At 40.1% G+C, this 288358-nt stretch overlaps 1 protein-coding gene across 1 annotated transcript; it reads left to right on the forward strand.

Moving 5' to 3' along the window:
* Positions 1–11795: 11795 nt before the first annotated feature.
* ITGA9 (integrin subunit alpha 9) lies at positions 11796–227149 on the forward strand. Its single transcript, XM_084282712.1, has 28 exons — positions 11796–11953; positions 19445–19572; positions 20589–20695; positions 27368–27491; positions 34637–34704; positions 37781–37910; positions 39560–39645; positions 42246–42314; positions 45516–45653; positions 48196–48301; positions 49674–49768; positions 53326–53416; positions 53944–53989; positions 56893–57047; positions 63513–63673; positions 124755–124910; positions 137510–137586; positions 153199–153349; positions 175786–175872; positions 177322–177401; positions 180649–180738; positions 183126–183234; positions 185959–186066; positions 200664–200789; positions 201368–201487; positions 203126–203227; positions 210479–210598; positions 227020–227149. The coding sequence occupies exons 1-28, from the start codon at positions 11799–11801 to the stop codon at positions 227116–227118; spliced, it is 3084 nt and encodes a 1027-aa protein (XP_084138838.1). The 5' UTR covers positions 11796–11798; the 3' UTR covers positions 227119–227149.
* Positions 227150–288358: the final 61209 nt, after the last annotated feature.

Raw genomic sequence — 288358 nt, forward strand, 5'->3', positions numbered from 1 at the left:
GGTGCAATAACCCCAAGCAGAGCTACAGGCTGGGAGAGGAATGGTTGGAGAGCTGCCAGGCAGAGAAGGACCTGGGAGTGATGGTGGATAGTCAGCTGAATATGAGCCAGCAGTGTGCTCAGGTGGCCAAGAAGGCCAACAGCATCCTGGCTTGTATCAGAAGCAGTGTGGCCAGCAGGGCTAGGGAAGTGATTGTCCCCCTGTACTCGGCTCTGGTGAGGCCGCACCTCAAGTACTGTGTTCAGTTTTGGGCCCCTCGCTACAAGAAGGACATCAAGGTGCTTGAGCGGGTGCAGAGAAGGGCGACGAAGCTGGTGAGGGGCCTGGAGAACAAGTCCTACGAGGAGCGGCTGAGGGAGCTGGGCTTGTTCGGCCTGGAGAAGAGGAGGCTCAGGGGTGACCTTATCGCTCTCTACAGGTACCTTAAAGGAGGCTGTAGCGAGGTGGGGGTTGGTCTGTTCTCCCACATGCCTGGTGACAGGACGAGGGGGAATGGGCTTAAGTTGCGTCAGGGGAGGTTTTGGTTGGATCTTAGGAAGAACTTCTTTACTGAAAGGGTTGTTAGACATTGGAACAGGCTGCCCAGGGAAGTGGTGGAGTCACCATCCCTGGAAGTCTTTAAAAGACGTTTAGATGTAGAGCTTAGGGATATGGTTTAGTGGGGACTGTTAGTGTTAGGTCAGAGGTTGGACTTGATGATCTTGAGGTCTCTTCCAACCTAGAAATTCTGTGATTTCTGTGTGATTTCCCCTTGCATACAAGTGGGGAAGCCCACAGGTTTGGCATTGGTTTGTAAACAGAAATAACTATATTGCAAACGACACACAAAATAAACAAAACCAAAACAAACCAAAACAGCCAATCCATCAAGTCTTATTAGTGTATGTTATTGCAATGCATATCCAGGACTTAACGCATGTAAGTCTGTATATTTTAAAAAATAATAATGTTATTTTCCCTTCTCATAGCCTAGGCTAGGAACACAGTTATGTGGCCCTTTCAAAACAGTGATAAAATTAGTGGCATATATAAAAGAGGAAGTGTGGGCTGAAAGACTAGGGTCTTCATTTACAGTAATTAAAATAATGAATAGGCTAAGCTATCTTCAGAGAGCTAATGTTTTGCCTTCCCATACTGAACCCTAGATTTGACTTCCCTGAAAAATGCTTCCACTGAAAGTGTTTCCAAATAAACTGTCCTCACCTTGCAATCCTACAGCCCCGGTGGGTGTTATCTGAGTGTTATTTAAAGAACAACAGGCTTTAGCTCAGGATTTTGGTACTTTTTGTCAGCAAATAAAATCTGACCCAACCACAACTTCTGTACAGGAGGTGACTAGCTTAGTTAAAAGTGAGGTGGTCTTCTTTTTCTTCAGCTTCAGGTAGCATGCTCAGGGCATTAGGGCTCTCAGGGTATTGAACTCTTCAAGATGAAATACACCTTTTGTGTATTATATACAGGACCTGCCATGGACCTCATTTAAAGGATGGGCCTGCAGGCTACTGTGCCAGTAAAAATGTTGCTACAAAAGAGGCTGAGCAAGAAAGATCCAAGATGCCCCTATTTTTCCTCAAAACTAGGATATCTCCATGCTACCTTGTACTGTGGAAGTTCTGCTGGTGATAAAGTGCTCACTATATTTGGCCAAGGAAGAAATACGGAAGTGCCATTCCAGTCCCTGGGAATCAGGGTGGGCTTTTTTCTGTGGACATGTCTGACATTTTTCTGTAGTGTTTTTTGTTCTGTTTTGTTTTCCAAGTGACTTGCTTAACCCAGTGATGGAGGAAGAGGGGAGAATGAACTGGTGTCAATGGCCAGTGCGTGTAAGCTTCTACTTGGTGGCTGCATGCAGGTGTGTGTACGGCCTGCTGTGTTTAGGCCTTTGAGTATAGGCAGATATAAATCCCTTAGTTACTAGCAATGGTATGAATAATTAAACAAACAAACAAACAAAAGTTTAGTGATTAGAGAGACAACTTTTCTGCTTGGAGAAAGGCTGGACAGGCACATGTGGAAAGCCCGATAAACCAGCCAGCCTAGCCCAGAGCCCCACAGGCCCAAAGAGCTGCTGATGGCAGCCAGCTTGGCAGTGTAGGGGGGGGTCCTCGCTTCCTCTTTTATGCACCACGTACATACAAATGTTCATTAAATGCTTTCTCTCATTGGCCTTCAACGACCCCTGCCAGGGTTTTTGCACCAGTGTCTCCTTGGAAAAGCGGGCAGCAGGGGAGGGTGACTTCGGCGAGCCACTGCAGAGCAGGGGTCTGCTGGTTGCTGCACATAGCATGGGGAGACTGGGTTCAAGAGACAAATGCATGAAATCACCCACCTATTTTTAGGTTGAGAGTAAGAGCGTGTATTTCTGGGAGGGATGCTGACCATAGAGTAAACCGGAATTAACATTTACTTTAGATAAGCTTCAATATTGACTAAAAATAGAAGTCGGTTTATGTATTGCTATAGACATCCTTCAGCAGGATCCGGATGGCTTTCAGAAAGCTCCCTGTGGCTGCAGTAATGGCATAGTGTAGTTGGGGAATCCAATAAACACAGTGGGCAACAGGAGGTAAAAATAACTTCATGCTATTTTGACAAGGTGACAAACTTTGCTTACACCTCATGTCACTGCTGCTGTCAACTAATTGTGAGCATAGTTTGTTTAATGTATCGCACTGGGATGTCTGGACTAATTTATCATGAGTCGGGGAAGGCAAGGTAATTAAACATCTCACTTGATTTTGTGTGCTGTGTGACAAACCCAGCCAGGCTGCTAACTAACAATTTTGTTAGTGACGTTGCTGAGGAAAGAAGCGGGACTTGCTTTCTTCTGGGACCTGTAGGTCTGTAAGCACTCACAAGGAGGGCATGGAAGCATTGCATACTCTCAGCTTTTCTAAAAGCATCTGCATTTGTGTGAAATCAGAGGTTAGGGTGAGCTTGAACTATTTCTTTCTTATGAAGGAGCCTGTACCAAAAGTCTAACATTGCTAGTTGCAACTGGTCTGTCCTCATTAACCAAGCAAAGTGTTTAGGAGCGTCCAACTTTTATAGAGTAATGATAAAAGTAGCTCAGTAGAAATCAGCAGGCGAAGCTCAGAACTGTGACATCAAGCTCCAAATTTGCCTTATTTTCTTGGACTGCTGGTCTATGGGGTGGCATAGGTCAATACGGCCAAATTCCTCCGAGAACCTCTTACACCAGGGCTACTCGTACACTGAGGTGCACGAGTAACGTCATAAACAAGAGAGCCTGATGTTACCACAACCTCTGTGCTTCTCTCTTCACATTATTCGTAGTGAATATGACTCTAGGGATTGCAAATTCCTTGCCTTAATTCCACTGGTTTAAGCTGAATTATACACACAAGAAGTTTGTCCGGGAGAGGGGCTGGGGGAAATTGCGTTTTTACTTATTTATTTTTAAATCACTGGCAGCAACACAGCATCCCTCATGCTATCCAGATACTCAAATTCAACGTTTTTCACATTACTAAGCCAGATAACTATGCCTCTTCTGGCATAACTCATGCTGATAACAAATCCTATGTAGTTCCATAGTTTACTTCTCTGAACTACTGTGTATGTACAGCACACACCAAATTAAGCTATAGCATAGCAGACAATTTAGAAATAACTGGGTCACAGAAGGGTCCGGCATGTCACAAATTATTTGCTTTGACTGCCCACGCACACAACTGCAAAAAGTGTCATTTCTGGAGAGGGAGAATAGATCTGGATCTCTCAGGGATGACAAATAGGTTATTGTTCATCTGAACTTTTCACACAAGTATTGTATGATAGTTAACATGTGCAATAATAAACATGGAGTGGCCAGCTAATGGGAAGCAGATGTGCCAAGAATTCCAAGTAAAATGTTTGAAAGCTGCAGTGTAAATGGGGCCTTTCGACAAGTGGCCCAAGCTCATGTGACCACCAGGGTCTCGGAGGAATAGATTTAGAAGGGGAGGCTAAATAGGAAAGGAGTACAGCACTTTAATGTATAACTCTGTGAGGTTTAGTATCATGTAGAAAAGTGGTAGACCACAGGATCCACCATGTGACTGGTATTCCATGACTTTATAACATCTAGTACACCTTACCCCTTGTGATTTTTGTTTTGATGGAGAGAAATGGGATAAATGAGATAAAATCCACTCGGACTTAATTCTGAACAGTCCAGCTCCATTAAAATTTCGAGGGGTCTTTGCCTGGGTTTCAGTGGGTTAGGTCTGGGCTATTGGAAAGGACCTCTACATGTAAACTTAAACAGTGAAAATCAAACGAAGACAATCAACAGTCTCAATTATCTACCCAATGTCTTTGTCTTCAGCTGAAATCTTATAGAAAACTATGACAAATAAATTTAATGTGTGTAAAATGACATAATTTTTAAGTCTAGTTAATTCTACTTAGAGTAAGACTTAAAACTCTCTTTCTAAAAGTGTGGCAGGACCTGGTTTATAATCTTCTCTTAGTTTTGTAGGGCTCATCGTCATTGCTAGGCCTTTGAGTGTGGTAGGAAGGGCTAGCTGGCTAGCTACCTGTAAAGCAACAATTCAACAAGCTTCTGTGACAGCACTGCAGAAATACTGGCTGAATTGAGCCTAGGACTACACCATGGCTCTATCTGTCTTCAGGAACAGTAGGGCTTCAGCTGTGCTTCACACTTAACACACCGCACAGGTTGAAATTGGTGGGATTTTTGCACTGGAGGTGATGTTTTCAGATTTTCATTTGCAATTTATATGTTTTGCTGTGGAGCTGTGGCATGTCTGTTTTCTTTATGAAATTGCCCCATTGTCCTGGGGATCCTTTCAGAGAAGGGGGAATAGCTGTCACTGGTTTGCAGAGCAGACAGCCGCTGGGGATATGGCGTTTAAGAAACCTGTGATAAGAATCCATTGTGTCTGTCTCAGATACCCAAATTCTTGGGTATCTGCCTGAGGCTGATGCAAAAACTGTGTGTTTTTGGTTTTTTTTTGTGGCAGGTCTAATCCCCTCCTGGCGCTGGACAAAGAAGGGTAATCAGTAGGGGGGATTTAATTTATTGTTTCTCTTTGAGGTATTGCTCTAGGTAGCCTAGCACTTTGCCCAGAAGTCCCAGGACTAGCAAGTAAAGAGTGAGTCTTCTTGGGAAAAAAAGAAAAATATCTCTTGTGAAAAGTCACAATTTCACCATTCACTTCCTTTATAATCCCCAAGAGGTTATTAAGAAGATCACAGGGAAAAGATATAGGCTGGGGCAATGCTTTTTGAAAGCTAACAGTGCTTTTTCTCTCCAACTGGTTTGATAGATCCAACATCGTCTTCTTGTCTGTGCTGTAAATTCAGCCATGGGTGAGAGCTGGCTGGTTAGCCAACCAGCACTGAGTCAGACCAGACTGGGATGATGCTGGCAAGTGAATTCTATTAAGAGCATATCAACCTTTTTAAGTATAGGGATACTCAGGAAGTATGTTTTAGGGTAGTCATTGCATTTTTGGTTGCAATGCAGTGATTTAGGAGGTACTGACAAAGGCTAGCCTTGTTGCAGTGAGGTTTAGTATTTTTGGAGTTTTTCTGTAGTCATGCATGAGAGAGAATGAAATCTCAGCTTCAGGCACTCTGAATTGCTTTCTGGTGGAGCTTCACTTTTCCTTAACCATGGCTCTTGTACCTTGACAGCCTCTTTCTTTTCTCACTGTGGTCCTGATCTCCTTCATCTCCATCCATCAGTGGAGATGAAGGAAAGACAACTTTGTCATTGTGTCCCCTGCAGGACTGGGGCAGCTCTTTTCGGTAGGGTCTTGAGTTGTGTGGCATGTGCTTTTGGAGCATACTGCCACATGGTTGACTTTTGGATTTAAGAATTTCTGTCTACAGCTCCTCCTATAGCCACTCTAAAATAAATATCAGGAAAAAAAAAAAAAAACAAAACAAAACAACAAACAAACAGCAAGCACAAAGAGAATGTCATTACAGTACATTGGCAATCACGAGCGTGTCTCCTCTCATTATGGTGGTGAAACCTTTTAGACGCATTGATCCCTCAGCTGAGGAAATGAGGTTCAATCAACTGAGTGAGTGAGAACACAGTATCGCTGGTGTCAGTGTGAAATAAAAGCATGCAGTGATGATTCTGCTAGTGAGACCAATGGTAATGAACAAAAAGCAATTCAAAATAAACCTGTATGTGGTTTTACAGCACGTGTGTCTATGCATTTTAAAACATATAATATATGAATACATACAACACAGCTGTAATTCTAACCACATCCAAACAAATATATGACGGCTGTTGGAAAATATGAGAGCTGCAAAACTTGACCGCTACTTGCTGTTAGCAGTGTGTCCGTAAGTTAGTCCCAGTCCCAGTTCAACCCAAGCACATGCTTAGCTTCAGTTCTGCTGTTCGGTTCACCTGAAGTCAATAAAGCATAAGCATGCACTCATATTTAAGCAGGTCCTTAATGAAGCACGTAGCACAGCTGAATAGAGACTCCTGAGTAGAGGTTTATTGCATGAGGAGGAAAATGCAGAAATCTAGATGTATGAAAGAAAGAAAGTAAACTCTATGAAAGGGGAAAAAATTACCTGGTGTATTTTTTTCTTTTACTTGGCTCTGAGGAATTCCTTCCGTTACTGGTATACGGCATATGATAAATGTTTTAGAAATATGTTTTACATTATAAGATGCATTCTCATTTGGGCACGAATTGACCATAAATCATGTTGAAATATACCCCCACTACTGAAAGCCAGGGCAAGTGTTTAAGTCTAATGCTAATGCATAGTTTTCAAGGGGATAAAAGAATGGTGAGTCTGGATCACTAAATAAATGGGTTTGCTGCTGAAATAGTACAGTTTAAGAAAAGAAAATACTTAAATATTTAAAAAGGGAAATTTGATTTCTTGCAAATGGGGCTTTGAAAATTCTGGATTTATACACTATTCTTTTAGTTATTATTATGAGAAGAAGATTTTTGATTGAATCATTAGCTTCTGTATCACCTAAGGTTTGTACTGATTCTGTCTTCAACCCAGATAAAGTTTTCTGTATTCTAAATCTACTTGGAAAACTCTACTCAAGTAGAGAAACAAGAAAACATCTCCTTCACTTAACGGGAACAACATTTGAAGATACAGTTTGTACCATGACAATTGCAGTCTAGATTTGCAGATAAATCTAGATGCTGACAATGATTTACTGCTTGACAGATTAAAGTAGAAAGCTTCTCACAGTATGACTGCTGTTGTGTTGAAAACCCATAGCTCTGTCCCCGTTGATCCAGCAGGTTCCTACCTAATTCATTGGTAGGTAAGTGAATGTGGGGAATTCCCTCTTTATGAAATGTACTTGGTATTTATCATATTTTATGGATATGTGTTAGTGTATTTTTCTGATTTTTCATAATTACTCCATTTATGTATTTATGTTTCAAAGTAGCATCCTCCTCTTTGACTGCTTCAGCACTGACGGGGGCTTGAAAAGAGAAAAGAAGAAAAGTCTTTCCTTTTCTTTTTACGGTGTAACAAAAGGTGGCTGTCCTCTTCTCTCTGGTTCAATGGGAGACACAGCCATGATAAATATTTTTCACAAAGCCACACTGAAAGAGAAATTGAAAAGGGTGCTTCTGACCTGATGCGCGAGAAGAGCTATAAAAATGTCTGAAAAATCTCTCTTTCACAGGAAGACTGAAGAAGTTTGGTCTCCTTAGCTCATCACAGCTGGGTCTGAAGGTGGATTAGATCACACAGCTCTGTGGCTAAAAATAAACTGTAGTATTACCCTTAAGACCTGATTTACAAACACAGTGACCAACCTCCTTGTACTGAGCACTTGCCAGAAAAATACAGAGAATGCCTGTGAAGAACCAGCAAGTCTCACAGCTGTGATGGGAAAGCTTTAGTTTTAACTTCAAGTTCACTTGAAGTCTCCTCACTAAGCACACACTGACATGAATGTATAGGTAATGGCTGGGAGAGGAGGCAGCAGCCCTTATATTAACAAGCTCGTGGGATGCCTGCCCACCGCTGGGGCATTCTTGGTGATGGTGCCAGGGTGGGAGAAGAAGTAGCAGCACAGGCATATGTGCTCCCCTTCTCCTCCTCCCCATGTGGGAGCACATCTGAGTTATACATGTGGACCAGCTTAAAGGAGACAGTAAAACCTCAAGCACAATAATACTGCCAGGACACCGCAGCACTTTTTTGGTGTAAATGCAAGGAAAAGCAAATGATTAGCCTAACAAAAAGCAGTGTCCTAAAGTTAAACAAGGTATTCATCAAAATTATGAAAATGATACTGAGTTCAATATGTTCACTGCAGAAGCAAAATTAGGTATTTTTCAGAAGCTATTAATAATGTGAGAAGTGGCATTTTGGGAGGAGAAGCCTGCAGGAGGGGAACTGCCTCTTAACACGCTGTATTAATGAACCAAGTTTGTACACAGTGATGCTGTAAACAACGCAGACATTTGTTTTCTGTCTCTTTCTGTAGTCAGAACATTACTGTGTGTGTGTGTGTGTGTGTGTGTGTGTGTGTTTCTTAGCTCTGCAATTCAAGTTATTAATTAAAAAGTATTGTCAAGGGTGCTTTTCACTGTAGGTCCCCAATTTACAAATAACTTTTCTAATTTAAAACCTGATCTGGAGACCGACTGCTGCCAAAATAGAAAATGTTAAACTGCGGTTAAGTACTTCATTAATATAGAATGGTGTAAACTACAAATTACCCTTATGATGCAGGTATGGAGCCTCCCCAGACAATACAAACATCAAGATTGAAGCAGAGAGAACACAGGGATATAGAAATGCAGGCACAGCTAATTCCAGTTTGAATAGTTCATTAACAAAAGGTTGGCATATGATTTAGTGCATTATTCCTTGTTCCCAGTCCTTATTGTTAGCATAATATTCATTTAACAGTACATTATTATAATGCTTATAGTTGCAGTTAGATGCTTCCCATTGCTTTCATTTCTTCCAGTGCATGCCAGGATTTTAACAGCTGAAACTGCAAAGACCTAAACATACACTTTCTGTTTCTGCTCTGCTTGCCAAAATTCCCATTGGATTAAATGTTGTGAGATTACGTTAGTATTTGGATGTGCAGTAAAACAAAAAATAAAAATAAATTAAAAAAAGGAGGGGGGAAGGGCATGGGAGTACAGTGTTCCTGGCCTGTCCTTGGATAATCCTCCTTGCCAGGAATAGAGAGCTAAAGTTTTTCATGGACTCACACACCTCCGTATTGTATCGCTGCTAGTTGAAATAAGCCCTCCTGGGAGCGCTCTACAACGTACAACGTGAGAGACAAGTGTTGCATTCACCTCATCTAGCCACTTTGCTTCTCTCATCCCTCTGGAGATGAATGAACCCATCCTTCTCCCCAGTGTGTCAGCTCGCATTTCCTTTAGCTTCATTAGAGAGCTGTCTAGCATCATTCAGTGCCTGGATAATTAATTGAAAAGCCCCATCACTTTCTTGCCTCAAAGTGCAGAGAATTTGGCTTGGTAGTGCTAATGGGATTGAGTGCCATTTGTGGAATTTGCTTAATCACTGCATATTGACTTTCTGGCTAAATCAGATTACTTTTATCCATATTGATTGCACAGTTAGAGAACTCCCGTGAAAATCTTTTCATTACATGTTGTAAATATCCTTGCTAAAACAACGTAAATGCCACGTCGATTTAATTTGGCACTGTAATGAGTAAATTGGTTCTTTCAATTTGATAGTACACCAACAGCTGAAAGTATTGATGAGTGACCTTTCCTTTTTATTTAGTGTTAAGCACTGTGCCACTTAGATTTAATACTGGAGAACATTCACTGTTCACTTCTGCATAACCCTGGCCATACTTATGTGTATGAGCCTGTGTATAGATTATGTGTGGTTAATTAACACACTCTTTAAGCTTACAGAAGGGTAATAAAGGAACAGTGCAATGTTGCTTTGCTCAACCTGTTTTTGAAGCAGATCTGAAGACCTTTGTGGTGGTGGAGCTACAGTAATCTGCAGACAGACAAGGTCCGTGGCAGAAGCACGTCACTTTTACTAGTTCAACCTTTCCTTTCAAGGTAATGTGTTGCTAAGTCCTTGCATCATCATTTGCAATTTTAACCCCCCAAAACTGAAGACTCAAAATGCCCCAGCCTTTCCATGAGCCATCTTGAGCAAGGGCTTTAAATAAGTACTCTGCTAAGCTTTATGGAGCAAGTATCAAACATCTGGATGTCTGGAAGCCTCCCTTCCTCTGTTGATTTTTTTCACCACCTAATTCTGTAATTGCTGCCACTCTACTTAACTCGTCCCCGGAATATTCCTATGCTCACATCCACTTTCTGGCATCACATTCAACATCAAAAAGGGCAGTTTTCAAACAGCAACATGTATGTATACAAGCACAGCCCCAGGGCACTTGCAGATGATGCTCAAGGTCAATGCTAACCTACAGTCCGGAGATGGCTTTTATCTGAGGATGTTCCCCTGCAGGAACAAGCTACGCTTTTGAAAGAGCCAAGTCAATATCATGAAACAGCTTACCACAAAATTACCTTCTTGCTGAACATGCACCCTCAGCACAAGCCCACACTCAGCTCAATCCCTTCACAGGAGATGTTAAACTTTCCCTGTGAGCTTCCTGTACTGAAAGATGACTTTACCTTCAAGAGCATTCCCACAGCAACTCTCCAACAGCCCTGACATCCAGCATCCTGCATTAGGGTTCACTGTTGTCATCTGCAGCAAGTTTCCTGAGAAACCTCAGGTGCCAGTCACACCCGGCTTGTGCCAGTGCAAGAAATGCTGAGCATGTGTCTGTGTGTTTCCAGTTGCTTGCCAGAAGCAGCAGTTCCTGTCTTTTTGGAGCTCCTGGCCCCTCTGCCGTTGCATTTCCTGGGATCTACTGTGCTTCTCCCAGTGACCCTGCTCCTGGATGAGAAGAGTATGTGGAATGAATGGAATGAAGTAGCCAAAACAAGGGCTAACAGCAACAAATAAAGCTGCCACTTATCTCTGTGGTCGCACTTCTCTGAGCTCCTGGTGTTCATCCTAAAGATCAACGTAAAGACACCTTCACAACAACCCCAAGCACAAAAACTGCCTTTTTTTTTTTTTTTTTTTTTTTTTTTTTTCTGAATAATAAACGTGTGGGCTCTAAGGTCTGAGAGTTTTATCCTGTAACTCCCTTCCCCTCCTCATGCAGGAGGACGTGTGACATTTCTCTTGCCCACTGGAGGTGACTGCCTTCTTGCCTTGGCTCTTGCTCACCTTTTATTGCAAGTTTGACCGATTAGTTTTGCTCCCAGACGGTCTACCTTTTAAAATATTAGCACAATTACTTTCAGTCTTTGTTTAGCCGTGAATGTTGCTGCTTGAGGGCTGGATCACCTCTCAAGGGGCTGGATCACCTCTCCTACGAAGGCAGCCTGAGAGAGCTGGGGCTGTCCAGCCTACAGAAGAGAAGGCTCTGGGGTGACCTCACGGCAGGCTTTCAGTACTTAAAGGGGTCTTGTAAAAAGGAGGAGGACTGTTCACTCGGGTAGACGACAGGACAAGGGGAATGGTTTTAAACTAAAAGAGGGCAGATTTAGGTTAGGTGTTAGAAGGAAACCGCCGCCAGGGGGCACCGCGGCGGCGGCGCGGGGCGGTGCGGGGCGGAGCGGGGCGCCCAGTCCCGCCGGGGGTTGGCGGCTCGGGGCGAAGCCGAGCCGGGCACAGACGTGAACCCGGGAGGAGGAAGAAGAAGAGGAGGAGGAGGAGGAGAAAAAGAAAAAGGAGGAGGAGGAGAAGGCGGCGGTGCTGGGGCTCGCAGGATGGCGGCGGGGTGGCGGGTGCTGGCGGCGCTGCTGGCGGCCGCCCTGGCTCGCTGCTACAACGTGGACCTGCGGCTCCCGGTGGTCTTCCAGGGCCCCAACGGGTCCTTCTTCGGGTACTCGGTGCTGCAGCACTACCACGACAGCACCCGGTGGTGAGTGGGGGACCCGCCGGACACCCGGCCCCGGGGGGAAAGGCGGTGCGAGCAGCCGTCGTGCCGCCTTAAATGGGGGGAAAAGGGGGGAAAAAATGGGTTTTAGCAGTGTTTTTTGCGGTGACAGTGCCGGTCGTGGAGGGGTAGCGGTGGGAGAGCCGGTGTGTGCCCGCTGCTGTGGCGAGGCACGGGGGAACGGGCACGTAACTTTGATTTTTTGGGTAAGGATAGGAAGTTTGTCCTCTTCCCCTCCAAGTTACCCACACTGGCAAGCTTCTCGTTGGTCCTCTTGGTTGAAAAGAGCCCCGGAGTGTGGTCTCTCTCTCCCTCGTCTGGGTCAGAGGCTCTTTGTTAGAATTAAAAGAGATTTTTTCTCTTAGCTGGACCTAGCTGGTGTCGTCTGGTGGCCTTCCACGGGCAGGAGCCGCCGCTGCCAGTGCGTGCCCACAAAGCTCGCCTTTATCTCTCACGCATAGATACAGCCCAATTGCTCAGCTGTTGGTGTTGGAACTGTAGCGCACTGTGATAGATAAATCAATGTATTCATGCTGGCGGCCACTTTGTCCAAAATGACTCTTTTTCATGCCCTTTAGTTCATAAGTAGTTGTGTGCTTTGCCTCTCTGCGCAGCGGCTTTCTCGGAGTATTCACTGTTAAGGACTCAGGAGGCTTCAGGAGGAAAAGCTCTCGGAAAGAAAAGCTCTCAGTTCACAGCGATGCTTAACTCAGGGCAGGAAGCAACAAAGGATGAAAAGGCTGAAAGTGGCCTGTATTCGACACGGAGCATGGGGGGCTGGCCACAGGGTGAGCAAGATCCGGTGAAAAGAGAACGATGCAGCTTGTTGCCCCTTGTCTTAGTGCCCGTCCTTCTGGATGGTGACATGGATTATCTTCAGGTGGCACCTGCTGGTGTCATTTTGGAAAGCGAGGGTGAGCAGGGAGGAGAATCTCAGTGACATCCAGCTTTGCCTGGAAATGATGCTGGACCAGCGGCCCAGGGCATCCCTCTGAAGGCAGACATCTGTAGTTAGTCTGATGCCCCAAATTATTTCACACCTGTTTTCTGAAAACAGAGCTTTTTCATGGAGCACCCAGAACCATAAAGTGTCTAACATCACAAACTATTCTTAAATAACTAAAAAGAACATTAGCCCTAGCACCTGGAAGGGTGAGTAGCAGCTTTATATGGTCAGCATCTGCACAGGGCTGTCAAAAATCGTGAGGGTAGGATTGTCAACCTGTGAAGGGACAGCAAAGAGTTTTGCTCATAGAAGTATGTGCAGCCTTCTTCAGTTTTGTGGAGATGTCGCCTTGAACTGAATGGGCTTATTCTGAGTGCAAGCATTTTTTATTTATTTATTTTTGTACTGTGATGTAAAATCAATTTTAAGTGTTTAACATGTTTCTTCTGGAGAGCTTAAAATATCTGGCCAATCTTTCTGGGCATTGAGACCATCAAAGGGCTGAACCTTCATCTGAGCCTTTAGCTATATCCTCGTCCCCTGAGTAGGGCACAAAGGCTTGCAGTGTTGTATAGTACTATTTTAAAATCCTAATCATACTGGACAGAACCTTGCTTCTGCCTGCAGATATCACTCCAGAGCATAAAAGCCTCTGACTTCCATTTCAAAGAGATTACATGTTGCAGATTATTCAATCATGAGATACAGTCTCTGTTTTATTGGCTGAGTGCAGAGGGAAATGGTTAGTAGAACTGATAGCATTTTTGGGATTTGTCAGGTTTTTCTGTGTGAAGCCTTTGTGTGCAAAGCTATATAGCTGTTTCCTTAGTTGGCTTGTAGAGTTAGCAGGTGATGTATTTTTTTTTCAAACTGATACGCTGTTGACAGGGTGAAGGCTGTTATATGGAATATGTAGCAAAAATGTTTTTTATTCATGCCATTGTAGCATACAGCTCCTGTTAATAGTCATAGGGTTATTGTTTTTGTGTGTCAGTTTCAGTCTTAGCTTCATAGCTTTTCACAAAGAAACATTATGATTCCAGTTTCTCATGTCCCTTTGGCCTATATGCTGTTGTGGGAAGTTAACCTAAGTTCATTTTGGACTGTGATATTTCAGTCATACATGGCTTGCCTGGTGAGCTGTGCACTATGTGAGTGTGCAGAATTGTGATCGATCCTATCCAAGGCTGTCTCCTGCCTGTCTAAATCTATTTTGTGTGTTAACACGCTCCTAAGCATGGGAGAATGTTGTCCTGATAGCTCAAGGCTTCTTAATCTTTATTGCCCAAGGATCCAGTATTCCCGTAGCATACTTTTGACCACTGAAGTGTATTATTCTCAGCAGTCTGTCCATGTGCTTTTTATATAAATTCATTTTTTTTCATAATAAAATGGTATCTGTATTTGCCAGCTCTTCAAGTTCAGTGTTTCAACCACTTGTTTTCCAACACCACAAGGAGTTTGTCTATGTTATCTGCCATAAACCTGCAGGTTTTCAGTAAACCAACCCAGAGTTTGATAATTTGTGAAGATTTATGTGAGCCAAATATTCTTGCCAGAGGAACTAAAGGAGGAATATTTGGTTTGAAGTGTTGTGTCAAATAAATACAGGTAGTTAGACTGCTACACAGACCTAGACAGAGAAACTATAAGGGGTATTCAGCCTCCACTGCAATAGTGATGAAAGTCAGTGCCTTTGACATGTCTGAAATAGTTAATTGCAATGATGCTTCCTTTTAGGAGTTGTTTTCGCACAGTTTTTGTGTTAAGAAAGGTTTGTCATCACAGATGTGCTGAAGTTATTGTTTTTCTGACAATGTCCCGTTTTCCTTCCTTGAGCGGGTTTTATGACCGTAAATCTTGAAAGACTTACCCGGCTCCCCGTCACTGCCATTTCCAGCAGAGCAAGGATCCAGGTGGTTGCTTGCATTTGGAGCACAGACAGGCTGAAGTGCTTCTGTTCTCTGGAAATAATTTGGAAGCTTGGAGTAAAGACCTGGCAAAGCGACCAAGAATGCAGTTTTCTCTGCTTTTCTCAAGGAGACGGTTCAAGAAGAAACGATGTCGATTTTGCCCCATTAAAAGATGTTAATGACGTGACATCCCTCATCATTCTTCTGTTAATAATGTTATTTTATGTCTCTCCTTTCCCCTCCTTATGTCTTCTCCTTACTGACACCTCCCCTGATCTCTCAGCAAGCCCAGGGTAACAACTTCATCCTTTCAGGCAACATGATCCGGCACTAAAAACTAAGGGAGTCAGTTTAGCTGCATGGGATCCTGCTGTGAGAACTACAGTAAGGAATGAGGCTGGATGTTGTGCTGCCATTTCGCTTCTTTGGCCCTGCACTTCGCCAGATTGCACTGTTGCTGAAGCATGAAGGTGGTTTTGCATCTCAAGCTGGTGGATGGATAGATGTCATTAGTTTATGGTGCACCTGCCTGTGCCCAAAATAAGACATAGGAGCAGACTGACCCAGCAGAGGCTGGCTGTTGTGCTAACGATGCCGTGTTACATCAATGACGCAGAGATGCTGTAGGTGCAGCAAGGGTGTGTGGAGGAAGGTGGGGAATCTGGGCTTGCTGGTGTTGCTCACAAGTTGTTCATCTACTGCCCCAATAACGGTACTGCTTCTTGCTCTGCATGCGTTGGATGAACCTCTGTTATTTTATTTTGAGGGCTAGACAAGTGGCAAAGACCTTTCTGATGGGGAGAAGCTCAGCTGGGATGGGTTTCACCTTCCTCTGGCGCTGCTTTTGAAATCCGCTGCGGTATGCGAGGATATTTAAAGACTTTTTTCCCCTGCCACTTAACATTGCAGCAAGGTGAGGTACCTACTCTCTCCAGTCCTTGAACTGTGATTGCCTAATCACTCCTGGCATGTTCCAGGCTGATGCTTAATGTGCTTGGCATCCCTCCACACCGTCGGGCAGCATGACACTTTCTTTCACTGTTTCCACTAAATGCAGCACTTAGTTTCCAAATCTGTACGTCCTGAGGGTCAATCACCAGCAAAGTGATAGTTACTGTTCAGCAGGAAGTAATTTTAAGAAGGTGTGGATTTCCCTGGGGCCAGAACAGCTCCTTGTCATCCATTAATATTGGCTGATGTGGCCTCTGCAATGCGATGGTTTCTGGCTGCACAGTTGTCTCCATACAGATGAGGGCGTTTGTCCTCAGCTGTGGGAGTACGAATGCAAGAAGAGAAGTGACAGCCTTTCTGCTTACTGCTTCTCATATCAGTTTAGATCCCAATACTTGGTTCACAGAGCCAGCGGGATGTAGCCAATTCTTAGAGATTTCTGTGCCTGTCAAGCAAAAGTGACCCTAAAATGGCCCCAGCCCTTTGGTTGTCTTCACTGGGAAGTGATTCCTTTCCTGTGGTGGGGTTTCCTGATCGAGGTGTTTCCCTGCTGCTGCCCACAACACCCTAGGAGCTTCCTGCGACGCATTATGGTTGTGGTGAGAGCTTATGCTCATGGATAATCACATCATAAGCCTTTGGCAGAAGGCTGGAAGACTGCTGGTGCTTGTTCGCTGATACTCCAAGTAGTCCTACAGTACCGCTGAAGAACTGTACCACAAAATTAGGCTATTTTAACCTAGGGCTTTTTAAAATGGTTGGAAGGTTGCCTGGTAATAGGAAAAAAAAAAAAAAAAAAAAAAAAGAGAGAGAGAAATAAAATAAGGGTTGTGATTCTCTGGGCTGTTCACGTATCTATGTGTTTAGGTCAGGCCAAAATGCACAGTGCTGAGGCATGAGAAGACTGTGTGAGGCTCCGAGGCTTTGTTTTGAAATGCATTTCTATTTTGGTATGGTACCGGAGAAAAACACCTTCTCTGGTTGCAGCATTGTTTCACAGAAGTCTCCAAAGACCTCAGAGGTGTTTTAATGTGTAGGGGAGATGCAAAACAGACATTTGTTTTGCTCAGTGAGCTCCAACACACTAGCAGAAAAGTGAGTTTTCTGTCAAGACCTGCTGGGACTCTTGTGGCAGTTAAATAGGCAATTTTCTTCCAACAGTTTAAGCAGTCACATACAGAATCGGATGAAAGAGTAAAGGAATCTTTTCTTGGCAAAGGTAATATCCCAGCCTCAAGTCTTTGAATAGAACCACAGTAAGTGGTATGTGACAAATGCCAACCTGACCAGCCAAAAAGCATGGCAGCCAGCAGGAAGACCTCCCATCTTCCTGAAGGTGACTTCTTCCTGGGCACAGGCGAGCATGGGTCGCACCAGAGGAAACAGGAATCCTGCAGAGGTTTCAGCCACTGGGGAGGAAGTGTAAGAGCGAATTAAAGAAACAAGACCCTAAGATTACACGGTGTATTAGGTAGGCGAGCTACCAGATTTGGATGTCTGGCCATTCAGGACAATCCAAAATAGATTTGCTTCTGGCACATGTCACCAGTTGGTTTTAGTGGCTCCTTCCTTGTGCACAGTCCACGTGGGGAGATGTGACAAATGTTTTTGAAAGGTATCGCTCAAGACAATCTGAGTCATATAATTCCCCCTCCCCCTCCAGCCTACTCAGATCATTAATTACAGATTTTTCCCATTCAGCTTTTTAAAGAGATCGGAAGAGGTCTCCATCTGGCATTCTGCAGTCTGAGGTATCTTTTGTACTAATTGCCGAATCAAATTTACTTTTGTTGGTTTATAGGAAAGCTTCATTTAAACTGGAGGTCAGCATAGCCCACATTACCTTATTGTTACAATAGGTCATAGAAACATTTCTTGCCATTTGCAATTCGAACCAGTAACTCTTTAAGCTAGTAATATGCCCCCTTGTTTGTTTTTGTTGGACCTCATGAATGTCAATAAGTGAATGACGTGCATTCATTGCCTGTGTAAACGAGATGATTGGCATTGGATTTTCTGCCTGCTGCCTGGCTGGTGGGATTTCCATGTTGGGCTATTATTTCAGGCTCCTTTGCGTTCAGTCCCCAATGTGTGCAGGCTTTGTAGGCTTAAGGAACTTAAGCATTTCAGCCACTAATTCTTCTCACTTGTGCAAACATGATGTGCGTTATCTAGAGCAGCCCCATTGAACTTCTCCAAATGATACTGCTCAGCTCATGAGACTTGGGAGAAAATGTAGGGTTTCTTTTCATTTTGTGAATGTGTTTCCAAGTGCCGTGGGGTGGTTTTGAGATGTGTGGGGAAGCATATGGTATAGAAGAGGCTTCTGATGGCAGCTTATCCAGGTGGCCCAGGTTGGCACTGGACATGTGCGTGCATTGCGCCTTGGGTCTCTCTGTATTGAATGGTGACAATGGGTGGTGGTTGGGAATGGAACTTTAAAGAAGGAAAACCTTTAACACCAGGAAAGCTTCCGTTCTGGGGCTGTCCATCCATGCCATGGGTGGGCTGTGTGCCTGGGCAGACTTTGTACCAGTAGCTCTCTATCCTTTTAGTAGCTAAACCAAGAGTGGTACCTCCTTGGTCAAGCACCCATGGTCAACAGTGGTGCCTCCTCGGTCAACAGGCAGCACATACATGTATGCACACAAACACTGGAGGCCGTCTTTTAGAGATGGTTGCCCTCAGTTCCAGCCCTGGGCTTAACTTCATCATGGATTTTGTTAGATAGAAAAGCTCTGCCCAGCCCCACAGTGCAAGGGTATCTGCAGAACTGATATTGAACTGCTTGGTGCTCCCCACCGTCCTCCCCGGCACTGCCTTCCTCCTGCTTAACCTCCTTCCTCACCCTCAAGTGCCTGCATCCAAGTTCACAGCCAGGTGAGGAGGTTGTCCCTTTGATGAGGAGAAGGCATGAGAAACTACCAGGTTGCTAAACAGTCACTTGTGGGATGATCCACTTAGCTAAAAGTGCTTATTGTCTTTCAAGGCTACATCTAGGAACCCCATGAGCATAGCTGTGTGTTGGAACTTCCCAAGGTACTAGTTCTCACAAATGGGACAACTACTCCAGGTGTAGTTGTCACAGCCTTAATGATAATGAGGGCTGATGGCAAGGCACTGTGGAAGAGAATTGTTCCTGTGTTGTCATCCCCCCACCCCCTTTTAAAAACTGTAATTACATAAAATCTTCTGATAAGGGGGTGCCTCAACTTTCTAAGTAGCCTTATTAAATTTAAGCTGTCCAGAAACAAGCAGGTTCAGGTTTCCTCATCTCATGGGTGTATTTTAGCTCTTGTGGAATTTTTGGGTTGATAGGGATAGAGTTAAAACTGAGGAAAAATAGATGCAGCTGCTGTTGTGTTTCCTAATACTCTCCTAAATGCTATCTGGGGTGAGAAAAGGACTTGCTTCAAAAGTGCTACACTGCTAATGGAAATTTAACTTATTAAAGTATTCATGGCTTCACTGGAGAAAAATGCTTTCACTGTCAGTGTTGTTTTCAGCTTGTGAATCAAAGTCATCGTTTTACAAGGTTGCTGGAAAAAAGTCTTTTTGCTGAGGAACCACTGGCAATGTGAATCTTGCTGTTGTTTGTGTTTTTTTTTTTTTTTTTTTTCTTTTGGCTTGAAATTAATCACTTGTTACTTTGTGTTTGGTTTCCAGGGTCTTGGTTGGAGCTCCCAAGGCAGACTCTAAATACAGCACCTCTGTTCAGTCCCCAGGAGCAGTGTTTAAATGTCGAGTCCACACCAATCCTGACAGAAGATGCACAGAGCTGGATATGGGTCGAGGTGGGTATCAGTGATGCTTTGAGAGGAGGGACCAGAAGACCCCACATGACTTGCAGTCCTCCTGCCAGCTTCAAAGAGGCTCTGGGTCCCTGAGAGGGATTCATATGCCTCTCCTGGTGGAGCTGGGTGTGGGATGACCAGGTGGTGGGGTGATGGGTGTGTGGTGTGCAGAGTTAATAGCATCACAGCAATCTGTGGATTGTCTCATAATGCAGCTAATGATTCCTTGCCTTTGCTTCATGTGTGAAAGGAAATAAATTTATCTGAGAGAGCCATGCTTGTACCCTACTGCACGTGATCATGATTGACTCATTTCTCTGACCTACTGTCTGAATCAGGGGAAGATGGGCTGCCTATTCCCAAAGTAAGGCTCTGATCTAAAACCTGCTGGATTCTGAGGGAGTAAATTGAAGTCTTTAAGTATTTTCTCTTTCTTGGTCATGTGATTCACAGTATTGATTTCTCCGTCTATAATAAAACCTATGTCAGTATTGGTTTATTAATCTTGTCACATTTGAGTGACATAGAATTTCTTTTTATGAAGTGTACGTGGATTAAAACACTATTTTGGCAAGTTTGATTTGTCCAGCTACCATAGTGTAAACCATCTTTCACGGATTGATGAATACTGCCTGAGAGGACTAAAGATTTAGACCCCATTTTTTTTTAAATGCCCCGTATCTCATTTCGCAGGATAACTTTTTTTTAACTGCATTCTGCAAGCAATCCCACATCTCTCCCATTTATTTCAATTGGATGGTTTATTCAAGTAAAGCTGTGGATATACTTTAATAGCTGCTGGCTGTTTGGGACAGTGTCTGTCTTCTACTATGGATGATGCCTTAGTAACGGTGAGCACCACCCTGACTAACACATATAAGAAGTAATATTTAGGTTGAAAGGGAAAAGAAAAGCACTGACAGGCAGATGTTAGATGGACAATCACTTTTCCTATGGGGTGTCTTTGTAGATGTTTAAAACTCACGTCTCCTTGCCTTGCTGCCCTTCTTCTGTAGGCAATTCTCGGGGCATGCTCTGTGGAAAGACCTGTAAAGAAGACAGAGATGATGAATGGATGGGCGTGAGCCTGGCTAGACAGCCTAAGGCTGGTGGAAGTGTGCTGGTAAGTCCACTCTTTTCTTTGATCTCATTAAAATCACTGCTGCTGTCTGACTCTAATGCTAAACATGTCAGGATTAATGTGTTTGGTAGTGACTGACTGAGTCCAGCTTTACAGGCAGCAAATTCTGTAGTCTCTTCCTTCAAGCGGAAGGAAAATGAACCCAAGCCAGAAAGTTTTATTTATAGAGGAACGGCTTCAAAGCAATCACACCTGACTTGTGTCACCTAAGGGCTTCCTCCTAAATGTGAGGGATTAAATCTCTGAACGGAATAAATAGAACTTTGTCTGTGAGGTATCTGTTGGTTTGTTCTTTTTGTAGGTTGTCTGTGTTTATGTATCCATTCATTTTCCACGAGCATATGTATTGCATGTCAGAACTCACCATGAAAAATGTAAGATGAGACTTTGGGGCAATATTTTGTCTTTATGTATATGAATTTTCCATTAATGAGGTGGAAGAATTGAGAGTGGAGATGAATTAGTTGCATGTGGGTGGCCTTGTTGTCTCTGATATGGTTACCATGGAAATAGAAAGGGTCAAGGAGAGCAGATGTGGTCCTTAGGATGTGGAATTTATCTCTGCAAAACAATGCTTCCTGTGCTGGGAAAGAATCATAAAAAGAGCTGGACAAATACATTAATGCATTTTAAAAATATATTATGATCAATAATTGTCTGTGTTTGCATCCGCTGTTGAGCTCTGTCTACCCTGGAAGCCTGCCTGCAGGACTGTTAAACAAAATAAGAAAAATTGCAACTAAATGTTGTGCATAATATGTGGCAGGCAAATTTCAAGCTCATATCAGAGTAACCCTAACAACAATCTATTTCTAAACACTGACATTTGGGAGTTGAAAACTTGCAGTATGACCGCATCTTTCCAGTGAGGTAGGGAATTGCCCTGGTGAGTGGTGCCAACCAGTCACAAATGAGCTACAGGAGATTTCATGTGACACCTTCTGCACCAACCGCTTACTAAGCCAAGTGGAGAAAGCTGCTTGACTTAAAGTCATTTTTCTTAATATGTATTTAGATTCCAAACACTTAAAACCCCAGATTCTTTCACACTGACTTCCCATGGGGGAGTGGGAGCATGAAATTCAGGCATTCCAACCAGAATACTGTAAGCAATTCATATTTTCAAGGGATAACCCAGTACATGTGCTTAGAAGAACCCTGCATGAGTGAAGAGTAACATGCACTGATCCAGAAAACCCAACTTCGTGCTACTATTCCATGTTGGAAGTGTTCAAGGTCATGTTGGACGTGGCTTTGAGCAACCTGATGAAAGATGTCCCTGCCCGTGGCACGGGTATTGGAACTAAATGATTTTTAAATGTCCCTTCCAACCCAAACCATTCTATGATTCTAAGACACATGATCCTCACAATTTTCTAGTCATTGGTCTGAGCTAGACAAGCTCTTCTGTCATTTTCAGAAGCTAGTGCATATACTTTGTTAGGCAACACTGAAACATTTTTGTCAAAATGACAATTATCTTAAGAATAATGATTTCATATATCTCAGTTCAAAGGGGAAGAGGTTGCAGCTGATGTCTAGGGAGATGACACCTAAGCAAAAGCAGCAGAGGAAAGGGAAGTTGGTGAAAAAGCCAGTTAACTGCCAAGGCTAAGTCTGGATGCTCACTGGCAGAGGGAAGGCTGCAGGGGTGAAGGACGTGGGCAGACTGGGAGGGCTTAGCTTGAAGGGGCGATTTCCATGCTCATTGCTGGAAGCAGAAAGACCCAGCTGAAGGCACTGGAGGTTTTAAGGGGATGTCTGCTGAGTAAATCAAAACAGAGTAGTAAGAAATGGTGGAAAGTATCAAAACAGATTTTTTAAAGGGGTTTATTTGCTGCTTCAAGGAAAGATTAGGCTACTTAGCCCAGCGTCTCAGGAGCTGGTAGGAAGGCAGTGTTTTGAGAGTGCTTGCCCAAAGGGCTCGCATCAAGTGAAGTAGTTTTGTGTTCAATTGCCCTGGATTATTTTTCTATATATATTTTCATAAATGTGGGCAGTCACTTTTTAAACCCATGTGAAATCTTTGTGCTCCTGACGTCATGTGTTAGAACAATTACTCCTACAGTTTCACTGTATATTGTATGAAGAAATCTCTGCTTTTGCTTTGAAACTGTGTAGTGGCTTAAATCTGTTTTAGCAGTTTTCCACAAGGCAGATTCCTCTCCTTCAGATGAAAGTACCAGCTTCAGTGTAAGGTTAGGAGTGTGTGGGGGGGCCTAGCTGGTGTTTGGTAATGTGGGTTTTATTTGAGCCCATAATGTGCCAGAACATTACAGAACCAGTGTTTTATGCTTGTGTAAAGAAATGAATAGAAAAAATCTAATAATGAAGATTTAAACAAAAGAAGAAGTAAAATTATCTAAAAAATAAGCTGAGTTTGCAGTTTGGTGGCTTCCTGTCCTCAGGCATGCCATCAGTTATTATTTGCATTAATTTAAGAGCTACAGTAATACTGCTGAGATTGCAGTCTCTTTCCCAACTAAAATGGCAAAATTCCTTCTTTCTCTTTTACTGGGAGAGGAACTGGGGACAGTACATTATGATTTGGAGGTAAGCCACATCCTTTAATCTTGCTCTTCCTAAATACCTGCCACATCTGTCGTTACTGTGCAAGTGTTGCCATTTTTCACTTTAAGTAGCATACTGGCACGCTTAGTGATAAAAGTGTGTGTGGGGGCAAACGCATCACAGTGCTGAAGCCCTCCCTAGGGAAGAGCAAGCCAGAAGTGGTCTGACAGTGGTACATTTAACAAGTCTTTGGTTTGGATTCTGACTTCAGGAGTCAGCCTCTGAAGTGAAGTCTTGGTCTCTCGTGGGCTTTTCCTCTGGTACAAAGCCCATGGCTGGTGCTCAATGTACAAGAAAGCAAAAAGCATCTGCGGTTCTGAAATGGGCTGTTCATGGTCTTCTGGTGATGCAGTGTCTACTATCACCATCCCTGGGGGTGTTTAAGAAAAGGTTGGACCTGGTGCTTAGGGACATGGTTTAATGGGTGATGTTGGTAGTAGGGGGATGGTTGGACTAGATGATATTTTCCAATTCTGTGATTCTATAATTGCTAGAGACCTCTGTGTGCTTGGCCCAGAAAGGTTTTATTTTGCCTCAGGATTTGCATCCTTTCTCCCTTGTTCCACATCAAATTCAAGAAATTCCTCTCCATTCCCAAGATCTCTTCAGTCACATGCTGAAGAAGGAAGGCTGTAGCAAACAGTGGTGGTGCATTGCCTTGACACAGCAATGTTGAATAGTCCAGGGATCATGTATTATAATCCAAGTATGCACTTTTGGGAAGGCAGAAGAACCAAAAGCAGCTGCAGACAAGCTTTGCTGTGGTGGTGGGGAGCCTGGGGAAGCCTCACCTGAGATAACTGAGGTGGAGCTCATCCCTTAGATCTACTCACAGGTTGTCAGCAGATTCAGGCAGCCAGCGGTAAATTGCATTGTGCCTGAGTATGCACCATGCTGAAGGTACAGAAAAGTGATTGTTCTTGAAAACAAAACAAAAAAGTACAAAAATGAATCCCCCTTCCCTCCCCAACATAACACAAAGAAAAATACCCACAAAAGCAATCAAGCAAACAAAAAAATAACAAACAGAATAGGGAAGTGTGCCCAGAATTAATAAGCCGAGCTCCCAGCCTCTTATTGATTTTTTGAGCATACTTTTAATGCAGTTGCATCTCTCTTTCTCTCTCTCTTTCTCTCTCTCTTTCTCTCTCTCTTTCTCTCTCTCTTTCTCTCTCTCTTTCTCTCTCTCTTTCTCTCTCTCTTTCTCTCTCTCTTTCTCTCTCTCTTTCTCTCTCTCTTTCTCTCTCTCTTTCTCTCTCTCTTTCTCTTAAATTTTGCTCTACCTTTTTTGGCCTCTGTACTTCACTCCTTCTTGCTCCTGAGCAGAGCCTCCTGCTTCTGATGAAATGCTGCTGCTCACCCTGACATGCCATTATTTGTGCTCCTTTGGGAGAGATTAGTAGGTAAATTTATGTGAGTCCCTGGCAGTTTCTGAGAGATAAAATATCAGGGAATTTACAATATCATGGTCCTTTATTTGTTTTTACATAATTTTAAAAAATACTCTGGGTCTGTTTCCGTTTGAGTCAATATCCGGAGTTGAGGTTGACTTGACTGTAGCTTTAATGGTATGTGTCTTTATGGTACTGTCTTTAGAAGGGCCAGGCCTTAATCTATTTGTGCTCACAGTATAGATGTGCGAGGAGAGAAGCTCTTTCCTGTTTACTCTGAGAATTAAGATTTCATGGGCTGTTTTCTTTTATCTTTTTTTTTTTTTTTTGATGTTGCTCTTGAATTTTGAATGAGGGGTGCATGGGGATTAAAATCATAAATGAGTTTCCTTAAAGCAAGGAACTGAGTCCCCGAGGCTGCTCTGTACAGGACTGCTCACGTACATTGTTTGTCAAGCCAAGTGCTGTTATAAGCATCCTTTGTGTGACGGGTGGCAGTCTTTATGGATTTCTTTCATTGGAGATGCTTCCAGTGGCAATGTGCTTGGCTGCAAGGTGCTGAGGCAAGAAAGTGGGTAGCCAAGAGGAAGGAGGAGAGAGGATGTCTCATCTGGGGGGATTGGGTAAAATGTGGAGATCATGGCGGGGTCTGTCCCCAGTCCCTCTGAGATAGCAGGGCTGATGTGAAGTTTCCAGGAAAAGTTGAAAGCATGCAGAGGAGGTGATTTGTAGCAGAGAGCCTGCTTTGTGCACATGGGACCAAGCCTTAAACAAAGCAAATTGATACCCCTACACTGACTTTAGTGACTTAGACCAGCTGGAGATGTGGCCCAGCATGTGTTTAAAGCCCTTGCTCTTTCACATCTCACTTCCTTTTATTCTGAGTAACCCTTGTGCACAGGATAACTTGTGATTTGTCTGGCAGGAATGCAGTGTTAATGCTTGGAGCAAATAGGTTCTGGGAAGGTGTGAACCAGGCTCTATATTGCTGGCATGCATGTCTTTGTGTGGCAGTTGTACTGAGTGCTGTGTCCTGGTGAGGCTGGTTTAGCCCTCGTTGATCTTATTGTCCACTAAAAGGGGAAGGCACCCTGATCTCTGCACTTTGTCTGTACCTTGACTGATGTTGCCAGTCTTGTTGCCACAAAATCTCTGGCATCTTCACTTGAACTAATTACTGGTAAGCAAGATCTGGCTCTTCTGTCACCACGAGCAAAGCTGCCTTTCCCAGTAAGACAAGCCTTTGACTCACACAGGCATCCTCTGGTGGGATAATGTTCTAGTATGCTTTTAGTAACCTTCTGAGTCCTAGCATCAATTCTAGTCCCCTGGCCATAAGGGTGTGGTGGTTTCACCACGCTAGGCAGCTAAACACCACAACCGCTCTCTCACTCCCCCTCCTTAGATGAGGAGGGGAAGAAGTAAAGAACAACTCATGAGCTGAGATAAGGATAATTTAATTAAAGGGGAAAAATAATAATAATTATTATTATTATTAAGGAAAGGTTATTATTAACTAAACAATTCAACTAAAGGGGAAAAAAAGGGGAGGGGGAAAGGGAAAAAAGGAAAACAAAAAACAAAAAACAAAAACAAACAAATAAAGGCTATGTGGAAGTGCAGAGGAAAGAAATTACTCTCTGCTTCCCACAAATGAGCAATGCTTGACCACGTCCTTGAAGCAGGGCCTCAACGCACATGTTGAGGTGTTCGGGAGGAGGACCCACATTTTCACAATGAGAGCCCACCCCTCCCCTTTTCTTCCTGTTTCTACCTTTTATTGCTGAGTGTGACACCACATGGTATGGAATAACCCTTTGATTGGTTTAGGTCAGCTGCCCAGGTGATGTTTCTTTTCTCACTCTTTTGCCCTCCCCCTAGGAGGGTTAGAGAGAGTCCTGATGCTGTGCCAGCACTGCTCAGCAGTAGACACAACACTGGTGTGATACCACTGCTGTTCTAGCTACAAGTGCAGGGCACAGCACTGTATGGGCTGCTGCAGGGAAAGTTAACATCCCAGCCAGACCCAGTACAAAGGGTCAATACACAATGAAAGATCTTGAAGTCTCCAGCGTGAGCTATGACTTGTTGTGACACCTGCTGTTTTCCTCATCATGAACATATGAAGGATTTCCTCATTGCAGCTTTTCAGTGCTTAAAGGGGGCATATAAAAAAGATGGAGAGCAACTTTTTGCTCAGTCATATAATGATAGGATAAGGGGGAATGGTTTTGAACTAAAAGAGCGGAGATTTAGGTTAGATGTTAGAAGGAAGTTCTTCACTCAGAGGGTGGTGAGGCCACTGGCACAGGTTGCTCAGAGAAGCTGTGGATCCCGCCCTGGAGGTGTTCAAGGCCAGGCTGGATGGGACCTTGGGCAACCTGGTCTGGTGGGAGGTGTCCCTGCCCATGTCAGAGGGTTGGAACTGGATGGTCTTTAAGGTCCCTTCCAACTCAAGCTGTTCTATAAAGGATGAGATCTGAGTCACCAAGTAAGGCAATGTCCTAAGCTACAGAAGATAATAGTGAGAAGATGCTGTGACTAGAAAGAGTGGAGTGAAAAGGGTGGGTGACGTGGCAGTGGCGGGGAAGGTGATACTGAGAGGTGCTGTTCATGCACTATGCATACTTTGCCTTGGTTGGAGGGCTCTCCTGTGACTGGGTCAGTAATGCATGTGGTATGATCTGTTTAGGCTTGTGCACACCGCTGGAAAAACATCTACTATGAGACAGAGTACATCCTGCCCCATGGCTTCTGCAACATCATTCCCCCCAACCTGCAGCCCAACGGGCGGAAGCTCTTGCCCTGCTATGAAGGTAAGGGGCAGGGGGGTGGGAGTGGGGCTTACTTCCATCTCCCATCTCATGTCTTATGGCTGCTGTTTTCCCTTTTTTGCAAAACCATCCACAATAACCCTTACTGCTGATGTTTTTCTTTCTTCCTTTTTTTTTTTTCCCCCCTCTGTAACATACTGCTGCCTTGAGGCACAGCTGGGATGGAGGTTGGGTTTTGGGTGAAGATGGGAGAACGGCACAATGATTGAACAGATCCTGAGACTTTTTGTACAAGGTCTCATTTAACTACCTGAGAAATAATATCTTTGTGAATTGTGTTTGGAGGCTATGGTTCTCTTTCCTCTGTATAAATAATCAGTAGATACTGGTTTGAGCTTGGACTCTCATGCGTAGCTGTAGAACAGACTAAATAGGAAATACTGTAATTGGGAACCTATTTTCCCATCTCTTGGAAATATTTTCATTTTTGTGTTGTGATTTATTAGAGGATTAGAGAGGAAAAAGTGTTGCTTAACACTTTGCTTATTTCAGAGAACTTCTGCAGCAGCTTAATATAACTGCTGCTGTGTTTTAGATGCTAGAAGATGTCTTGATCCCTGTTTGGATCCTCCAAAGGTCTTCATTTAGGTGGGCATGAAGAAAGAGGGCCCCACCACCCTGAACAATGGGCTACTGTTCCTGTTGTTTTTACTGTAAATCCCAAGTGTCAACATCTTAATTTTCCATTTTTCTGGTGCATTTGAAATCTTTGTATCATGTTTCCTCTCCTAAAGACTTTAGAAGACAGCATCATCTCAGCCAAAAGCAATTAACTAAACCAGTGGCATAAGTATCCTGTTATGAAGAAGACAGGGTGTCTCCTAAGGTTTCTCAGCCCCCAGAGAGGCACTCAGGGAAAACACCTTTTTGGGTTTCTCCTTCTTGTCCCTGGCATTCCCCTCTTGCCTGTAGGAGCCTGAGGAAGCGTGGGAGTTTGGAAGACAAGGTGTAGCATGGTTTGATGTGGGCAAGACTTCTGATTTTATTTATTGTTTTCATTGCAAACCCATGCAATTTTTGTCTTAACTGCATGTTTCAGTCTGGAAACAGCACACACTTGTGTATTGCATGTTTAACCAGTCCTGAAATTATTTGTAATTTGAAACGTGAGAGTTTTTGAGTCTCTTGAACCAGCCACCCCAGCTGATCTGTGACAGAATACAAGTGAATCACGTAAGCCTTCCTGTTGTGAGTGCTGTCCCATTGTATTTGTTCTTTTTCTTTCATTCCTGTCAGTAAAACCAGGTTTGGGTTTCACAGTGAGTTAACACAATGCAAATTGTCTGATACAGGCCTTGATGGTCAATGCACATGTATGGAGATGCTGCCAGAGCTTCCTCTGAATCTTTGTCATCACTCCGGCTTTTGCTTTAAAAACTGCTTGTCTGAATCTGTTGCAGGGAGGTGGTTTCTAGAGGAGACAAACTGCTGGTGTTTTTCTGTGCGTCATGTCTTGAGAGTAAAATGGCTGCTAATCTGACAGGATATTTGCCAGGAATTGCTAGAAAATAGAAACGTGTGGGCCTAGCGTATGCAAAACAGCCAGTGGAAAATTGGCAGGGCTGGTTGCAGTACAATGTTGGCTTAGCTTCACTGCATGCTAGAATGAAAATTGGAGTTTTGGGACTGATTTCTCTCCTCCCCCCCCCCCATCTGCCATTGTCAGACATGAAATCACAAAGTGTCGCAAGGGATGGCTGTGTTTGTTTGCTGCTGGAACTTTTAGGTTTTGATAAAGCAAGCCTGATCCTGAACGTGAGTGATAGCCATGATACGGTATGCAGACGGGTGCATTGTTTGAGGTTGGCTGTGATCTGCTCATCTTGCAACAATCCTTTTAAGCTTTTTCCTTCGCTTTCTGGAAGGAGGAGAAGAAATTCTCCTCCACTGACGCTACGGGTTGAGAGAAACAGTCTGAGGGAAAGAAGCTGGAAGTTTGATAGGAATAATAAATGCAGTGAGTAATGCAACCCAAGTGCCTCTAAAGCCAGAGCCTGTAGTTAGTGAACCTAAAGTGATAAGCCTTGTGAGAGGCTAATGTGGCCGTACAGCTCACAAACAGAAGTGGCTTGCCAGCTGGTGAAGCATGTAGGCCAGCTGAGCATACATCAGTCGCTATACGTCTGTGTGCGCACAGCTCAAGACAGATATTAGCTTGTGTAACAAAAGTCTTGTGCCAGAAAGGGAGAGGAATCTGACCTCAGGATGGACGTCCTTAATGCACACAGTATGTTTTCTATCTGCATAAAACAGGCTTAATAATTAAAGACAAAAAAGGAAATCTCAGTTTCCTGACTGAATGGTAGTGGTGCAACAACACAGTGGTCTCAATACATCTTACTCTTATCCAGTTTCCCTGAAACAGCTGACAGAAGTCTGGAAGCTATTGAGAGCTAATGAGAACAGCAGAAAGCCTAATAGTTAAATGCCATCTTTCTGAGTAGGAACTAATCTGGTTTATATGAGCTGGCTGTCCTCTCAGGTATAGCTGGGGTATGGAGCCATGCTCTTCCAGGCGGTGCTTTCACTTGTTTATTTTTTCCTAGCTGCCTGGTCACCCCCCAGTACCTTCAGTTTGCAATGAAGTGTTCGTTTCCAGCATGAGAGGTAGCCCAGCTGTACAGGGAGAGCTGGGATGGTTTCCTAGCCTTCTGTGGTAGGAGCTGGTGATGGAGGCGGGGAAGCTGGTGGACTGTGTGGTTAGGAAATAAGGGGAACAGCACATGCTCACGTGCCTGCCCTCCAAAGGGATGAGCAAGTGCTGGGTCCAGACCACACTTGTTTTTCTGGGAGGCATCAAAATATCCCGGCTTTGTGGTGTAAACCAATGCCACAGTGCTAGGTCAGAAAAATTACTACTGTTTTTTCCCAGTATAGTAGAACACAGGAAGATGGGAAACAGGATGCTCTCAGTGCAAATGGTAGCTTATTGTAACTGTCCATTTCGCTTTCATTTGTGAAAATGGTAAAGGATTTTATTGCACAGTGAAACTCATGCTATTTTATGATATTGAAGTTTGCTTAGAGACTTAGGTTTGATCAGAGAAGAGGTTGTGGAGCATTTGCCTTCAGTGTCATCACACATCATAGCTCATCCTTTTTTGTGTCTTCTTTTAACCAATTACTTCTTCCTCAGCCTTACTTCTCTTATAAACTAAGATTAACAACAAAAAAAAAAACAAAAAAAAAGGGAGGTTTAAGCAATTATTTCTGGCATGTTTTCAAAGTCACAAAAGCAGCCACCTCTTTCATGCTCAGCCTCATCTTATTGTTTTGCTGTCAGCTGTTGCTGCAGCAGTTAATTTAGTGGCTTGTGGTCTGCATAAATGAGGGTGTGCAGTGGTCTGTGGACAGATGAAAGAACAATAAAGAAGTGTAAAAACAAAGGATCCTTTCATGACAGCAGTTATTGCCTGCAGATATGTGGAAACCACCTAATCCACTGCATGTAATATCTAAACCTCATGCAAATGTTGCTGTTCAGGTGTGCAAAAACTGTAAGCTCATGCAGTATCTGCACAGTTTCCTGATGGCTTATGGTTTCAGTGCATTGATGGGTGGATGGATGGATGGTGGTATGAGTGGCAGGTGTCATGGCAATGTACTAGGGTGGAGGGGAAGTAGAAGCAATCTTGGTTTTTATGCCTTTGGGGATCTTCTGCTGCTTGGGCGAGGCAGAACAGCTCTAGGAGGGGACAGAAGTCTGTGGGGCTGGAAAGTGACTATCCAGGATGTGAGGGGCAGTGGCCCTGGTTGTGTGAGCTGGAAGGCGATCTGCCTGGGGTGAGAACCATGTGCAAGTGGGAGTGAGGTGGCCTGAAGAGAGGAGTGGCTTTTGTGCTGAAAGAATAATGCCAGAATCCAGGAGCCGTGTCCAACCAGGCTAGGCTGCTGTCTCCCTGGGCAGGACTGCCTGTGTTGGCATCCCGCCAAAACATGCTGCTGCTTTCTTCTCTGTTTCAGTGGAGTTTTAAATGCTCAGGTAGCCTTAATACCTGTGGTGTTTGTGCCTCTGTGCTTCAGATTCTCTTTGCAGAATGTCATTAAAGCTGTTTTCTCTCTCAAGGGTGGTAGGAAAATAGATGAATCGATACGTGTGATCTGCTTGGGTCGCATAGCGATAGGATAGATGGATACCTGTAGGGTGGGAGGATGGTCACTGCTTTGCATTTTTGCTGTATATCATGCCACGCTACTGTAATGAATCCATTTATACCCCTGTAAGCTCTTTTTTTTTTTTTTTTTTTTTTTCTTTTTTCTGAGAAGTATAATCAGGTATTTATTCAAGCCAAATATTTTCATGTCGTGTCTTCATTTCACAGAGACAATGGTTATATCCAAGCTCAGAATTTATTTGAAATGCTGTAATTCCAACTGACCACTGTTACAACCACAGTGTAACTAGTTATTTAAGTGAAGTCTAGGGCTATTAGTTTGATCAGATAGTACTGGCAACATAAGTGACTTAAAAACACTGAACACCACAGGAAGCCATGAATGATGTCTGTTAAGTATGAGCTTCAGTGGACATACCAATTGAGTTTATTGTACAACCATTTAAACCACCAAATCTCTCCTATTCTTTATGCATTGCAGCCAGTCATTCATCTCATTTAAAGAAAACCCTTTTTTTCATTGCCTGACAACGAAAACAATGATGTGTTTTTCTGTTCCTTTTCTAATATGTATATTGCTGATGAAAATCAGCTTTGTTGTGTCCTGTGATGTAGGGGCTTTTGTTTTCAAGTTACTCCTGGATCTGAATTTGACCTCTTTTTTAAAAAAAGTAGGCAAAATTATACTATAATAAAATAATGCTTTGAATTTGATACACTTTTTGACATGATTGGAGAAATAATTTAATTTTTGTACAAGCATTTCTTTATCAAGAATTTGTACAGGCATTTCTTTATCAGAAGAAAATCCTTTTTATCCCAAGAAATGAAGTTATCTTGTTTGTTGTTGGAACACAACTGCATGAAGCCCTGGACTCATCCACCAGCCTTGAATGGCTGCTTTGTTGCATGGCTGAAGCTGTTACTCTTTCTTCTGTCATCCTCACATGGTTTTACATTCCCTTGGTTTCTATTTGCAGCTACATTCAAGGGGTGGCTTGTGTCAGCTGGGATACTCACATCCACAAGTGTTTGTGGAGGGAGCCTTCCATTGCCTGGAGCAACATGGGGTGATGATTTGGAGAATCAGGACTCTCATACACCAAAACTTCAGTTTCTGGGGCATTCAGTTGTGTTTGAGACTTTCATTTATGCTGCAGAGGGTGAGATGTTCAGCACAAGTGGGTACCCTGGGTGCTGTGTAAACAAAGCTTGGTAAAATAGTTAAGGCAGGATTGTTTGTGGGAAAAAGTGTTGTAAAACCTATTGATAGAAGGAGAAATTTTAAAAACCACAAGTAAGAAGTACATTTTATTTGCCATTCAACCTGTGCTGAAGCATTCCAGGTGATTATTTCATTATTTTTCTGACTTAAATCTTTCACTACATTAGTTAAATGTCCTATGGCAATTTTCCCCTTTTATTTTAAAGCAAATTGAACTGTGTGGATTTTTTTTTTTTTGAAGGAGACACTTAAAGAAACTGTGAGCCGAGCCTAATACCCTTTTTTGTAGGGAAATATACAATTTTAAATCCATCAAATAGTCAGCGAGGCCCAGCTGCAGCAGCTGGTTGTGGCCTTGCACTCTGGGGCTGGAAGGCCTCTTGCCAACCCATGTAAGGGGATGCTCGCTGTGGGGTGATTTTGGATTACCAGAACCTGGGAGATACCACAGGCTGAGTGTGGAATTGGGAAGAGGGAGGATCTGTTTATGCCTTGGTACATTGGGTGTAAGAAAAAAATTGTGGTTGGAGGTGAAAGTGCCTCAGTTGGGCAAATGTGGAATTTGTGGCAGTGCATCCCATGCAAGGCTGGAAACGCAACCACTGGAAAAGTAGGGCCCTTTGGGACACACACAGCATTATTTCTCAGGAAATGCCAGAGGGAGAAACCTCATCTCCTCAGCTTGCTGAATAAAAAGTGCTCATGTCTACAAACAAGGATTTTTTTCCAAGTGAGGAGAGCCTGACTCAGTGAGTCACTATCTGTGAAAACCTAGAGATTCAGAGCCCTGGTGCTGCCTGTAAACAGTCAAGAGAAGGCCTGGTGAATACTGGTTTCACTGCTCTGTGGGTGTGCTGCTGCACATTCCCACTGGGAAGCCGGGTGTGTGGGGGCACGGCTGCTGCTGATAATTCCTTTTGGTCTTCACTATGATAAAATTAAGTTCGTGAGGAGTTTCTTTTGGTTCCAAAGAGGCCACCGATTCCATTACTTTTTCTTTTTTTAATCATTTAGCCATGAGTTAATGATGCTTGCTTTAAAGAAGAAGAAAGAAGAAGAACAACAAAAAAGTTACTGAGCTATTTGGAGACTGTTTTTGGAGCCTGAATTACTCTTTTTCCTGGACTTTTTTTTTATTCTTTGGAATCCTACTGTAACACAGGAAGTGGCAATATGCAGAAGCTGTGTAGTCATTATTCACTCATTATTATGGTAAATATTTGACAGTAATGGTCAGGAAAAAAGCTTCTAAGTGGAATGTGATTTCTCCCCACACCATCCCTTGAATTTAGTGGTTTTTTGTTTGTTTGTTTGTTTTTATAAGGAAAGTGGGTTTTTGTTTTTTGTTTTTTTCCCCTTCTGTTTTCTACTGAAGGCTAAAGTAAAAATTCCTCAGGTTTGACAGGGAAAACAATTGCTTCATAAAACACAGACGAAAGCTCCTTTGCTGGGGACTGGGAGCCCTGTGATCTGGGAGCTGTGAGCATGTGGCTGAGAGCAGTGGAGCTGAGCATCCTCCAGATGAGATGAGCAGACAGTTGATTAAAAGTGGTGCCCTCTCCTTCCTCCACACCTCTTTCCTAGGGATGGTGTCCCAAAGCATCCCTCCACCAGAAATGCTTTCAGGGTCCCCCATCCTACCCTGGCAGCCTCCAGGCTGTGTGTAGGGGGATGCAGACCTCTTGGGTGTGAAATGCCCACTGCGTGGTGATGGTAGGGGTGGTATACTTGTTGCCAGCACAAGCCAGAAGTGACTGTGGTTTGTTTTCTTCCCTTCTCCCACCCAGAGTACAAGAAGAAGTACGGGGAGGAGCACGGTTCATGCCAGGCGGGGATCGCGGGTTTCTTCACCGAGGTGAGCAGAGGTGGTGTGGTGGGGATGGGGTTTGTAAGCAGAGATATCTCTGTGTCTAATGCTATTTTTTTTCTTTCTGCAGTGATCTAAACCATTTTTCCCTGAATGAGTTTGTTTAATTATGTGTATGTGAATATATAAATACATAAATTTGCACAAACACACACACACATATATATACACATATATTCAGAATAAGATAAGAAACACATTTTTTTTCAGTTCTGTTTCAGTTCTTCATTTCAAAAAGGTGGAAAAAATAGCATACAGAGCTGATATGAATACTGGATCATATTCTTTGCTATACAGCAGTTTATCAACCATGTTTTAGTTGAGGCAAAGATGACTTTGTTCCCTGATGTATCTACTGGATTTTTTTAAATTCTTCAAGATCTAAAAAACAAAGCCAAAAAAAGCCCCCAAAAAAACACAACTAGTTCAGTGCAGTGTCAGGCTCATTGCTGTCATGTCCAGTATATGCTTAGTCCTAAATACAGATGTGCTGGGCTGCAGACCTTGTTGTCCAGGCTGATACAGAAGTGATGTGCCCTCTGCACTGTCAGGAGCTGATGTCCAAGTAAACAGGAATGGCAGTCAGGCACTGTTGCCACAGTGGCACTGCCCGATAACTTGATGTATCATCGGCAGCATCTGTTTCCTGGCTTCCCTGCTCTCTCCAGCCTGTTTCTGTTCCCATGCTTTAAATCCTTCTTTGCTCACCTAATTCAAAAGACAGCTTTGAACTTCCATTGCTTCGGGCCCAGTGGCGGCTCCAGCACTACCAGACTGAGCAGGAAACGCAGATAAATAGCTTTTTGGGTCAAACAGGCAAGCCCCTACCATATTTTCAGTGCTGCTGATGGTCGTTGTTCCTGCCGGTAAACGATCCCTTGACCTCAGGGGCACGGCAGCTTCCAAGGAAAAAAGCTGTGGCTGAGCACATCCCATACTTTGTCTGGGTGTGCAGTCCTGTCCCTCTAGGATTATTAGGAAATTTGCTTGTTTAAAGTCCCTGCTACTGCAGCCGCTCACCCCAAGGGGTCTGTAGTATGGGAGTGATTTCCCACAAGGACGGAGTCCACCCAAGGCTTGCGCTGAAATGAGTGGTGAGGCAAAATAACTGTTTTCTGTCTTCCCTGTGGCTGGAGAACTTACCTAGGCTTAATGTTCTCTAGGCTTCACTAAATCCTCTGCTGGGGCTATTTAAACCCACATCTGCTGCTTTCCAAAAGCAAAGGTTTGCTGTGAGGATGCTGGAAGCTTTGAATCATGAACACATTCTGCATCTTCATCTCCTTTATTTTATTTTTTTCCCTAAATAAAATTATTTGGTTGGCAATAATGTCTTTATTTTTTGGAGTGAAGTTGTAATTCACTGAAACAAAAATAGTTGTGTCCTACCCCTATAAGCAACAGGTTTCCCTCTGACCAAAGCATGGTTAAAAAATGCTATGAGCAGTTTCAAATCAGTTCATGTCTTTACTGTGTCACATGCAGGTGTTTTGTGCTAATGCTTGATCCTAGAAAATGAAAAAAAGTGTGCCATTTTGCCAGCAGCAAATGAGCAGGTGATGTTCCATAAACAAAAGCAAATCTGAAAAACACCTATTCAAGTTCTGCTTTAAATCATGACAAAAATAGCAAAGAAAATCCTGGACTTGGGTTCACGTGCATGTTTAGGTCTCCATGTGTGAAAAACAGCAAGAAGTTTTTCTCACCAGTTTGGAACTGGGAAAAGAAAAAGAAAGGGTTTCCCTCTTGTTTATTGTCCTCTTATGAATAACCAGCAAAACACAGACATTTTTACTTGTTACAGCCTGGCACTTGATAATGTGAATTTACATTGTTTTCCAAGTGTTTGAAGAAAAGAAAACTTTTTTTTAAAAAAAACAAACAAAAACAAAACAAAACAAAGACTATTAGTGTTTTACATGGTCTCCTTCAATGGGAAAGAGCTCTGAGGGTTGAATGCAGTTGTAATATGAGAAGTACAGTTGAGGGTAGAACCAAACCTTCTAGAGAACCAGGATATCTCCATGGTAGATATTTGGGAGCAGGTTTTGAGGTACACTCAGGACATAGAAAAAGTCACTTTAGAGAGGATGTTCAACTGGAAGCACTATTTTCGCCCAATTAATTTACTTTAGAGATGGCTGGTTCTTACAGTAGGCTGATAAAAACTCCTGCTTCCTCTTTCCCTGGTCCAGCACAGCCGAAGCATCAAGTGTTGCTCTGAATTTTTTCAGCAATGCTTGGAGTTCAGCCAGTAACTTCAGGATGTAGGATTCAACTTGAAACTCACCCTACTTTCCTCTCCTTACCTTTGCCACCATGGCTACCATTTAAAATCTCTGCAATGTCATTGTTGCACCTCTTCCAGCCTTGCTTGTGACTTTCTTGCATCCCCTACTCATGGGAATAATAGGAATTTTGTTGTACAGGTGTGCCAATGTACATTTGATTTTGATTTGAAAGCATTCTCCATGAGCATCTATATTTGGATGTTGGATCTGGGCGATCTCAGTTGACGTGTTAAAAAAGCATCTTTTTTTTTTTTTATTTCCAGTCTTTCAAAATCCTGATTTGCTCTTTGTGTCTGTGATTAAATATAGCCAGGTTTGCTCTGAAAGAGTGGAGCATTTTTGAAGACAGCAAAGCAAGATGCTCAGTTCTTTAAATGTGCACACTTGGCTTGCTGTCTTTGGGTCTTCTTGAGGCTAGCTGGGAAAGGCAGCAGGTAGAGAAGCATTTTTTGTGTGTTAGCAGGGAAAATTTTATGGCGAGTAAGGTTGAGGAGTGTCTTTTACTGAAGTTGCAGAACAGCTGAGCAAAAGCGGGCCATAGAAAGGGAGATCAAGAATTTCAAGGATATGTATAGTGACCTTTGTGCTTGGGAAGAAAGAGATTCTACATGAACACAGAATGGAGGTTCTTATAGATGGGCTTATAAATGGTGTTTTAAGTTAATATCCTGTCCTTTTCTCATTATTTCATAAGGAATGAATTGTTGTCCAGTTTTGATTATTACTTACTGTTTCCCCATCCTTTCCTCACCCTGCTGTTTTTCCTGTTGTAGGAGCTGGTCATCATGGGGGCACCAGGATCTTATTACTGGACAGGAACAGTCAAAGTGCTGAATCTCACTGACAACATGTATTACAAACTGAATGATGATGCTGTAATAGCCAGGCGTTACACCTACCTTGGTAAGTAGCTCTGTGGTGCTTTCTGTGAGAAAGGTTGAGTTGAACAACATGTTTCAGGGCTTTTATGCTGTAAAGTTGATATTGATTTTTTGATGGTGTAGAGTATGTTTTTGAAAAGTGTGAAGAGTACCTGAATTAAAGGGTTACCTACTTGGAAACAAATGTAAGCAAGGAAACAGCCAGACTAGGCCCCTTTTTGAAAAACTAGCAAATGAACAACAGCAACAAAAAAACAACCAGCCTTTTTTTTGAGTAATTTTTTGAGTAATATGGAAAGTGCATTTGGACTGAGAAGCAGGTTGGTAGTGGGCCTCCTACATTTGTCCTTTTACATTGTGATGGAAAAACTATGCGTATCAGTTAGGCTGTGTTTCTACTGTAAAATGGATACAATACATAATTACAGAAGTTGTATTGCAGAGACTAATTTGTTTGAGCAAAAATATTACCACGTAAGTGACTCATTGGCAGCAGAAGAAGGCTATGAAATAATTGGCTTGAGAAGGATGGTTTGAGTAATCTTTAATGTTAACTCCATTGGTTTTACTTGCTCTAAAACTAGCTAATGTCCCAAGCATAATTAGTTTAAAGGCTTCCACCAAATCCCTAGTGCTCAAGACTTAGAAAGCATTTCAAACAATCAGTGGTTTGATATTGTTTGACTAAAGACTTGCACTGACCTGTCTTCTTCCCTTTAACCTTTAGTCTTTTAAAAAAATACCACTTGGGAGATGCTGCTTGGAGATAGCTAAGTGAGGAGTGCTTTTAAGGACATATTATTAATATTTAAGGACATACATAGATTTTGCCACTGATAGACCTGAAATATAGTGATTACCATGTAGACAAGTGCCTCATAATTTACAACAGAAAAGCTAAGTCAAATGCAAGACAGCCTTAGAAGGAAAGTACTCTGCTCTACGTACTCTTCTCTAGTTATTATATATATATCATTTTAATATAACAAATAAGATCAAATCTTTGATCTCCTTCTGTCAAATACACTCTTTCTTTGATCTATCCTCCCCTCTTTATTCTTGTGTAAACAAAAATCTTTTTAAGCCATTAACTTTTCTGACCCTTTTGTCTACTCTCCTCCATTTCCCTCCCCCCCCACCCCCCCCAAAAAAAAAAAAAGGCATGTAATTTCCCCAGCTTTCCTGGGCAGTGATTTCAGCCAAAGGAGGAGACTTGTGTCCAGCTTATGTGGGACTGTTGCTCTTTGATGTGATACTTCTCTGCCATGATGTGCTCCCCTTGTTCTGTTTGTCTCTGTTTATATGCTGCTGTTTTACCACCTCCCTTTAGGGACTCGGGGTTACCGAACTGTTCCCTGTAACTGTTTTGTGTGCCCCCCTGCATGTTCCCTGCTGACACACACACCTTTTTTCTCTCCACTTTTGGAAGTGTACCAGAGGTTGTACTGCCATTTCCTGAAGCCTCGTGCTCTGGAACTGAGTGAATATTGGTGCATCCTGGACAAAATGGTTGCATAACACTAACAACGCGCAGTCTAAGAGGAGCCATGAAACCCGATGAGCATGCTCCAGATGGCTGACCTGTTTCTCAGGCTCTTTCCTTTTGTCCTTATTTATCTATTTATTTATTTTTCCTCTCTTCTCTCCCACCCCACCTCATCTCCTGCTCAGGATACGCAGTGACAGCAGGTCATTTCTCTCAGCCGACTTCCACGGACGTCGTGGGAGGAGCTCCCCAGGATGGAGGCATCGGAAAGGTGCGGCTTTTTGTCAAACAATAATGTGGTCGGATGCAACTGGGCAAGGAAAGTAGTATTGATGCAGTTCCCACGTGTGTGACAAGCCAAGAGATTTTTGCCTACAGAGTAGTTTTGGAGCACTATGCAGGGGAGAGGTGAGGTAGTTTGATGAAGTCATCAAATTTTCTCCACCTGTCTCTTCTGGTGCTTGACATCCCTCCTCCCTCTCTTTCCTCTCTCTCCCACCCAATCTTTTAAATGGTTATTTTAACAAGACAGTGGCAACATTTCTTTCACACCACTTCTGTTCAGGATTTCTAATGTACAGGCATGGCCTTGTGTAGAAATGTACAGACATACCTTGTGTAGAAATAAGAAAAATCGGAAAAAGAGGGTTAGTCCTCTACTTGTTTTCTTCAGACATTTGACAATGCTTTCCATGTAGACTGTATCCCTACTTGCTTCAGGGTAGCACTTCTAATAGCATGAAATTTAGTAGCCTTATTGATGTCTCTCTTAAAACGTGTTACAATACAATAGCATTTAATAGGTTAACATCTGGATTTCTGACAGCTGTGCTCAGAAATCTTGGTGACAAGCTCTTCAGAAGGCACAAACCCAAAGGTTTTCCTGTAGGTATATGTATGTACAATCCCAAGGGTGTAAGCCTGTGAATGGCTGGATGGAGGTAGCTGATGCATTAGGTGTGCCTGTTGTTTCTCTGTAGGATACCCAGCTGCTGTTGGTAGCAGGGTGATGGTATGCACTGGGACCGCTCTATGCTTCTGAATCAAAAGTGGAGGAGCAGGACTAGGGAGAAGGAGGGAAGGGATGTGAAGTATTTGCTTTTACCACTCTTCCTTTCAAATCATTTTGGGGCCTACTATCACCAGTTGCTCCAGCAGACACATCTGGTCCTTCCACCTTCTTCCCTCTACTGCTCAGTTGTAGCTGAGTCCTAACAATAAGGAGTGAAAGGTCTCCATTAGCAAGAACACTGTCCTTTGTTTTAGACAGATTGTGTCCTTGCAGTTGCTGGGGGCAGCAGAGTAAATGGGGATAATGGAATAAAAGTAGAGGATGAACTTGGTATGTACACCTGGTCTGGCATGACTAGGACATAAGGGATATAGCAGCAGCACAGTTGCTACTGAGAAGACGTGCACAAGATAGTTTCCTTATCCCAGGTGCTCTGCTATGGTTGCTCCAGTGCATTTTCCTTCCAACCCGTTTTCTCAGTGGAACAGATTTAAATTCTCTACAAGGAAGGAGAAAAAAAAATGCAGCTGCTAATGTGAGATCCATGAGGAAGCAGCTGGCTCTGTAGGTTAAAGACTGTTGCTCTGGTTGCAAAAGCTCCTGTTATTCTCACTTGGCATGGAATGTGGGTAGCAGGAGTGCATGGCAATGGGGGCGGTAAGAGGTGTTGAATGCTGGACATAATGCTGAACAGTCCTGTTGTGCTTTCCACACTCTCTAATAAGTTAATCCTTACCACTTCCCCAAGAGAAAGTGATTACTGTTCTCACACCCTTTCCATTGATGAGAAAGCCAAGAAACTTAACAAGACCGAGTCATTTCCCAAATGGCACCAGGAGTGTCCTTAGTAAAGCTGGGTTTGGAGTCATGACACCTGGCAACATGCACTCGCTGCTAAACAGGCTGCTGCAAAAACTGGGGAGTCCTTTATATCTACAGCAACAATCCACGGTGAATACGTGCTGTGTTCTCAGCTGAGAATGGCTTTGAACTCTGTCTCACCACCTAATAATAACTCTCCACATATTCAGCTATGTCAAGTGCTTGGCTCAGCCACACGGCCTTGGAAAATTAGGATCCTTCGTCCCACAAACAGCATGAAGACCTGCTGGGAAGAAGCCTGTCAAATGCTGGAAGAGTCTCAAAAAACGCTGACTGAGCCAGCCCTTCTGCCAAAGGGAGTCCCTTCCTACAAGCAACGTGCTTTAGGTCTTAAATTTTGGTACAAGATCTGTTACTGGACTTCTATCAATGCTTTTATCCCCAGGAGTTCCTGGTTAAGCAGTTTCTCCTATGGAAATGAGCAACAAGTGGACCGAGTTTGAATGGCTATGTATTTACAGATCATTTCAGAAGAAACAGTGCAAATGCCTTGAGTGATCTGACTGGGATTTCTACTCTAAATGCTAAACCATTACGAAGTTTGCAGTGCTGTACGTGCAGGCATGGGTCCCTGAGAAGGGAAGGCTGGGTAGGGGAAGGGAAGCAGCGTTGTGCCTTCTCAGCCCTTTGCCCTGCTCATTTCCTGGCATTCTCCAAATGCCTGTTGTTTGAGAGCTGGAGAGTTCCTTTATGGGTTGCTTTTAAGTACTCAGCACATGCTCACATACAAAAAAGTAGGTGACTAAATACTGTTCAAGCATCTCTTGTGACAGGAGGTCTGTGATTCATCAGGAAAGTGGGGAAGTACATGCTTTGTCTTTTAAAACAAGACTGAGCAATAAACTGTCTTGAAGTTGTATCTTGGCAATAGCCATGGCCACGATCATGATGCAGATACATGGAGAAAGCACCAATGCTGTGCCTTTATGTGCTTCGTAGTTACTATTGGTTAACCTTTTTCTTTTTTCACTTTTCAGGTTTATATTTTCAGAACAGACAGGCGATCAGGGTCTTTGGTGAAGATTTTTCAGGCATCAGGAAAAAAGGTGAGATTTTATGTTTATATGTTTTCATCTGAGGGTGGAGGGAGGGGAAATAAAGGCAGGTTTGTCTTAGAGCATCACTTTCAATTTACTGCTTTGTGAATTTTTGATCAAAGGCTGTTTTTCCTCATCTTTCCTGAAGATGTAAACCTATTGTACAGACCACCTGTATTCCCTTTGTCTTGCAATGGTGGCGACTTCAATCTCTGCTCAATGCCCATGGGACTGAAGTTAAGGGTTTTGCTGAAAATTGTACTACTGGTTCTGCCTAGCCTTACACAAATGTAGCAGGAGCTTCTGCTGTTGCCTTCTGAGATGTGGCAGAGCCCAGACAGAGACATTTCCTCTGACTAGATGTTACTAGTAGCCTGGAGCTTGGTTTATTACACAAAGCCCCTCTCTGTTTTTCTCTACCCTGCTGTGACAAGGCAGGGACATGAGAGTTATGCTGTTTTGTGGAGGAGCAGCTTTTGTGCCTCAGGAGAGGATGATTTTCCTCTTCCAGCCATGAATCAGTCCTGAGTATTTCTGTTATGATTGCTGCCTTAGAACTGAACCCTGCCTCCTGCCCAAAAATGTAGTGAATGCTGGTGAGATACAACTCCCCCATGCAATGTTGTGTTTGAGTGGGGAACGGCTTACATTCTTCGCTGGGAGCTTGCCGGTGATGTGTCACATGAAGAATGAAGTGGACAGTATGTCTAGGTGTAGATAAAAACAAACAAACAAAGGTTTATTTGGGAATAACACCCTGAGGACACAACACTGTTTACCCGGGGTTGCCTGTTTTCTCCTGGGATGAGAGGAAATGCAGAAGAAAAAGGTTACTGGCTCTCAAAAGCATCTGGCTCTAGAGAGATCTGCCATCCTCAGAAGGATCTGAGCATTTGACTGTATTATTAGGTGGGTAGTATATTAGCATGTTCCCCCCCCCCAAAAAAAAAGACGACTGTTGTCATCTTTAAAAACATGCCTGGAATACGTAAAAACTGCAAGGATGTGTGGGTAGATGCCGTGACTTGTGTTCAGGAGTCTCTGCAAAATGTCTTTCTCTGCGCTGTAGCAGAGTTGCCAACATCTTGAAAGGAAAAGCCCTCCCAGTTCATCTGGGGCACCTCCTGTGTTTGATTGTTTCCTGTTCATTTTTTTCCCTGTTGACTTTTAATTGCCCCTAAGGATGTGCTCCTGGAGAAGTATTCCTCAACCTAATAAATAGAGCTATCAGGAAGTTTCCAGGTCCTAGCCAAAAACTTTCATTTTTCAATGTAATCACATTATTCTTATATGAAACTTAACTAATCAAGTATTTACATCCTTCAAGTACTTCTAGGCTGTCATCACCTTCTTTCCCAGTAGTATGCTTTCTACAAATTCTGAGTGAGGATTGTATTTTAAAAGAAACCTATCCTAAATCACAGCTTTTCTGTTTTGTGACTGAAATATAACCAGACATGCTCAGCAATGAGCAATTCTTGGAAATGAGCTCTCAGCAAATGCTGTGTCCTTCCGAGTGGTGTGAAAGGTTCATTGCTCAAACATTCCTGTTAGACAGACATTAGTGGGCAGTTTCTTCCTTCCTTCCCTTTTTTTTTTTTATTCTGTGGAGGCCGAACAAGGAAATCAGATGCAGAGATGAAAAAAGAAAACGTGGTGGCTCATTACAAATGTTAAGTGCACAACTGTCAGGTTCTCACAGCACCATGAACTCACCCACACTGCAGACGTACCACATTGCAGTTAAGTAAATAATAGCCTTCCCCTGAAAACTGCCTGAATACACAGTGAAATGCTTTTCATAACTTTCACTCCTTACCCATGAGAAATTTGTTTTAAAACTTTAGCGGATTAAAAAAATAAACAAATAAAAAATCCACAAGGGAACCTAAACTACAAAATAACTGGAATCAAATGATACTTGAGGTCTGACCTTAAACCCACACAAGCACAAAAATCTGAGTTACAAACTGAAACTCTATCCTTAACTCACCCCACTGTATAGATTTAGCAGCTTTTAAATCTTTTAAGACTCTAAAGAGTGAAGCTGCTGTTGCCCATCTCCTGTTGTGCCCGGTGGTTCTGGCTCACATGTTTGGAGCTATTGGACATGGAAGGCTGTGGTGCAGGGATCCACAAACAGGAATGTGAAAACATGCAAGAAGTGTGAATCATTCTTTTTAACCTAAATAATTACTTGTGTAACCTCAATTTTTCCTGCTATGTAAACAGCTCTCAAGTTCAAATATGAAGAGCTGTCTTTTAATTTTTCTTTTAGAAGTTACTTTTAGTTTTGAGACTATGGTTTTTAACTAGTCTCAAAGAGTATGCCTTGTGGTACCTTAGCAGAAGTGGATGAAATAAGAGCAGAATATCATTCTTGCTTTTGGCTTCTTTTTTGTGTTTAAATGTGTTTTTAAATTCATAATATGGATGCTGGTTGGGAGATTGTTAGTATTTCATATTCACCTGTATAAAAACGATGTAATGAATTTCTTAAATTTAAGCAATTTAGTTTTGTCAAGCAATAATAATCGGAGATGGAAGTGGCTTAGCTTTTTTCTGTGTCAACTGAAAAGTTTTTATTGTATGTGAGAGGAAAGGTTACTAACAAAACTCACAACCAGTGCTGTTAATTAAAAGTGACTGATACAAATAGAATATGTGAAAATATTCCACAAATGAGGGGTAATTTCAAATGCCTCTTTTAATGGATGCTCCTTTCTCTCTCCCCCCCCCCCCCCCCCCCTTTTTGTTTGTTTGTTTGTTTGTTTGTTTTAGGCATTGCCAGAAGATCTCTGGTATATAAGTTCAGGTCTCTTTAGGAATGAATATGGGCATGAATAATCACCAGCAAGGTCTCCGTTTGGGAAACTTATTTCACCCCCTTCCTGGTGTTAAGCATTTGACAACTGAAAGTTAGTCTAGGAAAGCCTAGGTGTCTCACTTAAGCATGTGCCAGGGTATAGATTTTATTCTTCTGATAAGGCATCCAAGCTCATGCACTGTTAGAGTAAAATGTTTAATTCTTGCCTGAATTGTCCCCTAAACTTTTTCTGTAGGAGAACTTGTGAGTGATAAAGCAGCAAGTCATCATTTTAAATAAAAAAAAAAAAACAACAAAAACAACAAAAAAAAGCACGCCTAAATGATTTCCTCCTGTGTGTGGGCAGATACTGAATGCTTTGTTGTGACTCGGCTTGGTTACAGATGGGCTCTTACTTTGGCTCCTCCTTATGTGCAGTTGATCTGAACTCTGACGGGCTGTCAGACCTGCTGGTTGGAGCACCTATGTTTTCTGAGATCAGAGATGAGGGTCAAGTCACAGTCTATATCAACAGAGGAAATGTGAGTATATCCATGAGATGACTTGGTAAGGGATGAGGGTGTGGTTCTGGGCAGGGTAACGCCGATGTCCCCTCCAGCGTTGCATGGTGAAACTTAATGTCTCAAACAGTGGGGCCCTGGATGTCTCCAACAGAGCATGCAGTCACGAAAAGCTCATCTGGTATCATGGTTTCCCAGACACCAACCCACATTCATCACAGAGCTGTGAATCTTTCAAGGAGGTCTGGGAAAGTTTCTGGTTTCATATTGAAACTTCGTGGTATTTGTGGCTTTACATGCCAAAACCAAGTAAAAGTCAGCAGCTTTGACTGAGTTTTCCTTCTGTGTTTTGGGTGGTCATTGGGACCTACGAATCAGAACAAAAATGTGTAGGGATTTAGGAGTCTTTTTGCAGGGAAAGCAGAGACTGCATTCATGTTACCTTTACATTATGGCTCATATATATCCACTGGTGGGAAATTCTTATCAGCTGATACTGTTGGATTTCTCACGATCCAACCACAGTCTTGGAAAAGTCTGACCTTTCTTCCATCACCAAAGCAAGATCATTATTATATCCTATTTATAGGAAAACAATAATTGTTTACTAATTATTGCACATTTAATATTCAGGTCCAAACCCTGCTGTCTCAAAGGGGGAGTTGTTACTGACTAAATTGATTTAATTAATCAGAACTTTGAGAACTTTAATACATGGAGTTTGTTTATGTTAGACATAACACACATTGTGAGTCCTATAGGCAGCATTTGAGAGACTTCAGAATTAGTTTTGTTGTATTTTTATCTTCAGTTATTGCTCCTCCTTTAAATGGACTTTACTTTTTCAGCTTGATCACAGGTTGCCCAACTTCTTATACTGCAGTGTGGCTGCAGTGTCATCAGAATACATCCAGAATTCTAAGCAGATAATACCTAATATTTCATGCTTACAGTGAGAGTATATATGATTTCATATATACCATCATGTATAATCATATACATGATGGTATATATGAAATCATATGTGATCATATATGATTATATATGAATCATATATATCATATACATGATCGTATATATGAAATCATATATATGATTTTTATCTTCTATAAAATGATGACGTTAAATAATTAAACTCCTGCAGCAAGGATTACTTGAAGCAGCAGTGGCTTGCAGGATTGGTGGCTTTCTCTTTGGGGTATGGTCATTTAAAGCTTGCAGTTTCATTCTACAAGCACCAGTGCTCAAGAGGTTATTGCAGTGGATCAGAAAAAACTGCATTATAGTGATGCTAGGTATGATACACTTATATTTTTCTCTTTCTTAAGAGGATTGCAGAGAAATGAGTTGCACATACAGGCCTGCCTGTCTCCTCTCTGTTGTGTTTCAATTTAATTATGTGGGATTTTCTTAAAGTCAGCAACTCCCTGCAGCCAAGAAAAAGATTTTATTACATGTTCCAGAGGGCAGTTTACCCTCATTCACAAAGGATGCAAAACAAAGAAAAACAACCTTTGAGGTGGGTACAAAGTTGGATTGCATAACAATATTTTGTTTTCTTGTGGAAATGTTCCTTTCCCCTCGAGGGAAGACTGCAAGAAACTGAAGCTTATGTATCTGACCAGAAAGTGGGTGGGCAAGAAATACCAAATCCATATAAGGCTTCTCATGGCATATGAGTACAAAGCTACTTTATTCTGAACTTTCCTCTGTCTCTTTATTTCATTAAAGCTCTTTCCTTATTCTTCATTTCAGAAGGCTTTTTGGGTAGTTTGCTTTAATCCTTCTGTCCAATACATAAAAAGTTTTAAAATCCAATTGCCCAAATGTTCGCTTCTTAAAACAGAATTCTCTTTAATTCACTGGGGTTTAGCTGAGTAAGTCTGGACTGAGAATTTCACTTCTCAGATGTAATCTGCCAGCAGAGCAAGCTCTGAGCTGTTACATTTCAGGTGTCTGGAAACCTTCATGAGCTCACCGAGCCCCGTGACTGCATGTAGTTGTATCACTGAGTTATTGTTTAGCTAATTTAGCATCCCCCCCCCCCCCCTTTTTTTGTTTTTAACAACATAAGAAGATTTAAAAATAGAAATTAGTATCATCATTAAACTTGTTCCCACCAGCCCCTACAAGGTGCTATTGTTCAGTTAAAGTTAAAGTGCTCAGCTTTAACTGAACAATAAAGGATCTTTGAAAGAGAAAGGCTGAATTCCTCTTTAAGTGGATTCTTTTACCTTGATGTTGTCATCCTCAGGCAGTGTCTGCTCACCTGTTCAGCCAGAGCTGGGGACCTTTAGGTCCCTGGCTCACCAGGCTAGTGGTACCTAGGTTCTGATGTTGGCAATGCCACCTGTGGCCATGGAGTGTGCCAGGGAGACCTATTGGCTCCTGTTGGAGTCAACTGTGTTGGTTTTATTGTTAACCCTTTCGATTTATGGCACCCAGCTGATCTCTGTTGGTGGGGGGATGCCTCAGTAGTGAGGGTGATGGTCATTCCACTGTTCTACCCTGGTGCTTCCTGCAGCATTGTTCCCCTGAGCCTGGTTTATTTCCTCTTTGCTAGGGAGTGCTGGATGAGCAGCTTGTTCTGGATGGTGATGGTGCCTACAACGCGCACTTTGGGGAGAGCATGGCTGCCCTCGGCGATATCGATGATGATGGGTTCCCAGGTCAGTGCCTTTTCCTTGAAGATGTCAGTGGGGCTGTCAGTGCTGCCTGTCTCCTCCCTGGGCTCATGCTGAGGACAACAGGCCTGCATGAGATTTGTCATCTAAAACTTTTGACAGGTGGTCCTAGGTCCTACATGCTGTGGTTTAGTTGATGTCCGTGCAGCTCGCACCCCAATCTCATTAAGTTCAGTTTGCCTTCCTTGTTTCACTTTTTGTTTGGTTTATAAAAGGTTTCAGATACCCAATCCCCAAACAGCACAGAAACCTGTCTTTTTCTTTTTTTCCCAGTTATGCCTTCAAACCTTTCCAGTTTTATTGGCATAGTGATGCTTCTTATCATGAAATGAAATTAAGAAGCAGCTTCTCACTCCTGATACAGTGAACTCTACTAATGAACTCTCTCCTGCTTTATTTAACCCTTGCACCTTTCATGGGCTGCTCAGTATGAGACCTGATGCTGTGGTAAGAATGGATGAGAGCAAAGTGTTGGTGCTGGTACCTGACGTCTGGCAGGACAGATTAAGGACTTCTGACCAAAGGCTGACTTGCTCTTTGTGTCCCTGGATTTTTTTTCTTCCAGGCTACTCAGGGCATGATAGCACATTCAGCTTAACCTAACTTTACTCCAGGTTGTCATCACAAGTGGTAGGAATAGCCTCCCTCTGCACCTGTCCATGCATTTGCACATTCTTTGCTGCTGCTTGTGAGTCAGCCGTGTTGATGGAGGGGCTGCAGACTGAGTTGGATCAATCTGTGGCTAAGATGCCATGAGGAAGAATTTAATTTTAGCAGCTATGCAATCACTAGATCCAAGCAGCAGAAGCGAGTGAAGGGTAGGATCACTCTGCTGTTAAATTGGATCAAATGTAATTTCCAAGTGCACCCTTGGCAGCACTTTTTTTGTCTCTGCCTATCCTTATAATGCACTCAGTCTCACTTTGGAGGCTTGGGTTTTAAAGCAAACTTAATGTATTGCTACAACAAATGTTTTGCCAGTGCCGTCTTAGTTCATAAAGCTGATGTTCCCCTAGGTTTTGATGGGATATTTTGATATGACAGGATTCTATTTTAACTTTTTGAGCATGACTACTGGTTAGTAAACACATGTTTTTGTAACAAACACGTGTTTCTGATTGGGCACAACACACAGCCACATGCATGTACAAATTCACATACATGTGTGTATTTTTTAAATTTATTTTAATGTGAGCTCTTCATTAAATCAGTCAAGTTTTTCTAGCCAGGCTGACGCAAGCTGCTGATCATCTTCACAGGGAGTTGTTTTCCTGTAGAGATCTGGCTTCTAAAACCAGGAAGAAGCAGGGTTAACAGAATGGATTGTGAAATGTTTATCATCTGTCCTGTTTTACAGATGTTGCCATTGGGGCGCCTAAGGAGGATAACTACATAGGAGCAGTTTATATTTATCATGGAGATGCCAATGGTATTGTACCCAAGTACTCTATGGTACGTGACACTGTCTTTTATGATATCTGTAGGCTCTTTCCTGGGACCTGCAGAAAAAACAAAACATGTTTGGGGATCTCTTTATGGGTAGTCTTATGCAATTCAAGCTCTACATCCCTTTCTTGGTCCTGATTTGAAGATGGCATCTCCCATTTTGCCCTTACTTATGCTGTAAGGTAAAATTGTGTTAATCAGGGGATACTTTCTTTATTTCTATATTTCTTCTATATATCACTTTATTTTACTACAGTCTTTAGCTGTAGCTTCCTTATTGAAGAAAATGAAATCTTGGGATTTGAATGTCAATTTTTAGGGAGAGTAGTACGGCAGAAGACAAACTCTGCAGAGGCTGAGCATATATAGGTCATGGAAAGGCCAGGGAGAATTGGGAGGTTGCTCTCTCTTCCCACCAAAGCAGACTTAGCAAGAAGGAAGAGGAACTTAAGTTTTCTTTTGTTCTCCCCACAGCTTCTTAGCCTTCTACTTCTGATGTGAGAATACATCACAATGATGGTCCACACATATATCACAATGGTTGGGTACCACTCCCTGACCTCTGTTATGAAGTAAAAACTAGGCTGGGGTATGCTACAGAGTCTTGTGCATAGATGAAACTGTGCAATTCAGCTACTGTAGCCAGGCAGGAGAGAAGATAAATTGATGCTGATGCTGCCCAACATGTGTCCCCTAGTCTCTGTCTAGCACATTTATTTTTTGCAGAGCCTGAGTCTTCCCTACCTCCCTCCGTGTGTTTGAAGTTCTGGCTGTTTTGTTTTGTTTCTGGGTGGGATCTTTCACAGTAAACCAGTTTAAGCAGGATTAAAAGAGTTTAGTGGTTATATTGGAGGCTCTTCTAACAAACCATAGAAGTTCAGTCCATCTTCCTTTTAGCATGTATATGCCATGCACTGCTTTTTAAAAAATGAAGTTAAATGACTCTTCATGGATACTTCTAAAATGCACTAATTTGTGGCATTTGGAGGACCCTGCCCATTTTTTTCCAAGAGCCTCTGGCTGGGAGGTTCTTGGGCTGTTCAAAGGTTGGAGCTTTCCAGCTCTTGTTGCAATGGATCAAGGTTTTGTTTTTTTGGGGGGAGGAGTCATTCATGGGGGAATTCAGTATTTTTGAAAGAGCCTAGATCAGCAGAGTGGTAAGTGAAACATCCTGCTTGCTATCTCTTCCTTCCCATCAGATGAGCAAGGGCAGCAAACAGCACATGTCTCTCTGCTTGCCCTAGCAGGACAAAGCCCAGCTCCAGAGCATAGCAGGATACTGTGATACTGTTCCCATCTTTGCCTCCTGTCCCCAGGCAGCTGAGGAGGCGTGTACTGGGTCTGGCTGAAATGTTAACTTTCCCGGCAGCAGCCCATACAGTGCCGTACTCTGTACTTGTAGCTGGAACAGCAGTGTTATCACACCAGTGTTGTGTCTACTGCTGAGCAGCAGTGGCACAGCATTGGGCCTTTCTCTAACCCTCCTAGGGGGTGGGCAAAAAGTGAGGAGAGAAACATCACTAGGGCAGCTGACCTAAACCAACCAAAGGGATATTCCATACCATGTGGTGTCACACTCAGCAATAAAAGGTGGAAACAGGAAGAAGAGGGGAGGGGTGGGTTCTCGTTGAGAAGACATCAGTCCTCCTCTCGAACACCGGCTGCGTGCGTTGAGGCCTTGCTTCAAGGACATGGTCAATCATCGCTCATTTGTGGGAAGTAGAGAGTAATTTCTTTCCTCTGCACTTCCATATAGCTTTCATTTATTTTGTTTGTTTGTTTTCCTCCCTTTTTTCCCCTTTCCCTTTTATTTCCCCTTAGTTAAATTGTTTAGTTCATGGTAGTCTTTATTTAATTATTATAATTATTTCCCTTTAATTAAATTATCCTTATCTCAACCCGTGAGTTGTTCTTTGCTTTACTTCTCCCCCTCCTCATCTAAAGGAGGGGGAGTGAGAGAGCGGTTGTGGGGTTTAGCTGCCCAGCACGGTAAAACCACCACAGGGCGCTACTTTTGTGCCATTTCCCAAGACAGACGCACCACTGATTCATATACCACGTGCAACCCAAAAAAGCTGTGTAACAGCTTCAGCTCATTACCTGGCCTGGGTTTGAACCCAGAGGTGAAAGACTTTTTGTATCTTATTACTATACCCATGAGCCATCTTAATGACCTGGATTTCCTTTTTTAAATAAGCCAAGAAAGGTGTGTGGTGGGGGCTGCAGGGTATACATTTTCACTCTTTTAATTTTGTTAGATTTCCCCTGCTTCATTCAAATTGCTGATCATTGTTGCTGCCTTACACTGCCACAACAGCTTGAGTGGTGGCTCTGAGCAGAAGCAACTTAATTGGCTTCATGGCCTGCTGTTTCCATTCATGGCACTTAAAAGCAGAGCAGCTTTATACCTCTGCCTTCTAGACTGTAATGGCTTGCAGATGTCTGCTGGGCTGCTTGCAGGCAGGATTTACCACCCTAACTGGGACCCACTCTCCAAAAACATGATGTTATGTGGGAAGGAAGTGCTCTCCCGTTGTCTTATCTACACAAACGTAGGAAGAAAGGGATATCTGTATGTGACTGGTATCCCTTTAAACTGGCTGTCAGGATGGCAGGAAGTCTTTCTTCCCCTTGTCTTCTTTTCCATGGGACTCCCCTCTGACCTTTTGCCGAATATTGTGTCCTTTTGTGGGTGGGCCAGGAAGACCTGGTCATATGTCACAAGCTGTGCAGCACCACTACCAGCCTCAAAACTAGTTGGTGGGATAGGTTTCTTCTGTCTACAACTTCTGCAGTCAGAGGCTAGTTAGAGTTCAGGTCTTGCATTGATGGCCCGGCATAATGAATAAGGCCTGGGAGACATCAGCTCACCGTAGAAAAAGAGTTTTGGTACAGTAATTTGTTTCAGGCAAAGACCTTTACAATTCAAGCTGGTTAGAGAAAGTTTTTGTGTTTGTAATTAGAAAAAAGAAGTGGTGCTAGTAGCTGTGTGCTGGGGAGGCAGAAATGAGATACAGCTTCCACACTGACACAAAATACTGCATAACTGCTGATGAAAAACAGGATTTCCAAGTGGGATGAAAATTAATCAGTTTGGGTATGCTGGAAAACTTTGTGAAAAGAAATGGTAATGCAGAATTTTCTGTTTCGTTTAATGATTATTTTTGCGAAGATGCTGTTGAAATCTTTTATTTACATAAATGAAGGTAATGTGGAAAAAAAAATAAAATCTCTGGGGCACAGTTAAATTTACTCCCCGCAAAGAAATCTGTTTGATGTGTTCTTTATCTTGCTTGGGTCTGCATGAGAGTTGTGGAGCAGGTGTGTGTTTTGCTGTAAGTCAGCACTGGCCACCTCCTAGCCCAGAGCAGAAGGGCTTCCTGCAGTCGGCAGCCTTCCTGCCCCGGGCTGCGTGGGTGAAGTGCGAGCCTGCAGATGTGCGGCACTCCCAGCCCATGGAAGAAAGCCCCGTTGACCATGAAAATCAGGCTCAAAGTTTTCTATTTTTTAATCAGGGCTTCTTTGAGTTCCTATGATTTCACTTGATGTGTTTTCCACTGCAGAAGCTGTCTGGGCAAGCGATAAACCCGATGCTGCGGATGTTCGGCCAGTCCATATCGGGGGGAGTCGATATGGATGGCAATGGCTACCCAGGTACGTGTGCTGCTCTGACAGCAACGCTGGAGCAACACGCTGAGAAAACACCAGAGCTGGTCATTTCCGGGTTGCTGGTTCCCACATCTGTGAGAGGACAATGAAGCTGAGTGTGTTCCTCCTTTTCCCCTCTGTTATTCAAGCTTCTGGCTCAATAATTTGAGCTGATTGCTTGATTCAAGGGGTTTGGGCAGTCATGACAGAAGACTGAGGTCTTGAAGCAGAGGAAGTTTAGTATCCTGCCAAGGTTATAAGTTGCTTGGAAGCTGCTCAGTCATGATAATAAACTTACAAAAATATAGACAATAATAATAACAATAAACAAATGATGAAGTAAAGTGAAGCATCCTCGTAGACCTAATCCTCTAATTATAACACTTTTGATATAATGATATTTTAAAGGCTAAGCTATCTGATTTAAGATAGATTTTTTTTTTTTAATGCACGCTCTGTCATTTACCAACTGACTTGAGGGAACTGAATTCTGTGCCTCCCTTTTAACTGTCTAAATGTTACAAAAATTTCAGATATGACTGTTGGAGCCTTCTTGTCAGACAATGTGGTACTCCTAAGGTGAGATCCATGTCTTTTTGCTCTATTGTTGTTTTAATTGTTTCTGTTTATATCTGTCTAGGTCCTCCACCCCACATATTTTCTCCCTAGTTTATTGTAGGCAAAATCAAATTGCATTGCTTTTCAAGCATAACCATAACAGCATAGTGAGGGATGACCTCTCAGTGCTATGAAGAAACCAAAGAGTTAAAGCCAGGTGGAGATGTGATGCATCTCAGTGCCTCTTGAGAAAGGTTGCTCTGAATATGTGAGAAGATTACGTACTTTATGTAAATGTAAGAACAGTAACAAAGTATTATTTAAGGGAACAAAATGGAACAAAAAGCCAGCTGCATACGATGCCAGAATTTAATTCTGTGAGTTATAATGGAACGCAGAATGAAATAAGAGTCTGTAAGGAAATGAAATACAGAGATGTTTTGAATACACATGGCATTTGGGCTACTGTTCAGTTGTGTGCATTAAGTACAATTGCTTGTTTCATCTGATGGAGGGAGGTGTGGCAGCTTGATTCACCAAATTACACAGGTGGAGACAGAGTACAAGCAGGCTTGAGGCACACAGAAGAGAATGGGAAGTTTTAATTTTGCCAGTAGCTCCATTGTTGCACTTGTAAATATTTAACAGAACAATACTGACAGTAACGAGGTGTTGCTACTAGTAGAAGTAGGGATTCCTGCGTCTTAATGGAAGAGAGGGGAGTGTGGTGAGATTGGCAAGACAAATGCTTGAAGTGCTGAAAAGATGTGCCAACCCACATCTAGTTAAACGCAGGGAAAGCATGACTGTTTCCGTTTGAGTCAGTTAAACAACAAAATAAAGGGATAGGAAGAAAGAAACGACAAGTGTGGCAGCTGGTCAAGTCTTCTGAAGGGCTTTCAGTGCCATTGTCACACAAACAGGGGAAGCCAGTTGATGCTCTGTAAAATGGTGTGCTGTGCGCTGAGACGGGACCTCACAACCCCAATGGTATGAAACCACTCAGAGTACAACTGTGTGTGGTTCTCCTGCACTGTTGTTCCTTGCAGGGTGGAAAAAGGCCCTCAGAAAGGTTTGCGGTGATATTTAGAACAACATGCACCACAACAGCCTAGTAACCTCTGGCCAAGCATTCAGTCACTGCCTGTGCCTTTCTGTGGAGATCTGGGCATTGCTGGCTAATGATGTGGGCAGCCTGATTAATTGCTGCTGCTTCCAGTTCAGAGTGTGTCACTCTTGCTGTTTAGATTCAGATTAGGATAAAGAAATCAGCTTTTTTTCCGCACCCCTACAGAAGCGTTTGTGAAGTCCTTTGGCCAAAACCAACAAATGTTTTGCCAAGTGATATTAAAGGCTTTTGTGGAAGCCGTGGTGACTTGGGGCAGATTGTAGTTGCTATATTGCTTGCGCGTGTGTATGGCCATTTGACAGGCATATTTTATTTATTTTTTTTTTCCCCAATGAATAACCAAGTGAGTTAACATTAAAGGAAAATCAGTGCATCATGACTGGAAAAATTTCTCCTTTCGAGAAGAAATATTGTTTTAGATCAATTATAACATTTATTCTTTTACGTATCCCCTAGCACTTGGAGAGGGTTTTTTCCATAGTGGGGTGCTCCTAGGAAGTTCACTCTTTTTCCTCCTTTTTCCTTGCCCTCCTCCCCATTACTGTATGTATTTCTAGGCTTAGCATTTTATCTTCATCCTCCATCTCATAAGGCAAACTTGCACTGTTATTTCAAGCTGCGGTAAAAGACTGTGAGCAGCTGTCTCAGAGATTGATGTGAATCTTGTTCCAGTTGATATGAATTAGGTGTAACCACAATCCCTGCTCTCTTCTCTCCTCTCTCCCACACCTCCAAATTAAGTGGCTTGTGGAGTGAGAGTCCTGAAGTGGTTTGCTTATGTGGTCTGGCCTTACAGGGTGCTGGGACTACCCTACAAGTTAATCTGCTGGTTGTTGCACTTTTTTTTTTTTTTTTTTTTTTTTTTTTTTTTTTAAATACTGGAGTTGTTTTTGGAAGAGCATGATCAAATTGGACATGTACGGAACTGAAACCACGAAGAATAACGCTTGCTGAATACTTGGACTGAAGTCCTGCACTGAGGACAGCTCTGTAGATACTGGATTTCTGAGCTGCTTTTCCCAGGAGAGCTGGTGGCACTTCTGTGTCATCTGAGAGCAGACTCACCTGGGCCCTGGTGGTCCTTAGCTTGCTCTGCGACTCTTACTGAGCTCTTCTTCAGCTGGGACTTACTGTAGCAGTAGCTCAGTGCAGGAGTTGCAAGGGTGGAAAACTTTAATTCACGGTGCACTGGGTCACTCCCAAAGTAGATTTCTACAACATGGAAAGAGTATTCATTTCTTAGCACCTGCTGGGAGAAATTACCCAAATATTTGCTCTTCCAGAAAATGTGAATGTTTTGTCTCTTGTCCCACTTACACCGTAAGAAAAAATATGTATGGATGCATCTCCTACCCCTGTGCTCCCAACTTGACTTTCAGGTTACAGATTTTACCTAGGGCCATTATTTACCTCTCCTGACTATGCAGGCACCTTAGCTAGCAGCCTCACTTGCATGACTCTGTTGTCCTCGCTTGCTAATTTTGTCTTCGGTCATCAGGAAGACTTTATGCAACTTTTACTGGAGATGTTTGTTATATATTATCAGTTACCCCAGATGCCTCCTGCAGTCTGTATCTGAGCACTGAACTTCAAGCTAATACTGTGATTTTCATTCAGAAGCTAGCGGCCTTTGCCAGCTAGGTCAAGAGCTAATTTATTTTAGAGTTCAAATGCATTTTTTTATTTTTAATTTCTGCTTGAAATTGTGCACATTACCAATTTTTCTTTCTTTTGCTTTGGCTGAGAAACTTCTCTTTGAATGACCGTTCAATTCCACTTCTATGTTGATCTCTAGATCCAGACCTGTCATCACCATGGACATCTCCATTTTTCTGCCAGCATCCATCAATATCACAGCTCCTCAGTGCCATGATGGTTTGCAGCCTGTGAACTGCCTCAATGTCACAGCATGTTTTCGCTTCAGTGGCAAGCATGTTCCTGGAGAAATAGGTAAGGTACCTGTGCCAGCCCTGGTCAGGGGCACCCAGACAGGTTGACATGGAGCTGGGGGCTCCCTTTGGAGTCAGTATCAAAGGTTTTCTGTGAAAGAAAATTTTTTGGGGTATGCAGTTATAGAAAGTTGGAGGCTCCCAAGATGCTTCCTTTGGAATTTGTTCCTTTTCTGATGAGGATGAGATAATATTGGAGTAGTTTTCTCTTCAGTGAAAGGACAGGAAAAGGTATCCTTAGCCTTACTGCAAGGATAGAGAACACAGAAGCAAACAGTGTTTTGAAAGTTCATGTTCCCTCTATTTGCCTGTTCATAACACATTTTTTTTATACACATCCTGTATCATAAAGCAGCTGTGATGTGCTCTGGATGAATACTTTTTGAAAATCTACATGGAGCTCTTGAAATAGAGCACCATAAATTTGAACTCTTGGGTGTTATTACCACCAGACACGAGCAAATCCTTTTCAGTGCATCAGTTTACCCATCTGTAAAACAATTATAAATAGCCCAGTATTCTATTGATGGCAAGAATATCTTTTGAGTTACTTAGTCTCTAAACCACATAGGTGGTTTAGAGACCATTCTGTAAACTTACACTTCACTTGGGTGAATGAAATCATGTAAGGTGTGTAATTGTGCCAGTCATTACATCTTGACTGCATTAAATTATTGCCTATGTCTTCTACATCCTGACGTTTACCAGTCTTAGGTATTGCCTGAAGTGGTATGAGATAGATACAGCATTTCTAAATACCATGAAGACTGGATTTATTTAGTTCAACCATGCTGTTTTAACTTGACCATGCTTTAGGAATGGCAGTGGGCTTGTTTTATCTCTCATGTGGAGTACAAACTAGAAGCTGCTCATTGGCATTGCTTTATGCATCTCATCACAGTCACCTGAAAGATCAAAAAAACAGAGTTGTAGTTTAAGATTTCTCTGGATTCTAACATATGGATGCAACTGAGACTTCATTTTCTATTTTTGCCCCTTTTCCTTCCCTGTAAATAATGTCAGACTCCTAGCAGACAAATATGTGCTTTGATACAGCTTTTTTTTTTATATGTCCTGCTACTCTCTCAGTTAGAAAATGCTTGTCCTTGGGTGCTTCAGGGGTGTTGATTTCTTTGTGAAAATCTATGAGTAGATCTACTGAATGCCTAGGTTTTCTTATGTTCCTGGGGATACTGTTTAAAATGTTTTCTTTGCTTTAATTTTGTGTCTCTTGACCTGTGGCTAAGAAATGATCTGCCTGTTTCTCATTTTAAATATATATTCCCCATTTTCATGAAAGAGTTATCTTCTGCTTCATCATGTCTTGTAAGAGCCAGTTGCATTCCTCTGCATTGTCATATAAACAGTGCTCTTGATGATTTATTGTGGTGAAAGCACATGTGCATCTTCTTTGGTGGGTAACATCCGTCTCATTGCAAGGGATTTTTTTACTATTAAGTAGATGATTATAAAACTTCCAACCATTGTCCTTTTATACAATACTTCTAGCAAAGTGATTTGTCTTGAAAACATTGCAGCCAGAACTGACTGTATAAAAACCCTCGGGGATATGATTTGGATACAATATCTCAAATAAGCTTTCAGTTTGTAATCTAACAGGCCATTTTAATTATGTTGTAGCTGAAGAGTATCAATTAACAAAGGGTGGAACAATTCATGGAAATACTGCAACCGTTCCTCTCCTATGTGGCTAAATATGAAAAAAATAAAATATTCCTCCAAGTGCATCAGTGTCCAGTTCAGACTCTGAAAGGCATGCAGAATCGCTGAAATGCTGTGTTAAAGTTTTGGGGCAGAGACTCTGGGATTGCCTCAGCTTCAGATGTCTGGGAGCGGTCTGATAAGTCAGGCAGTGAGAACACAGGGCTCATTGAAAAATGCTGTTCCCTTAAGGCTTGTCAGTATGGACACTCAAAACTGCTGGTTACTGTTGGAAAATCTGGGCTTTGCCCTTGCTTTTGGGCAGCTGAAGTTGGTCACCTACTACATGTTTAGAAAGTCAAGTTGAATGTGCAGGCAGCATTCTTCTCTGGGAAATGTGTGTCTACAAGGCTTATGTGAACATGTTGTTTCACATAAGTGCCATGTGAAGGAAAGCTGTCTTATCTGTCTCACTTGCATACAAAACTTTCCCACCTTTTTTTCGTTTTCATTTTCGTTTTCGTTTTCGTTTTCGTTTTCTTTTTCGTTTTCTTTTTCATTTTCATTTTCTTTTTCTTTTTCCCCAACGGCAGTTGCAGTACTATTGGTCATGTAATAGAGTCTGTGTTTACTGTTGCTTCTTGATGCTGACAATGACTGTATAATTCCCATCCATTTCGTGGATACTGTTTGCTGACTATGGTCTTCAGAAGTATGAATTTATTGCAGAAATGGTTTTGCCTGAACAAAGTGCAATGCCCAAATGAAGTGTGTGCTCTGCTCTGCATGCCAGGCATTGTCTGACCCTTCACTCTGCCTCAGTGCTCTCTGGGGAGATGAGCATCCACCATCAGAGTCAAACTCTGGTATGTTTTGGATGTGTGAGAAATGCAATGCTTTGTCAGCCCCCCAAAGGGTCTCTGTAGAATAGTGCTCAGCACGCTCTCTTCTGCAGCAGCAGCTCTTGCAAGGTGAGAAAGAAAGGAAGCAGCTTTCCTGGATAAGGTAAATATGTATGTATTGCACACTTCAAGAAAAAAAGAAAAACATCCCAATGCATCTTAAACTGACAGAAAATATTCTATTGTCCCCCATTAGCTTCCTCTATACTAGGAAATGGGTTGAGTTTAGGTTTGGTACAGCTACTGGAATGCAGTGTGGCTTTGTAGCAAGTTGGCAGTGAGGGTGCAGGAGAGATGAGCAGTACTGATGAAGACACGGCAACAGGGACTGTGGCATGCACTGCAAATAATGGTCAAAGATTCCTGAGGGTCCTGCGTAGATGCTGCTGCGTAGTTACTGCTATTGCTGTCCTCCCTTAGGGCTAGGCTGAGGGCATTTGTGCTCAGCATTGCCATGGTTGTGTTCTGCAGTGATGCTTCATGCTTTGCCTGACCCCAGCTACATCTCACGATCTCACAATGTGACAGTGTTTGCTTGCAGAACATTAGGCTGAGCTACAACTCAGAAAAAGCAGGGATGAGATGAAATCCTTTCCTAGCCTGGATGACCAGGCTTCAGCCTCTTCAGACCACACACTTCTGGGTGACCAGAACAAGAAGAGAGAGGCTGCTGGCATCTCTGTGCATGAGTTACTGCATTCATCTCCACCAGAGAAGGGAATTAAACTCATGGCTATGATCTGGGTAATCTCCTGTACAAAAATAAAAAAATCTGTGCCAGTGTAAGGGTTAGATGAATTTTAAAGGCTGTGAAAACAAGAGGTTTGGGGCATTTGGCTGGAGTTAGGTGCCTTAGATAGTTCTTCAAACTTGCTCCTTCATTGTTTGCTTCAGCCGTGTATCACTTGTACGTTGATCCATGTCTAGAGTAGTCCTCATGTCCCAGATAGTGTTGTCTAAGAGAGCATTGTGAGATGTAGTGTGGAATAATGAGTTGTTTGTTATTTTTGCTCTGCTTTGGTATTCTACTAGGACTGAAGAACATGACTGATCCAAAACCTGACAAAAGCAGATACTCCTCTTCTTATCAGCATCCTGCTGTAGTTTGATGCGGGAGTCTTATTTCTGTCTGTCTCTTGTTTTTCCAGTCTGCTTGGGTGCAGGTCTGAAGTGGTGCTAACCTCTGAATGCCTCAGCAGCAGTTTTGTTGTAGGTATGTGTTTTCCAATATATGTGGTGTCCACCCCCCAAATCGGTACAAGTTAGCAGCCTATCAAGTCCTTAGGGATGCGCTCCTGCTGAGCATTTTGCCACCGGCCTTTGGTATGCTGTGGCATCCTCTGAGTGAGCTGTGAAGTGTTTTGCTGGGTGCTTGGGGGTGTGCAGGCTCTTCATTAACACAGCCAGCTGTCATTCCTGTCTTAGACCATGTGATACCACTGTCCTCTTTGCCCCTCTCCTCACTCCTGTCCTCTTCAGGGCTACCCTCAGCCCTCTGAAGGGCATGCCTCTTGCATGTCGTGCCACTTAGGAATGCAAATCCACTGTAAAAATGCCATTTTTACTTGGCAGGTATGTTGCTGTGGTGTCCAAGCACCACCTGGAGTGACTCTGCTGGCTGGTAGTCCTCTTGGAGATATGACCCAAAATTTCTCAGGGGGAGCTATTACTGAGGCCTCTTAGGCATTAGACTTTAGTTACAGGAAAGGAATAATCACTAGAAAAATAAAGCCCTTCATCTACTCTCATTGTATCCATGCCAGAGTTTTCTTTTGATAGTGTGAAGTGGATGGGCAGATCCGCAGAAGCGTTGCTAACTACACTTTAAGCTGCTGGAAGAGAATTTCAAGGCATTACCTGCAAGAGTTAAATCTGCTAGCAAGAGCTTACCTCCTGATCTGCTGCTGGAGCCAGCAGGAGGAACTTAAACCACCAGTGGTGATGAGGCTGGCCAGTTATCTTCCCTACCCCGGCTGCTTTTTGGAAGCAGTGAAGACAGAGTGGGAAAAAAAAAAAAAAGCCTTACTCATGATATTTCAGTTTTTCCACTGGTGTGACATCATTGGATATAACATAGAAACAAGTTGTCAAAATAAAGGGGAGGCGGCCACGGGGGGGGGTAGGGGAGGACGAGAGGCCGACTGCACATTTTAATTGAAAACATCCACTGCTGCTGTGGTAGCTGGAAACGTTTTGCCTTGAGGCCTGGTATGGGGCTGGTGTTGGGACGAGACCTCCCTCGGGGCCTCCCCGGGCGGCCCCTTTCCCTCTGGATGCCATCCTTTCCTCATTGAAGGGACGCATGGTCCAGCGGGCCCATGAGGGCCTGGGTCTGCTGGCACGTCGCCTTGTTACGCAGGGGATGGAGGCACAGCCCTAGGCCTGCTTGTGGGGTCTTGAAAGAGGAAGAGGGAAAATCGGGGTTGGGTGTGGTATGTGCACACTTCAAAGAAAAAAATTAAAGAGACTGCTGGGATTTCAAACAGGCCAAACGCTGGGCTTCTGGTCAGAAAGCAGCATACAGCACAAAGTGAGGTGGGTGTGAGTTACAGAAATGCTGCATGCTCACAGAAACCAAGTTGCACAATATCATTAAATGAATTTTTTAAAGCAGTGAGACTTCGGTGAATAAATGATTAGAGGAGAGAACATTGGTGGCAGTATTAATTTTAAGAGATCAGTTCTCATTGATTAAAAAAGACAACACAAAACAGAATGAGAATGCAGCAAACAACAATAAAGATCCCTTGCTGAAATTATGTATAGAAAACCTCAATCCAGCAATATATTACATTTGCACTGAATTTTTATAAAATTCTATGTTAAAAAAAAAAAAGTTTACATTTATGGGGAGCATTTTATCTGGCTTCAATCATTTAGGACTTAAAATATGAATAAAAACCAAAGCAATAATTTGGCAATCACCCTACATATGTAACTAATCAGTACAGGAGCTGTCACTGGCTGTCATATACAAAGATAATCAACTAATTAAGCCATTTATAGTGGGCCAATCTCATGGTACTCCCATCATTGCCTTGATAACAGCTGAAATCAATACAGACCGTGGTCTGTGATGAGTGAAAGGACCTCACAGCCTGCCTTTAAATCATCTGCAAACAGCAGCAGAGCAAGCGTTTGTGCTTCTATTGCAGTTTTGCTGCTGATGGAAAAGGTGCAATCAGTTTGGATTATTCAATTGCTATGCAACTTCTTGACATAGCAAACAACCTTTTTTTTTCTGAAAAAATATCCATCCAATCACAAACCCACCCATTGTGTTAAGCTACCTGCCTTATAGAGCAGCAGGAAAACAGCTGGCTAGTCTCTGGGTATTTCTTCTATAAACTGCCGAGGTTGTGTAACATCTAAAAGGGGATGGATGCTCAGTGCAAGGTGGTGACCTCTAGTTAAGGGCTAAACTCTAAGATGACTGCAAATCAACTGAAGTAATTGTCAGGAAATGCCACATCCTGGTTGATATATGCATAGTTTGTGCTTTTCTAAGAGGAAAACAAAGCTTGAGGCTTTTGTTGTTGTTTGCGTTGTTTTTTGCTTTTTCTTTTAATAGCATAATTTAAGTGTTGTTTTTGTTTTTGTTTTTTTTTTTTTTTAGGTGTGCCTGTTTAGATGTATTTTTACACATAACTTCCTACTGCTTCTTGTCATCCTTCAGGAAGGGCTGGGGAAAGCAGTGGCACAAAACTTGGGAGTATGTCAGTAATTGGATTTGGTTTTGTGCAGCCACAGGAAACTTTGTGATTGATTGAGAGCCTGCAAGGCCTGACCTTTTTTTAAGCACATATGCCTTGGGGACAACAGGATCCATTGATAGGTGGCTAGAAAGTAACTATTGTTCACTGACATCCTTTGTTTTCTTCTTTTTCTGTTCTTTACAACAGGTTTGAATTATAACCTGACTGCTGATGTGGCAAAGAAGGAAAAGAGCCAGCAACCCAGAGTTTACTTTGTGACTTCTGGAGAGACAGTGGGACAGGTCACAGAGAAGTTACAACTGTTGTACATGCAGGAAAAGTGTGAGCATTACCTAGCGTATGTCAAGGTCAGTTCAGCCCTGTCTTTACTTATGTTGGCCTTAATGCAATTCTCCCCCCTTTTTTATTATTCAACCAATTAAAATGATATAGCTTGGCTCCAGATGTGCTTTGTTTTCCTGACAGGTGGATGAAGTTTTTTGAGTGGGAGTTCAGAGTTTCTTGTTTGGCATAATTTGTCAGTGTGAGTGCTATCACCTTTGAGCCTTTGAGGCCTAGTGCCAGGAATATGTATTTTATTTACTTTTTGTCAGGTGCATTTGTGGGAGATTTCTTCCTTTGGCTTGGTTTGTTGTTACCATTGTTATACTCAAAATATGAAGGCAAAATTTTATTTTGTCAGGAGCAGGAAGTTTAATCTATTAGTTTTGTAAGGTATTTTCCTTTGTGCATGGGAATGACAGGGTAATGCAGGATCTGTCCTGAAGCAATTGGACTCTCAGGTTTGAAGAGCACACACTTCATTTGGGCTTAAAAATACTAGTGAGATAACTGCATTTCATCTCTATCATAGACTTAGAGATACAGGGAGTGCTTTCCGGACTCTGTGGGACATACAAAGGCTCAGTTCTTTGTGTACATTTCTTTCAGCGTCTGCTAGGATGCTTTTTACCTTTAATTGACAACTGTTATTGAAGAAATGCCACTCAAGTACAATTCTGTTTCCAAAGCATACAAAATAGTTTCTCTTCTGCTTAGAAATTTATATAATGGATTTGAAAATTATATGGGAAGGAGGTTCATCTCCTAAGCTGCTTACATCTTAAAAGCACACTAATCTGTGCTACCACCCTAGAGAGCAATATGAGGCAGTGTGGTTGCGTGGGTGAGTTGTATATCCTCCTTACTGAAGAACATACTCCCATAGATGATAATGACCTAACTTCAGTGGATATCACTTGGTAACATCTTGTTTTTGAGAATCCAGCAGATCCAGACATCCCTAAATGTATAAACTTTTCCAGGAAACTTCTATGTACCTAAAAAAAACATGAGAACGAGAGAGAAGATTCAACCTTTGACTTTATCAACATTTTGTGCATGGTTGTTGAGTGAAAATAAAATAAATAAAGGGACCACCATGGAGGAAATGACGTCATATTAAGTTTACAGATCTCTGAGAAACAGCTAGATGTCTTCTACTTTTTTTTTCTCTTCATTTTTTTTGTTTCTGCGGCAACCTTTGTTTTTTGCATTGGGAAAGCTCATTAAAAAAAATTTAGATGTACAAAACTACCACTATTTAGAAAACATGATGTGAGTCTTCTAATTCTGGTCTTCTTCGAATGAACACATGTCAATAGGCATTCATGGGTTGAGCTCAGATGAAAAGGAGCATGTCTCTATCTTAACCCAGTAACTACTTTTATGCTAGCCCTATTTTAAATTCTTGGGTACTACACAGAATTCACTAAAAGTCAATGTATGCCCAAGAAACTATTTTATTTACTGGGAATGAAAAGGTAAGAACTATCTTTTTCTGGAAAATTCCTGGAAAAAATGACTCTTATAGGCAAGAAAAACATTTCAAAATATTTAGATACAATAACAACTTATAGCAAAACAGCTGGTTAACAAACGAGGCTATTGGTGCTCTGCTTGATGTAAGTAGCTATTTTTCACAGTTGGAAGAATAGCAGGAAGTGTCATTTGTCCATGCAAGGGAGAATGCAAAGTAGTAGAGAAAGATAATCCCTGTGCTTTCACGGGAGAGGTGATATCCGTGAGCCTACGTGACATTAGGAACATCAAAGGGAGACCCACAGACTGTGGAGGAGTGGAAATGGGGTCATGATCTTTTGCTGTTATCCTTAAGGAACACCTAGTTTAAAAATAACAACAACAAAAAAGAAATACCCAAAAAACTCCAAATCTGAACTTTACCTGGAATTCTCCTTAGTCACATAGTTTTGTGGTGGATGGATGGATGATACAAGATTGGGGCTTAAAATATTTTTTATTAAGTACTTCACTTAGGCTTTCCTCTGTACTCTTGTTTAATGTATGCCTGACTAATTTGCCTCCATGGCTAATTGAGTTGTTTGCAGTTGCACCCTTAAGCTGTTCACTTCATTACTTTTCTTTTGAATCCCCGGTGATAAATAAGTTTATAAGTTTACCCGAGGATTTCAGTTCTGGAGTGGCTGTGTTCAAGGATGGAGAAGCTGTTTGGGCTTGTGCATGAACTCATGTGCTGGCTTGACAAACCCTACTAGCATCCAGTCCAAACATCATGCAGCAGAGCTCTCTAGGTTCCCTTAGTTAAATGAAAGCCTGTACCAAGGCTTGCTGGATGGCATTGTCTTACCAACAAGTAGTTATAGCATGCTGGAGACATAAAACAGGACTGAGGAAAGTAATAATAGAACCAGGCATATACAAGCTTGCTGTGATCTCTTTTGACAGATAGGATCTCAAGAGACCTCAAAGAAACTGAGCACTAAATAGTTGCAGGTTGCAAAGAAATCAACAGGATTAATTGTTAAATCATTTTGCAATTGATAATTCTCAATGTTTTGGACGTGTCTTCTCCTATTTGTGCTCTCTTCTCAGGACAGGAGCTACTGTCCTTATTTCTCCTTCTGAGTATTAAAGTCTGTCTTTCCTCATGATTGTGTCGGTGAGATAAATGGATGTCAAAGCTTGTAGGATACGTATAGCTCAGAAATCTTGTACAAGGCAAGCTACTGAATTACAGCTCAAATTAATAGAATTGTTCATGAGCAAATGTGGAGTGTTTTTTTTCTGGCTGTGAACAGAGAAGAAAATGAAGTATGTTTGGATTTGAAAATGCTTTGAGTTTGCTGCTCTAATGGTTATGGGGAAGCAGAGAAGAGATGCAGTTTCCTCCCTTGTTCCACCCTTGGAACTTGTTTGATTTTCAGTTACAAAACTTTGATTGTTCTAGTATCCATCAACAGTAATTTTCAATACATCACTTCAGGTGTCATCTGCAAAAGCAGCATTTAATTTTCAACAATCTTTGGGGTTTTGACTGATGTTTTCAGTAGAAAATCAACAGCTGGTTCAAGTAGCCATTAATTAGCCATTAATACTCCAGGAGTATTGCTCTTTTTTTGGTGCATCTCTGCATAGCTGATGCCTGTTGACTCACAGGAGGGGCTTTGTTACTGGATGATGCCTCCTCTGGCTGTGCTGCCAGTACAGACCCTCTCCTTCAACAAGGGTAAACCCAGAAAAAGACATTACTATTTAACCTCTCATCATTTTTTAAGGTATTCATTTTTCTGTAGAAGGAACAGGAAACATAAACATTAGAAAATGGAACTTGGTACTAAGTATCACAGAATCACAGAATTTCTAGGTTGGAAGAGACCTCAAGATCATCGAGTCCAACCTCTACCCAACGCTAACAATCCCCACTAAAACATATCCCTAAGCTCTCCGTCTAAACGTCTTTTAAAGACTTCCAGGGATGGTGACTCCACCACTTCCCTGGGCAGCCTGTTCCAGTGTCCAACAACCCTTTCGGTAAAGAAGTTCTTCCTAACATCTAACCTAAAACTCCCCTGGTGCAACTTTAGCCCATTCCCCCTCGTCCTGTCACCAGGCACGTGGGAGAATAGACCAACCCCCACCTCGCTACAGCCTCCTTTAAGGTATCTGTAAAGAGCAATAAGGTCACCCCTGAGCCTCCTTTTCTCCAGGCTGAACAAGCCCAGCTCCCTCAGCCGCTCCTCGTAGGACTTGTTCTCCAGGACCCTCACCAGCTTTACAGCCCTTCTCTGGACCCGCTCAAGCACCTCGATGTCCTTCTTGTAGCGAGGGGCCCAAAACTGAACACAGTACTCGAGGTGCGGCCTCACCAGAGCTGAGTACAGGGGGATGATCACCTCCCTCGCCCTGCTGGTCACGCTGTTCCTGATACAAGCCAGGATGCCGTTGGCCTTCTTGGCCACCTGAGCACACTGCTGGCTCATATTCAGCCGACTATCCACCATCACTCCCAGGTCCTTCTCTGCCTGGCAGCTCTCCAACCATTCCTCTCCCAGCCTGTAGCTCTGCTTGGGGTTATTGCACCCCAGGTGCAGGACCCAGCACTTGGCCTTGTTGAACTTCATGCAGTTGACCTCAGCCCATCGGTGCAGCCTATCCAGATCCTCCTGCAGAGCTTTCCTACCCTCGAGCAGATCGACACACGCGCATAGCTTGGTGTCATCTGTGAACTTACTGAGGGTGCACTCAATGCCCTCATCCAGATCATCGATGAAGATATTAAAGAGGACCGGCCCCAGCACCGAGCCCTGGGGGACGCCACTAGTGACTGGCCTCCAACTGGACTTGGCTCCATTCACCACGACTTTTTGGGCCCGGCTATCCAGCCAGTTTCTAACCCAACAAAGCATAACTCAACGAAGTAGAGGAGAATGAGCAGAGTTCTGGAAGGGGTAGAAAAAAGATGGAAAAATAAATGGGTTTGGATGCTTTAAAGGTGTCTCCTTAATATTGGTGTCTGGGTTTGCAGATGAAATACAGAACTTCCTCTTGAGAGCTGAATTTGATATCACTGAAAAGACTTAAGCTGCGTGCTTAACACTTGCTCCAGCTGGAGCATCATCTGCATCATCTCTGAGGAAACTTTTTCCCATTTTGCATTAACTGCCTTGGTCGTTACCTGTTTTTTTTTTTTTTTTTTTTTTAATGGGTTCCCTTAATATTTAGGAGAGATTTGCCTGTGAAAAGGAGAAGAGAACTTGATTCAGACATCAAAGCATATTGTGTGTGCAGATGTATATGGGGCCAAATCTCATCCTTGATTTCTCACAAAGGTATGATGGTGAAAGCCCTTTGTATGATTTATTTAAGATGTTATACATTTATTAAAAAAGCACTACTTGGTTTCTTACCCACTATAGGCCAGCCAGCTGGGCTGCCTGTTCTGTGTGCAAAGTGAAGGTTGTAATAGCTTCATACACCATCAGCAGTCCTGGCACGGGATTAACCCAGACACAGAATTTGTATTTTCTACTGAACTTTATCTCAGTTGACTGTCTGGTTGTTTTAAGCAGTCTCACGTTGCTTATTGTATTAACTCTTATCAGATCCTGTTGTAGCCTGTGGGGAGGATGGGGCTGAAAAGTGGCAAGGGGGCTTTTCATGACTTGTCTATAGGTGAGGAGCTTGTAAGTTTTGTACAGCTAGGGTTGGAATAAAATGTCTCTTTTTGAATAGAAATGGCACAGTTATGTGTTTCGTTAACTGCTGAATTCTGTAGCCAAAAATTTGCATTTTTGTAAGTGTTTCTGGCCTCTGTCTGCTGTGCATTGCTGTTACCTCAGGTCTCTGAAGATACTCCAGGCTGCTGATCTCACACAACTTTGTCTCTAGTGTTCGCCAACTTGAGTCACTGTCTGTGGTTGTGATCGTTTCTCCTTCTGTAGCTGTTTGATCTCCTCTGAGGGGGATGTATGTATTAAAGTCTTTTGTTCTTAATCCACCATACTCTGCTCTTTCCTAGTCTGGGTGGCAAAGCATTCAGTCTTACCGTCATGTGTGGTGTAGAGATGGTATCACCTTGATCATTTGCCAGACAGGCTTTTTTCTGAAAGTTGTCTGCTAGTGAATTAACATTTACATGTTAAGGTCTGACTGGTGTTGTTACAGGATGCAGGGAGATGCCAGAGACTCTGCAGTTTATTTTGAGGTATCTATTTTTAATGGGATTGGTGTCTCCTTCATAGTTAATGTAACTTTTGGGAGTTTTTTTTTTTAATTGGCAGAGCTTGCTGCTGAAGCACTTATATTCGGTTTGGTGGCTCCAGGCTGAGCCTGGTTGCTCATGTGTGCTAAGTCCTTTTCTAAGATGCTGGTGCTTCAAGTGATGGATCGATTATGTGCTGGATGTGGACAATAACAACTGCTTTGCCGAGAAGGAGGTGAAAACCAGTCCCTTGTGAAGTACAGCTTCCCTTGGTAGTGACCCAGCTGTGCTGCTTGCCTCTCTGTGGGAGAGAAGAGAAATTGAAGCAAGCCAGGGGATAATGCTTGAAGCAGAGACCAGTTTCATAGCAGCAGCTATGAAAACTTATTCATAATTGTCTAGAATTTCAGAGGATTTGGACCACTGGGCAGACAAGGGGAGCAGTGACCTATTCCAGCCTTCAGCAGGAAGTTTATAGCCACTAGAAGAAAGACGAAAGCTGCTGTGTAGGATTGCCAGGAATGATGACTACAGCAAGGCTGAGCACTAAGACCAATAGTGGAGTGTATCTTTGGTGTTTGTTTTTTTTTTTTTTTTTTTTTTTAAACTTTTCTCCCCTTTTGCTGAGCCAGCTGGAAAAATTGTCAGGCTGAGCCAGATGCACTCATAGCCTATGCCTGGTCTTAAAGAACTGGAGGATAGGTGGGGTGATCACAAAACACAGAGGCTTGTTTACAGAAGCACACTTTCTAGGACAAGTCTTTTTTCCAAAACCGTGCAAAGTGTGCTTTTGTAATCTGTTAATGCAGCCTGCCTTCCCTCTAGCAAAGCAAAACATACTCTCTTGGCAAGATAAATACGGTGTGATTTTTTTTTTTCACCTCGTTCTAATGTGATCAACCCTCTCCTTTTGGGGACCAGGTAGAGAAGAAGTTTCACATTTTTCCAGAGAGGCTCCCATGGGCAAGGGAAGAACTGCATGACTCTGGGTTCTTATTCCTTGCCTATTAAATACAGGGATTTAGATAAACAGTAAAAAATGTTAGGAATTGGTGGGAAGACTGACATCTTTGAGATGAATGTTAGCAACATTAAAACTTAAATACCATCATTGATAATGGAGTTGGCTTTTCCAGAAGCTTTTGGCAGTGTTTAGCAAGTTAAGACTCAAATTCAGAACTGTCCTGTACAACATGGCCAAACTGAAGCAGCCAGATTTGTCTGGCACTAGCAGAGGGGACCCAAGCTTCAAGTGGCTAAGTGATATCTGCTGGGGCTGGCAGTGCTATTATGTGGGAGAGCAAATTGTGGCAGGCATTAAGCTATAAGCTGTTCTGGGGCTCTGGTCTAGTGGGCAGTGTGGTTAGTAAGGCTGTTTAGTATCACAAAAAGTCTTGTGTCCTGAGGCCACTGGGAGGCTTTCATCTCTGAGCTGAAGACAGAGGTTTTGTCCACATGCACTCCAATGCCAGTCTTCCTAGATTTTTGAAGAAATCACTTTTTAATTTTAATTTTTATTTTTTAAAAAACTTCATGCTGATCAGTGACATAATTAGGTGGCAAATCACTCTTGCCTGGTTGGAGAATGTCTTTGTACACAGCATGGCTGTTACAAAATCAGCCAACCAAAAAAAAAACACCAAACTTTCAAATTTTAGCGAAGTAACTAATTTCTGTTTAGTTCACTGGTGCTTTTCAGCTTTAGTCAGCATGTATGAAAACCTAATATATTGTTTATGGCCCAGGTGGAACCTTGGTTGCTCTGGTGGAGCTGCTGTCAGATAAAGTGCCTAGGTAATCACATTCATAAATCCAAGTAAAGAGATTCTATGCTCTTGAAATAAAATAAATATCATCTTGCATGAGGCTCAGTCAGTAGACTTAAAGCACAGCAGCTGTTGAAATTCTGCTTTGCCTGCCTTGTATTTCTTCTTACCTGTCTTTTTTCAGCTGCCACGTTTCCTGCTAACCCATAAAAGGATCTGAATCTTCAGTCTTGAGCCCTTTGATATGCTTGTTCCTCCAGTATATCCTGCAATGGGAAAGAATTATGTATTTTTGATTAACTCAACCTGAAAAAAAGTTATATTTCTCAAATTTTAATAGAGTTGAAAATTATTTCTAATGTCTACATGAAGTGGTGATGCTGTTATTGGTCTTAAAACATTCAGTAATAGGCTTATCAGTGGGCAAAGAGTAGAGACAGGTATGTCTTTTAGTTTGATGTAGTAGTTCCTCAGAAGAGACTTTACTTGCAGATTAAACCTTTTTGGAGGCCCAGGAGGGGCAGATTTAGGCCTGGGTGGAGGATGGCTCTCTCAGGAGAGGTTGTCCATGGGGCTCCTCTCTGAGAGGATTCATTGTGTTTCCCCAGTGATGGCGCTTCTAGGAAGTGAATGGCCAAACAGATATAGGAGGTGCTACACGTTGTGCTAGGAAAAGTCATTTCAAAAAGCAGGTAATGATGGAAAAGATTTTTTTTTTTCTTTCTCTGGCACTCCTGGTTAACCGAAGAGCTTGTTTTGTCAGGTAACACTACTGTTTTAGAAACTTTCTAAGCTTGTTTTTCATGGAGAGTGCTACAAACCAAACACATGATGGCAAATTGTACCGTAAAGGTGTATTAGTACTTCTTTGGGACAAATTTACACTTTAGGGGGGATATGTTTAATCCCAAACACTAGAGTCTTGCTCCAGAAAATTACAATAGGGAACAGCTTGTTTGTCTTAGTGGTTTTCCTGTTTATAACTCATGGAGGTATATCAGTCTGTGCCGTGATCTCGGACACATACAAGTACATGATCAGCTTATCCTTTCCAAAGTGGGGAGTGCCTAAAATTATCACCCTTTCATTTCGCTACACTTAGGAAGGAATGAGCAAGGCACTTCATTAGGAAACACTGGAGGCAACTTCCAACAGAAAACTCCTCTCAAAGTTAGAAAGAAAACAATTAATTTTGACGGCTGTGGTTTCTGGGTTTGTTCCAAAGCTATAATGTCCTGATAGGCAGAATAGACTTGGGTCTCCAGGGAGACTCCTACAGATGCTGTGTTTGGTTTGGATGGCAACAAGTAATGCTAATTCAGTGGCCTAATTCATACTGAAAGTACCTGACAATGTGCTTGAAGATATGTGGGAGTAATATGTTGCAGGCGTGGAGCTCTTTTCTGGCAGAAAATGCCTCTTGCCACTTCCCCCCCTACCCGCTTCGTACCTCCTGTTGTGGAACTGAATTCACCTCGAATGCCTGAGGTGCAGAAACAGCTGAGGGAAGGTCCGTGCCCTGTGCCATCAAACCCATGCTTCCACCCGCGTTTCCGTAAGTAATGAGGTAATTACAGCCAGCATGGCTGTGCTGGCAATCAAAAGTTATATCCTCCTGGTTATGCTTCCAGTTTGTTGCAAAGTTTTCATTACTGATTTCCCATGTAGAACTCTGTGACCTCTCCTGGAGTCCCAGTTATTTGAGAGAATGTTTAGTATTCTGCACCTGGAACCTGCAAGTTGTCCTACACTACCTTTGCTCCTCTGGAGATCTGAAATTGGTAGTTATCTGAGAGTTAGAACTATTTTCTGCTTGCCCACAATGTCTTTTTTTGATGACATATTCTTCAGCTTATTTCCAAACTTTGTATTCTACATGTTCTTGTGGATTGGATACATTCAGCAAATTGTCTTGCACTTCTCTGCTTTGGTGTGGCATGATTTTAGAATGACCTTTCCTCCCATTATGATTATGGCCACTGTGCATGCTTTTAGTGATCCTTTTGGAAAAAGGATCATTGTTGAAAGTACACATTGCTGAAAGCTATCATCAAAGCATTGAAGTAGTCAAAATTTTAGGAATATGAACGATCTAATATTGAGGGTTTGTTTCTTCCTTTGCCATCCTCCATTGTAATGTGCCATTTATCTTCATCTTGTGTCAAAATCTGTATTGCTGCATGCAAATCACAAAGCTTTAGAATAGAAGTTTTCAGAAGTGGATATTGTAAAGGTTGCATCTAACATAGAGAACTGATGGATTCTTAACTGAAAACTCAGTGTTACTACATCAGAGAGGTTTGTCTGATCATTTTCCACTAAGAACATATACAGTAACTTCAGTGTTTCACAGAAAGTTTAACTAGAGGATCTTCAAGTCTGCCTTCATTGTCAAGTTATTGACCACTTTTTCTGAAGTTATGCCTACTAGTGTATATATTTTTTTCATCTATAGAGCAAGAGCAGTTTTGTGGAAATAACTTAGAACTTTCCTCTTTGAAATTACTTGTTGAAACTTCATATCTGTGAAAGCCCCAAAAATACTTGATTATGTTTCCATGTTCTCTATGTGGGTATCAAGTTGGATTCTTTTATTGCCATCTTATTTTCTAGCTATTTTAATCTCTGTTTATTTCTAGGTTTTAAGCTTTACCCTGTAATATGTGAGTGTACCCTGTAATACGTGAGTGAACCTAATCCTGTAAAGCTAGGACTGGGTGATACCCATACTGTAATAACAAATAACATACTGTAATAACAAATAATAATGAAGAGAATTCAGTAACAGCTTATACTGCATTTGTTTTGTCCTGGGAGAAGACCCAGGTCTGGTGTTAAATTTTAGACTGAAATATAAACAGCTAGCTGTAAATCTAAGGGAATCTAATCCCTAGAGCACTACTTCCTTCTTTTGGCATACACACTGCATCACTTAAGACTTCCTTAGATGTCAAAATAAATTAAAAATATAACTGATTAAATTATTGTGACTTGGTAAGTTTCATCATATTAGCAGGCACCTTAAGGCAGCATCTCATTCAGCAAGAATAGATGTAGGGGAACCAACATAAAAAAAAAAGGGGGGGGGTGGAATCAACATAAAAAAAAAAAAAAATTCCTCAAGAAGAAGAGGGTGTAAAAATAGAAGTAACTAACAAAAAATGCAAGTTTAGATAAGGTGTGTCTTATGCAAAAGAAATTATAAATTTATATGTTTTTGCCCTGTGTGATGGTTTAACCCGGCCGGCAGCTACACACCACGCAGCCGTTCGCTCACCCTCCCCCCTTCCTCTCTGGGACGGGGGAGAGAAATGGAAAGTGAAGCCCATGAGTTGAGATAAAGACAGTTTAATAAGACAGGAAAAAAATAATAACAAAAATAATAATAACAACAATAATAATAATACAATGGTGATAATGGGAAAGTAATAATAATATGTACAAACAAGTGATGCACAATGCAATTGCTCACCACCCGCTGACCCATGCCCAGCCTAGCCCCAAGCAGTCCGGCCCCCTCCCCCCGGCTAGCCACCCCTATATATTGTTTAGCATGACGTCAGATGGTATGGAATACCTCTTTGGCTAGTTTGGGTCACCTGTCCTGGCTCTGTCCCCTCCCAGCTCTTACTGCACCCCCAGCCTGCCTGTTGGCAGGACAGAGCAAAAGTCTGAGATGTCCTTGGCTTGGTATAAGCACTGCTCTGCAACAATTAAAACATCGGGGTGTTATCAGCACTCTTCTCATCCTAAGCCAAAACACAGCATTCCACCAGCTACTAGGAAGAAAATTAATTCTATTCTAACTGAAACCAGGACACCCTGCTAGGGTATGGAAAGCATTAGCCATGAAAAAGGGGTTTCAGTGAAGCCCAAGTGTACCGGGACAGTGGTCTGACGGAAAGTCTTTTAAAATCCATTGCATGCAAGAGGCTAAGCCCTGTCACTATGTACAGATCTGGCTTTTGCTCTGGGAGCTAAAAAGGACAGGAAAATTGAAAAGCCAGGAAGTTCATCTTACTCCAGCAGGTGAAAGATGTTGAAATACATACAAGATTTTTACCCCCTTGCATCTCATCTTTCACTGAAGACTAGGTAGCTGAGGTTGTCTCTAAGATGTCTTGAATGTATTTAGGTGATGTTGAGGCTTTCAGTCCTTAAATAATAAATGTAGTGGCAAATATTCCTGCAAGTGCAGAAGAAGCAACAACACTGAAGTAGCACACCCTGGAAACTGATTTTTTTTTGTTCTTCAAGCTGCATTCTTTCTTTCAGGTACTACCTCTTCGAGACTAGTGTGAAGAGTTCTAAAGTGGAACATTTTTGTTGTTGTTTTCTAAAAGGGGATTTATTTATTCAGAGAAAACTGGTGGTTTCATGCAATTGTAATATCTATAAATTCCTCCTTTTAAATCATTGAGCAGGTCACCAAGTACTTCTGAATCACATTTTTTTGGTTGTGTGCCATTGGAGGAAAATATTGCTTCATGCCTTGGTAAAGTACAGAAGCCTGACATTCATATGGTAACAAATCCAATTTTGTATGAGAAATACTAGTCTTGTGGAAGTGAGTCCGGTTCCCATCTGTGGTGGGTGACCCCATACCCCTGCAGAGTTGGGAAGATGCCTGTGTGTTGCACCCCCCCCCCCCCCCCCCCCCCCCCCCTTGTACAGCCAGCTGTGCTGTTCATGGTGAAGAGGGGACTGGAGCCCTGTAGCTGTCATTGATAAGCCATAAGTAACGTCCCTGTGACTTGGAGGTGTCTGTAAGGACCTTGGCATGTTGGAGCACTCGACCTATCCACTGCTCATCTGCAGGAAGGGAGCTGGAGGAGGAAGTTTCCATCTTCTTGTGTTAGCCATGGGATTGTTTCCGTAACAGTTGCCCTGGTCTGCTCGTGGGTAGCAGCAGCAAAAATCATGAGCTTGCTTTGAGAGGCCAAGCCCTGGAGCACAGCCAGGTTTGGGAGCCCTGTCCGTAGTCTGTGCCAAGACAGCACAAGCACAGTACAGTGGAACACAGGCATTAGAAATCCATGGCAAAAACCATCCCTGGCTTCTGCAAGGGGTGAAGATCTTTCCTGGAGACCGGAACAGACCTTTCTCACAGAAAGTAGTGTTATCAAAGCCTTTCCTGAACCTACTAAATATTTCTGGCATGGGGGAACAGGCTGTTGTTGAAGATGGCCGGGACAGAGCTTCCGCCTCCAGTATTTCTCCTCCTGCTGAATGTACTGGAGCAGCGTGTGCTGCATGTGTCTGCTTGACCTATACATGCTTGGTCAGCTGTGGCAAAGTGCATTCCTGGCATGGAGATACTGCATGAAATTGTGCACTGATGCCGTGGCCACTGCAAGCAAGAAATATTATTCCAAGAGCTGTTTTTTAGTTGTCCCTTTCAAGAACTTGAGCAAATGCCATAATTTATTTTTAAACTTTATATAAACAACTTAAATATTTGTGATGGCTCACTTTTCTTTCCTTGCTATTTTGGGAACAGACTTTAGTCTGCCCTACGTTGTCTTTGTTCATTTTTGACTTTGGTTTTCTCTCTCTCCCCTTCTGTAACATAGTGATCTGATATCCTGGGTTGACTGAAGGCTGATGGGTTCAATACAAAGTCGTTTGCTCCAGGGAATGAGCAGAATGGATTTGCAGAGCTTGGGCTGTGCCTCACTTCTGCCTACTGTGAGAGCTACCTAAAAATGTAATGTTGCTGATTTCATAACCTGTTCAGATCCTGTTAGTGGTGTTAACTTTATCTTTTTTGTCTTAAAGACAATGCTTCTGAATGTGGCTCAGGAGAGCTGCATGGTGGGCAGACATCAGTGCATGTTAAGCTGTGTTATTACTACTAATCTCTTACTCTTGCAAGCATTTACCTTATGTCTTATTATTTACTGTGCTGGTTCTTACACAGAACCAGCCTTGAAAACATTGCAAAAGCAAAAAGGGTGAAATACCACTCAATAAGGTTCTGTAGATCTCTTCTGATTGCTTTTCTGATTGCCAGTCTAGTTTGGGACCCATTGCTCCAACCTATGCCAGAGGCACAGAAGCTGTCATGATTGCCCATTGTCTTTGCACCACAAAGTCAATGGAATTATTAAGATTCAGCAACCCATCTGCCCATAACGATGGTGTTTCTTAAGACATCGTTGTCTCACTTGTTGCATCAGGACAGGGTTTTGGATTGAGAGCTGTTGGGTTGGGGGACTGCCTTTACAGATCTCTGCGTAAACAGCAGCAGTGCTTGTGGCTAAAACTCAGAGACGATCACCATGTTGGATAGGACCTTGTAAGGTCTGAATGTTTCAAGAGTGGTTTTCTTAAAATAGGCACCCCAAAATAATCCAAAAGAATATGTAAACTGTCCAGTTCTTTTGAGAAAGCAAAGTTTACTCTGGAAGTCCCATGAGAGGAGGTTTTCCTCCTGTTGCTTTCTTGTTCTGGCTTGTCTGTGTTGTAGGGATGTTTCTGGAGATGTATGTGCTCTCATCCTCCTAGTTCCAGTCAACAGCAGAAAAGAAAGGTCAGAAATAATCAGTGGATGTATTAAGGATAAAAAATCTAAAGCTTGAAGAGGACCAGTCCTGGGTTCATGTAAAGCTTTGTCTCTATATTTTTTGATTTGGCTGCAGTCTTTGCTGTCTGAACAGTGCAGTATTCTGCTGGCAGTTGAGAAGCAGCAAGTGAAACTAGGTATAAAGAAAAAATGAAGAGTATCAGTGACGCATATATTGGTATATTTCTCAATATGCAAGGGTTATTGAAATGAGCTTAGGATATGATAATACATTTCTAGTGGTCATACGTTTCCAATCTGCTTCTACCACTTAATTTTTTCCCCTCCCCAAATCCTGTATATATGTAGGGTTGGAGAACTTCTTAGAGACCTATGTTACGTGTGAGGTAAAAGGTAATCTAATCAGCCAGATAAATGCTTGTGCTTTTATATGTGTTTTGCAAAGGACTTGTTTCAAAATGTAACAGATCCACATTTGGGTATTTCTTAAATACATATATATTTGGGTATTTTCTTAAAAACAAAAAAAAAAATCTTGGAAAAAAAAATCTTAAAAACAAAACTGATGTTGCAGGTTTTTCTACTACTACATCTCTTCTCATTCAGCTGATGCATTTCGCCCAGTGCCAGGCTGGATGGTAGGTGCAGGCTACTAGACAAGCATTGTGTAGCAGTTTTCTCTTGCCAACAGCTCAGTGTTATTCAAAAAAAGCTTGATTTATGATCCCTGGAGAGCATGACACGTAGGTTGGCTTAGATTGCCAAGGAGCATACTGCCAAGCTTACACTCTACCCAGGAACTCATTGGTCTGTGCTGAAGGCTTTGGCAGAGGGATTAAGTGTACCTCCATTGCAAACTGCTTTAAAAAAAAAAAAAAAAAAAAATCTCTTTGTCAGCTGATAACTGTCAAACATGAGCATCTGTAGCTACATGTTGCAGAGTTTCAGATGTGCGCTAGCTTCCTTAACGGATACTCACTTAGTAATAACTGAATAGTGTTAAGGAGAGGTATGATCAATTTTCACTCATTTGCATATACATTTTGAACACATCAAATATTCTGATTCAGCTTTGTCCTCACCATTTGATCTGTGCTCTATCTTCAGAAAAAAAAAGTATTTTGAGATATTGCAAGAAGTAATTTTTTTTTGTGTAGGGCTGTAACCAAATTTGGTTACAAAGATTTTGGAAACAAAGATGGGACTACATCAAGTTGTGGACTGCAAATGATTATCTTATGTATGCAGTAAACACAGATGATAGAAGTCTTGACCCATGAGATTGCTTCACTAGACAGATGGATGAAACTAACTAAAAATATGCAAGTTTAATCCATTCCCTTAGGAGAGGCTCTTGGGTCAAAAACTGTCTATACAAACAAAACTTTATTATTAAATCACCATTATTACCACTAATTTAATAATACTTTAACTAATATTTACACTTCTCAGTATGCACTTTCAGCTTATCCTCCGTTTTATACAAATCATACATTTTTGAGTAATGAGCTGGAATAAACTGAAGTAATTTGTCTAACAAAGCCTTCTGCTGTTCACCATTTCTCTTACTTTGGGGATGGAGTGATGCTATTTTTTATGGTAACTGTATTTACAAAAATTGTCCCCAAGCAAAGCTGGTTTTGAAAAGAAAACATTTCGGAGTAAGCTTAGGAGACATCTTGACAAAAAAGAAAACCAGTAAGGGTGTATTGCAATAGTCTCTATAAACTCTTAATGTGACCTGAACTTGTACAGTGCTAGGCATGAATAAAAGCAGGTTTAGGAACAGTCCTTTACCATTCAGTTGTATCTGCCAGGGCAACTCTGAAGCTCCTTGCTCCAGGATAGCCTCTGGGTTATCCAAGAAGGGAGGTCGCTGATGAGAAAAGAGGTGGCTGCAGCTCTTGCTGCAGTGTGTCTTCAGTAGTCATCTCAGTTAGATCCCTTTCCTGCCTGCTTTTTATGGATGTAGTTACAAAGGCTAAAAGGGTAAGTATCTGTGATTTTTACCAGACAGTGGCTGATGGGCTGTGGCTTGAAGCCATATACACCATGTGCAAAATCTGCGAGCCAGGCCCTTCCTATGGAGGCAGTGGTAAGGAAGGTGAGTGTGGCATGTGAAAGAAGCAATGTCCCTTAGCATGAGGGCAGTGATAGACTGCATGCATGATCTCCTGTAACTAGATAATGTGTGTGCATTGGTTTTGTTTGAGCAGTTAAGTTCATACTTACAGTTTGTTGAAATCTTGTTACCTTTTGCCGTTTTCTGTTTATCTGTAACTTAAAAGTGTATGGATGTTTTAATGCTGCATTTGCAATTGGATCTCTTCAGTAGATAATCTTCACTTTTTGTTGAAAGAAGTCAAATTTTACTTTTTTGCATAGAAAAAATCATTTATTACATATTTGTTTTATTTTTTCAGGTATTGCCTTTCCCAAATAATGCAAAGGGACTAAGCTATGATGCTGAGCGTATCTCATTCCAGCTCATCTAAGCTTTAACAAGGCCCATGGCCTCTTGGGAAGACATAAATGATTGTAAGGGGAAAGTTGCATGATTTAAGACATTTATTTATTATTATTCTTTTTTTTTTTTTTTTTTTTTCTGGAACAAGATGCAGACTGATCAAATAAGAGAGAAACTGCTATCAGTGCTGGCATAAATGAGTCTTACAAGCATGACTGGGCAATACTCATTTGATTACTCTTTCTGTGTGATCTATTCGCTTTTGGTTGTCCTCACTATTAATGGTAAGAAGCATTTTTGGGGCACAGCTCTCTTGGCCCACTCCACATGCGTGTGTAAGGGTGAGGCAAGTCAGACTCATTGATTACATCTCCACTGGCTCACAAGAAAGCCAAGGGCAACTCAGAGGTAGACATCTGGAACACAGATGTCTACATTTAGCCAAATGAATCCCACTCAATCCAGTTCAGTGTTGTCTGACATTATTTGCAAGTTAAGGAAAAATGATCAGTTGGTCTGCACTGATCTGTTTCCAATATTCTATTTATTAAGTGAATTAGATTGATTTTTAGCCAAAGAGCTGGAGTAGAGAAGTGATACAGTGAAAAAAACACTTTTTCCACTACTCCCTGCAGTCAAATAAGAAGGAAAATGTCAGGCTTTTCAGCTATAAACCTCAGCTCAACGTGGGACATACAAGGTCTAGCAGAGTGAACAGGAATAAAAGCCAGCACAGCGTGATTCCTGTTGCGTATCCCTCTCTTGCTGTCTGCTGGTCATGGGCTAAAAAGATGCAGGAGTCTTTTATACAAGCCAATACTGCTAATTTTCTTCAGCTTCACAGAAATGTGATGGCTATCTTTAATCAGCAAATTTGTACTCCTTTATTACAGATGGGTATCCTACATATATGCCTGTCTTGCTTTTAAAATGGCAAACAATGTCTGTGGGACTCAGTTATAGCCTTTCTCTTGGTAGTTCTAGTAGCAGGATTGGATTAAAGCCCTGACAAACAACCCAACAGCTGTGAAAGATGTTGGCTAAATGGTTTTAAATAGTTTACATTAGTCTAGTTGAAGAGCTTAGCAGTTGCATTGTTATGGTCTTCTTATTTTTTGTTTGAAACGACTGTAGAGCTACCTTGCAGTTGAAGCCAGTCATATTTTATGCCTCATCTTTAGAAAATATAGAGGGCATAAGGATAAAACATCCCTGTTTGAAATTTAGGTGTACAACTCACGTACAGTATTTGTCATCATTTACAAGTTTGGAGAACAGACTAGAAAGTAAAAGGCAGATAATGCAGCATGAGTAGTTTAATACAAGGTACTAGCTGAGCTTTGTGTTTGGACTCTGCCAGGGTTGAGTGCTATCAGCTTCTTCTGCTCCTTAGCCATGTCCACAGCTGCTTTGAACACTTTTGCAAGCAGACCTTTAAGAGAGCAGGTACAACTAAATTCAGTCATTACTTCATAAATCATTCAGAGATACTTCCAGCCTGATATGAAGATGAATACTTTTCCATTATACTTCTGTGAGAACCTTTTTTCCCTCCTGGATAGGAATAACTTGTTTATTTGGCTGGAATGTAAAGCTGAAATCAACAGCTGAAAATATGCACGATGCGTTTTGGATTTTAGTGACTGCTATATGATGTGGCTTTGAGAGCTAACAAATAGATATATTCTTGTGCCCTTTGTGATTAGCCATATCTCCAGAAAGTTGCACTACACTTTCTTGGCCCCTCTCAGTCCTGTTAAGGAATAAGGGATTGAAGAACCATTTGTTCTTATGTTCCAGTGTTGGATGTTGGAGTTGAGATTTTGTGTCAGGATTTTGATGTCTCACTTGCTTTACAAAGATTACCATGAAGACCTTTTAGATCTTTGTCTATAGCCACAGGAAAATTGGAAAGACAACTAAGACATGTGAGTGAGCACTATTAAGTAAAGCCATAAGAAAATTCTTCTCCCACTTTGTTCTTATTTTTTTTGTTGCTATTCTTGTTTTTTGAGTTCCAGTTGGATCTAATTCTTTTTGGGTTGTTTTTACTGCCTGATAATTAACTAGATTCACTGCAAGATAAATAGTAAAACCCACTTAATCCATCTCCAAGCAGTTTACCATCTCATTTTAGATTTGCTGTTAAAGATTGGAATAAAGCAGCAGCATCCCTCTATCAGACTGAATTCTAACAAGTTTCAGAGGTAGGTTACTGGAGTGGAAGTAACAGTGAGATGGCTTTTATTTACTATGGTAGCAAAAGAGTGTCCCTACAGAAGCATGCAGTAGGGGCTTGGAGGGTGCCTAGCTGGCCTGCTGTGTAGATTAAAAGAATAAATCAATTCATGAAAAGTATTAGTTCTCTGGAAAAAAAATGGCAGGCAACCAGTTTGTCTTCATGGAAATCGTTTTTTTTTTTTTTCTTTTCTTTGTGGAAAGCAAATGTTTTTGAAAACAACAACAAAAGCCTACTGTTTTCCCCTGGAAAGTTTTACGTTACTCATTTTAGCTTAATAAAGGAGGTGACAATGATTCAATAAGAAGTAACTGTTAAAATATCTACAAGAGACCTAAATAATATCAGTAATGCGTGAAAGGGCAAGAGAGTATGTATGCTTGTCTCTTTGTAGCTGCTGCATTGGGGTTGGTCCAAAGTGCACTGAAACTGATGGAAAGTGGTGTGCTAATCTGAGAGGGTTTTCACAAGGTACATGAGTGACTTTCAAGAGTGACAGTGGTGGCACTTGGCTGGGAAAAAGGGCATTCCCAAGCTCTATCCCCATCCCAGGAGAGAAGAGGATCCCCTAGGCGTGGGACCCCTGTCAGGAGGCGTCGGATCCCAAAGGGTCACGCAGTGCCCATGGGTCACGCACCCGGCGTTTCCACTGCTGGGGAACAGATGTGAAAAGGACACCTGGAAAGGTTCGCTGAACTCTGGCTGACTTCGGTCTGTCCTGTTTTCTTACCTTCCTAAATGCGTGGTAGGGAAGTTGTTAAAACAAGCTCCCTGTTTCTTTCCTTCCCAACCATATTGCTCTTAAAAGCTTTAGAAGTACAGGGAGGCAGAGAGAGAATTTCTCTCATTCTGTGCCACCTTCTCTCAAGCCCAGGCTGCCAGGATAAAAATGAGTGTGTTTCTGCCAGTCAAGCACTGCTTTCAGTGGGAGCTGATGACACCTTCAGTTTTTGTTTGTGTAACCATTTGGCTTCTATAATGAAACATTTAACTTTCTCCAAGCCTTTGGCTATGGCTTTTACTGAATTTAATGAGTTTCCTGCCTTAAAAGAACAGTGAGGAAAGCTTCAAAGGAAGCAACTGGACAGGTGAGGAATGCGTCAACAGTCAAGAAAAGTCCAGCAGTTTGTTAGTGAAAGGACACTTTAATCTGCAGGACCTTTGCTGTAGGGGTTAGCCAGTGGTGACAGAGGGTGAAGCAAAGCTTCATGCTCATTCCTCCCAGTAGCAGCTTGTATTTGAGCAAAGTGTGCTCTGTATTTATACAGTCACCACTGCAGGCTTGACAGATCTAATTTCTGTCCTGTGAATGGAAAAGTTAATCTCAGTAAGGTCGTTTATTTTTAGTTAGGCTACAAAAAGAGTAAAATGAAGGAGAGACAGAGCTGGCCTTAAAGTATGCTGGATTAAGAAGTCTAAATTTATATCTAGTGCAAAAAGTTTATTTTCTGTAGCATATCACTCCTGCTTTTAATGTAAGAGCAATTCCTTCTTAGTACTGAAACAGTCTTTAGAGCTTTCTTAAAAGATTTTTGCTTCATTTTAACTCCCAAGCATGATTAAGATGCAGAACTTTCATCCCTGACTGCCTTGCAAAGAGCAGATTCATTTCTTCAGGGTACATCATTGCTCCTTCTAGGGATGCAGTTCCTATGACATACTTCACAATGGAGAGCTGGTTCAGATTGTAGTGACTACTTCCTCTCATCCTGGAAAAAAATACTTGTAGCTACTGGTAGGATGAACTTCAGATCAGCACCTCCATGTTAGCAAACTCCAGATGTTCTGGATTACATGTAGATACTTGTCTTAACCCTCAGAACAACTGGTTTTTGGGTCATCCCAGATGAGTTCATTCCTACTGCTGAGTTTACCCTTGCTGCATCTTCACTGGCATCAGCCAAGGACTTGTGTCCTGTGTCTGCAAGTGAGGAAAACAGACTCAGAGGTCTCCTTGTTCTGACAGCTTGCAGCATATGAAGGTAGGGATGCCCTATCTGAAAGGAATGAAGTGACACCAGGCCCAGTGCTGTGCTGAATGAGCACAGGTCCGCTTGAAGAAGGCAGAGTATGGCAGGTCCTAGGTAAGGTCAGAAACTGCTGCTGCCTAGTGGGATGCTGGCTGGGATCTCCTTTTTCTTGCCCCGATCCCTGTCTTCTGCCTGTGGGGGTGGTTCTCTGAGAGGTTCCTCACACCTGATGGCTGCCCAGAGAAATGTGAGAATTAGCACTTCATGTCAGTATTTGCATAGTGGCCAGGAAACACCAAACCTGCATATAAGAGTAGTGGGGAGAAGCTTTTCAGCCTGTTAGAGACTCCTACAGCAGCTGGGTCCCAGTCATGATGGCAGGCTGTCCTTCAGCCTCTGGGCTTTGGCCTTATCCCAGGGTTTCAACTGGTACAATGGAGACTTCTCTTCCCTTTGTTAAACTCACTAGCTCATCTCAGAATAAGATGGGACAAAAAGGTCTGTGGACCGTGGCATGTTGCCATGTGAACGAATAGTGGGTTTTAAGAGTTTCCTTAGGAAATATAAAGAAGCTAGTGGGAACTTGACTTAAAAAAATAAATAAATAAAAATCTAAATACAGCTTTATAGTGTAAGCAAGTACCTGATGTTTTCCTTCAGGAAAAATCTTGTAGCCCTCATCTGGTCTGCAAACCAAGTACAGCAAATAATCCTGCACAAAGCTGCCTTGGGGCAGTTAAGTGGGACTTGCAGGGGAGAAGGGAGTGTTTCTTTTCGCAGTCTCTTGTGCCCACTTGTGATCATTTTCTGTTATGTGGACTTTTGCCAGCTACGTGCAGGGACAGTGCTGAAGATGCTGTTCATGTCTCTACTTCTCTGTGATCTGTTCCAGGGATGTCCCTTCTCCCCGAGCTGGCTGGCACAGTTGTTGATTTCTAGGCCAGTATCCACAGGAGTGGGAAGCTCAGGGAGCAGTGTGCGAGCGGTATTTTAAAAAAACAACAACAACAAAAAAAAAAACATAAAATAATCCAGGCACTCCAGCTCAGGCTTGAAATTGTGACAAGGAGTTCATTAATTTAAACAAATTACTTTCAAGCGCTGGAATGCTGTTACTACAATATGGTTGACTAGAAAGCAAAGAGCAGGGCTTACACCAGCTTTTGCACATAACCTTGCTGAAGCCGATGAAGCTGTATCTGTCAGGAAACCTTGTCCCATGGCTTCCAACCACGAAGCTCACATCTTTTGTGTGAAGATTTATAGCTATGCAATAAACATTCCTCCAGATGAGCATGATGATATTTTAGGTATCAGGGTTGCATTAATCAGCGTGTGATGGGAACCTTGGCAGGGCAGGAAGTGAACAGAAACTTGCATGCTGGCAACCACAGCACTTGCAATATCGTGGCTTTGTTTTCTGCTGTACACATGGCTGAAGAAGGCAGTTTGCAAAAGGAAAAATTGTCCAAGAAGGTTTCTGATGTCAGAACTGCCACTTTTCTTCCCCTCTGGGTGCAGGGCACGGATTGCTTTTGTATTTGTTTATAAAGCAACATTGAGGGTTGCATTGCCTGAACCCAGCTAACTCTATTCACCAATATCAACCAGCATACAAAAAGGGCTTAGTAGGGATCTGGACTATCTAAGATGCCCAAATATGCTGATTTACAATACAATTAGATTGTATTTTGACTCCTATGTGGTAGGAGAAAAGCCCTCAGTTTGGGATCCCTACGTGCATCAGATGCTGCTCTACTTGCCACAGGGTTCGTCTTCCTCTCCTTTTCTATTGTCAGGTCTGTCTCTTTGCAGCTTTCTCACAACCCTTTTTTGTTCCCCTTTTTCTCCACAAGAGCCAGACTGGATCTGCTCTTTGATGTTTTTATGGCCCTGCTGCTTTCCCACAGTGTGTGGCTGTTGTGTCTGATCTGTCACCAGTCTTCCTAGACAGCAACTTAGAAAGTGCCTTTTTTAATAACCAACCTCACTTTCTGTCCTATGATTTCCCTGACATTCATTAACCATTTATGCCAGCAAATGTAATATTGTAAAACATTTTTCTTGCCCTGTCATCTGAGAGCACAGTCCAGTCCTGACTGTATTATTTGATAAAGACATCAGTGTAATCAGAATCACTTTTCCTTGTCTAAGCATTGCTTCAGTTGGCTTTCTTGGAATTGTGGACTGCTGTCATGCAATAACATATATAAAGCTAAGTCTATTTCAACTCTCACAGATTTACCTAGCAGCTCAACTCAGGAGACTACTTAAGCACATTTCTTTAAAAGCGTAAGTGCAATGCTTCTGTTCTGCTTTTTCAAGTACTACCTTCATCCATTTACCTTTTTTCCTTCAGTTAAACGTTATGCTTCTGGCACAAATGTTTTCTTTCTGGTTTGTGTTTGGACAGCATCTTTGTATTCGACCATAACAGAGACTCTGTGTCTTGTGGTAATGCACAATTTCTACATTGCCCAGAAAAAAAAAAAAATATAGTTTTTGACATATTTAGAAACAGTGAAATAATTATTTTTCTTTTTTTTTTTTTTTTTTTAATCTCAGTTTTCTCGGAGAACTTCCAAGAGCCTACTTTATTGAATTCAGAAGAGATAATGAGAAATGTAAGATCAGAAAGTAGATAATTTCCTCTTGTTCCACTGCTCCCCTCACCTGTTGCATTTTGGTTCTAGTAATCACATAATATGCCATACTCCCATGTAGTAATGGTAGAGAGAATTTTTAGTTGGTTCTCTAGACAAAGGTGAAAGCTCTCCCATGATTCCCCATTTGTGTTGGTACATGGAGAAGGAAAATGGTGTTCTCATAAAGAAGCTATCAGTCCCATTTTGATAAGCAGAGGTAAAGCTTTGCTTAATGATCAAAGCCTGTACATGCAAATGTCTGTCTGTATGTCTCCTTAGCCACTAGTGTTAGAGAATGAAGTTGCTCTCTTTTTCATCTTTGTCAGAGTTGACTTTGTCAGGGTCAAAAGTATTCCTAGGATTTAAGTACATAGTGTGTTTGCCTGAGGATCCCATGAGCTTACTGCATATATAATTACATGCCACCGTACTTCAACACAGTGTAAACAGCGTGACTCAGGGCATGAAATAACAGTGAGCCCTGGCCAGGCAGCTCTTCAGCCAGGCTTTCACTAAAGTAAGTGAAGTTTCACTTCAACCAAAAAAATCTGCTTGTTTTGAAAATCAGTCAAGGTGGTTCCTTTAATGAGGCAGGTATCTGATTTGGAAGTTTCAAGCTGCAGATGCAGGTTCTTGCTGTTATGCCTAACAATGACTTCTAGATGTACCAAAAAGTTTTTTTTTTTTTTTTTTTTTTTTTTTTTTCCTCTCTTGGAAGATAAGCTGACACATAAGGATGCTGCAAAAGCACAGTAGAAGCAGAGCTACAACTGGAGCTGCTCATCTTACAGACATTGATGGTGGACTTGGAATCTGTTCTAAAGGAGCAATGTTGTTCTGCTTGGTTATGAAAGGTTTCGGTTGTGCTGTTGAGTCTGTGGGTTGAAAAAGAAAGATAAGCTTGTATGAGTTTCTGAAAGGAGAGGATGCATGGGAGATTTGAATGCTGAGATGTGAGAGAGAAGCAGTGAGCTGGGTGACTGAGAGCTGCTCGGTCAGCTCAGAGCAGCATCGGCGTTAGCTGTTCACAGGAAATGAAGGACATGCACGCAGTGACTTGCTTCTCAGCGTGGATCTGTCTGCCTCTCTTCAGCAGAGCAGTCCTGCTTCCAGATGCCAGTAGTGTGTGGTGATCCTTCCTCTCGAGGGTTTTTGTGGGAACCTGAACTTTGTTTTAGGTAGTAAGTCCAAGTCCAGGAGGAGTTCAGGAAAGCAGCCAGCCTGCCACTTCCTTGCACAGGCTTAAGCTACAACAGAAGAGTCAAAATGAGAATATATGAAGAATCCTGCAGGAAAATCAATGGATAAGGTTACATTTCTGCTGGGGTTGTTCTAGGGTTGGTTTCAGTGTGACCAGGTCAAACTGAAGTGAGTCCACCACTGTGCTGTAATTTTTGTGTGTGCTGATGGTACCATGAGGATGAATGTTTCCAGTACTTTCACCTATATTACTCGATGGTTGTTTCTAAGTGAAACAGTTTTTAAGCCGTCTGCATAAGTCTCAGTTGTACGCATGTGCAGGTCATATGCTGTGGACTCCAGAGTGCTCCCTTTTCTAGAAAACATTTTTAGCCCTTAATTTTCTTTTTGTGTTTTGGAAAAGCCCTTCACTTTCTGTGGGCTGTTGAGTGGGCTCTATGAGGATCTAACCTATCTGTTGGCTTCTTTTCAAGGCATGACATTTTTGAAAGGCTTCAGAGGTATGGATTGTGCACATGCAAATGTGGCAGTGGTGTTTGCCCAATCTTAGTGTATGTTTGATCGGAAACAACAGAGGTGATATGTCTGAAGCCACTTCTGAAAATTGTGCTGCATTTGTTAGCTTAAAATGCCCGTTCATAAAGTAAATTTTGTCTCTTCAGGCATGAAAGCTTTAGGACATGTGGAACTTTGCAGATCCTGTGGTGGTCTTTTTTTCTCTCCTTTAGAAAAATACACTGAAAAGATTTTTTAAATTACTCTGTTTGTATCCCAGAGTGTGGTGGGGAAAGAAAGACCTCCTGGATGAAATACCCAAAAATCACTTCATTGCTTCAGCTAGCCCAAAGAAGCATCTCTAATTGTTTGTAATAAGTCTTTCATTACCTTGGGCTACAGTGGATATTGCTGTAGTTTTCAGTCCTGAGTCAGTGTATTCATACCCAGCAGCTACATTGTTGTATGGCTTTATTTTTACTGGGGTTTCCGATACTTTCCTCAAACGATGTGATCTGCAGACATAAAAAAAAAAAAAAAAGGAATCTTTCTGTGGCAGAGACTGTGAAGCTAAGGATTATATGGAAGTTCATAAGTGTTCTCATATAAAAATATTTTACCAAGTAGTAAGTAGTGCATGAAACCCTGTAAGAATTATGAGATCGCATCTGAAGCAAAACTTCCCTTATCATGGATGTTTGAGGCAGGATTACTTTTTGCTTGGCTCCAGAAGGCAGACCTGTAATGTCCTGTTCCCAGGGGAAGCCTCAGCTAGCTCTTCAGCTGGAAGACCGTATTTTATTCAGTTTCTAGGAAAAAAAAAAAAAGTGGACTCAGTGAGGGATTTGTTACAAATAGCTGAGCACACTGGTTCATGTTAGATAAAAACTTCTGTGTTCTTCATATCTATCAGAAACTCCACTTTATTCAAGTATTTTTCAGGCTACTGCCTTACAGGAAGCAGGAGGTGGTGCTCCCTGGCCTGTCCATAGTGCTGCCTACCTCCTTCTCTTGAATGGTACCCAACAGTATAAATTAAATTATTTCTCTAAGTGCCTATTACCTTAGCTTTATCAAAATTAGATTTCTTGTGCCCTGGCTTATCTTTTCCATTTTCTACATGCTTCCAAATATCATCATGGTCTTTTCTAGTTTTGCCTAAACTTAATAATTTGACATCACTTGCCACTTCAGTGCTTGCTTATTTCTCCCCAGTCATTTAAAATTGCATTAGACAGTGGTCTTCCCTTTTTGAGTGCCAGATTGCCCTCTTAACCTCTAGTTGTCTCTTCTATTAATGGCTTAACATGGTGAAAATTCTGACATGAATCACCTGGGGAAGGAAAAATGTTCATGTGAAAGACAGTGCCTGGAGCTCAGATCTGAGGACCTTAGAAATAAAGCTTTTAGAAACTGTGTCACATCACTAGAGTTTGGCATCCTAATACATACACTGCTTCCCCACACCCTCAAAAAAAAAACCACACAAAAAAACCACCACAACAAACAAATGAGCAATGAAAAGGCAACAGGTACAGGCAGAGGCTTAGGTTTTAATAAATAAATATGTATATTTTTAATGAAGTTATTTTATTAAAAAGAAATGTTGAAATAATCACTTTCTCCTCTCAAGCATATCCATATCTTATTAATTACTTAGGAAGCACTGAAGTATCATCACTGAATATCTAATGATAGGAAATGTCTGCTTGTCTCCATGAGTTGTGTGAGTTCAGGTTTGGACCAGTCTGTGGACCGGTCTGCTCTGGTTCTGTGCCTCGGCTCTTGCTGTATAAAAAACAGACCCAGAGCATTCAGTGGTTTCTCCTTGGTTCCCCATGAGACATCTGGTGATTTTTCCAAGCATCCACAGTTTGACTAATGCAATACTGAACATGCTCGGAGTTACCACCTCCAGCAAAGAAGAAACCCTGACATTTCATCTCCGAGGCACACATCCCTACTGTTTGAACTTGAAGGAATCACTTTATTAGCTGCTACCATTAGCAGTCACAATCTCCTTTGTGAACCAGCCAGGAGGTAGCCAGTCTATGACAAGCGTTCCTGACCACCCAGTCTTTTGTCTAAATAATCCAGAGAGTCTAACACCCCATCCACCCCCAGGAGGGGAAAAAAAAAAAAAAAAAAAAAAAAAAAAAGGGAAGGCAGAAAATAAAAAGCTTGCACCACCAAACTTGGCATGTCCTAGAGAGCTTTGTTTGGAGCTGTCATTGTTCCTCTAGGAGGAAATATTGTTGTATGTTTGAAGTCTTGGGCTGGAAGTTCAGAAATCTGAGTTCAATTTTCGGCTGTAAAGCAGTAATGTGGTGTGAAGCTGGGAAGGCACTTACCATTTTTCTTTCAGTTTCTGAGCTCTGCCTTGCCCTTGGGTTGTCATGCATATTTACTCCTCCGGCTTTTTGCACTTTGAGGATGGTCTCTAACTTGCTTGCAGTTCCTATGGTAATCACTTGTTTTATGTACTTGTGTGTTAGAGGAATACTATTTCTTTGAATTCAGTTCAGAATTCAGTGCACTTCTGCCAAACTAATTTGTCTTTGCTATTCTCCTTGCACTCCATTTTTCTCCCCTCCTTTTGGGTGCTTTGGTAAATATAGACATTACCAAATCTCGGTGCCATGTCTTGGGTGAAAGCATACAGATAGTTTACACACCACTGCCAATGGTGTTGTAAGAGACTGAGTGCTCCAGGGTCAGGGGCCAAGGCTATAGATCACAGAGATGCTTTTAAGTTGGAGGCATTGATTGTTTGCTTTAAAATTCTTGTCTTCCACGCATTTTTTGTGCATGCATATCTGCTAGCTGGGCTACATCAACCTCATTCTGTAAATACATTTTTAACTGTGCTTTCGATCATGTTTTCTATTTGAGATATTCTCCTGGGCTGTTCCACTCAAACCCGTTTTAGTGTATTGTCCGGGCAATGGGTTAAGCTGCTATGTTGATGTTTTTCAACAAAAGCAGAATAAGCTTTTCTTTCGCTGGTTGATAGCAAAGAATAGCACTGAGTGCCTTGAGCTATAACACCTCAAACTGTGTCTTAGATTTCATAAGACAAACAAGGTCTAGCTAGCTGGAAAACTGTGTGGGAACACTTGAAATGAAGACCAAAAAGCTGTAGCAAAATGGGTGTAGGATTTGGGGTTTGGCATTCCTTCCTCTGACTTAGCAATGAACAAATTTGGGTCTTGGTGAGAGAATGTGAAAACGGAAACTCCTAAGCATCCAGTCATGAGTCTCAGTTGAAGGGGTTGGCCTTGGGATATTTCAAGCCTACTTTTCAGGAGGCATCAGTATTGTAGATGTTGGTGGAACCAATATTTCAGCCATTCTCGCCTCCAGCAGCTCCAGCTTAGCTCCAGAGAACAATCAAGGGAGACAGAGATGAGATTTTGGTTTAAAGCCAAGCCTTGGAGGCAGTGTATCGCACAGGTCTTTCTCTGAATGACTCTCAGTAAGCTGCGAGTGTGCTTTTGGGAAATCAGAGCTCCTAACAGAGTAGGGTAGGAGGCAGCTGGTTGGAACTGAGTTCCTTGTGGATGCTAAAACTTTACCTGGGTTCAAAAAGTGATTGCATGGCATGAAACTTGAAAGATAAACATGGTTTATATAAAAAGATAAATGCAGTTTAGCTAAAGCAATGGTTGGGAATGGGCACAGGGAGAGACCATCCCCTGGTCTTATCCAGTACTTTTACCTCATATTCTCATCCTTGTGAATATTTGAAGTTAACTATAGCTGAAATAACAGGGTCATGGGAGATCCTTATACAGGGTTGTAATAAATGCCTGCTCATGCTCCAGTTAGCTGACCAGATGTTCTTCAGCAACTGGCTATCCAAGTAGCGCTTTTTATGGAAAGCTGGACCCAAAACATTTTGCAGTGGCAGGTAGAAAGATACAGAAAAACTGTGGTTGTAGGCATGTTACTGGTGGGATAATCCCCCAAAAGGGTGGTCACTGGCATCAAAAGGGGAAGGAGGGAGCTGGAGACTGAGTCTGGGCTTTAAAACTCTTTTGTTCCTTCTTCAGGTTAAAGCCCAGACAAGTAATTTTCAATGGGATGTGAGACTCTAACATGAGTGAGATAAAGGGCTATTATAAAGAGCATTTCCTCTTACTGTAGTCGTTCCTCCCAGTTTTCTATAAATGTCTCAGTTAATAAAAAGGTGGTAGCAAGCACACTTCTGCGCTGTTCTTTTTGCAGGTGCGTATTTGTTCCCAGCAACTGAGATGGAGGAGGGAAGGGTTCTGAAGTGACCATATTGTTGGGAAACAATCCTAATTTTTATCACTATTTGCTTTCAAGAAATCAGCTTTTTGCACTACTTGCTCTTTCCATAAACAGCTGGAAGAGCTCTTATTAACTGAATAGGAAACAAGTATGTCATTGGGTTGTATGACATGGAAGTGAAGCTGGCTTGAAAACCCTTTTTCCTCTGTCACCTGTTCTTAAACATTTTCTTTCTTCAAGTTATTGTTGCAGAGGCCCGGGATGAATATCTTGGCAATTGGCAAAATAATGCAAAAATGTATAAGCTGGTTTCAGATTTTAATTCTAAAAATAGTCGCTATATTTGTCTGGTCAATGGGTTCTAGGACAAACTAAACAAATTTTCTTTTGATGGATCTAAAAGCACTCCTCTGGGTTAATAAAAGGAAAAAATGATTCCCAGGGAGAGGTTGGACTGGCTTTGGAAGTCTTTTGTGTTTTAGTATTTGGCGTTATAAAAATGAGGGGAAAGCCTGAACTCCAGGGAGGGTGACGGCTGGGGAAGATAACTTGATTTCAGATAGCATTGTTAAACCCTGGCAGATGCTTTTTATGAAGGGCCAGGCAGCTGAGGAGCGCTTCAGAAAATATGATTTTACATGGGATAGCAAAGAGCAGCTACAGCTGATGGTGATATTCATCTAATTCTCAGAAGGGAAGAAACGCAGCGACAGTTGGCAATACTCAGACGTCTTGGAGTGCTTGGCCCCCTCTCAGATTACACTGAAATTATTAATGTTCCTCTTTCCCAGTATACACAGAAACACTGATGACAGCATCTCAGGGATTCAGCCTGCTTTGATTGTTTTTATCTGTGGAGCCCCAAGAGCTTCTGTGCAAGTTTTTTTGCCCATGTAACATGCAAGCAATTCATCTAGAATTTCGTAGGTCAGCCCCGGAGTAATTCCTGGGAGACATTTCCCTCCCCAGCTCGGGAACAAGTGCACCCGACAGCAGATGAACACCACCATGATTTGGCATGGTCGCTTTGCAGAGGAGGGTCATAAATTAGCGAAGAGGTGTGGTGCTCACGAGCTCTTCATAGTTTTGTATGCTGGAGGCATCACTGTTGTATCCTCCCCAAAAACTGTACTTTCTGAAATAAAATGGTGTCCAACCCAATGATGGTATCTACTATTTCTATACCCTATATGGGGTTTGAGTCCAAGGGACTGTGAACTGACTTTTGCAACCTCAAACAAAATATATGGGCTAAAGCAGGGATACTTCTGCCCTGAGGAGAGTCAGATAATGTTTAGCAGGCTTGAAGAGCTGTGGCTGGGACCGGGAAAGATGCTGGATCAATGTGAGATGGAGGCTGGCTGGGATTTGGACAGCCCATTAGGCCCGATACAGGAACAGAGGAAGCACCCTGTGGTTTTAATGAAGACTTTGGTTTTCTGATTCATTTGGAAAACAGTGTTCAGAATGGTATGTCATTTCCTTATCTCATGAGCATTGGTTAATTAGAGCCTACATGATAGCTAAATGAGTTTTGGTGCAGCTCTACAAAACTGGAGGGAAAGGAGAAAGAAAACAAAAAAGGGAGAACAAAGGTTGGATTAAATAGAAGTGTTTTTTTTTTTTTTTTAATATTTCTTGATAAAAATGTCTTGGGGGGGACCATTAGACACTTTCAAATTAAATATTTCATTCTGGTGAAAACAAATTGTCACCAGCTCAGTGACAGGGGAAGAGGTTATATGATAAATTGATGGAGTGAACAATTGTGTTCACCTTCCCAGATCAGAACTTTTGGGTGAAAATTGGCCTGAAGGAACTCAAATAGGAAATAGTGAACTATCAACCCGAATGTAATTGTAAGCTGCAAATTAATTTGCTTTTTGGTATCAGAACAATGGCAAATGTGAGAAAACTTTAACAGGCTTCATGGAAACAAAATACTGGTCATCTTCCTCACATACCAGGCAAACTGATAGAACATATAAAAAGGAAAAAAATTATTGTATGTAAATAGAATGAGGGTGTGACTCTTTTTCAGGGGATATCCCTGCTTCTCACAAAGCTGGTAGTGTTACTGTTCACTGTCCAGATCCAGGCTATCCAGATCCTTCTGCAGAGCATTCCCACCCTCCAGCAGATCAACACTCATTTGCAACTTGTTGTCATCTCTTATATCTGTCATTGTCCTGGCTAAATGCTGAGGAGCTCAGGTTCATTTCTGGTCTTTAAAAGAAGAGAGAGTGTGGGGAAAGCCGAGCTGGTAATGTGTTCTTAACAATCTTAATTACAGTTTCAAAATTAAACTAGCTAACAAACCAGCAGAAAGCCACATTTTGTTTTAAAAAAAAAAAAAAAAAAAGACAAAAATGTGCATGTGAAAGGTAAAAAGTGAGTATGTGGGTGAAGCCAATTTCAGCATTCTCTTGATATTGCAATCATGAAATGTGGTTGTTTATAGTACCTGACGGGATTTCAGAGTTGGCTTTTATCTGCAGGGTGTAGGAAGTGCTCAGGCCCTTTCTTGAGTTAGTTATAAATACTAATTTTATAAAACCAATGTTGAAATGCTACAGAAACTGTTAGAGCCAGACAGCAGAACTCATTGGTACAAATGTATTTGGGAACTAGCAGAGCTGTCTACAGACAAAAGGAAAAAGAAACAGCCTGAGGGTTTTGTTGTTTATTGGTACTGTCTATGGCAAAGTGAATGAGCTTGCTTGGGGTGGGTACTGTTGCGGTCTCATGCTTTTGATTCAGGCCTTGCTTGTTAGGTTGCACTCCTACAGCTGATCCTGGCAGGAAAAAGTCATTGTAACATTGAATTTAAACTCTCGTGTGTGTTTTTACTGCTGTGTATCAAAATAGTGGCTTTCATACTTGCTAACTTCTAGGGGCACTGAATTCAGGAAAATAATATTGGAGAATGGGACTGCAGCATGATGCCTGCTGGTTTGTAAACAGATTTGGTGCATTTCATTTCTGTACCAGGATGAACTGCAGGATATAATGTTGGAATAAAGAGAACCAGCTATTTGCATCATTATGAGATAACATAATGACTAAGTTTTACTGAAAGGAACAAAGTTTTAGTGGCTGAACAAAGCCTCTGGCAGCAGCTTCTTTTTCCATTCCAAACACTTTTCCCCCTCAAACTGAGAGGAAACCTCGTGATGCTGCTTGTAAAAAGTAACACCGGTGAGTTGACATTATTTGGAGGATGGGAGGTCACACCAGTTGCTTCTCAGAGTGCAACAGATGTTCCTTCCTAAAAAGGACATGCTGTACTCTTTCTCTAATGTTCTGGTGTCTCCAAAATACTGTATATCAAGTGCTGCAGCTTTTGCGCAGAAGTCTTGGCATTAGGTATTTATAGTTACTCCTACACAGGATGACTCAGCCCCCCTCTTTTTCACAAAAGAACACAGCTGGTTAAAGCGTTCCAAAAATTGTCAAGTAGGGAAACTTCACAACTGAAATGGATTGTGCCCCAGGGGTTTCACCGCTGCATATATTTTGATTCACTGATGAAGTCCTCTGGTAGCCTTGGTACCTGGGTTCTTTTCAGTGGAAGCAAATGAAAAAAAGGATGAGGATACACTCTCTTAACAAGTTCCTTACTAAAAAAGCCCCAGCATGATGTGAGGATGCACTGCGTTGTTTTTAGGCAGCCGCTGGTTAACGGCTGCTGCTCCTGATGAACTGCACTAAGTCCACTGAGAAAGAAAGCTGCTATAAATGTACTCAAGGAAATGCGCTGCATTTAACTTAGTTTCACATTTATACTGACATTAGAGGTGGACGGTGGTCTTGCTATTGTCCTGGGATTCCACTTGCTGTGCTGTGATACATTTTTGTCCCTTTGCTTTCATAAATGAGCTATTAACATGTCTTTGTAGATGAAGGTTGGTTAGTCTGGTGTTCAATATTGATTTGGCCAGCTATCAAACAAGGATGATACTAAGAAATTGCAAGGCTACTGTGCAAAAAGAGCAGTCACTTCTATCTTGCTACCCCTACGCTTTCTCTGACATATGGGATTGGACTTGCTGTTTGCAATCCAAAACAAATGTCTAACTAATAATAATACTTTGTTTTACTGGAAGTTGGAGATAATGGGGAGGTAGTCGTCTTTGTGCCAGGAATTTTAAAAGGTCGAATCTTTGGTTAAAGGACAAAGTCCCAAGATGAGGGGGTGATGGAACAGACACCTGCATGTGTTCTAGAATGAAACCATTGGATTTTCATCTGCTAATTCTGGAGAATCTACTTTTATCTGCTTCCTTTTCTTCTCTCTTTCCCTTTATTTTTATTTTAAACCACACCACAATGACTATATGGTCCTATCCCCCCATTAAGTCACTGAACTTACGCTTGTACTCTTTCTTTCTTGAGACTGGAGTCAGATGCCAACTCTCTAGAGGATGTGGGTGCAACATACATCCCATTTCTTACCTGAGGTTAGTGCCAGCACGAGTTTTATAACTCACAAGACACTTCACATTAGTAAATTAAAGCAGTGTAGCAAGACTTGAGCATTACTGAGTAGTCCATCGTACCCAGTTGTTTCAACCTGTCCTCACTATATGCAGTCATTTCTGTGTTTTACCATATAAATTTTACAGAGAATGCTCAAGATCATTGTCTGATTTTTATTTGACTTCAGGTTGCACTGGTGCAAATCTAAATACCGCTACTGTGCTCTTAACTGTTCAAGTTCTTACTTAGGTGAAATAAACAGAAGTCAGTGGAAGCCATATGGCTTATAGAACAGCATATATTTAAAGCTTTTTTTTTTTTTTTTTTTTGCTCCAGGCAAAAGTAGTATGTTAGTAGCTAGTCAAAACACGTTTCTTAAGCTTTGATGTTGATGTACATGCATGTGTATATATAAAATATATATAAAGTTTATATAAAATCCCCCCAAACTGCTGTTTTACAGTTTATACAGCAAATACATTGCTTCCACTCATGTTAGTAACTGTGCTGAGCATCTGGTAAAAATTATGTATTTCTTTCTGATCTAATGTCCATTTGCAGCTCTGATTTTGAATTTGTTTGCCTTGTTTAGTAACCATTCTAGTTTTCTTGCTTTTTATCTCATTGATTATCCTGCACTCTGTCGTAGCACTCAAAACTTGTGCCAGTGTTGCATCAGCCATTATGCAGCTGAATCTGAAAGTAGCATCATCGGGTTTTTCCTCTTTTTGCTTTCTTTTGAATGGGAACTGCAGTGGTTCTGAAAACTCTTGGTTTGGGAAATCTTGCAAGATCAAATCCTCCAGTACAGCACAAGCTTTAGAAGTACAGGGTCTCCTCCTGTGCCCTGTTACTCTCTCATCATTGACTACTCCATGTGCAGCCGCTGTGATAGCCGAATTTCAGATATACACCATGAGCCTAAGTGGCTGCAAATCACTGGTAAGTTCCAATTAACCTCCTTCCCAGGGTTGCTGTGAAATGATAACACATTTCACAGGAGGAAAAAAAAAAAAAACAACCAACACCTCATTTCCAATTTCCCACTTCATGAAGTCGCTGTGGTGAGGCTGCACCTTCAGTACTGTGTTCAGTTGTGGGCCCCTTGCTACAAGAAGGACATCGAGATGCTCGAGTGAGTCCAGAAAAGGGCAACGAAGCTGGTGAGGGGTCTGGAGAACAAGTCCTATGAGGAGTGGCAGAGGGAGCTGGGATTGTTCAGCCTGGAGAAGAGGAGGCTCAGGGTCAACCTTATCACTCTCTACAGGTACCTTAAAGGAGGCTGTAGTGAGGTGGGGATTGGTCTATTCTCCTATATTCCTGGTGACAGGACAAGGGGTCTAGGCTAAAATTGCACCAGGGGAGGTTTAAGTTGGCTATTAGGAAGAACTTCTTTAATGAAAGGGTTGTTAGGCATTGGAATGGGCTGCCCAGGGAAGTGGTGGAGTCACAGTCCTTGGAGGTCTTTAAGAGACATCTAGATGTAGAGCTTAGTGATGTGGTTTAGTGGAGGACTGGTTAGTGTTAGGTCAGAGGTTGGACTCGATGATCTTGGAGGTCTCTTCCAACCTAAATGATTCTGTGATATGAAGCAGCCTGCAGCTGAGTTTCAGTAACTCAGCTGCGCTGGTGGCCATGCCATTGGTATGCAGGGGATTGGCTTTAGCCCAAGTGCAAGACCACTTTTCTATGGGTCAGATGCTGCTTCTGAAGTGTGTGGCACTGAATACACCGACTTTGTGTTGTTTGCCCAATTGTCATGTTTGTATTAATGCAGTTTAATCTGAGACTCTTTTGTGATACTAGTTCAATTTTATGGTATGAGTTAAATGATGTGTAATTACCCTGAAGGCAACTTAGTGTTTCTTTGAGCCTCATAGGGAAACAACAGCCTGATGCCTTGTTTTATCTCAGGTGTTCTCCCCTTGCTAATAAACAGGATGACAATAAGAATTTAGGTTGAAAAATGTTTTACCTAGCATTTGTATAGCGTTTTTCTTCAGAGTGGCTTGCAGAAATTAAATAATTAATCCCAACAACATTCCTTTAAGATAGGTGAATAGTATTACCTTTATTTTACAAATAGGCAAACGAGACAAAATAATTTGTGGTTTTGAGCAAAGTGTCAAAATCCCAAGGTGTAAAAAAAAACAAAAAAAAAAACAAAAACTGACTTTGCCTCTGTTTCAAGTGACATCCGACAGGAGTAATAGGGGCAGCTCAGACACATTGTGCCTTGTGAAAGCTGCACCCAGCCACCGAGTCATCTGCAGCAGGGTCATCAGATGTAATTTGTATGCAGATCAGTTCTTATTTATTTACTCAAAATGTTTTTTGGTTAGATATAGTGGAATTTCATAGTTGCTGGAGTTATGTGTGGTGTTTGTCTTAGCTGTTTGGATCTGGCCAAGAGGCTGTGTAACCTCCAGAACCCAGCAGATCTCTTGAGGGAAGTAATTTTTTATAACACACTGCAGAGGGGAAACGACCTCTCTTCTCAGTTTTCTTCTTTTATAGACTGCTGAAGAAATCAGAGTCGAGGCTTGAAAGCAAAACCAGACAAGGAGAGAATGCAATGAAATATTTCACACAGACTTGAAAGCTTCCGGTGACTGCATTTCTCCTTGATGTAGGTCATCTCTAGCCAGTAGACTTTAGTGGGCTTTGTTAGAGAAATTTAATTTTACTTCATACATGATGCCTTTGATATTTTTAAATTTGTTTTTGTTCCGGTTTGATGAAAATGGCAGGTATTCCTGGGGAGGGCTGGTGGCTGCAGGGTTGCATTGTTGTCTTCTCAGCACCATTGGCCTTGCAACCTTGAGGCCGTTTGCATAGCTGGAAGTTGCTGGGTGCAGGCCCATGAAAATAGCCCTGCACTGGCCATTTCTGAAGAGAAACAGGCACAGCAATATTTACAAACCTAAGTGCAGGACTTATTTTTTACACATAGTGGCTTTAGACTTTAAGTAGAATGGCCTATGTTTATGTGGAGAAGTAGGCCTTTAGTGCTAAATAAAATGTTGCTGGTAATTACTGCTGGACGCTGTGATTCAGTCACCTGTGGCACCATGTTGTTAGCATCGCTTCTGGTGTGGTTTTGGTCTAAAACAGCTCTTTTGAATGATTCCTGGGCAAACTTGGGAAGCTGGTATGGGCTGTGCCTGGCTCCCCATGGATCACGTGCTTGAAGCCAGCAGGGGAAGAACCACTAGGTGTCTTTGCTTGTGGTCTTATCTCACTCCTCCTGGGAGATGCTCGGCCTCTGGAGCTAGAGTGGAGACAAATTTGGCTTATTAAGGATTTTTAAAAGGATTGATAACTCTTCTGTTACTGATTTTTTCTTAAAAATAGCTCTTTCAGAAATCCAGGCTCATTTGGAAACTTTTTTTTATTGTGCATCAAGTTAAAACCAAGTCATTGTAATGTATGTGCTGGTGACAGCCCCAGTGGAGCAGCTGTGTCTGCCTGTGGGATGTTTCACAAAGGGAACAGCACCAGCAGGCAAGCTGCAATCTCCTCTGCCAAACTTCCCCAGCCTCTGCTGTGGTTCCCTAACAGCCATTCAGATGGCTTATGGAAGCTGATTTCCATAATGTGCCCTCATAGTTTTAAAAAAAAAAAAAGAAGGGGGGGGGAGGGGGGAGTAGAAGCAGAAACAGCATGTGCTCCTCACAGCCAAAACCTCCCCCTGCACTGGTGCTGCAGCTCAAACAGGATTTGCTGTGATGCTGGTGGGGAGTGTTGGTTTGCTTGCTGCCAGGGCTTGGCAGGGCTGCCAACATGGGTGCTGCTTTTGGAGAAGTTTGTGAGAGAAGATTGAGGGAGCCTGCCTGGTTGTGTGCATGAACCAGGAAGCCTGTGGTGTCCCTCAGTGATTTTCCCTCCGCCTCCTCTTTCTCCCAGCAGGGGAAAACCTCTGCTCCTTCTGGGGAAGCTGGTTTTCCATCTCCAATGGTGCTTAGGTTCTTTATTTATAATGCCGTAGGTGAAGCCCGTCATTAAAGCAGCAATGTTTTACTGAGGTGGTGCATTTCCATGCAGGGGAAGGTTCTCTGGAGCTGCTCCAGTTCACAAGTAAAAGCATTTTTTCCGCTTTAGCCAACTTGTTTCTCCACAAGCAGTTCCACCCAGCCCATGTCCAGCTGATGTAGGCCACCATAGTCAGGGGAAATGAGCAGTGCTCACCCTCCATGTGTTGGAGCACCACACAAAGCCCTGCTCCCCTCTGCTGCAAGGTCTCTGAAAGCCACCCCTGTTGGTGGGCCTGCACCTGGAGATAATTTAAACCTGCAGCCGCATCAGCAATCCTCAGGATGGATATGTGATGGCCAGTGTGCAGAGATGGATGAGGATTTGGAGTTGAAGTACGGATACTGTCATTTATTCTTGGGCAGGAAATGAGTCCCTGAGAAGTGCAGGGTCTGTGCATTTCTAAGTTTTCACGTGCTTGTGAGGCTTTCAGGGAGGAAGAGTGCAATGAACCGTTGATATTTTTAGAGGGGAGTGGAGCAGCAGAGTATAGCAATACAAGTCTGTCCATGCAGCACAGTGCTTCACTTAATAAGAGAATGAATTTATGATTTTTTTTTTATTTCAGTCAAGATTTCTTTTATTTCAATAAATCAAGATTTCTTCATCCCCTCTAGAAATTGCTAGTGGCCAAGGCTGTATCCAGGAATGTTTTCAGAGAATTAAAAACTAAAAGGAAAAAAAAGGTGTGGAAGTATAAATCCCTTAACAAGCTCCAGACATTTCTTTTCCACTCTCAAGCATCCAGCTATCCCTCAAAATGCAAAACTGCAGCTAAATAGTTATCGTAGTTTAAAGCTAGTTTAGGTATCTCTACACAGCTATATAGAGTTTTAACACAGACCATTAAATAGAGATATCATCCTAACTCTACTGATTATTCCCATTTCTTCTGTTCTGAATTTTCTTTGCTTTAACAGCAAGTTAAGGAACCGTATTTTCTGATATAAATTTTTTAGGTAAACATGAAAAGAGCATATTTTTTGAAGTTTCCTATACTGTGGATTTGCAAATAAACTACCTTTACTGAGGTGGTTTATTTGCATATTTTATATCGTTTCCCATTCCTGTGTGTTTTTTCATGTGAAATATGATGCTTCTAAAGTGCCTTACTTGGAATAGTTTGAAAGACTGTGTAGTCTTTAGAGTATTGTCCATTTATTATGAATATCATGCCAAGGTGGGAAGTGTTTTTTCATTATTATGTTGCTCTTGAGGGGTTTGTTTTATCAGGTTGAATGAAACTTGACAAGTTGCTCTTTGTACGTTGTCACAGGGCATTTTCCATAACACAAACAGTGAGATAAAAGAGCAAGATCTGACCCTGCCTGACTAAACTTTCAGTACCCAAAAGCAAAACAACCTTTCCGTGCAAACCCTAGGGGAATTCAGGAATTATCCCAAACCCAAGCCTTTTGTGTGTCCATCTGATGCTGGGAGCAATGTTTGTCAGCTGCATTGATCTACATTAAGTGGATGACTTTCGTTGGGTCAACGTGTTTTAAACACACAGGCTTTGGTGGCAAGCATAATGGAGTTCATAAGAAGAAGCCAGTGTCCCAGCATGGTCAGCTTGGCACAAAAGAAAAACAAAATACTCTTTCCTGCTGTGTAAGAGGCATTGCTTGGTGACTGTTGCTTTTGGGACAGGAATACACAAATGTGTGAGACAGACATTCATATAGCTTAAAATAGTAGGGACTTTCTAGTAAGAGTGAGGTAATCTTGTGTAAACAGATTTGCATGAGGAAGAGATACAAGGAGACTAATCTTATTTTCTTGAAAGAGAACTTCTTTTTGTTGAGGTTTTGTTTCAGTAAAAATAAGGTTCACTTGATATGACATCAAGTTGTTGTAGTTAAGATATGAATTTTTTGTCTTTCAGGCACTTAGAAGGAGGAATTTCCCAGTGTAATAAAGCTTTGTAAACTTTAACAACTAATATGCAATCAGATGGACTGCTAGTAAGCAGTACTGTTTTTCCATATTAATTTTTTGCTTTGAATTTCAACAGCTCCTTAAATACACCACAAAAATATTTAGAAATTACATTCATCTTTAGGTTAGATTTTTTTCAAAAAAATAAAAAAATAAAAGGGACGATGGACACATGTCCTTAGTTAAGAACAATAAAAAAAATCATCACAGTAAACTGGCACAAGTCTTGCCTGTCCTGTCAATTATAGCTTTCAAAGCAAAATATAGGTACCTGTAAACAGTATCATACCTATAAATACATGTCTCTGTATGTTCTCATGGGTGCATTTCTCCTTTATAGTTTCAGATATCTGTGAACTCCGCTAAGAGTTTCACCTTGTCATGATGTGTTGCTGCATTGGATATTAGAGCAGGAAGAAACAGCATGGGTTGAGGCAGTTTTCGTTAGGGGAGTTTGGTTAGTGGATTAATGTAGCCCTTTCCTCCATCTGTTATTTGTTATCTGTTATTTGTTTGTTCACCACTTTATGCTCAAAGCTTTTTTGTGATTTAAGCGATTTACATGGGAAATAGATGTGAATCACCCTGTCATTTTTATTTCCACTTTTTTCCACAAAATTCAAAATTAGTTTCTAAACAGTTCTAAATTTTGTAAGACCTTTCAAACTTCTTGCAGAGTCACAGTTTCAAGGAAAACTTTTGTGACCAAAAGAACTTACTTTTTCTCCTCTTCAGCAGATTTTGTTGAATGTAACCTTGAATGTAACAATGTTTATCCCTCTATCAGAAGAGAGGTGAAAGCAGGCTATGGAGTCCTCCTTATCAGTACTTAGAACCATAATCTGCAATAAGCTTTTATCTGACAGAAAATCCGTTTAAAAAGGAAAATGAGATGCTATAGAGAAGCAAGGAATATAGACGTTGTATTTAAGTAGCTGACTGATAATTAAATGGTTTGGAAGAGGACAACCACTTCTCTGCAGTAATATTTTAAAGCCCAAGTGACCAAAAATAGCACTGTTTATTCTCTTGTAACTATGGACAAAATGGTAACTTGTACTTTGCTGCTTTTTCAAAATGGATACTTGGCCATGCTACAAAGTGGTATATGAATGTTTTTTCTTGGTTGGAAAACAAAACAAAACAAACAAACAAACAAACAAAAAAAAAAAACACAACAAGAATATTTCAGATATAGGAAACATAAAGCACATTCTCTTTTATTTGGACTTTTTTTATAGCTCAGGAAAAAATACTACCTGATGTTGCAGCAGTGTTGATTTCTGTGTGAATAGTTGATCCTATTCACCCTGCAAACAGGAACGTGAGACCAAGGCCTGCCCTGAATTATCTGCTTCTGCTTGGGCTGTGAGTGCCCTGTGATGCCTCAGCAGATAATACAGGGACTTAAACATGTCCTTTTATGAAACTGGAATGAAAAAACCTGGATAAAACATTTAAAGCAGAAATTCTGGGATTGCTACTGTGTCCAGTCAACCTGAGGACTGGAACTATGTCAGGTTTTTCTCAGGATTTTTCTTTGGGCTCTAATTATTGTTGTGCTGAAAAACAATGAAATCTCAGGAATATAAATCATACCAGTGTAAATTAAACAAAACAAGCAAACAAAATCACATAAATAAAGCAAATACTGTTTTCCCTAACAAATATTTGTTTCTTAGGTGGCTAGCTGGTATTGTGGTGGAGGTGTGGGAGGACAGGTTGGCTCTGTGCATCCTTCAGCCTGCATTTTTTCAGTGAGGACATCCCCTTGCAACCGTGGTTGGCCTGTCTTGGATGAAGTTTATGCAGCTGCCTCTTCTCTTGTTCAATTAGCTGATTAGCTTGCTACACTGTCCTAGGCAAATTAATAGCTTCTCTGTGGCAGTAGGAATATAAGCCATTATGGAGCCTGTTGTAGGATTGGAGATTTTTTTTTAGCTTTATAATAAGCTCATTGATTACTTAACTAGAAAGGGGGAGGATTCAATTTGGGTAATGTTCCAGATAATTTACAAATATCCTCTGATTGGATTATGTTGCAAAAGTACTGAGGAGCTTGGATCCCAGCAGGGAATTATATGAAGCTTTCATGTGTCTTCATGACCCCACCCTTTGCTACTTTGATTAAACAGCAGGGAAGGAAAGGAAGCCTCCCTCATAGCTTTCCAAAACACTCACAGTACTTTTGTTCCTTTTGCTTCAGTCTGGTTTGCAAAAGTTACAGCTTTGGCTTCATAGCAACTGCTATAATTACAGCTGTGAAAGGATTTCAGTTATAGCACCCTTTTTTCACACTGTCATACCTTTTCAACAGGTTACTTTTTGGGGAATTATATTTTCCATGCTGTGTGGTAGTGAGAAGAAATTATACTTTCTCCACTTGTCCTTAGGTTCTGGCACTGTTGGAAAAATACACGTGAGCCAATTTTTTTTTTTTCTTCCTAACATCTGCACAAGCTTTCATTTGACATGACGTGTAGATGTAACTTCTGAAGATCAAACAGTCATACTCAAGGAATATATTTTAAAAGTTTGAAAATTCAAGTGTTTTCTGGTAAGCTCACGGTAATAAAATATCTGAAAGGTCTTTGTCTTAAAAGGAAGGCCTTTTACAAAGCCTGAAAAATGTCCTTCTTGTAACTGACACCTGTTAGGAGCAGAGATCAGGTAAAATGTGGACTAGACTGCATGTATCTTCCTCTAAAAGCAGCAAAGAACAGCCATCCCATTGGGATTTGGGGAATATCAATGAAAGAGATGAAGATGCTACAGTGGGGCAAAATCCTTCAGTTCTTAAACAGCAGCTGCAATACGCACCCACTCTATGAGGGTGAGGAACACAGTTAGATCATCAAGTATATATTTTGAAAGTAAAAATATCTGGGAAGAAAGCAGGTGTTGACATCTCTATGCCTAATTCCTAGTTTGAGTGTCCTTCCCCTCTGTTATAGAATACGGATTTGCCTCTGGCTCATGATGTTCCCATGCTGATAAGGGGAATGCTGCATGGCAGTGAGGCAGTGAAGGTCACCTGGAAAACCCCTCCTCAGAAATCCCACATCCAAGTCAGATGGAGCCCCAGGACCAAGTCCACCATCCTAATGTGCTTGGGGCTAAAGCTGAGAACCAAGTACCCAGTGCTTCTTCGCTGGGTCTCATGGGGAAGTAGAGATATGGTAACATGATGTGCATGATCTTTTATTGGCCTCTCTTACATTTGTTAGAGATTGGTATTTTTTTTTTCTTAAACCTTCATTGTCTAACGAAGATGGTGAATTGCTAGCAGAGTTGGATTTTGAAGAGAGTGAAGTCTTTAAATGGACTCCTAATAAGATTGGGCATTGACTTCGAGATTAATGAAAAAAGTAGACATCCAGCATGGACTAAAATGTGAATCTGGACATGCAAGCCTGACCTTCAAAATGGCTTGATTAATGTGATGACTCCTATTATGCATGCTTAATTGCTCATGATGCAAAGATTGAATGAAAAGATACTGGATTCCTACAAGCATTATCTGGTGAACATGTTCTTTCAGATTGTTTACAGCTTGTAAAGCCTACCAAGTTCTTAATCTGAGTTTATTGCCTGTGTTATAGTCTTCAGGTACTTGCTACCAGGGAAGGACAGGGGAGCAGATGTATTTTATTGCTACAACAAAAACAGAACAAGACAATTATCATGAGTGCTGCTTCTTAAAAGCAAAATCCAATTCATGTATTTGCTTTTTCCCATGTGCATTTATACTGGAGGTGGAGGTGAGGTTCAGGAAACCTCTTGCTGGGCAGAAAGTGTTTTGATTCTTTATTCACGCAGCTGGGATTAGCTGGCATAATCTGTGCTCAACTCAGATGGGTACCTGGGCAGTAACCCTGTTTCCACCCTGGTGCCATAGCTTCTTCCACCCTCTGGTTTGCAGGACTGTAAACCTGTGCACTAGATCATTGAAGTGAGCTGGCTCTGAAGAGGCTTTGTAGTAAGGAAACATCTGAGCTTGTTTTGCAGCTGAGAGAATGGCCCCATAAACCCGAGGTGGGGCGGATATGAAAGGCAGCCCGAAGCTGCAGCATGGAGATAGAGCTGCTGCAAGAGGAGGGGGCACAACGGCAGCCAGTGCTAACGCTGGGTGAAGAGAAATGAGCCACACTTTTGGGAAGGTATGGTGCATCCCAGCACAGGCAATGAGCTGTGTGCAGTGAGGTTGCTCATGGAGGGCTCTGGGGCTGTGCTTTAGGTTTGTGGTGAAAACTGGTTTTGTTTTTCATGCTGGGTTTTTCATATGTACTGCCTCCATTCATCCTCTCCAAAAACATTGCTTCTTCCATTGCCCAGTTGTATTTATTTGCTATCTGGCTAGCCAGATACTTGTATTGCATTAATAGAAAGAGGTGGTTTCAAGAAAGCAAGGGTATACTTTACACAGATTGCTTTATGTTCTGCTGGGGAGGGGAGGCTGAACATACGAATTTCTAGCAAACAGATGTGTTGAAAACCTCACCAGGAGTTTTTAAGAATAACTTCCAAAGCGCGAGTGCACGGCGTCTCCCTTTTTTGGTTTAAAATATAGGCGGTGTGTGTCTGAGTGCTTCGTATATGAACGCCTCCTGACAGCTCTGTTTTTAAATGGCTGCAGAGGTGTTCTTTAGGCTGACCAAAGGCCAAGTGCCTTCATTAAGCAAGAGGTGCAACAGAAGTTTTATAAAGCAAAAATGTCATTTGTCTGCCTTTCCCACAGCTGCCTCCATGCTGCTTTCCCTCCCATAGCACAGCTCTTCAAGACTCCCTTCCTTCCACTGAGGTTTGAAAGACCTTAGCTGAACAAAGCGTGGGGTGGACCAGTTTGTTTTCGTGCGTTACATTACTGCTGCATTCACAGAAGTAGGACTTTGTGCATAATGGTCATAATAAGCAAGCATTCTGACTGCATCTTCAGTCTCAGCTCCAAACAGATGTAGAACAGACTTTATTTTAGGAGTATGATTTGGAAAGCATGTCTAGCCTTCAGTGTCGCTGGCTAAGGTATTCTCTGTTCCCATTCCATCCTTTCCAAGAGGCCTGTATTTTCAGGTTATCATATGTTTGGGAGTTTGTTAAGGTGACATTTTTTCTCTGTTGGGATTGCCCAAAGCAATTTGTAAGTGGTAATTTATATTCAAACCATATTTTATATCTGTCTTGATTAAAAAAAAAAAAAAAGTCAATTTTAATCGTGTGTAAGATTTTTGTATGTCTGTTTAGGAAGCAGACTTAAAGCAGGCCTAATGGGGCCAAGCTTGAAGTTTGAACATGATTAATCATCAAGTAGAGGTCTTCCAGAATCTTTCAGGTGTAGTGTTTTTATAATAAATGTCAAATATGTTACGGTACGGTTTAAAATATAGTGAAGAAAAGCAGAATATGTTAAAGTTTTATGTGAAATGGAAAGAAAAACAAGAGCCTCTGTTGAACTGAAACGCCCTTTATAGCTTGTGCCATTGTCTGAAGGCTGGGTGGTAGCTCTTGATACTACCCGGAGTTTTTCAGTGCAAGGAAATGATTAGACCAAGGGCAGGTTTTCAAAACTAAGCACTCCAGCTGCACCTGTGTTCATGTAAGAACAAAATAGTAACTATGTGCATGGCCAGTTGAAAGGGTTATCGCTTTATTTACGTGTCAAGCTGCAGTACCACGAGGTCCAAAGAGAATGTAAACCTGCAGGTGCTGTTTAGTCTGGGACTTTCAGAGAAAGCTCGTTTTGGCTAGTGGTTGGACTGCAGTTAAGGTGTAAGACTACTCCTTTACGGTTGTAACCCAAGGTGTCAGGATGCAAACTTGGTTGCACAGGAGTGGAGTTATTTGAGGGGGTTAGTACATTTGTACCCATCAAGTTGGGTAGTATAAGAATGCTTTCTTTGACCCAGCACTTTAATAGGTATTAAAGGTGAATGGTCATGAAGGGTGTGTAATATATCACTTCCAAGTTGTATAAGCTTTTGGTTTTGACATGTCACAGGTATGCTTCAGGACTGCACAGCAGCTGTGGGACTTCAGTGTTCAGGTGTTCACTTAGGTTTCACCTCTGAGGCAGGGGTTTCCATCCGTTAGGTGCCCAGGTTTTCACTTCTTTCTTTGCGTGTTTTTTTTTTTTTTTTTTCCCCCAATAGAAACGTTTGACATGAAGTTATCCAGGTTTTGTTTAAAAGGACTGTTTTCCCTTCTTTGGGTTTCCAAAGAAGGAGATTATCAAACTTTTGTAACTGTTATTGTTAATCTTAGGGCAGTGGTGGCCTCTCCTGGGTAGCCAAATTTATTTTAAATTCCACTGACATTTTGTAGGGAAATAAGTGGCAGAACTTCAATCTTCTTAATGGCATATTTGCAAAGTAGGTAACTTTTATTGTGGTTTGTGTAGTATACGCAGAATACCACCAATGTCTTGATTGTTTCCTAAAGCATTGAAGTTTAGCAGCACTATGTGTATCTGTCTTGCCTAAGTATTTGAAGTTTTAGTTAAATGTTTCATCCATCTACAGTAAGCTGGGAAATTGAACACTTGTTACTTTACGGTTCTCTGGAGGATTTGTAATATATTTTTTCTGTTTTATTTTGTTTTTGTTTATTTTAAATGCCCTTTCCAAGGAAAAGATGTGGTTGTTAATTTGGTCAGCTCTAAAGGTAGACCTTGAAGATTATATGTGCTGCAGACCAGCAGTTAAAGGAGTGGAAAAGTCAATTGAGGCTATTTCTACATAACGGAAAGGGTTTTCCTCTCAGAGGCCTTGGAAAATCTTGCTGGAGGTCGATACCTACTACCGTAACATGATCTTTATTTTTCCCTTTTTGTTTCCTTTTTAAATGTCAGATGCTGAGAGAAGTCTCTTCTTTACTGATGGGTAGTGGTAAAAACAGGGTTTTGTGGAAAGAGAATTCCACCTACTCTAAACAGAAAGAAAACCTAAAAATCATTTTATTTTTAACCGAATAGACAAAGCTAAGTATAAGCCTTTTCTTTTTATCCTGTTGCTTGTGATGTCTCATTTTATTCTTCCCTGCCTGCCTGAGGTCTTTTAAAAAGGAGTCAGATCACCTGTGGGCAGCTGTAAATCATTTGTCATCTGGGTTTAAACACCTACTGTGTTGCATAGTTGCTTTTTAAAGGATGTTTTTCTGTCCTTAGTTTAAAAATAAATAAATCTTTGTTTCTATTGAGCTGTGCTATTGCAGTAAGTCTAGGGTATAAATTTGCTTTAATGCTCTTATTTGTGGCTTTTTTCATCCTTTCAGATTATGGAGATGTTAAGCTATCACATTTGAAATCAGTCTGGATGGTAAGGAAATGGAGAGTAGTTGTTCAACCACTTGCATTTATCTTTATAGAGCAAAGGAAAAGGGGCAGGGCATTTTTAGAAGTTTCTTAATTCACATGAGTTTTGATGTTGCTCTTGAAGATGATAAAGCATTTCTGAAATATTGCCGGGCTATTCCATTGTATCCATAATCGGGGTATCAGTACTTGTGGGACAGCAGCTGTACTGTTTACTCTCAGAATTTATGTGGAAGACTCTTCCTCTGTGATTATAGCCTCTTCAGAATAAAGTTGTGATGCATTAATGAAATAAATCTTAGCTATATTATTGGCCCATTATTTGATAGTGGTAATAAAACTGTTCATACATAGAAGGCAGAAGTGCTTCATTAAATACTTATGCATTTTGAAAGGAGAACAGTGCATTCATTTCATTAAGATTATGCTCTGCTTTTAATGCATTTGTAAATATGGACAGAGTCAAATACTGTTTACCAGAAATAAACACATTAAAATGGTCTGGAGACTCAAGAATCCCAAAGACTGGCTGAAGAGCTCTCTGGCTCCATATTGTTAACTTTTGCTAATTCTTGCAACACAAGGGAGTTTCCAGCAAGCATTAAGGGTGCTGAAGTGTCAGTATGCCAAAAAAGGATAGGAAAGCTGATCTCAGGGGCTACAGATAGACATCACCATACAAGCAATATAATGGAAATAACAAAATGTTGTGTGATTGGCTAAAATTTTTAAAGGTAAAAATGCAGTTCTATTAGAAATAATAACAACGAAGTTGCTTGGTAAACATGTAGTATGTGTTCAGGGGCTTGCAATTTTTCTTAGTGTTTTAGCCACTTTTTTTTTTTTTAAGTACAAGATGTTATATATAATAGTTGGACAGAAGACTGATCTAAAAAGGAGATGTCAGTGTAGGGGTAAGTGGGGTTGTTTATACTGACATTCTTCAGGGCTCGATAGAAAGCTCAATATCACTATAGTCATTAAGGATCTGAAAATGAATACAAAATGATTTCTAGACTTTGCACATAACATAAAAATAGTTGTCTAAAAGGGACAATGGGGAATTCTTTGTAAAGTGTTTTGGATCAGCTGCTAAACTGAGCCAGTTGAGCAAAATGTATTCCAGCAGAGCGAAGTGTGAGGTCATATATCCAGGAATGAAGAATGTGGGTCCCACCTACCGAGGGGGAAGGGGCTTGTCTCCTTGAAAGCAGGGACTCTGACAATGATTTCAGGGTCAGAGCAGACCAGTAATTTAAGATGAATTCTCAGCAGGATAATTGGCAGAAAGGAATAATGAGTTCTTTGGGTATATAAGCAGGGGGAACAGTACCTTGGAATGATTCTTCATGAGTATGGACTATTTCTCAGGCTACTGCTAGATGTGTTTTGCAATCACTGATAAGATGCTTTCCATTTAGGAGTGGTTGTAAGCAACATAAGAAGGCATTCAGGCATCAAAGGGAAGGCCTTGCTTAGAAATCTGAACTGGTCACAGCATTTGTTTTAATGAAGGCCAAGAGACACCTAAGATGGTATTTGTGCACAGTAAAGGGCTCTCTAGTCTAGCAGAGAAAAGTGTGACAAAAACCTGTGACTGGAAGGTGATGCCACATGCATTTATGGAAGCCAGACCCTCAGCTGTTTAAGTACAATAGGGATTACTGTAGTATCCAACTATATGCATTTCTGGAAAATGTGCTGTAACTAAACAAATGATTTCATGCAGTGGAGGGTTAACAAATGAAATGTAATGTCTGGCATACACAAGTAGGCAGACTAAATGATGCACTCTATTACTGCCTCTTGGGATCATTTATTTTTACAAAAAGGAGAATTTCAAGGAGCATCATTAGTATCACAGTGTTTGTTTTTAAGAGTTTCCTGTTGATAAAATAGGGACAAATTATAACAGAACAATATCGGTTTCTGTGTACAGTATTTCTGAAGCAGTACTAAAGCAGAAATATGGACAAAATCCCATGGCCAGTATGACTTAAGGAAAAAAAAGTTTATGTCTGGGATAGAAAATATAATTTCTTAACAAGCACAAATTAAGATAAACATGACCCGCTGGTGCCAGTGAGTATATATTCTACATCTTTGCAGCATAGGTCTGGACCTATTCCATGCTGCTAGTGAATGTCCAAGTCTAGGCACAACCATGAAGAATGAGCTGGTGCTTGAGCAGGCTGTACTAGGAGTCTGATGCCAGCTTCTGACCTGTGACTGTTTCGTGAAAGACTCTGTCTTGAATCAGACCACTGAAGCTTCCCACACAGATACTTTTACATTTTCTTATTTGTTCTTTAGCTATTACTAAACTTATAGAATTTGCTGTCGGTGACTTTCAAGACTTGGTATGCGCTGCTTGTAGGGTCAGAAAGCTTTGCCATCCTGGTCAGTGGCTTTGGTTTCCTTCTCTTCTTCCTCTCCCCTTCCCTTTTTCTTTTCCCGTGCTCTGTGTCACACTTCTGATGCACTTGCAGCTCTCTCCAAGTGCTCCCTGGCCTCTGCAGTTGCTCCTTGTGCTGTCTGATGTTTTCTCCCCTGACATGCTTACTGTTCTCTGATCTGCTCTTATTTCAGCCCTGTGTCCCAGCCAATTTGGAAATGATTAAACCCTGAAAAAATATGTTCTGAAAGTTCATGCAGTAAGAAAATTAAAGGAAGGCTTCACCCCTTAAAATGAAACCTCAGCTTTTACCTAGTTTCATAGCTATGACAAGTTTATTTTTGTGCTGTTGGTGCTGTGTACAAGGCTGCTTTTGAGTCCAGCGCCACTGAGCATGTGACTTTTGAAAGCAGAGTTACTGAAGGGCAGCAATGCCATGCTATATATTCCCAAACTGGAGGGCTTCAAAGAGCTCTCCTTCCCTTTGGCGCTGGAAATGAAGGGATGAAGCAGTACCTTCATTGGCTCATGATGTGCAAACCACCAAGCCTCCAACAGTTTGTTGCTGAAATATACAACAAGTTATTTCTGTTCCTTGGTGCTGGCTGCTACCACCAATAGGTGCTTTGAGGTGTACTGTGAGCAGTTCACAGATGAAGATGTTGGAAAGTTAGACAGCGTTGCTGCCTTTGGAATTATGCTTTTTTGTCTTATAAATTTCATCCTCTCTCCATTCTGGCATTTGGGTTTGGGTCTGTGACTGAACCTGATGGGCTGAACGCAACGAAATCAACTCTTGGTGTGAGATTTGCTGCCTTTGCCTCTGTTAGGTAAGAGGAAGCTGTTTCACAGGAGAATGAAGTGGACAGACCAAGCTTATTTTACAGGTTTATAATACAAGATTATATCTAGTGCAGATAACCTTGTCTTTTTATTTATTCCTTCTGAAAACAAAACCCAAAAAAGCCATCCCCAAGCCTACCAAACCCTTCAACCTCTGATAACTCTGGTGCTTATTTCTTTCAGTAGTTCATAATCTTTCAGCCCTCTCCCCATGAATCTGTGTGTGTTCAGCTGGTGTTACCTGCTGTTGGACAGGGGCTGACTCTGGCCCTTCTCAGCCTGCTGGCATCTCTACCTTTGCCTCACACTACAGCATGTCCCAGTTGTTACTCTGCCTTCGTTACATATCATCTAAGGTAGCCTTCTGCATGGGCCATAAGTTTCTGTTGCCCCATCTTGTGGAGGCGAGCGACAGGGCCTTGAGGAAGTGCCTCTGACAGAACTCTTGTCTCAGCAGGTAATGTGTAAAATAATCAAAAGTAGGCAAATGCCAGCTGCAGATGTGTGAAGTGGCAATACATAAACTTAATCATCTTTGGTTAAAACCTTATTATGGTACTTATTACACAGTACTGCAGCTGTAGAGCGCTGTTTTTTCCATTCCCCATGAATGCACCTCCAGCGTCAGAGCTGAGCTCTCAGCTTTGATCTGGGAAACTGTACAATTAGCACTTATTTGTGGAAACATCGTCCTTGTTTATTTTTAAAGCCAGTGGAACTCAGAGGGAAAGTTTTTGTTTTTCCTCGGTTCCCTTGAGAAAGTCTCGTTCATCCCAGCTCCTGTCCACGAGTTTCAACAATCGTCCTTTGTCGTCGCGCAGCATCCTCAGGCCCAGGCAGCTGATCATATCCATGTACGTGGTGGCTGGGTGGGAGGCTGCTGGATCTGCCTCTTCGTTGATAGTCTGGGACCCTACAGAGAGGAGGGTGTGAGAGTGGTGTTTGAATGATCAGAGGGGAGTGGGAGAAGAGAAACTACGAAGAAAGTAGGGATTAATTGTGGATGCTTCACTCCTGGAGGTGTTCAAGGCCAGCCTGGATGAGGCTTTGGGCAACCTGATCTAGTGGGAGGTGTCCCTGCCAATGGCAGGGGGATGGAACTGGATGGTCTTTAAGGTCCCTTCCAACCCAAACCATTCTGTGAGATGGCACAGGGACAAGGTGTTTCTGAGGTGGTCATCAGTGTGCTGAGACTTTGGTGTGTGCAGGATGGGAGAGATGGGAGCTAACGAAGCAGCCTTGGAGTCTTCTGTTATGCTTGTACCATGTAATGGATAAGTTTCATTCAACTCTGCCCATCAATGTTACTTGGTTAATAATAAGAGTTCCTAGTAATTAATAACTGGCATAATTAGGTTAAGTTACAGAGTAGCGAATGGGGATTTCTCATCCATGGAGATCTCATTGTTTCAAGTACAATGTGGGTCCTGTTTCCAGAAGCCCACCTAGAGACTTTAAAGAGTTTTGTCTGTCTGTTTTTCACAGTGTTTCTGTCATATGTTTTCATATAGCTATGTGTGATTAACTTTCCTATTGAGTTCTATTACATGTTTAAATATTCACATTAGTAAAACAAACAAAAGCATTGAAATAATCAAATTCACCTCTTAGTTTAAATTAAAAGCATGAATTTATTAATGATGTCAAGATGCAGTATGAGACTGAATACTATTTTTCATTTCTGTTTACATGTTTATGCATACGCAAACACGTGCAAGCAGCATAACAGTAATTAAGCAAGCTGCTAGCATTTTTGCTAATCTGATTGTCTTGGAATGTTCTCATGTTCTCATCAGTTTTTTGCTTTTTTTAATTATTATTTTTTTTAGATGAAATATTCTGGGTTCATCAGAATGAAAGCACTTAAATATAGAGATTTGAGAATTCATAGGAGAAGTAGCCCCAGGTGAAAATGAATCAATGTCGGTTTTTTGGTTTTGAACAACTTTCAGTTTGTAATTGCACACTTATTATAGATTTATTGTATTAAAAGCTGAAATAACAATACTACATAAAACAGTCTTGTGTAATGATATGCTCAAGATCCAGGTTTGAAATATGAGCCAAAATACTTTAAAATGGTTTAGAGGAAATTCTGTTTCATGTTTGTGGTGTGTGCTTTTTTGTTTGTTTGTTTTGTTTGCTTTGGAGCTTGTTTTAATGCATAATAACCCCATGAGGGAGAGCAACATAAGAGTTGTCATAACTATCAAGGCAACAAATCTTCTGTAGCTGATTTTGTATGTCTGTGTGAAAAATCAGACCAGAAGTTATGCAAGGTCATATTGGAGTAGTCAGTCTTATATATAATTATATATACACACATAGTCATATCTATATATATACATGTGTGTATGTAAAAACACCTGTGCTTGTGCAAACCATATAAGTATATGCACATGTTTGTGCATGCATGCAAATAAACTATATTAGCAGCAGGCCATTTCTTTAGGGTTTTGAAAACACCATTAAGTTCCTGGAGGTCTCCTGCTCTAGACTTCAGAGGAGTGTTGTTTACAGTTTTAAACAACGTCGACAATCACAGCACTTTTTCCTTTTGCCCATATTGATTTTAAATCCTGCTCTCAAGATGACTAGACTAATAAATACTGCCTCTTTCATTTAGTAGTAGAAGAATAGATGTTGATCATATTTCCTCCCAGGACCATTTCATGAAGCTATCCATTCTCCCATGACTGAAAGATGAATTCATATTTTTGTGCATAAAAACCTCTGGATGTCTTAACTAAATTGCTCTCCTCTCAATAGTATGTCAAAAGAAAGTAACTTAGCACCATACTTCTTATGCATTCAGCCTCTTTCTCTGATGCAGGCAGGCAGGGTGAGTAGTGTATTGCTTTCTTCGTAAGACTTTAAGGACCATTTCTATCAGCTCTTTCATCTGAATTAAAATGCTGTCAGTAAAAATGTTGATGATAACCTTCTTTCATCTCTATCTTCTTTTGCTGAAGATGATTCTTCTTTCATTCAATCCTGACACAATGCTACTAATCCAGTCTTTTAGTTGTTTTGTGTAGGAAACAGGGCTTAAGTAGAATGTTTCTGTGTCCCTTATGTGTGTTTTTATAAACCTGTGTTGATGCTTTTTGACACAACAGTGTTAGAATCTCAACAGCATAGTGTCAGGCCTTCAAATCCTCGTCTACTTAAAGTATGGATGCTTCATACTTTAAATGAAGCATTCATTAAAATGTTTGTTGTATCGTTATTGTGATATTCTGTAGTCATCCAGATTTTCAGTTTTCTGCCCTGACTCTCTGAACTTCTAGCAGAAATGCAGCCACCTAGACTAATGGAGATACCAGGCTTAGAACTGAGGGGACCTTTGCCAGATGGTACAGACCCATGCTTTTCTCAAACAAATCTGCTTCAATTCTAGGGAAAGAATTAGGATGATCTCATTCAGCCCATAGATGTTTGATCTACTCATAATAAGGTATCTCCCAGTGACTTACTAGATATGAGAGATGTATTGTATGAGAGTGTGAGATAAAGTGCACCCTAAGACCCAGATCCAAGAAAGTGTACGGATCTTCTCTCAGTTTGCATAAAACTATGTTACATGCTTTCTCCCTTTGAGTAAGTGTAGGTACCTACAAATGGCAACAGGCATTGAGAGTCTGCCACATTGTGGGGTGATCAGTGGGAAATGTTGAGGAGTGTGTCCTATGTCCTCATCCTCTCTATGCTCCTGTGTCCTCTACAGAGCTTTAGGAGGAACCTTTTGATTACTTACCCATTCCCTCTTGGGATTAAAGGTGCTTCTGCCCTTTCTTTCAATAATCAAGGGAGAAAATCCATCTGGAGAGTGAGAGGTGGCTGCTTTTTCTTACAGACTAGTTCATGTGTGGCAGGTTGAGCTCAGGGAAAGGCTGAAGCACATAGTGCCTTAAAGCATCCCCCAGCCAGCAGCCATCACCCATGGGACTGCTCCATGCCTCCAGTCTGAGCTGCTGCCCTCAGTGAAAGGGGTACGGGACCAGCAAGAAGGGCTTATAATCTCTGTGAGCTGTTGTTTTCGGAATCAGCTGGGAGGTTGGGTTCTCAACCACAGTTCTTGGCTCTGAGGATAGTTTGCATGTTAGATTTTACACTGAAAGTTTGTTGGATGACATATACACTCAGCTGGTTTTATCCCCAGCTGGGTATAGACAGTAAGAAAGTGAACAACCTATGGACATTCCAACTTTTAGCAGACTTGTTACACTATTGTATGGCCCAGGAACCAAGGCTCTTGGACTTCTCAAACAGCTTCATACCGAGACCGCTGTGTTTAGCCTTTCCATCAGAGTTGGAGGGACATGTTGTATAAAGAGAAACAGGTAGCTGGATTAACTCAAATTCTGGACTCAATGTGTTTTAAGACAGTGTTAAAGGAAATCTCTTTAAGGCTTGGTTATGATAAAATGTCATATCAGCAGAATATGAAGTATGGTAAATCCAGTGGAAAAGACAAGTATACGATAGGGTTACATATGTGCAGGAGGAGTCTGGATTTAATTATTGTCTCAATTCAGTATGTAATTCCCTACTGAAATATATTATACGTTCAGAAAGAGTAAAATAAATATTTTAATTGCTTCCCTGGTTATTCTTTCTTGGGTTCTCTTTGTGAAATGAAGACCTGAACTTAGGTGAGCAATGAGCTCATCAGCTCTCAGCATTTTTTCTGACTGTTTATATTTCAGTGCTGTTGTTATTGCAGGTAGCCACTTTTATGTTACATGGATAGCTGTGGCCAGCCTGGTATGGGGCAAAAAGCTGGGTGTCTGAGCTATGTTTTCTCCTTTAATTCTGTTTCCAGAATTTTCCAGAAAAGAAAGATCAAAAGTGAACCTTAAAAGAGAGAAAGAAATGGGTGATTTGAAAAAGAAAAGACAAAAGAACCCTACCCTGGAACTGTTAGACACAATGAAAGACACAACATTAAACTGTATGGTTAGGGTGTGGGGAAAAGAAAACAACACCAAAACTGTGAAACCATATTGTCATAATGTGTTTTAGTATTGAGCTGGAAAATCAAGGTCTCAGCTCAGTAATGTGTTACATTGTGGTTGGGTTGCATGTGATGACTTCTGTCACTGATTACTGAGAAAGATTATCAGTAATATATTATTGTTAAGCCTCTGTAACCTCTGACATGGAGTATTGAGGCCACTGATTGCAGTCTCTCCCATGCTGACATTGGTAATAGCTTTATCACTCCCCAGCTGATAGCTGGAAGCCAGACACACAGGGATGGGGAGCACTTGGTTAAACTCAGAGTGAGCTTCTACCCAGCTGGGGTTGGGACTCCCAGCCCTTCCCTCACCATCTCAGGGTGTCCCTCCCATGCACGCAGGCTTCTGGGCACCTCGTGTTTGCTTAGGACCGCATTCCCTCAAGGTCTGCTATTTTGTCCCCTGCAGCATCTTTCCCATTATCAGTGTTTGAAGGGAGAGTTGCTGACCTGATGGAAACAGCTGTGTGCCAGATGAACACACTTAGGATGAGGACAAAGAAAGCGCTCCCATTCCTTCAAACAGTAAATAACGCTGGAGTGTGTAACACCCTGCAAGTCCTTTGCTCTTTTTTTGCTTCTCTAAACTTTGGGATTCTTCAGAAGCCTTGTAATGTTTGAAGTTTATCAACAAAGGCTGTTTGCCTACTTGTTGAATTGTACCTGTCACAAGATCTTAAAAGAAAACAGAAGCACAGATTATTGAAATGTTAGGCCTCTGATTGCTTTCATATGCTATTAATTTGACAAAAATTCACCAATAGTGTTTTAAATGAGCTTTTACCAACCAAATAATCTTCCAGTTTTGTCTCCCCACTGGAACAGGCTTAGCAGTTGAATTTTCCCCATTTGACTACAAGACTGTCTAAAATGTGTGTGTGCATGTTTATATGTTGTATGCAGAATGGAAATTCTTCTAGATGACTTTGGCATGACTGTTCTGTCTGCTTTTGCAGTGGGGAGATACAAATGTTAAAATCACACCAATCTGAAAAAAAATCATTTCAAGTCTTAGAATGTCTTTGTCAAAGTAAATACAGATGAGAGGGAGAGGAAGGCTCTCCTGGGGATAGAGGTGTTTCTTTCTGTTGCACAGGATTAATAGGAGGTTGAAAGTAGTAACTTGCCCCACGTGTTAGGAATTGGTGTCGTGAGGGGTCTAAACTTGTCTGTAGTTTAGATTTGCTGTAAGTGTTGCAAGGAACAGGGAAAGCAAGTTGCTCCTCACTCATTTTCAGGTGCAGGTTTGTCTGAAATGAATGCAAGTTTGTCTCCAAGTTTGTACTGAATTGAATGCACCAAAGTCTTTTATATTGAATGACCTATGGTTCAGGGAGCGAGGCTGAGATAATAGGAGAAATTAATTAATTTTAAAAGTTGTACACAAAATTGTAAAGTTGTACACTAATCTTACTGATTCATGAGCCATAATATATAAAATACCGGCTGCAGGTCTTAATAAATGTATGATAAATTGTGGAAGTAGTTGGCTTTGGCTCTAAAAGCTGGTGGAGGTTTGAGTCATTTCTGAAACCACTGAGTAGGGAACTATTTATCCCTTGGCACTGAGCTGAGGACATATGTGGTAGTGACCTGCAAGCTGATTAAAGTGTTGTGCTGGATTAGCATTAGCACCATGGCTTTATACGTTTTACAGCATTAATATGTTATCTATTAAAGTAGGATTGTCAAATATATTTTGTGTATTTTAGGCCTGTAAAAATGCTTATAGTCTATTATTAGTGCTTGTTTAAAACTTGAAATAAATATGTTTAGACTAGAAGTTTTAAGTTGAATGTTTTTAAAAGCCAGGTTCTCAAATTCATTCTCAGTCATCAAGCTAAACAAAGCTTAATTCTCAGAAGTACTGAAAAGCTGTTCCGAATTCACTGAAAGCTCTGAAATTTTGCATGGGTTGATGCCCTCAGGATCAAGTCAGAGAGCAAGAAAAAGGCCTGACAGAGCAGATAACTTTCCCAAAGAGAATAACAAGAGAAACACTCAAAAGATGTGAACAAGGACAAGAAGCAAGGGGCAGCGATAGAAGTCACAGCTAATGGCAATATGTATTTCTTCATTCGGTGCTATTGAAAATGACTTCATACTCACTTAATGGTTTGTTGCTATTAAAGGGCCACATTTCCTCCTTTATTCCTGCAGGACTCTTGCTGTGGATTGTAGAGAATATTTACATCTCAATTTATTTCTCAGACCATTGGCCATAATTAAAAGTGGAATTTGGCACTCTTCAGAGTCCCTGCTGGAGACTTTCACCTTGTAGAAGAAAGGGGATTAGACGTGATGATTTATTGGGCTCATGTAGAGTCCCCTGACTGTACTGTGGCACTGAGCCGAAAGAAAGCTGAAATGGTATCCAGTCCTCTCTGGCAACTGCTCACACCGTGAGCAGAGCAAATCCTATCCCTATAATAAAACCCTGTCCTGTTTCATCCAAATTTTCCTAAGTTTCTGATGTGTGTGGGTTTTTGGTAGCACAAAGTTAGTGTTGGAGAAGACAGCGTCTGCCTGACAAGGCAGGGTATGCCTCTGTGAGGCTGCAGTCTGCGTCTGTGTTTATGTTGTCACGGCGTGCATTAAGCTGTGCCTACCAGGAAAAAAAAAAAAGGCAGAAAACAATTTCCTAAAATCATCACACTCCATTGGAGAGAGGGAATTGAAATGCTGTTCAGAATCACAGCTATGACATTTGATCATTGCTCTGTGATTGTTTTTCAGGTTTTTTAGGACCCCTTAGGTACAGAAGCCAAACAGAAATGCAGTCATGAATCTGGCAGTGGCTTGCTTGCTTGCTTTTTTCTCCCCTGCAAAGCCAGACAAAAGAAAGGAAAACGTATGTTGTGCCCAGCTTCTACCACAGCATTAAAAAAAAAAAGTATTTCTTTGGGGTGATTGTTCTGGGAGAGTAGATGGTAAGCCAGCTCTTTGTTAGGGTGAGCTTTCAGGTGTCTGTTGAAACACCTCAAAGCAATTTACTGCTTTGTTTGATGCTTTTAAGTGTGCTGTTTTTGGACTTTGAGTTCTTTGTCATCACTTGATAATAGTGAGGGAGAGCACCTTGATTAAAAAAAAAAAAAAAAAAAGCCTATTTGTACCAAAACAACTTTTTCATCAATTCAGAGTAGTCATGCAACATGCCTCAGAGGAAAAGGTAGAACGATCCAGATGGAGGAATATGTCTGGCAGGAGCTGTTTCCCCTGTAGGGAGTTTGCTGGTGGAAGGACGATGTGCTGGGACTGAAGTGTATTGATTTCTGCAACGCCTTATTGCAAAAGTTTCTTATGTCCAGGATGAAATCTGGTCAGAAAGAGAAAAGAGGAAAAAATAAAACAAACAAACAAACAAAAAAAAAACAAAACCACCCTAGAGAAATGGCTTTTAGAACAGGCAAACTACATGGTGTAGCTGATGGGGAATCGTGCCTTACCTTTAGGTCCTTGGTCTAATTCAGGCACAGCAAAAATTTATACCAGTTTAGTGACATCCAGGCTATTTATGTTATTTATTGTTATTACTCACTGAACACTTGTTGTAGGGTTGTTTCTGTTGATAATGTGAACTCCTTGAGTATTACGCTTGTTTTGATATCCTCCAGACATCTTTTCCAGCTAACAGAGCTGTGCTTTCCATGTGCTATGACTTGCCAGGGATGCTTCTTCACAGTTCAGAAGTGTCTTCAACATTTGACACTTCCTTAGCATAGTGAGGAAAGGTGAATACATATAAAAGCTGCTTGTAGAAACCATTCCCCTTGGCAAGTCCGCTTCAGCTGGGCCATGTAACTGAGAAAAAATACAATAAACACTTTCCTTGAGTCAAAGAATTTTTCAGTCTGTCTCAAACCTGATTATCATTGTATCTTTCAACTCTTAGAAATCAGGAATACTTAAAGGTGATCCATGTGCTGCAGTGTCACCAGTACATGATCCAATTACTGGAAGCAGGTAGACTGTCCGAGAAAGAAAGTGGGTGTATATCTGACTTAAATATTGCTTCTCCAAATTGCTTTTGGGCAAATATTCAGTATTTTCATTATGCACTCACTTCCCAGACAGTCTGTGGTATACCTGAGAGAGAGAACCGTCTTGTGTCTGTTTTAGGAAAAATCCCACATAACGTTGTCTTCGTATTTTAAGATTGTGAGCAGAAGGGACTGAACATGTGGCAAAATTAATAACTGGGTAGGATTCATACTTTCATCCTTAATTAAAGACAAGTGGGTATGTGAAATACATTTCCCCAGGGCTGTGGTGGAGGAATATCCACACATGTAATTAATCTAGCTGCTGGAAGTCACAATTTCACCACTAAAATGAAACAGAAAGACACCAGTGAACAATATGGGCACACTCCAACATTCATTGAAGTCAATGGGAAACTTGTCTTTTGACTTCAAAGGGCATTGGACTGAACCCGGCAAGATCATATTAAAACACTTAAAAGTCATTAAGCATTTACTCTTGCCATACTGCAGTATCAGAGCTAGAAAAGCCATAGGTGGATTTTAATTTGACTCACTGCCTACAGTTTTAATTGCTCTGTGTTGACACAGTTGGCTGCATAGGGTTGGATTAGGTGGTAATTTGTCTGATGATTTGTTGTGTTTCACTGCTGCCTCATGATATGCTCTTTATGGTCTTGTTTCTGTGTATGTGTTGTCGTCTTGTATGCTGATACAATCCTCACTGAAGTTATTACACATGATCTTCTGCGAGAGCAAAACTAGTAGCTTCTGTGAATTTTAGCATTGCTATTTTCTAATCTCTTAATGGCACAACTCCTACCCAAGGGAGTAGGAGAGGTAGACGCTGAAGATGTTGATGTCTCATCCCTTTGAGGGATTCAAGGTGAAGTTGAGAGTTGGCCCATTTGAAGATTTGTTGTCCTTACTTATGGTATTTATCACCTCAATCTGCATTGAATTTACACACAGTCTTTTAACTAGCTGAAATTTAGGAGGGATGTTTGCCCATGAAAAGGTAGGATGTCTGCCATTTCTATTTCCTGGTAAATTGGATTTTGGAAGTCAAGACTGAACAGAGCACAATGAGCATTTTGTTCTTATTCTATCAGACAAATAATGTGGCACCACTTATAGTATTTCTGGTGTGAAACCTAGAACACAGTGATTCAAAGAAACTGAAAAACTTTCTTCCATATTTCCTGCAAATGTTACTGCTCTGAGGGTGGAGAAAGCTTGAGTTTTCCTTTCAGAATCATGCTGGAAGATGGCTTCTCTTGCCCCTGCGTGTCTGTAGCTTTATTTTTTATAGCCACATTTAACCATTTAATAATTTAATTAATACTGGGGGGGGGGGGAGCATGACAAAAAAACAAAGGAAAAACACAAAAAAACAAGGCCAGATGGTTTCCTTTTTTTTTTTTTTTTTTTTTTTAAATACGTGGTGTACAGTAGAGGTGACTTCAAAGTTGAGGATTTAGAAATCCCAGAGAAAACTCACTGTTTGCTTCCAAATTTTGCAGTACTAAAGGAAATGCATCCTAATTTAAATCTTTTTTTAGGAAGTGTTTTGGTTTTATTGAAAAACACTTGGTTTGCAGGTGTGGCAAATGGGCCAATGACTTCAGTGGAACGAAGAGTACCAAAAAAGTAACTCATTTTTTGTTGTCTTTGTTTTGATCTGTCTTGTTTTGGTATAATGTGCTTTTTCCTGTTTGGCACTGAGCAGACCAAGGGGAACAGAAGTCTGCTTCATGTCTGCAGTGTTGAATATAAGTTCCGCTTAAATTGTGTGTATAATTGTTTTATATATATATATAAATCTGCTTGCTTGTATGTGAAGGTAATATCTCTGTCCACTTTATTTTACAGAGAAGAGTCAAAGATGTCATATCTCCAATTGTATTTGAAGCTGCTTACAGTCTTGGGGAGCATGTACTAGAAAGAGGTAAAGAAGACAAGGAACTACCTCCTCTCAAGCCCGTTCTCCGCTGGAAGAAAGGACAAAAGATAGCACAAAGGAATCAGGTCAGGTTTGGACTATGTTATTGCCCTAGGCCCGTGGCACGCTCTAATCCTGAGCTGACAGAAGTGGATGTAAAAGATGATGGCAAAGCTTAGAGCCATTTGTACCCAGTAGTCTTTTTGTACTGTCCCTCCTGTTTCTGATGTCATTACTCTTCCATGAGGTAGTGAAGAATTGTGCTGACAGGGTTGGGTAGCAAAAAGTGAAGTCACTTATTTCAAACTGTTTGTGCTGGGCAGAAAGAGATAGAATGAGGGAAAGGATGAGAAAAGTGCTTCTCCGTCTGGTCCTTCTGGTTTTTCCCTTTCTGAATGATGGAAGTTTTTCTCATGAAAGACTTAGCCCAAGCTTTTCTTTTAGGTTAAGGCTTTGTTAGTCTTGTAGGGACAGGGTTGGGTCCAGGAGGGGACACGGGGTCTTTACCAATCTGCAGGAGGGAAGAATGATGGATGGAATAAAGAATACCTTACTTGGCCCATTTCCCTCTTTTCTTGAGGGCTCCTCACATCCAATCATGTGGCAGGGGAACCCCTTCTGCTGTTGTTATTGCAGAAAATGTCTTGCTGAAATAGTGACTCTGTTTCAGAAAAAGTGAAGTGTAGGTACAACGGTGTATAAATAGGATCTTGTTTTGCTCCTCTGCATTTCAGAACAGTCTCTTTTTATTAATTTTGGTCAGAACAACAGAATTCATATAATTTTCAAACACTCATCATTTATAGAGTGGGGATCCTTCTTTCCCCCAAAATATTCCCTTAGGAAATGAAGTGTACATGGTTGGGCTGCCTGTCTGTCTGTCTTGACCTCACTAGTATCTTTGGAAAATGTTGGGCCATTTTGACAAGAATTATCAAGACAGTGCTTATGAAGGTATTAAGCATATTCAAGGTTCATAAAAGCAGGTCAAGGAGAGAGACCCCATTTGTGACCTTTCAAAAGGCTCCAGTTTGTGTGTGGTCCTTGTAGGTGCAGGACAGCCTGCCAAGGAAGGAGCCTGCGGGACAATTCCACCTCCTGCTGTGCTGGGACTGGAGCATCCAACCATGAGGCTTGAGGCTCTGCGGGGAAATCAGACTACTGTGGCTTGCAAAACTTCTTCATTTGCAGCATCACAGGGTAATTTAGGCTAGAAAAGACCTTTGGAGATCCATTTCCTTGCTCAAAGCAGAGCCAACATAAAAGCTAGATCAAGTTGCTTGGTGTTATATCCAATAAAGTTTGATTTCCAAAGCATGCTTACAGGGTTACAATCTGGTATAGCTTCTGAATAGGAAACCTTTTTTTTTTTTTCCTTTAAGCTCTGAAAAGTTTGTCTGGAATTTTAGGCTTTTAACTGGATCGTTAAATCTGTTTTTTAACTTTGGGAAGTTTGATATATAAAGAGATGCTTGCATCATCATCTGTAGCATTGCTTTCTGATGCTGCTCATAAGGATATTCTACAGGTCCTATAAACCTACAGGTCCCTAAATACTACTCAAGAAAAAAAAAAAAAAAAAAAGAAACCAAAATGCTTTGTCACATACCCATATACATATATACTTATATACATATAAGTGTTTGGAATTGCATCTTGCTGTAATTCTTGTACTTAGAGAACCGAGTATTTAATTTATGTTTAAGCAAATGGATGACAAGAGAATCTAATAATTATTTTTATGAAGAGGGATGGTGTGTCTCTTAAGTACCTGAATGTTGCATTGTTGCAAACATACAATAGGAATTTGTAGAGAACTTTGAAACCTGTGCACTGTGATGGAAACTGAATGTTACATGAACTAAACTGGATGGACACTTTAACTACTGGCTTTAAACTCCAAAGGTCGCATTTTGCCCTGCAGGCATACTCTCATATCAATATTAAAATACCTAAATACTGAGATTATAAAGCAGAAACAAAAATATGTTGGGAATTTCCCTGAGTTGTTTTCTTGTGTAATTTGGATGAGAGGGAGCCAGTTCAACAATCCCTTTCCATTTGCTTTCCAGATGTTCACTTAGCTTAGTAAGAAAAGGATTTTGACATGGGGTGTGCCTGCAAGTGTGCTTTCCACTAAGGAAGTGGGCAGAGCTTCGCTTTCAGTGTAGCAGTCATGGTGACAAAGCCCTGGCTGAGTAGCCTTGAGGCACTGACAGGATCCTCAAAGACCAATTTCATGGAAACATCGGGGCTTAGTGTTCTCTTAAGATTCTTGTCATCTTGCAAGCAGAATTGTTTTTAAAGGCCAAGAGGAATAGTAGGAAACAGTTTACGTAACAAAGGACTTGCATTTTCAAAGAATATAACAATTCTGGAGAGACCTTATGTTGTGGAAATCCAACTCAGAAAAGATCTAGTAGGTTCTGTTTTCAGAAGATCCAACTCCCTCTGAATATTAGCTCCAGATAACATTGAGATAAGTACTTAGCAGGAGAAACATAGGTTCCACATTTAGCTTGTGAAATCAGCAAGATTTCAAAAGGGTAGAGGCAGATGGACAAGTATAGTATTAATGCCAGTACTGAAGTTTTAAAATGTAACTAGTGGTGTGTGATTTCAGAAGTACTAGATCCTGTTGATCCAGTGAGAATTGGCATTTTGAAGTTGGAAAGGTTGCATCTGTTGCTTCAAGGTACCTGTTGTTACAGGTTGATGCTTTGCTGGTAAGCTCAGGTGGCTAACTTCTGTGAACGAAGGTGGCAGAAGATGATGGAAATAAACAGCTGATGAAATGGGAGGGAGCTGTAACTGGGCAGGAGAGGGGGAGACTTCCATCTGTTAATATCCTACTTCAGGTCTGTTAGACCCACTTGAAAAGGCACACATCTTGCAAACATGCGAGCTGTATAGTCACTTAGATATGTTTTTATTTAAGCTAAAGTGATGTCAAAGCTGAAGTGATTGCTTTTAGAGGATTTTAGTTTGTTTTTCATGACCCAGATGTTCCCTGCACGTGTGTATGACTTCCCTCAAGGAGAATTACAGCACTATGGTTCACAAACAAGCAGGTAGGAAAAAGTATCAAGTAACCTCTTGATGTAAGAATTAAAGGTTATATTGAGCATACAAAGTTCTTTGTGGCACTTTGCACCAATGTGTTGATGAGTCAGCTTGGAAACAGTTCATAGGCACCCGCCAGTGGGAAGGTGTATCCCTTACTGATGGCATAGCCACTAAAGAGGATTATGTCGGTTATTCATTCTTTAAATCAGTTATTTAAATCATTACTTTGTATGTGAGAAAACTGTCTTGTCCTAATTGATTAGACTGGAACAGAGCTAGAGTAGTAAAGGAGTGCATTGATGTGGTTTTCATTCAGAATGCCTTAACTTATTTAACTTATTTGTTATCGTATTTATTTCAAAATAATGCAACTTCCAATGTAAGGCAGTGCAAAAAGATGCTTGTATTTAAAAACAAATATACCCATGACTGTTCAGGGAGGGGAGCCTCCTTTTCCTAAATGATCTGGCCTTAAGGCAATCAGAATATGATAAATAGTTTGAACTTCTGAGTAATTTGAGGAAAAGGATCTTCATAGAAATTTCCTGATGAGCATGATGCTACTGTGGGACTTCATGCATTGGCTTTTTTCTAAGCAAAGAGGCTCTCCTAGGTCAAAATAACGTAACTAAACTGGCCCAGGATACAGCAACAGTTGATTTCTCGCTAACTTAGTCATTTTCTAGGGTTCTTGTATATGCTTACCAGAAACTATGGTTGCTATAGCTTGGTGTAATCATTTGTGGTAGCAAAAGCAAATACTTATGGGCTATGTGTACATGTCTATTGATAGATGCCTTAGCAACTTTTGTACAATTGTTGGGTGGAGACTGGTTATGTGGAGATGATTACAGCCTTCCAAGTTGTCAGTGGCTAGCCAGCTCAGTTTTGTTCAAACAGAAAATCTCTGATGGATCAAGGTTGGGTGGAGAAACAAAGATTTTACTTTTTGAGTGTGTATTATGAACTTCCCACCCTGAGGATGACTTTCCATTAGCTTCCTCATTGCCTTCCAAATCCAGTTGCTACCTCCGTCCACTGGAAAAAACTAATATATTTTCTTACTTCAGGGAAATTAATGTGTATTTAGAACATGGTTTGGCTTCGCTCATTGTAAGTGGTTTGTACTATAACATTTATTTTTGCATACCCACTGTATAAATACATGTCAACCAGGAAAGACAAAGATCTCCTGCCAAATACAGCGGGGATTTGTTCTAGCAGTATCCAGTAATGTATCTTAGAGTTTAAAATGTGGTATGCTAGAATTCTGTCTGTTTTGAATACTGTAATAAAATCACCTGCTGTTATGTGGATGGAGACACCATTTTGTTATAGGAAAATATTCTCAGTAGATTTAATTGCGTCAGCATCTTCAGGATTTTGGGAATGGTCTGTCATAAAACTGCTTATGAGAGACAGAAAATGTTTAGGACGTTCTGTTCTCAGCTATGTCAGACTTGCAGTGAGAGTCTGGGTATGGTGCTGCATCTCTGGGTGTCTGAGGCTGCACGTCTCTGGGTCAGGCTTCACATTTTAAAATCAAAGCACTATTTTTGGAAATGAGTGTTTGAAAAGTATTTGGACATAAATTAGCTTACTTGACAGGTATGAGAAAGCATAGGAATATTTTATGAAGCTGAATTATGAACACCTGTAGTAATTTTGGCTTGCTGCATTAATAATGGCGCTCTGTTTTTTAAAACATCCCCCCAGTCAATATCTCATACTGAGCACAAGGCAGTGACAGATCTACACAGGCTGAAATGTAGTGTTCATCCACACGGCATGATCCAGGTTTGCCAGTGGCACCTCTTCCAAAGCACAGAGATGCCAACATGCCTGCTTAAGTCAGATCAGGTCTCCACCAGCAAACTGAACTGTGCCTGGTGCGTTTCTAGGCATTGGAGTGACATCTCTATCCTGGTAAGCTGCTGGAGTGGCTCTTGCCATGGTTTCAACCTGTGCCAGCTACCGCAAACCATTCCCAGGCATGGGTCAGCTGCTAGAGTGCTCCAAGGGTCTTTCCCTGTCTTGGAGGCCAGGGCAGTTTAAGTTACTGGTACAGCTGAAGCCTCAGTAGCTTCATGTACTTGTCTGGAGCTGGATCTGTGGGAAGGGTGACGATCAAATATTTTATACCCAGGCATACAGGAGATGACTGCAGGATTCAGCTAAATTGCTGTGTTCCAGGTGAAACTCTTTGCCACTAAGCTCCCTTTCCTCCCTGGGCAGGGCAAGCTCCCACGTTCCCTTCTGCCTTAATTCTTGCAGAGATCTGCCATGTGCCACCCTTCCTGCTTCATCGCTGTTCTTTTTCCATCAGGCAGGGTGTGATTGCTGAAAATGATGCTTTCCACTCCTCCCTTTGCCATCCTTTTGGTAGTGTCAGTCTTTTGCTCTAGACAAGTTTGGTCAGAGTCAGTGCTGAACTGGCAGGGACCGGGTGCTGTTCATGCCAGGAAATCTGAAAAGGACCCACCCTGAGCATACACTGGATTAGGCTGAGTATTGCATTTGCCTGCTTTTTTTTGTTGTTGTTGAATGGCAATAATGAGGAAAGATTTACAAGTCTGGAAGAGATTCAGTGCTGAGTGAGAACAGCAGGTGTCCAGATGCATTGTACCTCTGAAATGTTTGTAATTAGCAAACTTGCTGAAGTAAGAATTAGTGGAAATCAGTGCCTCTGATGGTATGCATGTTTCTATATGCTTGTTCTTAAGCAATGAAAGGCTTGGCCAGTAATTGTCCAACTTGTTTATATTCCTGCTTAGAGGCAGAGGCAAAACATCAGAGCTGGGAATGCATAAGACATGGTTTAGATCTCGTGGGCTTCCTGAAGAACAACAGCCAATATAACATGCACATGTGTGTGTGCATACAGATATGTCCACCTGCATGTGTAAGCTGTGCATGTGTGCTGGGGAGAGTCAGACTGTAAGTTAATCGTGTCAGAGGTGGTAGGACATGAGTTATCCGATTTAGTCTATAAGTTCTTTAAATAAATATGTAGAGAAGTGAGAGATGATCACATGAACATTTGCAAGCTGAACCCTAACTTGAATTCCTGTTGGGTAATTTCTGCAGTTCCATGTAACAGCATGAACTTCATTTCCAAGTTACTCTGTGGATGGAGAATTATAAGTGTAAGAGGGGACAGTTTTTCTACATATGTGTTGAGCTGTTAAAGAAAATCCTAATATACTTTAAAAGCCACACAGACAGATGACAGGCTTCATTAGTCCTCTTGATAGTGTTTCAGCAGTTATATGAAGGGTCAGTAGAGTTTAATTGGGATACCTAACATCTGGAAGCAGATAATATGATAGTATCAGCTCATTCAGTTCAGAGTACCTCAGTGCCACAAAATCCTTGTCAGTTCAGTGTAGCAGTCATAAAAACAAAACCACTGAAGTGCAGGTGAATTTTTAAGAGAGCACTTTCACACATCCTTGTGGGTCTAAATGAGCTACAGGTAGACATAAATTGCTTATCTGATTATTCTAAAGCTTTGTGTTTCTAGCCATCAAAACAGTTGCCACATATAAATACATGTATTTACTTATCATTTTTATTATGCTCTTATATTTCAAATCACGCTATTGTATGATGAGCAGCAATGGTTTTGACTCCTATGTTAAAATGTTTAAGTATGGAAGCATCCTGGGTGAAAGATTCATCTCACATAGTTTCAGTTTGGATGATAGAAATAAGGACGTTTAGGGTAGAAAATGTTCTCAAGTGTCACTAAAAACTCTCCTGAGATGAAATAATTGAATTATTCTGCTATCATTCAAAATAAATGGAAGACCATTTAAGATGAGACAGGAAAATATAGTGAGAAATGTGCTACAGAAATCCATCCTATAATGGTATTGGGAGATGGAACAATTAACCCGGTATGTCTTTCTCATCTTTGTTCTATGGATTTATAAGGTCTGAAATCTTGTATAATGAGAACACTTCTTGGATGATTTAACTGTTAATGATTTCAAAAAGAAAAAAAAATGCCTCAGCCTGAAAAATGAGTGAGTCAGACTAGAAATCTAATAAAGCTCTGAAAGGCTTTGGGGGGGTGTATTTCTATTGCCACCAATTGTAATTCTTCACCCCAGGAGAATACAAGGACAAAATTGCATTGTTAAATCCACTTACTGCTGTGAGGAATAACTAATACATGTGCTTATTATTTTGTGTTTGCATTCAATTGCTAACAGGTTTCATGCCTGATCTTTTCTAAATGGCTGATTCCATTTGGGAGTTCCTGTTCCTCTCAAAAAACACTTGAGCATTTTCTCCCCTTTTTATCTTGGTGCTCCAGCCCAATTTTCAACACATACTGAAAGGTAATAAATAGCAGGATAGAGCTGAAATAGGGAAGAAATTAATGCATTTGACCTTAGATGGCTTGACAAGTGTCAGTGCAGTAGTCGTGAGCCTTAGGCCCAGAGTCTTCCACTCTTCAGAGTGGATGAATTTCCCTGTAGCCTTCCCCAGCTGGAGAAGTTCCATGTGTCGTGAACCCTTATTAGTGTAATAAAATAATTACTACCATTCAGTTCCTGTTTTCTTATACTAATTCACTGTAAGTGAGTACCTGTTTTCTATGCGGGAAAGCGTGCTCTGATGAAGTCTACGTGGAGCTGAGGGAGCTTCCTGGCTAGCCTGAGTCTCCTGCACCATGCGGTACCAAGGTGGCTGCTCTTTGGTTTCGTGGTTCAGATTTTGGCTTTGATTCTTCTCAACTCTTATAGCTCAGCTCCCCTGGTATTTCTGCCTTCATCCTGTGTTTGCTCTGCCAGTCGTTGGAGGTGTTGTGGAAATCATATGTTCTTAGTTTAGCCAGCACATCTGATGAAATCCTGGAGAGCTTTCCAGAGTATTAATTGCATTTCTAGCAGGAATGTGAATCTGCTTTTTTGCACTTGGTTTAGCAGGATATTTGAATGGATCACTTCCGTGAGTATTGAAGTATTGGATGTCTGGGGGGGAGCCAGTAACTATTTATCTGTGGTCAATAGATCTTCAGGTAACAGCTTTATTTTGCAGGCAGCTGGAAAACTTAAATACAAAATGTAGGTCTAAAATCAAGCTCTTATATCTGGTTAAGCATATTAATATCCACATGATCGATCTGTAAAGCTATGAAATAGAAAATAGGTCCTGGATAAGGCAGTGAGATTTGCTTACTGCTCAGTACTTTTGAAAATCAGATCACATATCCAGGTCCTTAAATATAGAGCTAGGAACCTAACTTCACCATGTAACATGGCATAGCATCAGGATCTGAAAAGTTTTTTTTTTTTTTAAAAAAAAAAGCTCCCCTTTATTCTTAGCAGTGCTGTTGTTTTGCTATTGTGATGTAGTTTCTAAGGAATCTCTGCACATACTGTAGGGTATGGTGACAATTTACAGGAAATCAGTGTAGAGACTGGAATGCTTAATCCAGATTATTGTGCATAATCTGTGTTCTGTTGAAGAATGTGGCACAGTTTGTGAATTTAAATGGATGGATCCTCGAGTTTCCGAAGGCCAGTGCTGCCACTTTGTAAAAGAGACAGTTTGAACTTTCTGTGGACTGATGTGTGAAGAAGTAGTTAAAGACCTGATCTAGAGTGAAATTTCATATCCAAACCATAAAACAACGTGTTTTCAGTGTTGAAAATCCCAGTTCTCCCCCTTCTCTTCAAGTGTTGACCTTCAGCTGTCACTTTCCTTTATCTCTGAGAAGATGGGCACAACTCTTACAGAACACAATATTGGCAACCTCTCAAAGTCTTGATTGCACATTTTGGCTAAGACCTGAAATTTCTACTGCTTCCCTGAATTCTGGGGGTTTGAATGTCTTGGAATACTTTTTTCTTTGTTTATTGGATGATTTCCAAGACTTTCTGTGGGCAGGAGTGCCATAAACACAGCTTTTTTCACTTTTCCCTGTTTCCTGTTCTCTTCCCTACTCCCAGAAACATAGATGTTTAATTTTAGATAGTCATTTAAAGACACTGAAACAATTTAGTGAATCAGGTTTGAAACCCCGGATTGCCTTCCTCTGAGCAGAGAGCTCTGACCATTAGGCTCAAGTCAGGCTCCTTGCTCGGTTTTCTCTTGGTGTCATTTCTTAGCAGTCCAAGATCAGCAACAAGAAAAATGGGGATACCTTTAACCACACTAACCAGCAGCTTTGTGGTTAAGGATGCTTTACGTTGCAGGACTATGGATTTATCCTATTACTTCATAAGGCAAAGGATCATATATTTATGTAAAAAGTGGAATTTAATCCTTTACCTCTATTCAAGAGGTAAGCTGGTCACAAAGGTGCTTGCTACAAAGCCCTGAGTGCCTGTGTAGACACATCTTCCCTGTCAGCTGGCTCTAGGTCTCTTCTTACAGTACACTTATCAGATACAGATGTCTTCATTCGCTCTATAGCAAGTATGTCTTAATGTAAGCTTTTTGGCTTACTCTCTGGAGGACTTGGGCAACATCCGCCTCTGCTAATCTTTCAGGATGTATCTACCACATTCCTTGACCTCCCAAGAAGCATCTTCTTTTCTACCCAAAGAAAGTTGCCAGGCAGAATATCAGAAAACCATGTTTGTCCTGGATGTTTGGTGACCTGGTGGGAACCTCTATGGAGCACTTTCGTGTAGCTGCTGGGTCCTGTGCAGCAGGGGGGAATGCAGGGAGGAATCATGGACCCTGAAATCACTAGATTTGCACTCTGCTGTGCTGTAGATCTGGGGATTGCAGGAAGGCTAGCAGACTCCCTATGCACATGCATACTGCATTAGCTCTGTGCTTTACAGTGAAGATGTGTCCTAGAAACATTGACATTGTTCAGTCTGTGCTGCTGAGTGCACACATACCTTTTTTGCTCTTGGAAATGCCAGACAGAAGTGTGGTGACCTTAAGAGATGCAGCTGTGTTTCTCTTTCAGGACAATTTTTGTTCACCCCTTCCCACAAGCTTAAAAATTCCCTTGAATGTATTTCTTATGTAAAGAAGCTTCCTGACCATCTCTGATGAACATGTTCAAAACTGTGAGGTAGTTGGTACAACTGAAGTGGAATCTAGGAAGAATCCAGTAAGAATTTGAACTTCTACTGTAAAACCACTGTTCAGAATTGCTTCTCCTCACCTTGAGCAGCAGCAACTGCAAAAATTGTGAAGTGTTTCCTATGCACAAGGAATTTATTTCCTCCTACTTCCCTCTTTCCCATCCTAAATATTATGTACAGCCTAACGGTGTGAAGGTTGGTTACCTTGTTGAACACTTTGAATATGTAAAGAGCTCTGTAAATCCCTAAAACTTATTTTAAAGCCAAAGCCACTTTAAAGATTGCTTAGAGCTAAAATTGATTATATTCTAGTAGTGCTTATACATATCCCAACAATAGATGCTTTCTCTACCAACGTGAAGCACTGAATTAAGTATGGTTTCTGGCCTGAAGGAATCACAGTCCAAGTAGACCAATTAAGGGCACAGTAATAGAATGTATAAGCAGTGCTCACAAATGTTATGATGACTTACAGTGCGTTTACCACTTTTAATTCTTTAGGAGGAATTTGAAAAGGCAGGAATTAGTCAACTGGAAAGGCAGAAGAAGCAACAGGCTGGGCAAGGGAAGGCTCAAGACAGCAGAGAAGAAAGTGGAGGAAGCAGAAGTGAGAAGTTACTGGATTGAGGCTGTAGCAGGCAAACAAAAACAGGAGGTAGAATAGAAGCATGGTGAAATCTATTCAAACAAGGGAAATACTGGAGAATAGCAAAGTGATCCAGAGATATCATTAGCCTATGACAGACTGAACCAGTGATGGCTGCCTGTATAGGTCCTAGCAGCTGTCTGGACTGGAAATCTTCTCCCTGCACCCTCAAACCTGACTGGGTTCAAGATTATCCACAAAAGTAAGGAGTTTACTCCTACACATTTACAGATCTGAGGACTCATCATCCTTATTTATTTCTCCTGTGGTAGTGCTATGTAGGAACTTGAGTTTTATCACATAAAATATTCTTGATGTTTTTCAGAGTAGCTTGCTGTTCACTGCATGGTTGGTGTGTTGGAAGACGTACGTGCTCAGTAGTTTTAGAAAATGAGGTATTCGTTCCTTGTGAAGAACCACATCTATGGATTTAGTAACAAAATTCCAAGATTGTTAGGTAGTTATTTAAATGTATTTACAGTACTTGATTCTTTTAAAAGTGCAGGTCATATCTTTGATCACTCTGTTCACTTTGCCAAGATTTCTGTAATGCAAATAGGGATACTGTCAGGCAAGACTGTTTTTGCAGTTTATTTTTCTTTCTCCTCTGAAGGTCAAACAGTCTTTCCTATATATAGGTACTATGCTGGTTGAGGATTAGTGCTGAGAACTTTTGAAGCTATGCCTTTGAAATGTACCATGTTTTGAGAGGGATTCCTTGTGCGAGTTCCTGTCCCAGGGCTATCATGATTCTCGTCTTTTGGTGTGGGAGCCTCTATTAAGGAGAAAAAGTAGTCACAGGCCTTGTGTTTAAACACTCACCAATTTCTACATCTGAGATTCTGAGAAAGAAAAATGTGGGATAGTAAAATGAAAGCATAAAGTAAATCACCCCAAATGTACTTGCCACCTCCCGTTTTTCTTTGTCCTATTTGCAGCTTAGATATCAAACTATGCTGTAGGTTGTACTGCTAGTTCAAAACTAATTGATATCATAAAGGTGCACTCCTCTTTGGAGAGATCTAAAAACACAGAAAAAGGACAGGAAAAGGTCTGCTCAACTGTTCAGAAATGTATCAGTCTTTGTTCTTAACAGCAGGGGAAAATAACCACAATCCTGACAGCTTCTGAGTTTCTTGGACACGAGGAATGTGTTCCTATCTTTTCCTTTTGCTCTCTGTTGGCTGCCCCATTTAACTACGACAAATTGCCACAGAGATTCACATAGGCTAATGGAGACTTCTTATGTATTCGCTGTCTGTCAACATGCTGTTTTCTTTTTTTGCTGCTTAGTGTGCTAATGCCTAGTGTTATGTTGTTCTTTCACAACCCCTGCTTTTATCAATCTGTTAAAGATCATAAATGATAGTCTTTATCACAAGACTGACAGTGGTTCTGTTATCCTAGGATATCACTGGGTAAATAAGTCTGTAATTTTCTGTTGCTCGCAAGATAGCAGAAAAGTTTGCCACTGTTCACAAAAAAAAAAAATCCTTATCTTTAATGTAGGCCACTGAATGTTTGCGTGATTTCCTTTCTTCCAATTTGCAGGGCTGAAAATAGTTTCATTGATAGTCTATATTTTCTGTTTCATTTTCTTGCACATGTGTTGGAAAGAGGTGCCAGAAGAGGTGTGAGAGAAGTAATTCTTGTAAGATGAGAAGTGGGAATGGATTGAGGAAAATCTCTGAGGGAGTCTGTTTTTGTTGAACCTTCTTGTTCAGTTAAATGAGAATAAAGACTTTTTTGTAAAGATGAGATTTGGCTTCCCTTGAGTTTCTTTAGCGTTCACACTGCATATTCTGTATCACAAATTTTGGTGATTTTTTATTTCATCCAAACATGTTGCCTCTTTGGGGGAGCTTTAATCTTATACGTTTTATGCTATAACAGTTCTTTTCTTTGCTTTTCACAGACTGTTTTTGAGAGGAACTGTCAATCTGATGACTGTGCTGCTGATTTGAAACTTCAGGGTAAATTACTGCTATCTAGGTGAGTAACTGAAGTTTTTTCTTTTTCATTCTTATATTCTAGTACGCCATTCATTTTATGTAAGATGTAGTCAAAAATCAAAATGCAAATACAGTCATCTTATATCCAGACTAGGATATTGATAATGATGGCATGTCTAGTGCAGTAAGGTCTCAAGATGTACAAGGAGGTGTAGGTGTAAACTGCACACAGAGAAGCATTTTTGTTCTGAAAACATGTCACAGGTTTTAGAAAAATGTGTCTTCTATGGTTGTGATTCCCCCCCCCAACCTTTAATTTCTGAAATTGTATACTTTACTAACTCTTGAAATACTGCTCTCCTTTGTCTTTTTGTTAGTAACTCGGGGGTGTCTGATTTCTCTTTCTTCTGGGATAATAAACCTTGTCAAATAGACCAGAGGTGAAGTTTATGTTCTGTCCTTTGAGACTGGTGATCCTAGGAAAGCACCTATTGTTTTGTCAGGATGCAGTTATTCAATTTCTGGATAAATCAGGCTAAAGGTGAACTTCATGCATCACTTCTGTTTCCTTTTTTTTTTTTTTTTTTCTTCAGCATTTTAGCACATTTTTAGAAATGGAAGTGCTGATGTGAGTTATTTAATTGTGTGCCAGATGTTTTGCTGTTTGCAGATGCTCTCTGTGAAATCCTTTGCTTTTAGATCAGGAAAGAGGGGAAGAGAATTTGCTGCTTATGAAAATTGGAAAAAAAAAGAAAAATGGGTAGGAGATATACACATTTTATGTAAGTCTACAGCATGCTGTAGCTATAGTTGGAGACAAAAACTGAACAAGAGTCAAATCTGAGTAGTTACGGACTGGACTTCTCCAGACACGACTGAAGTCCACAGGAATGTTTTTGGGGATTGGCTGGGAGCAGAGTTAGGTCTCAAGTTGCAGAGTCCACACTTTGACTGTGATTAGTCTGGATTTTTGACCTTTCACTAGATTTTAGTAGTGAGAAGAACATATTGAGAGTAGAGCTGGAGACTTGTCTGTGTGGACTGAGGAAGCAAGTAAGGGGGTTTATTGTACATTTGGGAAATAATCAATAAAAAACTGCTTCTAAAAACTTGTCAGTGTGTGGTAATCATAGCAGTAAGAGTTGTATTTGTGATTACAGTATTAGACTGTTTACTTTTATGACTGTTATTTACACTATCACAACAATTTAAAAGCCACAACTGTCAAAAAAAAAATATAAATAATGAGGATATTCAAATAGAGTTTCCACAGTCACATAACAAAATGTTGGACAAGTGCTCTCAAGTCTTTTTTGTTCAGTGACATTCTGAAGTCCTGTCTGAAATAAACAGGATGTCATCAAATCTATCAAGTCCTCACAGAATAGGTTTCCTTAAGGTAAAGGGCATTGTAGACTTCAGCTAGTAAGAATCGTAGCACAGTAAACATCTCTTAAGAAAACACGTTTTTGGTCTGTAAAAATACAAAAGCATGCTATGGATTCTGATTATTAAAAAAAAAAAAATGTCCACCTTGAAGAACATGCTCATCTTTCTAGCCCCTTCATGTCTTATGCTAAAGAACTCTGTGAGCCTGTTTTCACATACTGGCTGTTTATGATAATTCTGTGTAAAAAGCATTTGCTTTGTAGGTAGAGCATAGAACATGAATCTTTCATTATTATATGCACCTAGGAACTAAATGGGTGACTTCATTTTTAGGAAGATTATGGCAGTGTCTTTGTCTAAATAATCACATCTGACTAAAATTGGTGGATTTATTAATAAAAGCAATGTACATAAGAAACACAGACATGATAGATTGAAATAAACAGGGTGTTTATGGGAAGGCAGCAGTAAATACAGTGTCTTAGATACTCAGCAGCTCTTTGAAGGTATTGCTGGACATATGGGTAGAGTGATCTAGTTGAGGTCATCTGCCTGGGCTTCCAAAACTTTTATTAGGATTTCTCACCAAAAAGTCATAAAGAAAGTAAGTTGTCCAGGCCTAAGAGGAATGGTGCCTGAGCATTGCTACATAATTAATGTAGTCAACAGAAGGAGTAACTAGTCTGTTTTTCTAGTGTGCATGTGCTGGGGCCAGTGGTACTCGTCATACTCACAAACGATCAGGGAAATCTGCTAAAAATAAACAGCAAGGTGTTAGTTTGCTAATCATACTAAGCTATTTAGAGTAATGAAAAGAACAAATAAGGAGCTATATTTTCAAGCAGCATATGGTTAATCAGTGGAATTTACTGTTGGGGATGTTGTAAACACTGAAAACTGAAATAGTAGAGATGCCAAGCTTGAATGCTGGAAACTGCAGAAATTGATGAGGAAAATAACACTACATGATTGCCTTGTTCTTCCATAGGCCTCTGCTTTAGACATAGTTAGAAGTAGGGCTCTCTGCTGGATGGACTGATTTATTCTGGCTGTTCTTACACATTTTTTCATTGATTTGTAGCATGTTAGAGCCAAAAGCTATACAGAGCATGATATATTGTGAAGTATAGTTTTGTCCATCACTATAATAGGCTTTCACATGTGTGCTGGTCAGAGCACTTGTGTGTATAGGAAGTTAGCTCAGATTACATTATCATCATGAGAATTGCTTGCTGAGGTCACACTTGTGAGTTCAGGAACCATGCAAACTACTCCGATATAGAGTTCACCTGAGATGCATTTGAATCACTAGACTTACCCAGTTAGTTAAGATCACACCTGCATTCGAATATGTCAAACCAGTGTACCAAATGACTAATAGGAAGATGATCCTGGTCTAATTTGGCATTTCATGGGATCATCCTTCTCTTCCCAAAACTTACTCGTGCCCCCACAAATGGGGATCACTGCACTTTGATACATGATAACAAACAGACAAACCAGCACATCCACCTAACAATCTAATATATGGTGACTTATCCAAAGTGCTCAAACCAAGCAAATCTGTGTTTGTAAATTGAACACTGCCATTCTGACCAGATAGAGTTATGTTTGCCTCATTATTTCTTGTTAGTGCTGCTGCAAGTGGAAACTGTGCTGCTGGGCTAGCTGAAATCCTTCACTGTGATGTTGGTAGTGGGGAGGAGAAGGGGAAAGGCCTTGAAAGTGGATAATGATAAAAACCTCAAAGATTTCTAACCCTATCAGAAAGAATTAGTGAAGATTTCAGAGGGTGAGAATGGGATGTGGTACTGATTCCCATGCTCTGTTTTTGTTTTTTCAAACGCTTCTGTTATAATGGAAGGTGTCCTTGCAGACGTGGGCTAAAGACTAGGGTAACATGCTGTACTGGAATAAAGACAAGCTAGAATGCATTTATTTTGAATAGAAAAATACACATTCTCAGTTAACAGACATATTTCTTTAAGGCTTGATTTCAGTTAAGAGATGGACCTCTTTAAGGCTTGTCTACTTTCATGAGCATGTGTTTGCATGTAAGCCCACCCCAACTTGTAAGGATTGTGAAATGATGGAGCCAAACTCTTACTGCTTGTGTCAGATGGCACCAGGGACAGCAGTCACAGACTGTGTCTCGGCACCTTCAGGCTGGACACCAGGAAAAACTGTCTTGTGTGGGCAGTTTGTGCTGCACTAGAAGGAGGGCAGAGATCATGGGGTCTGCTGTTCTGGGTTTCAGGACTCAGCAGGGTGAGGTCCAAGGTCCCAGCTGACTGTGGTTGCCAATTGTTCTGTGATGAGGAGGACAATGGATGCTATAGTCTCTAGAGATGACTTCCAACCAAGTTTGCTGCAGTTCTCTGACTCGTGTCAAGGTAAAATCCTCTCTGCAACTTGAGCAATGCTGCCTCAACAAGGAGCCTCCCTTAACCAAGGTGGAAACAGCTGCCTAAGATGGTTGTCGTCCAGTGTCATGGCTGAAACCTGCCTGTGGGGCTCCTTGCCTCTCACTGATGCTGCCTCTGCCAGCAAGAACAGCATCACAAGAGGGGATGGTGATATCAAATGCTGGACCTGACAAAACTGCAGGGATTAAACTTTCTAGTGCAGACATAATGAGGTAGCATGTGAAACAGCCACAGTGGTGCATGCTAGTGTTACCACAAATGGTCTTTTTAGTGCTGGGCCTGCATTTATTCTCAGGACTATGAGTGTTGTTAGCTTAAAACTACAGATGCAATTTAAGGGTAGGGAAAAAAGAGCCATGGGATGTGCTGGGGATTTGGTGAAGGCAGTTTTGGGAGAAACTGAAGGATCAAAAGAAAAGTGTTTTGTCTTTCCAGTCATAACTTTTCAAATCCATTCTTCTTGAAGAATAAGCATGAGGTTTCGGCACCACAGAGTAGAGAAGACTACCTCATTGCCTCCCCATCAACGAAACTCCAGTGTTAAATCTTCCAGCTGTAATAGCAGATACCAAAATTTGGCCCTATCCATGCAGTACTGCCCCATCTTAGTGGGGAAGATGAGGGGCAGAGGGGATTTAAAAAGGAAGGGATTTAGAAGTATTTTAGTGTGAAGAAAATATTTATAGCATTTATGTATTGCATGTGGGTAAATCTATCAAGACAATCTGAAACCTTAAGAGAAATAGGAATAGGATATTTTGCAATAAGTTATATTTTTATGGTAACAATCTTTTGGGACAGCAGTAGAAAACTGGTTTTCCTTGCCAGTAATCCATTACTGAAAAGCAAAATGCAATTAAAGAGTGCTCTGTTAGCTATTATTTTCAAATATATTGTTTAATATTACAAATGCATTTATAACATATCATGCTTGACTTGAATGCCCCACTTTGTGTTCTCAGCCCAGCAAATGTCTTTTCCATCAGGTTTCTGTAGTGAATACCACACTTTTATTGAGCCTCTCTGTAGCTACTTGTTTAGAGGCTGAACTGCATCTGTTTCCTCAAGATGTGCAGGGGGAAACTCTGAAGCATGTGTTTTGTGGAAGATTTTCAAGGCTAGAGAAGCCTAATCTATTCCTATGGTACTCTATATGGGCGGAAAGCACTCTGGTCTTTTAGGAAAGAACCGAAATGTGCTGAGAGAACAGAGTCCACGGGAACACAAATCTGGTTGTGGCCTAATGCCTCAGACTGGTATTCAGGTAACTGTCTACAAAGGCAACAGCAGTGACTGAAATCTGATCAGGCTTCAAGGGGAGCCAAGTGAAAACCACAGAGAATACATCTGAGTGACGGTAAGGGTGTCTGAAAAAACAGACTTTCTTCCAGCTATAATAAACGAACCAGCTAAAAGACCAGAGCAGAATGGGTGGTGGCTTCCCTGTGAGATGCAAGTAGGAAGGAAATCCTGTATGACTGTGTAAATACACTGACAGCCCATGTGCTGCAATGAGTGGTGCAGCTGTACTGAAAACAAACAGCAGCAGAAGAAAGATGATGTTGCGGCATGACAGGTAGCTGCAATGTTCCAGCGTGAGCTGTGCACATGTTATGTAAATCAAGTTGTAAGGATAAGGGCTGTGAGCTCCCTTGGATAGAATACGCTGTAATAAATATTGCTATTCCTGAGAAGGTTCCAGGAGGAAGTCTGTCTTCCATATATTTATGTGACATGAGGTTATCCTTCATCTGTCATTTGAAACCGCATTACTCACTCGTTGGAATGCTTTTGCTCATGTGTTTGGGTGGTTGTAATATGCAGCTTTCTTTTATGTATAGGTTTTAGAGCACCCTTAGGTGTTCTAGCTGGTTATTAGATTCAAATTTACCTTCTTTCCCTAGAGATTGGTTGGGGTTCCTGTCTGTACTTCTGCAAATTGTTTGTTTTGGAGAAGGCAAATTGGAAGCAAAAGTTGTTGAAAGCCAAAGGGGCAACAGGTGCATTTGCAGAGATTTGCAAGGTTTTACAATTTTTTGATATTTTGCATTGGAGTCAAAGCTTTCGTAAGTTTTCTTGTGCAATGGAATTGTTGAGAAACATCCTTTTCCAGTTGAAAGGTCAGGCTTGTGACTTGGGCCATCTTCTGCCAGTCCCTCTGGAATTAGCCAGAAGACGGACAAAAAAGCAGTCTGTCAAACTTCTTCAGGTTTGAAATGTTTCCATTTTAATAAAATGGTGATTAATGGGGAAAAAAAAAAAAAAAAAAAAAAGGTATTTTCCAGTTATCTTCTGGTCAGCTCTACAGAAGCATTTTTTCCCTTCAAATAAATTCTTTCTGTGACCTGCTAAAAGATTAACATATTTTCTGCCAGTACTTTTGTTTCTATGATCTGTTTTGTCCTATGCATGTGTCTGCTTGATAGGCAGGTTAACAATTCAGTGTGATCTTTTGGCGTGTAACCTCAAAGTTAAAAAACACCTGCATCACCACCCCATGGTCCTGCACACTCTGAGCTTTAAACTCATTTTCATTGCTTCCTTTACAATGCACCAAATTACTTTGAAATAGCATTAAACTACACTATAATGAGTTTATAAGCATATGATTATTAGTGAATAAAAATAAATTTCATTTAGCTATGCAACCCATAGCTAGTCATGTGGTTGTTTTGCAAATAGACACAACAAAGAGTCTGTTCATGGACCTACTAAAATGTGTGGAAAGACTCCCTGTAGTTCACTAAGCACACGATCAGACATTAAGCACCTGGATTTGAAAAATGAAGTTTTTTCAGCAGTTTCATATTGGCTTGTCAAAATATTGCAGAACCCTGACTGAAGGAATCCAGAAGTCATAGATAAAAACATGTGTTATGACAGCTTCGTCCAATTTGCTTTTCACCAGCACAAGATGTAACAGCAGAGACCATAGTAGAGTACAGTAACAATGCAGATAGTCAATGCTTTCTGAAGGAAGGAGCACTACCATCAAATGTTGATCAGAAAGATCAAAGGTGTTTTGAGTGTATCTCATGAATATGGTAGGGTTTCAAATAAATAAATAAATAAAGGCTTTCACTGATCATAGACTTTGTAAACCCGTGGAGCAAAGCTGCAAGCTTGTGGTTTAACGTGGGAAGCAAAGCTGTTTCATAAATTTGACCAGGCTCACGCCTCAGCACTTATCTTCCTTTGATCACACAACAGGAATTTGTTTCCAGAGAGGCCTGACGTTTCATGGCCTGCCCGTTGCGGTTTTATGCCCCTGAAGTGCATCTTAACAAAACAGTCGTGATGAGGAAAAACAATATCCTTTCATTTGGAGCTTAATTACATGCTCTGATAATATCTATTTTTCCCTTCCTCTTCATTCATAGCAGATGAAGAATTTGTTTTCGCTTACTTTATCTTTCATTGAACGAACACTTCTTTAAAAATATTTTTGACATTCTGTTTACCCTAGACAGGCTACCCTAAATAACATAGCTAATCAGATTGAGCTAATTTGCTGCCTTACAAAGAACAAAAGAAAAATGAGCAAATGCTCTGGTTTAGCATGCCTAGTGCTAGTAAAGTGCCATGAGCTTTCAGTCTGGACCATGTGTATATAAAGCTGTGTACACTGGTGTCAATATTCCTGACTTCTGGAATGCAAATATGGAGCCATGACCAATCCCATTGCAGTCATGTGCAGCCCATAGGTTACTAGGTTATACCCAAGTACTGCCCCAACTCCAGGTCTTTTAAAGTATCAAAAGAGTTCAGACAGAAGAGGAAAACATTGAAAAGGGGGTTATGAGTAGGTTGCTGTCAGTTTTCTCAAAATTATGCTGTTTCTAACTGTGATTTAAGTAATTTTGCAAATTATAGGGTAGTTTAATGCTTTTTCAAAGTAATTTGGTGCATTGTAAAGGAAGCAATGAAAATGTTTATAGCATTTTGTGTATATTAGGACATTTGTAATTCTATTTGGAAGTAAGTCTATTTGGTGAATCCAGGAAGAAGATATTTGATTTCTAATTTACTTTAACTTTCATTTATCTTTTGCCTACAGACAGTTGCTAGTGAATTGAATGCTGCATTTGCAAGGCACATGGAAAATTTTGTTGTAGCATATCAATGTAGTTTTGATTTGTAGTTTCCTGAAAGGACTACCCAGTAGAGCCAGCAATTAATCAGGATGTAGTACAAGTTGCAGTGGGAGCATCGTCTCAGGAACAAGTGAATGTTTCCCCTGTTGAAGGTGAACGGGAATAAAGGAATGGAGTTTTGGTTTCCATCTGGTTATTTGCACTCAGCGCTTCATAAATCTCTCCCAAAATAAATAAGTCCAGTTTGATAGCAGTGGGCAGTCCTCTTCCTTTTGAACATGTGGTGATTAAACCCATGTGGATGGTAATAGAGCCATCAAGTGACAAGCTGTAACAAACATCAATAGTCTGCATCTAATACAAGAATACAGATTTCCAGTCTATTTTTTTAAGAACAGGGTACTGATTGACAGTCAGGGGTACTGCACAAGCCAGTCTTATAACTTCTTAAATGCTATTCTGTGCAGGTTTTTTGTTTGTTTGTTTGTTAAGAATCACTTGACTATATCCCCTGGAACAGGATTTTGTTGTTTGTTAAACCAGATCCTAAAGAGATGAGTTTTTTGCATTACATAAAATGATCATTGAACTAATGTGTAACCTGGCCTTCCTTGTGAACAGCCCAATATCAGTATTTTATGGACCTAAGATAGTTCAAGTTGTCATATTTTTTCCTACTCTAGCAACCAAAGTATAAAACTAACAAAACAACAGCTTAACCTCTAGCAGAGTTGTCATACGTGATCGGCCTCCAGAGGTGGAAGTCCTTGATACGGTACAGACCACAATGAAAGCAGATGCACCATTGTTTCATTGTTTTGGATTTGCAGAGTATTTCTTGACTGATAAATACATGCATACACACATACTTCTGTTGCATAGCTATATGAAGTTTTTCGTAGTATATCCTTCAAGTACAAAATCTGATAAGGCTGAGTTTCATTGCAGGTCACCAGGTAATCACTTTGGTGGTTCTGCATGAACTGTTGGGTTGAAATAGAGGAAATATGCTGATGTAGGTTGATGCTGCTTATAGTGTTTGACATTTAGATATAACTTATTTTTGGCATATTAGACCTGCTACTACAAAACAAATTTCCTAAAATAACAAGCTGGTGCTGCTTCTAACTTGTCATATCTGATTAGCTGCCTTTTATTGATCTCTGAAGGTAACTGGTAGAAGGGGGCACTAATCTCTTTCTTCCTCATCAAGGCTCAGCTGAGTATGTTTTTTAAATTACATACTGCACCCCATCATCCCCTGAATAAAGGCAAACAATCAGACCTGCCTCATCAGCTTTTAATAGGACTACTGCGGAGGGCATAATTTTTATTGTAAATATGTGGTTTGCTTGATAAATTTAATTTTCTAGTTCCTGGAAACAACAAAGTTTCTTGTTACAAAATGCTATTTGTTTTGTTCTCAAATTTCACTTCCTCTCCAAGATCTTTGGACATCAATCTTCTATTTTAGCATTGCTCTTCCAGTATTTTAAAAAAAACAGGGGAAATATATATATTTTTTCCACATCAGGCTAGTGTATGCAACTCCAGCTACGTGTTGTACTGTTTATCTTCTAAATTTGTTTCTGCCACTAGTAACTAACTTTTGTTTGTGTTCTAACCTTAGGCACATACACTCACGCATGTGAGGATAAGTGTCTCAGGAGCACAGTATCATTTGTTTAAAGGACACGGCTTGTGGCTATAAAAGATGTTAGTTTGTATGTATGTCTGCAAGGGTGAAAGATTAGATTAGAGGTTCTGTAGATGTTGTGCTTGATCTTGCTTTCATGTGACAGTTTCACAAACCAGGGTAGCTGCATTCAATCCAAAAGCTGCTCCCCAGAGTAAACACTGTGAAAAAGGACTTGGTTCCTTCAAAGTTGACTCTTCAGTTCTGTTTATAAAGGGCTTTGAACAGCTGGGTACAATTGAAATTACTGATAATAGTAGAAGAAAGGCAACAGATTTCTGCATCATGGTAAGATAAGGGGTATTTTTACGTGGATGTTGTGCCCTGCTCTGTACTTTCTACTTTGAAGACTATAGAGCTGGCAGTTATGTCTATTGTGTAATTATGGGGAATTTGTGTGAAGAAATGATGCTCGAGGAAGAAAGGACAATTCCCAGAGAAGCTTTCAAAATACAGTAACTGGCTGTAAATTGAAATCACTCTGTTTCAATTCCAGAATGAGAGGAAAAAGGGGTTCCTAGAGTTTTTTTTCTGTTGTTTACTACTCAAATACATTCTTTATATATATATATATGAAAGTAACGTATAGGAAAGGTTGAAAAGTTAACACTCGGTGCTGTATTCCGCAATTGTGATGTGTATAGGACCTCAACAGCTAGAGGGGCAGCTCTGCCCCACAAGGGAACAGGCACAAGCAGTTCTACCTCCTTGGCTCTGGGCTCGCTGCAGTAGTGTTTTTTTTTTTTTTTTTTTTTTTTTATTCTGGCCATTCAGTCCCCTCCTGTGGGGAAACATTGGCATGTTGTTATTCTGCCCTCATAGGGTACAATCTCTGGTGCAGTGTTAATCCCAAACTGTACTCCATTGACACGAGCTCTGGGCTGCTCCTCAAATTCTCCCTTGAGTTTGTCCCATCTCCTCATGGTACTTCATACTACTCAAAGCAGACTAGAAAGCCAGGTTTTCAGCTTGGGAAGTAGAACAGGTCATTAATAAAACGATCTGGTGGGCCCAGAGCTAGCTTGCCATGGTGGGCTTAGAGCATCTTAGCTAGGCCGCAGTCATTGGCTGTACGAGGTCTCTTAGTGCATGTGGTGGCTTAGGCTTCAATGCGAGGAGGGGAAGGCAGCAGTTCAACTAACACAGGATAAACCCTGGTATCCCAAGTGTTTGCCTAAGTCCTTAACCTAGATTGCCTTCAAGCTTTGCAGAGAGAATTGACCTTGAATACACATGTGAGACTGCGACAGTGTAATGCACAGGCAGTATAAAATCCAATAGCTCTGCTCCCTGTGGGATTGCTTAAAAGTTTTGCGTAGTTTGGGATTATTTATGGGGCTTCTACCTTTTTGTTTTGCTCTGGGTCTTCAAATGAATTCCCAGAAGATGAGCTGAGGGTTTCAGCTTTTCATTGGCTTTTGGGGTTTGAGTGTTTGCAAAGCTCAACTGATCCTGCGGCCTATGATAAAACCCCAGAAGGAGAAAGGTTTTCAGGGTTAATATTAGGAGTTTGTGAGGGCAAAATACACATTCAGTATCACAGTAACTGTGAAGACCAGCTGCAATGCTGGTTGCTGATGGTAGAAATCAGTCTATTTGAATCTGTCACAGACTGATGCTGTTCACTCACACCTTTTACTGGTTTAAAGGAAAGAGATGGGACTTCTTTCTTCAGCAGTGTACCTTTATCTGATGGAGATGGAGGACAGGTTAAACTTCAGTTGTCTGGAGCCTTTTTACCCTGATGAAGTCTAACTGTCCCCAGCTGTAGCTTCCACTGGCCATTGGGCAATAGCAGGGATTTACCCTTGCAGATGCAGATCTTCTGTAAGGAAAGGCTCCTAAGATTAAAGGGAAGTTGATGATCCAGGCTAACAGGCTAAGTGCAACCCTGTTGCATTCCTTGCACTGTGTATGATATGCACAAGCTAAGGGGAAGTGCTAAATAATGCTTTTTTTTTTTTTTTTTTTTTATTTATATATATATATATATATATATATATATATATATATAAAATAAGTCTCTCAAGTACAGGAAATAGAGAAATATGTCCCTGTGTGCCTTTTGGAATGCAGATTATGTCTCCCTTGACCCACGTTAATAAAAACACCAGCATCTTGGGGGCGGAGAAATGAAAATTGCAGATCTCTTCTGTTAGCGTTTCCCAGCTGGTCTTTATTCACTCGCTGACCATAACACAAGGAAGTGGCACAGGAATTAACAAAGAATGTTAATGTGTGTTAAAAAGCTATTTGATTTATGCTGGAACTTTAAAATTGTTTCCTCTTTTTTTTTTTTTTTTTTTTTTTTTTTTTACTAAAAAAGATAATGTTGAAGATTTCTTTTTATGTTTGATTCATAGTACCATCGCAAGTAAACTTTAAAACTATAGCAGAGTTTATCTTCTGCGTAGCATAAACTTGGAGCCTGATTTTCAGAACTGTTTTTTTTTTACCTGCAAGTCTAGCTCATGTGAATGAAAGTTGCATTTAGTACTTCTGAATGTCAAATTTATTTCCCTTTCCATGCAAAAATTGATAGTCTGACATATTTTGTGTGCTTGTATGCATGTGCATACAAATATGGTTGCCTAAATTTAATATCTCTACAGTCTAACCAGAGCTTTTACCTATTTTATTATTAATGCATATTACCTGATGTCATGGTTGGTGTTATTCTTTCCAATTTAGTGATTGTCTTGATTATTTTCCATCTTTTCTATCACTTCTGTTTTTAGAGCATGTTTTTATTTTTAACCTGCCTTCCTTGCTGTGAGGAGGGTGATGAGTGCTGTGGTGAGGATGCTGGCTGCTGTATCGTTCTCATACAATGAAATGTAAACCAGAAGCCATTGCTTGATTTCGTTCCTTAAATTATTTGACATACCTTGTCAAGACCACAAGTGGCTCTAGTTTGTTTTCTTCTTTCTGGCGGGTGACAACAGCTTTTCAGTGACACATTGGAGTTGTCAGTGAGGCCGCTGTAGGTGCAGCAGCTGCCGGCACAGGCTGGCACCAGGCTGGCAGCAGAGCTGCTCCCACACCGCAGCAGGCTGTCTGCATCCATGACGTTGTGCCCTTGAGCAGCAAAGGGGGCCCGGGAGCTCCCCTGCAAGCAGGGAGATTCCTAATCCTTTTCTTACAGCAAGTGAACCTGATTCATTCCAGATGTACATGGATTTAATGACTTGGAAAGCTACTCTTAAAATGGGACTTACAGCACAATCTCCTATAGCCTTTTAGAGGAAGATCTGAACTCCTTTGCCAGCCTAAAATCAGTGAGATTGTTAAGAGTTTAACAGGGTGTGAGTTTTTGTGTAGAAGCTTTAATCAGGGAGCAACTAGTATGCTCTCAGAAAGTGGGTTTTCCTTTTTCTGCTGAGGAAAACATTGTTATAAACATTGTCACTTAGGTGCGATGCACTTCTAACAGATGAGTGATAGGTTTGTAAAGGAGTAACACAACATAATGGTGTTTATTTTAATGTTATTTTTGTGGGATTACTTTTAAGTAGGATTTCATTCTGAATATTTGTTTTATTGTTCAGTAGGAAAGACAGTAATCATGATCATGTTTAAATTAAATCTTAAAGTACTGCTGCCACCAATTCAGAGTGGATTCTTTCCTCCTTTGCATATTGTTCTTTTAATTATAAATAAGTTACTGTAGAAGGGAAAGAAGTAGTGGCAATGTCCATGTTAAATAGTAATAGCTGGACACAAATGTGTAGTGTGCATTGCATATGGTATCAACCTGGCATAAGATAAATATCTTGTAACACCTCTTTGCTTACAGAAGTGATACTTCCAGATTTTGCTAATGGGTTTGAAAGATGTTGATTTACTTTTTGAAGTGATAATGCGAAATGAGATTATAAAGTTAATGACAAATAATTTGTAGTTGTAAGTGGTTGTTTTTATTTCTTGTCTTACAATTATGTACTTGTGATTATTAGCAAATCCCAGCAGATAGTTTTTGTATATCTTCATAATTTGTCAGCTTTTCTACAGTGAATGTTGATGTTGGGGCCAAAAGGTTAAATGCTTCCACGTACTCTCACATAGTTTTCCCATTAATTTGGTGCATAAGAAACAACCACTCCAAATATTTTGACCTCTCAAGCTAGTTTTTTAGTGGATTCTGTACAGTGTACACGTTTGCCAATGTTTACTTGCACTGATAGCTGATGGCAAGAATACACCATAACATTTAGAAAGCAAAGTGTCCAGTTATAGGTAGGATTGGTGGTGTCTGCGGTTGAGTGTAAGTAGGAGAAATCAGAAATGTTTCCTGGAGATTTATATCTGCCTCATAAGAACCTGTCACTGAACTGTAAGCCATAATTTTGGGCAATATATGAAGATCATCATAAATTAAATAAGTTCAGGAAACAAATATGCTATAAATATTACGTGCATTATGTGGAAAAGTTGTGCTCACAATCCACAAGCATCAGCTTTAAAGCCTGAGTCTAGACCATCTTGCTCTGCACTTCCCACACATCAGAGCCTCTGATTGTTTCATTACATCCCTTTGGAAATCCATGTCTGGAAAACTGAAAAACTCCTTGGCAAATGCAGAGAGACAGAACCCAGTGAGATCTGCCTTTGGAGGTTTGGTAGGGCTACAGCTGGCAGAGGATGCTGAAGGGTTTATAAGTGCCACATCCTTGGAATCCCCGTATTTAAGCAGATGCTGTGGCTGCAGCACCACGAGGAGGGCTGCCTTAAACACAACTCGTGTCCGGCACCCCAGTCACTTTCAGACAGTTGCTGCTATGCAAAGAATCAGCATGTGCCGATGTGCTTCTCCCTGATGCAGCCATTCCCTCATGGCAATAGGGTGAATGGTGGTGGGCTGCGTGGTCAGCTTTGGGTTTCTCCGTGCTGATGCTTGCTGCACTGTGCTTGTGTGCTGTGCAACAGCATCTGGCAGGGTGGTGGTGTGATGATGCCTCTTCTCAGAAGATCCTCCTTTATACTTCTGGGCTCATTGTCCCTCTGAGGAAATGACAGAGCATCTCTCTGCTATGTGCCTCCAGGACTCTGTCCTTTTTTGACCAGCTGCTTGGTGTTCTCCCTGTGAAGCTCCCTCCATTTCTCCAGGGTATATGAATGGTTTTACATTATACTCATGGTAACCACAACCAGTTAGATATGTTGGCTATTTTTTAATTTATACCTGGTATATTCCATAATATCTTTTACTGTGTTTTTGCTCCTAGATCTGCAAACCTGTGCATTGTTACTATATATTTTTCTGTGATCTTAAGCCTACATTCTTACTTGTTAGCTCATCTTCTGGAGAGACTAGCATGATTAAATATATACCAAATAATAATTGTGTGTGTATTTGTGATGTGTGATGCCTTGATACAGTAGTATATTGATTCATGATGTATGATTATTATCTTAATTAACCATTCTATTGGTATTCCACTTATAGAACATGACTTCATTGTGTTAGGTCCAGCATAAATACACAAGGAAAGGTTAGTCGTGTTCAATAGATGGTTGTTGTTATAACTTTCGTGCATTTTTTCACTCATACCTGTTTCTGGATTTTATTTAACCCTCTTTTCCTTTTTTTTCTATCCATTGCATAATTCTAAGCTTTTAAGAAAGTTACTAGAATATTTCAGTAAGATTGAATTATTGAGAAATAAAATTAAATAGAATTTGTTTGAATGTGAGCATAATGTTTTGTACTTGTTGCATTTTCCCCATCCAATAACTTTCCAGTCTTCAAATGTTTTATTTCCAATAAAGCCATATTAACAATATCTCATGAAATGGTTTCAAGTGAGTATCACAGGATTTCCTTTCACAGGAGGCAGTGTCAGAACCAGGAATCACAAGCTGCTCACTTTCCTTACAGCTGCCTGCACCACTTGTTGGCCGTACAGCACACTGATGAGTTACTAACCACAGAGCTTTTAAGCAGTTGAGTTGTGACACTTCTGCAGTAGGGGGGAAAAAAAAAGAAAAAGGATGAGAGTGTGAAAGTTGCCAAGAGTTTAATCTAGTGTAATTGTTTCTGCCCACAGTGTTGATGACAGGACTGCCTACCTGGCCCTGGGAGCAGTGAGGAACATCTCACTTAACATTTCCATCTCTAACATTGGGGATGATGCCTATGACACCAACGTTTTCTTCAACTTTTCTGGGGAGCTCTTCTTCATCAAAATGTGGCAAAAGGTAAGAAATGCCAATCTTGCTGTGAAGAAGTCTCCTAATGTTAAGTTTACTTGCAAGGAGTAGGAACAGGGGGTGGCCTGGTCCACAGTGCTGAGAGATTTGGAAGTTGTTTCTGGTTATGCTGGGCTTGAATTTCTTCCAGGCTTTTTACTGAGGTTTTCTCTTTCGTGGGTTTAAGCTGAGAAAATGATACAGTTTGTGTTTCAATAGAAGACACAGCACTGTTATTTGGGGTCAGCTAATGAACCAGAATCATCAGTTGAGGCACTAAGGTATTAAGAGACAGGAGGAGACTGGTTTGGAAATCTGTAGAATACCGAATAGCACTGAAATACAACGGCTGCCTCTAGTTTGAGTGGTGCCACACTGCGCTCATCAGTCCTGATCATCTCCTGACCTAGGTTCCTAGCTTTTTGTTTTGTTTTGTTTGTTTTCCTTGCAGAAACCAAGATGCAGGGCTGTTCTCTGCTCACATCTGGGTGCAAGTTTGGATTGTGGCCAGGGCATTTCATTAGAACTAAGAGCTCAAAAGTGCTTTTCATTTCACCTGTATCAACTCAGGTGAAGTTTTCGAGCTTTAGCCTCTTCACATTTTAGGTTGAAATGCACAGATGTTTTCATTAGCTTGAGTTTATTTGGAGTTGAAAAGTAAACACTGAATTGAGCTTTTTGCAAACTGATGGCTATGAAAGCTGAGTGTGAGTAACATGAAAATAAATTGCACAAAATAGAAATACAATCATAATAACATTCTGACTGTTTGCTCCTGCTTTTTGCTGTCATTTGTGTCTCTGCTGAGGCTTTGCTATGCTTTTGAAGCCATAAGAGCAGTATTAAAAACAGTAGCACACGTTTCAAAGTATGGTATTAACATGGCCCATTGAAACAATGATATTTTGTCATTAGTTTTCATATTTTATAGAGAAAGATTATAAGAGATTTTCGCTATTACAAACCTCCTAGATTGCCTCATTACATAACAAAGTATGATAAATTCTGATAGAAGTTAATTCTGTTGACTTTCACATTAGACTTCGACATTGCATACAATCACCAACCTCAGAAAATTCTTTTTCTACTATAATCTTCTTTTTCAGTATGTGTAGGTGTTTTTTTTTAATATTTATTTATTTATTTATTTATTTAAAAAAAAAAGGCAGAAATACCTTACGCCAATACACAACTTCTCCTTAATGGAAGTTCACGTGAAGACTTCTAAGGTCTGGCCTGGCTCCCATTGATGTCAGTGGGAGGGTTTCCATTGCTCTGCACTGGAAAAGAAACAGAGCTTGATGTATGTTCTTTTAAAAGTTTTTTTTGTCTTCTGTACTTAGTTGTTGAATATTGTACACACATGGATTAACTGGAACACCAATTGCCTTCGTTGTTCTTCTTGGCCAATGCTGTCAGGGAACAAGCTGAAGATGTGCTGTTTCCCTTGGTATTGTACCTTGAGCCTGGGTCTAAAGCAGACTTGAAACAGCTGTGTGAAATGCTCCCTAGAAGGAATGGTTTCTGGAAGCAGATGACATTGTTGTAGGGTTATCTCACTACTCAATGTGTCTTCAGCTAATAGAAGCTATCATTTCTTTAAAAACAAATAAACAAAAAACAGCATACATCAAGGAGATGTGTAGGCTTCCTTCTCAAAACCAGAGGGTTTTGAGAGCTGTAACAGGGTATGTTATTCCTGCCACTCCGGTGTTTGTGTGTTAGATTTGATAACTGTTTTTTTTTTTCCTCTGATAATTTAATAACAGGTTTGAAAAACTGAGAAACAGCGTTGTGTTGGGTGACTTTGCTTTCTCTCAGTCAGCTTTTGCTACAGGACAAGCTAATGGATTGTTGGCCTCACCGTGTATCCAGATGGGAAACTGGATTACAACCTCATAGCTTCAATTAGTGTTATATTTTCCCTAAGCTCCTTGAACAATGCTTTTTTAAATAAAATATCATGGACTCTCTGTTTCATAACCTACTCCCATCCCTTGACATCTATGCAAAATATGTACTGTGCATGTACTTTAAATAGATTTTATTCCTGTTTGAACATTGCCCAGGCAAAAATCCAGAACATAAAGCTGGAGTAAAAATGACAACTCATAAGATTTCCCATAGTGGAGCAATTTTGGAATCAAAAGAGCTGCTGCTTATGGAAACTTCTTGCTGCAACTGCCTTTTAATGAATGACAGTAAAGTGGAAGAGAAGGGTCTCTTCCATGTGGTTGCTTGACACTTTTTCTGAAAGGTGGACCTCAGAACAGTGACTGCATGGTGAGCTTTTAAATCGATCTCTATAGTCCTTTCAGTATGCTGTGAAATCTCTGGTTTGTTTTCCCTATGTCTCCAGTGGATTTCCTGGCAGAATCAGTCTCGTTATTTCTTGCTGTAGTTTGGTTACACTCAGAGCTGACACTGCAAAAAATGTAATGTTGTTTTCTCAACAGAGTTACCGTGACAAAATGCCAGTTTGTGTTTGAAAAGAACGGCATGGCCACACTCAGTAGGGATTACCAGTAGCATTCTCAGAAGTGCATTATGGAGATAGCTCTTCCTTTTGCAGAGACTGAGATTTCACGAGCTGTGGTGAATAGAGCACCTGGCAGGGCTTTGCCGCTTCTCCATGAGGTGAAAAAGCATTCGCAGACTGATGTTTAAATGACTCCATTTATTCCACCGTCTGATTTTCCTGTTGTGCTGCTGCCAGTCCTCCCTGGCTTTGAGGACAAAGCCCAGCGTTTTTTTTCCATAGCTTCTGACAGACAGCCCTCTTCTTTCTTGAGAGGCACAATATGTTGCATGGGCTTCAGGCAACAGACTTCTCATCTCTGCCTACCCTCCCTGCAGTGTTTTTAACTCTGTCATCGCTGCTGCCCTTCCAAGGGACTGTTTTCACAGAAGTGTCACTGTCCTTCTGTACTCAAATCATCCCTTCACCCTTTTTACATACAGGGAGACTCTTCTGTGGAAGTAAACGTATAGCTACAAAACAGTACATTTCTTAACTGGTGATATTCTTGAAAACTTAAGATACAGTTGTGGGTTTCATCTCCAGTAGCTTACTGTGCATATTTTCCTTTCATTACAGTTTCGATAACCATGTGGTTTCATATAGAGTGGCAACACTTGGATTATAAACCTTATTTTTCAATTCTTCCTAACTTTGGTAGAATTAAACTGAGATTTCTAGAAGCCAATTATAACTCACGTTGTATAGCTAGAAAAAGAAGCAAACAAAAAAGCCAGAATGGCAAAGTCCATTTGAGGCTGGGCAAAGGCTGGATTTCTTCTCAGGAGGTTGACAACGCGTGGCCATTGATGTAAAGCCTGTGAAAAGTTTCAAGTTATGATTCAGTGAGAACTGGTAGTTTTACAGGTGCATGGGAGCATTGCACTGTAATGAATTTCAAAAGTTGTCCACTAGGAAAAATGTTCCTTTTGAAATACGAAGAGATTTAATCATTTAAACCTCACATGTTCACTTAGATTTCACTTTAATTGTGTTGAAAGAGATTGGTCACCTCTTCCCTAATTAGTAGATCTTCTATTTTTTTAATATATTAAAATGTATTGTCCCATAATTTTAATTCAATTTCAAGAACACTATTTCAGAGCCTGAAAAATCCACTTAACAGAGGTGTCAATATCACTTTCCTATAGAACACAGGGCGCTGCCTGTGTGCTAAGGAGTCTGGAAAAGGGAATAAAAGGCTCTGACTGCTAATATCTACATCATTTTGCATCTATTGGAATTGCCTGCTGACTTGTGAAGTTTTGCTGAAAATGCTTGTCAGAAATAGGCACTTTGCTAACCATTTATTAGCTGCTGTTTAGAGCAGAAGGGTATTGTTAGTACAGTTACAGAAAAAGCACTATAAGCTTGCTGGAAGTGGCTGTTAACATTTTTCAGAGACTTCCCAAGTAGGCTGCTACAACAGCCACCACTGATGGGGAAAATCCCATTCATTGTCTGTGCCTGGCCATACCATCCAGCCTTTCTCACTCCTTTTGGTTGGCTTAGTTTTTTGTGGGTTCAGCGAGGTGAGCCAGCTTGTAAGGGGTCAGATGACCACCAGGTAAATGCAGGAAGAGCGCTGGAAGTACGTGATCAAGGAGCTGACGTTGGGGGGTGGGTGTAGGCAGGGCCATATCTTTATTAAACCAGCTCAGGAGATTTTATACTAATGGTATAAAAATATCATATGTAACGTAGTAATAATAAAAAACAACAATAACCTAATATCTATAGCATTAATCTCTGGCTACTCTTGAAGTGCTCTGCAAGGACTGGAGGGAATCTAACGGCTAAGCCCATTTCAGCATGGGTTATGGAGAGCGGAGGTCAGGAAATCCCACTGCTGACTGTCATTTCCAGACGTGGATTATTTCTTTATTTCAGGCAAGCTCCCAGCATCGAGAGCCAGCTGTGTATAGCATTCCTCCTGCTTTTCGCAGCAGCTTTTGCAAGCAACAGCTGAGTGAAGGGCTGGGCCAGGACAGAGTGAGCAGCAAGGTTTTTGTTTCCTAGGACTTACACATGAAGGAAATACTATATGAACCCTTGGTGCTCGTTATGAATATGCTGATATCTTGAGTCACACTGTTTATGGACCCTGGGATTTTTCTTCAGATAAGTAATGCGGTGCCTTCTCTAGGTTAACAGGCAGGTCAGGTCATGCACTTTGGATACAGCACCCCCCCCCCCCCCCTTGCTCCCTGAGAGCTTGCTGACATCTCCTGACTAAGAGAGCCCAGAAGAGCTGCACACACTGAGTTTATTTTTTTCCAATTTGGAAATTCTCTTACTCTGGTTTCCCGTGCTGCTCATGCTTTCTAAGAGTCTTAGGGCTGGCAGGGACAGGATACTGATAGAGCACAAAAGCCTAGAACACGTACCTCCTTTTGGATCCATCTGTGCCAGTGAAAGAAACTGTAGGCCATGGGTATTCCCGACATCTTTTTTTTCTAGTAGTCTTTACCCCTTTGGAGCCATTGGTAGAGAACTTACTGTGATTGCTCTCAGTTCACCTCCAGCTGGTTAGCAGAAACCTTTTAAATTAGAGGCTTGAGTTAATCCAGCTGACATTGCGTGGAGTAGGTTGGAGTTGCTTCTGTCATCTGCTCTGCCAGAGTGTCAGAGTGCCAAGTAGCATGGAAGCTGTGACCCCTGCACTGACACGAGCACATCTGGAAGACCTCCCAAGCAATATATCACTTAGGTGAGGCGATTTGAACCCTTCTGCCAGGAGAGCTTTTATAGCCAGGATTCAGGAATAAGTAGTGTGGCAGTCACCACCACCTGCTGCTTCTCCTTTCTTGTGAATCTAATGCTTAACTGGTGTTCCAAAGTTCACAAAACTGTTTTGCAACCTTGGGGTTAAATTATCTAATTTCTTGATTGGGAAGAAAAAATACATGTAGTTCAAGCTATCTGACTTCATTTTTTACTTTAGTCTTTTTCTGTGAATGCTCAATGAAAGCCTTAAGTTTTATACTTCCCAAGGGATAATAAGTAAGGAGCAACATTTTTTTTCAGGCCAGAAGTTGTTAGAGCCACTTAATATCCACCTACTCTCAGCAGGTAGGAATTGAAGGCTAAACGTTTGGTCCAGATTTTCTTTTTGGGATTCAGATATCATTCCGACTGACAGGGAATGAGAATTGTAGACTGGATTTAGTTGTATAAATAATACTGATAGAAGTCTTGTAAATTTTCCTCTTACCGTCTATGTCTGAATGAAGTCTTTGTTATTTTTTTCCCCCACCAACAAATTAAATCAACAAATAGAATGCAGAATCCCCAAGGTCTGTTGGAAAAACCTCTATTGGAATAAATGATTCAGAATCCATGATTTTTCAGGAATTTAGATCTTTTTTTCGCTTAGAGATAGAAGAGCCTATGCAAGCTTGTTAAATCTCATTTTCAGGAGCAGCTTAATACTTAGAAATCTGATTGAAGGGTGGTAATGTGTAAAACAACGATGTGACTCAGACCTTGCAAAACTGGATACAGCCAACTCCAGCTAGCTTTAGAAATCTGAGGTTTTTGCAGTCTTAAGCTATTTGTAGGGAAACAGTGACTTGCTGTGGAAGATCATCCAAAGCATTTCTATGGGAAGCAGTAGAAACTTCAGATTCAAACAGACAAAGCTTTTGATGATGTACTTGTTTCTTTAGGGTGATATTGAAGTAAAAACGTATTTTAGAGTACAAAAATGTGGTGTTAATTTTTGTGCGGCTTTACAGCAGCCTGTGATTAGTAAGCTGTTAACAAACGTTTGTTTTGAAGGACTTGATGGTGCTGGAATAACATACAGAAGGACCAGATACATTGAGAAGCTTTATGCTGATCTGCTTGGGCTGTGCTCTGTGTTATGTGATGAGGAAAGTGTTTGTCCTGGAAGTAGCTTGTCATGCCTCTTAGATTGACTGTTTACGTATATATACAAATAATAGTTTTAGGGAGTAGCCTGGGATGCTCTGTGAGGCTCAGATTATTAAGGGAGGTTTTGTTTGACTGCCTAGCCCTGTTCTTCCCTTGGGCCTGCAAGAGGAATGAGTTTCTAAAGGAAGAACAGCTGTGTGGATGAGTACACTTATTTGAGATGCACACTTTTTGTAGAAGCTGTAAGGCAGCCTGTGCTGTAGCAACGCCCATTGATGGTGAATGAGTACCCACCAGCTGCTGTACCACCCAAGGTGGGGCTTCACCATGGCCAGGCATGAGTGGAAGTCCTGATTTCCCTCCAGATGAGAGAGGGAAAAGGAAATCTGAAGCAATGAATTGATGAGACTTTCTCAAAGGTGTGGAGAAAGGCTCCCTGAGCTGCAGGTGGTCGCCACCTCTCTGTTTTGGCCCCATGTGGCCCATTCTTCACTGGATGAGCTGCTTCACCGCACGCATCTTTGGGAACTCTGCAGAGACAGGAGCCACTGCTATGGTCGAATCTGTGCTGGCCATTAGAGAGGTCTTCAAAAAAGGACTTTGTCTGCATCAGTTGCTGAGATGCACTTGCTGGCTACTGCAGTTTAGATGATTATCTTAATAAATTGCATTGCTGGGAGAAAGGGAAGAACTCTTTGCAAAGGATAGAGCCCTATATACAGTAATCTCCATACACGCAATCTTGGTTTTGTTTATTTACAGGCTACTCTTTCCCTACAGGAAAGATCATCACTGTATTTCTTGTGTCACAGTGTCTCTTCTTTCTCATCATTTGGTGTTAAATTCAGTGCAGAGGGCCGTGCAGACATTTGTGGTAATAAATCTATGGAGCAGAATTTGTCTCCTATGTTCTTAAGGATGGGGCTTACAATTGTCCAAACTTAGAAGACCTCTGCAAAAGATTTACGTAAGAATTGATTTCCACAGGTTTTAGTGGCAGTAATTACAGCATGAGGGTTTGGGGGTTGTTGTTTTTGTAGTAACTTGAAGTTTCGAGTTGATTGACTTTCCGGTATGGGAGGTCAGTTCTGTTCTTGTAGGAGTTTCCTTTCATCGCTTCTAAGACAGGCGGATCAAGATGGTGCCTGGAGATAACCGATACCCCAAGCCGAAAACCCACCAGAACTGTGTAAATATCTGTATGGTTAAGTTGCCGAGTCCTGTGGCAGGAAGCAGTGGTAATTGCTCTCTTTCATCTTGTTCAGATTTCTCCCCTGATCCCAATAGGATCTATAGATAAAAATGAAACCCTCTAATTATTCTCATTAAGCACAAGGCATGATTCTGCAGTCATACTTGGGGAATAGCCTTCTGAAGTTAACTGCAGTTTTATTTGTAGAAATACTTGAAAACAAACAAATCAGACAAACAGACAAAACCAGACAGCTTCACAGTATTTTACCCACAGTTAGAAAGATTAGTAAAGGTGAGAAGAATTTTAAGCTGAAAATCCAAGGAGGGGTGGTGTGAGTAAACAGGAGTTTTCCTTTAGCTTGGTACCAGTGCCATGGGATTTTCTGACTCTCCTGTAAACTCCTTGGTTGCTTCTGGTGTGAAAGGAAAGTCCTGACTTTTTTCTTTCTTTCTTCCCTTCTTTCTGTTTCCCCTCCCTCTCTTCCTTCCTCCCTTGAATTTCCTGCTCATTCTTTCCTCTTTGCCTGAAACACATGGCAAGAAAGCCCTCAGGAGGGCCTTGCTTTCTTCTGGAGAATTGGGCAAGGCAGGCTCCCTCCCCTCACCATGTCCCACCCTGAGCAGCTGACTGCTGCGGGCTCTGCCTTGGGTTCAGCCGGGATCAGTCTAAATTCCTATTAGCAGATGCAGACGTGTTCCCCTCCCCTCTGGAAGAGGCCTTAGGGCCCAAAATCTGGTGGTTTGGGGTGCCCTTTTTTTTTTTTTTTTTGTTATATATATATACACATGTATTTTAAGAGCTTGAGCTTTCTATGGCCTTTCATCAAAGCCAAAGGTTTCGAGTGAGGAAGAGGAGAGGAGGGAGAAGCATCCCAGCTGGCTTCACTGTAAGGTCTGTGAGGTGCTGGCGGTCTGGGGTGAGCAGGGGAACCCCTCTCTGGGCTGTCCCGGCAAGGCTGTGGTGGGACACAGAGCCAGGCGTGTTCCCGGGCCACAGTGTTTTTGCAGCCTGCCTTTGGGAAGAGTCCAGAAAACCTGCGCTCGATTCTTGGCTGTAACCATTTGCAGGAGAGCAGGGCAGGGATTTCCACTCGGCAAGAGGAGGAGTGTGCTGACCAGCTGCTTTGCATAGTAGAGCAGCATCTCTTCAAGTAAAACCTTACAAGGGAACTAAGACTGTGTTTTTTTTGTTTGTTTGTTTGTTTTTGTGTGTGTTTGTTTTTTTTTTTTTTTTTTTTTTTAAAAAAAAAGGAGAGAGAGAAAACACCCCACCAGCAACAAACCAACCAACCAACAACAACAAAAAATAATACACAAGCCACAACTTTTTCAATATCCCAGTGCAGGAGGTAATGAATTTTACCTTTGCATTTCATCAGTGTCCCTAGATTAGCGTTTATCATGTCATGATTTCCTTCTGTGGAAAAAGTCCTGATGTGTCTTGTGTTGGTGTTTCTGAATGTCCAAAAGCCCTATGTGTGCTTTCAAAGGCATTTCCTGGGTTTTCTGGTTTGCCTTTGGCTGTTGGTGACTGTAGACTGAGCTGAGGTTTATTAATTGCAGGAAAATATCCAGAGCCAAACTCGTTATTATTGTTATTACATTAATAGTATTGTTTACCCTTGAGAATTACCACTGGGGAAGAAGGGAAAAAAAGCTTGATATTTTTTTTTATTGCTTCTTCTTAGTCTGTTTTAACTTGTGTTGTTTTTTTTTGTTTGTTTTTTTTTTTTTTTTTTAGTAGTGAGCTTTTCCATTTGTTTTTTCATTGAACTATATGGAGACGTTGACATTTGAATTTATCTCTTGACCTTGTTCTGAATTTAAGCTTTTCATTAATAACAGTATGAGGAATATTGCAGAGGAATATGCTAATATTCAGTATAATTCACAGCTTACATATAGGAGGTTGTCTTACATGTGGGTATAAATTATCTGTGCTTTCAGAAATATCACTAGGAAATGAATGTTGATTCTTTGGTTTCTGCCATCTGATTTTTTTCTGCTTTTAATTCTGAGAAACATGTTTTGAACTTTTGTTCATTCCTATAGAATGTTACAGCCCATGGGTTATCTGTAATAATCGAAAAACAACTCTCCTCTTAATGTTGCCGTGCAGCCATGATTTAGTAGTGAGGTGTGTGCACATATGTGTATGTACATCTGCATGTGTAGTCAGGATGAAGGACAGCTCTCCCCAGACCCTTTTCTCCTCCTAACCGCTTCCCTGTCTCTGACTTTTGTCTGAGCTATTGAAGAGCATGCACTCATATGCATGAGAATGCACTGCTGTTATGAAGCTTATCTTAATATCCCTGAAAGACAAGAACATTAAATGACCTGTGTGATTAGAATTCACATTAGGAGTGGTAGTTGCTCTTTCCAATACTGAGCTGGAAAGCTCACGCAAAAGTAAATGACATTTAGAAAAATCTACTGAGAAGTCTCTGCAAATGTATGTATAACTTGCACATTGCCCATATTTGGCTCCTCAGCAATATCTGCTGATGGTAATAACCTATGGGGCACAAAATACCTGCGGTAAAGTGGCTGTGTTAGGGTCATTTGCAGTGTGTTTGCGTGTGTTATTGGTTTTGGCTCTAGGAAATAGTTTCTTTTGCTTGGCTGCAAAGACACAGTTAACTTTTTATTTCACTTTGTGCCTTGTTAATGAATGGAGTAATGTGCGTGTGTGTGTGAAAGATAGTTGGTTGAATTTGTTCAAGAAATGGTACAATATGAATACGTTAAAGTATAAATATTTCTAACAACAGTGGGTCAACAAAGGCATCCTTTATGTCCGTAATCCTTCTAGGGATGTAACGGGACATAATCCTTCTAGGGACAGTCCTTCTGCAAGCTAAGGAAGAATAGTCTAGCAGTTCTTACACAAAGAGAAGAGGTCCCCCTTGCTACCTCCTGTCCCCTTATCTCTTTGAATGTGTTCATTGGGTGGCGTTCGTGGGATTTCAGGTGTGCAGAGGATGTTTTGGTTGGGAAGAGCTCAGGATGGTTTCTGTAGACAACTTCTTCAGGTTGAACGATTGGTGTTGCCAGTTGTGTCAGTTCTTTGATCCAGGAAATAAAACAACACTTAGCTTTATTATTACCCTTCTGAAATTACCCTTAAGACTTTTTTTCTTAATGCAGCCATAAATCTGTTCCTATATATTTATAGGACAAGGAGTATAGCTATAGGAGCAGCAAATGTTTTGGGAATACGTGTAGGATCTGATCATTTTACATGTGGAGGTATCTGGCACACGCAGTGTAGCGTCTTCCTAACTTTGATACAATTATGACATGCCTTTCTGCCATTTCTCATTCTAACCGCATATGTCGGAGGAAATAAAAAAAAAAATCAGTTCATGGTCATATGAGCGGAGCCAATGAGTTAATCCCAGTTCGAAACCACTATGTGTATGCCCGTCTCCCTCAGCTGGAAAATAGCATGAGCAAAGCCATTAACAGAAAGCCTCAAATAAGGTTTGATGTTAGCTTTTTCTCTTTCAGTCTTTTTCCCCCACTGCCTGTACATACTTCTGCCGTGCTGCATGCAAAGAAGAGCACTAGCAGAGGGGCCTGTTTATTGTTTTAGCTAGCAAGTTCCAAGCAATGAATTGCTTGGAATAGAAAGAGAAACAATAATTACATGTTCCACTATAAAAAGCACTCATTATGTGAAAGGCATTTGTGTCTTAATAGAAGTTGCAAGCCTGATTCTTTAGTGAGGGTTACAAAGGACAGGTGAAAACTGGATCACCAGAATGAGTTTTGTTTGTTTTTATTAAACTTGAATTCACATAGGCTTAGATATTAATTTCTTGGTCACGATGGACATGAATTACATTATTTAGTACATAAATTAAGATCGCAAAACTGTCTTGTGTTCCAGGCTCAATGCTTCACCGATTAGCATTTTTAGCAGCTTTTAATTGTGGAGTGTCATTAGCTGTCCCTTCCTACAGGCAGGCAGCCCTGTTATCTCTGCTTTCTTTTTTTCTCTAAAGGGGGGAAGTGAAACAATGAACCAAAAAGGCTGCTTTTGAGGAACAGCTGATGGTAATACAGCATTAAATTAAGTAGTCTTGATAGAAGTAGCTTGTCATTGTTTCACATCCTTTAAAAGGAAGGAAGAACAAAAGAAAAGATTGATTTGCAAGATGGAGAAAATAAAAGGGGGTCCAAGTGCAAGTTGTGCTCTCCATGCCAGGACTTGCTTAAGATTTTTTTTTTTTATATACCGTGAAGGACAGAGGATTTTATATAAATCCTTCCTGTGAAAAAAAACACTCTTCCTTTTCTGATCGAAAATGAATGAGCTGCCACTGGGACTGATACTGATCTTACTCCAACATTTCCAGGATCGTTCTTCTGCAGAGCAGGCACATTGCACCCAAAGTCCCCCTGAGCTGAGCATTAAAAGCAAGGAGCTTTTGCAGGAAGTGGCTGGGGGAAGCTCTCAAACCCACGCATGGTCCTCCAAAGCCTCAAATCAGCAAAATGCCTGAGAAATTGCACGACAGGAGGTTTCCCCTCAACATTTCTAGTGCCTCCAGTCAAGGTAGCTGTTGGCCCCTGCAAGTCTGTCTCCTTTGCACCTTTTCAGCTCAGGTGGTTGCCCTCCCAGCAGGAACTAGGAAGTGTTAGAGCCACGTGGAGATGTGGAGGAAAGGCAGCTTGAACTTTCTGGCCCCAGGAAAACATTTGTTTTGGGTTACGTTCAGGAGTTAGAGAGGTTTTCAGGAGCCTGAGATTATCCCGACTGCACCGGCAGACCCTGTGCTGAGAAAAGAGGTGTGAGTGCCAAGTCTGAGGTAACGCATGTTCCCCAGAGCGTGGATGTAGCTACACAGGCCAGAACCCCAGCATGTGTTCTTGAACTGATGATGTCAGCAATGATGTCACTTCTAAGATGATAATTTCTGTTGGGAAGGGTGGGGGAGAGGGGAGGGAAGGGGGAAGGGTGGCCTCAGAAGTGCAAACTTTTCATTAACAGCTATATTCCAAAAAATACAAATTTGCTCTGGTGAGAAGTGTTTTCTGCCATGACTACTTTCATACCACTGTCTGTGAAAGAGTATAAAAGCAAGAATAAGGCACTTATCTCTATTACAAGCTTTTTTGAGATATAGTAAAGAGATCCCAGGGAAAGTCCAGTGTCTCCAGCTCACCTGGATGATTCCACTGTTGGCACTGGTCACCCACTGCTTTAAGTAGTTGGGGCATGACATCCTGTACATTGGGGGCATTTTTATCAGTTTATCCTGGATAACAATCTCTACATGACTTAGTCATATGTCCCATTGTGCCCAAATTTAAATGGCATTCTTTATATTACTAATAACATCCAGCTCATGCCCAAGGATGCCCCACAGGATGAGCATTGTTGTGTGGGCAGGTGGAAGCCTGACCTTTAAGCTGTTCCCACTCTGCTAGTGGAGTAAGTATAGCTGTACATTAACACATAAAAACAAAGGTCAGGAGCAGCATGGCTGAAATGTAGTCAGTCCCTCAATGAATGAGGGACAACTGACCTACTAGCTGTAGGGGGGCAGTGGCTCTTGGTGATGTTCCCTGGCTTGTTTTTTTCTTTATGTTGATTTACTAAGATCAACAGCACTCATTCAAAGTTTTTTTTTTTTTTTTTTTTTTTTTTTAAAAAAAAAGATCGCAAAACTGTCTTGTGTTCCAGTCTTGTTCCAGATCACACAACTGTCTTGTGTGTTTGTTTTTTTTTTTTTTAAAAAAAAAAAAAGAGAGGGGTTTAGCTTTTGTAGTACACTGGAAGCTGATGCAAGTCCAGTTGGTCTGTTGACAATGGGAATTTGTGTGCTGGCAAAGGAGATGAAACTTCTTGGAGTAGCACCAAAACTCCCTTCCTCCTTACAATTTCACCAGCTGCCCTGTAGGTCCCTTAAAAGGTAGGAGTTGCAAAACTACAACTGTTTTTATTGACCTGTTCAAAAATGTGTTTGGGGACTTAATGACCTACATAAGCCGAGTGACCGATTTCTGGTGCTACTTAGGTTTCTGAGGTGATGTGCTTTAAAAATCTGCTGTGCTAGCTTTTTCTCAGTTAAGATAAATGTTAGGAGAGAAAGAGAAAAATAAGAATGCTGAAAATATCCAGCAAATAGAAAAGCTTTTGTTTTTTTCTCCCTCCTTTCTCAAAGATTTGCTGCGTCGGTTGGGATTGGTGATCTCATGCTCTATAAATAAGTTTTGTCAAGGGTGGAGAGGGAAGAGGAGGGAGGCTCTAATTAATTACATAGAAATAGTTGTTTTCACAAAATAAGCATCAAATCCAAGATGTTTGAAGCCAGGCTTGCTGGGCTTGGGGGTGGGGTGTGCCTACAGCATTTACTAATGAGATCATGGAATAGGACGGGAAATCTCTCTCTGATGCCAAATAATTTTGTTGTTTCATGAAGAGAACTAGGAAAAAGAGGTTCCCCATCACCTTTCAAGCTTATTTTGATAATGAATTAAAGGATCGATTCATTATCAAAATTACAAGACCAGCCACCCTGGTTCCCCAAATCTTTGTGTGTGTGTTTTCGGTTGCGTGTGTGTCAGTGTACTTGGGGTATGCGGTTTTGCTTGTTCATGTGAGTGGTGGCATGGACAATGCTCTTTGCCAATGAAACAGCAATTTGTGGAGCTGCAGAATTTATGTATGATACCTCACGTTTGCCAGCTTAGTTTGTTGGGATAATATCCCAACGCTCAAAAATGAAGGAAAAGTTTTAGTCCCTGTGATGCCTTTTGAAACAGACCCCTGCAGAACACGTGGTATTTTTATTCCATCATGTAATTTGATTGGATATCCAATATTTTTCAATCATTATATTCAGAAGACTAAATAAATGTTGTCATAAGGCTAACATCTAGGTGAGCAAGTCCCTACTGAATCTAATTCCTTCTCTATAATACTTTTCCTGGTAGGTACTGACTCTAGAATATCTTTCACATGATAGTTGCCATTGCTGCTGATTTATCACTGAATTGCCCTTCACATTATTCACATTGTTGCTTGCATTCCACCAATGTTTGGAAAACACAGCAGGAGAAACCTGTGAAGCTGGGGCTACAGAGCTGTTATGATGCAGGAATAAAACCCATCTTAAAACAAAATTCATGATGGAAATAAATTACTTTCTGTGTTTCCTTGTCACCCAATTTGTGTTGGCAAGTGGAGAAATGTACCCAAGAGTTTCTGATCATGAGATTCAGAAGTTTGAAGTTGCTACATTTACCACATGTCAAGAAATTGAATAAAACTCATGAGACTTTTGTTCTGAGAGTAAAACTCACTGAAACGTACGTGAGGATTTTTCCTAGATCTTCAATGGCTTTTAAAGTGATGTTCACCTGTGCTGAACCACTGCAGTCCACCTTCAAAGCTGCTGTCAGCAATAGGGTCTTTCCAGGTCACAGACATGCTTGGAGCTCACAAAAAGTCCTATGGCCTTCCCAGCTGGAAAAGAGAGAACCAAACTCTCAAAACACTAGCCTCAGTCTGTGAGGTCCTGAGATTTTTAAATGTCACCGTTTCAGTCATGACAGATGCCTTCTACTTGAATTATTGTGTAGCACCTGGAAGAGTTCTCCGTTTACAATACCACTGATCCTCTTTGTGTTCCTGCAGTTTTAAAATACCCAGCAAAGCACCATTTTGGAGGAAAGCATGGTATCTATGGAATTGTATTAGAAAATCCATCCTGTTATTTGCACAAGAAAGGACCTGCAAGATGAAATTACTTGAGCTGCACTTGCTTACAGTCATAGGGAAACTCAACCTGGGCCATCATTTGTATTGAAAAAACCCCCAAGCTTTCAGGAGCTGAGGCTTTCCTAATTGCTCTGTACGTGTGGGTAACTGTGACCCACATTCTTTGGTGACCTTTGTTGCTGCGGAAGGAGAGTAAATCAGTATACTCAGGTAGCTATTGAATGAATTTACTAATCTTCATGTCCTTGAAGCCTCAGTAAAGGTATTAAGAGGATTGTGAGGCAGGGAGAGCGAAGGGTAGGATCAAAATAAAAATTATTCTCAAAACCCTAGGAAAACCTGCAGTGGGGGGAAGTTACTGAAGTACAGCTGAAGGGCTTACACCAAGATTATGAACAGTAATTTGAAGAAGCCATCCCAAACATCATCAAAGAAGTGGTCGTTTATTTTAGGTTCCTGACCTGAAAGCTGTTGGTGCTACCCAAGGTTGCTAGCTTAGTGCACAGAAGGAGGTTCCAACTGTGAACATACACATGTTCAGTGATATCTCCCCAAAGTGAGAAGCTCTCAAAATGCAGTTCATGTTTATATAATTGTCCTTTTGGGAACAAAGCATCCAGATGTTTGTCTAATCTCTAATTTGGGAAAGTGTCCTTGTTCATCAAAAATTCCAATTTGTAAATTGAAATTGCTGAGATACAAATATGTGCTTTAAGACAGAGGCCATAATGAATATAGGAAAAAAAAATGTAGAAATTTAGCTAAATTATTTAACTGAACTCTATTTTTCCTAGTGTCTGATAAAAGCCTCTACCTTTGGTGTGCAGGTCAGATACACTAAATCTCCAAATAACTAGTGGGGAGAGTTAATTGTGAAGTCTATATATTGGAGAGTCTGTACTGCGTAGACTTAAAGTATCTAACTTTGGAGATTTAACACAGCAGGAAGTAGACGGTGCAAATAGCCCTCCTTAGTGCACTTGTAGGACCTCTCAGGTGAGGGTAGGTGGTGCCCTGTGGTGTCCAGTTTGGTGTTTCTCAGACAGACAGGTGTTATAGAGCAGGAAAAGCAGTAAGAACCAAGAGCATGTTCTCTGGCAACAAGTGCAGGGTTTCTCAGTATTTGCTCTTGGCACTTTTCTTTTTTACCCATTGGAAAACCTGCAGTAGGATGAAAAAAACTAACAAGTAAAAGAAATTCTCAACATCTTCAAAACAGGGGTGTTCTGCCAACATGTTATCAAGGCTTCCAGGACATTTTCTTCTCTGTTCCAGAGCGTATGTGCTAGCAGCCAGGATTTGCAGGGGGGAGACATTTTATCATCTAAACAACAAAAAAAGCCTTAATTTGAATATAACCAAGGAAAGAGAGAAGTAATCTGTTCTTAGATGTAATATCTAGTAAGTCTGATGTTTTGTTCTGTTTTGTTTTTCTGCTAAAAAATATACAGTTTATCCTAACAATTCTGTAACAAAAATATTTTCAGTGCCTTTTATTAGTGATTTTAATCCATTCAAAAACAACCGTGAATCAGAAGACTGTTCAACAGGATTAGGTCATCTCTGGCACAGATAACCAACAGTATTCAGAGCAGTACCCAACTCACCATCAGTGCAGGAATTAATATAACTTTCTCTTGACTGTCTGGTATGATTTTATTAAAAAAAAAAAAAAAAAAAAAGTTGTATCCATGACATAATTTTGCTAAATTCTACAAGTTGAGTACTGTTCTAGTGCAGCTTCATGCTGACACTGAAGATGCACTATCTAGTAGTAGCTCATATGCTTAAAAACCAGAGATCCGACAGAGAATAAATGGGTGTTAGGATGGTTGAATTCACACCTTTCCTGTGAGAGCACTGGTGAGTGCAAATTACAGCACAAGTGGCCTATACTTTTACATTTGTTTGCTTTTGCTGATAGTCATAATTTGGTAGAAGAGTTGTCAAATAGATAAGAGCCTGGTAGCAGATGGTGTTGAAGGGGAGCTAATGGGCTAAGGAAGATTACATGAGGGCTTGCTTGAGGTATCAGGCTTGCAACCAGTCATGGGTGGGGATGAGCAGTGGGAGCAGGTCAAAGCAGCGTGCTGATGACTCCAGGTAGGGGGTGACCTCAGTTCAGAGGAGGATGGTTCTGACTTTGGGGAAGAAAAGAATAACCCTAAGGATGGGAAAAATAAAACCAGAATAATGTGATTATAGGAATTGCCAGGTCAGGCTGAGGGAAGCAGAAAATTTTTTCCTCTGAGGTTGAAGCTTTTTGTTTCGACATGAATGAGGCAGAGGAGGTTCAGGTTGTATCAGCTGATGACTAAGTCACCACATACCAGCTATGCGAGATTCATATGGGAAAAATGCATTTGTGATTTGATTTTAAAACTGCTAGTTGAGTTGAAGCTCAGGAAGTTTCAGTGCCCTTGTGCCACTTCATGTATGGTGTTTGTTTCTGGTCATTGGCATTCAGGAATGGGGAGCACAAGGAGCAATGTCCTGTGTTGGTATGTCAGCATGAAGACTCTTCCCAGAGGCAAGCCTCTAACCTGTCACTGTGTTTTATCCAGAGCCAGGCAGCCTATTTTGCTTCCTTTTATTGTTTTCATAAGACATTCTCTTTTTCTTTTCCTTAAGTCTTAGATTTGGCAGTTAACCAAGTTGAAAATGACCCTTTGAGGTCAAAGTAAACAATATTTAAGAAATCTTACTTAAAAAAAAAAAAAAGTCTCTTTCAGGAGGACTGGGGACAAAGAGCAGCTGTCTTTGCACAGTGCTTGGGTCTCATAAGTGGTCTTCTTCAGGATCATACCTAAAATACTCTGGTCTTGTGCTCCAGCTGGCACTGGTCCCATCTTTGTATCCTGAGAACATTACGCCCATCAAACATCAAGGGAAGACAATCTTTCTAAATGCTAAGATGCATGCAGTCAAAGGCTTACTTAGTACAACCTGTTCTAGTACTGACAAGCTATTTTCTTAGTGATGATCTATCTTATGTGGCCTGGAAAATGTAAGGTTCTCTTGCAGTCCAGTTACGATCTCTGTGACAGGGAAAGAGCAAAATTTTGGGTTGTTCCATGTGTTATATCCTTAGATAATCAGCAAGGTGAAGCCAGCAAAAAGGGTATTGCTCTTGAGTTATTATATTGTAGGATAATGATCCTAGCATCCCATCTGTGTGGTTAAAGTGCTTTATTCATGTTGGAATGCTTTCTAGGCCAAGCTGAATGTTTTGTTTGCCTGTTTCAAGCAGATTATTCTGTGAGCCTCTTGCTTTCTTTTGGTTATATAGCTGAGCTATTCGGGGCAGTAAGGACTCTACTGCACTTAGCGTGTGGGTTAGGGACAAAGCACGAGGAGACATTACTCCTAAGCACTCCTGAGCACTTGTCAGCCAGTAGTCAGATGTACTCCGAGCCTCCACGTTCAACAACAGACTGCTTCTGTGGAGACAGGTACTGGCCAGAGATGCCACTGGAGAAGAAAGCTGCTGTCTCCCGGTGCAGGCTGCATGGTACGCCAGATGAATATTTGAAGCAACAAGAGGTGGATCTGACTCAGGAAGAACACAAGAGTTACTGAAATTTCTTCTCCTTTAAGTCTTAAATTTAACAAATAGCAACATTTCCAGGCTGCTGTTTCTCCCATACAATGTTAATATGATCATTACCAGCTTCCTGCACTACTTTTTTGAAAACTACATATCATATTTACGCTTTAAAACAAACACCCCACAAGTAAGGCCATTTTGTTACATCTCTAATCATACCCTGGTTACATACCTCAAGGAATGTATTTGAGAGGATTATGCTTTAAAATTTAGGTTGAATTATTTTTCCCCATGTGCCCCTTATGATGGAGTTAAAACTTGACTATTTCATTGCTCTTGCCATAATTATCAAGAACTTTTCTTTCTGCGATAAAAGACTTGGAGAAACAGACTGTGAGCCAGCCTGAGCTTCATGTTTCTCACACCCGGGTCTTTATTTGTTATGCAGTAATAGTACAGCTATTTGGCTAATTAGCTCACTCTTTATCTGATCTTCTCCTTAAAATATGAAAAACTGTGAAATGTTTCAGAAAGAAAACAAAGTTGTCTAGATAAAACTTCACACTCTGTAACTGGAAGGGAAGCTTCCCTTTGGCTATGTTTTCTAAGCAAGCTGGAAATTCTGCTAGGGAAACTCACGCAATAAACTGCGTTCTCAGCTAGGCTGTATTGTCATAGAGAAGCACTGTGCACTTAAAGTGTTACCTCACATCATTGAGAAGTGGCACCAAAATTTCTGGAAGCCCAGAAATCCCCTGCCGCTGTTCCCTATTTTTTATTAAGGCACCAAAAATCTATCAGCTTTCTGAAAACTGAACTTAATGCTTGCTGTGTGTCCACACATTACAGAGCTGAACACCATAGGAAATCCCATAAAAACAGTTTTTTCCCTCTCCAGAACAGTATGCAGCAAATAAGCCTGAAGCCAGACAGTAAGTGATGAAGGAAAAGCAAATAGTTTACCCATTATCAGAGCTTCTTAATACTAATCACAGATCAATGAGTCCATAGAAAAGGTTTGTAGGTACTCTGGGATTTAGAAACATGCAGAAGGCTGAACCAGTCTGGTACAGGCAAACTTACTTCTGTTATTTCCTAGCATTGAACAGTTTGAATTTGCAGCATTAATAATGTCCTATTAATGTTAATCATTAAACTGGTTGGTATGCTAATGAAGCCAGAAGGTCTTTCAGGTCAATATCAATACATCTGTCAAGCTGTTGCGAGCAGTAACAGCAAAACCAGCCACAATGCAGTGTTCCCTGATGCTTCCTTAGCAGGCCCTTCTAAACAACTGGCATGTGCCTGCCTGTTGTCTGAACTGCAAAGGCAGGCAGCCACCAATTTGCAAAATGAAGAAGAATTGCACTTCTTCCATTATCAAGATGAGTGTTCTTTCTGTTACTGTGTTTTTGACATCTCTGAAGTGATACGGGCTTGGGGAGGGGAGACAACCTCTTGGGTCTGTCTGGTCACTGTCACCACCAGACAGCTATGTAAATAGAAACCCTTCTTGAATGAGCAGAGACAGGGAGATGATGAAAGAGAGTTCATAGGTTGCCACAGTTAGACAGCAAGGGACATCAGAACAACACAGAAATGAGAATGTTCCCAGAGGAAACAGCTGTGAAAATTTTCATTTGGTTATGCAGCTGCTCAGTTTGTGTTCACTTGATCACTTGAATAAAGCTGGAGAACCTCCTGTGTAGCTCAGAGGAAGAGGCAAGTGAAGGAGATGCTGCGCCCATGAAGTGCTTTCTTTGCTCTTATGTGTTAAATGGAGGAGAAAATCTGACACAGAATATGAGGATGGCAGCTTTATACAACTGAATCTAGATAATTTGATTTGCTGGGCAGTGCCAACTTTTGTTATTTTGCAAATAAAGTCTACTAAAGATTGCAACAAAACAAATCCATAAAGAAAATGTACATGGAGGACACTACTCTGGCTGTTGAGTAGTGCTGGAGTAATTTCATGCCATCAGGCATCTCAAAGCATACATGGATTTTCTCCTTATATTACTTTCTTTACATGTGAGACCAGTGAAATACTGAGAGAAGAAAGCATGAGGGACATACATTTCTATAAATGTGTGCCATGATTTGAACCGTGATGTTAAAGGAGATTTTGTCCTTCAGATATTGCAGAAAGCAGTTGAAAGATCAAGACTGCAGTTAGGAAAGAAGTAACATCTGTAGAACACTAAAGCCATGCTCCTATCAGAATGTGAAAGCCAGAGAAGCATTTCCTGGAGATGCTTAGTCTGAGTCCATGGTTCACGAAGCCACTTTAGCACATACTTGTTCTAGATGTGAATGGTACTCATGCAAATACCTAAGTTGAAGTATGTTTAAAGCAGAACTCATAAACAATTTGGGAGATGTGCATAAGGAGGCAGACCCTGGGCTTTGCAAACTACTCTGGGTACTTAAAATAGGTCAAATAAACCGTATCTCCTGTACCTCTGAGATTCCCAGCAACATGTCTAGAATATAGGTAATTTCTAGATTCAAATAGCTAAATTCGGGCATTTGTATTGTAGCTGCATACTTCAGTACCACAGTGGTGATCTAGACAATACCAGGGCCTTGATAACTATTCAGTTTAGTCTGGAATAAGCACCTACATTTGGCCTGGCAAACAGTTTTCTGGCTCCATCGACTATGAAGGGAGCATCTAAGTTACATAGCAGGCACCTAAAAGTGCACATCAGACTGTGGAACTGAATCCTACCCCTAAAGTTTTATGTGATGAACTTATTCAGAGTGACATAACACACAACTGTTCTGTGATAACCTGGAGATGAGACCATGCTAACCTGGAGCCAGACATTATTTTTATGGAACAGTGAAACACTTTCTATTCAATAGAAGCACTTCCCTTGGTTTAATGGAGTCACCAATCAAGCAGGATAGGGCTTCTCTAACGTTTTCCTTTGTATTATGGACAGTGTTCATAGTCTTTCATTTCTTATCTTGAGGAGAGGCACATCTCCCTAATTTATTTATGCCACTGTTGTATCATTAAAGAAGGTTGGTACCCATATCATTGCAGCTCATCCTGTGAACCAAAGAGAACAGGGCGGTGAATAATACTAGGACCAGATGAAGTTTTCTCCAGCATCTGTGCCTGTCCTGATTTAGTCACTGTCACCCAATACAATTCTGTCTTCATAATACTGGGAAAACTGATGTGGAGAACCTGTATTCTGGAATATTTGAAAGCTCTTTTAAAAACCAATGGGAATAACTGATGGTCTGAGTTATCCAAGAACTTTGGGCTGGTCCCCTGATTCCATTGTGTTTAGTCGTGCCATATTTCCCCGTGGTCTGGCTCTCAGAGCAACATTCAGATGGTTGTCCACGTCTCAGTGCTGATCTTACTGAGGTGGAGTCAGGAAGTGCCTCATTGCGCCTTTCCTTATTCAAGGAGTATTAGATTTCTGGGAATAACAGTGCTACGATGGGAAATGTTTTGTTTTATAAGATCATTTCATCTCAATGATATTTATTGGTAATCCTTCTCTTATTCACCTCAAATCCATCATCTCAAGGTCTTTTTTATTTTCTTACAGGAGGAGCTGGGCATTGCCTGTGAGTTGTTGGAATCAGACTTCCTCAAGTGCAGTGTGGGATTTCCTTTCATGAGATCGAAATCTAGGGTAATGTTGTGATATTTTCATCTGCTGAGTGATGGTTTCCTCCTCTGTTTGTCTCCAAGGAGTAGTGGGAAGGACAATTTCTTTGTTAAACGTGTGTGGCTGATACTTTCTGTAGTGTTCTAACCCAGATACTGAAGCCTTTCATTGTTGTGGGAAGGCAGATGTACTTTCCCATCAGATACATCCAATGGTAATACCCTGTGCATTGCAATTGAATGCTCTTCAGAAATGATGCAAGAGCTGTAGCTACCAAAAGCTTAAAATTTTCCTCTGCGGAAAAATAGGGAAGGATTCTGACTTACTTGTACTGCCTTACTCAGTTTTTATGTTTGCCTACTTTCACTTGGTGCAACTGCGTTCATATGAATGACATTGAAAATGCTGCAATAACTTTTTCATATTATGTTTTCCTGGTAGCTTTTTTTGTTTGTTTGTTCTGTTTTCTTGGAAGATTAGTAGAAGATGAACTAGTAGAAGATAGTAGAGGATGAACTATTTTGTAGTATTTACAAACCCAGCTACGTTCTTTCTGTCCCTAAAAAAAGCTGTACACCTGACTAACTCAGGAAGGTGAGAAGAGGAATAACTTCAGAATGACCAAACAAAATCAATGTAAAATTTTTCATAAAATTTAAATTTCAAAAATTACTCCTTTCTATTTGAATTGACATAGCATTTGACCTTATATGGAATTTTCTGTTACTGATCATTTATTTCTTAGAAGATAGTCTTTTGAAACATTTAAAAAGATTTAAAATACAGTGGAAAAAATACAGCAGCAAAATATTACCTGGAATGTAAGGATTTCAGTGTTTTGTTTCAGAATAACATAGTTGGGTTACCTCCATTTTTTTCAGTAAGCCATTGAAATTAGCATGAATTCGGAAATTTTCACTTGGGTTTTAGAGGTACATAAATATTTGATGCAACAGCTTTTTTAATGTAGTGCTACAGTGATCATCAAGGTAGGTTCTCTATTCAAAATTGGCACCTGATTTTACCCAGTTTGATTATTGGCCTGAATGGTGCTTTGACTAGTGCTGGTTGTTCTGGGTGTCAGTGCATGCCTATGACATGATCTTTATTCCCTGAAAATATCACTTCACCGGCAACTACTGTACACATTGGTGCTGAGGTAGGATTGGATAATGATCCCTTTAAACTAGAAGACACTTCCACTGGCAGATAATCTACTCCAAAAGTATCATTGAATGGCAGTTCTAATAAAGGCCTTTTCACAATGAAAGAAAAATTGGATTCTGTAGTATTTGAACAGATGAGCAATTCCTTAGATTTAAAAGCTACTCTACGGTAGAGGAGGCTCTATTAAATGTATGAAAGTGTGCTACATCTGCACAGCTAGACCAGTAAAATATGTTTGAAGTTTCAGAATAAGTATGTTTTGAAACAAAGTACAGTGTTTCTAAATACCATTTTTTCTTTGTGCAGTACGAGTTCAGTGTGATCTTTGACACAAGTCATTTGTCTGGGCAAGAAGAAACACTTACCTTCCTTGTCACTGCCCAAAGGTAAGAGAACCTTTGTACGTCCTGATGACTTGTATATTCTTCCTTGCATGATGTGTGCATTGCATTTGTTTGGCAATCGTCTGATAGCGGTGACATGATATGATAGCACATTTATGGACAGTAAACGAGGTTAGATGGCTGAAGCTAAATGTGTGTATTTTGATAATACAGAGGAACCATGTGACTTACCTTCCTGAAAAATGAGGTGGGATTGTGTGTAGGGTTTGCTTGCCAGGGAGCTGTGATTCTGAAGGAGCATTTTGTGTTCTCTCAGTTGGAAGGCCCTTGTTTTTCTGTGCCCATCCCTTTGGGCTGTATATCAAGCTCAGTTCAGCTGTGCTTGACGATCAGAACCAGGCAGATCCACTTGTTCCAGCATTTGAATGAAATAAGCATGCTTGGATGCAAACCAGAAAAGAAAAATGCTTTCATCAGATGGTCAGGGATCTTACTGACAGTTTCCAAAGTTGATGTCTATTTTTTCCCCTCTCTGGATCTTTAGGAAGGTATGCCAGACCGCATGAAACAGCTGAATGGGGTACTGTCCCGGAGGTATTTGCAGCAGGCATTACGGTAGTGTGGTGCCAAATATTAGCCAGTAACCTTAAGATATATGCATAGGAACTTCATCTTGGGCAAAATAAAAGATGTTACAAGTGCTCTGTGCCACAAAGAAGCGGACACCAGGGATGGTTCTGTCTCAGGCAGTGTCTGGGTGTTTATGGAAACCAACTGTACCATAGCTTCATTAACCTGGGCCATAAACTGCCACTCTGAGGTGCTGAGTGTGGGACTGGTTGCTGCTTCCACTTACTGTGTGAACAGGCCGGCTTCATATCCTGCCACATCAAAGTCAGTATCTCCAGTGTGAACTCTCCTCCCCACTTTGATGATGCTTCAGAGGCCAGCTGGAGATGAGAGAGGAGATGTAGCAGTTGCTGAGTGAGTGCTCTTGTAGGGCAGCATCCTCCCCCTCCTGTAACAGCTGCCGGCAGGGAAAAAGATCTTGCAGCATGTGGTGCCATCAGGAAACGCTGACAGTGAGACCTCACATCAGATGGGCAAGACCACGTCTTGCACGTTTAGACCGGTTTTATTCTCTGCGAAGAGAAGTTGATCGTGTGTTCAGATGACCCCGTAATACCTCTAGGTCAGGCAGATGTATTGGGATCTGCCATGTAAATGCCAGCCATTGCAAGGATAGGTCAGGAGTGCTTTACATTTGCCCAGCCAGCATTTTCCAGGCTGTACCTCTCCTTTCCGTGCCGTGGATAGCACAGGGCTTTCCTCAGTAACCTCACTCCTCAAGATTTCTGTGCACTACCAGTGAAAAGGGTTAGTTGCTGCTTTTAGATGGAACAAATAAATATATAGTAGTTTGTACACATAGTGCAAATTATCAGAGGGATTAAAAGACTATTTTTCCTTTCAGAAGGATGGGCTGGAGGACAGTTGTGTTGTTCAGGATTCAGCTGAACCTCCAGCAACAGTGCAGTTCCCATTGCTGAATTACCCTCGTTTTCTCCATGACTTTGGCAAATTGCTCAATTCCCTTACTGTCAAATGAGAGTAATAAAATGTTTCTACCACAAAAGTTGTTGGGCTTTAACAGGGTGCCCTGGGGTAAGGTCAGTGATAAGGAAATGGACAGGGAAATGTCTGTGTTGTACTGTGGTTAGACTGCAACGAGTGGGGACATTGTTCCCACACAAAACTGGAGCTAGTCCTGCAGAAATGTCTGGCATGGAAAAGCTGTTAGCTATACCACGCTGTCACTGGAAACTAAGTATTACCCTTCAAGTGGCCACTTAACCTGTCCCTTGTAGCTGCAAATTTGGCAGTAGCATCTGTAACAAGAGACTGGTTCTGTAGTGGGGGAGAGAGATCAAAGACTCAACACTACACTAGGTCTTCATTTTTATTTTTGTTTATTTTAAACGTAACTCTTCTGTTGCTTCCTAGAGTAAACTATTTTGCTGGAGCTAAATTCACCAAGCTATGTTTTCATTTTTTTTACAGTAACTGCTTCTTTTTAAACAGATAAACACATACATATGAACCCTATACTAAATTTTACTTGCTTATTCTGCTTCTCAGCATAATATCTTGGTATTTGAGATGAGAAATGTCTCCATTTTGGCCTATTCAGAAGAAAAGCTTTTGTTGAGCCATAGCTTTGTTTAGCCAGTATAGCAATGTGTCATTCTCAGAAGGCTGAGCTGTATCTACATATATATGTAGCCAACAGGCTCTGTTTTCATAACCTGATTGAGCAACTCATCATATGCGTGGTATCATTTGGGATGTTACTACCTACTGTTGCCTCAGTGGTAATGTTCTGAAGTAAAGTGGATCATATCTTTTAACAGGTAGACTTGTGAGTAAATCTGATAAGCAGCAAGGCAAAAGCAATCAGAGTCACTGCTGAAGGAACAGGAAATATATGCAATATATTCTTCTTTTAAGCTGTCACCCACCAAGCAGACTCACCACCAGAATTAGAATATTTACAAGTTTGCCTGTTGGTCATGCAATTCAGGAACCTTTTCTGGACTTAATACACAAGTATTCACACTGAAATAAACCAACTTAAATGAGAGATGACTGCTCACTTTTCTCTTCCCTTCTTCTGCTTTTGACCAGTGGTGGCAACTGGCTTTGAAGACACAAAGTAGAACTTCTTTCATTTTGACAATTAAAACACGCAGAGGGAGCAGAACAGCTGAGAGTTTGCGGCCAGTTCAGTATGAGGGTCTACATGCAAAGTTGCTCATAGCAGTACCGAGACAATGCTGTGAAATAATGCAGCTACAGTAAAAGGGCAGCTTCATTTACTGTCAAGAACCTCTGTGAAGTGTATGTATCCCTCCCAAACTGATGTGCAGTCAGGCTGGGATAAAAATCAACCATTTGAGTTGCTTTTGAAATATCCTTGTTTCTCTCCACTATGCATGATCACTGCTGTAGTTCTGCACTTTTGAACTGAGAACTTTGCTCAAAGATAGATTTATCAGCATAAGTCTGCTTATGCCCCAGCCACAGAGGAAGAGCTGCAAAGCATGCTTTGTATGTGTGCCCCCTCCAAAGAGGGATGAACAGAAGTAGCAATCTTTAAGAGGCTTCTTAATGAGAGGCAACATCACTGAGAGAGGCTCAGAGTACAAAGCAGAGAGATGGTAGCTGTGTAACTGTGGTATATTGTAAAGGCTGTGGTTTTACAGTGTGTTTATTTTTCTTTGTGGCACAGTGGAAACCTAGAACACACAGAGTTTCTGCATGATAATACTCTAACCTTGTCAGTGCCCCTGATGCATGAAGTGGACTCATCTATCAATGGGTAAGTACTAGTCATCAAATGAAAACAAAATAATATCAGTCCTAACAATAACATCTCAGTCTCTCTGAGTGAAAAACTGAATTTTTCTCTTTGTTTACATGTAGTGAGACTGTTGCTTTTTCCTTGTTTCCCAGAGTCTGGAAATAAGGACAACCTCATTCATTATCTGGGAATTTTATTTGTCATTCCTTTCATTCCAGCACTGTACCTCTTTCTCACTCCGTTCTAGCTAGCACTGATTAGTTGTCATCTCATTTATAATAGGTATTTTAGTGACTATATTTAAATTCACGTGGTTTTGTGGATATGATGGACCTTAAAATAAAATAAAAATAGAAAAAGCAAATTGCCTCTTGTTCCTTAGGGCATGCCTTTAAAGATATGGTTGAGAATCACCAGGCCAAAGGTTAGGGTCAAATGTTCTGGGATTGTAAGCATCTTGGTGGAGTCTAGCTGTTTGCCTTTCTGTTTAATTTCACAATCAGAATTTGCTTCTGCTTCTGTCTCCTTTCCCACTCTCTCTGCTTCCTATTCTGCAAAGCGTCTGAATACCAGCCGAGGAACATCACTCACCCTTTGACTGAAATACTTATATAGCACATGCCCAGTCCCTGGGAGAGGACACTGGTTAACAGAGACAGAGGAAAGAAGGTTACCTGCACTGGCATGTGATTTGGCTGAAAGGCTGGGTGTACTCAAATTCATGGCCAGGTCTAGGTTTTACCATATAAAGATGATTTCCCCTCATATTGCATAGCAATAAAATCCTTAATTTACTGCCACAGAAGTCAGAATGTGTGGAAGATATGTCTGAGCTTGCTCAGAGAAATGAAGAGTACTGTCAGATATCACAAGACGATTAGCAAGGACAAAAATCTTCTATATACTGAGAACACAGTCCTAGCAGCATGCTCTGAAAGTTTTTGAATGCTTTCACACTTACGGATTGTGTAGAAATTTAACTCTGTATCCTTTGCTTCTTGATGCTTTGACACGGATTTTATACAGCTTTACAGATATGAAAGAAATAATGTGTCTTTAGATCTCTGCTCCCCACTTACAGAATACTGCAGGTGGAAAACACTGATACAGATTGGGCTTCTTTCTTTCTCTTCAGAATATACCTCTTAAAACCACAAGGTCTCTGAAGTTGTCAGCCCCACCCAACTGGCTATGTGGATTATTTTCTGCTTTCCCATAGACAAAGCTTAGTTGATTCAAGTTCATGGAAATGTCCAACTACTGGGGAAAAGTTTGGTTTGTTGGAGGGTACAGCATTCCCAGGAAATACTAGGTAATACTAGTAATACTCTTTTTCAGACAGTATGTTTTTAAAGCTTAATTTTATTAGCTATCCTGCATTTGAGGCTGCAAGAGCAACCTTCATCCCTGGTCATAAATAGCCCTGAAGGGCTTGTCCCACATTTGGGAGAAGCCTTCTGGCACAACACTGTAGATGGGAGGAGTAAAATTTGTCTCCTGCTGCTTGCCCTAGCAATCCCTGGCACAGGAGGCAGGTCAGGAGACCAGAAAAAAAAGGAAATGTAACTAAACAGGCTTAAAATCCTATCTCAAAATAGTCTGATCAAAAGGACAGCCAAGGAACAAAGCAGAGTTTAGGCAAACCCTGGCTGAGGTCTATCTGAAATTACACCAGGACCCTTTCCAGCCAGTGGAGCAGCCTAAGAGTAGGAGGAGGCACAAAGGATGCTTAAAGCACTCCTGGTCCTCCTCTCTAGGATTTCACAGTACACTGTGGTGCTTCCAAGTCTTTTTTGATAAAACCCTACTGTATTTTATGTTGTAATAAGGTGGTAAGAGTAGTTGAGGGAACTTGGCCTTTGCCACTGCAGCTCTAAGCAAGTCATATCCCCTCTGTTCTTCCCTTTAACCATCTGCAACTCATAAAGGTAATGATAGCTAATGAGGGGTTTATTCATGAAATGCTCTTTTAACAGTAGATAAAAATGAAATGTTAGTTTAATGAATATGTAACTGAAAGTAATCCTGTTAGTAACTGCTTCAGACTAACTTGGTAGTGCAATGACTTCCTGTGTTACACAAGCTAAAGAACTTGCATAAATTATTATTGGCAGAGCCCATGGGCCCTGAGAAGAGGTTTTGTGATAGGAAAAGATAAAAAGAGAGATGTAATCAAAAGAAATCTGTTTCAGTTGGTGCTGGGATATTAAGCCTGGTCAGCTGAGATGCTGTTTATGTAGTCTAGTATTGTCAACAGGAAATCAAATCACAAATAATAGATTAATGTAAAATGGTTCCATAGAATTTCCCATGGCCAGAAAGCAAGAGATGAGATTCAGAGCCAACAAATATATTTAATTTTGGTGACAAGCACAACTTAATAAACACGTTTCTTGATCTTTCAGAGAAGTCTTTCCTACTTCCTTTTTCTATGGTGATTCTGTGGAAGCATCCAACTTTGTTCAGCTAGAAAACCACGAATGCCTTTTCCAGTCTCTCAACTTCACACTGCAGGTAAAACTGATCAATTGATCCTTTTTTTTTTTTTTTTTTTTTTTTTTTGTACTGCTTTCCTGCTTGACAGCACATTCTAATTTTATATCTCTTTTATTCTGAGTGTGGTATGTGCTTTAGTGCATGTTTCCATATCACAGTATGATGTGCAATGCATTCTTGAGCGGATGCCATATTTACAGTGTGCAGGGATGGTGTATTTCCTTATCTGAGTATATTATTACAAGGATTACAAATAGGGCATCTCACTTACATAGGAATGAAGCTGCTACTGTTTGTTTCTATTTTACCTTTCATCACATGCTGAGTAAAGAACTCTAGTTACTGAAGTGCCACATCCTGGATGCAGTCCCAGGTTCAGAAAGGAGGAGTAATTCTTTTTAGCAGCTTGGTCATGGAGCAGAGGATTGGGCAGCCTACATCCATGAGAATGAGCACATACTATGCAAGGGATTCCAACTTTGCCAAATGCCCCTGGTATGAAAATGTTTATAGCATTACTAATGGGAGCATAGCACAGGGAAGAGAATGTAACACTAAAAATATGGTGTGAGAAGGTTTCATTATATGTCTCATAGCATATCAGTGTTATTCAAGTATTATCTACAGATTAAATTTCACTTGACATTTTGTTGGGTTCCTGAAGTTGTAAAACATATGGAGCATTTATTGTAACAAGCTCTTGCAGTGGGACCAAAATGAACTTGTCTCACTGCCATGGCTGTCTCTATTACAACCATTTCACATCCTCTTTGACCACTAGATGGAACTAGGGAATGATAAATAAGGCAGAGGTGGGGGAATTATTTATAGTGAAAAATAGTCTTTCGCCTTTTTTCCCCTTTCTGTTCTCCTAGGCATGAATGCCACTTGGCTTATAATGAATAACACATGTCTGCCTCCACGGACAGACTGTGGTCCAGAGCAATTAAGCCCCCACTGTCATGCAGTGCCCTTAGCTATTTACTGAAAAGGAGTGAAAACAGGATTTCAGGACATTAAAGCTTTTTGTGAACCAGGCTATTAATTCTTGTGATTCTGATTTCATTCTTGAGGTTTTATAGGTCTTCCCCAGCCAGTTAGTGGTTAGAAGCAGATAAAGAACAGATGTACTGATGCTTTAACTAGATTATTATTTTCAATAAAACAAAGTGATAACAGGTAAGGAAGAGAAAACCTATATATTGGCAGAGCCACCATTTGTCCTCCCCCAACCTCTTGTGTATCATGCACACACTTGTAAACTGCAATATTAAAAAGTTATTTTCCATATAGAAGTAGAAAATTATGCTGTAACAAGTCACAGATCTGCTCTCTAGTAACGTGATAAACCTCATAGCTGTGTGTGTCAGAAAGGGTAGAGTTTCATAATGGGCAAAGCATGGTTTGTATTACTGCTTAATTGTTTTTAATGGTTTGCCTGTCACTTATTAATCTCTTCCAGATGGAGAAAAGTAATAGTTTCTTAACCCAAAAAAAGAAAGATGATTTACAAAAATACAAAAATACTTTATAGGTTTTTTTTATATGTGAAAATCTATACCATGTCAAATTTTAATACGGGAAGAGATGTATGCATCATTTTTTTTGGTAACACGATGTTCACTGAAAATGTCTTTTCTTCCTTAAGTCTGATAACTGATCTCAGTGAAATAATCAAGATTTTTAAAATGTTTTACACGAAACATTATGTTTGTATTTCATGCAGCTTTTATCATGCTCTATTGTAGTGGGATTGCTCCCCCTGCCTGGGGCCTCAGGGTTTTTGTAAGGATTTGGCATTGTGAACTTATTCTCTTTATCAGTCAGGCATTTCTTCAAATATAAACAGTGTTTGAAGAACGAAAAGTTGTTGTTTTTAATATCAGTACTTTACACAATTGAAGCACTGATTGCTACATTTTTTGACAGTACTATCTCAGTGTAGGTAAATATTCTGACAGGCTTAATGCTTTTAATGGATGCACTTATGCATGTGTTGTTAGAAACCACCAGGAAATATTTTTGCTGATTAAAAAAAAATGTAGATAGACATAAAAACTTATTTTTGTAGACAGATTTCCATGGATTTTTTTTTTCTCTTTAGCAAAAATCCACAAATTTTGGAATTTTCACTGGATACTTTCTAGTGGTGGACTAGAAATTCTTATGTTGAAAAGTTGTGGGGGATTTGATAGAAAGCCAAAGTTTTCCACAAAGAGTTTAATTTAATTGGAAACCCCAGATCTTGAATGGAAGTTGTTCACATGCATTTCCTGGCAACTCAGTTCAGCAAACCCTAGTTAAAGTCAACATTACTTTGGGTTCTGCTCCATAATAAAACACATGCAGAATATAATGCAGTGGTTACCAGATGGAAATGAGAATGTTGGTAGAGACAGCAGTGTTTTTTACAGTCTTTTAGACTCTCAAAGAGTACTTGCAATATACAAGTATCTGTACATAAGATAATGTCATATGCTATTTGTATTGGTAATTATCCTGCAAAACTGCTTCTCACTTGGTACATGAGCTGTGGTTAAAGATTTTTAGATAAATTAAACCTTTGATTTTATCTTGGTACTTACAAAAGAAGATTTTGTCTGAAAAGATTGAAAAGCAGGCATAAGATTAGATTTTTTCAAATTTACCTATTCTCCCAGCTCTGGTTGTACATTTTTTCCCATTTATGAGCAGTCATATATGTTTTGTTTTTTTATACACTTATATGCATATTTTTTATAGGTTTACAATGCTGGACCAAGCACTCTACCTGGTGCTTTTCTTGACATTTCATTTCCAAACCGCCTTTCTGCTACTGGAGCTGAAATATTTCATGTTCAGCAGATGATGGTGAGTATATTACAATGTGCGTTGAGCCCAGAGAGATGCTGAGACCTATTAATGTCTGAAACAAAAAATGTCCAGCAGAACTAGATGAGTCGACTAATTGGGTTATTTATTTATTTATTTTGAGACAATAAAAGGTTCTTTGTAGCTGAGGACAGATCATCAAAAGCAGCCGATCTCTTCCGAGCTGTTGACTGCTCCTTCTCACCTAGGGCAAGCAGCTGGTTGTGTTCATGGTTTCCTATCATGTCTAAAACTGGGTCAGGCTAATTCTGAAGGAAGTGTGGAGAACACTTCCCAGAGTCATGCCTCTAAAGAGGATCAAGTCTTACTTTCAGAGTCCACTCTGGTTAAGTGGTGCATGTGATATATCAGCAGGATGTGTTACCAAGCATGTTCCCTGTTTTTTCTAGGATCATCTTCAAAAACACTGGCTAGATCTGCATGCATTATCGGTGTATATTTTCCTATATTCTGTATTATAATTTACTCTTTCTGACTGTTCTTTTAACCAATGTAAGCAACAGAGGAATTTATTCTTTCAACATAACGTTTTTCAGAAGATGATTTTGTGTCAACAACAAAGAAAACCAAAGTAATTTGTGGTAAAGACACATTCTTAGATTTCATTTTTAATATTTATTACTTCCAAAGCTTTTGTTAAACCACTAAAATACCATCATTTATACTGTGGTGGCCAATAGAGGGAAACCTCACTCCTGAGGTAAATTTATTGTTGAATTTCAGAGTAATCTGTTTTTATGAGACAAAACCATCTCCTTCCATCAGCTCATTGTTTACTTGAATAGAAATATTATACTTTCTTTGTGGCTAGCTACTTTTCTAGCCTTTTGGCTGAAAGGTATAACCTGCCCTCATACACAGGTAACTGTGTTACTGAATTAATATGAATACAGATCTAGTAAGACCTTTCTGAGCAGGTTTCCAAGATCTGTGCTATTGATAGGTATGGTATATATATGGATCACAGATGGGGACTCAAGACAGAAACAGATTTAGGATATTGGATGAGGCACCAGCATTGTATAAACTGAGTTGATTCTCCAGCTAGACTGAAATAATACTCCATCCTATGTCTCTTTTTTTCTTGACATTGCATTTCAGTGTTTTATTTAGTCCAGCCCTGTATGTGGAAATCCACATTCCTTTTGCCACATTGCCTATCAAAGGATCCTGACCCATGTCCTTGTCTTGTCCCATCTCTGTATGCTGCCTGAACGCATATCTGTGATCACATGTCATGTGCTCAGAACCCCACCAGAGAGGTGGGAGTCTCCTTAACAGATTTTTTCTGCCCAGACTCTGTCTCCTCTTGAGTCACCCATCCTATGTTCTCCTGGGCAGCCAAGAGAGAGGGATAGCAAATTCAGCCTGTCTAATTGAGGGTGTGATTAATTCCTTTCAGGCATTGATTGCTTTTTGATGCTGACTCTTCTAGAAATCAGGGCAAATTGTCTTAGACAAGACACGTTTTGCATGCTTAAATTAGCTGTATGCTACCCACAAGGTATACAAGCAGTAATTTCCAAACAATTTTCATTGTTTCTACTCAAGACCCCAAGTTGCACTGACAAGGTTAGGATGGCCTATATAGTTTTGAATAGCTATTAGAAGGAAAAAAAAAAAAAAAAAAAAAAGAGGCAAGAGCCTTAAGTCATACATTTAACTAGTAAAAGAGCTTCATGTTTTTTATTGCTGTTGTTGCATGCTATGCATGCTATGGCTTATCTAGAGGAGGTCTAGCTGGTCAGTGTGGCATCAGGTACCATGCTAGTAAATGCTTGTAGGGTTTGCATCCTTTTTCTGCAACAACTGTTGTGTTTTTACCAGCATTATCTGACATTTTTCTTCTACTTTTTGAATTATATTTGTAGAAATTTCCAACTACTGTTGTGAGACTTATTTGCCTTGTAGGCTGAAGGGTAGTAGTAGACACGTGTGACTTTATGTATCTTCATGAAATGCTGGTGTACCCTGTATTATTTCAACCAATGCTTTGGAATATATGGTCAGTAGGAGTCTAATACATGATTTCCTGAGCACCTCTGACATGTCCATAAATGTTATCCAAGCAAATCCTATCTGGGTTAGTGGCTATCCCTGCTTTACAGAGAAATAATTGAAAAAAAAAAATAGTTTGCCTTAGGCCACAGAGGAAATTTATGTCAGAGATGGGCACTGAACCCACGTCTCCTGTGTCCTAGTATTGTAACAAGAAAAGCATCCTGCCCTTCTCTCTTGCCTGTCTCCCACTGAGTTTTTATTGACTGAAAAGAAAACTAAAATCGTGCACTTTTTCATGCTTTCTCATACCAAATATACAACAACAAAAAATCAAAACTAAAATCTGCAGATTTGAATGACCTTTGGAAAATGAGTTTGAACAGATATTTTTCAAAAACATTTTTGTATGCCTATTTATTAACGTTTTCAAGTTTTTGTTTACTTTGAACTTATGTACCAGGCTGTAGCAAAGGTTATAGAGTCCTTTCAGACAGCACAAAGGGTTCTGTAATTACACATTCCTCCAGCTGGCCTAGGTGTCAGTGTTACTGGACCTTTCAGAGTGACTGTCAGTAAAACAGCAGATCAGGAATTGTCATTTATCTGTAACTTAAACTGTTGATACAGCATTTGAGATTTGGTGACATTATGCTTTTGCTTTTTTTTTTTCTTCTTTATTTCCTCTCTCTCTTTTTTTTTTTTTTTTTTTTTTTTTTTCTTTTTGAAAGCTAATAAGGCTTTCGGCACTTCTCTAGTGTATAGTATGGTAGGGAAACTTATGGGTAAAAAAGCATAGTAAGTATGAGTTTGTGTCTCAGATATACATAAACCTCACAGGATAATGCCAGGAGCTAATTCCTTCATATTGTGTTGACTGATCTAGCCTTTCATTCCGTCACAAAAAATAATAAAAGGAAGAAAGTCACATGTGACCTGCTGGAATGGTCTACATCTCTGGGAGGTGTTCATATGAATTATTACCTTGCTGCTCCTGGAGGAAATGACAGCCCTCATGCTTCCTCTGTTCCTGTTGCTCTAAGCTTTTGCTTTATTGCAGAAACTACTTTAAGATTTTCTTTCAGAGGAATTCAGGTCACAAAGATATTTTGACATCCGGAACTCCACTTTAGAGATGTTCAGACTCTTTTCAAGGGGGTCTAGGGAGTTTATGCAGCACAAATCCCCAACAAAACCCCCATAAAATAAAGGAAATAAGTAAACAGTAAAAGCCAGAAATAGAAGAAAATTGTTAATTGAAAGAAAATTAGAGACTTAACAATTGAATATACCCCTTTCAGAAATTCTAAACAACATGGAAATGTTAGAAATTTTGCAAGTGAATTTAACTAGTAAATTTCACCACTGACATTGATTTTGTATAGTATTTGTCAGTCTGCAGTGGTAGATGATGTTTTGGAAGCTTGCTCTCTTGGAGAAGTTTTAAGGCAGGTTAAAAACATAATTAATGAAATACCTGAGCTTGTTGGTAAAAGTGTTAGGATTGTCACAGTACAGGTGATGACACTGAAAGCTTCACCTAGAGTACAGGAGAGATAGTGTTAACAGAAACGTAGATTCTCTGCTCTTCAAGCCACTGATTATCTGTTTTTTTCACAAAGGAAAACAAGGCTCATTATACTTGTCTGTGTTTTGGTTTTGAAATGAAAGATTAATAATTTCCTTTGGGCATCCAGATAATTTGGAGAGCAAGGGAAGCACTACTTGACTTGCCAGCCAAGAAGCTGCTTTCTGGGGCATCCAGAAAAATTTTCACTATGGGAGTTCCTACCAAATTAACCAGAGTATTTCCTGAAGCTGTTGATAAATTAGCAATAAATCCAGGATTGCCCCAATGCTGGCTTTATGAAACTGGATAGGAGTGTTGCATTCCCACTTATTTTATTTCCAGCAAAGGTGAACACAATTATGAGGAACAAGGGACCAACAACTGGAGGCATAATTTGTTTAAACCAGAAGCCAGTTGCAATGCAAGCAGATGATCCTCACCCCTCCTCTGGAGGAACCAGGCTCTGCAGGGCTGACAAGTCGTTCAGATAATTGTCCTGGTTCACACCGTGCAGCTTTAATTCTGGTAACAAGGGCCCCATGCACTCATGTTTTTTTGGAATAAGCTAGCTGCTACTGCAAGCATTCTGCTGCTATATTTGGCATTGGTGTGGCCTCACCTTGTATACTGTGTGTAACACTGGGCACAATATAACAAGGATGTTAAGGTCCTTGAAAGCGTCCAGAGGAGGGCAACAAAGCTGGTAAGAGGGCTGGAAGGCATGTCCTATGAAGACATGAAACATGTCTAGTCTGGAGAAGAGAAGGCTGAGAGGAGACCTCCTTGCAATGTCCTCCTACAATGTCCTGAGGAGGTGAAGCGCAGAAGGAGGCGCTGGTCTCTATTTCCTGGTCGCCGATGACAGGACATGAGGAAATGGCACAAAGCTGCACTGGGTAGATTCAGACTGGATATAAGGAAAGAATTCTTTACCATGAGCATGGTCAAACACTGGAACAGGCTTTCTAGAGGGGTGGTTGATGCCCTGTGCCTGTCATTGTTCAAGAGGTGTCTGGACAATGCCACCAATAACACGCTTTAACATTTGGTTAGCCCTAAAGAGATCAGGCAGTTGGACGAGATCTTTGTAGGTCCCTTGAACTGAACTCTTCTATGTTCTAAGCATCATGCAGGCCAGCAAGCAGTGATTCTGTGAGCATGTTTAGATGAATCAACACCGAGGATGAAAAAAAAAATGTTAACATTACTGAGATAGGAATCCTGTTAGAAACTGAGGTGCACGCATTGAAGCTCATTCTCTTCAAAGAGTTTGAAGTCTGGATGATGAAATAAGGGGAAATTCTGAGAAAAAAAGGGAGAAGAAAAGAAGAACAGTCTTCAGTTTTCTGATGAGAAAGTTACTCCCAGCATATAACTTTTGATACCTAAGTGTAATAATGACTGTTGTAGTAATTGCTAGTAATAGAATATTTTTAATTACAATGTTGTATTACTAGTAATTAATGGAGAGAAGTAGGCATAGAAGTAACTTTGTAAAAGCATCTGCCTGTCTCCGCTGACAATATAAAAAATAAATAAATCTATTCTTCTTGAGTTTCCACTAAGTCTTTGATATTTATCTCCAGAAAGAAATGGGTTAAACTTTGGTCTTGTGAGTCCTGCTTCTGCTCACCTTGAGAGTGATAGTTATCTCAAGTCTCTCACTCCTGGCCCAGTTTTCCCCTCACTCTTTGGTTAGAGACCAAAGGAAAGAGTGCTTCTCTTGGAAGGACAAACAAATCTCCTCCAGTTGTCCTATTATGCTTGGCATATTTATTTCATACTTTTCCATTCCTTCTGTCTGAGCAGGTGAGACCTGGATTGTGCGTATGTGAAAACTGGGTATCAGTAAAAGCTGGGCTGGAAATTCAGAAGCATGGAGGAATTGAAAAAAAAATCACTTTGCAAGTTGCCTTTGAAGTTAATGGCTGCCTGAGCATGGGACTGTAGAGTAGCCTGTCATGTTCAATAAGGAAAGCTCTTGAAATAAACATGATTTTATTCATGTGAATGTTGAAAAAGTAAAATGGAGTCAGTTCCAGAGCCTCAAGTCCTTCATGGCTGATGACAGGTTACATTTTTAAGGCCAGTTTTTATATACAGTTTGCTATACTCCAGCATAAGAATATGATGCCTTGGCAACTGCACTGCTGATGTTTAAAACTGTATACAAAGGGAGACTGCCAGAGCTCTCTGAAATGGTAGCTGTGTGTGAGTGCTCTTTGAAGTACCTCATGAGATTCTCAGGCTCACTAGTACATGCTCCACTTACTAAGGCAAACCTTTATATTTATCTTGATGTAGAAAACCCTTTGTTTGTTGGCAGCTAGTTTAAAATCGTTTAGTTTGTGTCTTTTGAAGTTGCAGGTCTTGGCTCTGAAAGCATATATACACAGTTCCAGCATGTGAAGATGCAAATATTTGGTGATAGTACTTTATGTAACAAAATGTGGTTCCAGCAGTTATTTATGCTGCTGCTGGTTGCCACCATTGATACCATGTTTGTGTAGGAATGTTTTGGGATTACACTAAGAATTATTTTAGCCCTTTGTATTAGTCATCCCCCCTGTGGTCTCTTCATTTCAGTGAACGCTATACTCACAGTCACATACACATATTTTGGCACTGTATTTAAAAGACATAGCTAGATTGCTGCAGGAAATTATTCATTCCAGGGAGTGTATTGTACAAAACTTGGTGACCTTCCTGCCTCCTTCACTTTAATTGCTTCTTTAAATGACTGTTCCAAAACATTTTGCGTAGGAGTTGAAGGTGGTTCTCCACCACCACCCATTTAGAGCATCTCTGTGATAGCAATCGAATCAGACTTTGCCTGGGAGCCCTGTCACTTGCAGGAGAAACTGGTGCATCTGTTGTGCCCTGGCATGACTGCGAGGAGAGGCAAGAACGTACACCATGTTCCAGCACAGCACGGTCACCTCTAGGCATGGGAAATGGGAGCCCAAAGCGGCTCAGAAAGAGCTCTCATAAGCATCTTCCTAATGTCAGCGTGATAAACTGAAGCTCTTTCAGTGAAGAGGAACTCAGTTCTCATTTAAGATATTGTTATACAGGAAAGGGTGCCTGGCCATAAAATTGTTTCCTGAGCTAGGATCTTAAAATAAATCCAAAGTGGAAAAAAAAAATATGAGATTTTGCTTTATTGGAACCATTTGATTGCTATACAGAAGTCATGTCCATAGTTTCTATTTTCACGAAACTCCAGTTTGAAATTCCAGTTTTGAAAATTCTGTGTGAAATTCCAGTTTTGAAAAAGATGCCTGATTTGTCTTTTTATACAACTGAATTTCAGGTAAAGAAAGAAGCCTTACCAAGTGAACTGGATATATAAACCAGCTCATAAGAAGATTCACAAAGGAAGCAGGAGGTTTGGTAGATAGCACAGTAATCAGAAGTTTTGCTGAGGTATAGAAAAAAATATACAGTAGGCTTTTTTTAAGCTTCCTAGACAGAGAATTCCCTTGTGAAGGACCTACTGAATGAGGGAAGATGAGTCAACATTTTTAACATTTAATGTAAATTAATTTTATTTTAGTTATTGAATGAATGTGAGAGTTGCATTCTTTCATCATTTTCCAATGGTTGAAGTTGTTCCTGCCAAAAAACAATGAAGGAGGAAACTCAGGAAAGAGTTGACTGATTAATTGTTTTAACATACATGCCTGCCTTAAATGCTGAATCATAAGCTAGCCTTTTTCTTTTATAAATAACATACAAGATACTTGGTTAAAATGATAATTTGGAAACTAAGGAAGAGTTGAAGGCAATGTTGTTTGTTTGTATAAAATCTCCCAATGGAGAAAGATGAGAGGAGAGTTTCCCTCATGGATCATGTGCCTGAGTGGGAATAAGCACATTGTGTTGGATGTCTCTGCTGCCTTCCCGTCTTGGACAAGGTACCAAATAACATCAAAAGTATTAATAAACCATTCCTTGGAGAAATGGGAACTCTGAGGATGTCCTGGAAACAAAGGACATTTACGTAACTTAAAATACTTACTCTTTTAATGAGGATGACTCGTTTAACCTTCAGGTGTCTATCATAGATGAACGAGATTCTTCACTGGAGGTTCCACCTTCTCTCCACTGCCTCTGAAGTGACCTGGGGTGACCGATTTTATATATCTTTCTGATGCATTCAAATATCTGCTGTGGTGAAATGTCCATCCAAATTGTTCAAGCCCTGTAGGGAATGTATTTATCTGCTTGCTATTCAGAGCTTTTCATCCTGATATTAACACAGCCCATGAGGAAAGTGCAACAAGTAGGTAAAGAAATCTCGTGCATTTAAAGATGTGTTCTGCATCATAGGAAAGGCTTTAGAAATGAATATAGCTGAAACCTAACTAAAAGAGCACTGAATTCCAGGTGATCTCAGAGGCTTTTTAAAAAGAGATGTACCTTGAGATGTATTTTGATGCCTCGTGTTGATTAAGTAGTTCATAACAGGGAGAGGGATTATGCACGTCAAAGACTCCTGTGTTTCAGCTGTTAAAGGCCTATATATCATAAGAAGCACATGTTAAAGGTAAATTGTCACTTTAGTTTCCATGTAAGGTATTCATTCTTATGCCTGAACTCTCTGTGGAAAGCACAGATGTGAGTGCTCAGTTTTTCTTCCCACTGCATTCATGTGGTGATGCCCTCTGTCCTGGAGAGAAACCACTGTCTTGCAAGTCAGGTACTTTATATCAGAAAATTGTGCTCTTCTTACTAAACCTTGTACATCTCACTAGCCCTTAACAGTAGTGCTTCTGTGCAGTTCCACTAAATATGCACAATGTGGTTGCAGGGCCAGTGCCTGTCTGGTGATGGTAAGTGCTTCAGGATCATGCTGATCTAACCCAGCTCTTTAATTAAGCTACACAGTTAAGTACGTCAAAAGTACATCTGCAAGCATTGCTGACAGGTTAGCACAGATTTTGGCCAAATGTGCTTCTGGTGTTCCCCTTCCAGCTGAAGGAGCAGGAATCAGAACTATGGTGGGGTACTTTTCTATCATAATTTAATGATTTAACATCTCTACTTTGCTGTTTAAATTTTGCATTTCCTCATGGCTGTGCGTGCTTCCCTATTGGATGAGTCTGTGGAGTACTGCTTTTCCTTATCAGCATTGCTATTTTCAGTCAAAATCTTTCAAGTGTTGTGTAAAATGGGTTAATAATAAAAAAAAAAATCTTCTCTGTTGTTTCAGTGGCTCTTAAATTTATTGCCGGAATCAACAGAACTGCTCTGACTCAAACATATTTCATTATCTGTGAATATTAAACATTTTTGGCATATGGAGCAAGTACTCAAATAACATATTTACATAACTTATTTGTCTACTGTTGAAAGTCTGACCTTGTCTGGAATTTCTTGTCAGAGCCCTTTTTTTTCCTTAGTGTGCGTGACATGTGAGATTGCCATGCCTACCATTTCATCTCTGTCGCATTCACCTGCTATCGGGTGAATCAGTGCCTTTGAATCAGGACACAGATACACATTTTCTCCCTGATATTAGCATAAATGCACTATGGTTAGCAAGAAAGACAAATAAAAGAGGATCTGTTATTTATTATCCAATTTGCAAACGTGAACCACTGATTAGGCATACATACATTTAAAAAAAAAAAAAAAGTAAAAAAGCCTTAAAAAAAAAGAAGCAGAAATATGCATAAACTATCTGGCAGCAATTTCAATAAGACTACAGCCAAACTGTCCTTTGGAGCCAGCGTACTCCAAGGCTGATGAGAAAGGCATCCATTTCAGAGTTGAACAATGCTAACAGTTTTGTGAAACAACTGACCTGCGTTCAGCCCTTGGTCATGTTTTCTGCAGCTGAATCTGCTGTTCCAAGTATCTTGTGTCTGATGATGTTTTCCCTGAACTTGGCCCCATGCTCTTTCCTTGTTCAAAGGTGGGTTTGGTCTCATCACATGCCCTCACCACTGGATTTTACCTTCTTACTTGTTTTGTATTAGCTTAGTTTTCTTGGCTTCCAGACTCTCACTAATAACTGATGATGATTTAGCTCAAGAGGGGAATCAGACTTACTGGAAAAGCCTGGAAATTTTAAGTTTTAATACTATAATGAATTCCTTTGCATTAGTGGAAATCTAACGCTGTCTATAAGGAATGGACTGAAGACATTTGCTTGCCTGTTTATCTTGTAAAATGCCAAACATTAAATATGGGATTAGTGCTCAGCTTCTTGTATGCAGCAACACAGCAGGGAGTTACTTATTGCTTTGTTGGGAGCGACAGCTACTTTCCTCTCATTTTTCAGTCTCCATTTTTCAGTCTCATTCCTCCAAGGGACTTGTATCGTATGCACATACTTAACCTCCTACCAACTGCCAATATCCAGTTTTCTGTACCTGGTCCTCAGCTGACCTTTCCAGTCTAATGTTTGGAAACTATATTTCATTCCCCTCTCCTAGATTGCCATCTTGTGCAGGATACAGGGCTTTAGGAAAAAAAAAAAAAGGGTCTCATCTTTAATGCATGTTCAACAGTTTGAGATAAAGTCTAGAGAGTAGCGGGCGTTATGTGTCCCCTTAACGTGGGAGACAGAGCTGACAGGAGAAAGTGAATGTACTGAGGCTGCAAATATATTATTTCTCCTAGAAATCCCAAACCAAAGAAACTTATATCTGACCTGGAATACAGGCAGTATTGCATTGATTCTAGGTTACCCTCTGTGTTCTCTAGAAGAGAAATGGTGATTGTCCTCCTTGCACTGGTACTACCTTGCTAGAGCACCAAGCTCAACCCATAAATCCATGCACGTGCAGGAAAAGTCAGAGGATGATACTTGTGTTATGCAACAAATCCAACATTTGTTCAGCCCTATTAAATATCCTATGCTTTTTTTTTTTTTTTTTTTTTTTAAGGATGTAATGCACGTAGAATATACTTGACATGTTTTACATACAACCTTCACTTTGAAATGTCTTCCCACCACTTTCTTTTAAGGATAGTGTAAGCTGATATGGTTAAAATCATTGCTATGTTACGGGTTTGCCCCTGCTCTGCAAGACTTCTCAAATATTCAGCATCCACTGAAGAAGCCCTATGGGAATTAATTCCTTTTGGCAGATACAGCATTCTTAAAGCATGAAGTAATCCACATGCTTTCTCTAGTGGTTACGTCTTGTCTCTGAGAAGCTTAGTGGTTTGTGCTGAGGACACAAAATTGGCAGAGTAACCCACTGTGTAGGCTGTAATATTTAAATTTTGTCTCTCAGTCATGTTAATGGGCCCTGTAATGGGACAGTGAGTTCCAGTAAAAAAAGCTGGAGACTGACTTGTCTGAATGTGTGGTTGTTGATGGGTAGGATAGGAAGCGTAAGTGATGGTCTACTTTTCTACACGATGACAGATTAGAAATAATGCTATCTATTGCAGAGTTATGGTAACCTTTAGAGACCTGTTGTGCAAGGCACCAATGGCAATCCTCAGACTTTTATCTCTTCGTGTTTATGCATGTTGCATGTATATGCACACGTTGAATAGGACAGGAGAATACATGCATATGTATGTCTGTGATTGAATAGTGGTGTTCAATTCCTTAGATTTTGGATGAGTATGTGGATAAATCTCTTCTTAAAAATCACCACAGCTGGAATCAGGCCTGATTAGGTGTTGAAAGGACGTGGCACCCAAAATAACTTCTTCCTCTTTGAAAAATGCAGATGAATATTCTGGCATCCATGGATGTTCAAGAATGCAAGTGATCTCTCAATGATGGGTGTACATTTTATCCCTCTGCTGTTCTCTCATGTTTCCCTTTACCTTGGGGCTGAGCAGTGTAACAAAAGTACTTTGGGGCTTGAAGTAAATCTAGAAAAAAAAAAAACATAGGATGCACTGACATAAGGTGTTTTTTTTTCAGCATATGGCAAATTCTTCCTAGAGAATTAGAATGACTTTTCACAAAGAGAATCTGGTAAAAAGAAACAATTGTCAGTAAAATCTTGTGTGGGAAGATTTTACTTTTGTTCTTGATGTTGGAGATTGGACTGTATTGCCAGTGTTCTGGGCTGCAAATAATTTTATACAGGTTTTAAAATGGGTGAGTGCTTTCTGGAAAAAGGAATGAAATAACCTCCTGCAGAGACTGCTCCAGCACGGTTCCTTGGAAGTCCCTCCTTGGGAGGCAGCAGTGTGCTTGGTGCCCTGCTCGGGTTTTTATTCCCCAAGCTGCAGTCTCAGTGCAGGATTTGGGGCAATCTCTCTTCTATCCCTGTTCCCCTGACCCCATTTTTGTTGCTGTTTGTTTGTGTTAGGAGTTGGATGTTGATTTTTCCCTGAGACTACTGTGTACAAGGTGCAAAGGGAATAAACATCTCTTTCCACATCCCCTGCACTGCTCTGAACTCCCCCATCTGCTGCTTCTGTGAAATGTTACATCCCAGGTCCAGGAAAGATCGTTTTGTCAGTAGTCCTTTTCCTGCTAATAGGCTCCCGAGACTACATGGAAAATTCCAACAAGCCCTATTTTGTCATGTACCTAGCAACTCCCAGACGTTGTCAGAGGCTTGTTATCTACTTGCACAGTTCTTGCTTCTGTAAATGGCAAGCATTTGCTTATGCAAAGCCCTTAAAAAAATTTCCAGAAATTTTCTGTGTGTACGAGATTACGAAGCTGGTCGCAAGAAGAAAAACAGGTGCTTGGGGTAGTACTGTGTTTGGACAGAGAGAGACTCAAATATGAGGTCATGTCTTGATTTGTGTTTCAGAGATGCAGTTCAGTCTCAGCTTAAAGGTTTGCATAAAGCTTTTGTCTAACTCGCTGGTTTTCTCCATCTGAATCCCTCGTTGATGACAGAGTTTAATGAAAAATTACTATACTTAGTTTTGTCTGACTGGTTGACTGAACCTTTCTTTTATGCAAATGAAAATTGACGAAAATAAGAGAAATGAAATTTAAATGACTGACAGCCATCCCAACAAAAACAATCAAACAACAGTGGCCAGTCCTTTGGGAAGGCTAGATTTATCCTACTTCAGCATGATCCACACATTTCTAAGGGTTTTGTTATTTTTTTCCTAGCTCTATGGCCCTGGCATTTCTAAGAGTGCTTAAAGAACCCAAGAGTTTCTCAGCTGCATTACATCTTTTCGTGCCCACTGGCTGTCAACATATCCTGATTGGTTGCAGATAAAAAGATTGCACCTGAATATGAAATTGCTGCCTGGTGGAATTCACCCAAATTCTGCTAACCAGATCGTAGTGTCTACCTTCTTCATATAAGAAGTGGTCTCTACCTTTGGCTACTAAAACAGGCTGTCAGCAAGCCACTGCTCTGCTGCAGAACAGCACAGGTGATAGGAGGTACTTGATCCTGCATGTGCCCCTCCTGACACAGGCTAAGATGCTGAATTTAATAGCTGCCTTGCACAGGATTTCTGCATAGTTGGCAAAGAGGGAAGGGCATTTCTATATTCAGTTTTAGTCCCCTGGGGGTGGCTTTCTCTGTTACAGCTAAAGAGTTTTGAAAAGGATGAGGTGTGTCCAAGGTTCAGTTTTAGAAAATCTAATCATTTAGAGGAGAGAGGAACAGATTTATGTTGCTTCATGCCAGATAATTCCTTTCAGTCTTCTGAGATATTTCGACTTTAGCTTGTTCTTACACTGTGTTTATACAGGATGTAAAGAAAGACTATTTAGAAAGCACGCCAAAAGCTGGGATAGTGCAGAAGCTCATACTGTTCTCTCTATATCTCTTGCATGAATCTTATGACATCTGTCCAAATGTCTGGTAATTCAAACTTTCAGGAAGAAAGAGCAGGTACTGAATAGATCTTGACTCTTTGCTGTTCTTGATTTAACATAAACCTTCTGGTAGATCTGGATCTAATTCCCATGTGAAAGTTCAAAGAAAATAAATGTCAGTGTGCTTTGCATATCTCTTAGATACAATAAATAAAGAAAACTCATTCCAGATGATCTGAACAAGTAGAGAACATCATAGTCTTAATTTTCAGTTGATCCCAAGAAGACTGTAAATGTTGGGTAGCTACTTGTGTCTGTATCTAATGGAAATGTAAGAACAGATTGTGTAAAGACAGGTTGTTAATACGTACTTCAAAGAACAAATTCTGAAGAGTCTGGGGACCAGTGAAGCAGAAAAGCTACATCCTACCGAGAGACATGGCCATCACTTGTCTGGAAGATCACATTTAAAATCTAGATAAATCTGTATTTATTTTTTGGCAGCACCTTGGCTAACTCAGCTAAAAACTGCTAATGTGCAATTGGATGCAGAGCACGCAGTAATTTCATAACTGTAGCAACTTTTTTTCCCCTCTTTCAAACATTTATGATTTAAGTAAGACAGAAGTTTTCATCCTCAGAGTAGAGGATGTAGGGACATTAACAGCAAGATACGCAAGAATATCACTTGGTGGTTTCTGAGAAAAACTCTCCCTCACAGCTTTGAAGGATAGGGAACAGGGGAAATTTGCTGATACTTTGTTGTCATAAATTGTATTAAATTCCAATAGATTTTCTTCAGTGAATATTAATAAGTAGAAAAATGTAAGAAGGATTTTCTAGTGCAAGGTTATCTTGATTGAAGATCATTTTATCAAACCTTGGTACACTTTGTTAGCTTCATCTGTTTTTCTAGACAAGTAAATAAGCTAAAGATGCATATTTTTTTCATTATTTCTGTACTATTTATGCTGAAGGTAGGAGAACAGATGTGGTGTCCAGGATTGTGCATTTACACAAAGATTTCATTTTGCTCACGTGTTCTGATAAAAACTATGAAAATGTCAAGATGGCCAAAGCATGAAATAATACAGTTAAAAGAAAATTAGCACACAGGGTAACACAACTGACTTAAAATTGGTATGTGGTTTGTCTTTTTTTGCCTCTTAATATGAGTGCAGACATCCAACTCAGATGTAGGTGCCTTCTTTGTACAGGTTAATCCTATCTTCTTGTGTCTTTTATTGTAATTCAGAATAATAATTGAGAGTATAATTGTGCTTGCAGGTTGGTCAGGACAAAGGAAACTGCTCTTTTCACAGAAACCGCAGTCCTTGTGTTGTTCCTCAAGAGAATGAAAATATTTTCCACACAATATTTGCTTTTTTCACAAAGTCTGGCAGAAAAGTATTGGTAAGTCCACCCATGACAAATTTAAACATACAGTGCATATTACAAAAGGTTTTGCAAAGATCAGCATGAAGAACTCTAGCATTAAGTTGACTAGAGCAGCTGCTATATATAAGCTAATACTGATGTGGGGGGATACCTAGTTATGTTTGGGATATCTAGTGATTTTAATTATCTGATTTTTAAATAGATAGAAGGAAGGGGAGGTATCTGAAGTGGCAGAGTGCAACTGGAACAAGGGCTCTGGTTACCCATACTTTGCTGAAGGCAGGTGGGACTGCAGGGCCCTGTGCCATGCTCAGAGCCTGCCTTGGATCTTAGATGCTGCAATTAATCTGCCTTGCTTTCATGCAGGTTTTGATACCTAGCTGTCTTCAGTCTTGAAAGCTGCTGCAATTTCAGTGCAGGAGACCTGGGTTTTAGCAGCTTACCATGCCTCTTTTAGTCATAGAATCATAGAATATGCCGAGTGTGAAGGGACCCACAAGGATCATTGAGTCCAGTCAGCCGGAGTGTTTGCAGTCACACAGTTTTCAGTGATTTCCTCCTTTGCCTAACAGCTTTTTCCATATTTTCTGTAGGACTGTGAAAGACCAGGCAGGTCCTGCTTGATTATACACTGCAACTTAAGTTCACTAGCAAAAGCAGAGTCTTGTGATATAAGTATTTACACGCTGCTGAACACAGAAATACTGAAGAAGGTATGTGTTTCCTTCATTGTTTGTCTTAAATACCAACTCAAGTATGCTTATGTGCATCAGCAGACTCGAGATATGCATTCCTCTTTCTGTTTACTAGTGTGTTATAAAAAAAATATCACAGTGTCAAAGAATACAGATCTATTTATCAACAGTGTGCATGGAGGTGTTAATCCTAGTTCTTAGCCATTACCCATTATGACAGAAATAAATTAAGTTCAGAAATTTATACATTGAGAAACAACAAATGAGGTCCTTAATTGTATGCATGGTGTTAAGGCTAGGGAATTCTGAAAGTTGAATTGATTTCTGAAAGTTATCATTCTGAAAAACGAGAAGTAGACTAAGTGCATGTAAACTGTGACAAACTATCTATCATTCCCTCTGTGTAAACAGCGATGTGGCATTTTTTTTGTAATTTTTTTACTTCAAATGATTATTATTCAAAGAAGATGCATCATAACCATATTAATGCTGAGCTTGATGTTTGTGACAAGAAACAAATGGTTGCAAGTTGATTCCTGTCTTCTGTGAAGCCACTGAATGAAATAGCAAATCTTTAAAATTTCTAGTGATGTACTACATTGGCCCTGTTTTCCTATACTTAGAAAAATGCTGAATATGTAGTTATGGCAAGATGTTGTGAGATTATTAGCATACAAAAGTATCAGAGGAGAAAGCTGATAATATGAACCTGCGAAAGTAAACCTGTCTTTGATAGCAGCTAGATTAAAAGCATTGGAGGGACTCCTTATTAGAGAGCAGTTTCTAAAGCAATACATAGCTCTGAGTTTTTCCAGCTGAAACCAACCATGTCTTCTGATTTTTGTCCATATTTGAAAGCAGAAGATAGAAGAAAGGCGAGAAGTTTCAGGTATTTGTTAGCATGTAGCGTGGAAAATGTGCTTCTGGGGAGTTCAGTCCTAGGAATAGCCAGGATTCATTCCACCTTTAAAAGACATACAAAGCTTACCCATGTTTTTTGGATCAGTATCACCAACACGTGCCATTTGCTACCTATCATTTACCCTCCCCAGGGTGAACAGCATTTGAATGACTAACCTATGAATTAAAATATTTTTTTGAATGTGTCTGCTAAAATTCAATGAGTAAAATATAAGAGAAACATATATTAATATGGGGAGATATACATTGAATATTTAAGGTATTTGCAGTGCAGAAATTCAAATAATTAAGTAGTTTTCATCTTGGGTTATATTTGAGTCTATCCCAGCTTTCATGTATGTTTTTCCTGTTCATTTGAAAAACAAATAGAACTTTTGTTTGGTGGTTAGTATTGAACTTGTCTGTAGTAATTGGCAATGTTCTGTCTTTTGCTTTTGTGGTAAAAATGGAAAACAAACAAACAAAAAAACAACAGCCAAATATGTATGATGTGTTTAAAGTTCAAATATGAGTGTTATGTTTAAAGTCCAATATACCTCATTTTATTCTAACCTGACATAATGTGCTTTGTTTTTTTCTGTCTATAACTGTACTTAACTCTCAACTCAACCTATGCTGCATGTTATCTCTATGTATTTATCACACCGGAAAATGTTTGATGTTTTTCTTTTGAGGTCTCTTGGTGGTCCCCTCCACCCCACCCCAAATGCAGTTCTTCTTGTTCTTTCTTTTCAGGACAGTTCATCAGTCATTCAGTTTGTCACAAGGGCAAGGGTGCAGGTGGACCCTGACCTCAGGGTTGTAGAGGTGCCCAATGGGAGTCCAGAAGAAAAGCCAGTAAGTAAATGAGCCTGAAGAGAAAGGTTTTCTGATTCCGGTGGGCTGGGTATCATTAACAGCACTATGCAAACTGGAATTTGCATCTGGGCACGGGCTTGGCTAACCAGTGAGAGTGCCCAGATTTTGTCTGGATAGACTAACAGTGCAGCTAACCTTGCCTCTGTGGTTTTGTTCACTGTGATAACCATGATATTGTGAATGATGTTACATGAGAATCTGTGTTGTACTAGCCAAAATTGTAATAGCCTGTGAGGAATTTGTGCCAAAATTAGGTTTAACTTCCTGCTCTGAGGTTGACATCTGCTTTAATCTAATTCAGATTTTTACTGAAAAACTACTACAGTCTTAAAACCCCAGCAAAGCTTTTTCAGATGTGCCAATAGAAAATATTTAGAAGTGTTAATGATATTTTGGTCCCACCTCTCAGTTATCCTCTTATTCTCTGTGACTGTCATCACTACCAACTCATACAACCATTCTCTCATAGGCTTCATTTCAGTGAGTCCTGTTGAGGTTTTAGTATGAGAATACTGAGTTCAAACCACTTTTGAAAGAAACTGACATGCTGTATTAGAGCACTCATCTAGGAGATCCTGGATTTTAAACACCAAAGGCAAAGAAAGAATTGAGCCTGAATATTACTACGTTCAGTCTGAAATCAGAGACACTGCTACAGTGACCACTTTCACCATCATCATGTCTGCAACCCTAGATTTTTTCACATTTATTTTTTTAACCTTTGATTTTATTAGAACTGTCAGGGGGGAATAAAAGTCTTTTATATAACAGGACCCCATTTTTCCCTTTCTGTTTTTTTTTTTTTTTTTTTTTTTTTTTTTTTTTTTTTTGTCAGGTTTCTGGATCATTCTAAAGAACACTGAAAAAAATAGGCTTGGCAGCTGACCTGAAAAATATATCTAGCCTTCCCTGGGAATGTGCCTTATAAATGACCTGCAGCCTTGACTGCTAATGCATTGCTAGATATCTCTTTAGTTCTGCAGCTAGCACAATCTTGAAAATTTATGGCAAAACTTCATTAGTGACTGAGTTAACACTTGACTGTGATACCCATGCACCCGTTGAAGTAGGAGAAACCAAGATGTCTCTGCCAGATATTTTGATTTGTAAATGATTTTGGAATGTCAAAATGATAACTGCAGTGTCAAATGTGTGGGATTGCTATTTAATGTTCAATATTTAGAAATGCTTTTATCCAGGAATGCAAGCTCTGCTGTATGTTGTTGTTATCTAATGCTTGGAGGAAAAAAATAAAAACCACAACATTGTCCTTTTCCTGTTCCTGGAAAGCCTTTCATCAAGCCTTGAGTTGCAATGATTATGAAGTATACTGTATGTGCTGGGAAGCTAGATGAATCTTCACGTGTGTGTGTGTGTGATTCTGTGTGTGATTCACACAAGAGCTTGCTCCTAGTTCCTGGGAAGCCCAAGCTGTAAAGGAGCACGCTTGAGATCTTGTAGCCATGTAACATCAATTTGTAATTTAAAGTCTTTTCTAATGTGAGTGCTATTTGCTTTCTCCTTTATGCTATTTCCATATGTCTGTTGGCTTTTCTATTGCTGTATGTTTTGCATACAGTCATGTTAAGGGAAAAAATTTACACATGTGGTTTGGCTCAAGGTATTCATTTTTTTCCCTGCTCTTTTTTCTTGTGGAATGCAGAAGGGAGCAATACTTGTTGCAAGCCACAGCTATTCCACTGGAAGCAGAAACAGGAGAGAGAAAATGTCTTTGTTCATATTCCTCCCTTCCTTTTTAAAATCCCATTATGTTTTCTTTTCATTGACCACAGACTGCTGTACCATATCCATTTGGATAGTAGTTCCTTCTGAACAATTGTGCATAGATTTACTTTAAGTCTGTTCATGAAAGTGTTCCGTAACAGTGAAACACATTCTCTTAGAGACTTTATCATGGTAAATTTGAAAAGGTCTCTCTGCTGTCTACAACTAAACATAGACTTATTAAACCTATTTAATCTGTCCTTTAGAACAAGCTGCCCTTACTTCACTAGGCACTTTTACAATTTAGTGTATAATACCAGAGTGCAAAATATCTATATAGAAGACACAATGAGAAGGATGATAGAAGGAGATGCTAGTGTAAGAAGTACCAGTGGTGGCAGGACCACCCATATAAATATCAGCATTGTCATGAACTCCAGTACCCTATTTTTAAGGGAGATGCAAAAGCTTATGTAAATATCTGTAAGTTGGGTACCAGGCAGTCTTTGAAATGAAATGTTCAGAAATAATTTCTGTGGATTTGGTTTGATGTGATTTGGGATAATTTATTTTCTCTCTCTGTTTACATTAGACTACTTAAACTCATACTGGATAAGTCACATGAAGGTGAACAGAGTACATAATACAGTTGTATTAACACAAATATACATGTACATGTATATTGGCTGAAACTGATGCATGACGTGTTCAGGAGACACGCTTTCTTTTCTTAAGCATTTGGGTTTCCATGAAGGTTTGGCTCTCTTCTTCTGTGCATGTGAGGCAAAACCAACGATAAGTTCCATGAGACCACAGTGGTCAAATACCAGATGTGCAAATATATTTGACAGAAAACAGCAAAAACAAAAAATGATAAAATAAAAGTTTATTGCATGAAGACCTACAGGGTGTTCTGAGAGGTCTTTATATGCATAAATATATATGCAGAGTGATTTAAAGGCATATTTCCAAGCATTAGCTGGTAGGCAGCTTTAGCTGTCTACCTGAGACTAAACTTGGAAGACTCCTACCATTGGCCTGTTACCCATGTTGGGGTCAGAAGGAGCAGGCTGTGGTACTCTGCCTGAACCTGGATGGGATATCCCAGCCTTTTTTAAAGCATGTGGAAATACCTCTTCTTCTCAGCAATCCCAATCCACTACCCTCACCCCCTTGCCTTTTAGACGTACTGAGCATTTTAGGCACCTGTTCTCTCCAGCTTACCTTTGAGATGGATAGAGCTTCCTCCTACCTAGCCTGGCTGAAGCCAGATGTGAGCCTTTTCCAGAAGCTGCGAAGCTCCCTTTCTAGCAGGTTATTTGCAGCCCTTTTGTTTTCACTGGGCTTGGTTTTTGTTTTCTTGTTTTACCTTTCCATCTGTTACTGTAACAATCCCTTTAGAGATTGTTTTGGCTTTACTGTGCAGTCTAGCAGGTTGAAACACAGAGTTGAGTAAAGGAACAGAACTATACAGAAAAACAACATACAGAAAATTTCATGGTGTTAGACACAAACAGGTAGAAAGGATACTTCAGGTCTGTATTCCTCAAGAGCTTCCAAGTTTTTTGTTAGTAAATGTAAATATTTATAGATAACAAATACTATAGATATGATGTGCATATACACATATGGATGGATGTGTGTGAGAATTATATCTTTACTGGAAGTCCCCTCAAGTATAATGGCACTTGAATAGACTAGTCTGGCAGCAGTGCAGCGTGGTTTGAAACACCAGAAATATTTTGGGTGATAACACAGAAATAAAACAGTGTTTTTGATAAACTGAGGCCTTTCCTGGTTCTGGGCTTCGTGATACAAACACATAAAATTCAAGTAGTGTGATAAGTTAAGCAAAAAAGAAATGCTTTTTAGGAGGGAGAAAGGAACATTTTACAATTACTCATTTCTAACCAAATTTTGCTGAGTTATGTTTCTTGTCTTCCTGACTCCCAGTGCAACAACATGCTCCTATTCTGCTAAGGGCTTAAGCGTAGTATGAGCTTCAGGTATTTGTGGATTTCCTGCTCAGTTAGGTTGTAAAGCTCTTGCCTACATGCTTCACTGAAATAAGTGAAGCATTCTGATCCTTTTTGATTTATTCACTAAGACTATCAGAATATAACAAGTGATTGGCACCGGTAGAAGATGCCCTTGTCCATACACATCCAACCTTTCAGAAGTCGCTGGTAGGGTACAGTTCTCCATTAATTTACAGCAGGGCAATTATATTGTGTAAAACTTGATTAACACTTGAGCTACAGCTAAAAGTACAGCTAAAAGGCAGGCTAAGCTGCCTCCCAGGCTTTCCTGCTTTCAGATCCCACTAATACAGCGTGAAATGCAAATGATAAATATGAAACTAAAACTCCTCATACATTGCCAAGACAACTGTGTTTTTTTGTGGCCTTTCCCTCATGTTTGGTCAGAGGCTGAAAACAAGCCTACAATCCACTCCATATTTTATGGCTGTTGCATGTACTTTCTCCAAACCAGGCAGCTACTGCCCCTACTGCCCTCTCTCAGATGCTTTCTCACACACAACCCCTTATCTTCTGCATCAGTCCCTGTTATCACTCCCATCTTCTCCACAAGTCATGGCTGTGGGATGTGCACTGGGCTGGGCACTGCCTTGTGCTCCCTGCCCTGTCGGCTGCCCCACAGGGGCTGTGCTGCTGGAGTGGCTGGGATGAGGAGGCCAGGTTTGCCCAAGGCTTGCTTTCAGAGGCTTTGCAACAGTCCACAGGTCCAATGCCAGGCAGTGGCTTGTGCATTTCTTTTTGGTGACATCACCCTCTCTGCCTTCAATCTCCTCCTCTCCAGGATGACTTGCTTCCCTCCCTTCCACCACTTTTCGTACTGATTCTTCCCTGACACTTCCAACGTGTGATGAACACAAACCAGATGCTCCCGGTCTGGTTTGTTTGGGGCTTGGTTGTTGGTTGGTTTTGTTCATTTTTGGTTTTGTGGTGTTTTTTGGCTGCTCTGTTTTGTTTGCTTCTTCAGCAAAGCTCATTGCTGTGACTGCATATTAATGCAGGCAGTTTTTGATGGCTTGAGAGGGATAAGGACATTAAAATGCGTGACATCTTTGCTCCTTTCCAAACCACAAAGCCATGAACAGGGTATTTTTCGTGCCTGTCAGTTGGTTCCAGACTGCAAGAAGGCAAACTGATAAGAAGCTGTTGTTACTCTCTACTCTCTCAGTTACGATAGCTTGATCTGTGACTGCATAAGACAGAGCCAAGAGATTCTAGCCAGTGCACTGCAAACCCCAGATGTGGGGCTTTTGCTATAGAGATGATGTATGATTTGCTCGTTGCAGCTCTTACTGTCTCTTTTGGCAGCACAAGGTACAGGTCTACTGTGCTAGAGGTTATGTTATGTTAACATTTACTCTCCGAGTAGTGAAGACACCACCTCATCTTGCATCCAGTGACTGTTTAAGAGGTCTCCTTTCACTGAAGATGACAGTGTCTAATGTGTTAGAAGTTTATTGTTTTTTTTTTTTTTTGTTTGTTTGTTTGTTTTCTTTTAGTGTCCTAAAGGAAAATAACATTATTGCCTTATTATCTAAGAAATAGTCATCTGACTTGTCTCTGCAAGATGGATGCTAACCATAGCCTCCGTGACAAATGGACTGCCACATCAGATCATCTTTACAAGCTGGCTCAGAAATAGGGAGAAGGCACAAGACTTGTCTTTGATCTCTCTGTCTGGTATTTCCCTTACATGAGTCTTGGCTCTGAGGGAGACTCTGCTGCCTAGGAAACTTTCTCTGTTCAGTAAGATATCTTAAAAAGCTTGACAAAGGCTTTGTGCTGATGTATGAAATGCTAAAATGATTCTTTTTCTCAGAGAGCTGGTCCATGTTTGAGAGCTATTTTGAGCATTGCAGTACTGGTTATAGGAACATGTTTGGAAAATGCTATCTATGTATAGTAGCATTCCTGTCTATTTGTTGTTTTCATTTCTTGTTGTCATCAAATACCTGACAATATCTCATTGACAGAAAAAACAGTGAATGTGAATCAGCTGTATTGAAATTCCTCCACCAGGAAAGTTGTGGTCTTAATCCACGTTAGTCTGTGAAACTGAGATGAAGTATCTTTATGAGTACTTCTTTATGGGAGCACCATGACAAAATGTAGCCTAATCCATTTGTTTCTGTCACACCTGTGCCTTTAATTTTTGTGGGTGTTTGCTGAAGCTGGGTATGCTTATGGAAACAGAGAAATGTCTGTTAGAAGGACCTCTGAGGGGCCATCTTCTCCCATTTCCCCTTCAAACCAGGACTGTTGCCCACAGCAGCTCAGGATCCCCATGGCTTTGCCTGAACCTTCAAAACCTACAAGGATGGAGAACCCAGAGCCTTGTTGTGGCCTCTTCCAACTTGGGGTTGCGTAACTGTGTCTGACTCTAACTCCTGGATTTTCATGTGCTTTTAGCTATTTTTTTGTTTTGTTTTGTTTAAAAGATTGATTTAATGATTCCTATCTGTGAAAGGGTTTGGATGTTATTTAGCAAAGATGAGGTTTGTGAAGGAGGGAGGAAAACTCACTACGTTACCTTCCAAAGCAAATCAAACCAAAGCCAGATAAAGCAAACGTGTACTACCTTTAAAAAAGATTGCCTCTCTGCATTTGTTGGATATCAAATTGCAAAATTTAACAAAGAAATAGCCAGCACTGAAGAGAACTCTTTTTGAGTTTTCCACTGAGGAGCTGATTTTGATTGAAACAAGAGACTGGAAATTCACAAAGTGTATACATTTGGTATAATCTGCTCCCATTTTCTTCTTAGAGCAGGCAGTTAAGGAGAGCACTTTGTAGGACGTGTTTCCCTGTCATACATGCTGTACAAAAAGAGAGAAGAGAACAGCAGGGGACTGCTCTTTGCATTCGCAGAAGAACTCATGATTATACGTGCCCTTCTATCTTTCCTACAATGCATCTTGTGAAGCACAGCAGGGACTATTCAATTAACTATTCAATAGGGATATATGCAAGTTGTCCCGTTTTTTCTGTGAAAAAAAGTTAACACGCTTAGCATACATGAGTGTTTCATGTGAAGCATTGGGGCGTTTTGTGGGGCTGGGAACACCAAAATTATGATAATTAAGGCAGACCCTGCAAGGTGTCAAGTCAATCCCTGCCACTCCAGGGCTTGCTGTTTTTCATGCAAAACTTTGTGCACTTTTGGTGGCTCAGCACCAGAAAAAACTCAGTGCCTGGAATGGGATGGAAGAGCTGGAAGAATAAGGGTTGTTTTGGAGAAGGCTCTGATATCCTTTGAATTAAGCACATGGCTACTCAAATTCCACTTGAAAGCTTTAAATCCCTGCAAAAAAATAGACAGAAAGCATGAAATTAAGGGCACATTCCATATTTGTTTGACAGACGAAATATGATCGGTGAGGCCACCATCCAATATGTTTAGTAAGATGAGTACAAGAGAAAACAATGCAAGTTCCAATCATAAAAATATCTTTTTCTAATTGCTTTGTAGGTGGTCTTTGAGGCTCTACACAATCTGGAGCCTCGTGGGTATGTTGTCGGATGGATCATTGCCATCAGTTTGCTGGTGGGAATTCTCATCTTCCTGTTGCTGGCTGTGCTGTTATGGAAGGTAAGGTAACAGATGCAGCGTAAACACTGAGGCTAGTCCTAGGAAAAAAGCTTGAATTTGTCCATGCATTTAATATCCATTTGCTTTTGGAACTGAATAATTGTCCACTCCATTACCGAAGTTGTCTGCCAGCAAAAATACTTTCATATCGAGGCTTTTGTGAGGGACAGGGATAAACTCCTCGTGTAGAGAAGTGGAAAAGTGGATTCTTTGGGGCTTGAATATTAAAACTTAAAACCTCCACTACAGTTTCAAAGTGGAGGAGGATTCCTCTAGAAACCTGCTGTTATCTCGCACTCAGATATATGGTACATCTCCATGGTTTTCTGATGACTGAGGCACACTGATTTCAACAGGGTTTCCTGAAAATCAGGTCAGTTTTGCTTTACCAGCTGAAACATTGGGTTCATGCCTAGCGAGAACCACTTTGTAGCTGCTGCTTTCAAGAGGTAAAGGCCTGGGGGAGAGCAGCATCTAAGAATAATTCTTTTAGATTTCTCAGAGAAAGAGTTCCAGATGAGTAAAATGCATTACCAGAGCAAAAAGTGCCAGGACCTGTTAAAGCCAACCTTCACACAATCTCTGATAAGATATAATTCTTGTACCCAGACACGGTTACATGGCAAAGCTGGGCCGATGCTGACACTCAGCAACAGCCATCTGGTGTGGAAAGTATAAAGGCTAAGGAGCTTTGAGTGTTTTCATTCCTCAGTTCCGTCTTACCAACCCATAAATTTAAAAGGTCATGGTCAAGGTCAGGGACTGTCTTTGAGAGAAGTAAATCTTGAATGCACACATGGGAACAAGTCCAACCCTAGTTTGCTTCCCGTGGCGGAGGTCCAGGAGCCCAGTTCACACTGTTGTGCAGCATGTGTGCTGCAGGCTTTGCTCACTGGCTGTGTTGAGACTGTAGGTTGCAGCCACAGTGGGCTGAAAAGGATATGTCACTGCAGGTGGCAAGGCTGTAAAACAGATTTACAGACCTGGGCCAAAAACTGGGCATGAGATTCTAGCTGTAGATTATACAAATATTTGTATAGCTGTTATAGGTTATACATCTACTTCATAGATTATTTAGATTTTACATGGATTATAAATTTTAAACATTATGTAGTCAATTTTGAAGATTTTTTAAACATATACTGGCCAGGTCAAAATAGAGCATGATTTACAATAGGCTCTAGGCTCCAGAATATCTTGTAATTTCTATTTTTCTGGAACATGGGAAAAGCTTTTGCTTTCTATGGCAGAAAGCAGGAAAAAAAAAAAAAGAAAGAAAAAAAAAGAAAAAAAAAGAAAGAAAACCACAAAATTGTGCAGTTATGATGGCAGAACAATCATGAGAATGGAAAAAGGTGCATTTCCTCAAGGTATAAAGGCACTTGGTGAACTGTTTGAAAATGTGCAAGGTGAGAAGAATAGCACCTTTCACCATGAGTCTTCATAAGAATCTAACACAAGTTGGCTTGTTGGTCTGTACTAGAATTTATGCACTTCTCTGTTCTTTGGCATCATCTTGAGACTTGAGCCCTTTTGAATGTTATCAGGATTGTTCAAATACTCATGAAGATGCTGACATTTTGCTTCATGAAAGCTTTTTTTCGTGAAAGTTCTGAGTGAAAAGAATAAATAACTACAATTAATTCTAGGCTTATACAGCCCTTTCTGGATGCAGATGTTAAAATGGTGTAGCATAGCAAGGTGAGATGACATACCCAGAGTCCTATGGCAGAGGTGGCAGTGAAAGCCAGGCTTCATCAGTTGCACTCCACTGAGTTGCATGATTGCTTAAATAGCCAATAACTCACGGTTTTCTTTTAAAGAAAAGTGATTAAATGTGTGTAGCTGCTAGTATCAGCCAGTGTTTTCATTTAAATCTTATTTTGGGTCATAAAAATATAGAAGTAATACTTAGCACTCACTGGTTTCTATATTTATTGATGTTACTGGCAATATTAAACTTGTCTGAGATAAAACTGACACGGGAAAGTTGCAATCCTACAGAAGAATCTTAATTGTCTGATTGTAAATATTTGTTAGATGAAATTGGCAAAGTATATCCAACAGTCATGCCTAAATTTCATGTTTGAAAAAGGCCAAGAAGTTGCAATGGAAAGTTTTTTTTTCTATTTTTTTTTCTTTTTTTTTTTTTCTTTAATTGTGGAGTGAAAGAACAGCGGTGAATTAGGTGGAGTTTGGGGCATTTTTAGGACGAGTACAAATTAAATTTCATATTTATTAAGAAACTAACTAGAGCTTGGCTGTGGTCCTGGAAGGTAACAGGTCACAAAAAACAAAGTAGGAACTGTAGCAAACCCATCATCGGGGAACTGAGTGCCGGCAGCAGCGCCCGTGTCTCAGCTTGGCGTGGAAGGTACCTTCTTGTTGTGTGGTCGATTCTGCCTTGAGTGTTGCAACACAACAGGCAAGTCCTTCAACACAACAGCATTTCACAGATGGAGTGAGGAGCTACTTGCAATTGCAAAAAATACTGCAGTACATGTAAACATTTTCATGTTACATACTGCTTGAATTAATGGTGTTAGCAGGAATGAGCTCTCAGGGAAATTCCAGCCCTAAATCCTACTATGAATCAAAATAAAGTTATTGTGCATACCATAAGATGAGGATGGTAATTGTTTCATTATTTGTAGATCTAAAATTGCCCAGCTTAGGGGCCCAAGTCAATGTAAGTGATATTAAAGGCCTGGTTATTTCACTTCAGTGAAAGCTTATTTATTTACATGCAAGACAACAGCCATGTTTATACACACATAACAAGCTTTTTAGCATGATCTTGATTAGTTTTTGACTGGCTTTGCTTCTCTGCTCATTTATTTTAGTACTTCATGTAGACACCACGTTTCCTCAGGTTTAAATGCAAACAGATTCAGAGGGGGTGAAGCAGCATTTCCCTGACTTCCATGAGGTGCCATGCATAATGCAGACTGTCAGAAGTTCCCCCTTTTTTTTTTTTTCTTTTTTTTTTTTTTTTGGTATATTTTGTTGGATAGCCCAATTTTACCCCCAACATTTTTGATTGTTCATATGTTGTTCATCTGCTCTGGATGCCTCTGCACAGGTGTCTGTGGGGACATGTGCCTGCTCTTGCTGGTTTGTCCACTGCACAGCTCACACTCCATGCTTGTGCCTTGCCCATGGTCTCCCATACACAGGAGGAAATGGAGGGGCTCTCATGCTAATGTCTACAGTAATAAATTTAGCTTTTTACCCACTGAGATTGGCTTGCACCTTTTTGGTGGCCTCCAGATGCTTGTGGAGAGTGGAGCAGGGGAGGAGGCTGCTTTGCTTCAGCCCAACTATGCCTGTGCTGGTTGAGCTCATGGTTTCATAAGCACTGGCAGCAGTTCAGGAAGGAAAAAGGTGGTCATGGCTGGATTAATCTGGGGAGTGCTCTCCCATGCACAGTCCCTTCAACTGCCAGGCTGCAACCATGCTTGGGTGCAAGGTCCTGTTCAGGTGTGGTGGATTTATGCATACATAAACCAGGGGAAAATTGACATACACTGCGAATGAAAAACTGAAGTGTAATATAGCACAATAAATATTATATTATCACAGAATCACAGAATTTCTAGGTTGGAAGAGACCTCAAGATCATCTAGTCCAACCTCTGACCTAACACTAACAGTCCTCCACTAAACCATATCCCTAAGCTCTACATTTATTATACCACAATAAATATTCGATTAATTATAGTAGTACTACATTTGAACTAACTTTGATCCGTATTGTTTTAGACTAAGTGCACAGAAATAAAAAAGTGGTTTGTGCTCAGAGGATGTCAAGAAGGGGATGTGTCAGGGGGTGTCAGAATGGATGGTGGGGCAGCTAAGTGGAGCTAATTGTGGAAATGGTTCACAAAGCAGAGATTTTGCATTCATATTTCTCTGTGACATGTTTAATACAGGAGATGGACTTGTATCTAAAGTTATTTAACTAGACATTAAGTTTATTTCTGAGCTGAGCCTGTCCCTATGGTATCCGAGCTCTGATTTGTATAAAATGAGGTTTGTAGCACTATTCTACGGCTTTTGCGCTCCTGGGGCAAAGAACTGATGTTATGAATGCTATGAATGTCCCTTACATGGTAAGACACTCTTCTCCAAACCTTGGATTTTTGGCAGTATTGCAGACAGGAGAAGACCAAGCAGAATAGCATACACATATGTTGGTTTTTGCTTACCCAGAGGGTTCCTGCCTTTCAGGATCTGCTGCACATAATGTCTATTTGCTCTTTGTCTAAAAAACAAGGGTTTGAAAACTGTCTTTAGCTTTCAGGAGAAATATTGTGAAGACAGTTCTTCAGTTATTGAGGTTACAGTTTGTTCAGGCTTTGAACTGTCTTTTTCTGAATCCCGCTAAGTGCTAAACTTGAAAAATCTTCACTTAAGCAGAGGCTGTCTGCATGGATGGTGCTGTTCTCTAACACTGGTTCAGGGGCAGAAGCTTTGAAATACAAAGTTGTTAGTTTTTTGTTTGTTTAACTTCATATTTCATTTATAATTAAAACAAACAAACAAACAAACAAACAGACGAACCCAAGTATTTTTAGGGTGCATTTGGACATACTGCTTGGAGAAGCCTTTTGACTTTTTCCTGTGACTGTACAAGTGTCTTTGAAGGAACATTTGTATTCCCCTACATGTAGTATTTGTCATTGCCTCACATATTGTTTGAGTGCTTAGAAAATATCTGAAGCAAACCAAAGCTAACTGAAATTCACCTATATAGTGTAAACCACTGATTTCCCCTTTTTAGAAGGAGACACTTTTCCTTACTTAGGGCCTCAAACATTTAAGGCTTTAAATAGTGGGCCAAAAAAAGAAAGAAAAAAGTGAAAAACAATCCCCAAACCCTCCACTTATTCTTTGCCACTGGTTGCTCTGTATCCTGTCTTACAAACCCAAAGGCATTTTCTTTCCCTTTTAGCTACAGCTCAGGTAGCAAAGGCTAATTGCCTTTTCCTAGCCAGTTTTTACAAACCCCCTTTCCTGGTGGCCAGGTTTTGGAATAGTAGCTCTATAATGAAAGATCTATAATGAAATAAAACTTTCTTTTTCTTTTTCTTTTTCTTTTTCTTTTTCTTTTTCTTTTTCTTTTTCTTTTTCTTTTTCTTTTTCTTTTTCTTTTTCTTTTTCTTTTTCTTTTTCTTTTTCTTTTTCTTTTTCTTTTTCTTTTTCTTTTTCTTTTTCTTTTATTTTTTTTTCCCCACAGAGAAGCATAGGCTCTAAACCTTTTCAGATTTTAGTGTAGAGGAGAAGCTTGGCTTTCTTCTACCTGAGGAAATACGTACACATGTCCTCCCATACTCCCATATAATCTTTCCATGAAAAACCTTTCTTTTTTTTTCTTTTTTTTTTTTTCTTTTTTTTTAAAAAAGCACCTCCCAGCTAGGTGCAGCCCAACCATGATCACAGCTGTATAGCATCAAATGTAGGTGGCAGAGCTGGGATCAGAGAAACCTGTTGAAACTGAGTGGTGTTCTGTATCTTTGATGAAAGTTGTGGCACCAGTTCGTAACTTGTGTGCTTCTTCTTGTCTGCACATGCAGTTTCAAGAATAAACCAGTATTTACTGTGATGATGCTTTAATTTTAAGAATCGTAATCTTTCAGATAAATAAGGCAGTTGGCTCAATTTGCTGTGAGAGCACTTACCAGGTCTGATGACGGGAAGGGTGGATTTCAAAGTGCAGAAAAGGCTTCCCTGTAGAGATATAGATGCATGCTTCAGCTGCCTAAGAACTCATTAAGGGAGGTCTATATTTCTCCTTTTTGTTTTTCTTTCTCACACTTTCTTCCAAGTTTCCATCCTGCTTTATCCTCTCTCACTTCTCAGATCGTCTCACTTAGAAAAGTATGAATCTTACCTGTATGAGCTACATACTGTATACCTGTCTCAACCATCCATCAAAAATGCAAAACCTGTAATTCATTCACGTTTTCTGAAATTCCTATTTCTATACGTCTCAAATTGCTGCATTCTATGAAGCATTTTTGATAAACATTTCATTTTGTTGCTATGTCCCACATCTTACCCATTTATGTAGTTCCTTCATGGAAATTGTTAATTTGCTGTAGGATGCATAGTCTTATCAGGTGAACTACTTGACTTTTTTGATATTTTAGGCTCACTAGGTCTAGAATTAGGCTTTTTCAGTATTATCCTATTACAATAGTAATAACAGTAAGGAAGTCAGGTGATAATTAGGATCTGTGATTCAAAATCAAACCCATATTATCTCCCAAACATGGATGGATCTTCATTATTTATAGCAGCTAAGAAACCTTGAGGGAGTTGAGCAGTGAAAATGCTTGGTTATATGTAGAAATAACAACAATTTCACCAGGCAGAAATTAGGTGGATTGTTTGAGTTTTATGTTCTCAGAGAACAGTCTAAAGTATGTTTTATTTTGCTTCCTTTTCCTGGACCACACTGAGTATTATTAAATATTTTTAGACACCCCCTACCCGCTTAAGACCAAAAGGGCTTGTATTCAGGCAGCAGTGACTCAAATGTTTGGTTGTGGGGTTTTTGTTTGTTTGTTTTTGTTTATTTGTGGGTGTTGTTTGTTTTTGTTTGGGGGGGGGTAGTTGTTATTGTCTGTTTGCTTTTCAGTAGATTGCTTGGATGATTTGCAGTGATTTTTGAACTTTGAATATATGTCACAGGAAAAATTGGGTTTGGACAACTTTACTTTTTATTTTTTCTTAGCCAAGTAAATGGTTAATGCTGCTGTTGTAGCCAAAACATTGCCTTCCCCAGTGGGTTTGCTGGCTACCATGTAATATTTGTTCAACACCCTCAAGAGCAAGGCTGGCAACATTTCAGTGGTGGTGTGTGTCCAGTACTTGTGAAATGCCTTTGTTATCTTTCTGGATAAAATGGTCTATGTAAATGTACAACAATAATAATATTGTGGCCGAGCATTCACTCTGGTCCCAGCATCCTCCAAATGGGAGCAGTGCTTGCCAGGACACTTTGGGAACATCACAGCCATTGAAGCTAATGTAGCTCTCATCCTGGCACCGCAAGAACAAATTGAATCCACTAGCAAGAGAGAGGTCAGGCTGTGGTTCAGAACGTCTTTCTAAAAAGAAAATGATAGCCATCATTTTCAGGAGCCCAAACCAGAAAAAAGAATATGTGTGTAGAATGAAAAATTGCAAATAAGAACCTAAGGTTCCAAGGTTCCCCACTGCTGGAACACAACATGTGTGTTTACTGGAAGCCGTTAGCATCCCTCATACCCAAATGCCAAGAACAGAGAAAATGTGACTTACATAGTCTGAATTCTCTCTTCAAGCTTGGTGTCACAGTGGGAAATGCTGTGTTATGACTTATACCAACCATAGCCATTTCTTCCTGGTTCAGCTAAACCCATGGAAGTTGTTTATTCTGATAATTATGGGCATAGTACAACTTTCATTCAAATATTTTTGGCAGGTCAAATATATCAAAATACAACTGTAAAGCTATTTTTTATTGATTCCAGAAATAGTCTTTAACAGTTAGTCTCTGGTTTTCAAACAAAGCCAGAAATACTTCATCAGTTTTTCTTTTTTTTTTTTTTTCTTTGGAGAGGAAATGGAAAATACGGATTGAGATATATCTTAAATTAATTGCACTTTCAGGAATGATATATCTAATTGCTGTCCCGTTCCCTGCTGAAATTTAAGAAATCAATCTATAGTAATTTGTCCAGACATATCTGCAACAGACATTGTGTTCTCTCCAGTTTTTGAGACTGATAATCAGAGATGAACTTTGGATGATGGCTGTGTTCATTCTACGACTTTTTTTTTTTAAATAAACTACTTAGTAAAATTTTGCAATAGGAAAAGATTTTTAAACTATTTGGAAGTGTTTATGGGTTTTAATGTTGGCTAATTTGCTCTTCGATTACACTTAAAAGTATGCTTGCAACATCTGTCATGCAAGTTACTGTACTAAGTTACTATCCTGCAAGAAGTTCCTGCTTTCATTAAACTCAAGTTGCCAGAACTCATCACTGAAAGATCTTTGAGAGTTCAGTCACAGGAGTTCTCTTTGTTTCTGTAGTATAGAACTTCCTTAGCAAAATATATGCACAAATTAAGCAATTGCCAGGTGAGTATCAGTCATGTCGGAGGCAAACTAGATCTTACCTATGTGGTGAAGATATTCCAAGGGCAGACACCAGAACCACCAGCATTATTCTTCACCTCATTAGCAATCAGATCCATTGAATCCAATGAACAACTCCTGGGAGAAAAGTTGCATGGGAGGAACATGACTGATGACTGGGCTTTGCATTTAGAGTGGGGTGCGATGTAGCCTTGCAGTGTGGATGTACCATACAGATCTTGATATGACTTGTCACACAGTGAATTCCATGTCAAGTACATCAGTGACAACAGCCAAACACATATTCAAAAAATACCAAAATACTAAATTAGATTGTCTACTGGTGTCCATCTCCATGTGCAGTTTTTTCTTTTTTGCGTCTCCTAAAGATGCCTTTTGCATGCATGAGGCTAGTCTGAATTTGTGTATCCATTTTGAGTACTTAGCCTTACTGATGTTTTTTGAAAACTTGGCCTTTGAGACAGACATAAAGCATTTGGTAAAATTAGTAGTTTATTTAATGACTGCATGAGCTCTGTTTATTAATTGACTGGCTGTTCTTAGCAAGAAAAGAGCACTTAATTATTTTTTTTGTTATTATTTTAGCCTCTCAAAGTAAATGCTTACTAAAAAGTGTGTTTTAAAACTGTGCTTATTTTATTACAAAATCACGTAAAATGGATTTCCTTTAAAATCTACAGAGGATTACAAGTCTTCACTCTAGGTACTAATACTAATATCTTGAGTCAGTTTGCTAGGCTGGATGAAAGTAACTTAAAAGTTAGGTGGTATGTTGCAATATTGTCTACACTACTACTTCTTTTCTGAATAGCAACGAACCTCTCCCAGTAAATCAGAATTAAGTACAGTTGCTAGGTGTCAAATTCTTCCCAAGTAGGTAAGTAAAGTGTTTGTAGAGGTGAACTTACCTTTAAGAAAGTTGCTCAACTTCTCTTTGCCTCAGTTCCCTGGCTGCAGAAGGACTTATATACATTGTGTATATAAATGCACACATACCAGCCACTTAGGGAAAAGTGATGTTCGAAGCATGTGTTTATTTGCTTGCACATGTCTCATTGAGCAAATGATGATCTGCATTACAGAAAAGCTAAGGGATTTGCCTCCCAAAAAAGTCAATGAAAGACTGAATAATCAAAGCCAGACCACTGGAGTACTCACAAGCTTACCTTAACCACGATGTCATCCTTCCTCCCAAATACATGGCTTCTCCTTTAACTACAGCCAAAGCCTATGGCTGCATTCCAAACATGCCTTTTCCTCACAGGGGTGCCTGGGCACTGGCAGTTTGCCAGTCCTCTATGGAAAAGCTGATACACAATATCTGTTCATGACCCCTCTGTACTGTGGCAGGGGTGCTTTAATTGGGAGAAAGGAAGTGGTGCATCCTCTTGGAGCTGGCGACCTGCCAGAATTATCCAGGGCCATGCGAACCCAAGTGCAAAGCGTTTTTTTCTCCTACCATCTTGGCAGCAATAAATGAAATGCACTTAAGAAGCAGTGATCTATGTCTGCAAAGGGAAACTTCCAGTCCTAGCAGCACCAGCCTGCTTTTCAGAGATTCAGGGTATCACCACTCTGCTGGCTGGTGACATCTTGGTGGGGATGATGTTCTTGATCTCCCTTTAACTGTGATTAGCTGCATACTCTTTTTTAACTGTGGTATCGTTTGAGAGAAGGGAGAAGAGTTCGTGAGGCATGCACCTCGAAAAGGTGATAAAAGGCTAGGTTAATTCTTTCTAAAGGGTTGCAAGGTAGGTGGCTAGGGACCTCAGCCTAAATTAAAGAGATTGGGTAGTAAAAACTCATGATTCTGGAGCATGTCCAGAGAGATGCCACAAAGCTGGTGAAGGGCCTGGAACACAAGTCCTATGAGGAGCAGGTGAGTGAACTGGGTTTGTTCAGTCTGGAGAAAAGGAGGTTCAGGGGAGACCTTATTGCTCTCTGCAACTGCCTGAAAGGACCATGCGGGGAGCTGGGGGTCAGCCTCTTCTCACAGGTAACTAGTGATAGGACAAGAGGGAATAGCCTCCAGTTGTGCCAGGGGAAGTTCAGGTTGGAAATGAGGAGACATTTCTTCTCAGAAAGAGCAGTCAGGTGTTGGAACAGGTTGCCCAGAGAGGTGGTGGCGTTACCATCCCTGGGGGTGTTCAAGGAAAGGTTGGACATGGTGCTTAGGGACATGGTTTAGCGGGTGACACTAGTAGTAGGGATATGGTTGGACCAGATGATCTTGGAGGTCTTTTCCAACCCTTATGATTCTGTATAAATCCAGACTGTAGATCTTAAGCAGGTATGTCTGGATAGTTCTTATAGTAGATGAAGTAACTGTATAATAGAGAAAAGGTGGTTTGCAATTAAGGCACCAAACCCAAAGTACCTTGTCAAAGCCTAGTTCAATGGGGGTGATTCTTAAATTTTTGTTTCTTAGCTACATGTGTCAGGACTTCATTTGCTTTCTTTACTTGCTGGTTTGCACTGTGGTCAGTAATCTCCATTAGAAGATGTTTGTCAGCGGAGGCATACTGATAAAAGTCAATACTTTTTTTGTGTGTGTGTGCAGCTAAGTACATCATTATGCAGTAGAAATTTAATGAAATATTGCATCTTGCTGATTGACATTAGTGGCAAAATCTCTCATACAATTATGGATTCTGTATGAACATTGTTCACAAACCTATGTTCCTAGCTCAGTTATAGTCTGCAAACACTACTGTAAGTCAAGTCATAATGATATTTTACAGCAGTATGTAGCTGTTCCTATCTTTTTTTTTTTTTTTTTACTTGTTTCTTAATGGAAGATGTTAATGGGAAAAATACTTTTTAAAAGAAATATATAGCATAACCGTTCTTCTACAATCCACATTTCAAAATATTTCTCTTTTTATTTGTTTGGCAGAATGAGTCTCAATGGGTAAGATAAAAATGCTTTAGGCATTTACCCAACAGTAAATATAACAAAGACAGTGGTATTACTTGCACTCTCATCAGCTTTGTTTTTTCCAAACTGTGGATTCAATTTTATTTTGTAATATCCTCATTCTTCAAACGTATTTATTGTTGGCACCCTAGAGAGAGTGCCACAGGATAGTAATGCAGGAAATGTCAGCTAAGTGTTTATACTTTTAGAATTTAGAAAAATACAATTCAGTGACCAGCCTGTGGACATGCAGATGGGAATGCAGAAAGCAGCAGCAGGAAAAAAAAAAAAAGACAATAATTTGTTGTGATGTTAACACTTTGGAATGACTTTGACTGGGGTTTTCAGTTTGTGTCAGTGCTTGAAGAATGCATCTTAATGCGCGTGTTGGTAGATGGGACTTATCGGTGATTTTTAAGGGATTTAAATCTGCCATGGCAGCAGAAGGGAGTTGTGTATGCTAGTGAAAGAGACTTTGAATACTTGAGATTGAATAGATGACTTGACAGTGCTGTTTCATGGCAAGAAATAACTTCACACTATCAGGTGTAATTCTGCAGACTACAAGTAACACAGATTTTCTATTGCTTTGTTGTTCTGTTTTGCCAGGAACATGCTTTCTGCTCAGCATATACTGTAGATGGCAGTAAGGTTACGCTAGAAAAAGGTACACATACTGAAATAACTAAATTAAAGTCTATGTGTAAAAATCTACGGATGGGTTTAGGTTTTAAATCTAAGCCCCCTCCTCCCCCCCCCCTATTTACAGCAGCTCTAATCCTTACTTGCAGCACCTCCAGAAGGGACTGGTCAGTTTTTGTCTATTCTGGTAAATCACCTTGCTATTTCCTTTTTGTTTGGTTCTGCCTGAATTTGTGTGAATTTGTTTAAAAGCAAGAAGACATCCCTTTGCAGTTTATCATGGCAGATGTGAAGCATGACAGTTTGTGGGTTTGCAAATATTTCAGTGTCTCTCTCCTTTTCCAGGTGTAGGGTGTGAATCCATTTTGAGTGCCACTGTAACCTCAAGATTTTGGCCCTATGTTTCCAATGGTTTAAATGTCCCTCTTTCTCCTCTCTCATCTCCACACAGAGGAAAGGATCTGGGACATGGTGCCCTTGGCATGGCAGTTCCCCTCTGGTGAGGTCTTTCAGGTTTAAGAGTAAAAGCATGGTGCAGGCTGAGTAGTGTCCCCCTCCGGAGACCTTTCTTTCATCCACACTGACTCAAAATGCCCAGAACTAAGGGCCTCTTCAGCCTTCCCAAATCATTTTCACTCAACGTTGAAGTGTTGGCTAGGGTTTGCTTTTCTTCTTTCCTACGTTGCCCTTGCTGGCTGGTCTTTCCTCTTCCATTATAACCCTTTATCTTCCCATGGTACTCTCTCCTTGCCTCCTACAAATAGGATCTATTGCTCTTCCTCTGATGAGTACCTTCCCCAGGCACAGGTTCATCATCAGTCCTTTTCTTGGCTGTGGTGGTGTGCATTCACACACTGCATGATGTGGTCATGAATCTGGACTTGGGTGTTCCTTTGCCATATATATACATGTACACACATGTTTATAGAAAAGAAACAATATTAGAGAATCATGGCCCATGAAACAGGCTGGAGACCACTGGTCCACTGAAAACTCAATTTTCACAAATGAGATTACAGCAATAGCTGACAATTTCTCCCCTTTGCCCTGCTTGACGTCCAGCACTGAGTCCTAGCTGTCTTCACTGGGTTTTTTAAGTTCTCTTAAGAGCTTTGCATTAGCACAAAAAATATTAGAGACTATAGGTCTCTGGTGTCATTTCTGCTCCAGTGACAAGAGACAGTATATAATCATCCCGTTGCACCATTTCTGTTGCTTGGGTCCATGTGTCCTCCTCCTTTTTATCCCCTTGTCTCCTCACTACATGTTAAACTAGCTTGTTCTCTCCACCTTGCCACAGGCACTTCTCCGCCATCACCATATGGGTTAATATTGCTGTCATTTTTAATGAAATCAGTTTATTGTAAGGAGATAGATATGTGGGCTGTGTGGTCTCTTGTGAGGCAATGATTATGTTGTGATTCCTTCACTGCCATTCCCAAAAAATCTTTCTGGTGATCAGAGGGCCTTTATCTCATTAAGTGGAAATATGCTGTGTTACTGCTAAGGAACAGTATCCCATAACAAAGCATGCCCTTGCCATCTGGGTATGGCAAATATATCTGATCCCTGACCATTATTTTACGAAGTGTCCAATAAAACAAACAAACAAACAAACAAAAACCTTAAGGTTTGGCTTATCATTTCTATTATGTTTAAATTAAGCCCTCTACATAATTTTGGATTACCTGCAGCACTTACAGCAAGTGACCATACATAGCTTCACAGTGGCACCTGTGGGTGCAGGATTTCATGCTTCATTAATATTTATTAAGGTCTTCAGCTCACCTTTTTGCTCTGCTGGATAGCTATACAAAAGCATTCCGTATCCAGTAACAAAATAGTAGAATACCAAAACTATCATAACCAACTTTTAAAGATAATTCCTGAAGCAGATGTTCACAAACAGACCATTTTTATTAAAATAACAGTGGGATAGAGTTTGCTTTTGTTTGTTTGGCCCTCGAGGAAATTAAAAAGCCCTTCTATAATTTTGATTATAACTTCAAGTGAGGATTTTATTGTACCAAGGATGTGGTTTCATGAAGGATGGAAACCTTAAGGGTTTAAAACCTGTTTTTAAAAGCTACAAATTGAACTTCTCTTGTTAATCTTAGGAATTCAAGTCCCCTGGCAATTTTCTTGTCTATGTGCAGAACTTGTAGGTCTACTATAAAAAACTGATAATACAAAAATGTCACACACTTCTTCAACACATCTGCTACCTGAGCATATGTAAGGTGTATCTGCAGGTTCCACTGACTAAAATAAGTACCTATGATTAATCCTACTGGGACAAATATTGGGACAGCAGAGGTGGAGTAAGTTGTAACTTGTTTTTTTGTTCATTGCCAATAAAACTATACATTGGAGTCTCCATGTTGGAGCATGAAAATCTAAGGAAACTTTTGTTCTTGGCTTTAAGTCTTTGTTGATACAAATTACACTGGCATCAACAGTGAGATTTTACTGGGGTTTTATGACGTTCTTATCTTGAGGATTTATTCCCAAAATGCATCCTTTGCACTGATATAGCTGTATGTATAAGTCAAAATATCACTAGCAATGATATTTTTCTTCTACAGAAGAAGGAACTTGATTTGGCTTTTTTGAACCAAGACTGAAGAACAGAGAACTAGAGACTTCTTTTTATTATTTTTTTCTATATTCCTGAATCCACTGGTCTGAATGGGAAGTGAGGAAGACATGGATGTTCAAAATTCAACAATAACCTTTTGTGAGGACATTATTTGAAAGAGAAAAAACATTATCAGCGTGTTTGTATGTACTGAGCAGCTGATAAAGCTCTGCTTGTGGTGGTTGGGGAGCAGACTATGTTCATAGTCTGTGTACAAGACTATAAACGAATCACTTCTCAGGTCTGATTTCAGTTATCCCTGGTAGCCTCTGGAAGGTTACTTGATCAAACCCTGTAAAATTGAGATTTTAGGCATTTATATATGTGTCTGTCTCTTGTGTATTTGTGAAGTGATTGTAGCTATGTGTGTAAAGCACATCCATGCACTCAGGAGGGTAACAGCTATCGCTGGATTAGTAGCGTGCATCAGGGCTGTGGTCCATGATTACACAAAAAAAGGAACTTGTTAAACTGTGTTTCAGCTTCCCTTCCAACAACACAGTTCTGTGATTCTGTGTATTTGCACAGAAGCTAAATGGTGGAGGTAACAGGCGTTGAAAAGGTGGTGTGTGTCTGGTCTTAAGTTGCCATGAATCCGGGATGTAGTTGGGGCTCACTTGCAAGGACCTGGGCTTTATAGGAAGCTCTGCTGGAAAAGTGCTTTCATCACCTTGAACAAGCCGCCTTCCAAACCCCTGCAAGTTAAAATATACTTAAAGAAAATTAAAATTGCTAAAGAACTGAAGCTAAAAAGTCCGACTTAGCAGAAACTTAGTAGTGACAAAACAGCACAAAATATTCCTACATACAACCAATTTGGGAATAAAAGATGGCAATAACTAGATGATAGAGGAAGTCTAAAGCATCGTGTTTTACCCAGCAGGAGTAAGAAAACAGGTTTGGAGTGGTAGGAGTTACATAAATGTTTAATTAAGATGAACAAAATATTGATTCAGTGGTCTCGATGGTGCACTACTAAACTTGAGGAGTTGTTTTTGAATGCCTACCAAAGTCTGTTATTAAAACAACTTTTGTTTATTTGAAAGACTTATAAAAAAAAAAGAAAAAAGGCAAACAAAAAATCCACAACCACAGAGATATGAGAGGTCTTTATCCAAACTGAAATGAAAACTGCTTCTTTTTTTTTTTTTTTCTCTTAACTAAGTACAGGTTTTTAAGAAACAAGAAGATATGCAGAATGATTATCAGCCTGAAAGCTTGGGGAAGAGCTATTGTTGATGCTCTGCATTTTGTAGGATCAGGCTTGTATTTTGCCTTCTGACCTTACACGACAGGTAGCAATGGCACAAAGATTTCATTTAGCAAAAAGAAAAATCTGAAACTGTTTCCTCCAAAGGATTCTAACGTAAATGATCATTAAATAGAAAATTTGAGATCTGAGTTGACATTGCTGTCAGGAAGAGGAGAATACCTGTAGTTACACAGAAATGGGCTTTTACTTCTAGAAACAGGGGAGCCAAAATGCCAGTGGATGTCTCCAGAGCTGTGTTGGAGCATCAGCAATAGAGCATACTGGCTTTTCTTGAAGAGGGGTTTATGAAAAAAGCAGATAGTTGGAGTTTGGGGATGGCCATATTGAATTTTTCTGATATCTTCTGTTTCATGCATTTGTGGACACTGAGAGCACAGTTCATAAAACTCTGGCAGCCTTTATGTGGAACCCAAGAGCTAGCCTGGTTTTTAGGTTCGTATCTAAAATTTGCATTAGTCTTCATTTGAAACCAATAAACCTGTATCTGCTTTCTCTGGTCTGTGCTTGTTAGAGATATGTTATGTGCTTCTTTTTTTAATCATTTTTTTTAAATTTCACTTTATATAAGAGGAGTCAGAGTAGTTCAGCTATAGGGAGCAGAGTACTTGTGAAGATTTGGGACTCAGTCTGATCTCATACTGATGTAAACAAGGAGCTATGATTCTATGCTTAAAAATTATATATTGATACCTGTGCTATTTTCTTTTTTTTTCTTTTTTTTTTTTTTTAATTTTCTGACAGTGTAAGTTCCAATTTAATGATGCTGTTACTTACCACTGTAATCTCTTTTTGATTTACAGATGGGCTTCTTCCGCCGGAGGTACAAAGAAATTATTGAGGCTGAAAAGAACAGAAAGGAAAATGAAGATAGTTGGGACTGGGTCCAGAAAAATCAGTGAACTGCCCACAAAAATGAAAAGCCCAGTCATGTGACACGCCCTTGCTAGCCTATAGGTCCTGCTCTCATATCTTCCATATGTGGAAGAAGGAATCTTCTCCAGATTTTTCGGAGGCCCCATTGATGCTGTGTCCTTATCACTCTAACAAGCTAGGGAACATATCCTGAGGCAACCACTGCGGCAATGTCGGGTGACTGGAGCAATTTACACTTCATATAAGAGCTGAACTTTGAACTTTGGTAACCAAGCTGCAGTGCAGAGCAATATTTATGAATCCAACTCTGTGGTATACCCTCAGGGGAAGACTGTTACCTAAAAATATTTTTTATAAATATAAGCTTTTTATATTGATTATGTCTTTATATTTGTATCAATGTTTTATAGTTTCTATTGAATAGCTATATAGTTCACTCAAGCACTGATATCTGGCTAAATCCTTGGAATTACATATATGTCTATATAAATCCTATTGTACTTTTAAACTTCAATGCAAGAGACAAGAAAGATTTTCAGATAAAAGTAGATGGAAATGTCATATGCTTAATTCACAAGGCTTGGTAATATTGTATATAGACCATTTAATGGCAATAAGCCAAAATCTTTTATCTGTCTCTTTTTGAGTTGAATTTGGTGTTTGATTTATAAACTAAACAACCTTAAGCATTATACATATGTGGTGTTCTGTATTTGAGTCTATACTTCACCGACCTAAATGGGAGAGGATGAAAATGTTTCCTTGGTGACATGTAGCAAGACTTTTAGCTCACCTTGTATCACTAAAGAAAGCATAAAATAATGTTTTCCTTTTGGAAGTTTTCTCTTGCAGTCTCTAGTATTGTGGTCTAGGACTGGACAGTTGAGATACCAAAAGGATGTAATTGGGCCAAGTACTGTAGCATTGATAAAGTCCTTGGAATTAAAAAAAGAAATAAAAAAAAAAAAGGAAAGAAGAAAAAAAATTAAAAAAAAAAAAAGATGGAGACTTATTAATGTTAAGAAGGATGTTTTTTAAGCTACTGTCAATGATTGCGACCTGTTGCTGTCAAAGCAAAAAAGCAAGTGATGAATTAATGCAAGTTATGACCATTATACCTGCCTTGTGAGTTTTATACACAAGTCATGAGTTTGTTTATATGATAATTTTGGGAGAGATAAGTAGATGCAAGCATTAAAATGTTCTTTGGATCTTGAGATTCCCTATGTGGGTGTTCCTAGTACAGAATGTCATTCATTCATCAAACGTTAAGAAGGAAGTTAGTCAAGGTGTAGATGTTATTGAATCTCAGATTGCCACTTTGTTCATTGGTAATTCCTTAGAAAACTTTTTTTTTTTTTTTTTAATTGAAAGACACTTTTTTTGCCATATGTCTTCAAAAAGCTCTTGGATTTTTGACTAGAAACAGTCGAATTCTGTGAAAACTTGGGTTTAGGTTCTATTTGTACTTTGCACCTTGTGTAAATAAGAAGTAATTGTGTTAGTATAAAATTCGTCTAAGGGAAAGGAGGATCAAGTTCTATGATAGAAAATGAAGGATTAACGGGAATGAATGGTGGCAGGAAATGTTTCCTCACATAAGGGTAAAGTAAAAGAACTGCCGGATGTTTGGAAACCTGAATATAGGGCACATGCAAGAAATCTGTCTGAAAACATGCCTAATTCTTGCTCTTCCTTGCAAATTCATTTACAGCTTTAAATTTTGAAAAAATAACCTGCTTCCTGTTTGTCCCCCCCAACCCCCGACATTAATTGCCTCCTATTACTACAGTATTGATCAATAGTTATTCACTTAACTATCTGCACCCATTAGGCAGAAGATGGTTCTTAAATGAATGAAGCATATCGATTTGTATGACCAAAAAAAAAAAAAAAGCTATTAGTCTATTTGATTATCTTTCTTAAAATAAATTATTGTTGATTTGACAGATCTGGTATAGTAAGTGATCATTTAAGCTAGAATCTGAAAAAAAAAACTGCTGAGAACAAATCCTGCTATAACCACATGTAGTGGACTGCACATTTTGCATCAGAGTGCAAAACCAGAAGGCTCATAGCCTTTGACTGCACTATTATATTAGAGACTATAGAATTTTTCACAGTATGATTCTTCTGATATCACTTAGGTTTGTTTTTTTGTTTGTTTGTTTGTTTTTGCTAGGAGTATTTAGACCTCATGTATCTATTTTTTCTGTAGTTGTAAAATACCTAAGAATGTCAGATGAAAGTTAGGCATGAAATTGATTCATAAGTATGAATTGAGTAAGAAATTGCTTAAAATATTTTCTGAAAAGCAAGTAATGAGTCCATTTATTTAGCTGCAATATTTTTCAACATCTGAGTTCTTTAAAATTGAGTTAAAAAAAAAAAAAAAAAGAAAGAAAAAAAGATTTGAAAGTGAATACCCTGAAAAAAAAATAATTCAGGGGACAAGAGAAACAAGTTGTGAATTTAAACTGATTTTGAAAAGTTTCCATCAAAAAAAATGAGGAAATTTAATTGGAAAAATTGAAATGCCTCCATGGCATTTCCACTTTTTAAACAAAAATGACTTTCAGAAATGTTTCATTTCAATATTTTAAGAATAGCTCTTTCTTTGAAACATCTTTTAAAAGTGTTTGAAGAAGAGAGTTAAAAAAGGTGAAATATCTATTATTCATCCTGCACAAGTCCTCACTTAAAGAAAATCAAGGCACTGGACAGATTAGTGAAAATAATCCATATATTCTTAGTATCATCACTGTTATGTACTAAGTAGTTCCGTTCTCACACATGCTTTTGTTTTTCTATGTATACACGTGCCTTTTTTTTTTTTTCCAAATTACAGAATTGCTCTTGCTTAGTTCCAGTTATGAGTGAGAGTCAGATTTGACAATGAAATGTACCAATACTTAGTATTACAATCCTATAGGTGCATCTTTCCACTCTTTATAGAAGCAGAGGAAAAAAAAAAAAAAAAAAAAAAAAAAAGGAAAGGAACGAAAAGAAAGGGAAGCCAAACAAAGTACCCACTATCAATTGTTTGCAATCAGTTTCAAAATCTTATGAAAATGTAGTGTACTTCAAGAATGTATAGAAAATCACTGTGCTGTGTTCAGCTGTTTTTTATTTCAATTAAAAAATATATAATGTAATTGTATCAAAATGTAGAGGCGTGGTTACTTTGGAAATTGCTTCTAGGGCTCTGGAAGTTACCATCTGTCATCTGCTTGTTAGTTCCTTTGTGCTGTACCGCTCACGCAGTAGGGCTGGTGGAAGTCATTGTATGGGTTCTCCCAGTTAATCCATTTCAGAACTAAGTCATTGTTTGTCTTGGACAACTTCATCAAAAAGTTTGTTGAATTGGCATTGCTTTATTATTTTTTCTTTTCCATGTAAAAGGCTCACTTTGCACTGGCTGTAAGCTATGCAGGTGGAAGCTTAGAAGTGGGGCATTAACATTTTCAAATGTGTCATCTAGCACCTGAGAGGTCTTTTATTTTAACCCTAAAGTTATTTCTGTAATGTGTAGATGTCTTCTTTCCAATACAGTTGGAAACAACTTTCCCTTACAGTTGCTTTTAGGGCAGGAAGAAAACAATCTCAGAAAATATGAAAGGAAAAAAATGTCAAGGGAAAATTCACTTAATGCAGAACCCATACTGTTGCAACCCCATTTACTCTCTATCTTCAAGATGGATTTCAAGAAGGGGATCACAGTTCTTTCATAGTTTAGCACAGGGGCGAATTTTACTTCCCAAGAGCTGAGAGCATTTGCCACTTCTCACAGCATGCTTTGTGTGCATTTCATTTGCAAACCAAAGTTCTGCTCTTGGTAGTGAATTTCTGTCAGTTCACTGCAAGCAGCAGCAGGGCTGAGTGTTCTGAGACTGTTTTGGGAATGCCCTGGTATTTGGCCATTACTGTTAATAAAAATACTAGGTATGTTCTACTGAATAAACCTACAATAAGTTTTTTTTTTTTTTTTTTTTCTGAATAAAACTTGCATTATCTGAGAGAGAAACTGTGCTTGATGTGAATCTCAAGCCCTTGAACCACTTGAACAATACTTTTGTCTCAAAGTGGGAAAGGTTTTTCTCAATGCCTAGCATACCAAGTGAGGACAGCCCTCTCTACCTTGATACATGAAAAAGAAGGGCCCTACCTACAAGTCAGTCATGTGCGAGTAATTTGGCTTGCTGAAAGCAACAGTTGCACAAAGATTGTGTTTGGCAATATTTAGTATTGACTTTCTTGAATGTCTTCTGTTTATGGGCACATTTTGGAGTCTTGCACAAGTTTCAAGCATAGTATCCATGTGATGTGGGAATATATAATATTGCTTTAAGGATTAAGGGAGTCATAGAACTAATTTCTATGTTTGTCCAAGTCCAAACAGATGCTAAGTGTTCTTGGATAAAAATGAAAGTAGGACTTGGTTCCTTTACTGTACATTCATTAAACTGGCATAAAGACTATAATGGCTTTTGGAGCATGGTTTGCGTATGCAGTAGGGTACCGGCATCATCATCTTTTTCTTAGAATGTCACTCCTTATGTATTGTAAAATTGTATGTCTTTTTGTGAACTTGTGGTTGGAAGAATGTGTTCACTCTTATTGATGTCACCTGTATTTAGAAGCTCATGTTCACCTGTATTCTAATTCACTTGCACTGTTTTGGAAATGTCAGGTTTACAAAAATACAACTTTTTTTTTTTTGAATAAAAAGTGGCTGCAAAATTATGCTAATAATATCATTTTGTCACTTCTTGTCTTGTCCAGCTCAAGTATTTTTCTATTAATTAGGTGAGACATTTTCACATGTATGTTTGGATTAAATGGTATGTGCATGTGTTTATCTGCTTGTGGATAGTAGATGTCTTTTACTGTCATTCAAAGCTTTGTATAAAACCTAGGTGTTTGGGGACTAAGACTATAATTAGCTTGACTACAATATTGTTAGCCCATGGAAATAAAATAACAGCAGTGAGAATTGTTTATATTCCAACAGTATTGCTCCTTCAACATGAAATAAAACCCGTGGTGGTGACATTGCCCTATGTTAAGAGTGTTAACCTGTGCAACTTTGAATTCTGTTCAAAACTGTATGAATCTGGATGAAGGTGAAGTTACTCATTTTCACATATATATATATTATATATATTTTTTATTTTATTTTTTTCCTGCAAGGATTTGTATTTCATAAGTAGTTAAATAATATATTTGATATATTTTCTTCAACTCCATTCATCCCCATGCTTACTCTATCAAGGGTAAGAAGCTGATGAGAAGCCGTAAAAAAAGCTGATTTATTTCTATAGCTATAATGTCTCTTTTTGTATTTCTAATACCTATTAAGAGGTTCCATCAGTGTTTTCTTCTCATTTTGAGGATGGATGGAACTTCAGTGGTAAAACATGAACTGACCTGAACCTTCATTTGAAAATCAGACTGGAAAACTGAACGTGCAATTTCAGGCTATCCCTTTCCTTATTTTCTAGACCGTTCTCTGCTTTTTTTTTGGAGACCCTCTGTGTAAGTGCCTACATGTTCTCCAGACATACAGAAACCTTCTGTTTCCTCTGCTTCATGTGGTCAGCTAAAGATCTAAGAACTGACTGGGCAGGGTTAGGACCTACCCTGTGACTCAGAGTATGTTTCTACTGGTGGAAGACCATGGCTCCATGTATCACACTGGCATTAGGAGTGCTCCAAGTAGATGTGGGTCCTGGCATGTAGGTAGCAGCCTTCAAACTAAAACAAATGTTCTCAGTCCAGAAAGCTTTCTTCGGGGCAAAGCAAGCATCGCTGAGTAAATGGAGTAGGAGGATGCTGCTGCAGAAAGGAATGCAAGGCACGGTTTGCTTTTGAAGATTAGTGGAAGCTTCAGTGCAGCAGCAGCTAAAATAAAAACCAGAAGCTTTGAGAGGTACTAATACGTTGTTACGGTGAGAGCATGTATATTTGTGGAAGCAGGCTGTGGCTTTCCCTCCTGGGGAAGGAGGATTGATGAGCTAATACTGCCCCCTGTGGGGCTTGCTTGCCTTTTTTCTTTTTTATGAGCAGAGAACAGAAGATTTTGTGTTCTCCCGTCGACTTAAGTGGTTTTTAAGAACTTCTTAGGAGCCCTATGACAACGCGGCTTTGCTTTAGAAAACAGAGATGTCTCAAGCCTGAAGCCTTTTGGAGATTTATTTGCAGATTGAGTAGTCCTAGGTAATGTGTTTTGGTTTTGATTAAAATTTTGACTGCCAGAATGGCTAAGGAAAGTGTTGTGGGAGTCACAACAGGTGCAAAGTAGATCCTATGGTCCTCTGGCCTTGGTTGGCTTGCCAGCAGAATTAAGATATGACAAAAGCACTTTTTTTTTTTTTTTTTAAAAAAAAAAGATTAAGATGCACAATACAATCTGAAGAGAGACCAGAGAAACCACATCTAAGGTTCTGTGTAAATGGCTGCAAATGGAGATTTTTATTTGAAAGCATTTTTGACAGAGATAAAGTGGAATAGTGGGGAAATGAGTTATCTTAACACAGGGCCAATGGAAATTAGTTTTTAATTTAGCCACGTTTTAATTTCCTGTGACTGTTTAGAAATATCAATTCTGAATTTCCAGTACATTTCTTCTTTGCTTTTGATGTAGTTAGTGTCATTTTAATGCCTGAACTTCTAGATGTGCAATGTTTTGGTAAGTTAACCAGCAGTTCAACACCTGTAAAGAATCAGAAATTAATGAAGTAGTAACTGTGAGCAGAAAGTTCTCTGCTGCAGCCATGTATTGAGATATGGTGTATTGACTTTCATGAAATTATTCTAGGTTTATACTAACACAAGTGAAAAGGGACTTAGACAGACTCCCTTGAAGCTGGAGGACACACATCATGAGACAAGCTTTGCACTAATCTGCATAAGTGGCAATGTACAGTAATTTCTGTCATTGAAATAGTATTCCTCTGGGTTTGCTATCTGAGAGCTGTGTAATTCAATCCTAATGATGTTGCTCCATGCTATATTCAGAAAGAGAAAAGGAACAGTAAAGGAGGTGATCACTTCAGCAGAAAGAGCACTTCATAGATAGGGTATAATCTGTCCTACACCAGATTCTCAATGGAGATGGGGCCGTTGAGAAGTGGATACAATCTGCCCCCTTACCTTTATTGAACTTGAGAACTCAGGCTGGTGGCTAAAATTCCTACTATTTATTAAGACAGATTTTGCTCTGTTGATTTTAAGAGAATGGCACAGAACAGGAAGCTGGCAATAAATTGTTCACCTAGTAAGAGATCAGAATACCTCTTCAACGTTAAATTCATGATGCTGAGTCTTTGATGGAAGGTGGAGGATGAGAGATTGCATCCAACAGTGTAAGAAAATAAAAGTTGTTTGTAAAACTGCCAAATGCCAACATGAAGATAGGGTATTGTTGCCCTGTTTCTTAGTTTCTTAGCTCAAGACTGTGTCCATGATGTGACTTCATCAATGGAGAGGCCCATGCTTTACCCTGGCCAGTTGGCATGTGTACAATAACCTTGTCTCATACTCCGCTGCCTGCACAGCTGTGCTTGTCCCACACTCATTAGTCATACAGAAACTACTGACTTTTTCACCTGATCTCTTCTTAATTTCTTCCTCTGCTTTGTAAGTGTTGATTACCCCTTTCTCTCTTTTTGTCTAAATAGGAGAGCTACCTTAAATTTAAGTGATTTTTTTTTTTCCCCTCTAACTTGCACTTAGTTTGAAATATGCCATTTTTGTTTCAGGTCTGAAGAAAGGTTTGTCCTTCTGAAAACTTGGCAGTTTCCCCAACTACATCCATAGTTTTAAGGACTGCAGGAAGTTCTCTTGGGCACGGTGGTCCTTTCCTTGGCTTGCTTTTCATCTAAGTTGAAATGTACACTATCAAATCCCCAATGAACATGGAATCTGAAGTAGATAGATACACAGAGACCTGTGCATGTGACTGAAGCTTTTTTTTTGAAAGCAGACAAATCATACAAAAAGGCCAAGCCTGCCAAAGCCTCAGCCCATCAGAATAATGTAAACATTTTGTTTGGAAATTCTGAAATGCAATTTAGGAGCATGGGATTGGAAGGTCCTCAAGTCCAGTCTCCTATTTTCTTTGGCGACTACTCCATGTATTTCCTTTCTTGAACTAACTGAACAAGATCCAGTCAAACCACTTAAATTTCTTTTCCTTATTATTCTTGCTAAAAGACTATTCTAGCACCTCATTTTGATGCTGCTGTTAATGGTAATTTTCATCCCTATTTGTTCTCATGCCAACACAGTCTTTTTAACTTAAATAGTTCCCTTCCTTCCTTCCTGTTATGAGTTGATCTTTTTTGAATATGGGTAGCCATAAGAAGACACTGTTTTGTACACAGATTATTGAATGCCTTGTCTATTGTTTTGTACATCACAGGTACGTAAGTCTGGCTTGGGAGTTGCCAGCTCTCTCTGAGATGTCTTGAACAATGAGAGACATTGAAAACTCAAGCACAAGGGACCTTTCTCAAGGGTTTTTCATCTAGAGGCCTGAAGAGTCTGGAACCTAAGCATCATATGTGCCCTGTGGAGGAGGTTGTTATGAAAAGAAGTGATCCATTCCATGGCTGTACCTGGAACTGCAGTTCCTTGGAGCATAATGCTTCCTGCTAGGTAAACTGGAGAGGAACCGGGGAGATTCTTCATATGAGGCTTTGGCTGTATTTTGGCAGAAGTTAACTGAAACCAGTGTGTGTGTAGATATAGGTATAGATAAAAGCACAAAGCATTTTGATTTCAACAAGTTAGTATTTTCATCAGAGGCCTGCCAACTAGTGCTGACCATTTTTAAGGTGACCAAGGGACCTTACTTATGCTTGGAGTTTTAATGAAGTTGTCATGTATTCAAGGCATCATTAATTATTGTCTAGTTAATTACAGCAAGGTGGTACAGGTAGAAAAGAGCGCTCTGAAGTGTTGTTGTTGTCAATTATAGCTGACAATTAGGGGGCCAGGTACATGTTTTATTTAACAAGATAAATATTTCCCCAGATGTTGAGTATCTGTAAGTTCATAACCACACAGCTATTTGTTATCTGATAAGCCAAAATCACCTTCAGTAGGTATTCATTTAAGATGGTTCTGTTTTTGTGTAGTAAGAATGGCTTATTTTGATGACAGCTAACAAAAGCTGACATATACTATGAAAGGGACAGTGTTAGTTATCAAACATTTCTGTTTGGAATAATCTTGTCTTCAATAAACTGAAAAATTAAAATGGCCGAAATGTAAATGGGTCTTAAAACCCACATATATTTTTCCACATACAGAAAAAGTGATGCAGGCTAAGTGCCACAGAAGAATCTGGAGTTATCTTTTTGCATATTAACTTCTTATAACAGTTAACTATTTATGTTGTTATTCTTTGGTAGACTAGCACTGGGTTTAAGCTAAAACTTACGGAAATGGTTCACATACTCTGTTCAATGAAGTTTCAATTAATTAAGATTCTGATTTAATTCAGCTTTCCATTTGTATATTTATTGTATTTATAACTATAAATCTTTATAGATAGTTTTGTAGTGCCTGGCGTAGTGAATTCCAGATGGATTAGAGGGTTTTTATAATGATACAGTATGCTACCTTTCTCATGAATTAGAAATGCATCCACCTTTATGTTGGCAGAATTGTCTGCCCTCACTGGTTAGGGAGTGTTTATGTGAATTGGGACAACTGGGGTGTAGCCAATGCATAGGCAAATACTCAGACTTCACCTCACTGATTTTGCTTTCAATGGGAAACTGACTGCCATGTAAAAAAAAAAAAATCCACTAATAGTTATTAAAAATAAAATATATCACCTCTCACTCAGGAAATCCCAGTGATTTCTACACTTGAAACAGGACAAATATTCTGGGGAAATGTCACTCCCCACATAGTCTGACCTTTGTTCTTGTTGTATGGCCCCAGACTGTTGGAGACAGGATGCTGGGCAAAACGGACCTTAGGTTGGTGCAGAGTAGGCATTTCTACATCCTCATGGCTTTTAAGGAGCCTCCATCAGCAGAGCAGGCACAGGAAATTGTCCAGATGAGCTATGGCACCAGAGAACAGCTTTGGCTTCCTGAAGGAGAGGTTTTGCTTTGTTTTGGTGGTAGTAGTAATAGTAATAATAATAATAATTATTTCCATATAAGTTAAAAAAAAAAAACCCTAACATTCTATATAAGTTAAATGTCATTTTAGTCACAATAATAGACAATAGAGAATAAGAAAGACTGAGAAAAACATTTTTTGTGCTTCATCTTTTTTATTTTTTTTATTACTTGACATTTGTGTCTTTCCTGTTGCAGTTGGAGAGTGAATTACTGCAACAGTTCTTCTGTCACCCCCAAAATACCTCCCAAGAAAATCACTATTTCATACTAAACATATGAGAGGCTCCCAATATCAAATATCCCAAGTATCACGTATCAAATACTCCTAATATCCAGTTTCCCAATATCATTTTGTATCATCTCAAAATTCACCCAAATGATAACTAAACATTCTGTTTATTTTCATCATTGAAAGTTTTTGCTCCTTCCAGCATAGATCTTTATAATTTCTTTTAACGTCTAGCATCCTCCCATCACATAGCAGAAAGCAAATGCCTTCCCCCTGCCACTCTGAACATATGCTCCTGCTACAAAACATTTCAGGTTGTTCCCAGAGGAAAATCGTCCTTCAGACAACAATCAACAATATTAATAACAACAACAAAACAAATTCTGCCTGGCTTAGCTCATCCTAAAAGCTGAAGTACTTTTAAAGGCTAGTCAGGAATATGAATAAAAGTTAAAGCTGTCCACCTAAAGAACTGTCCACCATCAAAGAAATGTAATTTGAAATCTTAATTTGAATCTCAAAATAACAGGTGATGGCAGTGATGACTTCTTCCATGTCTTGCAGAAATCACAAGATATGAAGTGCTAATAAATGTTTATGCTTTGTTTTCCCACTCTGTTTTTAACTCAGTGGAGATGTAGTGCTTTGAGAGGTGGAGGAATGAAAGCTCTGAAGGACTGTCCTCTCACTGGGGAGCAGGCAACCCTAAAAGCACTGCAGTGTCTTGACGGGTGTTGCCATAGCAGGCATTTGAATAATATTTGAGATGCTGTGGGAATGTAAAGCCACATCCTAATTTTTACATGTGAGTAAAACTTCAGCAGGACTGTCAACATCAATGTCAGTATGCACGTACTGTTTAGCAGAATCAGTCACAGTCCTTGGGACCATTGCAGCAGATGTGTCTAAGAGGAGAAGTCATGACTACAGTAATAATAAATTTAGTGTTGGCAACTTTTCCTAGGAACCAGCAGAAATCATTAACTCATTTCATGTAAGCCACTAATACATGTGACATTAAGTACTCATACTGGGTAAATTTACATCTGTACTTTTAAAGCTGAATAACAGCAGACTCAGCTACCTGTCTCCTGAGCTGTTGTCTGTATATTAATGTTACACTATGGCCCAGATGTTCCAATATCTAGACCCTATTATGTGAAATAAAATAAACAGTCCAAAGCTTCTGTAGTATTAGAAGATCCTACAGGATCTTGGTGTTTATCTTACAGATTTATCTCGATGTTAAAAAATGTCTGTCATGAAAAAGGTTAGCCAAAGAACATGAAAGCAGAATGAAACACAAAATTTGACTTTAACAAAAGTTACATTGGTCCTATGATTTAAGAGCAAATTATTCCAATATGATACAGCATTCTCTTTGTGAGAACTTCTGAACACACTTTGAATGACAGCTGCACCCTTAAAGTAGAATAGATTTTGATACCAGACCAATTTTCATTGTAATTTATATTTATGAGACTGACCTAAATTGCTAAAAAATCTGTCACCTAACTCTGAAACAGTGAGTCTATGCCCTGGTATGTTATAATAGTCTTAAAACTAAAAGCTGGTTTAAGAAAATATGGGTCATATCCTCTAATATAATGCTCTCCTCATTTGTCCTGAATTTGAATCACTAGTGTATTCAAAGCCACCTTGGATAATTAGGATAATCTCCTTAAATGACTTGTCTCTTATGATGCCTACAATAATACCACAGTTGTATCCTGCTGTGTCACTTACTGCAGTGGCCTGTGTTTTACTGTTTCATCCCCTTCTGTTTTCCTGTCTCCATTTATTTTATCGACCTGATGCCTGGGACTACAGAACTGCAGAATTGGTGGGGCAGGGATTCTTTCTCCCCTATTTGGCATGTCCTCAGATCAGTCTGTGGCTTCTAACACTGAATTATGGATTCAAAAAACCTCAGACTGCTTGAAGCCTGGATAGACCTTGAATCCTAGACACATACATACACACAGAGATGCTAAAACCTTTGGTTGTTAAAAAACAAAACACGAAACAAACAAACAAACAACCAAACAACAGCCAGCATATTGATTAGTTTACATGCTTTCCTTTCTTTATGACAGGCACTTCCAGCACAGCCACAACGGAGGTAATTGGAGCAGACAAGTGATTGTAACTTTGAGCAGAATTAAGCCCACTGTCTATAAAACCCGTGTAGCTTTCAAGCAATCCAGCAGTGATCAATTCATTATCATTACAAGCAGCCTGCCAAAGAAAACCTACAGGCTATTGAAGGCAAGATGACTGTAAAATTAGAGATCAGACCAACACTAATGTTCACTAATGGACATGAACATTAGCCTCAAAGCTTTAGCCAACTGTGCTGAAAGAGACCCTGGTGACATTTTTGGATAAAGTGCATTAGGGAGTGATTTTTTTTTTTTTTTCTAATTTAATGTATTTATTTATTTTTTATTGGGAGTTAAAGTGGCTGAGGAAAGAAAGAAGTTGGAAAGGATACGGGAAGTGGAAAGGAATGAAAATTGCCCAGTGGCTTGTCTTAAATATTCCTTTCCTAGGTTTTTACAATATTCAGCAGTGGAATCTCTGAGTGAACATTTTCTCCCCACAAAACTTTATTTGTCTACTTCACAGTCCAGTGCTAGTGCTGTCAAGAACTACATGCCAAATGAAACATTGGAGGTAAAACTGACACCATATAAGCTCCAAAAAAGCCAAGTTTCTGTGTACAGAGAGCTACTCAGTGCTAGTAAGCAGATCTTGAACAATAAGTAGGAAAAAACAAAACAAACATAACTTTGCTGCTTTGACTGCTGTATTGTTAAAAAGCTGTATTAACCTCTTAATTGAAAAAGAAGTTGTTACAATTTTTATGATCTTTAGTAGTCAAGTAACATCTGAATAATGGTTATAAGAAGAAGTGACTTGAAAGATACCTTAACGTGTAAGTAATGGTCCATTTTCCCTATTAGATTTAGCACCACATCATGAAAGTTACTCCTCTGATTAATTTTCTGGTGTGGAAGTGACACTGGAATGACAACATATTACACTTCTTTTTTTTTTGGCTATGCTGCAATCATGATTCTGACTAAACTCCTTTTATGCTATTAGCTGCCTGCAGCTACCCTCAGGATTAGCTCTGCCCTTTTTAGTTCTTTTATACACTACTTCATCATGTTAATTTGTAACAGGCTCCGTTATATAAATGGAGCTTGGCCTAAGCACTGGAAGTTACATGCAAAAGCCTGGAAAGGACTTCTTCACTGGCAGCCACTGTGATTTTGGCTTGGTTACACATTTCAAGCATTTATTCTTTGTATAGACTTCAAAAGGCACATTAAGAGAAACCCAAGGTTGTTGAAAAACTGTCCTCTTACTGAATTTTCTGAAGTCTTTAAACAGAATTTTCTTTTATTTGTGCCAGATTTTTATGTGGTTATGTACTACCACAGAATATTTTGCATCTTCCCCATACCATTTCTGCAAAAGTAGTCTATACAGCTAGGAGGGACCCACTGCTCTGCTTTCTGTAGTTTGTCCAGGGTGCTTTCTAAGGCAATTCCCCATCTCTGTAGCCCAATGAGCAGTGGTCGTGCTCCTGAGCTCCATGTGCACGCATGCAAAACTCAGGGTTACAGGGTGAAATCTGAATCAGCCTCACTGACTTTGCAGTTTGCCCCTCCTGAAGATTTGCCTGGAAAACAAGCTCAAAGGTTTGGGTATATAAGGCTTGGTCAGGGAGCCAGGAGACACTGATTCTTAAGGAGAACATAGCCTTAAGAGAGCTGCTTGAGTTGACCGGGGAGGTGAATGCAACAGAAAGATTGGAAAGGGGGCTTTAACAACAGACTCCTGAATACAGTCATGGAAAACAGAAAATAAAAGGAGTGCTCAGCCCCTTTCTTGAGAAATTTTGCAGAAAGCCCTAACTGATTCTCAAAATGGAGGTGGGATGGAGTCTTGCCTGATCCCATGTCTGTTATAAGCTGCTCAGCTTTCCTTGTTTTCACTATACTGATGGATGCCCATTACTTTATGGCGAGGGACGTGGGTTGGGGGGGAGCCAATCTTATGTATAGTAAAAGGAAAAAAATGCTCGCATTGAAAAGCAGTGAAAAGCTGGGAAAGAGCAGTGAAAGGACAGACAATGCACTACCTTTACATAGCTGCATGAATGAAAACTCAGTACTACTGTACCAAAACCACTTCCAGGACTCGAGCGTAAATAATTCCCCTGTGCACCCTTTTAAGGGACCCTGATACTCCCAGAGCTGTATGTGGAGTTAGGTGCATGTTTTAGGGTGAAGTCCTGTTCCCTTGAGATGAGAGATTCTTTGCTGTTAACTTTGGTGGGAGCAGGGACTTAACCTAAATGTTTTATGGTACCATCACTTACTATAACATCTTGTAATTCTTGGGGGAAAAATCAGATATTCATTTGTGATGCCATGTGGCAAAGGATATGTCCATATGGCCGTGTTCACAGCAATCAAACAGATAATGCCACTGAATTCAGCAGGCACCATCACGGCACAGCCCTGCGGAGGCTGAAAGAAAAAAAAAATCATTGATTCAAATGAGGCCAAGATTTCACCTCATGTTTTTAGTGTAGCAAATGTTATTGCAAGCCCACACAGAGCCAGCGTGAAGTGCAAATTACCACAGGAATTTTTCATATTCATTACCAACCTAGCATCATTAGTTTATATGAGTGTAGGCAATTAGAAGAGAGGTTTCTGTTTCTTTCTTTGAAAATGTGAATTTTATTAACAAAATGACAAGCTTTCTTTCAATGAAGAGAGTCGTATGCTGCAGGAAGAGTCATAAATTTTAGGAGAGAGCCGAGAGCCAATGATGAATGAAGGCAGCATAGCTCCATGGACTAGACAACAGGCAGTAACTCGACTGCTGGTGTGCATGGGAATCAAGTAATAGAAAAGTAAACATGGCTAAAGAGATTTTGTTTGAAAGGGCAGATTTAAAGCTAATCAAGTCTGTGTGAAGACACTTGGGGGACATAGGTAGATGTTGCTGTCAGATGCCAAACATAGATTTGCTTATTTTCTATTGACTGCAATTTTTGGTTATATGGTGAGCCCTATAATTGACATAGTAAGTAAAGTAAAGCTGCACTATTTATTATGGGCAATACTCTTTCTCACAGAAAATGAGCATAACTGATGAAGATATCTCCCTTTTCTTCCTTTACAGGATGTATTTCTACTCTGGTATGTTGCTGTTACCTTGATTTTGGGTCCATCTGATTTTTCTGAGTATCAGTGGAAGAAGAGAAAAAACGTACTAGCAGTTTTGCACATAGATATGTGTAAACTTCGTGCAAGTTTGAAAAAGCTCCACACTAGCAAAACAAACAAGCAAATAAAACCAGATTTGAGTTCTGATGTGACTTCCTTGCACCACAGGGTAGCTGTGTTTGCTCGGATTTTATCACCACGCAGGATTAGTGGGAGCTGTCAGTGCAGGTAATCCTATTCTAGAGCGACCTCTCGTGTTATTTCGGTTAATTTCTGTTCGTATTTGCTTCTTTCACCCAGTTTACAATGAATAAGGAGATATCGTGGAAATGGTTTGGATGCTGGTTTTGCTCTGTGCAGCAAGCTCAGTTACAATCCCCCCTCTTGCTTGTTACTCAACGTGCTGCAGTGCACTGACTCTTCTTTTTTCTGAAATCATCCCAACAGCACTAGCGAGAGGACTTCCCTCCTCCTTTAAATTAATTTTCATGTATATTCACTTCTGTTCAGAGTCTTCACCTTTCAGTGAAGTGACCAGATGTCTCAGAAAGCCTGGAGCAATGCTGGCATCAGGAGACTTCGCCCCCATCCTGAGTGACTGCAGACTGAGATGCCAATATGTTCTGGTTTGTAATGGATGATTGATTTGCAAGGCTGTTTTGCTCTGATTCTCCCTTGCTTAAAGAAGCATTGGGCCATAGATTTTTTATTCTAAACAGTATTTCCCCTGTCTGCAGTCTTGTGCCCAATAAATCCAATCATATTCTTCTCCTAAATAGCTGTTGTGTTGTTCATGATTTTTATTTATTTTTTTTTTATTTTTTATATTTTTTCCAGAGGGGTTCATATTATTTGAATCGTTAATAGCAGTAAAATTACACTGGTGAAATAAGCAGATCAGTTGCCTAAATACCTTTGAACGTACAAGAATTGTTCATGGTGGAGGAGGCAGAAGACCTCTCCTCAGCAGTAATGTGGACAAGGAGCTGCACTTTCTGTCTTCTCTGAGGGCCTGCTACACACATCCTCCTCCTCTCATCTCACACTTCAGATCCAATTCTCTAATGTCCAGACTTCATAAGTCTTTGCAAGTTATGTCTACAGGCATTCACTGTGGACAACCCTGCAGTGAGACACTTCAAAGCCAGTTCTAACAGGGTTTGAAGGCAGACAACCATACTCCCTGTGCTAGTGTAACAGAATCTGCAGTAGCCACTGAAAAGACCAGAAAATTGTTTCCCTGTGTATTACCCCTCTCCCTGTGAATGTTCACTGCTGAAACACCAGTATAGGACAGACAGGCTCTGGGGAGACGCCTGCAAATAACTGCAAAGTTGCAGTTTGGACCTTAGTGGCAGCTGAAGTAAGACTGGTAGTGGGATTTCAAAGTTATAAACTCCCGTTTATAGTCCCTAGTCCTTTCTCTAAGAATTGAGGTGTATCTTGGTTGAACAATAGGAAAATCACTAATTTAATCCACTCCAGTTCCCAGGAATTTTATAATGCATGCTACAAATCAATTATGCAATTTTTACAAATATCAGGGACTGAGCTTTTAATTCCTCATGCAGAGGAAATCACTCTAAAATGTAACCTGCCATGTTATTCTGCCTTAAAGACTTACATGCTTTGCTGGTGAGAGAAAGGTCTCTCCAAGTAAATGGGCATCAGATTCTCAATGTTTTAAAGAGACGAAACAGGCTTTCACAACACTCAAAGAACAACACTCACAAGTGATAGGCTTTTAGGTGCTAAGGCTATGAATGTTGGATTTATTTTATTTATTTATTTATTTTCAGGGCTGTGGCAGAAGTTACTTTGTGTAGCAATAAATAGATGGCAGTGAAACATTGTACTTCATGCGCTAAGGTGAGTTTGAGTTTTGCCATTGCTTTCAAGACAGACACAGTCAATTTCTTTTTTTTTTTTTTTTTTTTTCATTGCAGAGATCATGTTCTCAGCCGGTTTATGACATTAATCTGTTTTCTGAGAATCAACTTTTTTTTTTTTTTTTTTGCATCAAGTTCGTATTTGGAAAGACTTATTCACAATTTAAAATATCTGTATACACTGGGGAGCTCCTCATGGAGGATTTCAGGATGACCCTCAATTAAACCTTCATCAGACGCCTTTTGTAGAGATGGAAAATGCGTTTCAACGACAACCAGGGAAATCCTGCAGAAGTATAGTTTACCCCTAGGGGTCACTGCGATCCAGGGATTTTACTGAGTCCTCCGTAGCACTGAGTGAAGTTTGTGCCTGGCTCATGCAGAAGGACAATGTGGCTTCCTGCTGGCTTGGGCTGTCTGGAAAGTCTGCAGGCGTTTCATAACTCTCATGAAAAGCCTTTCCTCCCTCTCTTTTTCCTCTTTCCATTGCTCTCTCTTTCACTTTTTGAGTTGTGAAGCTTACCACCAGGAACCAGACGGTAGAGTCAGGGTTTGTGTCGTTTTCTTTCTTTTCTTTTTTTTTTTTTTCAGATGAAATGATCTTCGCTGTCCCCTCCTCCCCCCCCCCCCTTTTTTTTTTTTTTAATTTTGACTTCCTCCTTTGCACTTGGAAAAAAAAAAAGGATAAATATGGCTAATTTGTTGTAATTATTTTCAATTCAAGACAGAATTCACCTTCAGAAGGTGAAGACAACTTTGTGTTTCTTTACTTCAAATGCTTAATAGGAGTGAATGCTACTGTGCTGCTCAAATTAGGCTGCATTTGATTTAGTGGCATGAATTACCAGTATCTCGTTGTTTTTTGGTGGTGGTGGGTTTTTTTTTTTTTTTTTGTTTGTTTGTTTTGTTTTGTTTTAGTTAAATCTTCAGTTTCAATGCAAATTTCAGGTAACTCTGAGACTCAGTAGTAGGTATGCATTGGAAGCAGACAGTAGTTCAAAAGCATCATGATACTTGGTGAGCAACATCTAGAATTTCAGTTTTGAAGCGGAGGTGTAGGGATATCAAAATGTCCCAATTGCAGTCAGTCTTTTTCAGGGTTTTTCAGGTCTGCTATAGATTTTGAAACACCTGTGAAATGTGAGCTTCTTTGTCTCAATGCTAGAAAAATAGATTTATTTCACAATATGAAAAAAATGCTATTGTTTTTTTCCGATTCCCTCTTTTCACAATATTGTGATCATAGCCTGCTCAATTCTACTGTAATGCAAGTACATGTAGTCATAATAAGTGAAAAAACAGTTGGCCAAAACTTCCTCCACAGAAAATTTTAAACATGGAAAAGTAACCATGGCTATAAATGTATGTTGGTGGAGCTAGATAGGCTGTGGTCTCTTCTATATGATATCAGTTATAACTGAATAGCACAGAATCCCACCTTTGCATCATATTGCAAAATATGCAAATTTCTATGAATAATGGATTTAATCCTATTAGAAAAGAGATTAAAAGTAGTTAAACATGTCAGCCTTGATTCTGCTCTATGACTTGTTAGCAGAGACAGAAGTATATGCTTATCCAGTTGATGAACTGTTGTGGCATCAGCAGCCACAACCTTCTCTTGGGAACCTGCCATATTTGTAAAACCTAGCTGTTATATTTTTCCTCATCTCAAATGACTTTTAATACAGCATCGGTTATCTAATGCTATACATTCTGGTGATAACCCTATGCTCATTTGTTTTGAACTGGCCTTGTGCTTGGAGGAGGAAGCATAAATACAGAAAGGCTATGGTGCATTTGTTGTGCCTTGCTTTGCAACTGCTTCTTGGTAAGTTCTCTAGTGACTTTAAACTCTCTTAATTTCCTAATTGCACAGGATTCAATATAACTACACTAGTAAGCATTTTATATAGGGAGATATGACCAATTATTAACATAAGTTTAAAGATCCTGTTTGGACAGTATAGAAATTATAGAAATCTCAACCATTCGGTTACAAAAATATCCAGTAACTATCTGACCAAATAGCTGTGATAAAATATCACAGTGGTGTAAAGAAGGCATATTTTGAAGCATTGCATAGTTACATGGAAAAGCAGAATAAATGCCACTGCCGTATTTCACACACACACAATTATATATTTATATATATATATATATATATATATATATATATATATATACATACATACACACATATATAAAGAAAGAAATAAATTGACCTTTTCTAGGTTCATGAAATGAGTTGTATAAGTTAGGGGTGTGTAGGGTGTATATATAACACTTAATGGTATACAAGAATTTAGTCGGGGGATAAAAGAGGTGGTAATAATATACAGTACTGATGACTTTATATTTCTTGCAAGGAAGGGAATGATGGGAAAAAATATTTTTACAGGTTAGTTGAGTCAAACAGAATATGGGGCCTCCTCCAGTAAAGGTTTTGCAGGCAGGTCTAGCACAAAGAGTGTGATGAGGTCAGGTGGCTGCAGTGAAAGTACTCACTGTGTAAAAGCTGCATGTGTTTCAATGTCCTTCTGAACCACAACTGCGAGCCCCCTCTGCCACATGAGATGACCAGATGACCTGCACAGGAGCAAGTGGAAAAATTAAAAATGTGTGTATTAGCACATAGTATATGGGAACCTATATGTGTAGCTTGCTAATATGAGAATTTATCTCCCCTCCTCACACAACCCCCCCAAAACAAAACAAAACAAAAACAAACAAACAAAAAAGCACTTTTTAAATCTTTATTTTTTGCTTTTAAAAAAAATAATATTTCAATTAAAAGAAAAACAAACAACAAAAAAAGCAGTTATTGCTGTTTAAATGCTTGGCAACTATGGCCCTCCAAAAGATCACTACTATCATGTGGAAATATGAAATTGCTAGAAAGTTACTGAAAGGCTGTTTGACCTCTACCATACCTGCTTCTTCCTTTCATTATTCAGTGTGGAAGGCTTTACTTTTTGGGAGCTGGGTTTTCACTGCCTGACAGGCCCATGCTCTTTCCATAGTGTTGATTTATCATCTGTCTGCATTACCTTGCAACTATTTTTGCTCACAGCTGTTGAAGGAGGTGAAAACCGTATCTTTTTTTTTTTTTTTTTTTTTTTAAATATGGTGGCAGATGTCCTCCTACAGGCCACCTCACCTTTGGCTGAGAGATGGTACCACTCAGGAGAATGCCATGTCCTACTGTCTGTATTTTTCCACAGCTGTTTAGCGAGAGAACTGTGTGTTTTATCATTTAGCCATGACACATGATGGGGCAAGGAGATCCAGAGAGATTTCCCAACGCTGCCAAATTTTATGCAGTTCTGTGAAGGATATTTCTTACCTCCCATTTCTTGCTCCCTTCTCATCACCAGAAATGTAGATACATTCCTCTCTCTAGGTCAACCTACTTCCTGGCAGACTCACAGTGCTCCAAAAGAAGCAGGGATGTTAAAGGAGGGAAAAAACATCAAATGGGAGGATTTCATCAGTCCTCAGCTAGCTCCGCACCAAAAAGGACAGCAGCACAGGCTCCTCTGCTCTTTTGCTCCTAGCTGCATTTTCTCATGTCTCATTTGGGACCAGTGGGGTTCCTCCTGCAAGCAAGACCCTGCTTCTACTACACCAGCCTGCCATCAGCTGGGAACCTGTTTAAAAGGAGAATTTTCCTGATGTAGGCCAGGCAGGAGGAAGCAAGGTGGAGAGTTTTAGCTAAATAACAAACAAACAAGCAAACAAAAACAAAACAAAACAAAAGTTGGAGCCTCAGTGGTTGTCCGCAGCTGGTTGTGGCCATGGAGAAGGAGGCCTGCCAGAGGAGAGGACACAGTAGCAGGGCCGGGCTGGCTGGACTGGGCTCCCTGCATAGTTTCCCGTTGATGTTGTACCTCCCCTTCTCACTGGGCATGAGAGCACAGAACTGCCCAGAATAGACGGAAACTACCAAGTGAAAATACCTTCATTTCATGCTAGAGGCATAATCATGGCAAGGATTGTTTTCTTCCCATTACGTCTGCTACGCTAGACTTAAATTCACCTTGTCAAAGAGCAAGCACCTGCCATTTCTTGAGAAAATGCTGTCTTCCCTGATGGTCCCTGGGGACTGGTGGAAACAAACAGTGTGGCAGCTTGCTGGGGCACTTGCTGTTAGCGGGATATAAATGCGGCAGAGGAGGCCTATTGATGCCCTGCAACAATAGAAACCAACTGCTGCGGTGAGAAAGCAGCCATTTGCTGTGCCAGCTGCAGCCAGGAACAGTAGAGGGATGGGGGAGAGCAGAGGGAGCAAACGTGGGTCAAGGTGCCTCAGCACTGTTGTCCAGCATTCAGCCCCGCTGCGGGCTGGTGCTGCTCACCTGTTCTGCCACATTTCAGTTGCAAAAGAAGGGGATAAAAGCAAGGAAAGGAAAAGCAGTGAATGTCATTGCCTTCTTTTGTTTGTACCCCATGAAGACTGGGCTGATACCACTTTTGTTTATTCCAGACTTGAAATGTCCCAGGGAAGAGCTTGGACGCTGGTGCCAAATTTGTATTGTCCTGTACATCCATTTTGTCTTCATATGCTATCACTCAGTGCCTTTCTTTCTCTTCCTGGGCATGGGTGTTGTTTTCCTGCTGCTGATAAGCCTGGCTCAAACATGCTTCCTCCTGTATTACTTCTGGGGGAAAACCTGGCCCTAAATACAGCATTTTCTGAGGAACACACCAGCTGAGCCATGAGCTTCTTTTTCCTGAGTGTGCTGTGGAATCAAAAATGGAGGACTAATCCTGTCTCTACATTTTGCACCACTATGGACTTCATGTTCTTCGAGGGAGTTGTTTTGGGCCTGTCAGACCAAAAGTAAGGCTGACATTTCCTAGGTCATAGCTCTGGCTGGCTGATTGGTTGGTGACTCTTCAAAGGTCTTTGCCTCTGCTGTGTGTTTTTGTGTATGAATCTGAATCCTTGTTCTCTGTCTCTCTAAATGGAATCCTTAGACTGGCCAAAGAAATCCCATTCATTCATTTTGATACTTTAGTGCTGCAAGTTGTATCTCTGTTGGGCAATGCCTTCAAGTGCGAGGAACATGTACCATGGAGTGCACAGTTCACACAGAGCATGCCAAACTGCCCTGCAGGTTCTGATTTCAACAGACATCAGTGAAATCTCCATACCTAGGTTTTTCCTAAGAGCTTTACATCATTAACCTTCAAAACTTGCTCAAGATTTGCCAACTAGATTTGTCCTTAAAGTGGCATAGTAACAGGAGCCTGTGGGCACCACCATTGCTGGACTCTTCAGACACCATAATCAGGTGGTGTAAAGGAAGGAGCATTGATAGGGAGCTTTGAGCATCTTCGGACACCACCAAATTCTCATAAGATATGACCACAACCTTAGTGAGTAGTATACTATCAACCATGACAGTAATACACCCCTGAAAGGGAAAAGGAAATATCTGGGCGTTTGGTCCTTACAACAGGTGTTAATGGGTAAATTTCTCAAAGAAGTAAAAAAAGTGGGTGATGGCCCATTCTGCTCATAACATTGTCCAGTTTCCATTGCCTCAACAGGAAAAGGATTAAAAAAATAAAAAATAATAAAAATCCCAGAAACAATGCTATATTGGATGGGAATAATTGAGAAAAAATAACTTCTGGTTAGGTGACCGGCAAAAGTATTGAAATGTACAGATAATGTTCTGTAACTATTGCAAATCACTGATGAGTGAAGGTCTCCTTCCAAAAAAACCTTTGGAGACCTCATCATGTCAAGGATCTAAAGATTAAGATCAGAAGCTCAGTTCTCTGTTATACCATGTCTTCCATAAACATATGGGACAAACTAAATGAGAGAACAGATATCTGACTGAGGGGATAGCTTATGTAAGACATAGGTGGAAAAAAATTGGTGAAAACTTTCAGACACATCAGCATTTCTCCTGATGTCTTCTCTTCTGCTGTGGTGGGTAGTGTATATAGTTGGAAAACAAAGCCAAAAACAAACTCCCCCATAATGCCAGCCGCTACAGCAGCTATTCTGTAAGGTTCAGTGCTAGATTACAGCACTGAGTTTGTAGGGTGAAGTCCTGTGGTCTGCTCTTCACAAGTATAATCAGGATGATAGAAGAATGTGAGGAAATCACAGCAAACGTTGTGTTTGCTGTGTTTGTTTCAAAAACTTGAAAAGCAAGCAATACAGCTGATAGGCTGGAGCTGTACCTTTGTTACTCCGTATATAGTGTTAGAGGGAGAAATGAGTAAACATCAGAAAGATTATATTGGTTATTTACATATTCATACACAGATTTCATATGTGAGTTTTTTATTGGGCATATTTATAGCAACTGTGAATTTGAAGTGAATATTCAGAGGAAAAAAAATTAAAAATACAATTATTTATTAACATCATTATTTTGAGAACCACTGTGGTCTGAGCAAGGAGATCTGGAACAAATAACTTGTGTTCCAGTAACTAGTTGAATCTGCTCAAACTGACACGGCTGTTCAAAATTGCTTATGAACCATGGTCAGCTGGGAACAAAATGGTAGCAAAATTCCATCAGTACTTGCAGCAACTGCAGCAGAAAAAAATATCAAAAGTGGGTAGAAAATGATTTTTTTAAATGTAGTATTTACTAAAAGGGGAAAAAAGTATGACTTTTTATGAAGAATTACAAAAAAAAAAAAAAAAAAAAAGTTCCTCAGGGCCAGAGTGCAGACAGAAGACATCAAAATTTGTTAAATAAATTAGGAACTGTGAATTACTTGCTCAGCTTTATTCAATCCTCTACTGTATAAGAAAGCAGCAAGAGAATGTACTTGATTCTTCTACCAGGTTTACTTCAACAGATTCATTCATACAGTGAAATCGTTCTTCTATTGGGGGAATAAAAGTAGAGAGAAAGAGAATCTCTGTGTGGTACATCAGATTTTCCATCTGATTTGTTCCCACTACATGTGAAAAACATAGCAGATTGCATGTTGTGTTTACTAAAGAACATACACATGCATTTAAATCACTTACAGCTTCTTTTTTTATGATTCAATTGTGAATTATGTTCTTTTTGCATTTGTAATTAGAGGGCAGAACAGATGTGAAAGCTTAGTTTAAAGTGATGTGTCCATTAAAATAACCTATACTGCCGAGTAATTGTTCACTATAACAGGGGAATATGCCCATTGTTTTTGTTCCAGTAAAATACGTGGAAAGGACACAAGTCCTCAGCAAATGTTGCACAGATTTTGAAAGTTCCTGAAACAGGATTATACTGGGCTAGTTTTTGTTTTGGAGGGAGAAATGATGCCAACATCACCATCTATTATTGTGGGATAAAGCATCAGACTGACTAAATTTGTGAGAAGTTCGGTGTTTTTTCATGAGAAAGCTTTTGTTTTCCTTAGTGGGACTTTTACTGACAATGATGGTTAGGCTACAAAATATTTTAAATTATTAACTATTAGGCTCTTCATTTTGAATTGAAACTAAACAAGGACTCAGATTTTTGATCAAAGACAGCTGCCCCGTAATCTGTAGTTATGCTTGATTGAGATAGGCTCTGACAGCCAACATAACAATAGACAGACCATTCTTTAACATATTAACCCTTGTGACCTAATTAGCCATCCAAAAAATGCAAATAAGATCCTCAGCAACCTTTTTAACCATTCGCTTTTCAATGACATTTGATTTTCCTTTTACAATGTGTTTTACAATGTGCGCTTGTGTTAAAATTTTAAAGATGTTTAGCCTTTCTGCAGAACAGATGCACACATTAAGCACTTGCTCGGCTCTAATTGAAAACCTCTGTCTTTAGCCACCAGTGTTCACAGCAACATTTGCAAGCTCAAGGTTGAAGATCTTGGCTAAACAGAATGTTAACCATCCCAACTATATCGTTTACACATTTGCTGATGATCAGTAAATACAGCTGAAATTGTAAACAGGGAATGGGTGGTGATGGTGAGGAATCAGGAAGAAAAGAAGGGAGGGAGGAGAAGAAAAGCTGAAATTACGGTGCCCTGCTTTCTGTTGCAAGGAATTCTGTGTTTGTCTGAGTCATTGCAAAAAAGCTTAAAAGGGATAATTCACATTATGCAATAGAAGATGCAATAATTAGAATAAATTCCTACCAGTGCATTGTTTTTATTTGGCATTACCTTATTTGTGCATGCAGACTGTACAGCCTCAGCAGCTCCCATTTTCCCTTTTCCTCACTGAAAGCAAAGTTGTAACATCCACTGGAAGTTAACCCTGGTGTTCTGGTCAAGGAGATTTAGACTGATGTATGTACTGGAAGGTATTAATTCAGTTTGTAGTAGGCCCAGTGCATGTGTGTGGTTAATTTTTGCCCCTAAGTTTTTCTGGTAATGTGCTCATTTGCAAATGCTTGTTGCACCCCTCCCAGTTCTGTTTTGTAGTGGCCAACCAAGAGAAAGTCCATTTAGCAGTTGGCTGCCTGTCTTGGGTCTCTTTCTTTTTTCCTTTTTTTCTTTCTCAACCTCCATGCAGTGCGTCTGGATGACAATTTTACTCTGAGGACACACCAGTCCATCATGGGATGAGCAGGAAGCCTTTTGCCTGCATATGTCTGTTACTTCTTTGTCATGTAAGCTCAAGTACCTTGTATCCCTGTTTCTTTGGATTTGGTAATGGAGTCATATCATGACGAGGAGTCATGGGATAACTACCTGATGTTAGCTCAGCATGTGTTAGTTTAAAATGTTCTGTCATTGAAGTAAACATAAAAACCCCTGCAGTCTCAATTGCCAGTGTAGCTGTTTTTCAGACTCTCAAAGACATGTATTTCTTAAAATTTCTAGTATATTGGAAAACATACATTAGTGCAAGCACAGAGCATGACAAAACTTCCACTGGCATTTACTGCAGAGACCAGCAGATGAAGTCTTGTAAGAAGCACAAAATCAATCAAAACACGATGAGCAACACCTTGTATGTCCAGCCCTCAATCAAATCTCTAGAGGTGTTTGTCTTTTTATTTGCCTTTTTTTTTTTTTTTTTTTTTTAAGAAGTCACTTGCTGACTTTTTCCTGGCTAAAGATTCACTTTTTGCTTTCCTTTTCATAAACTGGAGGCTGAAAATGCTGACATAATTGTGTGATTCAAAAGGACTGGGATTTCAAGAGAAATCCCAAAGATTTCATCTCTGGCAGGAAAATCACAGGAGTGTCTTCAGCTCAAGACATTTGTGATTTTTACCATGAGGCTTGTGACACACTTGAGTGTCTCTACCTGACAGTTGCTGTTGTGCTTGTGATGTACCTGGGCTGGCTTTATTCACACTATCTGGGGGAGCCGTGGCAGCAGGAAGCTCAGCAGGAGCTCATCTGCCTGACTGTCTGCAGGGTAGCTCTGCCTCCACACTGCTGCAGGTTTAAAACTGGCTTGAACTGTGGGCAGAACTTGCAGTCTTTGTTGTGACTGCAGCATAGACACATATTGTGTTTCTTTGCCTAAAAGAACAGAAGACAAATGGGGATTTGCTGCAATCTGCATTAAGAGGTTTATTCACTGTAAGTGTTAATGATAACTGGAGAAAAAATAACGTGCCAGAGTGTGGTCGCAGCTTATGCTGTCAGAGAACACATCTCATCGCACCTCTGACCAACACAGCTGTGCTGTCAGAACAGGATAGAGTTGGCCTTCATATGGGAAATGAATGAAGAAAGAGGTAGCAAATGTAGGCAGAAACGCTGAGCTCTTGCCTGATCACGACTGTGACGTTGGCAGCCGATGTCCCACTAACAAAGTTCTGCTCCTGTTTTGGAGGTCTGTCATGAGAATGCTTCATCCTCTCAGCCACCTGGGCATTTCAGACCATAATCCCAAAGGGTGCTCCTACAGAATGCGTGCCCCTTAGCTCGTGCAGTTTATGAGTTTAATACAGTATTTCCCACAGAAGGAAGATAACAATTAATGCTCTAGTGCACAGAATGAGAGTAGGCTATGATATTAATTTTTAGACTGTAACAGGATTAGGTATAGCTCTGTCACTTTGCCAGTCTTACAAGAGCCAAAATCTGCCATGACTAAGTCACTGTTGCCATTTCATTTCCCCTCCCTTTTTTTTTTTTTTTTTTTTTTTTTTTTTTTTTTTTAAGACTGAGTTGGATTAAAGGAAAATGAAAATGAATTGCTGCAGTAGTGTGCTGAGTCAACTCTCCTTGAAGTTTCTTTTGTAATTGAAGGCTCAGACTTAACAACATATTACTTCGGAAGGTTTTATCACTATTCGTGCTACTTCCATATCATAGTCACGTTTAGATGTAGAGACAAAAACAGAAAAGGCAGCAGAGGGGGCAAGAACACAAGGCCTGTGTGCATCCCTGAGGGGAAATACCCTGATGAAAATAGTCCATCAGGATGCATGGAGTACTTCTCTGAGAGTCAATGGAATGCAAGCAATCACAGTGCAGCTCTGAGTCAGTAGAAGTCAAGTACAACTTTAGTGGTGATTTTGGAGGAAAAAAAGAATTGGGACAAGACAGTAATAAGTTTTAATAAGCCACCTTCTGCTTAATGATACTGCTGGAGGTTAATAGTACCTTCACTCAGGACTCCCAATTTGTGATTTTTAGATAGTGCAAGAAACAAACAGGAATATTCTTGCTGCTCTGGTGGCTTGTAAAGAATGCCAGCAATCAATGTCATCTCCATCGCATGGTGAAACTGGTTCTGCTGGCCATGCCTAGAAGGCACAAACCTCCTCCAGAGGCTGATTAAGAACCCAAAGAGATGCTGCAGAACTCTCTTGCTCTGTGGGGTGGGTCAGACCTGGCGAGATACTTGCAGGAGAAAGAGGGTTGCTAACAGTCCCCCTGTGATGAGTTTGTGGGCCATAATTACCTACATGTGGGTGCTGCTTCTGTCAGAAGAGGAATTAAATGTTTGTGGAGAGCTGCTTTCCACATTGGGAAGCGAAGCAGTACTGGAGCTGCTCATTGTAGCAGATGGGGAGAAGCCTTTTTGCCTCTCTTCACCACTGGAGAAGGCAAGCTGTCCTTTCCCCTTTGCCTGTGGGATCTGACTGGCAGCCGAGCCTTGGGGCCACAGGACAGCAGGTAGGCTGCTAGTGCAGAGAACCCTGTGACCCTAGAAGATGACAGATTGGCTTCCTAGCACTGAGCATTAGGCGTCTCGTTGACCTCTAATTCCACTGGCTGTGCCTGTGGAGAGATGTTGGCTGGATTTTTCTGTGCTGCATACTTGTGCAGGGAATATTAGCCCTTATGGGAGAGTAGTGTTCTGCTGTAATAGTGTTGAAGAAGTATTTATCTTTAGTTATTTCAGTTTTGTGACTATTTCTGGATTTTCTAATCTTCTATATTTTACCTTTGCTTTGTCCTGAAATAAATGTTTATCTTGTTTTTCTGTTGCTCCTGAATTACCTAAAACTGTCACCATGGCTAAATCCTCAGTACTTTTGCAGTGAAGTCACGGAGAGCAAAGAGCAGACACAGCTAATCCTGAAATGTTCCGGTGAGATCCAGAGGAGAGACAAATATAAAGTGGGGACAGAGGAACCATTGTTGTCAAGTGGAAGCAATAGTGCCTCTTATTTTTATTTTTATTTTTATTTTTATTTTTTAAATTGGTAACAGTGATGCATCTGTGGTTCACTCAAATTTGCTCATTTCATAGTGTACAAACACAAATACCTTTCCTTACAGAGAGTGCCCAAACTACTAAACTACTGATGCTCTTGGACTTGAGTGGTGTTTGTACAAATTGTTATCCATGGTCTGCCAGCTTTTCATGCATAACGGAGCCACTAGTGAAAGATTCAGCAATGTTGAGAGCAAGCTCAGCCCACCCCTTATCAGTGGGTTGTGAACTGGGAGGAAAGGTGTATGTTCATGACACACCTACAGTGACAATTACCAGCTGTCACAAGGACGTTTAGATGCAATTTTTAGGCTGTGGAAAGGAAAGCAAGCTGGTTGCCTGCATTATACAGAACAAGAGTCAAACAGCTGGGTAATCCCAGGAGCAGGAGGTGTCCTTCATCTTTACAGCTGCTTCTGATATAACTTAGATTGGAGCCAAGGGTGTAGGTTTGGGATGGGAAAAAGCTTTATTTCTCTTATCTTCCTGTTCCCTTTCCCTCCCCTCCAGCCCCCCTCCCCTTTTTTTAAACCAGAAGTACCCCATTGCAAATGGCTACAAAATCAAATACGCAAAAAGTGGTGTTTGCCTAATTTTATTAGTAAGACCTTCCTGACTACTATGGAAAAAGGATGTTTTTCTTTATAATGATACAGATATTTTAAAAGCCTTGCTTTTTCAACACTTTCAATTTTTCTGTTTCATCGTAACTGGTTGACAATTGTTGTTATGTTAGATATTTTCATTGACTTGACATTTCTCACAATAGCTATAACAAAAGTGATTTGTTTAAACTGTAGGAGGCATGATAAATTAATAGTTAACTTTTGTTATTGTGTTCCTGTGGGAAGACAAGTGTTTTTTTTTTTTGTTTGTTTGTTTGTTTTGTTTTGTTTTGTTTTGTTTTTTTCCTCTTTTTTTTTTCTGGGTAACAGTTTTACTTTGGAACATTTCAGAAACCTATCAGAGTGAGCAAGGACAGCCCTGGACACCTACAGTGTCTCAATCAGAGGGTGACAGACATTGCAATAGCATACACCCTGTCTTCAGTATGCTGCTGTCAGTCACTGGTGACTGAAGCTATTCGTGGTCCATAATAATGCACAGCTGCTGTGCAGGAGAAATACCATAGCTAAACAAACACGGTGCAGTGCTAATCATTTAATTTGGCTTTGACATTCTTAAGGTTCTGATAAATTCATTTCAAAAAACAGAGATTATTTTTCTTTCCAGTAAGTTAAAGTGATTTCATGGGCTGTGTAACCCTCTTCCAAGCAAATCGTTCTTCTTGTCAACTTGACTTTCCATGTTATGATGTACTGTCAGTAATTTAGAAACACACCAGAAAATTATGGCTTTTAGTTTCTCATTATCAGGTTCACTGTAAACTATTTTAAAAATAATAAATAAATAAATAAATAAGAGCAGGGAGCAGCTAAGTGAGAATTTGTTTTTATTCAAAGTATTCAGCAGTTTCCTGGGCAAAGGTTATAGATATAAAACAGTAGGGTCAATTGCTTTGGGACAGATCTTCTGGGTATAAAAGGGCTAGTACAGTTGGCCTGTCTTTCCCTTGACTCTCTTAAAATTAGAAATATGGTAGAGTCCCCCAACTCTATACACTGCAGATAAATGGCTCAGTCAGAGTCCCCAGTGAAGAGTAGGCATTTGATTTGAGAAGAAGAGGCATTGGGTCTAGATAATGAAGAAAACAGATGCACCTCCACTAGAAAAATAGCTCGGAACATGATATTGTCTTCTTTTGTGCTGAACTTCAAACGCTTTTGAAGTCCATGTCAATTTTGACACTGTCTTCAATACAATTGGGATTTCACCGCTAATATTGTTTAACTCCCCTTCTATTAAAAAAATAAAATTAAAGAAAAAAAAAAGAAAAAAAAAAAAAAAAGAAAAAGCCTTCCCCTCCCCTCTTTCATATACTCCTGCAATATGCCCACTTGCACACCAAGTGTTTTTGGTAACTCTTATTTCTTGCCTTTGGGCTTGATTTCAAAATATTCAAATATATTTGGCTTTTGTAACTTTCACTAATTAAACCATCTAAAGCAGATGGAATTACAGAAATTACAGGGTTTAAAATATCATCCTAATTGGTTTACGATCTATGTGACACTACAGTGCCATTCAGACTGTGTAATGTATAAGGACTGCACAAAAGAGAAATCTTGCCAATTAATTTTCTTAAACTCCATTATCTGTAATTTTCCCTTCCTTATAATCCCTTTTCTGCTAAGCTTTTCCTGGTACCTTTCGTGCTATGGGAAGAACAATCCCACAATCATGTTGGGACTCTTCTTCTTGGGCTTGGTGAAAAAACAAACAAACAAACAAACAGAAAACTACCACAATTTATTTTTTCCATGTGCAGTAGAATAGAATAAGTGAATAGAATAAGCGAACTTCAAAGGAACCAATAGCTAGACACTGTGGAGTTATAGCAAAAGCATAATACATATCAGAAATGTAAAACAGTCATTGTGCACTCCAACACATTTTCAGATGATGGGGATTTGAGAACAGATAGAGAAAGGTCCCGTTTTTTGAGCATGTAATCATGCGAAGTTGTAACAATGCCGTGCTTTTCTTCCACGGGGTAGGAAGGGGAAAAATCCTTCTGTTTCTTTAAAGTATCTCATTTTGCCATTTAGACATGATTTTAAAACTCACTATTCCCTTTGTTGCCATGGTAACAGGTTTTGGCCCTCATGGTGACAGAAAAGTATCTCAGTTCTTGTTCCTCTTTGAACGCATATGTTTCTGTGTATAGCGGTACAGGCAGAGGGAAGGGAGGTGTGAGAAGATCACACCTTCCTGAGCAAGGTAGCTGCTCGTGCCAAAGAACGGCTGCAACTGAAGAAATAGCCTGCCGCAGGGACAGATTACTCCCTCTCCATCCCTGCATGGATTCATTCAGACTCCGGCTGTAATGATCCAGATAGGTTTGCTCTCCCCCCAGCACCCCCCTTTTTCCTAGGTGACATTTTAGGGACTTTTTATATAGGAAGCAAGTGTTTGAATGAAATCTGGTTTAGGGGATTCCTATGGAGCTGGCTGTTAGCATCTTCCAGCATTGCAGGGGTCAATTAAGAGAACCAATCATCTGGTTTTAAAGCTTTAATAAAAAAGCTGAATAGAATAGAACAGAAAAGCAAGAAGGAAGGAAGGAAAAAAGAAAAAGTGGACAAAAAGTAATGTTAAATAGCATGGAGCATGACTAATGGCACAAGCATGTTAAAATCATTGGGAAAATGTCCTTGGAAGACAAATGAATTTTCAGCAGAATAATTAACTTAATTAACAAATTTGCATGCATATTCATCAGGCTATTGAAGTCTTTCCAGCACAGCTTGATGAGCATTGGTGTAATAATTGTCTCATTTACATTCTGCAATCTACTACAATTTGGGGCATGCAAAAAAAGCCGACCTCTTCCCTTTGACTTTCTTTAGGACCCTGACCCTCCTAATAAACACATGCAAACAACATGTAGTGTCCATTGCTTAGCCCTGCCTTCCACCCTTTATGAGAAAACCCGCTCCCACTCTGCCATGTTTTCCTCCTTTTCACTCCCTCTTCCTTTGCTTTATTTTTTTTCCTTTGGCCCAGGTTCTCTGTTTTGCCTCTGCTTGCTCTCCTGGGTAAATCTTGGCACCAGTTCTGACTTCAAATCTCCTGGGCCGCCAGACTGCATCATGTAAAAATTGCCATTTTCCTCTATCTCTGCAGGGCAATCTTTAAAGGCAGTAAGGTGTGACGCTCCAGACTGGCAGCTTGGCAAGAAAGAGCCCATGGATACCAGCACACAGGAATCTGGAGGGTTCACTCTGACAGGCAGTCAGTGCTGGGAACAAAAGGAATTAAAAAAAAAAAAAAAAAAAAAAAAAAAAAGAGAGAGAGAGAGAGAAAAGGAAAGAAAGAAAAAAGAAGCAAATATATTTTTACATATTGCAGACATATGGCCACAAGACCAGCAGAAATATATTTAATTACTGATCTTTTGTGTTAAGCAGAAATAATGTACCAGCAGCAATCTCCTTATTTTTTCCCCTTAGATTACAAAAAAGTAAATGAAGGGAGGCCTCTAGAACATAGTTGGTTAATTGTGTAGCATTTCAGCTCCATTTACACTTTTTACCCCAATTTTAGAACCGTTTGCAGAATCCAGAATTTTATTGCTTAATATTAGACTGCAGGATTATTTTAACATGATTTTCTTTTTGCACATGGATGGGCATTTTAAAATGAAACTGTGCCATATGCCAACTTTTTTGTTGCCTTGTTTTAAATCAACCATGCATTATAAGTTCCTACAATGCTTACAACAATGTTAGGTGCAAACGCAAGAGGATGTTATAACAGAGTAGATCTGTAAATAGTGGTGTCTGAATGTTTTGTACCAAGTTACAGTATAAGTCTCACTGTGATATGAGTGTATTAGGCTGTGTGACAGTACTTACAAGCTATTTTTCACAGAACCTACAGTCTAACATGTTCCATGACTGATTGTTAAAAGGTCTTAAAGGTTAAAAGGTTGAAGCAGGATTGTTATGGAAGGTAAACATGGCAGTCCTGAGTGGCAATGAAAAATTCTTAAACCTGTTAACATCTCTGTGCTTCTCCATCACTTCTTAGTGTTTAGAAGTGCACTTGCACCCTGCACCACACATCTGAACATGTCGATACCAGTTTCCAGCTTATTTAAGCCTAATGAGAATCCAGAAACCTCAGTGTTCAACTATCTCAGTCTCTTCATTGACTTCAGCCAGAAGGTATGTTATGAATGTGCCTCACAAATATTAACATGATTGAGCCTTTCAGGAAATGCTGTTGTTGCCATTTCCTTCTAAAATTGTGCTGCTGCTGAGTTTTATGCAGCAAATCAGAGTCCTCAACGTGTGGCAACCAAAACGTAATTCCCTCATCAGCCTGATGGGATTCAAACCCATCGTTACTCAAGCAACTTGTCTGGCCAACTAGTTATAAAAAGTTTTGGCAGGAGAGGACATCTCTGCACCTCTCCTGTTGGAGTTTTGTTGTCATCTCTAGGCACTACCTAAATATAAACAGTACATCTATATAGAGCAATAGAGTTATTTCAATAACATAAGGTGCACTGACTCAGTGGATGCAGGTGAATTCCACCATTCAAATATGAGTTAGAAAATATGTTTTCCTCTGCAAGATGTTTTCAATTGCATTGCTTTTACTTCACAATGTTGATATCATTTGTTTTCCATTAAGCTTCTTCTATGAATTCTGGTAGGGTAGTTCTTCAAAGATGTCTTAATTTGCTAGGATATTTATGGATGATTCAAGTCCATAAAATACTTACAAAACTTAACAGAGGGAAGACATCAGCCAAAAGTTACAACTTGGTCATTTGGCTTACAGAGAAGTGTATCAGTTCCTTTTTTACTCTGAATGATGCAGCATATCCTTACCAAACTTTGAGTTCCTTGCTTACAATTGTTGGATGGATTTCAAAAAAAAAATCCGTAGAAAGCCATTAATTAGTTTTCCAGTTAAAATTAGTTAAATACTAGGTAATTTACAAAAAACATCATCTCTGTCAGTCATAAGCAAAGTTATTAACACTGTTAATAACTGTTCTGAATCATTATGATTACTGTAGATTCTTGTAGATAGGCATTGGTAAAGAGATTTTATAACTCTTAAGTAGAGTCTATATAATATGGCTAATTCTGTTGAGAAGTGTATTTCCACTGATGTTAATTTGCTTGCAACAGTTCTACTGGTTTTGGTAGTTTCAAGGAAAGTGCACGTCAAGAGAGGATTTCTTGGTCAATTTGTCACTGGCCTTTAATATTACATTGCCACACAAAGATCAGTGAATTAAAGGCTCTCTCAATACTTCTGCTTTTGCTTTTCTGCAGATTAAGAAAGTAGCACTAGATAAATCTTAGGAAGGATCATTTCTCTCTAAACAGAAGAGAGAGAAACCATAAAGGACAGAGATCCCTAGATATACATACTGCTTTGGGCAGTTAAGTCATTGAAACAACCCTAAATCAGTGCTGTGGTCGTGAAGGGAAAAACTTCAATCTTTTTACCTGAAGATCCAATTAATCTAATCTGAGTTACAAGAAGAAGATAAAAAAAAAAATGTCATTGTGAGGCAATGTTTTTTTCTTTCCTTTTTTTTTTTTTTTTTTTTTTTTTTTTAAGTTCCCTAACTGCAATTCTAATCGTGATAAATGAACCCATTTATAGCAGACATGTGGTGTGTCATTTGAAGATAAGGGGAACACTTTTTAGTATTTTACTTAATAGGAATTTTATCTTCTTTGAACTCTTGATTACTAGACAGAAAAAAAAAAAAAAAAAGTGGCCAAATATTTATTTTGATACAGAACTTACATTTGTTATTTTGGGATGCTGTAACACTTCTCAAAACATTAAAAAAAAAAAAAAAGAAAAAGAAAAAAAAATTACTTTGAAATTAAAATCTCAGTAAAAAGAAAAATTAGAACATTTCATACTGAACATTTAAAGAAGGCATTTCAACTTTTCAGGAAAAAAAAATCAGCTGAGACTATTCACTAGCTTCAACAAGACAGTGGAGTGGGTTCTATATCTTTTTATGGTTCCCAAGCTGCATTTTTAATGTATTTTCTATTCAGAGAAACAAAATTCCCAGCTTCAAAGCTGAAGCTGACAGACCTGCCCAACATGAAAGTGGAAGCAAACCTGGGGATTGGGCTGGAGCTCCGCATTTTTCTACTTTGTCTCAACAGCACACTACAAACCCATGACTCTAGCTTTTGTTCTCCTTTACTTGCTCAAGAAAAAATGATCTGCTCGTTTTCTACACTATGGGATAAAACCCACCAATATCTACCAAAGTTTAAGATGCAAATCAGTATTGATTATGGGACTGAGTTAGGCAGCATTGCCTCCCTACTTCTCTTAAGCAAGGGAGTTGTAACAGATAAGTGAGGGTGAGAAGAGAGGCCAAAAGGAAGAGTTGCCAAGAGATGCCCCAAGCAGAGTGGAGTCTTTGCATGCCTTTGATGTTCTTCTCCCTCCACACAATGATATCAACAGGGGGAGTGGGGGCCAGCAAAATGGAAATATTGGAGTACAGGCTACCATGTGGATCTGAAAGAAGTGTTTTGCCCATAATTTCTTTCAGTGTTTATTCATTGATTGCCCTATGTTTACCAAAGGCTTTTCCTTTTGTTTTGTTTTGTCTAACTAAAAAATTCACTTCCTCTCTAATAATGGCTTAGTCTTCCTATTCACTTAATGAAATTAACTTTTTAAGGGTTTCTTTTGTCCAAGACATCATGTTTGCCTAAATAAAATTTGAATTTGAATTTTTCTAAAGTGTCTAGCAAAAGCTTATTAGGGATCAAGAGTGATAAGTAGAGATCATATCTGCTAATTTTGTGTGAGAGAAGAAAAGGTGGTGATTTTGCATCCTGTAAATGGTGTCAGTTGATACATTATTTTGCATGCACATGATTATCTGGATTTGCCTTTCTACCAGAGGAATTACTTAAAAACTAATGTGTAGCTTATAATAATGAGGAAATTTTGGTGACTGCCCATTTGATCTTAGCCTGAGGTGCTGTCAAATAGAGAATATTGTTCTGTTTTCATGAGTGGATCAGAGGTCACAATGATCACATCTATATTACTTGTCCTTATATTTGTGGGATGTTGTAACAGTTACTGTAATGCACCTTAATGATGAGAAGAGCTGTGGGTATTCAGCATGACTGTTATGAAGATTTTGTATTATTGCCCATTTTATGATGAGGATATAGACTTGAAAATGCCAGGCAGCCTTGTTATTTATCTGACTTTTACCAGAATAATCCTGACAACAACTTATCTGCTTTGCAGCTGTGAATAGTTTGTGCCATGAACTGCGATTCCTTCTCTCTGAACTGCTGGATTACCACTATATGTAGTTAGTCTTAATTGTAATTAATCATTTAATTTGCTTTTCATGTTGTGTTTCAATGTTTCTAGCTGGACGTATCCAGTCTGCTTAATACCTGCCTGCATGATGACAAGTGTTTTGATGGCTAAAAGAAGAATTTTACTCCTTTTACCATCCCCTACTTGAGAGTGAATTTGGGTATTCATTACCAAAATCACTCACTTGATCTGGAATAGGAGCAAAACATTCCTTGGTCTGCCTAAATAGTTTTCCAGTGTCCTTTGTGATAATCACATGTTTTTTAGTGCATAACAAATAGCCACTTTGACATCATTAGAAAGCAATTTTTAAATGTAATCACTCCAGCCTTCCTTCATATTCTGCAGCTCAAGGCCCATTTCTCAATCGCTTTAAATAGTATTTAACCAGGATTTGGCTGGGAATTGTGAGCGTGAGGTGGCACCATCCTGTCTGCTGGCTGCTTCTTGCTGCTGCTTCTTACTGCAGTTGTCTTCCTACTGCTGTCAAAAATTTGGCGGCAGAACTGGCTCACCTAGCAGGGCACTACAGGGTCAACTTGAGGAGTGTGGCTTTTTGCTACAGAAAAGAGCAAGGGGATTTGGAGTAGGGGTTGAGGTGGGGTGGGATCTTCAGAAGAGGAGAGAATCAATCTTAGATATTATTGTAGTCTTTCAAAGTGAGAATACCCCTAGCTTTCCTTAAAGTAGTGACTCAATCATTTGCATACCTGTTGCTTTCAAATCCTAAACAAGAGGTAGGTATACAACCTCATTCTCTGTTGAGAATCTTTTATTAAGATTTCAGATCAAATGCCAACAGTGTTTTCATATTGGCTATGTTTATAGTAGTAAACTAAACATGCCTAGGACTATTCTCTGCCCCAATGCCATCTCGCACAGTGAAGCCTACATCTGCATTATTAATACTTGAACCATGCTGAAGAATGGCTTGGGGAGGTGTTAGTAGGCCTGGGACAAAGGTGAGCTGCAGACTGTTCTGGGAATTTCACATTTGGCTTCTAGTGGTCAGGAATATTCCTTGGCACTATTTAATCTAGTAGTATAGGCTAAGTAGCACCTTACTTGTCTGTTTCATCCACTGAATAAAGAAGATTACAGCTGCTAGTCAGTGACTGAATACTAGAGGCAGAGCTTTGATGCCACACACAGGCAGCCAAAATCAGGACTCTTGTGCCCATTAGGAAAACATCTGGGAGTCTGATAGATTACATAGCATACACTCTTTCCTGGTGTAAACCAACTGAAGATTTAACCTTTGTCAATCATCAGCCAGGATACAAAGCCCTTTCCAGAGTTGCATGTTTCTATTGAGTGCAAAAATTAAATCTTACAAGACTAGAGAGAAACTTCAGGTTACAAGAAAATAGATACTTTAGAAGATGTCTGACTTACCCAAGAGCAAATAGAGTAGTAGGAAGCTTCTCAAACTTCTTGGTAGTTTGTTTTTTTTTTTTTTTTTTTTTTTTTTTTCTTTTTGACACCATACTTTGTGCATTCTTGTCATGTCTTGCCAACATGCCATATGCTTACAACACATGGTAAAAGCATGGGTAAGAAAATGTGATTGTGACATGTAAAGACAACTCTGGATCCATAATACTTTTGAGCTAAAATACATTTGTGCATTTGTTATATAAGTTTAGTGGATTTTTTTATCAAGAGCTGTGGATGTATATCACTGGAAAGGATAGAACAATTCCGATTTAGCAGACTTCATACAAAGAGAGCAAGGACTGTATCAAGTGGTTAGCAGTCAAGATTTCAAGGCTGTAGTTCATAGTTTGCCACTGTTTCTTAGATGTAAAGGCTAGTCACTTGAGTGTCTGGTGTCTATTTACAACTCTGCAAAAGCAGACTTCATTAATTGCTTGTACAGTGTTTTGAAATTGCACGCACATACCAAAGAACTGAAGTGCCGATTTAATTGTGTAACAGCCAGCTTAGGTTTCCTGGTTCTCTGTATATAGAGTGGCAGCTCTTATCTATAAGAATTTAAAGCATGAAGAGATAAGATAGAAAATGAGTGGGAGAGAAAAGGAGCTAATGAGAGGTAAAAAAGACTTGCCTAAGGTCAGTCAGACAACACTAAGTGACAGATTTGGAATAAAACCCAGGCTTCCTGCATTCCTAACCAGTTTCAGACTCACTAGACCTTGCTTTCTTCAGCTATCACTGTTACTTGTCTCCCTGGAGAACTGGGGAGCATAGCAGCTGTTCCTGGGTGCTGGCATATGGGGTAGGCTCCTCTTCAAAAGTTGTTGCAGGAGTTTGTCTTTCTGAACTTGTCATTGATAAACTCAACTACGTTCAAGAAATGTGTGTGACTGAAGAAAATGTGTGAGAAATTGCTGCTAGGGACCTTAGCTTACCAACAAAGCTAGGAAGATGGTGTCTGTAGGTGTTCCCTGAGAGGGAGGCTCTTTCATAAGGGTATTTAGTGAAGGAACATAATTCAGGTGCCTGGGTCAGACTGGTCTATATGTATATGTATTTATTAGCATGGATGCTGAGGATTTGAAATTATTGATACAGTTGGTTGAAGAATATTATGTTACTTAACCCCACTAACAAGTATGGATGCAAGATTACTTGCCACCAAACAACATGCAGAGTTCTCAGAGACACAGCAAACGACAAAGCTTTTATCACAGACAGGCAGAAGATGCTGCAAAACCAGCGTTAGTCTGTTCCTTGTCTCTCTCTCTCTTTGCCTCCCTTCTCTCAGCAGGACACTGGGCTCATGACAAACTCAGAGAACAGAGGAAGGAAGGCTGCACTTCATTTATCATCCCTTCAAACTTTAAAACCCAAGCGGTCCCTCAGATCAGACATGTTTCATTTAATTCATTCATCTAACAACAGAAAACAGAGCCAAGGCTAACATACATTTTTGTTCATTTACCATGCCCCCAAAGGGTTCATAATGGAGTTTACTGATACCTTGTTGGCAATGATGGTGAAATACTCCAGATTTATACCTCTGGAGATTTCAGCATTCATGCTGACAGGAGCACAGATATAAAAAATCACAGAGCTGATGTCTTCACTTCCCAGTCTGCATTCCTGAGGCTCAATACACTTACTTGCAAGCCGTTTCAGGGCTGCCTAAAGAAACTGAACTGAAAATATCAAATACATGAGTCTGCTCCTCCCTGGCTGATGAGAAAGAAGGTTGTGAACAACTGGTGCTGCTCACGGCCAAAACAAGTGATGCCTTTTTCAGGAAAGGGAGCTTTCCGTCCTCCTTTGACACATGGGAAAATGCAACCCACACTGAAGAAACTCTTTCTGGGTATATCACTCCCAGATCTGGGTTCTCCCTGCAGGGTTCCTTTCAAGAGTAGTGAAGGTTGCATTTTTGTCCCATGAGAATGAGTTTTCTCCCTGCAGTATCTCCATGTATGGATATTAGCAAAATGTAAGGCAAAATAAATTCAACCACAATGTACATATGGGTATCAATTAAAGCCCTCAAATGCCTTGTATTATAGGTGACCTTGAAATTTCTTCTCTGGTGACTCACAGCTATAATGTTGGCTGAAACAATGTTTGAAAGGCTGCATGACTTAGGAATATCTGGGGACTTTTCCTAGAAGTGTTTCACATAGCTTAATTTTTGACTATCGACTTTTACTTTTTTTTTTTTTTTTTTTTTTTTTTTTTTTCCTGTTTGGTGTCTGTATGTGATGGCCAGTCCTTTACTTAAACATGTTTTTGTCATTTTGATAGGTCTGCAGCACACAATGCATATATACAATGCAGTCTGGTATTTAAGAAACCACCAGTAGACACAAAACTGAAACATATTTGAACAGCCTAGGTTAACAAGAAGCTGAGAATCTGATTGAATTATTGACATGCCTATAGAGCAAGAGCTGGGAGGAGAGTTGATAAGAGGCTGGCAAGAAGGGGATAAGACTCCAGGTCCTGCCCTCATGTGGTTTTGTTTTGTGGCCAGAGCCCTGGCTCCCGTGATATGCCCATCTCCATGGACAAGCAGGTCTTGCTACCTCTCCAAGCTCCTGGGCTTTGGATTATCAAGGGGCATTTGCCTAAATTCTCCAGAAGAGTCTCAGAAGAGCCATCCTGCACAGAAGACATAGAACAAGATATATTTATTGATTTTAAAGAAGTATCTGAAAATTATGATAGTAGGTAATGGACAAAATTAAATTAAGGAATTAAATTGGGCTCCTGAGGGCACTATAATGTTAGAATAAATTGGGCAAGCTGACTCAATGAAAGATGATCTTATGTTGAATTTAAGATCTCAGTGAAGACATTTAGAGACTGTTTAGACCCTGAATGCAAAAGGCCAAAATCAATTTCCAGGCTTCATCATTGGTGCTACAACCTCTATACACAGGTTTTCTCCTAATGTTTCTCCCAGCCCCAAGCTGCAGGAGCAGGGTGTCATGGGAACAAATCCCTAAAGGTGACAGTGAACCTCTCAATTCTCCAGGAGAGAAGTGGCAACCTGCTACCCAGTTGTGATGCAGCTTACTAGGATTAAACCTCCAGATAGCCATGAAAGTACTTATAATGAGAGTTTTGCTCTTTTCACTTAGCTGTCAGATTCAAATCTGGATCCCTCCTGCTGTCAAGGTTTTCGAACCTTGAATTTTAATTTTGATGGATTTATCACCAGCCACCCTTTGCACACGGTTGTTTCCATCTATTTCTGGACATACTGGCTGTGCTGGGATAGCAAACGGTAGGGGAAGGTATTAACTTAAATGAGCTACATGAAACAGATTTCTGTCCGTGTCCCCTCGGCATTTCTTGATAACAACACTGTCAACAGATCTAAACATTGTCAAGAAGTGTGAAATGAAGCTAAGTTTATGCCTCTGACTGGAACTTTTCAGAGAATGGGCTTCAAAAAGTTTTCATGTTTTTATTTTTTTCAACAAGCAGGCAAAATTTTCTTAGAAAGCGGACACTTTCTTAAGACTTAACTTTAGTCAGAAAGCCACATTTCTGTTGGAAGTGTTGCTGGGAAAATGTTAACTAGTTCTTGGTGTCTAAGTAGTTTCAACATTTCATTACATAAATTTTTATGTGTACTAATTGAAAAGAGTTCAACTCGGACTTTTCTAGTGGTTGGCTCAGTGTGTTTTCACTGAATCCTCTGTCTTTTCTGTAATGCTGATGACTCAGCCGTCACCAGGTGCTCCACCCAGTAGGTACTTAAGGTGGGTAAACGAGAGAGAATGACTCTGTTTATGAGACCAAAGTGTGTTTTTACACAAAGGACAAACTTAGTCTCTGCATGGGCTTGTAATGCTTTTTGCACAGATATGAAGTACCAATAGAGTCTGTGTGTGAAAGTGTGTGTTTGTATACTTGCATTATAAAAAGAAAAAGCAAAGGAAAAACACTCCACTGCACGCAATTGCTCCCCTAGGGAGAGGAAGAGAGAACAAACATGTGACAGATGTTAGTCATGTTGCTTACTGCCCTACTGGAAGGCACTCTGATACTACAGTGATGAATGCAATGCAAGAGATTGAATAGAAGTACTTTTGCTAAGTTATCAAATTTTTAGTGGTTTTTTTTTTTTTTTTTTTCCTGAGATCACATCAGAATGCAATATATACATCCCCACATACAGCTCTCCAAGAAAAGCTTTTATATAACTAAACAATAGGTGACAAGGTGCAAGTGCATTCTACTCCAATTCATAGCTTGATGTAGTAGACAAAGCATTTATTGGAAGTACAACTATTTATGGATGTTTATATGCATTCTTTATGTCATTAAATACATTCCATCTTACTTTATATATCTGGCATTTATATACATTTCTGTACTACATGCTATTTACCCTGGACTGTTTTGCCAGTCTGTCTTCGGCTCAAACAAATTTCAAGCTTTCTTGCTTGTCCATTCATTCCAAACTGTGGGCTTGATACAATATTTAAGTAACTAATATCAAACTTTTCAGGAACAAGTGGTTTCTCCCCACACCATTCCTTTTATATGCAAACACTTCCCTCCCTATAAGTTAACCAGGGCTTTTTTTTTTCCCCTTCTTTTTCCTTTTTTTTTTTTTCCCTGCACTTCTGGTGTTGTAGCTTTTCTGTCTTCTCAAGTGCTTCTGAGCAGCCATGGCAATGAGATGGAGGAAGAGGAGGTGCTCTTGTGCTCTTCACTATAAGAGAATGGACGAGAATTGAAAGCTTTCTTTACCTTGCAGTCAATGTAACCTAGTTGATAGGAGTGAGCCAAATTACAAATGATAGGGTGCTGAATTTTGGCTATACTAAATTTAGACCATGGACTTCAGTGGAACTGTGAACATGAGACAGCCAAATAACTTATAGCTGATGTGTATGTACGTGGCTGATGATTGCATTTTACCTGTGACTCCAGGGATGGCTCCTTGGCACTTCTCCATCAAAGATCTCAATAGTTCATTTTCAAGAGGAGGAGTGACTCTGAGGTCCATTAAACACAGTGAAATTTCCTAATGTGTCACAATTACAAAAACACCTGTGCTAGGCAGAGTAACTTTTCTGTTGAGTCACTGGATTAGCCTCTTTAAGTCAATGTGCTTCTGTTTGTTTATAAATCACTTTAACAAATAAGCAGCATCCCAAATTGCAATTTACTTTCTTTAGATAATTTGATAATTGCACCATTCCTTACAGTATTTATATGAGAAGATTGGCAATTCATAAATGTTAAATTACACTAGATCTGCCTATTTGCCAATTGCATAAAATTACTTAACAAAATCTTGCAGCCATCAGAGTAACATTGCTTAAGCTACAGCAAATTTTGAAATGTGGCTATCCTGGGCATTTGTAGATCTAAATAAACTGATGTCAAATACTGTCAGTGCTGTGAAGAGATGCTACCTGCTATTCGGGTACTGATACAGCCATGTCATGATTGCAGTACACCAGGGTAATTTGCTCTGCTCCGCAGGGTTGTTAAAGACTTTCTAACTAAATTTTTCCAGCTGGGTTCATATTCTCAGGAAAACTGCCTTTTGTTCCTGCTGTTTTTGGAGCATTACCTTATCTCAGTTGTTTTATAAAATATGTTTCTCTTCTTAATTATTCCCTGTGACTATCTTTTTATTTTTATTTCTACATAATTTGTTTAATTATTCAGGCTGGGTTCAAAATATCTGCTGTTTTTTCTTGAATGTTTAATCAGTGAATGCATAAGATAAAAAAATGCAGTTTGCAGCAATGCTTTTTTTTTTTTTTTTTTCCAGAGGGAAAAAAAATTTAATATCAATCCCAATGATCAAAGATCTAAATAAGCTGTTTCGGTATTCTCTAAGAGCTTATGTAACTTATTGACACATACTTCTGAGTAAAGTCATATTCTTTCTCTGTCTCTCTGTCACTTTTTTTTTTTTTTTTTAAAAAAAGGAAAGTATATGCAGTGTCTTGCTGGAATCCCAACTATACCCCTCCTCCCCTGAAAAACAGAAGTGACGTTGCTCTGCTTCAGCTATTCCTTTCCAAAGAATTTGCTTATGGCCCTTTCCAAGCTGTAGAAGCTCTGAGCTCCCTTGATAATAAAAGGAGACAGAATGGGGTTTTTCTTTTTCAATTTGGCTTTTTTCTCACTCATATGTGTTGTCCAGAAATGCCAGCGACTAGCAGTGCAGTCTGGGCTTAGTCAAGAGAGGCAGAATGTCAGCATATGGATTCCTCAAGCACCAATCTGGAACACAACTTGGTTATTAAGCTAGAGAACTAGAGAACAGGATGGGGCACTTGACCCATCAATGTTTGTACAGAGGTTGCTCCCTGGAACTGGTGCTCGTGACAGTCTTAAGTTTCCTGTTGTGGTTAAAGGCTGAGTTGGCAAGTTGCAGAAGGGGATTTTTACCACCAGATCCTGGTGAAATCCTTGGCATGGGAAGCTGTTTGAAGGCCCTGTGTTTGAGCCTTGTATTATTCAGTTTGTTTTTCCTTTTGAACAGAACACAAAATTTAAGTTGCAGTCTCAGTTCTTGAGTACAAGCATACACTTAAATTCTCAGGCAGGAGTTATTAGCATTTTGCCTTTGTAGCCATTTTCTAATCATTGTGCAGATGAAGTATTTCAGGATGAGAAAGTTACTGTAGTTTTTTAGCAAGTACCTCAGGCAATTTGCTGACATATATCAGTGCACTTGTCAAATGCTTTGACACAGATGTCTAGTTTTGGCAACCACAGAATTTGAATATCCTACCCTAGTACATATCTATTCATAGAGTCAATTCAGATCCGGTGTAGGTGGGTGCAACTTCATTGACTTCAACTGTGAGGCAGCCGCCTGCACTTGAGCTGAATTTAGGCTCAAAGAATTGTGCCCAAGAACAGCCTGGAGAGCACACAAAATGGTCCTTCAAGACCTGTTGCTGCCTTCACTTGTGAGTGAGTATGCATCACAAGTGTCATTGAGCCAACAGGGCCAGTTACAGCAGTGCTGGGCTGGCCTTACCCTCTTCTGCAGGAGGATAATTTGATGTCGGACCTCGCCCTAGGTAGTGGGGTGGTCTTGCTTGCTGTCACGGTTTGGTGCCCGCTTACCATTTGGCTGTCACGTCACTTCTCCAGTTGACACAAGAGCAACAGTGTAACTTGGGACTCCATGTTTCCCCATTGTGGAGGGTTTTTTGGGTCACTGTAAATATCTCAAACATCAAAAGGATTTTTCAATTCTCCCTCTGGCCAGCTATTCTAACTTCCTGCAGCTACAAATCCCCAGGATTATTAATCATTACTATTACTCACTTAACTGAGCTTCTCACTAGTTTCCCAGTAGGCACTGAAAGAGAGAGTCTCTTTTCCACCCTTGGTGGAGCAGCCAGCCCAAACTGTCAAAGCCACGGAGGTCCAAGCTAGTGGCACTCTGTCACCTCGCTTGGTCCCAGTCACTTTGGGTACCCACCAGAACACACAGCTTTCCCTGGGCTGCCCCAGAGCCCTTTCAGAGAGAGTTTCACATTTCAGAGAGGACAGCCAGGAAATGAACGCGGACAGGATCAGCCTTAACATACCTGCTAACATCCCATGGGTCTGTGGTGGCTGGTGCTGCCTCTGCAGCTGTCGCTTGCTCACTCAGTGATCCTCCATACCGTGAAATACATTTGTGCAGTTGGAGGAGAGAGGGAGGTTGTCCCTTGTGTTGCTGGCAATCTCTTTTGCTGCATCCCAATCCAGAGCCATCAGGTTCCCCTTCCACGTGTTGGGTCAGTGGAGCCCAGTGAATGCATTTTAATTTGGAGCAAACGCCTAAAACGGGAGAGTGTTAATATTCCCAGACACCATGGGGTTTATTAAAGGTACTGAGATCTGCCAGTTTGGCTTGTTTTAACAGTACTCTGAGAGAAAAAATGAGAAACATTGTTATAGATGTTTGTCTGTAGACAGAAACACAATTGTCACAGTATATTTGGATATGTCACTGCATATCGTGTCCAGGTTTGATTTTTCTCAAGATGGTTGTGAAGAGAAACCCAGCAGATCGACACAATGCCTTAGCTTGCAAATCATTGCATAGAGCTGCCCTGCTGCTATTGGAAATAAACACAAAATACAGTACTACATGACACACATCATACTTTGGTTTGAAGAACACAGTGTTAATTTTATGCTCTCCTTTCACATAAACACCCTCACTTGCACCTTAACAAGCCCCCAAACATTGGTTACCAAACGACCATATTATATCACCCCCCCTTTTGTTCACTTGCTATAAAATTGAACAACTGGGACTGAGAGAATTTGGCCTCGGTCCAAAACATGGCTAGATGCATCTGCATTTGGCTCTGTGCCCAAAGATATAATATTCAAATGTGAGTTGTCCTTAATTTTTGTTTAAATCATCCTTTCTAATACTTTTTTTTTTTTTTTTTTTTTTTTTTTCCTCTGGGGTGGGTGCAGAGCTGGCAAGATATTTTCTCCTCTTGTCAGATTTATTTTATTATTATTATTATCATTATTATTATTAGTAGTAGTATTATTATTGCAATTTAAGTCTTTTTGCCCCCTTGGAATTCAGAAGAGATGAAACCCAGTGGGACTGCTTAAAAATTAAATGCCCCCCACCTCCATGCCCCCATTACTCTTTAAAAATAATTTAATAATATTAACATTTCTGTAATTTCTTTTAAACGTCCTTCAAAGTAGAGTGGGGAACCTTATTTGTTTGCTTTTTATAAAAATAACGCGTATGGAATTTTAGGGGTTTTCTTCTCAAATATCTTTAGCTGATGCTGCTGCCAGTTAATAATTATAAATCTGCTATGGACAATAAGGGCCTGATACAGATTGTCAGGGTGGACCTTCTCTGACTTCAATGAGCTTTGGGTCAAATGCAAGTAGATTTTTGCCTGTAATTGAGTTGCTCAAAAATCCTTTGTGTGTGAAGCTGCCCATGACTGAAACAGTGTTGGACTTGGAAAAGTGGCACAGCACAAAATCAGAGACAAATTCAGTGTGTTTTTGCACTTCTCTGTTTATGCTGCCATAAATTCAATGATGTAAGGGGGGGAATAGGTCAACAGAAAATGTGACCTTCAGTCGAGGAAACATTTGCTGTATTTTCCATGCTTTAGTTGCTGTTATTAATACTAATAATGCTTAGCAGCAGTACCAATTAGATTGGTGTAAATAGAGATTATAATGTGGTTAGGGATAACACAATTGACAATACGTGTATTTAGTAAACAAGACTGTCAGTATGTGTAAAACATCAGCAACATGTTAAAGCTTGATATTTCATAAGACAGCAGAGCATGGGGATTGCTTTAAGACAGAAGCTGAAAAAATATTTCATTTATAAATGAAACGTATTTTAGTGTTATAAACCCCAGCAGGCAATTCACTCACTGGGGCTAATCATTCAAAAGCTGCTCTTTGGTAACAAGGTAAGGGAGGCAGAGTAGCATTTCCAAAGACACTGGGGGTTTTGTTAGTCCATAGGAACATGTTTACTTTAGCTTTATGTGTTTTTTTTGTTTGTTTGTTTTTTAATTTAAAAAATACTGTCTTCTGTATCTGGAGAGTAGTCCTAAAATGATAGATTTATTAATATTTTCTAGACTTGCATGAACTGTTAAGTAAATAATGACAAATATCGAGACTGAGATACACACTAACTGTGATGGAGGAATTAAACATCTTCCTTAGCTACCTGATCCAAGAACTTTGAATAAGGTATTTAAAACCAGGTATGGTAAGTAATATTAAATTAAGCACTTGAGTGGCTAAAGCAATTAACAGAAGTTTACATTTTCTGACAAAGTTAAATAAATAATAAATTAAGATAAATTTAGAAATTAAATTTATTATTATTGCTTCTTGGGCTATTTTTACTCTTCTCTCACAGTGCTGTGATCTAAACTGGAGAGTCATGGCTTCTCCTTGGGACTGGCAAGGTGGATTGATTACAAGTGTGCTTAAGCAGAAGAAGAGGTTTGGGTTTTAGCATATGGATGTAAAAACTTTGTGTCATTGTCAGTGAATGCCAGTACTCCAGAGGTAACAATGTGAAAAAATCCATCTCAGCATTTATGAAGAATCTGCATTTACTGAGACTGACTCTGAAAAACCACTTGTCCCTAGCTTGGCATTTTTTCTCCTATTTTTCTGTCTCCCTGCATTGGTCCAGGACCCTTCCCTGCCCTGCCCTACCCTGCTATAATAGTATGTATGCTACAAATCTGGGAGATGCCTAGTGGTGATGAGCATGTCATATTCAACATTTGAAAAGAGTGCAATGAAGCAAAGTCCCAAGAGACACTATTTAAACACTCTTTTGTGAAACTCTGATCTTGGTTGCTACAAGGATTGCAATTGCCAGTGTTGGGAGCAGACCCAGAAAAAACAAGTAACATTATTAAAACATACTGGGCATAACAGCATGTTCCGTTCTTCTCATAGTAGTTTCAAAAAATGTCTCAGTACAAAATGGAGTTTTCCTTGAATGTACTCATTTCTTAACTAGTATAATGAAGATCATTCAGAAATTGACAAATGTGTTATATAATGTATATAAATATTAATATATATAATAATTGTGTATAAGTGTTATAGAATTTCTTTTGTTCTAACCTAACAAATAATGCTATTGGGAGTTGCTGATGAGGCCAGAAATATAGCCTAATTTAAGAAATGCTGAACCTAGTGTAAAAACAAAACAAAAACAAACAAAAAACAAAGTAGATATACAACTGCATGGAACAAAGTAGTCTTATATTTATGTAAGCTAGTAAGGGAAAATTAGATATTTCTCCTAATCTGATGTTCTCTTTCTCATTTCTTGAAATGTTCTTACTAGAAGATTCCATAGCTCAGTATTTGTTCATATTGAATCTATTCCTTATACATTTTATATTTTGCTTGGTAACTCCCACAAAAGAATGATCCCAAGTTAGCACAATTTCTTCATTCCAAGTACTGATTTCAAACAGGAGCTGCTGCTCTCCCTTACCACTTAGCAAGAAGGTTGCTGGAAAACAGCATCAAAATAATATCACCTTTCTTAAATAAATACATTTAAAAGAAAAAAAAAATATGGAGGCAGACCTGATTTGTATATACTGCTGTTAAATTATATATCAGCATCAATGAAGCATGAGTCGGCACCTGCTGACATTTTGTTCAACTGACGGCTGCAGAGCACAATGTCTGCATGGTTAGACACTGATGTCAGGCTCAGTGGAAACGCAGAGATACAGAAAGAATAAGAATCAAAGAAAAACAGACACTCGGAATGATTTGACCACCTGGATATTGCCATTTTTCCAAGGAGAAAAGTGTGTGTGTACACGAGGAGGCTGCAGCTGCAGAAGATGGGGTTGGCACACAAGGTAACCCTCTAGCTGCATGAAGCTTCCACTCATGCAAACCGGGGTTTTCCTGTGGAAAAACAAGTGGCAGCCCCTCAAAACACCAGAGGGCAGGTGGGCACTGCATCAGTTTCTTCTATCAAGATACCCTGGGACTAAGCTGAAGCAGAGGAGCTGAAGCTGTGAGATCTGAGCTGTGGGGCAGGAGACACATGGAGTACATCTTGTTGCTGCCTCCCAAGATGTGATGCTGCTGTCATATGTGGACGTGGAGGTCCACATGTCACTGCAACGGAACATTTGCACTCTAATCAGCAGGTTGCTTATAAGCATCTGCAGTTGTTAATTGTGTTCATATTGATTAATCAGTGTTATTCACAAGTTTGACAAGGAGAAAGGTGTGGGGAACTTTCCCTTGCGAGATTTTGCCACAGGAGTTGAGCCCAGTGGCTGCGTTGCACCCAGGATCACATTTTGCCCTGCAGCTCAGGTGCAGCTTGTAATGAGCTGCTCGGCTTTGAGTCATTTCTGAACCATGCAAGCATTGTGCAACTTCCCCATATTCAACAAGTGCAGAGGCTGAAATGCTTATAAACGTGCTTCAGTGCATATGCTTTTTTTCTATTCCCACACTTATCATGCACCTTTTGTCCAGCTGCTGTCCGGGTTTTTCCCTTGGCACCCTCTCCATCCTGTCTCCCATGCAGCTCCCTGCAGCACTAGCTACGTGGGCTCTCCTTTCAGCTGCCTCCTCTGCAACAGTCAGCAACTGTGAAAGCAACACAAATTCTTCCATCAGGTATTTGAGTGACTGTGTTATGGACTTCATGGATCACATATGCATGTCACAGCACTGGATTGTGCTGTCTACTGCTAATTTTAGGTTACAGATTTTTTCTCAGAAACAGATGAGTTTGCGCAGCTCTAACTTCACCTTTGGAGCCACATGGCTGCTGAGAGGCAGACAGAATCCTTTCAGCTGTCTACTTTGCCGATTTTATTTATTTATTTATTTATTTAGTAAATGGTTTAGATCTAGCTCATGACAGACCTTTTTATCCATTTTTCCATATAATGTCTATGACTTTGATTTTTCTCATTAAAGTATCTCATGTCGTGTCTAAGGAGAGATCTTTTTTTTTTTTTTTTAATTTTTTTTATTATTTTTTTTTCTTCTTCTTCTTCTTCTTCTTTTCTCCATGGGAAGAAAAAACAACTCCTTAATTCCTTTATGGTAACACTCCAATTTCCTTGGTGATTTGCTTTCCCCTAAAGTTGTGGAAGACATTTCTTTCTCACCTCTCCCAGTGAAATCCCAAGAACCCCAGTGAAATCCCGAGAAGCTTCATGGACTGCAGTGAATGCTGCTTTCTTTCTGAAACCTCTCAGCTGTTTTAGGGTGGCTATCAAGTCTTTTGGACATTGCAGAAGAGGTGATGTTTGATCCTTGGAATATAGCAGCTCAGTACTGGACTCCTATTCCAATACTCCAGTAAAAACAAGCATTGAAAGTTCATTACCTAGCATAAATCATCTAAAAAAAAAAAAAAAAAAAAAAAAAGTTAATTAGCAGAAATTATATGCTGAGTAAGAAAAAAAATCTGAAACAAAAAGGCAGTTCCTTCACAGTAACAACTTGAAAAGGTAAATCCTACCTACTAATTTTGAACTTGTTTCTAAATTAATGATATCTGTTTCAGGACATCCCAGGAGCCTGCCATAAGGACTCTTTTAGTCTGGCTTCTCCCATCAGCCTGTAGCAGACAACAGAGCTGTGCATCGTTTTGACTCCCAGTGTCCAGTCCTTGCTGTGTGTGTTCCACTCTCCCAGCCTACAGGCAAATGCTTCTTTTGGCGTTCTCTGAAGTTTATTGGCATCCAAGGCATCCAAGGACTCTCCAAACAAGTCTTGGAGACAAGCTTTTATTTTTTTTAATTTGTGTGTGTGTGTGTGTGTGCGCGCGCACTGTTCCCATCTCAAAACTCAACTACATTCTGGCTATCCCTATGAGAAGATTAAGAAGCAATAAATTGGTAGTGCTTCAGTGCTAGGGCCAGGCCTATGGCATGAGGGGAATCAAGGTGAAGAAGTGAAAATTCAGTGCTTTTTTCATCTCACAGATGCTTTGTCATTGTTGTAGGGAAGTGGTGCAAAATTACTCATCCTTGCAACTGCTGCTTGGTGCAAATGCAGGTTACTTTCTGGCTTGGTACTGGAATTGGAATGCATCTGACTCTCAATACAGACCATTATTTTAACCCCAGGGAGCTCTTAGCAACTCCAAAATAGCTCAGGGAAAAGGGCAATGTAATTACTTCATAAAGGAAGCAGAAATTCTTTTGATATTTTGGATTCCTAAAATCAGGGAAATTAAAGATATCTTTGCTGCTATATGTCTTTTGCATTTTCTGCTTTTTCCACCTCCACACAGAGTAAGGTTTTTGATGCATAAGCAACTCTCACATTATTTCTCTATCTCCTTACTGGTAGCACGAATATTGAGAAGTTAAGACATAAAAATGCAGTAAGTTTTTCCTCCGCCTCAACTTCCCTTTGTATTTCAGTTTTCTACCACCAGTAATTCCAGAGAAGATTTGCATGCCTAAATGGTAAATTTTATCTGGTGTTTCTGCTGTTCTTTCAAAGACTGTTTCTCACAACCTACGCAGATATAGATAGGGGTTATACACCTAAATTCAATCTCAATTTAGTTTAACTCTGTGGGATATATCTCTTTCCTTCCCCAGAACTGTGAAAGGTAACATTAACGTAAATTTTTGGTGGTGGTATCAACAAAGTGTTAGAATGTTGTTGAGAGACCGTGATGCAGTTACTAAAATACATACAAAATGCGTGACTCCTGCAGGATGTTGTCAGCTTTCGTGTCTGTAACTCTGTCACAATCACCCTAGAAGAGGGTGGGGCAGGGGGAAGACTGCTAAAATCAATAAATATTTACATACTTATTTCCTGCTAAGCACATAATCCTTCATAAATTTCAGTGAGAGTTTATGTGCAGGAACCTACACCCTGGATGATCAGAGCTCCAGATGTGGCCTCCTAATGGACCTTCTTATATTCTGACTAGCATGGAGACAGTTGCAGCCTCTGCAGAAGAATTTTACCCTGATGGGAAGTGATTTTAAGCTCTCTGGTCTGTATAAAATGACCACACTTCAGTTTTGTCAAAACAATGGTGGTTAAATGTTATTTTAACATATGCAATTGTCATATTTGTCAATTTGTTTTCTAACTGCCACATAACCCCCCACCAAAACCACACATCTTGCTTTTGATAGCTGCCTTTGTATTTACAGGATTATCAGGGAGCACAAACATAAGACAGTTAAATACTGTCTTAGTATTTAGTATGGAATCTAACTTCATTTATTTTGAAGCATTCTTCTGTACAGAAACGTACTCTTAAAAACAGCATATGGATATTTTGTGGGTGCGGTTTTGTTCCTTGCTAGTCTGTATCACATGTAGATTATACCAAAGTATTTTTCCATAAGAAATACTGTTGTAAGCTCTGCCTGCCATCTGAGAGTCCAACACATTCTCCTTTAGCTGTTAGCATCCACCGGTGGAGAAAATGCAACAGGTCAGGTTTTCCACCGCCAGTTTTCACTGAAGGTTAGGCTTAACACAAAGTTTAGGATTACCACACTGCCCATGTATTTTTTAGTTACTTGTCAATGATGCTTCCTTAAAAGTAATAACCAAGCTCATTCTTTGCTGTTTCATCTCTGTATGGCAGGCAAGGAGCAGAAACAACACTAGTAATGACAAAGATATTATACTTAAGCAGATATAATATAAAGGCAGACATAAAGGTGTGTTCTAAATAGCTTTTTTTTTTTTTTTTTTTTTTTTTTCCTTCTTCAATGACAATTATTCTGTTTTATTCCAAATACTTATGGTATTGAAGGATTTATGCAGAGCTTCTTGTCACATATTCTTTCCTTTGTGAAGTATGCAGTTTTCCCATAGGAAAAATAATACAATTCCCTAACTTTGTTAAATTGTTTGCAGCTGTCCATCATAAGTATAGAAATGAATAAGCCCAAATAAAGGTTGTATAATATTAAAGAATCATAAAACGGAAATACTGCATGAATGAACTGAAACGTCAAATGGTCTTGAATGGAGTTGCAGTCTTTTGTTGCATATTGTAGTCTCTGGACTGCACATGCATTTCCCCTGTTCTAATGATATAGCAACGTAATACAATTTCATTTTCATAAGGAGTAGATATAGTTTCTGGGGAAAATAAAATACTCTGGTCCACATAATTTCAAGAATTGTGCTCTTGATTAATTCCAAAAGATATTTAATAATGTGCTTTCCCATCTAGCATAGAGAAGGATTTTGATTTCCCTGTTTAAATTGCAGTAAACTTTCTTTAGAATCTGTGTATATCTGTACTTCAGCACAGAAGCTTGCTACAGTTCCTGACATTTAGCATCAAGCACGGTATTATATATCTTGATTTTATTTTTTTTTCCTTGATGCGGCTGCAGTGGCTTTCTTAACAGCAAAATAAAGTTTATTCTTTTCTGTTGAAATGTGGCTATCTTCTTTTTCCACAAAGAAATGCAGCTGCATGAGTTATTTTGCTGAACTTCATGCAGTGCACTTCTGGTGAAAGACTGAATGAGTAAGTACTGCTACAAAGAGGTTAATATACATATATATGTATATATATAACTTCTGTAGTATTTTGTTAGCTAATTTTATTTTTTGCATTTTTGCATATAAATTTCAAGAACAAATATTAAAGGTATAAAAAAGTTACATCTCAATAAATGTAGCAGAAGTATTGCTTACTTTAAGCAAATCACCAAATCTATTGTCCAGATTTCTAAATCTGCATACAGATATCGGTGTTCAGCAGAGCACCTAGCACCAAAATACTTTAGCACTCAGATGAAAATCATCATATTGCAAAGCTCTTTGAAAACATGGGGAGTATTTATCCAGGCTCAAGCTTCTGATACCAAGGGAGGATACAAGCAGCCGATACTGGCTCTGTAACTACTCTAGTCTTAGAGCTAATGAAGCCTTCCACCCAGCAATGTTAGAATTTAGGTGAAGTTTTGGCTCTTCACTGGAACTAGCCATGGCAGAGGGTTGCTGCAGAGCACACTGTCACCCTTCCCTACCCCTCTGCACTGAGGAGGGGGGTGTGCAATGCAGGTGCTTCAGCAGAGCAGATCCTTTGACCATGAACACAAGACCATTACCCTTTTGCATCACTCTTACAATACTGTGCTGACACCACTCTGCTACTGAGCTAGAGGCTGTCTTGGTGTAGCAGTGCCATACCTTTGATTGCAAGAGCAAGGACTGAGGCAATGTAAACCTGGCCTCATTAAGGATCCTAGGAATATCTTGCAAGGGTTCTCCTAACATTGCTGCACACGGAGTACTTCCATGAAAGAGGCATGTCTTTGTTTTAGAAGCTAAGAGAGTGCTGCATAGATATTTCCTACCTCATCAGCAACCCATTCTGTACTTATCTTGGAAACTGCTCTGCTATTAGATTGGCTCATGATATGGTGTCTGCAGTCCTTGAGCAATAATTTTTGCTCATTTTTTTTGGCTCAGAACAAGGACAGCTTTCTGTAAAGTAAGTGCTGGCTCAAGCATTCTCTGCTTTTCCCCTCTGTTTGCATGTGTGTGTGGTGGATATATAATGATGTGATATCTTTGCATCTAGAGTCTGGTTATTTTCTCTCGCAGCCTATGTCAAGTCATCAGGCGTGGCTGTGTGGTGCCATGAAATAAATCTCCCTTAAAAATTGGAATATTGGTCAGGGACTGAGCTGGGCTCAACACCCATCAGTAAACAGCAGTTGGGTTATTCTGCTCTGATGAAGACTTCGCTATTCCTTCTGATACAAACACATGAACTGGGGTTTCAGGGACTGAGGTCATGTTGTGGGGTCACATTCAGCATTGTGGTTTGTTTGTGAGGCTAGAGGGAAGCCTTTATACCGGAGGCCACCTGGACTGCTCTTTCATAGCAGAGACTTCATAGTTTCATGGCTACATTGCGATGTAGCTGCTTCCCTGGGTGGGGCTTTATTTGTATGCCTGGCTTTTGTTTGCAACAGTATGCAAATATGAGTGTCCTGCACCTCCAGATAATGACAAGGAGTGGAGTTAATTTTTAAGGAGAAGCTGTATAAGCACGCCATAGTTAAAGTTCTTGATGTAAAGAAAGTCACCAATTCACAAAGGAATTTGATTACCTCTATCCATTATACACACACAGTGAGTGATCATGCTACTAACCATCTGTCATCTATTTCATTTGCATCATCAACACCTGCCCTGTTTATCTGCTACATTCTTTTCTTCGCTGAATTCTTACACTGCTTTAATAAAATACAGAAATGTTATTGTTAAAAACCAATTAATTTACAATCCTCCATAGAGATAGTATTACTTATAATTCAATTTAGCTTCTAATGACCTGCTTTCTTGCAAAATGACTTAATTCTAGTGTCAAAGATTAGTTATTAGACATTACCCTGCTGCACCAGTCATGTACTGCTGAGACAGGCAAAGCAGCTCTAGGTGTCCCTGGTCATTAATCAGAACTCGAAGACATTTTCCCTTTAACTCATTACAGAACCTGACTTCATCTGCCACTTTAACTCTTTGTTTTATGGAGTATTTTGAATCTGCCTTTCCTCCTCTTTTCATAATTTGGGCCTTCAGTGGGGAGAAGAGCTGGATGTCTGATTGCCTCGGAGTATACTGTCGCTGCCTGTGTTTTCTGCTGACCCTCTACCCTGGAGTTCATTCTGTGTCTCAACCGTTATGTGAACAGGGCATGAAAAGCGATGCTTTCTTTTTCCTACATCTTTTTTTTGGAAATTAACACAATTGGATTTTCCACACAATTACAGTGCTGGGTGTAGTTGCCTTCTTACTTCAAAAAAATGGTGTTACAAACATATATCACAGAGGCAAACTTACTTCTATGCCAGTAATTTGGCAAGGCAGCTATCTCCAGCCACCTCCTTCCTGGGCTTCACAAAGGGAGTGATGAAGCAAGAGGCTGAATCCAGCCAGTTCTTGAAGCATCATCTGGGCCCTTGGGCATTTGGAGGAGATGTCTGGTTTTGCACTTTGCATGAGGGTATTTTTATATGGCATATTAATGTTTCATATACAAAATACTATGCACAATCTAGGGCTGGGTCAAATTATTTTTTCTTGCTATATCCCAGGCAAGGGTTGGCTTTCCTTACTTTTTACTAGTATGGCTTCTTCTTTTTTCTCAAGTGGTGAAACACTTCAATGGGAATAATGTTATTTGTACATCGTGATATGCTAGTAAGGACGGATTTGGTCTTTGGAAAACAGCCTGAAGCACAATTCTTTGCCTTTTGGTTTCTGTGATACATGAGAGAATTACCTGCCATCAATTTAAACTCCAAATCTTTAGAGTATTTTGGCAACAAAGAACACAAAAATTGCATATATGAGTTGATTGATTTTATATAAAAATTGAACCTTTTAAACAATTTATGATGACTTAAGCTTTTTAGTAATTATATACAGGGTGTCTTAAAATGTATAACAAATTTAAAACTTAATGCTCATCAAAGTCTAATCATGGACACGGGATGAGTGGCAGGATTTAATATGGAAAATGTTATTTCTTCCACTCCCATTCAAGTCTATATGCTGTAGAACTACATCCAATAAAATCTTATTTTTTAATGAGTTTAAGTTGTGCAGCTTAGGCTGGGTGAAGATTTTTATTTTCCCAAAATACAGACACTTCTGTCTTTTGAAAACCAAGAACCTACTGTTATAAAAGGCAAACAATGTCTCATCTGACTTCTTGACAACTGCATGCCATGCTGGAAGAATAAGAGATGCTCATTATTTTCCTAAAAGCACAGGAATTGGCTGTACAGTGTAGGCTGATGAAACTTCAACAGCTGTCTTCTAAGAAGCAGTTTTTTTTTTCAGAATAGACTATCAAGGGACATGTGAATAGTACACCAGACTAACTCTTAAACAACAGGCATTCTTGCAAATGATGAAACTCAGCTATGAGCGCCTAAGAATAACCTCCTTTGGATGGCAGGGGTGGAATGTTGCTCTTCGTGTACTGCAAGTACTAAAGCCTTACATAAAACATTTTGCTGGGTGAATGTTCTGTTTATACAGCTTATAATATTTGCAGACAAAATCCATCTGAAACACTGATATCTTAAATACTACAAGGATCAACCCTTTGGACAATATGGTAAATCTCTTTGTATGAGAATCCTTAACAATGCTGCTTTCCAAATGATATACACTTATTGCTTCAATCAGACTAATAAATAATTCACATTTCTAAATGGTTTCTATGCAGGGTGATAGAGCAGTATGGTAGGGTAGGAAACATCCAGCTAGAGCCTAAAACATCTTCAGACATAATCCTAAAATAATCCTGTTTTCAAACGGTAAAAGTTCGTGCCTCCTGCTCAGGCAGCACATCATCAGCATCCAGATCAGGAGTTATGCCAAACTAGCTGTAATCTAATATGGAAATGAGATGTTGGCCTTGATATTGTGTCATTCTTCTGAATGGGATCACCTGCACCCATATCTCCTAGGAGGAAATTTCAAACAGAGTTAGCTCCTTAAACCTTCTAATTAAAATGAGAAATCCCCAGGCTTCCATGACTCAGCCTCAGAAAAAGATTATTAGGAATTTAATAGGGAAAATATCACATCTCAGACCATCTGTGACCCAGTGCTCTGTGAGAATTTAAAGAAAACTGGAGGGAGGAGGTGCACGCTCCAAAGCACACTCTAGGAGTACTTTGTTGGAGCTGCAATAAATCAACATAGTTAGAGTACAGCCTTTTTCAGATTTAATTACTGTTACATAATTATTAGCAAAGCAGTCTCCTCTGAAACTGTAAAACTCATTACATCAAAAATCCCCAAGCTCCTGATGGAATTTATGAACTAGTTACTTTCTTCCTGGCTCTGGGAAATGCAATAGGTTGTATTCTGTTTAATCTCCAGCAGATTTTAGTGTTCTGAGCTGTTCTGTTCTTCTTAGTTCCGGGGAACTTTCCATATTTGCCTTTTTCTTAATAAATAAATAAATAAATAAATAAAATCATGTTCTTTTTCATTTGTTTGCTTTTCTGCTGCTGGCACAGAATCTAGATGTAAACAAGTAGGAACATCTCATTTCCTCCACACTGTAGTGATGCCACTGATTGAGCTAAAATATGGATTCCCTTATGGAGGTGCAAAAGAACAAAATTTTATTTATTTTTTTTTTCCCTGAGGTTTTGCTGTGAATACACAGCTTTAAAACCTCCCAGTGATCTGGACAAGGCCTGTATCAAGTCAACCTGAGGCCAGCCCTTTCCCAACCATTGCTGCCCAGTTTGAAACCTTTGGCAGGAGCCTCCTGGCTCTCATGTAGAACAATGGAGATTGCATGATGGACAGGCTGACACTTAAATCCATAACAACATCTTATGAATAGATGTAATGAGACATCCCCTCAGAGAGCTGAATGAACAGGTGAGGAATGGCAAATGGATACTGTAAGATCCAATTATTTCAAATCTAGAAAGGCTGGGCTGAGCAGAAAACCAGGTAATAACAACTGCAGCAATCCTTACTTTCTTACTTCTTCCTTTAGCCAGGAAATTGCAGACCTTGCCCTAGCACAGCCTGGCTATCAGACCTGGGAAATATTCCTAAAGCTAAGCCTCACTTTGGCTGCTTATTAACTCAGGAGTCACACTGACACGCTGGGGTAAGTATCATAGTATTTTCAGAGGTGACTCAAAGGTAATCAATGTTTTTACCTATGTCACAAAGATGAAATTATGTTTACCTGTTGAAATTGCTGTGATAATTGCTAGAACAAAGAATTTTGTTTTGTTTCTTCTTGAAATGCTCTCCTCAGTTTGTGGCATCAGAATGTAACTGCTTTTCCTGTGTTCCTGTGTTTGCTCTTCCAAAACATAAATTTGTGGTAATATAAATTGATTTATTTTTTTAAAATGCAAAACAGTAAATCTTTATAAAAGCCCAACATTTATAGGTTCAATGCAATTTTATTTATCTATAGATATAACTCATGTCCCAGGGTTTCAACTAGTAACTTAGAAAACCTGAGGCACTGAGCTATGCTGGATCAGGAATATAGGGAAATTTGGTTTTGATCTGCATTTAATATGACTTATATTCACAGATATTTCTATTGGTAGGTATTACAGGTTACAAAATAACAAGAAATCCATGAAAGACAATAAAATTTAACTTATTTTTGCATAACATTTTACTGTGATCTTAATCCTAAAATGCTTAATGGTGTTAAATGATACATTTATAGCACCCCAAAAGAGAGATTAAGGAAGCAAGTGAGTAAGATTCCTCTTTCCAAAAAGAGGAATACCTCGCTCAAGGATCAGTATCAGTGCTTCACGCTGTACCAGCTAAAGTGAAGTTTCCTGCACTACATTCCTGTTAGACAATAGATGAACAGATGCTTTAGAGAGGAAGAGAGAAGGATAGAAACATTTGGAACTGGATTTTTAAATAAAAGAGGGGTCAGTAGTGTTCAGTAAAAATAAGATTGTCTTTTTTTTTTTTTTTTTTTTTAAATTTTTATTTTTCTCCAAGGAAAAAGCAGTTCCTTGAAGCGTTCTGGAGTAGATCTTGGGCAGGTCAGGAGATCATAAGGAACAGAAATTACAATAGCTAAGGTAAGAGGAATGAATAGCTTAATCCTTGTTGGTGGGCTGAAGAAGAAAGAAATGTATCTAAAACAGAAGATGAAGATAGGACATAAAAATAATCTTAGTACCATCCATTAAATTCATTTGAACTGCAGGGACCTCCATATAAATCTAGGTCAGGGAGAGAAGAAATAAAAGCATCCTTGAACGCTCTTTCCTTATCTGAACAGCTCTTCCTCTAAAGCATCTCAGTGGAAAACTGTACTGAGCTTATTTTCTTGGGCACGTTATCACTTTGTGAAAGATGGGCTCAGGATGCTTATTGGCATAGAGGCAGAGAGCATGATTTGGGCAGATATGTGGGCCACTGGGTAAAGCATCAGATTGAGGTCTCAGACACTTGAGCAAGTTACCATAGCCTAATGAGTTCCTGTGTAGCAGCTGAGCTGTTGCAAATGTAGGGTAGCACACGCTAATTTAAACTATTTTTGCTGAGGCTCAGCTGATGTATGGCAACCATTAAGCCAAGGTAACTCAGTCATATGTCTGAAATCTGATTTCAAGAATGTGGGTTCAGCTCAGTTCAGGGGTTAGGTCATCGGGCTTCTGCTCACTTCATAACTTCTCTGGGCAACCACTTT

The sequence above is a fragment of the Netta rufina genome (genome assembly GCF_964035555.1).
Source record: "Netta rufina genome assembly, chromosome: 2".
Lineage (NCBI taxonomy): Eukaryota > Metazoa > Chordata > Aves > Anseriformes > Anatidae > Netta > Netta rufina.

What these genes read in the sequence shown, in the direction of transcription:
- ITGA9 (XM_084282712.1), top strand. Translation starts at nt 11,799, where the DNA reads ATGGCGGCGGGGTGGCGGGTGCTGGCGGCGCTGCTGGCGGCCGCCCTG. An exon ending in GACAATGTGGTACTCCTAAG is followed by an intron (nt 53,990 to 56,892) that starts GTGAGATCCATG and finishes GTTGATCTCTAG; the next exon opens with ATCCAGACCTGTCATCACCA. An exon ending in AGATAGCACAAAGGAATCAG is followed by an intron (nt 124,911 to 137,509) that starts GTCAGGTTTGGA and finishes TGCTTTTCACAG; the next exon opens with ACTGTTTTTGAGAGGAACTG.